The following is a 285923-nucleotide window of genomic DNA, read 5'->3' as shown; positions in this document are numbered from 1 at the left end:
GTGATGGAGGTCTGATCTGATGGAAAACAGGGCAATGCAGGATGGCATTTCCAGCCTCCTCCTGCCAGTATGGAGTGTGACGAGGAATTGCGGCAATCCTGCTTCTGATTGTTGCAGCCTTGTTCACTGTGGATAGGGCTGGAAACATCATTCCTGCTGAATTGCAATCACCAGCAGAACAGACCCCCATTGTTTGGAGCAGTTCCCTGGAGTTTAAAGTGGGATTCAGGGAAAGGAGGTAATATTGCCACAGTCGTGAAAACATGGTTTAACTGAGTACAGAGCATTTACAGTAATTATGAATCAGTAGCTGCATTACATGATGCCGGGCCCCCTCTTTGAGGTGTGGGATCTTCTTAAGAATAGAAATGTGTGCAACTATAATTTATGAATGTGGACAACATTAACTTTACAGAGAAATGTATGGCTAAGTTAAATGAAATCACGACTTTTATTTGGTATTTAAATAGAGTGCAAACTTGTTAATAGCTACTTTATAACCACATGACATGAATGTCAACTGTGCCTTTTTACTGGCAACAGTAGCTCCTACCTATTGGGGAGGTGAGCAACCATTTTGTGTTCATGGAGCATCTTTGTCTACAGGAAAATGTGGCAGGTGGCTCCCACAAACGTGAGTTGATGTGACCTACGTGTCTAGTCTAGAGTTGACATATCAACACAACCAAAGCCTAGCAGTAATGTGGCCAGATCTCAGGGCCTGGCCTTGAATTTCCAGTTTTCATGGTTTATCTCCAGCTGGGAGATGAGAAATAAATTGGAGAGCTCAGATCCAGCCAACAGGAAAGGGCTCTGCACAAATTTCCAACTCAGCTGGGAGAGCAACAGCTTGCTATAATTTGCAAGGCTTAATTGAGTTGTCACAGCAAACTGGAAAGACACTTGGGGGTGGGGTATCTGTGGATTTACTTAGCTCCCTCCTTCCTTCTCAGTAATTGTGGTGCCAGGGTTCACCTTCTGCTCTGCTTTCAATTCTCCTTCTGGCTAGATACAAAGAGACTAGATTAAATGGTCTTTGCCCTTCTTCCCAAGTAGTTCAGAAGGAATGATTCTCCAGCTTTTTACCTTGATCTGGGGACAATCCCTTTTACAAAGTCTTACTACTTAATTTCCAGACAGGAAAATATGTTCTCTCTCTCTCTCTCTCTCTCTCTCTCTCTCTCTGTGTGTGTGTGTGTGTGTGTGTGTTAAATGTCAAGCTGTGGGCACCTGTGGTAGACACTTAATACACCACATCACCAGCTCCATTCCTAGGTCTCAGATTTTGGCCTGGAAACCTCAGGGCTTGGGGAAATCTTGAATTGGCATCTCCAGTTACCAGTGTCTAGCTGATTCTCTAGTGACATTTTCTCATGTCTCCAGCTTTTACCAGATCCCTCCCTTTAGATCATTTCCCCAAAGTTACTAGTAAAATCCCCAGAGCCTAGAAAGTTTCTTTTAAGATGAATGTAGTAACATCCTGAAGCTACCCATCCCTGAGCAATTAGTCACTGCACAACTATGGATGACTTCAAGATGTCATTAAACTTGTGGTTTTTTTCTTAAAAGTTACTTTCCTCACTCTGAAAATTCCTGATTTGAAGCCATGGAAGAGTGCATTTAACTTCAGCTTCACTGCTCCTCATGTGGCCTTTTTTCCCTTCATGGTTTTGGACATTTTTCTTAAATCAGGGCTTCTGCAGTATCACACTACAATGCCCTCTGCCTTTCTTTTTATTTGAAGCATTCCTATACCAGGCTTTCAGCTAGTAAGCCTCCCAGAGCTGCTTATAAATCAATTAAAGAAACCAAACCAAATTGGTTTTGCCTTCAGGCTTGCAGTCTAACAAGGCTTGAAAGGAAGGTAAACATGGATGGGTGGGAAGGAAGGAAAGAAGAAAACTCAGACATCAGCTGGTGATTTTATATGGTTCTTATAATGACAAGCTCCGACAGAAACAAGCTGCACAGAGTTCAATGGTGAACATGCAAGATATCACTAGTGGCCTGACTTTTCAAAAAAGGCTGTAATGAATGCATTCTGAAAAGTTGTTGGTCTTAGTCCACTTGCTGCAGGCATGCTTCCCTTACCAGATCAAGGCTAGTTTATTCCTTAGCAGTTGAAACTAGTGGCACAGATGTCATTGCTATGATGAATCTGACCCAGACTTTTGTCTCCGTTTCAAAAGAGCTATCTTAGACCCTGAACCCTATCCCTCAAACAGGCATGATAACTAGCTACTTCAAAGTTCAAACTAGCATCCAGAGTGCATTCACCACCTCTATGACACAGGAGCCACCAGACTCTGCCCTTTCTTGGGCCAAGAATGATTCCCAACCCTGTTATGGTGGCTACCATTCCTCACAGTGATGACTAATGGATCATGACTTGTTGGGACAGATGAAGGACCACTTGTGACAATGATGGGCAGCATCTGGCACTCCAGAGCTCAGTGTCCTGCAGTTCCCATTAGCCTTGACAGCATATCCCCATTTGTCGGGGATGCTTTGATTGTGTATTCCTGTATGGCAGGGGGTTGGACTGGATGGTCCTTGAGGGCTCTTCCAGTTTTATGATTCTAGGGGAACTATCCAGTTTTCACTCTGGCAACCCAGGCCTAAAATGGCCCAGTCTCACCCCCCCCCCCAAAAAAAAAAAAAACCTTGGTGAAAATGCCACCCATTCTTCCTAGTGGGCATTTAGTGTCATTTGGGACCCAAAAGTGAATGTTAGTGTGGATAGTGTACTGCAAGGGGTATGGCCTTGCAGTAAACTATCTCTGGTGGTCCCCAGCCTCCCAAACTTTCCACTTATATTGTAGACAGCATGCTATACCTGCCATGTTGTACATGTCTTCTTGGATGAATAAACACTTCCTGTCATGATATAGACATCACAAATACATGCATCATTTTAGCTTGAATTATCTGCTTTTCGTGTTCTTATCTACAGGGACAATGAGGAAGAGGGCTCTGAGAATCTGACTGGGCCTGAATTGACTTAGCAGTCTGAAATACATTTCTCCCTTTCTTTAGGTTTTACAAGCTTGACTCGTTTTAGGCTGTTTTTGCCAAGTTACTAGCAACATGTCTAACTTAAAGCCATATGAAAACCTTTCATAGAGCAGTATCAGCTTCCCTTCCCCTCCACATGGTCTTTCACATGGACACTGCAGCCAACTTTGAGAGTCAGTTGGCAGCAGCAGCCCCATGTTTTGGGAGGGGATAAAACATTCACACAGCAGCCAGCTTCAGGAGGCAGTGGAAGCCACAATTGCTTCCCACACACATACACCTTCCTTCCTAAGGTGGCATTTGGCAGTGTGGAAAACAAATCAAGTGACCATGGATTGCCAAAGCACTATTGTGGGGAAAAGTGTGATAACAAATTATGTCAAATCAGTATGCTTCCATTCTTAAGCTAGCACTATTTTGGCGAGACAGCAAGTAGATAAAGTCCTTAGTTATGCATCCATAACTATGATAGTGAATTCCAACCATCACCAATGGGATGTGAGCCCACAGCTTGAGGTGGCTATGTAAATTTTCTGAAAGACTATCAAAAAGATGATCCTCCTTTTGAAAGCATGTTCTTGAAGAGCTGTTCAATCAAAATCAGGTTTATAGATAATGAATCTTCAAAGGGAAGCCGAGAGTCCTTGTCATTGCCTATGGACAGTTGTTGCCAGGATAACAGTCTAAGCATCAAATATACAGGTTGGCAGGTCATCGTCTTCCCTCTTCCAGTTATTGAGATTCACACTTATGTCTGTTAAATATTGATTATTCCCAAACTAGTACCCAATCGTGCAGATTACCATATACAAATCACTCCATACTTTGACCTCTTAAATGGCTTAGCTATAGGCGTATTCTTGGGTCTTTATAACCATTTACACCGCACCACACTGCAGAATTAAAATAGGAAACACTTTAAAAATTTGGAGGCTCCCCAGACAGAGACCAAAACAGAAACAGTGATTCAAGGATATTTTAGGAGCTCTCAGACAGAGCAGCAATAGCTTTCTGGAGAAGAGATTTAGATCTGTAGAGATTTTCCTTGGCATTTTTAATTTGAAGGAGGAGTCTGTCATTTCATATAGCAACCCTTTCCATTGCTTCGCACTGTGGCCTTTTCATCTGTAGGCTTTTGGACATTTTCTTAAATTGGGGGCACCGGGGTATCATATACTGCTGCTGGATTCATTTTTTAATTGCTTGATTTATTGCTTAAAGCATTTACATTTGCTCTTCAGCTAGGACAGTTTTTGAAGAAGCTTACAGATCAAATGAAAGCACAACAGTCTCTGCCTTCATGTTCACACACTATTAGGAAACAACACAGAATGAAAGGAACAAGGAAGGAAAAGGAAAACAAGACACCTAGTCTTAATGTCAGTCTTAATATTACATATTTCATATAACAATGAACCATGATAGAAATGAGCCACTGACAGGTTAGAAACAGATCTCATCAGGCCTCCAAGAAATAGTCTAGTAACCCTGTCTTCATCACAAGGGATGTTTTGAGTTAGAAGTTCTTGTCTTACAAGCTGCTTGCATATAATGGACAACAAGAGTTCAGACGTGGAGATTTATAAGGTGCATGTAATACACAACAGAGGAGATGCAGGGTGAATTTACACTGTAGAATTAAAGCATTTGACTCCACTTTAACTGCCATGACTCTGTCCTACAGAATCCTGGGATTTGAAGTTTGGTGAGGCATGCAACCTGGTCTGTCAGAGATCTCTGGTGCCTCACAGTTAAAACGGTGTCAGGATGGCATTTCCAGCAATGCAGCAATGTATTTCTGCAATGCAGATTCATCTAGGAACACACCAGGATTGGAGATTCTCCTGACAAAACTTTACAGCCTAGTTGGTCTTCTGGGATTCTCAGTCCAGAGTGGTGCCTGCTACTTAGGAAGACATGTGAACATTCATCTTTACAATAAAGAGAGATGTAGATCATCCTGTATTACCAAGCACTTCAGTAAGTTCACGGCCATCTAGGACTCTTGGATTTAGTCATCACACCTGAGCAAGAGGGATCGGCAATGGGGCTGGGGAGCTTGTCAGTGCCTTTATCCGATTTCTATTGCCAGCTATGCTTAGATTAACTGAATCCATGAAATTTATATAACTGTCAACCTACCAAGTTCTCATTGGGTCCATTCATACTATACAGTTATAGCGCTGTTATTCCACTTTACTTGCCATTGTTCCATCCCTTTGAATACTGGGAACTGTAGTTTGCTGAGGCACTAGAGCTCTCAAGATGGCAAGTCTAAGTGTCCCTCACTCAGTTCCCAGTCCCAGGACTCCATGGGACAGAACAATGGCAATTAAAGTCAATTAATAGCACCATAATTGTGAAATGTGAATGGTCTCATTGATTCAATGTGTCTACTCTAGCTGGAATGTTTTCCTTCTGTTTTGTTAGTAGAAGAAAAACTTACGGGAATATTCAGTTTGTAGCATGTCAGTGCTAACATTTGATCATATTATGTTTTTAACAATCCGTGTCGTAACCTGACCATTACTGTCTACTTTGTTTTTTAACAACTGGCAAATTGCATTCCACCTTTTTCCCTCATGTTAGATGACAATTCTCAAAATTGATTTTCTTTTTTAAAATCTCCCTTCAACCTAAAAAAGTCAGGCTAACTTTCTATAGGTTAGACATTCCCCAGAAAGATTTTGTTCTCTCTCTTGGGTATTTGAGAACTTCTATATACTCTCCTTGACTTGCTGTCTCTTTTCATCCTTTCTCTTATTCTCCAAAGGGGATGATGGTCCTCTCTAAAATAGAAATACAGTAATCTTAAACCTACATGTTTTTGGTGTTATTAGAAACCAGATTTGTCCACCTTTTGCTAACACTAGGCAGAGAATAGTTATATTGATACCAAAGTTCAAGCAGATCTATTAAATAGTGGCAGAGATATAGTGTTCAATGCTCTTTTCCTTTTCTTATTGCTCTGCTGTTTACCCAACTACGTATTGTTCTTTGCTCAAGCATTGTATACTTTTGGATTTTTCTTTCTTGTCCTTTTGTTAGTGTTGCAGGTTTTCAAAACAGCAATAAGGGACAGTTGAAATCCATGGCATGCAGAGTTGCCAGCCAGGAAATAGCTATTAACAAGTTTGTGTTCTACCAAAATACCAAATGAAAGTATTGATTTCAGTTGACCTAAGCCATGCCTTTCTCTCTAAAACCAGCATATTGCCCAGATTCAAAATGACATGATGCACAACATATTTCTGTCTTTATGCAGGTGTGAGAGACAAAACAACAGAGTCTTCTCTATTGTATATCCATAATGAACATAAGGACTAAACCCCAGTAAGAATTAAATCAATATATATGTATATAACACTGTATTGTGTCAATTATTTTCCTGTATCAACAAAGAATTACGTACTGTAATAAACAGAGAAACCTTGCATTTCTAGGTGCTAATATAAAAGAGAGTCATGTAATACAAAGATGCCTTTTTAGTAACAGAATGTAATAAATCACCAAGAAATTCACTGGATAAGATAATAGGGCTGAGCGACATTTAAATTAAAAGCAAATGTAATTTTTGCTGTTGTTGTTGTTGTTGTTGTTGTGTGCCTTCAAGTCGTTTCTGATTTATGGCGACCCTAAGACACTATCATGGGGCTTTCTTGGCAAGATATGTTCGAGGAGGTTTGCCATTGCCTTCTCCTGAGACTGAGAGTATGTGACTTGCCCATGGTCACTCAGTAGGTTACATAGCTGAGCTGGGAATTGAACCCTGGTCTCCAGAGTCATAGTCCAATACTCAAACTGCTATGCCATACGGGCTTTCACAGAAATTAGCAAGAAAATAAATTCAAGGCAAAAGCAAAATGCATGTAATTTCTATTAGTGATACAAAAACAGTTCCTGATGTGAACATTCACAATTTCAACAAGAAATTATAATAAATGGACATACAGTCGGCCTTCCATATCCACAGATTCTTTATTCATGGATTCAAGCATCCACAGCTTGAAAATATTTCAAAGAATATATAAATTCCAAAAAGCAAACCTTGATTTTGTCATTTTATATAAGGGTCACCATTTTACTATCCATTGTATTTAACGGGACTTGAACATCTTTGGATTTTGGTATCCATGGGAGTCCTGGAACCAAACTACCAAGGGCTCACTGTAAATTACAAGCAGATGTAATTGCCAAGTTGTAAATTCAAACAGAAGCAATGTAAATGCCAAACAGATAAACTGAAAGCAGAAGCAAAATGGCCAACCCCAGACTAACTTCTAAAGGATGTTTCAGCAAAGCCTTCTTCAGTCACGCTCAATTTCAACATCATCTCAACCATTCAGATAAGTGGCAATATTAGCAACCTCAGTGGCAATCAAAATGCATAGCATTCTTCCATGGTGCAGCTGAAGTAAAAGACATCTGACACCTTATTACAAATATTTTTTAAATTGATCATAACTGATGGGGAATCTTCTGGCTCATGTGGATGGCATAAGGGAGAAGAATAACTAGGAAAGGAAAGGTGAAAATGGTCAACACATGGAAAAGGGAGCTAGCAGAAGAATTCTTGGGTACAGATGCAGTAGTGAAGAACCATCAGACTCATAGACAAGAGTGAAGGGAAGCCTATAGAGATGAGTGAAAAGAAGCTAATCTGTCCTTAGCCTGAATTGCCCTTCATGCCATCAAACGGCTGGTCTCTCAGTCTTTTTACCCTTCAGGATGCCCATTTGGGGGGAAACCACTGTAGTAAGTGTCCCAATGGAAAGAGATGGCATCAAGTACTAAAAGAGCCCGGCCACTGATAAAGCGCAAGACGGTTCCTGAGTGGAGTGGGACAGCATTGAAGCTGGTGCCAATTCCGTGTCCAAAGGAAAACTCACGGTGCTGGTCAGTGATGAAAATGAGCTGCTTGATGTACAAGTGGTACTTCCCAGTGACCTGGATGATGGACTCACCTGGGTGCAGGAAGATTTCTTGCTCACTCCCAACGAAACCACCTTTATATTGGCTCCACTTAGTGCCATAACGGAACTGGATGCTGCAATAAAAGAAGGGAGGATGTGACTTAGGGCACTTTCACACTACACAATTTTATTGTTGTTGTTATTGTATTCCTTCAAGTCATTTCCAACATATGGCAAACCTATCATGGGGTTTTCTTGGCAAGTTTCTTCAGAGGGGTTTTTCCATTACCATCCTCTGAGGCTGAGAGAGTGTGACTTGCTCAAGGTCACCCAATGGGATTCCATGGCTAAGTGGGGATTTGAACCCTGGTCTCCAGAGTCATAGTCCAATGCTCAAACCACTACACTGCACTGTTAAGAGCACTATAATTGCAGTCCATTTTCCATAGCCATGTCTTATGGAAGTTTAGGTTTTGTAGTTTGGTGAGGCAGAAGAACTTCCTGGCCAAGAACTGTAAATACTCCCCTGCCCTGAAAACTGCAATTCTCAGGATTCCATAGGATGGAACCATAGCAGTTAAAGTGGATTCATAGCACTATAATTATGTAGTGTGAAAGATGCCCAGACAAGGGCACAGTGTTTATGCCAGAAATGTAGCACAAAGTGTTAAATCAATTACTCCACTGTGAGGAACAGAGACCTCTACAGTGTGTATATATGTGCTTTTAAGTTGCCTATCCATTCATTGTGTCCCCATGAATTTTCTAGTGGTTTCTTCCAGGTTGCTCCATGATTGGTGTGACCTGTCATACTTTACTGCATTTATTTTCCCTCCCAGTCAAGAAAGAGGACAGAGACCGCATTCCCACTATGATTTAAAGCGAATTGCTGATCGGGTTATATGACCGTTGTTCCCATTTGAAACCAGTTCCGATCCTACTGAGATCGGTTTCAATTGTGATGAAGTGAGGCAAATGCCACCCCCCCACACACTCTTTCCTGACTCGAGTTCTTTGGCGGTTGCACAGATGATTGACATGCATTTTGAAGCAGCGCAAACTAGTGGGGATGACAATCGTGCCAAAAAAGAAGCAATTATGGATGGATAATGAAAAGATCCGGACCTTTTGGAATCGATTTACTGACATGGAGTGAAGGCAAATCGCAAACTGGTTTAAATGTAAATGGGAATGGGGCCAGATAATGCCTAACTTCCACTCATATAAACTAGATCTACTGCCGCCTAAAGGCTCAAATATATAATGATGCTATCCAAGCATCTTCCAGAGAAAAAGTGGGGGGGCACTTTCTACAAATTTGTCTGGGCTTTTAAGCTCTGTGTATCTTTTGGATTTTGAGGCTTGCCATACTCCTGCCTAGGGGTAGCTACACTGGCTGGATTAGCTAGGATTAGCTATGTGGGCTGCTGAATTCAGACCGCTTTTCCCTCCTGCCTTTAAAATATCCATGTAAATAGAGGTTTTACGTAGTCACATGTTTATCATGATCTTTCCAGCAGAAGAAATTGATTTAGCAGATAAAGTTATAATAATCCTTGATTCTAGAACCAGGAGGAAGAGGTAAAACCACATTTTGCATCCTGTCTATCAACTACAAAAAGGTGTTTTTTAAAAAAGGCACTTGTTTAGATACCCAGCACAAAACCTGCAATTCCTCTCCCTTTCTAGACTTTCCTTAACTTACCCAACAATGTTTACAGGGTTAATTCGAACTCTAATGGCTGTTATTGGTCCATCCAGTTGGTTCGAAGAGTGTGAGAATCGTAGTCCTCCTGGCCCTCCATATTCCCCAGAATGGGAAGAAGACGAGAGTATGCCACCATATTCCACTAAGGAGGAGGAAGCACTTTGGCCACCATATTCCCCTATGGAGAAAGAAGCACCTTGGCTGCCATATCCTCCAGAAATGGAATAAGAGGAGTCAAATCCTGAGACTATTTTTGAGTCTTTTTCAAAGGTACCAGTAATAAGACCTAGAGAAGAAAGACTTGATGAGTTAAAACCAAGCAACTGTCCACAGCATTAACAACACATGCTCTAAAACCTACAGCTGGATTTACCTGCATGGATGGTGGTGAATAATATGAGGAAGGTGAGGAAAAACATCCTAGAAAGAGAAGTTTAATAAAACAAGTTAATTAAAGTATTATATTCTACTATAGCCCACCCTATTTGCCAAAATGCTCAGGACAACATAGTCCATATAGTCCCTTCTAAGGCATTGTGAGCCTTAGGTTCAAGAGTCCTATAAAGTGTGACATACCCTCTGACATAGATTATAGATAAAAACTGGGACTCACATGGCCAAGTAACATGGAAGTGTAATCAAGATGGCAAAGGTATTAATGGAGAAAAACACAAAAGCAAGGAGTAGCTGCAGCAGTTTGCTTTTGCTAGAGACAACTGGGAAAGAAAAGATTCTGCCCCTTCTTCTTCTTTCCTCTCTGCTCATTTACTTCGGTGCAAACTACATTTGCACTTTGAACTTAGTTTAGCAGTGATTGATATAAACTGAAGGAAAAGTGGAAGGAGAAGAGAGAAACTGAGTCATCTTAAAAACAGCTCAAAAAATGGGACAACAGAGGATTAATAGGGACAGTTCCTTCCTAATGAGGACAGTTGCAGGGCACAGTGTAAGAAGTACAGTGAAGACGGTCTAGATCTACTTGGCAAAGTTTTGCATCAACATGCTAAATTGCTTCCAGATTTGTTACCTTCTAAATATAAAGTGGGCAACTGCACAGGGAAAGGTGGTCAAAGGCCACTTTTACCTCCATGCCTCTGCATGATAGATCAAAGAACACCAGAAATGTCATTGTGTCACTTCTGGTCACACTTTTTGGCTGAAAACAATCCCAAAGAGGCTGTTAAAGTGGGTGAAGGGAGTAAGCAGCTACACTGCTGTGTTCATATGAGGTGGGAAATCACTTGAAAAACAGGCAATTTTTTTTTTAAAAAAATGAGTGGTTCAGATGACTTTGGGGAGCTATCGGGATCTTCAGGGCCTGAAACTGTGGAGTTGAGTGGCCCTACTTTGTCTACCGCTGTTCTAAAGGAAGTTTGTCCAATTGCACCATATCTCCAGGATCTATACTAAGTGTGCTCCATGTGCACTCCAGCTCCTCAAGGTTTCTTAAAAGACACTCCCATACCTGAATAAATGTTTCCACCCAAGCACCGCATGACAGAGTGAGCTCCCATCACTATTCCCAATTTCTGCCAATCTAGCAGTTTGAAAGTATGTAAAACTGCAAGTAGATAAATAGGTACCACTTCGGTGGGAAGGTAACAGCGTTCTGTGCGGTCATGCTGGCCACATGACTATGGAGTCATCTTTGACTATGCTGGCTCTTTGGCTTAATAACAGAGATGAGCGTCACCCTCTATAGTCAGACATGACTAGACATTCACGTCAAAGGAGAAACCTTTACCTTTTTTTATAATAGGTGCCCCACCAGCAATATACAGTTTGTAAGAGATGCGTAGAACTGTAAGGGAGCCATCACAAGTCATCTCCTGAATATGGCAGGTGGTCCCTAAAAACAAATACCAGCCATGGAGGTAAAGAGTTTTTCCTGTTCCTTATTAGGGAGGTAGATGTCACCCCAGTGCCACTCATGGTGTTAACCCCATGGTGTCACCTATCATCAGCCAGAACGGGGGACAACTGTCATGGGAATTGGGGAGCCCACACACACACATGAGACATCATACAATCCTCACCAATGCTCAGCTTCTCAATCTGCAAGAGAATGTGCTAGGCCTCAGAGACCCCACATGCAAGAAAATCCCCACTCCCACATTCTTGGCTTGCTAGGGTGCCACTATTCATTTGGTGCTCTACTTGGGGATGCATGGCTGGCCCAGCCAGGATGAGCTAGGTGGGCATGGTGGATCCTCCTGTTCTTACTCCTCATCCTGAGCAAGAACGGTGGCCCCATCTGCCCCCATCTCCAACAACCAGGATGAGATTTCTTCAGGGTGCCAGGCACATGGCCAACATTACCGCCCTGGCAATGTCACCTCCTCTCATGGGTGTCACCAGGTGTACCCCCTACACCTCCTAGTCAGGCCACTGTTCCTGCTTTTCATTTGGTCTTCATGAGAAGTCTCACCATTCTCCCAGCTGTGACTTACCTGACAGTGTAAACAGTCCTCCTTAGGTCTGTGCCTGTGTTGTGTAGTATCAGCTGAAGAGAAACCTTTGAATTTTATATCCATCACTAACTAAGATGTGGCATCACCTTTCTGACCTGTTGGCAAATAGCAAGGAGAACTATTACAAAAATTAAGGAAGTGAGAAGGAAAAGGTGAGGTGTGTGTGTATGTGCCTTCAAGTCGTCTGTCAATATATGGTGACCCCATAAATTTCATAGGATTTTCTTGGGCAAGAAATACTCAGAGGTGGTTTTGCCAGTTCCTTCCTCTGAAATATAGCTGACAGGACCTGGAATTCATTGGCAGTCCCACATCCAAGCACTAAACAGAGTTGACTCTGTTTAGCTTGCAAGATCAGCTGATTGCCTTTAGGGCAGTGGTACTCAACCCTTTTACCTTTGGGAAACCCCTTTATATTTGCATGTGGACATCACCCTTCCCCACTCGACATAGTAGATGAATAAAAATATTTTGCTTATTTAGTGTGCATATTTTCATCCGCACATTCATGTATACAGTATTTGTAATTATACGGTAATCACATTGTTCAAATTAGAACAATTTTATTTAAGTAAATTCAATATTTAACCCAATGTGTGTGTAAATTTTACACATTAAAAAGTTTGAGAAGAGGAAAACGGATCAGGGCCTCCAAGTCTCCTCCCCTTGAGCCACCCTTGCCCCCTCCAAGGGTCCTGCCCCACCTTTTGAGAACCTCTTCTTTAAGGTATTTAGGCCACAAAGGGTGAGAAAAAGGAGCAAGCAGTTACGATCAGGTACAAGAAGATATCTTGGACATTCCCTGGTGGGTAAAACCTCAAACAAGGATTGTGTTGAGTGAAAAGGTCCTTCTACACCAAACACTAAGGATGGCCAAACTCTGGACACAACACTGTTAAAGCAAAGTAATTCAGACATTCAGGCTTACTGGGTACTAAGTCAGTGAACTGTTTACAGCATGTCTGAATTGTTTCTCAGAGAAGATCATGGAGGTGAAAAACTTGAAATGTGAGGATTGAAATCTTGGCAATAGCCATGCTGTTTATATAATAGAATTCATTGAGCTGGGAAAGACTGTAAAGCCTCTTTTGACTGTAAGGCCTCTTATGGGTGATACATGGCTTCTTTTCCGGATAGGGAGATGGTGGTTACTCTGCCAAGAAACAATATGCATGATATAGAAGATGGTAATCTACATCTCGTCAAAGCTTTTTTAGGAGTAGCACCAACTTTCTGGAACTCCATCTCAAGGGCAATCTCTTCTTCCTTGCCAACCTTCAGTTACCAGCCAAAGACAATTCATTTTCCAGCAGGCCTTGGAGAAATTTCAAGTGTTTGATGAACCAAAAAGATTCATATTGATGGCCTTGGTCAATCTTTTGCTGATGATTAGTTGAACACAGTCAGGGGCTGCATCCACACTGCAGGAACAATTCAGTTTGACACCACTTTAACTGCCATGGCTTAATGTTATGGAATGCTGGGCATTGTAGTTTTGTGAGCTATTTAGCCTTCTCTGTCAGAGAGCTCTAGAGAGAACTACAACAAACTACAATTCCCAGCATCCCATAGCATTAAGCCATGACATTTAAAAGTGGTGTCAAACTGAATTTTTTCTGCAGTAAGGATGCAGCCAGTGAGGAACTGCAGTTGCCATTTGCTACTGCTTTTACCAACTTGGCTGGACCCTTCTCCACAGAATGCAAGGAGAATGGATATCATTTGTTTCTCCTGAATGCTACCTGGGAGTAAGAGTGCCCCTTATGCATCATCCACCATAGATAGATAGATAGATAGATAGATAGATAGATAGATAGATAGATAGATAGACAAAGATGATAGATACCACCATATATACATAGATTAGATAGATGATAGATAGATGATAGATAGATAGATAGATAGATAGATAGATAGATAGATAGATAGATACATGGGCATCCTAAATGACAAGGACAGGCTATTTCTGTCTATGCTCCACAAGCCTAATGCTCCATGCCATGTAAGAAAAACACAATTGCTGGTGTACTACAACCCTTTTGAGGAAAGACAGGGCAGCAGACAATTTGTTAGAGATGCAATGATGCCTGTTTCTCAAACTATATAGATTTTTTTCTCCATCCAACCTCATCACTGTGGGAACACTGCATGATGTTAAGAACTAGGGTTTGAATTTTCTTCTTTTCTCTTTTCCATTTCTTCTTTATTTTTCTTCCCTTTTTTCACCTTATTCCAATCTTGTCTTTTTGGATTGTAAACCTGCTTTCTGCATTTTGTGTTAAATCATTTGTGAACTATCTTATGAGGTTTTAGAGTTGATATCAATGTCACACCCTACAAGTGTCCTGAACTGAAAAAGACAGTCCCAATTAATCCTCTGCCAGCCCACTTTTTCAGCTGCTTTTAAAGAGTTCCAGTTTCTCTTATCTCCTCCTCAACCTTCCCCCATTATTTTCAGCACGGTTCCATTGTTCAAACAGAGTTCAAAGCGCATTCCATTAACTCAGCAGGGAGGAGAGGAGGGAGCAGAATCTTGCTCTTTCCAGTAGATGCAGGCAAAAGCAAATTGCTGCAGCCTCTCTTCACTTGTGTTTTTTCTTCGTTCACAATATTTGCCATCTTGATCACATTCCAATGTTGCTTGACCACATGTGTCCCATTTTACATCTTTGAAATGTTGTAGGGCATGCAGTGTGTTAAATAAATGATTAATAAGCAATAAAAGGATTATAAAAGCATTATAAAAGGATACCACAGAGGGGATTTAAGAAAATGGCTCAGAACCAAAAAATGTTGTACAGCGAAGATGAAATTAAGAGATTCTTTGACAGTTTCTTCAGTGGCTTCAAGGCAGGAATTTTGCTAATGACTTTGGGGGGGAAATGCCTACAGTGAAACAACCTTGTAAAACCCTGAGAGACAGGGAAATGCACTTAAGCCACTAAGGCATGAACCAGATTTTCAGAGCCATCTTCCTTTTCCTTCTGGTAGATAAGGATATTTTCATGGGGCACTGCAAAAATAGATTTTTCTAGCTAAGAAAATGTACTTAAGGAAGAACATGTCTATGTCAAGATGAGTTGTTATATTCCTGTCCCTCATATCTGGGCATCTAATTTGCATATTGTGCCAATTATTATAATTATGCATATTATTAATTTATATTCTGATTATGCAGATTCAACACATTAATCATTGCACTTTTTCTAAAGTTATGTTTCAACCTCAGTACCAGTACCAAGAGAGTAGGACCCCATTCACAGTATGAAAATAACCTGATGTGAAACTGGATTATTGCCGTGGCGTTCACACTTGTCCCAACTGCACTTAGTGCAGTTTCCTGAGGGGGGGAATATTGAAAAACCCACTTAACCTGCTGTATTCGACACTGGGTCTTTAAGTGTATCTTTTTTTAAGAGCCACAACGATCCACATCTTCAGTAGGGTGAGTAAGTTGTTGAATCGATTTGGATTGCGCCACATCGTTCCCAGAAATGGAGTCATCTTCATTTTAAACTGAAATGGTGGCAAGTGTGAATGGCAACAGGGTTAAATGTCATGGAGAAATTTGGAAATGGAAAACGTAGTGGGAACACTGATCCAGTATTGCATCACTGTGGAGATCCGGATCTCCTTGAAACAAAAATAAATAAATGTGAATGTCCCCTAGGACTCCCTTTACTCTCTCAAGGCTGCTTGGAAGTGAACTTCCACCATGCTGCCTAGCCCTAGGTTCAAGCCACCAACACAATCACCACACAACACAAGGCCATTGCTGCTGACCACCTTTCCTTTCCTGACCTCTGGGCCTGTCAGGGGGAAGGTGGGAGGGAGTGGAAGAATAAGATGGCAATGCTACACCTGTGCAGTAGCATCGAAACCTGCAGGGCAGGATGACGCTCCCACCAGTGCCAGTCTTCTTGCATGGTTTGCTACTTCATCACCATTGCCATGTTTTAACTTACCCATCGGCCTGCAACAAAGAAGAAATGCTTCAACTGGTCCAGCCAGCTGGGACATATTTAGCCCTTTCAACCCAGGATTTTCCAGGTTTTCCAGGACAAATGGCAATCCTGTTATTGAGTCACTTGTATAAGACATGGTAGGGAACAGTATAGGGATATCAGATTGGAAATTGGAGGTGGTTCCTGTACCTTTAATAACAATTCAGAGGTTATTAAAAAGGCAGAAGTTTCAGCTGGTTGTGTGAAAATCAACATTTTCCATCTCTAGTTTTCAGTCTGATAACCCATTTCAATTATACATCCTTTGATGTAGTTACAGTGAGTTGTGGAGTATTATCAGGAAACTGGGGAAAAACGAGCCCCTAAACATTGCCAGATTGTAACTCCTGTCAATCATAGCCAGCAGAGACATTAGCAAGGAATTATGGGAGTTGCAGTCCAGGAACATCTAAAAGGCGCCATTGTAAACTGGATTTCAATGAGTGTAGCCAGCACCAGCCTGAGAGATCAAAATAGGAAAGTGTATAGACCGTGACTGATATTTCAGAGGGAACAGGAAATGGGAGCCGGAATGAGAAAAGGGACAATGAAAATAAATATTGATGATAGAAGATATGTGGAATTCATCTTATTTGAAATTGGTACACTGAGCTATATCAGGATCAAACACCGAAGAGAAGCAACCTCTCTAGGAATTGCCAACTGTCTTTGGATTCCTTAAGGAAGAAGAGACCAAAGAGGTCATCTGGGCAAAGAGGTCATTTACACCCCACTCAAGCACCCTCTTCCACATGGGCACACAGGGTCCCTAACCAGCAGAACATAAGGGCATTTCTGCATCAGCTTGGCTGGCTTGTACAGTATTTCTCCCCAGAGGAACATAATAGTGTTAAAAGGACCAAAGGCAAAACAAAGCATCTGATGATGCATGTCACCAAATTATCCATGGAGGTGAGAACAAAAGGAGATGATGAACTCCCAAAAGACATCTTGCAAGTGGAGGAATGGACATTAAAATGGCAAATGTGGTTCAATATAAGCAAGCATAAAGGGATACGTTTTGGGGAACAAAGAACATTTCTCCTCACAAATCAGTCTCCCAGCAAAGACATTGCCACAGAACCTGTATAACTTCACAAGTACCGACATGGCTGCTTAATTCAATCCCCCTTCTCTCTCACCATGTGTGTGTGTGTCCCCAAATATACTGTTGTCAGTGACTATTCAGGAAAGGGGGCTTGTGATTGTCTTAGATATATCTGGACAGTTTACTGGCTTTTAGGATGGTTTCAGGAGCCAGATGAAGAGTTAAAGCATAGCTATGACTTTATGGCTATGTTTTTGATGCAAGATCTCAACCATAATGATATAACTGTGTAGTATGAAAAGGCCTCTGGTCATCATACTTCAAGACAAGTATCATAGAAATAGAAACAACGCAGAAAGGTCTCTCAAAATGGTCAAGGCTGTAAAGCCACTCATTTTGTGGAAGCTTTAGGAAAGATTGAAGGGAGGTGGGGATTATGCTACAAATTTTGGCACAGCTCTTCATTTCTGGCAGACTACATGGCGGACTGTGTGGTTTTCTCTTTCTACTACATTTAACTAATAGCTTCATCTTGTTACTTCATTTCTCTCATGTAAATTCCAGATTAACCCAGAATCTTCTTCTTGCATAGCCTGTTATTGCCACAGAACCTCTTACAAATTCTGTTTTACTGCAGATATACAAATATGGCTGCTGGACCACAAGATTTAAAAAAGAAAAAGTTTTAAGGGACTTGCTTCATTCCTTAGAAACATAACATTTAACAATAGAAGGCCAACACAAACCACAAAGGCTAATTTCTTCAGATATCAGGTTCCCAAAATCAGATACAGGTTTCCAAAAGCCTCCTAAAAGAGAATTGTTATCACCTAATGCACAAGGTCATTGTACTGGGAAGGGCATCTATGAAAGAACTAGACAAGAGCCTAAACTGTAAAGATATAAAACTGAACACTAAAGTGAGGATCATCCAAGCCATTGTGTTCTCCGTCATTATGTGTATGTGTGAGAGCTGTGTACATAAAGAGACTGGAAGAAGATTGACTCATTTGAGATGTGGTGCTGGAGAAGGGTGCTGAGGATATCATGGATGGCCAAAAAGATGAACAAATGGGTCCTAGAAGAGATCAACCCAGAATTCTCCCTGGAAGCCAATACAACTAAATTGAGACTCTCATACTTCAGCCACATCATGAGAGACATGACACAGTAGAAAAGACAATCAGCTAGGAAATGTAGTAAAGAGAGAAAAAGACCACATACTAGATGGATAGACTCAATGAAAAATCCTGCAGTTGAGGATAGGCGGTGTTGGAGGTATCTCATTCATAGGGTCACCATCAGTCGAGGTTGGCTTGAAGACAGTTACAAACAACAACAATAAAATGCACAAGGTCAGCTCTACCCATAAGACAGGATAAAGTGGTCACCACCTCAGGCCTCAGCAGATGCTGTAGGTGAAAAGAAGTAGTGCAGCACTGGAAAATACAGTTGTGTGTGTCCCACTGCAGGCCTTGTATCCCTTAAGTACATGTATGTCCTTGAGTATGGTAAAAAAAAAAAAAAAGGTTCCCTCCCCCTGCCCCCCCCCCAAAAAAAACCTTCCAAAAAGAGAATTATAATGTTCAGCAGGTACTTCAGGGGGTGAAGTCAGTAGATGAGGATGTGTCACTGGTGGAGGGGTCTGTTCTAGATACACTTCATCCAAAGCTTCATAAATCTACCACACACATTCATACACACTACAAATTGAAAGCTTTAAACCAGCCTTGTAGCTTGTTATATGTTACCCTTCAGAATTTGTGGAAGAAGGACAAGAAATCCTGTTCCACTCTTTCCTCCACTCTGCCGGCAGGAACCCAGCAGGGCTTTGGGAAGGTTGGCCAAGCTCTCCTGCTAAGGAAGAGAATTGTTCTCAAGGGAAGATGACATTTCTATCCCAGCAGCATTTTGGCGATCAAACACATTTTCTCCCTCACCCCCTAGGGATAAGCCATCATCCTCTAGAGATTATTCATCCCAAACCAGAGACTCCCCACACAGTTCCTACTAGCTTTCCCTCAGGAGCCAGTTGAAAAATTATTTTGCCACCTGCTTGATTGGAATCAACAGAAGCTTGGTACCATTCTGGCTCAAGTGGAGCCTGAGGTTTTTTTCCGTCCATGCCTGGCTCATCTCAAAATATTTCTTGGTGCCTAGACACTGACAAAGAAACAAAAACTACAGTACTTCTCCCTGAACCATTTTCTTGGTCCAGCATTGAAAGCCCCGTCAGATTTGCTTGTCTTGCTGACCTGAATGCAGCCATTAAGACTTCACTGCTAAAGCACAGTTAAGAAAAGTGTACATTTTTACAGCATTTGTTCCACCAAACACTGGGGAATATCCTTTTGGAGTTTCACTGCTGTTCAAAAGGAGTGCCCATATTTAAGCCCATATTTAAGCTTTTTTCCACTAAAAATATCCTCATTTGCCAATTGCTACGGTCACTCTCATACCGGAGGGAGAGATGACTTTGTGGTCATGTTTGAAGGCATCCCACATTTTTGCTAGGGGAAACAAACCCCCCACCTGCAATAAATGAATAAAATTGCCTTTCAGTGGGATCAATTCAGGAAGTACGCCAGCTATTCCAGTCATAAGTCCGTCATTTGATGAGGACACATTTTGGCTGGAATACAGCAGGGGACATAGTTTTTCATAAGTGGACTATGAAAAGTATGCAGGAAACATAATTGAATAGCTTTGGATTCACCTAGGGCAGTGTTTCCCAAACTTTGGTCCTCAAGATGTTTTGGACTTCAACTCCCAGAATTCCATACTGTTGGCCAAGCTAGTTGGGGTTTCTGATAGCTGAAGTCCAAAACACCTGGAGGACCAAAGTTTGGGAATCACTGACCTAGCGGCTGCTATGACACTATAACAGAGGGACATCTGTTCTGCAGTAGTAGCCAGTGGAGTGACTGATGCTCCAGGACAGTGATGTGCAATGGGCTATTGCTGCTGATGTGCCAGAATGCAACAGGAGTGTTGTAGACCTGTTTTAACACCTTGGTCAAGCTCTCCTTGTTTTTGCACAGTTCCTCATTTTTTTCAGAGCATCACACAGAGACAACTGCTTAGCAATAAGTAGTGTGACTACCCAGCTCTACTAATGTTGTCTAAGTTACGTTTGCCTCACACTTGTTTCATTATTCTCTGGTGGGTTCCAAAGAAAACCAAAATCTTGACCCCACAAATCGACCGTTATAGCTACAGAAGCTGTTAGAAATTGTGCACAACCTCAGGTGTCCTGACATGGCTGCTTCACCACATGTGAAGACAGGAACACAAGGGTGCAAGAGTCCTTGCCAGCAGCTCCCAGAAAGTTACTACATGGTTCCAGAGGTCATGAAAAAAAGTTATTTTACACTTTGTATAGCCAGGCTTCACATTTTATCCCCACTTGAGATGTCAAGAGATGAGGTACATGAAAAAGTGCAGAGATCTGGATGGTAGAAAAGTGGGTGGAGAAGAAAATGGGCCTGGCAGAAATGGACAAATTAATTACTTTGTTAAAAGATTAAATCAGAGGATAGATTCAGGGAAATCTCTTTTGCAACTGTTACAGGGGAGAGATGAAAATATAATATTGTAAGGTACTGAGAATTAATATTTTGCATTTGAATTTATAATTAAAAGTTCAGACTAAATCTCTCTTCCCCCCCCCCCCGTTTTGGGGGGGCTGGTTTCTTAGTTGGAAGAATGAGCTAATGTCACATATTAATGGGTGAGAAGAAAGCAGGAAATGATATTTTAAACTTTGTGTGTTGTGTGTATGTTTATGTAGAGAGTAGGTGTGTGTTTTTTAGATGTCACTGGAGAAATCTATTGGAGAAACATGTGTATATGTGGGATTTTTATATGCTAATAGAAAGGAAATGTTTAAAAAGCTCGGAGTGATAGTTTTCATCTGGCTCCAGTCCATAGCAAAGGGAAAATTGGACAGGGTTTGGGATGGAGGACACCCTCCCTTCATTATACTATGCTCGCAACTGAAGGTGAACAAAACTCACAAACACTGTCCTTTTCACATGTTAAGCCAAATCATAGGTCCCCAAAAGAGAATTGTTATTCCCCAGTGAACAAGACCAGCTGAACCATTAGGCATGGTGAAGTGGTGGCAACTCAAGCAGCTGCAGATGTTAGGGAGGAAGAGCAGTGGCACACTGTTGGAGAATGGAAACATTAGGAAGACCTTGTTGACTGCAAGAGCTATTTGACAGTGGAATAGACTGCCGGAGAGGGTGGTGAACTCTTCTTCAGAGGTCTTTCCACAGAAATCTTTCAGGACTACGTTAATTGTGTACTTCTGCATCACAAAGTGTTGCTCTAAATGGCCCTTGAGGTTCCCTTCAGTTCTTCTATATGGCATCTACCATACCCCTCAAGCAATTATATTCATCTGGAGTAAGGTGGAGGACATATTCCCCTCTCCATTGCTGAAGAAAGATTCAACTACTAGTTCAGTCAGCTTCAACATGTTGAAACTGAGGACAGGAGAGGAGGGCAGAAGGTCTTGACCCGGCCCTGCCAATGAATTAAAGTCAGCAAAAAAGGAGAAGAAATTAGAATGCAAGGAAGTGTATTCTAATGCCTAGATGCAGAGTGAACCTGTCAGAGCAAACTAATTTTCCTATTTTAATCCCTGGAACATCCAGGGAAGGGTCTCAGGAATAAACATAAGATCAAACTGCAATTTTTAAAAAAGTAAGGTCCAAAGCACACTGCAGAAATAATTCAGTTTGAGACCACTTTATCTAGGGAATCCTGGGAATTGTGGCATCTGAGCTCTCTGACTGAAAAGGCAAAATATCTCACAAAACTACAGTTCCCAGAATTCCCTAGCTTTGAGCCCAGACTGTTAAAGCAGTCTCAAACTGGATTATTTCTGCAGTGAGTTTTGGACCTAAGTGGTCATCAGGTTACCATGGTATTGGTGGTTCTCATGCTTCTTTAAATCTGAATTTTAAAGAAGCTATCCAAGGTGCTGTACCTATTTTGGGGGGAACTATTTTGGTTCACCACTTTGGAGAGATTACCCCATGGAATGGATTCACCGCCCAACTGTCATGGAAACCACCAGCTAGCCCTGTGTGGTCATCCCTCCACTATGTGAAACAATCTTGTGTCTGCTTCAAGGTTCTAGTTAACACTTTTAAAGTTCTACACCTTGTTGCATCTGGATAAGGATAATGTACGGATCACCATCACCATGTATGGATGTGAGAGCTGGACAGTGAAGAAGGCAGACAGAAAGAGAATTGACTCATTTGAGATGTAGTCCTGGAGAAGAGTGCTGAGCATCCTGTGGCCAGCCAAAAAGATGAACAAATGGGTCTTAGAAGAGATAAGGGCCAAACTCTCTCTGGAAGCCAGGATGGCTAAACTGAGATCATTGCATTTGGACACACCATGAGAAGGAAAGACTCGTTTAAAAAAGACAATGATGCTAGGAAAAGTGGAAGGCAGCAGAAAGACAGGAGGACTGCACACTTGATGGCTAGACTCAGTTAGGGAGGTCATGGGCCTGAATTTGTAGGACCTAAGCAGAACAGTGGAGGATAGGGAGTCTTGGAGATGTCTCATCCACAGGGTCACCATGAGTCAGAGATAAGTCGAGGGCACCTAATAACAACAAAGGATAATGTATTATTGAGGGACTGATCACTCAATGGTATGGCTGAATGACATACTTCCCTTTTAAAAGCTTTGATTGAGATCCTGCAAGGAAGACATAGCTACAATAGTGTGGCTATGATCATCTGACTCCCTAAAATCCACCTTAAAAGCCAGGCAGCTGCACCAATCAAAGGAGTTCTGCAGCACTGGCAAGTAGGCTGATGCATCCAGCCCCCTCCTGTCAGCGAGTTGTGGGGCAATGAGCAGAAGCAGGGCCCCTATGAAGTCCTGACACAACTTCTTGTTGCACCAAGGTTTTCTGGCAGTGGGGGCTGAATGTGCCATTCTTCAGTGTCCCACTCACCAGCGCTGAACTCCTTCACTTGGTACAGTTTTTAAGTGGGTTTTAGAGGGCGGTGTCAGCCATGGCAATCGTGCCACAATAATAAATGGGAATATAAAATAATTAAGAGCTTCTAAGTGTAACATACAACATCTTAACATTCTAAGTCTAATATACAACAAAATGTCAGCCTTTATGCTTCAGGAGATAGATGTGCTCAGCCATCATGGCTGTTTAGTTTGAGTTTCCTAAAAACAAGTTACTGCTTGAGGGTCAAGTCAATGAGGGATGACTTTGTATGTAACCTCTTCCTTTGCCTGATGCTCCAATTATCCTTCATTGTGTCTTCTTCCCCCATCTCATTTCCCCACATTTGGTCATGTTCCTCCTTGTGGTTCTTGGTGTTTGCGTTCCTACTAAAAACTTACACCACTTCTTAAACCGTGACAGCTATAAATCAGAGGTTCTCCTCCACCTGCATGATGCAGAATACAGACACAGGGGATCCTCAGCACTGCTCCAGCCACAAAGTAAGTCTGGGAGGGAATGGGTCTGGCTGTAAATCAACTCAAAGGAGGGACATTTCTCCTTTCATGATGGAACAAAGAGATCTGTTCCTCTTCCAAAAGTTGCTATCCAATTTCTATAGCTCTGGGGTGGGCCGTATGCTTTCTAGGTAGTTTGCTTTCTTTAGCATTGGGGAAGGGTCCCTGGAGCTAGGAGAGCATATATCTTCAGCCAGGACTGAGGAAATGGTAGCCCTTCAAATACTGAACTACAGCTCTCATGCCTCACCATTGGGCAGAGGTCGAGTGGGAGCTAGAGTCCAACATCATCTGAAAAACTGTTGTAGTAATTATATATTTCCATTAAGCTTTAAGAATAACTGAGGATACCTCTACACTGTATAATGTAGCTTGACACCATTTAAACTGCCATGGCTCAAATAGCTGTCTGAACTCAAGTATTCCAACAGTGCTTATGTAGTATTTTCAGAGACACATGAGTGTAATACAAAAATAATGTATTAAACAGAAGTTTAACATAAAGTTTAAGGCCTGTTACAGACTGCCGAAATAAAGCTGCTTCGGGTCTCTTTGGAGGTACAGTATGCTATTTAAATGATGCGAGTCTGGAGGTCGAGCCAAAGCCAGACTCCATTCCTAAGCACTGGAGTGCAGCTTTGGTGCAGCTTCCGGATTCTTAGGATGCATGCATCATTTAAATAGCATACCTCCAAAGAGACCTGAAGCAGCTTTATTTTGGCAGTCTGTAACAGGCCAAAGATTACTTATTTAACACATCTAACACCGAATGACCCTAACTAACTCTCATTGATATTCCTAACTTCAACACTCATATTTCTCACTCTTGGTATCCATAGAACAATTCTCCAAGTCAGACAATAATCTTTCTAACCTTTTGTTCTTGTAAAACTCTTTTCTAGGATGTCTGGCTTCACACTTCTCACTTTATTCTTTGTTGGAAGCACCATCAGTTCAGGTACATGGTGATAATTTGTTATTGCATTGATATCTCAGCTACCTGCTGAAAATTCAGGGTTGAATTGGCAAAACCCCAACAACGTGGATCATAGGCTGTCATTCTGGGGGGTACAAGAAAAGGTTGTTGTGTACCTCAGTTCAGCTCTTTTCTGTCTTGTTTCAGCATCCATTCTGCCACTCTCAGACTCTTCCTATTCTGGGGAGTTTGGTGGGAGTGGTGGAACCGCTTTTTGCAAGCTGGAAACCAACAAGAGGGACCTATCACTGCCATTAGGATTCAGACGAATCAATATTACATTGCGGGGTAAGTGTGTGAAAGTGGGAATCTGCAGGGGAGGCATTCCTGAACATATAGGAACATAAGTGTCATTATTTATTTATTTATTATATTTATTTGTATCCCGCTCTTCCCAGGACTGGGACTCAGACTGGCTCACAGCATTAAAAACAGTACAATTAAAAACATTCTTTTAAAAAGTACATTAAAAAGGAATTAAATAATTACAGTATTAAAACAGATAGCTATTAAAAGAATAAAACATTTTTTTTAAATGATCAAACATTAACATAAACATCTTGCCTAGCCCCAGAGAAAGGTATGATATCGTCCACACTCTGGATAGTTAGTGAGCAGAAGACAGAGGCAACTGGAAGATTATGCAACTTGACTTTTAATGGTGGTAAAAGCTGATTCTGTTACAGTTTTTTAAAATTAATTTTTATTTAATTAATTTATATCCTGCCCCTCTCCCAATAAAGGCTCCAAGGCAACACAATGGTAAAATTTAAACACAAAATATAATTAAAACAATATATAAAACAGAACAAGCATGGTGTGGTGGTTTGAGCATTGGATTATGACTTTGGGGACCAGGGTTCAAATTCTCATTGGCCTTGGAAATTACTGGGGAATCCAAATGACTTGAAGGGATGCAACAACAACATAATACAAAAGTTGTAAAAGCTATTAAAGTCTAAAGCTAATAATGTTGGACTGCAGTTCCTAGCACCCATCACCATTAGCTATGCCAGAATTCTATTAGTATTTGCAAGCAGAGTATGCTCATTCATTCAACTGTTTCGGGTTTGAGTCAACATGTAGGTAAATCCCATGGAATCAATAGGTCTAGTGTAGCAATGGGATCCAGGACACAGTAGTTATAACATGGGTTGGACACCTAACAGGTTTCAAAACAGCAGAACTGATGTGTCAGACAGGCAATGAGGATTGCCCTTTCCCCACACAATGATGGTGGGTGATAACACAGCATCTCATTCAGAGAGAAGTTTATTCTGTCTACATCAACTGACGGGCAAGCCAAGCACCAGCAATGCTAACCCAGGATCCAATCTGAGCAGTGCTGCTCCCATGACACAATCCAAGAAGATGGCAGACTTCAAAACAGGCTCAGATCTAGTTAGCCAATTATTTCATATTGCCTGCAGGTTAGAGCTGGGCATACTCCAGGGATCCAAGGGGCATGCTTTAGTATTTGAAAGACTCTAAACCACAAGTTGGAATCATGCCGCCTTGCTGTACTCGTGCAACTCATGGCATTCTACAGTTGCACCACGATGCCACACTTGATGGCAGCTAGGGATGACGTTTCAGGTGCCTAGAAGTACCCAGAGAGAGCCAGCATGGTGTAGTGGTCTGAGCATTGGACTACAACTCTGGAGGACAGAGTTTGATTTCCTGCTCAACCATCAAACCCACTGGGTCACCTTGAGCAAGTCATATGCTCTCCAGCTCAGAGGAAGGCAATGGCAAACCGCTTCTGAACAAATCTTGCCAAGAAAACCCCATGAAAATGGCTTACGGTTGTCATAAGTCAGAAATTACTTGAAAGCACACAGCAACAAACAAACATCTGGGTATGCTGGAGTCAATTGTCAACCTAAAGAAAAACCCATTTGGAGCCATATTTTTCTTCTGAAATGATTTCAGGGATTCAAGTGGGGTATTCTAGGATAGTCAAGGGCCACATATGACTCCCCCACACACACACACACACACTCAGCAGCTATAGCCTACAATGCATACATTTCCTCAATTCATTTTAGTGTCTGGTGTTGTGTGCCTTCAAGTCATTGTTAAGTATGCATTTAAAGGTGATCATTCACCATGCAGCCTCCATCCTAAGAGGGTAGAGGTTTTCCTTTTACTTCACTTTACTCTGCAGCTCCTCTTTGCTCAAAAGGGAGTATCTAGGTAGGGGATAATTCTGCAGTTGTGTCACCTACCATCCCTGCATTGTTTTGGGGTGTGTGGGTGGCATAGATTTTGTGCCTTGTTTTCCCAGAATGCTCTCTGATGTGTGTATGTGTGCTTTACAGCAGATATTCATTCCTTCCTTCCTTTTCAGTAGTTCACTTCTTCTGCCATCAATTTCCTCCTCTTCATGGATATCACATTTCCCCAGAACTCAAGTCACAATATGCTGTTCTTGGTTCGTCTCCCAATTTAAGAAGAACCTGAAGACCTTTTTATTTCGCCAGGCTTTTCCCCCTGTTGTCATCTTTTCTCCCCTGGCAATGTAATTGGCAGATTCCATCTATCCAGCCATTAGTATGGGGTTGTTTTGTAGGGTTTTAATTGTTTTTAATTGTTAATTGTTGTATTTTTGTAATATGATATATGTTTTACTTGCTGTTGTACACCGCTGTGATCCCTGGAATAGCGGTATAGAAATAAATTAAATTATTAATTAATTATTATTAATTAGTACAATCCATGCAGATATGATTGCTTACAGAGATGTGGATGTGCAGCCCACCAGCATTGTTCCCCTGTCGGAATGTGTCCATTCTTAGTGTTAGGACAATTCCTCTGCACTGCAGTTGCTCTGGTTTTCATGGGAGCAATCCTGGTGCTGAACACAATTCCCAACATAGGTTCAGCACCTGGATAGCTCCCCAAGCCTAGAGCAGCTGTATGGTAGCGGCAATAATATTGAGTGCAGATTCACATTACATTAATGAAGCCACCAGCTGTGTCATAGTCTCTTAAAGCAGGTACAAGAAGGCTAGAAAATATCATGATTTTTTTTTTTTTTTTGCCTACCTTTCCTGCTTTTCTATAGGTATTTTTTGCAGGTGGACTAATCTAACTCTGACCCCATTTCCTTCTTCCAGTCTCCAGTTTCGCTACTGTCGCCAGTGGAGCGACTATGTGGGTGGCAATGGTGGTGAGATGGAGGAAATCATCTTGTTTGAAGATGAGGCCATCACCCAAGTCACTGGAAGATATGACAGCTATATCCAAATCTTGTGTTCATAACAAATCAAGGGCGCAGCTTCACCTTTGGAGCGTACAACAACTATCATTATTATGGTTATCGTGGCTATACCTTTAATGCAGTTCCAATTTATAGAGGCATAGTCTTACGTTATATCAGTGGCCGGTCCAGTTCTTACATAAATGCCATGAGTTTCCACTGGAGTAAAAACCCCAGGAAATATAAAAGATGTATAAGGAATGGAGTGGAGCAGAAATCATGAAACACCAGCTGTTCATAGCATTGAAAGAGAGGCAATACAAGGAGAGTATGTGCTATTTTTGCATGCAATGCTTTGAGATTTTTGCTATCTACCACTCGTGAGCTAGATCAGGGGTAGGCAAATTGTGACACTCCAAAAAGTTGGCTGCAATTCCAATCAGTCCTCACATAAGCAATGGTGGAGGATTGTGGAAGTTTTGGAGCAAATGTATGGAGGGCACCAAGGTGTCTACCCTGATCAGCCACCTCAGTGACTAGGTTATCATTAAGATAACCTAGTTGCCTAGCCAGTCATTTCCAATGTGTCTTCTTTTATCAGGCAACCTTCTTACATCATTCCACCCATCAATACACCAAACAATACAGTCCTCCCACACCTACCTTTCCATTTATCCATCCATTCATCGATCCATCCAAATACCACCACTTTTCCCAACACCATTTCTATCCTTCTTTTCTCAGTCAACTAAACAGAACAAAATCTGTACCAAATCCTGTTCTGTTTCTTCAGAACTGCCTCTTCATGTACTGAGCAAGGGCACTGCTGGAAAGCAGTATCAACCCAATAAAAGCATATTTGAAACAAGCTGTTAGGCATTTCTTTACCAACTGTTCACTCTGCAGGAAACATCACTGAGTCTAAAGTGCAAAAGTAGTTTCCGTTCAGTTACCTCAACAGATCAGGGATTGGGGAGAGGAGAGGAGGGGAAGGTGTCTTGTCCTTCCCAGTAGGTCAGAAGGCTCAGCCAAAAGCAAACTACTGCAGCCTCTCATGGTCTTGTATGGAGGGTGTGTGTCTACTCAAAGTAGGTTTGGAGCATGTCTGGCAACATTTCACATATGAAAGCTGAGATACATGTGGCCGAGCAACATCAGAGTGTTGTCAAGACTCATTTATTTATTTATTTATTTATTTATTTATTTATTCATTCATACCCCACCCTATATCAGGAAATCTCAAAGCCACTTACAAAAAAGCACATTTTTACAAGTTAAAAATTGTAAGAAAGGATACATAAGCTAGAAACATATTAAACAATATAATGAATTTAAAACAAATTTTTAAAAATTAAAAGTTTTTAAAACTATATATAACTGTCTTTGAGTTGAATCACTAACACTCAGAGGCATTTGTGAACAGCCTGGTTTCAACTTGGCACCCAAATGGCATGGGTATTAGTGCCAATCAAACCTACAGAGGGACAGCATTCCACAGTTGGGGTGCCACAGCTGAGAAGGCCCTCCCTTATGTGTCAACACAGTGTATTAACCTCACTAGAGAAAGCCCCCTTGGAGTGGATCTAAATCCTTGAGCAGGATCTAGGGATAGGGAGAGGCGCTTCTTCATGTATTGTGGTCCCAAGCCATTTAGGGCTTTAAATATCATCCCAATCAATCCACTCCTGCTAGATTTTATCAGCCAAGAAGGATAAGGGTCAAGCTTACATGCATTAAGCCAAACTTCCTCAAGCATCTTGTCCATATGGTCTCAATAACTGAAACTGATCCCACAAAAACTAATCAGATGGTGTACTGGACAACTCCCTAAGCTCTGTAACAAGCGGGCTGTCAAGTTCCGAGTGAATGCAAGCAGCTTTTCCCTCAAACTGCCAAGCAAATCTTTCACAGCAGGTAGCCGTAGGTTGCATACCTGAGCAATCTGGGCCCATACACAAAAGACCCCTCACCACTTGGAAAAGTCCTACTGGGTGGGAGGCTTAGAATGCAATTCAAGGTGTGTAATAGGATTATTATTTTTTTGGCATACATCACTGCTGCATTGTAAGTACCATGGAGAGTTTTTGTTGATTCCTGATCTCATTTACTCCAGCACCTGTGCCACCTGCACTGTAGCCATAGTCCAGTCTGTCTCATTCCCCTCAGATCTAAACCAAGGTGATCATGGGCTCCAGAACACTCAATTTGGTGCTTAGGAGCAACTGTATCAGTAACTCTTTTCATTTATCCATTCCACAGTGAAAACAATAATCTCCAGCCCTACCAGTGGGAAAATCCTCCAGAGTATTCAGAAATCCTTTTACATTTTATTCCTAACTATGACACTCACATTGTTTGCGCATTCTCTTTCTAACTGGCATCCTGCTAGCCTGGTTAACATCTCTTGAAATACTCAGCCAACTAGTAGTCACTCCCAACATTCACTACAACACCCTTCAGGCAAATCACTTACCATATTACATTTACTGTTCACTGCAGGCCTAGCCATACTGTCTCTTAATTTATCTAATAAACACAACATTTTTACAAAAGTCCAAAATCTCATAATCCAGTAACAAAATGTGCCACTGCAGGACAACAGTGACAATAAAACAAGCCATCCATTAATTAATAATAACACAATCATATAAAATCCCGCCTCTTCCCAATATGTACACAAACAAATTAGTTTCCCCATTTCTAACTGTCAACATTAATGAATTCATTTCTAAACTCAGCATCCCAGGCTCTGGCTTTACTCTTTCCTGAGAGATTTCTAGGGGATGAAGACTTCAAGGGAAGCCACTGACAACTCTTTTTCAGGGTACAGATACATACAGTGAGCTCTTGGTATATACTGAGGTTTGGTTCCAGGATCCCAGTGGATACTAAAATCTGTGGATGCCCAAGTCCCATTATATACAATGGCATAGGAAAATGGTGGCCCTTATATAAAATGGCAAAATCAAGGTTTGCTTTGGGGTGCTGGTGGAGAAATTTGGAATATTTTCAAGCCATTGGTGGTTGAATCCATGGATGCAGAATCAGTAGATAAGGAGGGCTGACTGTATATCTTTTCTCTCTCCCATTGTTCTGTATATAGCATCATATGACCCAAGATTGCTTGAAGTTAAATACTTTGGCCAAAATACAGTTGTACATACGCCCCAGCATATCAGAGACTAAAAGCATGACTCATGGCCAAACAACATCAAAATGTGGTCAAGACTGCAAACGTTATGCATGAGAAAGAACACACAAGCTAAGAGAAGTTGCAAGCAGTTTACCTTTGCCTGAGTCTGGAAGGAAGGTCAAGACTCTTTCACCTCCTCTGCTCTCCTTTATAAGTTAGCTGAATGCAAACTGCTTTTATACTTTGAAATCAGTTTCCAGCAAATGAAGTAAACAGAAAATGGTGGGGGAAAGTGGGAGGAGAAGTCACAAACTGGAACATTTTAAAAGCAGCTAAATATGTGATATGGCAGAGGATTAATAGGAACTTTCCCTGCTATATTGAGACAATGGGGGGGGGGATATTTTCCAGCATGTGCTCTCTTTTGAGTGAGGGTGAACCAAAATACATAGGCAACTGCTGGAAAATGGGTTTTCAGGCTACTTAACTCTACTCCAATTGCCTACCTTACCTTTACCACAGACAAGTTGCTTTATTTCTCTTAGAAGGTCCCAAGTATTTGCCTCCTTTCACCGACCATTATTACCACAGAACTTGTTAGAAGTTCTGCATAACTTCAGATAACCAGTCTGACCACATTTTCAGGGAGGGTGTTTTGTTTTGTTTTGGAGATCTGGAAGGCTTAGTTAATGTGGAGTCTTCCAAAGAAGAACTTGATTTATCCAAGATGTGAACAACAGTAAGAAAGAAACAAAACAGAAGGAATGAAAACAACCTAGAGCGATGCAAAGAGGCCCTGGATATATTCAGCATGCAGTTGTAGTACTTCAGTACTGCTTTAACTGTCATGGCTACATCCTGTGGAATCTGTGAGATTTGTAGTTTGATGGGGCACTTGGAACTGTCAACTAGACAGCTCTAGTCTTGTAGTTCAGAGGAGTTCACTGCAGTTATCTAGTAAAGAATACTCAGTAGAGCTTTTGGGGAGTTTTGGGCTATGTGGCCATGTTCTAGAAGAGTTTATTCCTGATGTTTCACCTGCATCTGTGGCTTCATTCTTTGAAGATGCCAGCCACAAATGCAGGCAAAACATCAGGAATAAACTCTTCTAGAACATGACTACATCGCCCAAAAAACCCACAAAAAACTATGTATGCCAGCCATGAAAGCCTTCAACTTCAAAATACTCAATATCTCATGAATTTAAAAACCACAGGATCCCAAAGGACAGAGGTATAGCAGTTACAATTAATTGCCTTCTGTTGCTTGGGTCATTCAAACAAACAGAAAAGAGCCCATGAGGTAGAGTATCTTCTGAACATCTCTTCCAGTTCAATGCATTTTTTGAAACAAGTAGGGGGGTGATCTCAAGATTCTAGTCTTCACTTTTTGAGTTTGCGCTTCTGACCAAGGAATGATTTCTGCATACATTGTGTATAAGCTGGTGACCTCTCACCATCCATTGGTATAGAATACCCTCCAACATTTCACCAATGAAAACCAAGGACGCATACTAGGACCGGGTACAAGCAGTTTACTTTTGACTGAGCCTACTGGGAAGAGCAAGATTCTGCCTTCAACTTTCCTCTCCTTCCTGCTGAGTTAACAGGTTGCACTACTTTTGCATTTTGAACTCAGTTTGCATTAGCTGAAGCAAGGTGAGGACAAAGGGGGAAAGTGGGAGGAGGAGAGAGAAACAGAGACATTTTGAAAGCAGCTGAAAAACCAGAATGATAGAGGGTTAATAGGTAATGTCCCTGTCAAATCAAGACGTTTAGAGAGTATGAGACTGGTGAGTGTTTAAAGAATCTTTAAAAGCCAGAGTGAGACTAAAAGAAATGCAGGATAGTACTAATTGTGGGGGTTTAGCATTGCCAAATTTCAATATATATTATTATGCTTGTTGTTTTGATTGGATAGTAGATTGGTGTAGTTTAGAAAAAAAGAAGTCAGCTTCAACTAGAAGAATGCGATATTATTTTTGGTTGGCACGCTTACCTATTTTATGAAAAATTAAAAGCTAATAAAGCCTTTGAAAACCACTTTATTCATAAAGCGCTAAGTAGAATTTGGCAAAAATATCAACCAAGGATTTATAGTAAAATCCCTTTATGGGTCTCTGTTAATGAGGCTTTCCATAAAAACAAGAAATAATCACAGATAATTGGGTAACATACAAATATTTATTGAAAATAGATGAAGTCAACAAAAATATAAGTATGAAAACTCCAGAAGAATTATCAAAAGAGGGTTATTCTATAAGTTGGTTTACATACAGACAATTTAAAGAAAGATTTATAAAAGATAAAAATACCCGAGGATTTGAAATAAATAAATTAGAACTTGATGACATTATTTTTTTTCAAAGAAGCAACATAAAATTGCTAGAAATTATACATTTTTCTTAGCCCAGGAAATGAAAGAAGACTATATTAAAAAATCTATGGTTACCTGGGCTCAAGATTTGCAACATAATATCCCATTGGAACAATGGGGGAAAAATTGGAAAACAAGATTAAAATATACTGCTAGCTATGGATTAAAAGAAAATTATTATCATCACCAACCAAGGGCGCATCTTCATCTTTGGACGTGATACAGGCACTACCTTCAATGCAGCTCCGATTTTCAAAGCCACAGTCTTGCGTTATATCAGTGGCCGTGCCAGTTCTTACATCAACAGCATTGGTTTCCACTGGGCTTACTACCCCAAGAACATCCCTAACTGTGTAGAGAGAGGGAATTTATGAGAAATGTGCTACTCATGGCCTAGGCCAGGGATGGGGATCAAGTTGCCCTCCAGATGTTGTTGGACTGCAACTCACAGCATTTCTCATCATTGGCAACTCAGGGATGCTGGAAGTTGTTGACCAACAAAATCTAGAGAGCTACATAACTCTCACTCTTGACCTTGGGAGACAGCAGGTTGAGCTATCTTTTCATCTAATACTATGGGCTTTAGATACACATTATCCATGAGATGAAGAGTTCTTTGACTCACAGCAGCAGCCAATAAATCTTTTTTGCCTATTCAACTGTTTCCAAAGTTGTTGTGTGCCTTCAAGTCACTTCCAACTGATGGATACCCTAAGACAATCATGGCATTTTCTTGATAGAAGTTATTCAGAGGTGGTTTACCATTGCCTTACCCTGAGGCTGAGAGTATGTGACTTGCCCAAGGTCACACAATGGGTTTCATGGCCAAGTGAGGAATCAAACTCTGGTCTCCAGAGTCATAGTCCAGCACTCAAACCACTGCACCATGCTGGATCATTTTGCAAGATAGCCATGCTTTTTCCCATCCACTTCTTCCACCTGTGAGAGCTTGGAAAATTATTTTTGAAAAGTAATGTGTTCCAAGAACAGAACCAGCATAGTTTTGTGGCTTGAGTGTTGGACTCTGGCAACCAGGGGTCAGATCCTTATTCAACCATGGAAATCCACTGGGTGACCTTAGGCAAGCTGTGGAGGGCTGAATCCATGGATACAGAATCTGTGGGTACCAACTGTATTAGAATTCTTCAGTGCAGATTAAAAGCTGAACTGAAACAGTCCAAGGAACGAAAGAAACAGTTTTAGAATCTTGGTGGTTGGAGATTTCTACTTCAGAATTCAAAAAGTGTTTGTTCAGCAAAATTGGAGCTAATTTTGTTCGACAGAATTAGCATTGCAAGTATAATGGTCTGTGTCAGCACTCTGAAAAAAAAATCAGAAATCTCTCCAAAACATGAAGCAAAATGTTATAGACCATTCTGTTTTTCCCTTGTTGTCACTGTTGTTGTTGTTGTTATGAGCCTTCAAGTCTACCCCAACTTATGGGGTTTTCATGGAAAGATTTATTAAGAGGAGGTTTGCCATTGCCTTCTTCTAAATATAACCTACAGCACTGCTTTTTAATCTATCTGATGTGAGGAAAAGCAGTTTTGTTTCCAATGTGCCATGGATTAGCAACATATTTGTGCCCATTGAATACAACTTTTTCTTTTATTCCTAGAAACTTGTGGTATACTGACAGCCAAAAGTTCATGGATTGGCACCAGTGCACAGACTGCCACTTTGAATAGCACTAGCCTACAGCACTTGACATTCCCTGATGGTCTCCCCTGCAATATCTAACCAAGTTTGACCCTGGTTAGCTTCCTAGATCAGATGAGACTTTTTGCCTTTGTGGTATTTAGTGTCTTAACCACTTCTACATCCAGCCAAAGGACATGCATGCATTCATGGACTGATCCTGTCCCTCAGTGTGTGCATTCAAACCCAGCAGAATCATTATGGCCTGGGGAAGAAGTTGCTTCATGCAATTTTCTTTTTGTGTCCTGGGGTGTGCTGAAGCAGTTTTTATTTTAGGCTAGGGTTCTTGAATGGTACACTAAAACTGTTATGCTATATTTGAAATATTTCATTAGAAATGTGCCTTCATGTTCCCCTGCCCAACATCTCATCAAAAAGGCTTTTTCATGAGTATAAGCTAGTATGTGCCTTAAAGTCATTTGTTGGCTTATTGGCAACTCCATAAATTTCATAAGGTTTTCTTAGGCAAGGAATACTCTGAGGTGACTTTATGAATGCCCTACTCTGAAATATAGCCAATAGCACCTGGTATCTGTTGGCGGTCTCCCAACCAAGTAGTAAGCTGAGCTGACCCTGCTTAGCTTCCACAATCAGATGGGATCTGATACTTTTAGGGTTTTAAGGCCTTCTTCAAGAGACCTGCTCATAAATGGTGCTTCTTTTGTGCAGAAAATTGCAGGCTTTGCAGACAGCCTTGATGGTACCAGGCAGGTTACAATGTTCATCTGTCACCTCTTCCACTACCACCTCCCTCCCATTTTATTTATTTACTTATATTCCATCTTTTCCCCAGCCCTGAGATCCAAGGTATCTCAGAAGATTAAAACAGACCACTGATAAAAACTCATTTATGTTTGAAACACATTTACGCACATACTTGGCAGGGATGTTGGGCAAGCTGGCTAACCCTCTAACTTGTCTCAGACAGTCCTGCCACACCTTCTATATATGGAGTGAGTCTTTAAACTGAATAGTTCTACTCTCTTCTCATATTCCAGGCAGTCTTGATCCACAAAAGGACACCATCTTTCATGATTTGCCGGCCTGTGGTAGAGCTTCAGGTTTCAAAGCCACCAGTGGTGGTGGGGTTGGTTCTTGTAGGTGTTGTTATTATTCAAGTTTTGGACCCAAGGCAGCTTACAGAGACATAGCTAAAATATATATACCAGATAACAAAAGTTTAAAATATAATTTTAAAAATCCATAAAATTAAAACCAGTTCAAAAACCATAACTATTAAAAGAACAAATAAACAAAACACAGATAGATAGTACAGCACATTTCAAGGCCTGGTCCCCTTGAGCAGTCATTCTTCAAGGGTCTGCTATAGACAGGCAGGCAGGCAAGCAGACAGACCTGCCTGTTGAAAGATAGCAAGGAACATGCCAATCTAACCTTCTATGTAAAGGGGTTCCAGAGCATGGGAGCAGGCACCAAGAAGGCCTTTTCCCCTGTCCCCACCAAATATACCTATGAGGGCTTCCTCGGAAGATCTGAAAGCACAGACAAACTCATATGGGAGAATATGGTGCTTTGGATAACATGGACATGAGCCAAATATGGCTTTAAAAGCGTGGCTTATTCAGTTCCCCAGAGGATTTTGAAGCAGTTGCTCCGTGTGGACCAAAAAGATGTTGGGTGCCATGATTGCATCTCTCTGCAGGGAGAAAAGCACTTTCCTTTTTTTGACTCAAGCTCTTGAAAAAGTTGAGCTCGGGGTGAAGGGGGAGGGTTGCAAGCCCTCCCAACCTATGCCAGAAAGGTCCTTGGAGCACCCAGCAACAAAGAGAGTCAAGAGTCCGAACTGTGGTTTGAAATAAGCACACCTTTATTTTCCGTACGGGGTGACAGCCGCCTAAATGGCGATTCCAAGACTGTCACACCCAATTATCTTTCTTCAAACCTTTTATACATTCCAAAAATGCAAGCATAGCTTTAAGCAACATCTCCATCAAGTTACCTTTTAACATTTCTTAATAATTCCACAGAACCAGTTTATTGGCTCATTCCTGCCTTCCTGGCAAGTTTCCACAGTTCTGGTTAATCGTTCACAATCCCCATTGTTCCTCCTATCTCTAGTTTGGATTGCATGGCCATGCTATGCTGTAATCATTAAACTGCCCAATCGCTCTGTGGCCATTTCAAGTGGCTGTCCCTCTCAGGGGAAGAGTCACAGATGAATAAGAGTCACAGGTCTGAATCCCTCCTTTCCACCAGTTGTCAAGCTTCAGGAGGGGCTGCTTCTTCTCACTACCATTGAAGAGCAGGAGGTGATTCAGACCATGAAGTAGCAGCTGGACTCAGCCCAGGGAGGAGGGACTGGAGGTATGCTCATGTATGGAGTGCACTCTTCTTTTTCCTTCCCCCAGGAGTCCAGAGCATGGTCTGAATCATATTCCTCCTTTTCTTCACCATCACTAAGCATCAGCAACAGGCCTTCTCAGGTCTTGATAGCTGCCTGGGGAGGAGGGCTTTTAGGATGGGGCAGAAGGGCAAGATAACAGCCCCCTGCATCCCATTTAAAAAGGGACATATGTATGCATAGACACACTTATGCATACATATGTCTCTAACAGGAATCCAGTCATTCTGAGTAGAGCACTTTGACCACTCTGTTCTTTCTGTTCTATCAAAGAGAGGTGAAATAATGCTGGTCATAACTTGTACTGACAAAGTGAAACTAGTAATAAAGAAAGGAACTGTCCAAAGCTGTTAAAAGTTTGGAAGAAGCATGACCAAAAAGAAAGGGGGTGGGGAGGGGAGGAAGTGTGTTGAGGAAGGAATAAGGCATGCTTTCACTTTGGCTTCAAATTTTAGGGAAACTTCTGCTTTCACCATGTCAGTGACATTAACATTTGTGTTTGCATTGCTATGCTGGCTGTAGCAAACACAATTAGCTCAAATGTGCTGAATCAAGACCTTTGGATTCTAAAGAATGAGTCTTGGACCATCAAAAGTCCAAAATAGGCCTGTGCCATCAGGAAGGTTGTGTCCTGAGCTAACTGGAAAAGTTGCCTCCCTTTGAAGACTGGAAGATGCTTCTTGAATCTTGATGCTGTTTTCTATAGAGTGTATTACTCTATGGCACCTCACCACCGCCATGCTGTTTAACATAGACATGAAACCACTGGAGAAGTTATTTGGAATTCTGTAGTTTGGTGCCATCAATATGCTGATCACACCTAACCTTGTCTCTCCTTTCCATCAAAATTTACTGTTTAGAATCATTTTCATGGACCTGTTATGGTTACACAAAGAATGATATTCAAAACACCAAGTATAATAATGATGACAATATGCATACACACATTTTAAGGCAAGATTCCTCCCCTTCACCCTGAGGACTGGAGAAGATATTCCAGGCCCTGAAATTCGCTTTGTATAGTAAGATCTGGGAACCCCATCCCCACCCAGATTGTACTGGACTTTTAAACTATACAGCAGTAGAATAAACTCATGGAGAACTGTTTCCTGAACTCTGCAATCACATTGGAAAGGTATCTGAAAGATCATCCAGCATGAAGGATCTGCCAATCTGAACCATCAGTCAGCCAATGGTTAGTGAAAAGGTTGCAATGTCCCATGTTCTGTCACAGGAAATTCCATTTATTATGCCCACCATTTGCCATCCACCATGCACAAATGCTCCATGGTCAGAACTGGATTCTGCCTCATTCCTTTTTTAAAAAATCATGACCTTAAATTTAGTTACTCTCCTTATTAAATTATATCAAATAGTCATAAGGATTATGGCCTTGATTTTATTGGTTAGCCCTGATTAGAGTGGGCCAATAGAGTCAATTGTTAACTAATACATAAAACTACACATAAATAAATCCTTTTGATTCAGTAGGACTACTCTAGTCAGGACTAGTAATAGGAGTCAGGTTTGTATTATTTACTCAGGATTTGGTCTCAGTCACAATGAACACACCAAGGAATTCCTACAGAGCAGTTTCATGGGGGGGGGGGGGGGAGTGAGCAAGATTGAGAGAAAGATAATGAAAATAATGAGATTTGAAGAAGACTTTCTCCAAATGCAGACTCCATTTCCCAGAACTGATTCCAATTAGCCTGAAGGTATATCAAGAAGTGATTTTCAAATGTCAGCAAAAAGACTTCACCTCTCCTCCTGAAGTTGGGAGTTTTCAACTCCCATCAAACCTAGGCAACACAACAGTGAAGAATCATAGGAATTTGCAGTCAGCAACATCTGGCTAGCCACTGGTTGCCCAGCTCTGGTATATTAAAGCAGGCAGGTAGTTTGAGGGACCATGAAAAGAAAAGTTACATAGATTTCTGTGATTACTATCTGGGTGAGGGAGCAGCAATATCAGGGCAACAAGAGCCAAGAGTGAAAGTGTGGAAAATGGCAATGAAAATAAATGAGATTTGGAGAAAGAAGATGCGTGGGTACCATTTTGTTTCAAAAAGGCCCTCCTGGGTGATATCGGGGTTCAAGCTCTGAGGAAAAACACAGCTTCTCCAGGAACCTCTATCTGTTTCTGGACTCCTTATAGAGGGGGAGGCCAGAGAGAGCAGCCATTTGGGCAAAGCAACTGGTCACATCCAAGAAGCCTCCTTCCACTTTGGTACACAGGATATTCAAATCCGCCCTATAGCTGGATTATCAATGGTTCAGTTTGTGCAACTGCTCAAGACCCTTCATTGCCTAGAGAAAATATATAGCTCATTTCCATTCCTTCCATAGTCACCCCCTGAATCTCCTAATATTTCTGCTATCATCAGTATTTTATCTGTTACTTTATTGATGGAGTAAAAGAGTGTGGGGTCAAGCTGTTAGTTTCATTGACACAGCAGGGCTGACAATGGGCTCAGACATGAAGGTTTCTGCACTGCTCTCTGTTACATTTTATATATCAGCTGTTCATTCATCTATTCAGTCTGTTGATTTCTCTCTCTGAACACCCAGAATAAGCCATATATATGAAGGAAGGTGACTAGGTTTTGGAACAGCTCCAGGGCTCCAATCTAACCTTGGTCCTCCTGATGAATAAGGCTTAAGAACATGTCCAAATCTATTCAGGTGGCCAATGCTTTCTTCTCAGCAGCACATAAGCGATGTTTACAGATTGTGCAAGAGGGAGCAAAGGCAACACACAGCATCTAAAGATACACAGCACCAAATTACCCAGGATGGTAAAAGCAAAATAGATTGTAAGGAACTCTCAAAAAAAACCTCTCGCAACAGGGGGAACTGAACTGTAAAATGGCAAATGGGGTTCAATGTAAGCAAGTATAAAGTGAGAGGGGTTAGAACCCCCAAATGGGGGCTGAATCTGGCATTGACTGACCAGAAAAATCATTGGGGTGAGTTTATTTCTTCCTGGCAGCTTTCTTCACTGTCCAACCTTACATAGAAATCAGAAATAGGATGATATGGACAATCCTGACGTTGGTATTCAATTATCTATCTTTGCAATTCAGGATCTTGTCTAGTTCTTTCATTGCTGTCCTTCCAACTCCTAATCTTCTTCTGATTTCTTCAGTCTCCATTTTGATTCATGGCTGAGCCAAGGTATGTGGTCTCATTGGACCCTTTTTTCACCCTCAGATTTTCACATGGATTTCACATGTATGTATAATTCTAAAAGCCTGCCAATAAAGGACATTGCATATGTGATGGTGAACTGAGGTGAAACCTATTTGCAACTAGAATTACAATCCTAATTGCATTAGGACATCTCTGACAATCTCAATAAGAATGTTTTTGCCAAGTATGTGACCCCTGGCACTCAGTAGCGGAATTCACTGCATTAATTCCAATAACAGCCATAGGAGGACACAACTTATAAAGCAACCCATAAAGCAATAAAGAAAAAGAGTACTATTGGGGGGGGGGGGGGGTTGAAATGTGCATGTATGGAAGAAAATACAGACCATTGCAATATGTTGCAATAATAATAGTTTGTGGAGAGATGTACTCTTTCCTGTCACTGCTTGTATGGAGCTTATAAAGAGATGCTAGAAATTGGATTGGGTTCAGAAGAGGTCCAATCTGTAACAAAGTTGCACTAGAAATATGGCATAATTTGGCTAAGGATCAATTCCCAGTGCCCACATGCATGCCCATTGATGCAGCTGAATTCCAAATTGCCTCTTGCTAAATGCACTGAGTGAACAAGATGATGCCAGGAGGAGAAGCTCAACTTGTAAGGTCCAAACTGTTACAGTTGTTCCACACATGCCTGTCACACTGAAGACAAAAATCACTAATGGATAACCAGGCATGAATTAACTTCCTCCTAAATCTCCTCCTGAACCTGATGATACATCCTTCTTGATCCACTCATCCCCCTCCCTCTCGTTTCCCAGTTATTGGTCAGGTTCCACTTTGCAATTTTTGGAGTTCCTAAGAAAAGGTTAGGCCACTCCTTTTCTCACAGATGCTATAAAAGTTAAGTTTTCCCTTCATCTAGCATTGCAGAACTCAGGCACAGACCTCAGAACTGCTCAGAGTGCAAGGTAAGTCACAGGTAGGAGGCCAGGATCTCTGACAGGCATTTCATGCAGGGTTATCACTAGGGGGTTCAATGGGTTCAGACCTCACTGAGTGACATCTCAGAAGTGGTTGCTCCTATCCATCCAAGACCCCTCCGGCCACCCCCTTCTGCCAACCAACAGCCGCAGTTGTTGGTGGGCTGCCTTCAAGGTCTGGCAGAGCTGCTGGCAGAGTGGGAAAGAGGCTTGCCTCCCTTTCCCACCCAGCCAGCACCCTGCCAGACCCAGAAGGGACTGCCAAGCAAGAGCAGCACTCCACTCCACCAGCAGCTGCCTTCTGGGTCTTCCGGCCTTCCAGAAATGGCTGCCTTCCTGGTTTGGCAGCACTGTTGACCATGTGGGAAAGAGAGTCACCTTCTGTGTAAACATGGCCAGCAGCTCAGCCAGACCTGGAAAGAGATGCAAGGTGTAAGCAGCACCCCATCTCCACTATGGGGTAACTTGGCTGGTGGAGGGAGGTGGCTGGAGGGTGTGCCAGGCAGCCTAGGGGTGACAGAATGAGCTACTGCACTAGGATGTATGTTTTGTTTTATATGGTTTATGTTCTGGATATATGGAATATCACTGTTTTTGTGCAGTGCTTTAATACTAACTTATATTCAATAAATTTTATTGATAAATAAAATATTTATTTCAATTTTAATTTTAAAAAACATTTTTTAAAAATTGCTCCCAGGTACGTAAACACGATCTCTTGCTTGAGGGCATTTCCATCATATTTGGACACACACCCCCGGACCCCCATTGGTCAAAATGAAATTTTGGAAAAAATAGTCCTGAAACAAATTGCCTGAAAAGACCTGCTAGGGAGCTAGAAGGACCCCAAAACATGCCTCCATGTCCCCTAGATGGTGTCTGGGGACATATGAGAATAAAAAGTGGATTTTAATTTAATTTAATTTTTTCCAGGAATGGTGCAGTGCTGGACTACGACTCTGAAAACCAGAGTTCAAATCCACACTCACCCATGGAAACCCACTGGATGACCTTGGGCAAGTTACACTGTCTCAGCCTCAAAGGGATTTGTCACCTTGGACAAATCTTGCACACACAAAAATGCGACCCACTAGCGTTAGGGTCACCATAAATCGGAACCTACTTGAAGACACCCAACAACAAGATGCAGTGGGGAGTGTGGCCCTCCAAGATTCCTGGAAGGCTAATGCCGACTTTTAGTCTTCCACAGTTGCCCACCCAGTTTTATAGAGATCTCGGAAGAGCCAGAATGTGTCTGTGTCAATATTAACTGTGTGTTTTTTTTCCTTGCCAGACTCTCATTCCAGAATGTATTGGCTCACTTTCCTTTCTTTACTCTGTTGCAGCATCTCCATCCATGCAGGTAAATTTGAGAGGTGGGCTGGGCAAAAGAGTTATTCATACATAAGGAGTGTACAGCTGGGGTTGTAGACTGGACAGCTATGCATATCAGCCATTTTTCATTTATTTTAATCTCTTTATCCAGGGCCAACATACTCATATTCTGGCAATTTTGGTGGGTTAGGAGGAATACCCTTTTCTCACTCTGCAGACCAAAGAAACGGACATATAACTGCCATTAAGGTTTGGACAAATGCAATTTACATGGCAGGGTAAGTATATGAAGGACTGAGGGACTGTGATAGTGTCGCATTTTATAATCAGTTTAAAAAAGAAACCTAATACCAGACCTGTTCAGTTGATGGTCAAGATGAAAAATAACATTTGATCTTTTCCACTATGATAACACCATTTGTAAAGTCAGTTTAAAAGTCAGACGGCAGAATATAACTGGTTGCCATGTCCCTCAATCTAGTGCCCCATACATCTATGCTAAAATCAATTTATGTCCAAGGTACAAAATGGAGAAAAGAATGATAGAAAATCAGAGGCCAACCTGATTAATACAACACAGAATTTCAGCTGATTGTCATTTCCAAAAGACTCAGAATATGCCCAGCCAAATAGTTCAAAATCTGCCTCTACATGCATTTTAGGCCCCGTGGGATCATCTGGAAAAGTACAAAAGAAACGTTAATAAGTGATTATTGCTAATAATTCCTCATGATGCCCACACTTCTTGGTCATTGAGGATATCAGGATATTTGATATTTAAATTTGAATTTGAAATTTAGGAAATGTGCTATTTTCTTATAAGTTGAACAGCCCTAATTTTTGTAACCTTTCCTTACTGGGAAGTTGCTCTAGCTCTTGATAATGTTGGATGCTCTTTCATGCACCTTTCTTAATTCTACAGTCTCAATATGGAGAGAGATCTTGTAGCACCTTTGACACTAACTAAAAGAAAGAGGTTGGTAGCATGAGCTTTCATAGACTTAAGTCTACTTCAACGATGCATTTGGAAGTAGACTTACATCTAGAAAGCTCTTCTTGCCAACTTCTTTCTTTCCATTAGTCTCAAAAGTGCTACAAGGTCTCCATACATACTGATTCTACAGACTAACAGGGTTATATCTTTGAATTCTACAATCTCAAGTGACTGACCAATATACCACAGAGGTTGCAGTATAGATGCCTTTCAAGAGCTCTTTCTTTTTTGTTTCTTTTTTTAGCTACAGGTCTAGGTCATTTTCTTTGAAACTGATTTTCTGTTCAGGTTTATACCATGTTTCCTATATTCATCCCATCCATAGGGAGTATGCAGCCTGGGTTGTGGACTGGGCAGTTGTGCTCATTAGCCATTTTTCACTTATTTTAATCTTCTTTTATCCAGGGCCAGGTAATTTATCTGAGTATTGTTGCACAGTTGTGGAAATGCATAACCTCTAGGATCTCACCCAACTCATTAAATATATCTTTCTAAGAACCAGAGTTTTAACAGCCCTTCTCATTTTAATTATGGAAATTAGAGGTAATATGTTGCCATGGCAACTGAATAATTGGCAGATTACTCATAATACCTGGTCCTCCAAATGCTAAGCATGAGATACCAGAAAGTGAGAAATCTCATTTCATCACCACCTGAAACAAGAGGAAAATGTGAGTAAGGAGTTTGCCTGCGAAAAGGACAATAGCATGGCAGATTTCTGTTTAAGTTAGGGAAATACAGACAGAGCAAGAAGGCCACAGATATGGTTATCGTGGTACACACCTTGGTTATATCCAGTTTGGACAACTGTGATGTGCTCTACTTGGGACTGCCTTTGAAGAATGTTTGGAAACTGCAACTGGTCCAAAGAGCTGCAGCCAGACTGTTAACTAGGGCAGGTTATAGAGACCACACAGTGCCCCTGTTGAAACAGCTCCACTTGCTGCCAGTTTGTTTCAGGGCACAATTCATTATATGGCTCAGGTCCAAGCTATTTGGCAGACTGTATCTTTTTGTATGAGCCAGCCCAGACTCTGAGGTCATCAGGTGAGGCCCTTCTCTCAGTCTCAAGAGAGAGGGCCTTCTTGGTGGCTGCCCCCAGACTCTGAAACTCCCTTCCAGGGAATCCAGAATGGCCTTGTTCCTTGTTCTCCTTCCATCAGCAGGATAAAACCTTTTTATTCAGACAGGCGCTTAAAACAGAAAGTCTTTAAAGAATGGGCTGGGGTGTTGTATTGTTTTAAGGTGTACGGTTTTAAACACTTTTATTGTTTTAGGAGCTCTGGTGGCGCAGTGGTTAAATGCCTGTACTGCAGCCACTCACTCAAAACCATAAGATGGCGAGTTCAAGACCAGCAAAAGGGCTCAAGCTTGACTCAGGCTTGCATCCTTTTGAGGTCGCTAAAATGAGTACCCAGATTGTTGGGGGCAAATTAGCTTACAGTTGTAAACCACTTAGGCACAGCCTTAGGCAGTATGAAGTGGTATATAAATGAAGCTTGTTTGTTTTTGTTTGTTTGTTTTAACTGTTTTTTATTCTTTTAACAAGTGATCTGTTTTAATATTGTAATAATTTAATTCTATTTTAATGCATCACGGTTGTATGTTTTTTATTGTACTGTTCTTTTACATTGTAAGCCATCCCAGTTTTGGAAAAAAGTAGGAGATGATGATGATGATGATGATGATGATGATGATGATGATGATGATGATGATGATGAATCTGGGGACTCTAATGCAACAAATCCATTGATTAAGGGAGGAAGACTGTGTGGGGCCAGTCCTCCCAGAGGTGTCTGCTTGGCAGGTCCTCCTCCTCTTCAGTTTTCCCCTCTGCCAAAGAAGACAGGACTCATTGCCACACCACCCACTCTATTTGTTCTCAGGGGCATCATTAAATTATTATTCTTACATTTTCTTTAAAAACATCACGACTTACCAGATTTTCACTTTAACCACATTAAACTCTGTACATGTACTGTAAATATATTCCAGCTCCTCATAGGATATTGTAATTTAAAAGCATAATTTCAATTTTGCTAGTTGTTTATGTCACAACTATTGGCATCACATTCAGTGTCATATGGGAATTATGATTGATGAGTAAAATTAGGACAAAAACATTACTAAGGATTCTGTATGGTGTGGTATTGGAGGAGGGCAATGGGGAGGTGAAACTCTGAGTTACGCACTGGGTGACGATAACCCTAGTGGTGCGACTGTGCCTGCCGTCCCATCAGTGATCAGTGTTATAGCTGCAAAGTAGGGCAACTAGGATGGCAAGCAAGTAAACAACAAATCATAAGCAGGAGTAAGAGCTGCTGCCAACACAGTCCTCTGCTCTCTCCTTTTGTCCATTAGCTGCCCACAGCCACCTCTCTCAAGTCCTGATGAACTTGAATCCCACTGATTTCAACAAATACTCTCTGAATATGACTAAGTGTGGATCCAGCCTTCTGACCAGGGAGGGATAATGGGCAGGACACTGACTGAGAGCATAAAGGGTGTTCACTGGATGAAAAGTTTGTAAATGGCCCCCTCGTAAACAATAAATAGAGCTGGTCCCAATTAATGACCAGTTTACTAACAGATTCTAGACACATGGAGACTGTACGAGTTGACATCCAATTCAGATGCTAAACCTATCTCTGCTGAGGATTAAAGGAAAGTAAGAAAGGTCAAGGAGTACTATGGTTGTGTCTGCTTTCCTAGCTCTCTCACTTACTTTCACGTGTGATGGTACATGGCCTGTCCTAACTCAGACACCCCTCTCTTTCTCCAGTTTCCAGGTTCGTTATGGTACTCAGTGGAGCAAACCTGTGGGAGTCCAGCAAGGTCGGGTGGATCAGGCCTTCCTAAACCCGGGAGAGTCTATCATTTATGTCAGTGGGACATATGGCCTTTTGATCAACAGACTCACATTTGTCACAGACCAAAGCCGTGTCTTCAGCTTTGGACCAAATCATGGCCTGTCCTTTGAAGCATATCCTCGCTATGGAGGAGCTGCCCTGAGTTATTTCAGTGGCCGTGCTGCCCTTGCCCTTGACAGCATTGGCTTGCACTGGGATGACAAGCCCAGACCCCAATATCCACCTGTGCAGAGACAGGACCAGACTTGCCATGGGAGCTCATCTAGGCAAGGACAAACTAGCTCTTCATCCCAGAGCTCTTCATCTTCATCTAGGATTTCTTCATCTTCATCCAGAAGCTCTTCATCCAATAATAACTCTGGCTAGATAGTTATTTCAGCCACCTCAGTAACAACCATTCATCCAGTTCCTGATGCTTCTACCAAGTGATTTTTTAAACCTCTTAATGAATTGAATCAGCAGCTAACATATGTCACCATCTCTCCCATTTCTTTTCAGATGATGTACGTCATTGTCATCATCAGCATTTGCACCCTAGGCACTCTGTATCAAGCAATAAAAATATATTTGAAGCAAGATGTCAAGAATCTTTTTAATCATGGTTGACCTTGAAAGCTGAAGGTGGCGGACATGATATGTACAGAGATCTTACTACGTGGTCCCACTCTAGAATACATTGGCATGAGAGCATCTGTCATTTAACATTTATCATAGGACTGACTGCATTCTAGCAGCTGTACAGAACACAGAATTGGTCTGACCACCGGGAGGTTGGAGTGATTAAGAGTATGAGCAATAAACCTGAAATCCCCTAATTCAAATTCTTCCACAGATACGAACTTGAGGCAAGCTGCTCCTTTGTAATCTCAGTCACTTCATTTGCAATAACATACAGAAGTGATAATACTAGTATAATTTAGAGGGCAAGTGTACAGGCTACTGGAATAATGTGGGTGACACACTTTAGCTACTTTGAAGTACTATATATTTTTAGCTCCATGGCTGTTTAAGAGAGGTTTTTAAAAGTTTGTTGTTGCTGTGTGCCTTCAAGTGATTTCCGAGTTATGGAAATCCCATCACAGGGTTTTCTTGGTAAAATTTGTTCAAAGGGGGTTTTGCCATTATCTTCCTTTGAGGCTGAGAGAGTGTGACTTGCCCAAGATGGGTTTCCATGGCTTCTGATGGTTGTCTTCTTTTTTTATATACAGTGGACCCTTGTTATACACCGGGGTTTGGTTCCAAGATTCCCCCATGGATAACAAAATCTGTGGATGCTCAAGTCCCATTAAATATAATGACATAGCAAAATGGTGTCCCTTATAAAAAATGGAAAATCAAGGTTTGATATTTGACATTTATACTTTTTTTGAACATTTCCAAACTGTGGATGCTTGAATCCGTGTATAAAAAATCCGTGTATAAGGTCCGACTGTACAACACTAGCAGATGTACCTAGATTTGCACAGGTATGAAGTGCCTTAGTCAACACACACCATTATTCTTCCCCCCCCCCCCCCCACCCTCCATTTAGGTGTTCTTTCCCTTCCCTCACCCATCCATCCTAGTGTTGTTACCCATGAAATGTAGGACCTCTCCCTACTTCTCACTTTTTCTCACCTTTGGGACTATGGCAGAGACACATGGCTACAGAATGGTGCAGCAAAACTTGTTAGCTGGCTAGGAAAATATCCGTACTTCCTAAGTATCCCAAACATTTCTTCCACAATACCTCCATACCCACCAACATTTCAAAGATCAAAACCAGGACACATATGGCCAAGCAACGGCAGAGCGTAGTCAAGATATAAAAAGTATTAATGGGGAACAACACACAAGCTAGGAAGGGCTGCTGCAATTTGCTTTTGCTGGAACCTCTTGGGGAGGACAAGATTCTTTCTCTTTCCAATCCTTTCTCTGCCATCCCAGTGCGTTCATTGAATACTAATAACTTGGGGACTTTGAACTCAATTTGCAGCAAGGGGAGAAGGGGAGAGAGAAACTGGGACATTTTGGAATTTTATTAAAAAGTAAGATGACAGAAAATTAATTGGGACTGTCCCTGTCAAATTGGGACAGTTGGAGGATACTTAAGCTGCCATCACTATCAGATTGCAAAAGGATGTGGAGACAAAATGATTATTAAAGACTGAGTTGAAGGAAAAGAATAAGAATACTGGGTGGACAGAGGCTGCACCTGTACTGTAGAAATAATGCCTGGAACACTGCTTTAACTGCTATGACTCAATGCTATGGAATCCTGGGATTTTTTGTTGCAACACCAGAACTCTCTGACAGAGAAAGCAAAATATCTCACAAGACTACAAATTCCAGGATTCTATAGCCATGGCAGCTATTATTTCTGTAGTGCAAACTGGGTTAGAGAATAACTACAGTCCTCCCTCCATTCTTGGGACTCATGTCCCTCACTTATGCGTGAGAAATGAACAGAGAGGGAAAGAATGGGGCCCACACCCATGGCACACACACGCCCACATGCCCCAGCATGCCTGTGCCTATATTCAAACCAATAGGGCTTGGATATAAGCAAAACACCATTATTGCAAGGGGGTCCGGAACAGATCCCCGCAAAAAAGGAGGGGCGACTATATAGTATCATTTTTTTCTCCCATTAGGGCCCCTATGCTTTTACTCTAATACTGCAGGGACAGTTTTCAGTAAGAAGGCCCAGGATGTATTGGATGGTGTCAGCTTTTAGATGGAGACCTTTGGCCACAAGAAGGCAAGTACAGAACAGAGAAGGAATGATTAATGTGACAAGCACACACATTTTTTTCCTTTAGTGGGAGGTGAAATTGTGAGGAGTAGGTTATTTCTGGTTTATTTGGAAGTGGAGATGGGGTTGGTGGCAATAGGCAGGAAGAACAAAGAACCATAGTCCCTGATTCTCTAAGAGCAAGAGCAAAGAGTGCTTGTGGGATAAAATACCCAGCAGTTAAATTGATTGATATGATTTCTCCATGCTGTGTATTTGCTGTGTTTTGTTGTATTATGTATTCATGTTCTAATATTCTTTTTCTTTTGATAAACAAATATAGACATACAGGAGGCAAATGTCTCTGGCTCCTGTTTTCATTGGCATATCCCAGTAGGAAAGATTCCTCCATCTTGCAGGAGTGAGCAGGTGTTTCTTTGGTGCTTTTAAAGCACTGCAGACCTGCAGACCTCCAGATTTTTTGGATTTGAACAGCCATCAGCTCCAGACTGCATGGCCATTGGTCAGGGATAATGGGAACTGACAGCCATCCTGGGAAGGACACAGAAATTCCCTCCTGCTGAACTACTAGTTAGAACTGAGAGACTAGAAATCAATAGTTTTGTTTTGATGTTAAGATCACTGCTATATATAATTAATATTAAAACAAATAGGTGTTGTAGGGGAGCTTTTACAATCTAAATCATCTATTTTCAATTATAATTTGGACTCTGTCATGAAAACGCACAATTTTATTATTGTTTCTATTTGTCTTGATCTGCACTGCTTATTCCAAAGAAGGGGACTGTCAGGACTTCCATATAGAAGCAGATGAGGAAAATCGTGTGCTGTGACAAGCCGATGGCTTTAATCCTTTGAGAAAGCGTCTTCTCTAAAAATGCGACAAGTGGATCTACTTTGCCAGAACTAGACTGGCACCTGAACTAAACTTGCAAGCCCACTGCACCTGGCAGGTGAAAGGCTAGTTTTGGGGCACTCAGAGCAGGCCAGACAGTACACAGAGTTCTCTACTCCAACCTTGCTGGAAGTATATCTTCAACACCTGCCATCTTAGGCAGACACCATTTCACACTGCTTAACGGTAAGGCTTGCCCTGGGTTTATCTCGATAAGACACTGGGCATCTCAGGAGCTTCAGATCCAAGCCTGTTGTATAGGCAAATTCCCTTTTGGTATTTACTTCATAATAGGGTGAATATTGAAACAATAAACACATGATTGCTTTGGCTATGACTATTCATCAGGCTGCTGTACTGTGTCTTTGCTGAGTATCGGATATGAATAAAAGGCAATTATATGCCCCATAACTTCCTGAATAGAATAATGTAACTGGATTGTGTACAGAAGGAAAAAAAGCCAGTGTGGTGCAGTAGTATGAGCATTAGACTACAATTTTGGAGACCAGGGTTCGAATCTCTGCTCACCCATGCAAATCTACTGTGTCACCTTGGACATGTCATACACTCTCAGCCTAAGAGGAAGGCAAAGCAAACCTCCTCTGGGCAGATTTTACCAAGAAACCCCCTTGGTTTTATGGGCACCATGAAGCAGAAAATACTTGAAGGCACACAACAACAAGACACAGTGAAGAGTGTAGCCCTCCACGATCTCCTGGAGGGCTAATGCAACCGCTTAATCTTCCAGCCATGATAGGGTCACCGTAAATCAGAAACAACTTGAAGGCACACAACAACATCAGTAGGTAAAGGGCAACTGGTTAGTTCTATGGACGTTGTTACATCATAATATTCTTCTCAGCCACCTGACTAGATTGTGCATTGAACACATGTTAAAAGTAGTTTTTGAAAACACATATAAAACATAATAAAATAAATGGACACTGGGGCACTGTATTGATTTTTCCTGTAAGGCTGTACTGAGAAAGTGGTGCTGGGAGATTACTGTTTGATATCATAGCCTTTGGAGTACTGTGCTCACAGAGATCTATGTCTCCTGTGATGTTCAACATCTATATCAAGAACTTGGCAGAGATCATTTGAAGCTATGTAATGAGGTATCACACATTTGCACTCTCTTGCTCCTTGTCACCTAACACCAAAGAACCAGCTGATAACCCTGGACAAGATAAGGGGTTAGATGAGAGTGAATAAGTGGAAATTAAATGGTGACAAGTGTTTCTTTGGGGGATTGGGGTTCAACCTGTTTTGGAAAGAGTTTCACTCCCCTGAAAAGTTCAGATACTAGTTCAGGAATACCCTTTGGCTCTGGGCTCTCCATGGGCTCCCAGGTGACAGGAATGGCAAGCAGTATTTTTGAACAACTCCCTTTAGTGTGGCAGCTAGTCCTGAGTGGATCTGACTTGGCAATAATCAGTGCTGTAACTACTGCAATGTACTCTGCTTGGGGATGCCCTTGAAGAGTGTCTAGGAGCTTAAGCTAGATCTTATCTGCTGTCCCAATACTAAAGACCTGCACCAGTTGTCAATGGATTTCTGGGCCCAATTCAAGGTGCTGGTTTTCACAACTAAAGTCCCAAATGCCTTGGGCCCTGGCTATCTGAAGAATGCTGAGTATCTCACTATGAACCTTTCTAGGTGTTAAGATCTTCAGGACAAACCCTCTTGACAATATCATAGAATCATAGAATCATAGAGTTGGAAGAGACCGCTAGGGCCATCCAGTCCAACCCTCTGCCATTCAGGAAATCTCAATAAAAGCACCCCCGACAGATGGCCATCCAGCCTCCGTTTAAAGACCTCTAAGGAAGGAGACTCCACTACTCCATCACCTACTAGGCCTGCTTGAAGCATGCATAAGAGACATTTTTCTCCTGTGTCTTGTACCCAGAATATGAAATGTGCTCCTCACTAAATTGCACTAATTTCCCACTGTCTTTGCTCTCAGGGAGAATGTGAAGATTCATCTCTCCAAATTGTCCTTGTAAGCTTTTTTGATGTTTATTCATTATTTCACTACGTCCTAGCTAGGCTCACTACAGAGCTTCAAATGATCTCTTCCAAGTGCTTGATACAGATGGTGAACTACATGGGAGATAGCAGGGGCATTACTGGGGGGCTGAAGGAGTACGGACGGCACCAGGAGACACCCTAAATGGGGGTGACACCACTGCTCCCCAAACACCTGCCTTTGGGCAGAAACTTGTGGCATTCACTTGTGTCCCTTTAAAATGTTGGAGCTCAGTGGAAGAGATGGTGTGAGTGAGGTGAGGTTCAATGGGAAGAGGAAGGAGAAGTCCCAGGGTTTTTTAACATCTTTAAAATTTTAAATAAAAGAAAAATAAAATTAATAAAGGTTGTATGCCACCTTGGATCCCACAAAGGTGAAGTATAAATCAATAATTATTGCAATGGCTTTAATGGTTCTATTAAGGGAATTTATTTTTTATTCTCTACTTTGTGTTTAGTAATTATGTTTATTAGCTATCCAGAATACCAGTTTTCCTAAATGGAAAGGGGGTTTGGTGGTTAAAATGTGATTAAATAAATAAATCAAATCTATAAAATTGTAGGTCAATGAAAAGTGTAAAGAAGACATTTATCTGCATTCACAACAGCAGGAGGTTTCTCTTTCTTATTTTCTTATTTGGGCTGTCAAGATAGAATATTTCAAATTTTGGCTCTGCAGGAGATTTTTTTGCTTGGAAGTAACTAGTCAAGAAAAATAAGCTACATGTAAGCATTCCCTTTTTGGCAACGATTAAGGAATAAGTAATTTACATTATAGTTGCAACATAAGGATGACCTTCACTCCTTTTGCAGTATAATGGTAGCTATTCAGTTACTTTTATACTTAACAAGGAAATACTTTCACTACTTATGTGTATTTTATATACATTGCCAACTGCATGTGGCATTCAGATATATTTTTAAAAGTAAATATCTTAGGTAGTTTGGAATAATGAGAAAGTAAAGTTAATTTTGGAATTGCAGTGATGACTATGTTTGTGGGCTTTGGAACTATGATTATAATTTGCTACTTTAAAATAATAACTTCCCAAGCTCTTGCCATTTTCAAATGTCTGTTGGAACATAAAAATTGATCTTACGCTGATCTTTAGACTGATTTTTTTTAATTGTACAGAATCTCTTATTTCTGACAAACTTTGTTGCCACTAAAGAACAAGATTTTATCAGATTTTTAAGTGTTATTCTTTAGAATAGCCCTCCAATAGGCAACAAGTCTTTTTGCGGGTCAGGAGATTGGATATGCAGAGAACGGATTTTGGAGATACAGTGTGGGATTCTGTGAAGCTTTTTCTCTCCATCATTATTTCAAGCCAGACAATCCAACAAACATATGGGAGGAGGCAGGATAGTTCCATGAAATGTTGCTTCACCTTGGAGAAGAACCAGAGAAGGGAGATGGTTTATCATCAGGACTAGCGCAAGACCGTTTTGGTACCCGAGGCAAAGCTGTTAGTTGCTGGAACCATCACCTCACTTAAGTACATTCTACTTTGTTATTGTTAATTGCCATCAAGTCAACTTCGACTTATGGCGATCCCATGAATAAGAGATTTCCAGGTCATCCTGCTCAGGTATGGCCAACTCAGGGCTTTCTTGATGGAGTCCATTTGGATTGCAGTCCTTCTTTTCCTATGCCTTCTACCTCACCCAACATTATTGCCTTTTCTAGTGAATCATACCATCCCAATAATGGGATGTCATTTTATGGTTATAAGGGAATTTTAATTGTTGTGTTGGTGGGAGGGACAATGGGTTATTTTTATATTGCTGTATTTTATTTCCATTGTACAGAGAGGCAGGAGATAAATTATTATTATTATTATTATTATTATTATTGTTGTTGTTGTTATTATTAGACAACTAAACTGAGAATTATAATTATTTTTAAAAAATCATCTATGGTCTTCAGTAATCATTCCAGTTCTTTGGTATTTTCTGCTAGTAGTATGGTGTCATCTGCATATCTTATATTGTTGATGTTCCTTCCTCCAATTTTCAAGCCTCCTTCCTCCAAGTCTAATCTTGTTTTACGTATTATATGTTCAGCATACAAGTTAATAAGATAATAAAATGCAGCCTTGCCTGATCCTCTTGCTAATGGAAAACCATTCTTTTTCTCCATATTCTGTCCTAAATGTAACTTCTTTTCCTGAGTACAGGTTATGCATCAGGACAATCAAATGTTGTGGCACATCAGTTTCTTAAAGAGCAATCCATAGTTTTTCATGATCTATACAATCAAAGACTTTGCTATCATATAAAGCAAAGGCTGATTTCCTTTTGAAATCCTTTGATGCGTGCCATTATCCAACGTTCTTGGCAGAACTTTGAACATCACTTTGCTTTCATGGGAGATGAATGCAATTGTTCTGTAGTTACAGCAATCCCTGTTTCCCCCTTTCTTGGGGGCTGGGATGTGTATTGAGCATTCCCAATCTGTTGTTTTGTTTTCCACATTTGTTGACAGATTTTAGTTCGAGCTAGAGTAGATTCTGTCTCTGTAGATTGAAGCAGCTCTATTGGTATGCCTTCTGTTCCTGGGGATTTATTTCTCTCTGAGTGCAGCTCCCACTTCACTTTCTAATATTAGAGGTTTGTCTCCATGCGGTTCTTATAGCAAGTTATTTCGGCACATGTGATAGGAAATTCCACAAGCATCTCTCTTCCTTACCAGCAGTAAAAAAATACTGTAAGAATAAGTTAAAGGCTGAACCATTTATTGCCCTTTCATGACATCCAAACTTTGTTGCCTTAGGCAGCCACATCACTCTGCCTTTCAGTAGGATCAATACTGTTTATCATCATTCTCTAGGAACACAGGCAGATTGAGTTGCCAGAGTGAGAACTTTAAAGGGCTCCAATACTTGTAATGGTTGTTGTGTAAAAGAGGGAATTTCAGCAGGTGTTGTCATGCAACCAGGTAACAAGCAACATCTGCTGAAATTCCCTCATCTATGCAAACATTAATAGTACAAGAGATGACTCATGTTTTGAATGTGTCAGGGCTATGCAGATTACCTAGGGTTCCCATACTCCTCCCCCCCCCCCAATCCAGCCATCTAATATGGACACCATGCAAAATATTCTATTTATTCCAATTCACCAGATTTGCATTCTAATTATGTAAATAAGACTCATTAATGCTGTATTTTCCCCCTGTGTTCCAAGCTTTGTATCTAGTACAGAAGAATGTTTAAGGTGCTAGACTTGGAACAGGGAGACTCCAATTCAAATCTTTGACTAGTCATACAATACCTGCAACTGATGTCCTTTCTGTGGTCAGCTATGCAGGTTGAGATATATGAGGGATTGTGCAGTTGCAGTGAGGAAAGCCTGCATGGCATTATGGTTTCAGTGTTGGACAATGACTCTGGAAACCAGGCTTCAGTTTCCAGCTCAGCCATGAAACTGACCAAATAATAATAATAATAATAATAATAATAATAATAAAATTTTATTTCTGTTTCCCGCCTCTTCCTTCGGATCGACTTGGGCAAGTCACACTCTCTCAGCCTCAGGGGAAGGCAATGGCAAACCTCTTCTGAATAAATCTTGCCAAGAAGACCCCATGATAGGGTTGCCTTAGGATTGGCTTAAAAGACTTGAAGGCATACAACACACACACACACACACAGTGAGGAACATTCCAGAAACTTTGCCCCTGCCCTTGAGTGAACAAACCACATGCCTTCAGGGCATGGAGAAACAAATCCTTGTTTCCTCAGTTCCTGGGAGGCAGCCATTTCGCCAATGCATTGGGGAATTATTCTCCTTTGCATTTCTCCTCCAAATTTTACTTTTGACTCCCCATTTCTGATTCCTCTGGCATTAAAGTACTTTTTCCCCAGCACTGCTGCTAGCTTCTGTCTCCCATTTTATTTCTTGCAAAAACAATATTTTTTTTACTTCAACTTCCCTCAAAAAGGCAGAAAAAGTCACCAGCTCAGCTCCACATCATTTCACATCACTGCTTGGAGGGACAGATACCTAGGAGGCTCATGGATGAAGCAGAGGCACTTTTGTCCTCCATTTTGGGATGAGGCTTTGCCACCTGTCCGCCACCCATCCCTGACCCATTGTTGTTGTTGTTGTTGTTGTTGTTGTGTGCCTCCAAGTTGTTTGTGACTTATGGCAACCCTAAGGTGTCCGTATCATGGGGTTTTCTTGGCAAGTTTCTTCAGAGGTGGTCTGCCATTGCTGTGTAACTTGCCCAGGGTAATTTCATTCATCTCATTTATTTATTTATGGTCATAAACCAAAATATAAAGTACAATTATGAATATATATCTATATATAGATATAGTTATTCTAAAATTCATAAAATGCATAAAGAACATGCATAGAACTCATAAAATAAACATGCATGTGTGTGTGTGTGACTGGGGAAAAAATAAGGTTAATTCCAAGAAATTAGCACAAGAATAATTAAAATCACTTCAGTAAAAAAAAATTAAGTACTCCAGATCTAAAAATCCAAGTCTAAAAATCTTAAATTTTTATCACATAATACTTGTTTATGGGTAATAATAGCACAGGCACGAATCTAGAGTTGCCCAGGGTCATCCAGTGGGTTTCATGGGAGAGCAAGTTTCGAACCTTGTTCTGCAGATTCATAGTCCAATGGTCAAACCATATGCCACTGTAACATTCCTGAAAATGTGTGACAAAAAGAAATACAAGGGAGGGTCACAATTCCATGCTGTAGCTGATAAGCTTTCCATCCTATATATTAGATACCACTTAGGTGTTCATAAACTCAGATTCCTCAATATTGTGTTTTAATTACAGCCCACATAGTACCTACACATTGTACATATAAAATGGTTTTGAGGCTTAACAAACTAGGCACTGAAGGGAAGAAGAAAAGAGAGAAAGAGGAGAAGGGAGAGGTCTGTTTTGGAAATGTCAGTCTGAAAAGGTGGGTTTTTAGAGGAAGAAACCTGGCAGTATGGCTTTGAACAAAAGGGGAGGAAAGGCACAACTGGAGAAGGAAAGATGCACTTTGGTTGTTCTGATGAAGAAGGCAGAGCAGCACAAAGCCAAAAGTCACAGAAATAGATAATGAATAGATTGCAAGAAAGCGAGAAAGTCAATATACATTTAAATAAAAGACAAGTGGGGGGAAAAGGAAAACAATACAAGGGGGGGAGGGAGAGAAAGATAATTACAAAATGTTGTCAATTTAAAATACAGATTTGCAAAGCATTTCCACAGGGAAATCGTATTAATTCTTTCAAACAAAAACAACAAAGAGCTTTAAAGCTTAAACCTAGTGCTATAATAAATTTGTTAAATCTTTAATGTGCCACAGGACTCTGTCAATATTGATTTTATGATAATTTTTTTATATTGGGGGGGACTAGTAATTGTACTTGTTTTTAAACATATAACAGATGGATATATGCTGTGAAAAAGACTTGCAGAAATGTAAAACACACTGGGCTACATCCAAATACTACTTTCCACTAGTAAATGAAGATACCAGCCATAGATGCTGCCGAAACGTCAGGAAGAAACTCTTCTAGAACATGGCCACATAGCCTGAAAACCCCACAAAAAACCCCCAGATACTGCAACTCCCAGCAACCTCAGCCAGCAGACTCAATGAGGAAGATGCTGGGACTTCTGCAGATTCTCTAAATTTAGACTTCTGCAATCATGTAAAGATTTATATTACGCTTCAGCGTTGTTGTTATTCAGCCTGAACCAGGCCAAAATAAAGCTGCTTTGGGTCACATTGGAAGTATGCTGTTTAAATGATGCATGCATCCTAAGAGGCCGGAAGTTGCACCAAAGCCACGCTCCGATCCTAAGAGGCAGCTTCCAGCTCTTAAGATGCATATGTCATTTAAACAGCATACCTCCAAAGTAACCCGAAGCAGCTTTATTTTGGCCTGTCTGTTCAGGCCCATTATTACAGTATTTTTTACTCACTGCTCTCTATGAACTGAAGCAGTTAAAATCCAACACATGACATCAGCTGAAAGAACATATAAAACCAATACATACCCACAGGCTGCAAACACAGTCTTTCAGGGGGAGCATAACCCCATCCAGAACTGGTTGACACACCTCCAAACTCAGGTTAGGACCATTGATACTAAGCACTTGTCTAAATTCAGCTTCGGTTTATTTTTCTTCATCCAACACATTCACTCCAGGCAGGTATTCAGAGGAGAGACACTACCCTTAGCTGTGGCTGTTTTTGGAGGCATGGAGAAAATATATTTCTGCATATTGATAGCGTGCGCGCACATACACACACACCATGCCCACGTACAATCTCTCTGATTTAATGCCAATATTAAACAACACTGGGAATAGAACAGAATGTATAATTTTACAGAATGCATAATTTCATATGGTGAAAATATTAACAAACACATCTAAATCTGGGGACATCCAGTTCTCAGCTGTAAATGACAACACTTTCCCAGAATTTTATAGGGATGGACAAGACCGATCCTGCTGTTGAAACAACCTACGGTTTCTTGGGGGGGGGGGGGGAGATTAGGGCCTATCTTAGCTTTTTGAAGACTTACTGCCTGAGTGGAAGGAAGAATCAGCGAATCTCATTAATCTGATCCCAAAGCCTGCCAAGTCCCTGAGCCAAAACCAAAGATTGGATCAATCAGATTTGCTGATCACATACTGCATTTCCTTTAAGTCAGCTTTCCTTGTCACTTACCAGGAGAAATGATAGGTGTTAACAGACAATAAAAGGATTTCTATAAATAATGTAGCACAAGTATTAATATCAGCTATTATACTTTTATTGAGAACTACTGGACTTTGTGGAAGATTTGTGGAGGAGGGTTTCTGGGGAATAACTGTGTAAAAGATAGATTGATTCCCCTCACTCCATATGAATTCTTCATGTGCAAAACACTGGTCCTCTAAAGCTTATCATTCAGTGTCTTTCCTTAACCATATAGATAGGGCTGCATCTTATTACACAAACAGTATAGCTAGTGCTCTAAGCCTACGATACAAAGAGCAATGGGTTTCTTACTTATGGAGTACATTAGTGCAGGGTCTGTTCTTATAAATGCATATTCTCTGGATAGGAACTGATTCTCTGGAAAAGAGTAAATTCGGTTGGTGAGACACCAGGATTAACTCTTTCAAAAGAGCAAACTGTGACATCTAGTGCCAGATTGTGATGTTACATAAATTATATATTACAGGCTGACATGTTTATAGTTTCAGTAAAGGCAATGAGGGGGGGGAGCAACTGCATTCTGAAAAGACAGAGAGAGACAGAGAGAGAAAGAGAGTAGCGGGGTGACCTGCATTCTGAAGAGAAGGGCATAGAATGAGAGAGAGAAAGAGAGAAAATGTGAGGGAAGAATATTTTTAGAGATGAGATTCGGTTTATTAATACTGAATTAATATTTTTTTAAAAAAAAAACTTGAACTGTGTTTATATGCTGGAGAGTAAAGAGTGAAATAACATGCATGCAATAGCTTAAGTCGTATTTAATAAATTTACATTTATTGTTTCACATGCCCACAGCTAATGCCTGGCTACTAATACCAGTGTTATAGTCATGTTAGAGCCCAGGAGCTGAAAGAGCATCCATATACTTGTACAGTAGTGAATCCAGCAGGGATTTTGGTGACAGCTATATCCTAAAAAAGAAGTGGAAGTCATGTGGCTCCAGATGTAATTGGAGTGCAGCCTCCAGTATTTGTCTCCACTAGCTATGCTGGCTAGGTCTCCTGGGACTTGCCACTCAGTAACATCCGGAGGTTTTCATGATTCCCACCTATGACCAAGGAGGAGTCTGGAGATCTGAGGTGTGATCTTCAGAGATGGTAGTTAGCAGGGCAATGTTCACAGTGGGATTATCACTGGGAGCTGACAAAGTAGGGCCTCTCCAAAGGCACCATTATGTCACAGCTTTCTGTAAGTTGCTATCCTCTCTTCTAAGGCAAAGCTCCCCTGCAGTAAACCTTCTCATGAGGATCTAACATTCCAAATCCCTTAGATCCAGCTCCCTTAGGGATTGAACAAGCCTGCTACCTATGGATTCACCTGACACAAGGAAAATTCCCAGGGCTCCTGCATTTGCTCAACCATCCACCAGGCTGCCTGCAGCTGCTCCTGGCACCATGGTCCCAGGAAAGGTTGCTGGGCATGGGAAGGTTCACTCAGTTGACCAGTCTGCTTGTAAATAGGGTTGCCAGACTGAAAACTGGGAATGGCTCTTGTACCTTCAATGGTTGTGTAGAAGCAAGAATTCCAGAAGGTATTACTGGCTATACGGTTGCACGGCAAGCAACATCTGCTGAAATTCTTTCTGCTATATAAAGGTACAGGAGCCAGCTCCAGTTTTCAGTGTGAGAACTCTGCTTGAAAAACCAAGCTGCCTTCTTCTGCCTCCCCTACTTGTTTCTCTCACCCTTTTGACTCATTCTTCTGAGTAGTTCCTCTCAGGTAGCTACACCCACATCTCTTCCCAGCTGTTACAGTAGCCTTGCTGGGACCAACAAACAGGTGAGTAGCTTTTTCTCTTCTTCAGCCTTGCTGGCTCCACACTGGCCCTCCTTGACTGGCATAGAAGATCTTCCTGTTCCTCCAGGTTCCCTCAGGTCCCCTAGCAAGCTCTTCCAACTTCATAGATTCCCATACAACTCCCATAGCCTCTGTCATTTTACAGATGGGAGTAGGGATCCCTGTTGACAAGCAACATCAGAATATGGTTAAGATAACAAAAATTATTAATGAGGAGGAGTACACAACCTAAGTAAAACAGATTGCTTTTGCCTAAGCCTTTTGGGAAGGGTAAGATTCCACCTCCTTCTCTCTCCATTGCTGTGAATACAAACTCATTTTACACTTTGAAGTCCACTGGCAGTGACTGAAGTAAGCTGAGGACAAAGGGGGAAGTTGGAAGGAAGAGAAAGAAACTGGGACATTTTAAAAACTGCTGGAGGGGTTAGTAGATGATCAATGCGATTGTCCCTGCCACATTGGTATGAATCCTAGATTAGCTATAAAACTACAGCCAACTCCACAGCAATGTACCCACTGGCTACTCCTGTTTCACAAAGGAATGTATTTTAAGGGGGAAGCTGGACAATTCCCAGAGTGGGAAATTCAGAGTGATCCATTCATGTCTGAGAAGACCAGATCATGTTCATGGCATGAAAAATGGTCCTCCATTTATTGATTTAACATAAAAATTAGTCAGAAGGTTGGAGGCAGGGATCAGATGTGGAATAATGCAGATTTTTTTTAATGCCTAAGTGCCTGGATTTATATTTTGTTCAGAGATATGTCTAGAGACGAGGAGGAGGAGGAGGAAGATCATGTTTATCATAAGCCCTTTCAAGGCTAAAGAGTGCAGCATCCAAGCCAGCTGCTCTTGCAATCACTCACAATCCAAAGAAAGACAGAACAAATTTCCCAGTGGGCCAGTCTGAAGATATTATACGTAAGCAAGTCTCCATAAGGGAAGCCAGAAGAGATTAACCAACAGATAGGACCTTCAGAGGAAACAGAAGATTGTGCCAACTCTGGCAGGAAACATTTTCATCTGTGGCTTTATGTAAACCATAGATAAAAATTCATCTGCGGTATTATGCAAACCCTGTGGTTTTATGCAAACAATCTAAAAGATTCAGATGGAATACATAGGAGAGAAAGAACAGCCCACATGGGATTTGAATTGTATAAACCTTTCCTAAATTGCAAAGGGATAAAATAACAAGCCTCTTGGAGACTGTGTTGAAAAACACAATTATTTACAGATTTTTGAACGAACTGTTATGTGGTGAACAGCTAAGATTGCTAGCTGTACCAGCAGAAGGAAACTTTTACAAGCGCACCAGGATAAAGACATCATGCAGACACAATTACTTTTGCAATAGATCTTCTATTGTAGCAAGAAGGATCTGAATCTGTCTCTAGTCTGTGAAGGTTTGGGGTGTGGTTTTAAGCCATAGAATTAATGTGGGGATATATACACAAGAGCCGCTAGCTTGAAAGAGTTAAATGCGAGTAAAAATTGTGATAAGCAAAAGTCTTATCTACTGCAGGCTTACTCTGGTAAGAAATGTCATTCACATGCTCAGTTCTCCTCCATTATAAAAACGGATATGTCTTCCAAACCAGAGCTTGGAAAAGTAGGGATTACAGTGGATCCTTGTTATACGCTGGGGTTTGGTTCCAAGATCCCCCATGTATAACAAAATCCGTGTATGCTCAAGTCCCATTAAGTATAATGACATAGCAAAATGGTGTCCCTAATAAAAAATGGAACATCAAGGTAAATTTATACTGTTTTGGAACATTTTCAAACCGTGTATGCTTAAATCCATGTATAAAAAATCAGTGTATAAGAAGGGCTGACTGTACAACTCCCAGATGACCATGCCGTCTGGAGAATTCTGGTAGTTATAGGCCAGAAAAGTTATATTCCCATGCCTTGTCCAAAATCCATTTTTGAAAACCAGAAGGGGACATAGTGACTCTTTGGGATTTTTGTTTTATTTTTTGGTATCCCATGTGTCCAGCCAGAGGGTCCTCACCAGGTTGTAAAATTGGCCCCAATCTCTAATAAATACTCAACATTTTTAAAGATGACAATCATGTCCCCTCTCGGTCTTCTCTTCTCCAAGCTAAACCTGTCCAGCTGCCCAAGCCTGTCAGGGAAATAAGATTTTGGGACTTTGGGGATGTCACATAAAACTGGTGGTAGGGATGAAGCTGCAGAAAGACACTGAGGAGAGAGAAAGAGACCAGAAACAGCCTAGTGGCATGTTTTTGTGAGAAATCGTTACGTTGTTTGGATTACAGTGTTCTTCTGTGAATCATAACTATAGTGGATTATTGTATACTAAACCTTGTGGAATATAACCATCTCAGTGGTTGAGCTCTTGAAGTTTAGGCGTGGTACATACCTCCCCGAAAAGATGGGTTGGAGGTGCCCAGTTTTCCTGTGGAGGGACGCCATATCAGCCAAACTATGTGGCGTCCCTCCAGACAAAAAAGAACCCAGAAAAAATGGGTTCTTCTTGGCACATGCAGACGCCATCATCAGTGCGCCATTGGCACACTGTGGCGCATCTATGATGGAGGTGTGGCACCCAGAGGTAAGGACATGGCACCACACTTGCATCATGCATGTCTGCCCTGTATGGATGGCGCAGCATACAGATGGTGCCATCCATATGGGTTAGGGTTCTGGAGCGTGCAGATGCTGCACACTCTGAAACCCTACAACCTTGTGGATTTTCTTTATTTCACATTTTACAGGCGCAGGTTTTTCCGCTCTTCGCTTTTAAGTACTGTATTATGTAATTGGTGTACTTGAATATATCTGTTATGCTTTCTTTTGCTTCATCTGTGAATATTTCTGGTTTTTAAAATTATTAATTATACGATTCTCTTAGAGAGGTGGTTCATACTGATGAATTAATTTGAATGAAAACTGAATTAATTTGAATGAAAACTCATCCTAATTTGGATGGGAGCTAAGAACAGCCCTTCAATCAGGTTACATGAATAATTATTAATTTTCAATAACTATTAGGCTCATTAGGTACATCTCAGTCAGTTAACAGTGAAGGAACGTCAATGTGCTTATAGTATTATTATGATTAATGTTTTGTATTTTTACTAATATCTATCATAATACATCTCCCCATAGTCTTATGCACATCAGTGGAAGGAGTACATCAAATCTATTTCTTTTGGTGTAAGTCAGTGGTTCCCACACTCTGGTGCTCCAAGGGTTTTGGACATTAGCTCCCAGAAGCCCCAACCAGCTTGGTTATCAGTCAGGAATTCTGGGAGCTGAAATCTAAAACATCTGGACATTTGGGAACCAATGGTGTAACTAGTAAAATTGTTCCATATCTCAGGAGTTAGCTTTGACTTGTCACTGCTGAGTCTGTTGCCTGTTTAGTCAGTTTTCAGTTAAATTGATTCCCCACAACATTGCCATCCACTGTTTTGTCTAGAACCCTTTCTTCAACATCCAGTTAGCTGCTATCTTGAGTAAGGCCACTATGAAAATAAGTTTTAACATTTATTATGCAGACTGTCATAAATTGTTTATAATGAAAAATGCTTATGTCCTGTTTATTTGATGTCCATTGAACCAATCTGCCCTTCTACCACAGGTGTCTAAACATATCAGCACTCTCACAAATCTTCCAACAGTGTAAACAGGGACGTAGCCAGGATTTTAGGATGGGGGGGTCCAGACTAAGTGCCACCATTATAATGGGGCTTGGGTGCGGCGGTGCAGCAGCACACACCATTCATTTTTCTAATGGAAGGGGGAGTCCGGACCCCAAGAACCCCCTCCTTGGCTACGTCCCTGGTGTAAAGTTGTTGAATTTGGGATACATAACACTTCTGGGGGGATTAAATGCAAAAACATTTTTAATGCATTCTCATTTATTTTGGATGGTTTTAAGGGAGACATTTTCCAGATTCTTAGTCTTTTCCCCATACTTGTTCAGTTCATTCTGTACTATCTGTTGAGATCATTGTTAAAATTTTATAGATTCTATTTAAAAATAAGTTTTTGCTTTGTATCAGTTTGTAATACCAGTTGCTTACATTTTGTTAAAGGATGGACCATTTGTGCTTTAATAATTGAATCAGATAAAAAACAAATAATGTGGATATTCTGGCTTTACAGAGCTTTTATATATCTCTTTAAAGGTCCTGAAGGTGGTTGTCCTGCATCTACAGTGCAGAATTAATGCTGTTTGATATTACTTTAACTGCAATGGCTCAATGCTTTGGGGGTTTGAGATTTGTAATTTTGTGAGATATTTAGCCTTCTTTGTCAAGAGAGCTCTGATGCTACAACTAACTACAAATCCCAAGGTTCTGTAGGACATAGGATATAGCAATGGAAGTTAAAGTGGTGTCAAACTGCATTAATTCTGCAGTGTGGCAGCTACCCAAGAGAATTATCTTCCAGAAGGCTATCTTTCTAGACAGATCTTGGAAAAGTTAGTTTGGGGACTATAATTTTGAACTATATTTCCAGCTATCTGTGGGCTTCTGAAAATTGTGCTCCAAAAAGTAACTTCTCCAAGCTTTGGTTCTAGGCAGTGAAGAAGAATTTTGGAGCCCCATTATATAGAACTATAGCTGTCGTCTGTTTGTACTGCTTGATAATTCTAGATATAGGGAGAAGGCCTGAATTATCAAACTGGCGTAGTCTGAAAGATGGCATAGCAAGTGTATTATGATGGATGAAGGGTCATAACATCATAACAGTATGTCCCTGGAAGATTTGTTGAGAAATAAAATGGCATACAGGCATAGTCAAAAACACCCAGAAAACGAGAAAAAATATGAAAAGTGTTTGCAAACACTTCTCATTGTGTTAATAATAAAGCATCTCTAATCCTCTTCCAAAATAGTCAAGGTATATTGATAACACTCAGCTGAAATTCATTATACAGGGTAACCTAGCGGTTAGAAAAAACTGAACAGCAAAAACTCAGTATGGGGGGGAAGGGGAATTCACACAAAAGGCAAGTAAAGCCAAATATGAGATGGAATATTGGTCTTTAGAAGCTCGATTACCTCTTTGTGAGGTCTAAACCTTGTGGAGATTTGCAGTGACAGACAGTAACATATATCCACAGTTGCAAAATGCAAAGGGGATTTACAAGGAATTACCTAATAATGAATGTATGTGCCTCAACACATGTTTATTCCTCAACAAAGGCCTACAGTAGTCAAAACATATTTTGTGCAAGACACTAACATGGATAAGAAATGTCATTATACATCATCCACTTTTCCCTGTGGATGTCTTCACTTGTTTTGAAGCAGTTAAATATGGCAGTGGCATCTGTACTGTGCAGTTGATAAAATGTTTTTGTTCTTATTGGTAGTTTATTTGTAAACTGCTTGTTGGCCCCAATGGTCCCAAAAAGCTACGAACAGCTTATGAAAAATATAAGATATAATAAAAAATACAACAAAGCCCTGAGACTAGACACTTTAGAAGAAGAAAAAAAGACCTGGTATGATTCTTTCAAGTTTTCATTCCTTTGAGCACGTGCCTTGAAATTCTGTATCCTACTGTTGCACATATTAGAAATACAGCTCAGGGGATTTTGTTAAAGCCTTTCCAGTCCAAATCCCAGGACTCAGAATCAGCACTTAGCATTAGTTTTATTTTTAAAAGAACAAGAGATGTCAAAGGTCAAGTTACATTTTACAACCCAGAATACCTTCTACAGCCACAGAGAGAGAAATGTGGGCTTGTAATGAAGAGATCCTTGACTTAAATCCTGGAAGCCAGGTTGAGAGCATCTGGGGGGAACTTAAGGGGGAGAGAAACAACAGAGATGTCATTGTGGAGGTCTACTATAGACCCCCAAGCCAGACTGAGGATGTGGATAAGACTTTCCAGTAACACATTAGCCAGAAAAAAAAATGAAATGTACAGATATAGGATGGGGGACACCGGACTTGATGATATTACATGTGAAAGGGATCTAAGAGCACAAGTTAAACAAGGGTGTGATGTGGCAACTGAAAAGCCCTTCTTCCTAAACTGCAAATCCCAAGAGTCCAGGGTGGTTAAAGTGGAATCAGTGTGCTATAATTGCGTAGTGTGAAAGGGCCTCTACTCTCAACCTTGACAAGATATATGGCCTCCAATCTGAGGACCCTTACACATGTAAGAGCAAAACAGTCAAAAGTCAGAATAGAAACAGGAGCACCCCAACCGTTATAAATAAAAATAAAATAAAATTTTTATTTATATACCGCCCTTCCATCAGATCAGGGCGGTTTACAGCAGTTAAAATACAATAGAGAATAAACATTAAAATCATACACCATACAACAATTACAATATTACAGAAAACATAAAAACAAAAGGCCCCAGGTTAGCCAGTCCCGTTGCCAGTGCGGCGGGGGAGGCCTATAGGACCTTATTCAGGGAATGCAGTCCTGAACAGGAAGGTCTTAAGATCCCGTCTGAATTGGGCCAGGGAGGTAGCTGAGCGGAGCTCTGTGGGCAGCGTGTTCCAAAGGGCCGGGGCGGCGATGGAAAATGTCCTCCTGGTAGTGGAGACAAACCTCGCCCCAGGAACCCTAAGTAGTTGCTGCCCAGATGTTCTGAGGGTGCGGGGCGGAATGTACGGGGAGAGGCGGTCCTTCAGGTATCCTGGGCCCAAGCCATTTAGGGCTTTATAGGTCATCACCAACACCTTATATTGCGCCCGGAAGCGAATGGGCAGCCAATGGAGATCTTTTAATACCGGTATTATATGGCTGGCCCTGGACGTACCAGTGACCAACCTGGCTGCCATATTCTGCACCATTTGAAGCTTCTGGGTTTGGTATAAGGGTTGCCCCATGTACAGTACATTGCAGAAATCCAGTCTCGAGGTTACCAGGGCATGTGCTACAGTTTCAAGGTCCCTCTGGGCCAGGTATGGGCGCAGCTGGCGAATAAGCCGAAGCTGATGACAGGTGCTCTTGACCGTCGCATTCACCTGAGCAGTCAGGCGAAGGGACGAGTCAAGAAGCACCCCCAGACTGCGCACGGAGTCCTTCACAGGGAGTGTGACCCCGTTCAGGACAGGTGGAACCACCGCCATTCCTGGACCAGGGGAACCTATCACGAGTACCTCCGTTTTCTCTGGATTCAGCTTGAGTCGGTTTTCCCTCATCCAGCCCATTACTGACTCCAGACAGGCCACGAGAGGAGAGACGCCATCCTCAGTCACTGCATCAGTCGGAGACATAGAGAAGACTATTTGGGTGTCATCAGCGTACTGATAACCCCGCGCCCCATGTCTCCGGATGATCTCTCCCAGCAGTTTCATGTAAATGTTAAATAGCATGGGAGACAGAATGGCTCCTTGAGGGACCCCAGTTTTAAGGGCCCTCTCATCGGAGCACACGTCTCCCAGCTGCACCATCTGAGACCTCCCGGAGAGGTAGGACCGGAACCACTGGAGCGCAGTGCCCCCGATTCCCACCTCTGCCAGGCGCCCCAGAAGGATACCATGGTCTATGGTATCGAAAGCCGCTGAGATGTCCAAGAGCACCAACAGGGACACGCTTCCCCTGTCGATGCCCAGACGGAGATCATCGACCAAGGCGACCATGGCCGTCTCAACCCCGTAACCCGCCCGAAAGCCAGTTTGAAATGGGTCCAGATAATCCGTTTCATCCAAGACCCCCTGAAGCTGGATTGCAACCGCCCTCTCGATCACCTTCCCCAGAAATGGCAGCAGTGAAACTGGCCGATAATTGTTATACACCAGGGGGTCGAGGGAGGGCTTTTTTAATAAAGGTTTTACTATGGCCAATTTGAGAGCAGATGGAAATTGCCCATCCCTCAGAGATGTATTAATAATCCGGTGTAACAATAAAGTTACAACCGGTCCCCCCTGGGCTGCTAGCCACGAGGGACAGGGATCGAGAGAGCAGGTTGTCTTCCGAACACTTCCGAGGATCTTGCCCACATCATCGGTACTTACCAACTCAAACCGATCCAGTTTAATAAAGTCCACGGAGGCCCTGGATACCTCTACTCTAGGTTCTGCCTGAATGTCGGCGTTAAGACCTTCGCTTATCTGAGAAGTTTTATCCGCGAAGAAGTTGTTAAATTGGTCGCAGCAGGCCTTAGAAGGTTCAAGGATCTGGTTCAGGGCAGGAGGGAGCTGAGTTAGCTCCCTGACCACCCTGAACAACTCTGCTGGACGCGACTCCGCGGACGCGATACGAGCACCATAGAACGAATTCTTTGCTGCTCGTATCGCCTCTCCGGGAAATATTGGATATTTCCACCCACGGATTTTCCGCATCAGAACAGAAGACCAAATCGAGAGTATTACCCGCGCAATGCGTGGGACCCAGAATCAGCTGGGACAGGCCCATGGCCGCCATGGTATCCATGAATTCGCGAGCCGCACCGGGTGGAACATAGCTGGCCGTGAGGGAGATGTTGAAGTCGCCCAGGACAAGTAGCCTGGGCGTCTCCAACATCAGTTCAGCAACCAGCTGTGTCAGCTCGTTAAGGGAGTCCGTTAGCGCACGGGGTGGCCGATACACCAACAGAATCCCTAGACTGTCCCTAGCTTTTAGGGTCAGGTATATACACTCGATATAGGACGTCTGTCGGATGTGGTTCCTAGTGAGGGACACGGTGTTCCTATGTATCAAGGCCACACACACACACCCCGCCCACCTAACCTGGGCTGGTCCTTCACCGAGAACCCGGCAGGCAGGGCCTGAGCCCACACAGCATCCCCTTCAGGCCCAAGCCAGGTCTCGGTAATGCAAGCCAGATCACAACTTCGGTCCTCCAGTAGATCATGGAGGATGTGGGTCTTGTTGTTAATTGATCTGGCATTGCACAGGAGCAGCGACAGGGTTTGTGGCACGGTTGGAGTGACCCTCAGGTCCCTTGGGTTGGGAGAGGGACAGGAAGGGGAGATAGATATGATGCATCGATCTCACCTTCCCCTGGAATGCAAGTCCCTCCTCCCGCCGCCATACCTCCCCCTGCCCCACACAACCTCAATAGGAGCTCCGCTCAAAGTGATGTTATCCCCTTCCTCCCCAGCCCATGCATCCCCCGTGTCCATGACCTCCCCCCCACCCTACACCAGCAGTTTAAAGAGCAGAGGTTAGCCACCGTAGGCATCCTCTGCTCTAGGCTAACCCACAACCTCCCAAGCCCAGCAAAAACTGCGCAGCTGCGCAACTGCGGAGTCCCACAGCGGTGGCCCTTCAGTCCGTGGGCGGCACTCCCGGGGCGGTGCGCAGATGCGCACCTCCGACACCCCGGGAGGAGGCCGCCCGGCAGAGGCGCGGCTCTGGCTGCGGAGTCCGGCGAGGAGGCGAAGGGGGCATGGCAGGAAGGTCCGGGCGTCCGGCTTTTAAGCTCGCCGCTCTCACCTGGCGAGCACTCTCCCTGTCTTCCCCCCAGGAGTCTTTAAAGGGCCCGCTCCCGGTTACCGCCAAATGCCAAAAGCTGCCAAAAAGAGTCCCACAGCGGTGGCCCTTCAGTCCGTGGGCGGCACTCCCGGGGCGGTGCGCAGATGCAGAAATGAGTCGGCCTAATGCAGATTTGGAGTGTAATAAAGGGGCAAGAAATGGTTGGCCATTCAGTTATTTATTGTTGTACTTTTCCTGCCAGAGGAGAAGTGTTTGTAGAATTTTCTCTCGTATATCAAAATAATTGGCAGGCTTTGGAAATGATGTACCATGACTTGGGTGAAGGAATGGGTGCAGTTTGCTGCTCAGCCTCAGACGCCAAAACAGCTTCCGCTGACCATGGAATACAGTCAGTTTATAGAGCCCTGCTTTTTCCCTGTCCCCATGAATCCATCTGCATCTGTGATCTTGAAGAAAGAAATAGGAATCAAACGCTGTACAATAACATGCCAAGGACTAAGCGGCCAGGGACGAAGAGAGCTTTGAAAATGAAAATTTAATCATCTTTACAAAGAAAAGCAACTGGGGGAGGGAATTCCCCACCCCGCATCAAGGTTATGTGTGAGAATAAGCAAAATTATTTTTTAAAGCCAGCTGGAAAGCTCATCTGATGCTGTGTCTCAGAAACAAACATTTCATATGCTTTTTCCTTTTAGTGTCTTAACAAAATATTAATGAAAAGATGCATGCTTTGAAAAGGGGAGACTGGCCCTGCCTTGGAATCACTGCAATTTGGCCCCACAAGCCAAGGGAGTTGGGGAAAGGTGGCAGCCCAAGTCTACATACTGACATCCAATAAATCTAAGGTTGACTTGCCTTCAGGCAATCATTGTGGAGGCTCTGAATTCTGGGATATGGGCCATCTCCTAACCTTGAGCCAACTCCACTCTGAAAAGAACACCAGATTCATAGGAACCCCCTAGTGTGTACAATGTTCCTGGGGCAGATTCCAAAACAAATACAATTGTGCTGAAGCTTGGCTAGTTTCCTTGCTTCACGGTGACCAAGAAAGTGAGCCAATCCAAGAGTAGGTTAACAAGGAATGAGAAATCCAGCCCCCATTACAGAGCCGGAGGGAGAGTAAAGTGAATTTTCCACAATGAATTCCTTGTCCATTGTATGCCACAAAACCCAGCACGCACCTGTTTGTTGTACCTATTCCAAACAAAAAAGAACAATTCCTTTTTTGGATTCCAAGGAAGGAAAGAACAAGGCTGTATTTTTCTTTTTCTTTTTCTTGGTCAGGAACAGAACTTGTGACTTCTCTGGGGAAGATTATGAAACAGGTAAGCAACCGAGTCAACTACTATATAGCAATTGGAATCTCAGGAGACCACCCATGCCTAAAGTCACAGAGATTTGAGAAAATTTGTGAACTGAAGCAAAAGAAAAACAACGTTTCCCCAGGTAAGCTGATGTGGCCTTCGTTCAAGATTCTTGGGATGGAAAAGAACACAGACATTAAGAATGTTGCTGTAATCAATCAGAAGGAGTGTCATCTTGTTCTGGGTTTGGTTTGCATCAGCAGTCATCCAGATGCTTCTGGGCACAGACAACTAGGGTAAGACAGAAGTGAGCCTCCCCTGCTGTTTCTAGAACCTAGCATTTAGAAATGTATTTTTTCTTGTAATGTTAGCCATGGAGTTTCTGACTAGCTGCCACAGCCATAAAACTAGGGGGCTAAGAGAAGCTGAGAGTAGGGAGCCAAGAAATGATCTCCTCATACATCATAAATAAACAGAAGTTCTCAAGTGCTTTTGGGGCAGGGAACTCACGAAGGACCTCTAAAGTTCTGACAAGCATTGAAAAGCTACATTTTGAATAACTTACAGAGCTTAATTTTTCTCAAGCTCTGCATAGGATGTATTGCAGGAGTCTGAATTGAGGTGACCATTAAAAGACATAGCGAGTCTGTGGAATAAATATGTAGAGAGATCTTGTAGCACCTTTGACACTAACTGAAAGAAAGAAGTTGGCAATACAAGCTTTCGTAGACTTAAGGAGCTGTACAGATGGGCAGCATGGAGCTGCCCCTTTACTGGCCGGATCGTGACCATGGCAACCGCACGCCGCGGTCCCAATCTGGCCTCTGGAGAGCACAAAAAGGAGCCACAAACATGGCTCCTTTTTGCCCCTCTGAAGGGCACCATAGCCACCGCGGCGTGGCTTTGTGACGCCCCTTCAGTGCTCCATCATGTTGATGCAGCACCGGAGGAGCGTCATGATGGTGCACGCCCTCTGGAAGGGTGCGTGCCATCATGACGCCCTGGGAGCAGAGTCAACAGAATACTGGATTTTAGTCAAAGTACAATCTCATCTGGAGCAGGGTAAACCATGGGGTTGGAACTTTTGTTCCCATCAGTACTTGCCAGTATTGCCAATGGTAAGAGTTGTTGGGAATAGTAGTTAATCATCATATGAAAGGTCCCAGACCAGATAAACAAGAGTACTTCCTTAGGCAGACAACCCTTTATCAATAGCTCCTCCATTTTGTCAGCATTAAGGTTCAGTTTATTGGCCTGCTGCTGAATCCAGTCCATATATTATGTATAGATCCCCCTGGATGTTAAAGGATGGTCAAGTAGAAGGTGGTGCATCCACACATCCCACAGTATCATTGCATAGACAATACAGAGCTATATAGACCAAGGATCTGATCTAGTACAAGGTGGCACCATGTGTTCAAACAGATTTCTGTGTCCTTCAATTCACAAAGAGATAGCATTTACAGTACTGTCCACAAATCCATACCCTGTCTCGTAGTCTGCCCATCATTTCCCTTACATACAGCTATCTGAATTTAAGCTAACTTTTATGCTATAAAAGTCTTGAGTTCCTCAACTTTTGTAATGTATGTGTGGAATAAATAGATATAACTTTTGCAGCCTTAGAGGCTAGAAACTTGCTTTTAAATAAGTACAATTTCTCAAAATACTAAATTCTGAATTTTTCATTCACTTTATGCCAAATCATGGAATGTGGCATAGTCCATTGCATACAGTTGCACATGACAGTAAACATCGATAGCTCAGGAAAGGTCTCTTTCTCTCTTTACTCCTACTCTTTGCCACCAACCTGAGCCCTCCACCATCTGTCCCCAGAGCAAATACTGCATTTCGTGACATACCCAAATGGCTGAGTTGTATGAGCTTCCACCCACACTTTGTTGCCACAGAGCATTCAACTTGATGTGGGCCACGAGCTTCCCAATCTGTGTCAAGGTATACAAGAGCATCTTTGGTTACTCACAAGAGGAAAGGAAGCCAACCCAAAAGGAAAGGAAATAGCCCAGGTGGGCAAAAAATGTGGCAAAAATGCCTACATGCCCCTTGAGGGCATTAGGGAAAATTTTAAAAAATGACTACTAGGAGGTCCTCCCCCCCCCCCCCTTGGGACTGCATGTGGCCCATGGGACGTACTTTGTTCACCCTGACATAAAACTATAACACTTCAGCCAAAATTTAGTATAACATCAGCAATGGTAAGTCAAAACCAAGTTACAGTTACCAGGAACTAAAAACCTGGATAAATAGATCAGCTCCCCTTCATTTGGCACTGAAATAATACTGGTATCTGCACCATGCAGGCATGGAGGGTAGCATACCACAACCAGGATGCCACAATTGAGAAAGTCCTCCTGTCTCCCCATAATGTAGCCATCCTAACAGTAGAACATAGAGGGGAGACCCATCAATCTCAGCTTTTGATTGTTACTTTTTTCATCTTGACCACATTCTGAAGTTGCTTGGCCACCCTTGTGCCAGTTTTCATCTGTGAAATGTTGGAGGGTATGTGCTCTACTCAGGCTTTCCATTTGCACCTACCTAAAGATGTGTACCTTGTGTGGTACAGGAATGGAGAAATGCCCCCATGGGAAGCATGTAGCTTTGAGGATGTTTTTAAGGATCCCCTCAATCACATACACACCCAAAATGCCCCCCAAAATCTGTTTTCCTGTTGAATTCCTGAATGAATGAAGGCCTCTCCTACACTTAGGAGCACATGGGAAATTGTCCCCTAAGGGTGCCAGAGTAGAGAGGGTTAGTGAATATTTTTAAAGCATTAAAAATCCAGGGAAGCTAGAGGAGATTCAGCCCATGGGTCCAATACAGTCTCCCAGCCCTGAATAGTTATCATCCCTGAAGTGGCATCTCCTTTAGGAATATGAGGAAAAGGAATAGGCACAAGGATTGATTCCACAAGTATCCACTAGAGGTAGCACTCAGAACATCACTGCCTTTCTTTCATCAATTCCTACCTCTGTTTTCCCAAACTTTTTAAAACTTCTGTTTCCTCTCCTTAAGTTTTCACTTTGTGTGCCCCCCTGAATCCAATCCAGATGAGGTTTTCTCTAAAGGAACATGAAGATACTCTCAAGAGCATATACGCAAGAAGCTCTTTATCTGGGGCACCAACACTTGTTACTGTGTGCCTTCAAGTCATATCCGATTTACAGCCCCTCTAAGGTGAAGCTATCACTGGGTTTTCTTGGCATGACTTAGTCAGAAGGGGTTGCCTTTTCCTTCCTCTGAGGCTGAGAGAATGTGACTTACCCAAGGTCACCCGGTGGTTTCCATGGCCTTGGACTCAAACCCTAATTTCCAGAGTTGTAGTCTAATGCTCACCACCAGTGTAAGCAGTCAAAAATGACTGTTCTTTGTTGTTGTGAGCACCATAATGAGCTATTAAAAGAGCCTCTTACTCTGACCTTCCCAAATGTGGACTCAACTGTGATTCTCTGCCAGGAACAAAGCTTGCAAAAAATTACTTTATTGGATTAACTCTTCCCTGGAAAGCTTCAGTCCCTACAGTTGCCCTGTGATGTTGAACTCAGCTGTCCCAGTAGATTGCCAGAAGGAAAACTGGTGAAGGCACATGTACCTTTAATTGTTGTGCAGAAGAGGGAATTTCAGCAGATGTTGCTTGTTTTCTGATTGCTTGTTGCTTCTTCCCTTGGTTAACTGATTACAGGCAACTTCTGCTGAAATTCCCTCTTCTACACAACCATTAAAAGTATAAGAGCCCTTGCTAGTTTTCATTCTGGCAACCCTAATTGTGACAGCTAAGTTCAGCTTCAGAGATCTTCAGTATCTTCAAGTGTCTACCAAGAAATGAACCACCAGTTGTTGTCCTGGTCCTGCTGCAGTTAATCTACTGGGAGCTTTCAACCCCAGTTTGCTGTTGCTGGGGTGCTCTGGAGAAGGGCCCGCCAAATTATAAAACAGAAGTAAAGCACTGAAATGTTCCAGAGAGGTGACAGACTATTTACTGAAAATCTCCAATATTCTGCCTTCTGCAGATTGAAATATTTCAGCTAATAATGGAGCAATGTCTCCCAAAGTGACCTTCCCTGCCTGGCAACAGCTGGTGACACACACCTATGTTAAAGAAAAGAAAAACAAGGGACAACCAGGGATCTGTAGTCCATATAAATAATTTTTTCCATATTCTGGCCAAACGAGCAACTCAGCCTATTCTGGTGACTACAAGAAGGAAATTTTCTCCAGCCCCAAGCAAGGAACTTTATGGTTACTTCTTGGCTTCATTGGCTGTTGCAGGGGATACAACCATCCTAAAATATTTTGATATCCTGGCCTCCAACTGTCCCAGTTTGGCAGGGACAGTCCCAATTAATCCTCTGTCCTCCCACTTTTTGAGAAGTTTTTCAATGTCCCCGGTTCTCTCTTCTCTTCCTCCCACTTTCTTACTTGTCCACAGCATTTTTTCAATTGCTGCAAATTGAGTTCACAGTACAAAAGTAGTCTGCAATCAATTGAGCAGTGGAAGGAAGCACAATCTTGACCGTCCCAATAGGCCCATGCAAAAGCAAACTACTGCTGCTGCCTTTTCTAGTTTGTGTGCTACTCCTCATTAATAACTTTTGTCATCTTGACCACACTCTGATGCTGCTTGGCCATATGTGTCCTGGTTTCCACCTGTAAAATGTTGGAGGGTATGTGCTGCTTGAGAGCAAGAACAAGACGTTGATCATCTTGCCTTGCACACACAAATGTTGATGTCAATTAGATCTTTCTTGAACATGGGTGTACAAGACAATATAAGAACCAAGTTGACTTGGATGTAGATAGACCATGTGTAGCCCCCAGCTCTTGAATGTAGATAGACCATGTGGCACATAACTCTTTCCCATCCAAAACTGTGCTGCTGCTTCCCAACAAGAAAAGCGATTGTTTCACTTTGTGTAACAGTAGAGTCTCTTGTGGTAACCAGGGTCAGGACATCAACAGGGGGGTGCAGAGGATGTGAACCACCATGGGTAACACCTCAGAGGGGGGTGTACATCTGGTGGGGCGGTCTCCCCGTCCATCCCCAAGATACCTCTCAGTCTTCCCTCTCCACCAGCCAGGGTGTGTCCCCTCTGTCGTCCATCAGCAGCTAGGGATAGGGTCTTCTGGGTCTGACAGGGCTGCTGGTCAACTGGGGGAAAAGATTGCTGGGCAGCAGCAGCAGCCCACCCTGACTAGTACCTGCTGGTGGGAAGGGATAGCCTTCCAGGTCTGTTGGTGCAGCAGGAAATGATTTGCCTCCTTTTCCCACTCACGCAGCAAGCAATCCAGACTTGGAAAAGGGTGCTGGGTGGCAAGAGCAGCTCACTCCTACCAGCAGCACTTGTGGGCAGAAGCTGCCTTCCAGGTCAACTGGCCGAGTGCAAAAGCAAATCACCTCTCTTTCCCACTCAGCCAGCAGCTCTGCCAGACCTGGAAAAGGGTGCCAGACACCAGCAGCAACCCACCCCTCATCACTGCAGAAGTCACTTGGCTGGCGGAGGGGGGTGGCTGGGGTGTGTGTGCCAGGCAGCTTAGGAATGACAACATGAATTATCACACTGGGGTGACATCAGTCTTTGCAATGCCACTGACCAGGGCACTATGTAAAAATAACATGTGGGGACAGTGTGACTCTCTGGAGGGGGTTGAACTTCAGTTCACATCAGCCCTGGACATTATACCTAATGGCAAGGAATTCTGAGAACTGCTGTTCATCAACTTGAGGAGGGCCACACAATTTCCAGCCCAGCTATAATACTGTGGCCCTGTGTGTGTATGTGTTTGTGTATGCCTGTGTGTTTCTGGCTTCCCACGCCACAGGTCAGAGAAATGTTAAATGAATAAGGTCCCGCAGAACTTGTGTAGAGTGTATCCCATTATTGCTAACTAACATAGGGAGAATCAGTGTGGTGTAGTGGTTTGAGCGTTGGACTATGACTCTGGAGACCAGAGTTTGAATGAGTTCCTGCATGGCAGGGGGTTGGACTGGATGGCCCTTGGGGTCTCTTCCAACTCTATGATTCTATGAGAAGCCCCCTGGATAGGGCTGCTTTAGGGTTGCTGTAAGTCAGATATAAGCTGAAGGCACACAACAACGACTGCAACTCACACAGATGGCTGAGATTACTAAGCTTCAGCCATGTTCTGCTCCTTGTGTATTTCTGGAAGCATATCTGATCAGCCAGTTGAAACTATATCTGGTGTTGGTATTAGGAATCACAGTGGAGATTGCCTGTGGGAGGGTGAATCACCTGGGGACTGGAAAGTTCAGATATGGAGATGGATGGTGATTTGTGTTCACCTTCCCTTACCCACAGATCAGCAGACAGGGAGGAAAAGCTTAAAGGTCTGCATCTCTCCATCTTAAAATGGGATCAATCTGCCTGCCTGTGAGAGAGAGGGAGAGAGAGAGGGACGGAGGGAGAGATACTACATGTGTGCACATGGAGGTAGTCCCTTGCCCCTCACCCAGCCAACATATTCCGGTTGTTGGAGCCCTGGAATAATTCCAAAACAATCCTTTCTTTCACATATGTGAGCTACTCTGTGGCATAGAAATTAATTAATTAAGTAAGTAAGTAAGTAATTAAATGTTGTTGTGTGTCATGGTGTTTTCCTAGCAAGATTTGTTCAGAGGAGTTTGCTATTGCCTTCTGAGGCTGAGAGAATGTGTCTTGCCCAAGATAACTCAATGGGCTTCATGGTTGAGCAGGGAATTGAACCCTGGGAGTAGATTGAACTACACCTCCATGTCATGGTCATGGTGTAGTTCAATCCAGCTGGACTTTAAATTTCCCTGATTCAGGATTTTGACCTCTACCCTTTTTTGTCAGGACTGATCCCTGACCCAAGGAACGGCCCAAAGCAAACAACACCAATTCAACCACTGATAATCCAGCTCTATGTTCACTAGCTAGAGTTGCCAGAGTGAAAACCTATGTACCTTTATTTGTTGTGTATGCAGAATGGCTTCTGTACCTTTAAGTGTGTGTAGAACAGGGAATTGAAGCACATTAACTGTTACTTGACAAGGAACATCTGCTGAAATTCCATCTTCTTCTTGCTGTGTGCCTTCAAGTTGTTTCCAATTTATGGCAGCCCTGAGGCAAACTTATCACTGGGTTTTCTTGGCCAGATTTGTTCAGAGGCGACATACCTGTGCCTTCCTCTGAGGCTGAGAGAGTGTGACTTGCCCAAGGATGTCCAGAAGGTCAATCAATCATTTATTTACAGTCATAGACCAAATATATACCCAGGAGGTTTCTATAGCTGAGCAGGGGTTCAAACCCTGGTCTCTAGAATTGTAGTCCAATGCTCAAACCACACTACAACACAACCATTAAATGTTTTCAATCTGGCAACATGTATCAGCACTAAAAAGAATGTGCACTGTAATATTAGGAACATGGGTAGCTTTCCTGGCATCTTTCTTTTATGCATCAGGGGATTTACTTATTTTGATTGGTGCACTGTGTTCAGTTTCCCCACATTTCTTATTTGTGTGTGTAATCTGAGAATTGCCTCAGAGGCTCTTTTAGGAGAAAGGAGGAAAGCAAGATAGGAACATTCTAAATTGAATTAAATTAAAAATTAAAACAAGTCTTTTCTCCCAACTCCAACCCCTATAATTTCAATGTGTGCATCTCAAAAAATGCTAAGCCCTCTTCCAAAATCCTCAGGGGTCTTTCCTGGCTGCCAGTCTTAGAACAACATGTTATGCTTCAGCCTTTATTGCATGGAATTGTTTTCATCCGTTTAGGGGGAGCAAATAATGCTATGTGCAGAGCTCTTTGTTTTTTTTGTCAGCGTCTGCCAATATTCTTCTGCCCCTAACATAACCCAACTGTTTGGATAGGGACTCCTCATTGTAGATCAGTAGGCTGTTGCTAAAAAAAAAAATGGTGGTGGAGGGGAGAGAAGGAAGTAACAGATGGATGGGGTAGATGTTTTCTTTTTAATGACCAGGATCCTTAAGATATCTGCAAATTTATTTCGAGCGCAGTTTACCAGAGATTTATAGCTGGTAATAGCTCTAGGCATTGCTGCATACTTCATTCATTTAACCAACAGTACACTGGCATTAAATTACTGCTGGGAGATCTACCAGTAGATTTTTACTGCCATTCTCCCAGGGTAGCTGAAAGAAGCGATATATGTAATTGTGGAATAACATGTAACTCCTTCAGTGCTCCAAGGTAGAAATAGTTGGATAGAGTAATGTGTGTATGTGTGCCTTCAAGTCTTCTGTCTACCTACTGCAACCTCATGAATTTCACTAGATTTTCCTAGGCAAGGAATATTCAGAAGTGGTTTCTTCCTTTGAAATAAAGTAGAGTAATCCATGGCAAAGACAATGGGCCTTATCACACGTGGGGGGGGGGGTTGCAGCTCAGATACGCAGTCACTCCTGTTCTAGCAATGCAAAAAGTGATGTTTTTTCACACCAGATCCGCAGTCACTCCTGTCTAGCAATGCAAATTCATGTTAAAACATGATGTTTTACCACACCTGGTTGCCTTTCCATTGACCTTCTGAATTGAGAGGGAAACGGAGTCAGTTCGATTCCAGACAAGTCACATGATGCGGATTCAAGCAAAGCGTGGTGAATGCAGATTGTATTACCACACCGGAACATACTTTGAGGGTTCAACAATTTGAATCGGCACCCTTGCGCATGCTCAGTGGGGCTCTGGACACTGTCCTCCTTCCCAGCCCCCTCCTTAGCTGTCATCCTTCATCAGGGTGAAGGAGCAGTCAGGGGATGATGGGACAAGTCGCATGGGGTCACTGGGGGTTAGATCGGAGTGATGGAAGAGGCAGGGGATGATGGAAAGGCCGCATGGGGTCACTGGGAACTAGATCGGGGTGATAGAAGAGGCAGGGAATGATGGGACAGGTCACTTGGGGTCACTGGGGGCTAGATCGGGGTGATGGAAGAGGCAGGGGATGATGGTACAGGTTGCATGGGGTCACTGGGGACTAGATCGGAGTGATGGAAGAGGCAGGGGATCAGGGTGATCTTCCACACCAGACCTAATCAGAGTGAAATTGAAGTGAGCTTGGAACTGGTTTTTGGTGAATTTGCTTGTTACCGAATTCACCAAAACCAGCAGTCACTGCGGGTTGGATTAGATTGACTGCAGAAGCGCCTCAGAACGACCCTCCATAGAAAGCAACTAGGTGTGATAAAACATCACATTTTAACATGAATTTGCATCCTGGACCAGGAGTGACAGTGGATTCAAGCTGCAAAAATCCTCATGTGATAAACGCCAGCATTCTCCAAGATGGATGCAAGAGATTATAACAAAGTACAGTATCATCCAAAATGCATAAACCAGCAATACCTTTATTGGGCCAACCAAAATGCATATTGTACATGTTGCAAACTTTCAAAGCTACACTGGTTTCTTCATCAGGCAAAGGTGTTGACAATGACAAGCAAAAGAAAGAAAGAAAGAAAGAAAGAAAGAAAGAAAGAATTGACGAGGTTAGTCATAGCCCTGGATTTGGTCAAGATGTTGTGGTTGTTGCCCTCAGTTCTGATGGTATAGAAGGGTATACTTTGCTTTATGGCCAACAGGGCTACCCTTGGATATGTTTTCAAGAGAGCATAGGTTAGCTATTGACAAAGCCATGGGGTCTGGGGGTTCAATGAGTTGTAGTTCAAAGGAGTAACTTGTGTGAACTCTGTCGATCGGTCTTCCCCATCCGCCTTAGCAAATGTTCAAACAAAGAAAAGTCCTCATTAACTATACCAATGAATTTACTTTAGGTTCATTAAGGACCAAGAAATGTCAATGCATTCACTCTTTTTGCTGCAAATGGTCCAACACATATGCGGCTGGAGAAATGCCAATGAAAGAAATGAAAAGGGTATTGTGATGGTTTTAATTTTTCTGGTTCTCCACGGATGAGAAAAGGCATGTTCAGAGGTGCTCAATATATCCCTTTTTTGTTACTCAATACAGTATATCCCAGGGCAATGAAATCTAATTCAAGGGATATCCAGGATAGGAGGAGCTGGGAGGAACCTGGGTATAACCACATGTTCTGGCCCAGTTTAACTGGATTTTTCTAGGCTTGTAGACTTTTGATGTTTTCCATTCTGTAAAATGGGGAAAATGGAAGCTTTCCTCAGAGTTATGCTTTAGTTATTAATAAACAGAAGTAACCATCCAGCACATTTTTAAGTGTTATAAAATAATAAAACCACATAGTAAAACCCTGTGCTTGGTTAAATTTAAGCACATCAGCTTATTACTGCATGCACAAAGAATTCCTCAGTTCTCTGGGGAGGAAAGTCATACATACACATAGAAAAATAATTACCATCTTCACAGGCAGGCTATGAAACCATAATTACACAAAGAAGTACGCAAACATTTCAAATGCCATCTACACACTAACACACACACTAGATGCTGCTGCTGCTGCTGCTGCTAACATTCACATTCTTCAGAGTAGAAAAACTGTCAACACAGAAAAACTGTCTCACACACGCACTGCTCTGTCTCTCTCTCACACACACATACTGCAGACCACAAGAAATTATACCAAAACATGAAAAGTTAAATGGCTCACACAACTATATCTACCCACGGCCATCAAAGGTGTGAGCAACAATAGGTGACGCATGGATCAAAACCTTTACATCTAGACAAAAATGAAGAGAAAAGAAGGAAACAGAGGAGGAATTCATGCATAACTGATAAGCCATGAAAAAAGAGAAGAGAATTATATAACATATGCAGCAGCCACCACACTATATGAAGCTCAATGATCTCTCTCTCTCTCTCTCTCTCTCTCTCACACACACACACACACACACACACACACACACACACACACAGCATACATTTTCCCAAGATCAGAAGTCATCTGAAGGAATAATTATTCCTAATGGCTGAATAAACCGCCAGAAATATAATCACACACATAAAAAGACACCCTACACACACGCACACAATTGTCATCACAAAGACATAGGAACAAGAATATAGAGAAAGGGAGGGAAGGAGAGAGACAGACAAACTGGAAAAAATGATTTAATAGGTAATAAGGTAGTGAATAAGTTTTCTTTTAAAGGTTGCTTGGATGTGAGGGTGTGAAGGCCATGGAGGAGAGAGGGAGAAAGATGACTTATAATTAAAGGCAGAGAATAAAAGGCATCTCAGGTAGAGACTGCGGCAGCCAGACAAAGAGTCGGGAAAGGTTAGAGATGGAGGTGCCTGCAGCATGGTGCTAACTAAGAGCCATCTCCAAACACACACACACACACACACACACCATCCTTCTAGCTGCGGCTGTATTGCAGCACTGGGTGAAGGACTGCTATTCACTTATATGAACAACCATCCCGTTCCATGGCTGACTGCATCTCAGCTTTATGTGAGGGATCCCTGGCTATGCATCAAGACTTTCTTGTTTTCTAAAGCATTTGGAACTTTATTTATTTTCATACTGTTTTTATAATTTTTTTATCTGATTACATGTATTAGTTGCTTTTATAGTAATGTACTTTACCTGCATTATTTGTTATAATTGCCGTATGCTTTTATATTTTATTATTCCTTAGATTGTACGCCTCTGGCAGGATTTAATGTTTTGAGTTGATTGTATCTGTAAAGTGCCATATAAACTTATGATGTTATACAAATAAACGATAATATTGACGATGACGACAACGATGCATCAAAAGTCTACAGCCTAGAACAAACCTGTTAAACTGGGCCAGAACATGTGGTTATACCCATGTTCCTCCCAATGCTTCTATCCTGGACATCCCTTGAATTAGATTTCACTGCTAGGAATCCGCCTTGCGATATATCAAGCAACGAAAAGACGAGTACCTCTGAATGTATACAAAATGCCTTATCTAATCAATGAGGAGCCAGAATGCTGGATGCTGGAGTATAGTACAGTCAGCCCTCCATATCTACTGATTTTTTTATTCATGGATTCATTTTGCCATTGTATATAAGGGATGCCATTCTACTATGCCATTGCATTTAATGGGACTTGAGCATCAAGAGATTTTGGTATTTTGGGGGTCCTGGAACCAAACCCAAGTAGATACCAAGGGCCCACTGTAGATAAAGGACTCGCTTCAAAACCTGGGATTTCTCCCCCTTCATTTCTTTTCCTGTTTGGTGTGTACCTAGCCTCCTTTCTTATTCTGTTTCATGCAGACAATTCCATAGGCCAAAAGGGACACAGCCAAAGGGATCAACAGCCAAAGGGAGTCCCTGGGTAAAAGTGACCTAACAAGAAATGGTGAGAAGAGAAGAGGAAATTTAATTGGCCAGGGAAGGTGAAAGCTTTTGGGTTTCACAGCACTCCTCAAGTCGTGATCAGTATTTAGAGCACATAAGAATACATTCCTATATATCCATTTTGTGTTTTATCCAAAAATGGTTTTCAAAAAACCCAACAGACTGCTGTAATGACGCTGAAGGTTTTATCGGCAGGCTGGCAAGTGCTACAAGAAAGCATTTTAGGGACTGGGAGGGGGACACAGTTAAGGCCAAGTTGTCATTGATCGAAGAAGAGATCGAGACAGGGAAGGCAATGAAAGGAGAGGAGAGGCAAGCAAGGGAAAGAAAAACTAATTGGGCCAGCATGAAGCCAGCAAACAAGACTATGGATTTAAAGGTTAGAGAGAATCTCCTGAGCTCCCAATAAAATTCCCCCACTGCCTGTCAAACAGCCGCCCCCATTGGGATATAATTAAAAAGTGGGCCCAGCTGGCGAGGTGAGACAAAATAAAATGACAGGTGTCACTCCACAGAACAAGGCCTCAGCTGGAAAAGGATGAAGAGATGGAATTGGCTGAGCCAAAAAAGAAGCGGAAAGGAAGATGGCATTGGGGAACGTGGGCAGGAAAAGTGCTTTGCTTCTCTTTTCCTCTTCAGAGGACCCTGGCGCTGATCCAGAAGAGGTTGGCATTGGCCGGGGGGTGGCAGGTGGGGACAAAGAGAACTGCGTCAGCCTCAGAGGAGGAGAGGGGGTTAACAAGGGGATGTTTTAGGATCTCATTAGCACAGTGTGACTTGCTGTCTCACCACGGAATCTGCCACTTAATTAGGTCTCTGCTGGGACACAGACAACCAGATGCGTCACTCATTACTTCCATGTCTTTGCTTTCTGACAGGGCTCCTGGGTTTTGTGGGAGGAGAATAAGACCTAATGGCACACAGCCAGAGAAGGAGAAGAGCCCAGGTTCTCCTCTAGGAAAAGCAGAGGAGTTGATGGTTAGAAAGAGAGGGCTACCAGAAGCTAAGACTGAGGATGTTTGCAGAGGGGTCCGATGGGCCATGTAGTCACTTAAGAGAAAGCCACTGCAAACTCCTTGGATCCCCCTCGCTTAGATTCCTGTGTCTTGCCCTCAGTCATTTCTATCTGTAGAATGGATAGATATATTAATAAATACGCATAGATTCAACCTAGACGATGAGGAAATCAAAATAAAGATTTCGCATACCATGGATCAGAACAGAGACTCCAGTCAAGAAATAAGAAGATTAGGAATGGGAAAGGCAGCATGAAAGGACTAGACAAGATTCTAAAGAGTAAAGATATTCAACTGAGCATTAAAGTTGGAATCATCCAATCCATTCTGTTTCCCATCACTACATATGGATGTGAGAGCTGGACAGTAAAGAACGAGGATAAAAAGAAAATTAATTCATTTGAGATGTGGTCCTGGAAAAGAGTGCTGAGGATACCGTGGACAGCCAAAATGACAAACAAATGGGTCCTTGAACTCTCCCTGAAAGCCAAGATAATTAAACTGAGGCTGTCGTACTTTGGCCATCATGAGAAGGCATGAATTGTTGGAAAGACAGTAATGCTAGGAAAGGTAGAAGACAGCAGAGAGAGAGGAAGACCACACACCAGATAGATAGACACAATCAGAGAGGTCATGAGCCTGAATCTACAAGATCTAAGCAGAGTAGCAGAAGACAGGGAGGCTTTGAGATGTCTCATTCATAGGGTCACCATGAGTCGAAGTCGAGTCAAGGGCAGCTAACAACAATATTGTGGTAATAACTTGATTGGTCTCATTGAAAGGGCACAAGCATCTTATGGTCTACATGGCCAGTTTTATTTTCTGTCTCATAAAGTTGTTATGAGAACAAATCCTGTGGGCATTTCTATGAGCCTTCTGGGGAAAAAGAGAGAACACGAGAAACCACCAATCCACAGAAGGAAGGAAGGAAGAAAGGAAGGAAGGAAGGGAGCCTCAGGACACATGACAGAGGGGCTCCTGTGCCAAGTGCATTATGAGCTCAGATCTTCCTCACGGGCACTTTTTAACAACCAATATCAGTCCTAGTCTCTTCACATTGTTGCAAAATAATTGAAAGTGGACTGAAATTAGTTGTGGAAGAGTGCCCCTAGGAGAAAACCAATTCTGAAAAACACTGAATTCAATTTAAGGAGCAGGGAAAATTGCCAGATCTTATGCACCTGGATATGCATCCCTTCCATTTTCTTTATGGGATGCTAGACCAGCTGGTTTTAAAGGATTTTTCCAGTGATTTTTCCAAATGTATTTCTAGTCATCATCTGTACTTACCATGGAACTCTCCAAATGTATTCCTGGAGCAATTCTTAGATGCCAATCAAAAATGTCTTTGATGCCTTTGCTAGGCAACTAACTGAGCAGCTATGTTTTAGTGTTTCAAGTCGTTCCTTGGATCCATTTTCAGACAGTTGTTCCTATCTGCTTCAGAGCAATTTTCAGATCCCGTCTGAACACAATCCTTGATTCAGTTCCACCAGATTCTAGGCCAAACCCCCTCCGCACTCAGATATACATATCATATACCCCAACAGAGTCTAGATGTTTTTCAACTCACATTTCTGGTGTGTTCCCCTCTTCTCCATAATGAGACTCCAGACTCTTCTCCAACACTGGCTACACCCCTGTCTCCCTCACCTTCTTATGATTGCCCAGATGATAGACATATTGTAATGTCAACAATGTATTTTCTAAACTACATGAGGGAAAAGGGCTCACCCTTTTCCATTACAGTCTGACATCCGCTAATAACTTCAGGCTGGCCCAGCTCCATCAGGGGCTAGTCTGAAGATAGAGGCTCCTCCCTCCATAACTGTCATCCTTCGGCCTGGGAGGGAGTGAATAGGCTGGTCCAGCTCCACCAGGGCTAGCCTGAAGATAGAGGCTCCTCCCTCCATAACTGTCATCCTTCGGCCTGGGAGGGAGTGAATAGGCTGGCCCAGCTCCACCAGGGCTAGCCTGAAGAAAGAGGCTTGTGATGTCCTGCCAGGACTGATTGAATCTCCCCCTGCATTTTCTTTCACATTGGTTCAGGCCATAGTATGTTTAGTGTAGGAAAAGTTCTTTGTATTAGTTGTGGGAGGAGCTGTAGGATTCCCCTGCATTATTTCCAGGTTTGGTTTGCCCTTTCCCAGCATGCGCTGTTGTAGCTGGAAGCTTTTAGTTTGGAGCAGTCTTTGCTGTGAGCAGGCAGAGAGCTGTCTTTTGGTGGCAAACAGGCCCAGACAGCCGGAAAGGGCATTTCTTACACTTTAGCCATTTCAGTTACCAAGTTTTAGCAATTTTAGTTACCAACAGCAAGTGAATAAAGGAATTCAGGAGCTGAAAGACCCTGCACCAGCTCCATTGAGTGAGGAGAGCAAACCAACATCAGACCCAGAAAGATGACATCCAGAAGATTGCTGAAACTGTAAAGTATCTTTTATTTAGAGCTGGGGAGGAGAAAGCTCTTTATTTTTGTCCTTTAAATTACATTTCCCCCCCCCTTTTTGAACTTTACATTCAGCTTCAGAGCTTTTTTGGGTAAAGAGTTTGATCTCACCAGGGTACCGGCATTGCACACCCAAACCTGCCACCACCTTTAGTTGGGTGTGTCTTCACAAGGCTCCTCCCTCCATAACTGTCATCCTTTGGCCTGGGAGGGAGTGAATAGGCTGGCCCAGCTCCACCAGGGCTAGCCTGAAGAAAGAGGCTCCTTCCTCCATAACTGTCATCCTTCGGCCTGGGAGGGAGTGAATAGGCTGGCACAGCTCCACCAGGGCTAGCCTGAAGAAAGAGGCTCCTCCCTCCATAACTGTCATCCTTCGGCCTGGGAGGGAGTGAATAGGCTGGCCCAGCTCCACCAGGGCTAGCCTGAAGAAAGAGGCGCCTCCCTCCATAACTGTCATCCTTCGGCCTGGGAGGGAGTGAAAAGGCTGGCCCAGCTCCACCAGGGCTAGCCTGAAGAAAGAGGCGCCTCCCTCCATAACTGTCATCCTTCGGCCTGGGAGGGAGTGAATAGGCTGGCCCAGCTCCATCAGGGCTAGCCTGAAGATAGAGGTTCCTCCCTCCATAACTGTCATCCTTCGGCCTATGAGGGAGTGAATAAGCTGGCCCAGCTCCACCAGGGCTAGCCTGAACAAGAAGAGCCCTCCCTCTAGTCCATCTGCCTTGGTCCAGGCATCAGAGGGAGAGACGAACCACTGGACCTCATCGCCTTCCCAACCACCATTCCCTTCTCCTTTTGTGTCATGTCTTTTAGATTGCAGGCCTGTCTTATTAAAAATAATAATTGTAAGCCTCTCTGAGAGCCATTAGGGCTGAAGGGCGAGGTATAAATAATGTAAATAATAATAATAATAATAATAACTCCTCATGTCATAAATGCAGCCCTGTCTCCTTATAAATCAGCCATTGAAACTGAAACTGATTGTTTCAAAGAAAGTCCAGGAAGCGAGACTGAGCTTTGGGTTAGATTTAGGGTAGGGGAGGTTTGTATTAAACATGAGATGTGGGGAAACCAGTGGTGTCCCTAAAGTTGGTGTCACCTGGTGCGGTCAGTCATGATGTCACCACCCCCACCACCCTATTGACCAGCTCCTATTTCCACTATATAGAATCCTTAGTCATGTTTTTTGTACTAATGTTACTTGTAAATCATAATTCCCATATACCATTGAATGTAATGCTAATAACTGTGATATCAACAAGAAGCAAAATTAAAATTATACCTTCAAATTACAATATCATACACATAACCTAAATGTATTTACATATACATAGTGAAGATTTGGTTAAAATGTACCATTTTTAAAGAAAATTTTAAAAGAATATTTTTTTAAAAAAAAACTTTTTAAAAAATAAATTTTAACATTTTAACATTTGAAATTTAGATTTTAAAAAATTATGGGGGGTCCTCATTTATTCTCCCACTGAGCGTCACCTCACTCCTCACTCCTCATTAATAACTTTTACCATCTTGACCACTCTCTGAAATTACTTTGCCTCATGTATCCATTTTGGCTCTGTGAAATGTTGAAAGGTATTCTACTCTACATGTCTGATCTCATTTAAACTTGGAAGCTAAGCAGAGGTGAACCAGAACTGGTTAGGACTTGAAGGGGAGGCCAGCAGGTAATACAGTGGGCCCTTGGTATCTGCTGGGGTTTGGTCCCAAGACCTCCATGGATACCAAAATCCATGGATGCTCAAGTCCCATTAAATACAATGGCATAGTAAAATGGTGTCCCTTAAAGAAAACTACAAAAAGCTTTGCTTTTTGGAATTTATGTTTTTTTTGGGGGGAAATTAAGCCATGGATGGTTGAGTCTGTGGATAAAAAATCCATGGATATGGAGGGTCAACTGTACCAAGGATCTCCAGGTGGGCCTAGGATAAAATCCTTCCTGAAATCTCAGCAAGTTCTTGCCAGTCAAAGCTGACAATACTAGCTTAGGTGGAACAATAATGTGCTTCAATATGATATGAGACAACTTCCTATCCTTTTATTTTCTGCCAACGTTCATACACTTTAGTGAACCCAAACAAATGCAGACTGAGACATGTTTTATAGATCCCTCTCAAAGCCTCTCCTGCACTTCACACCCTCTGCTTCACTTAAGGGATTTCTGCTGTCAACACTTGCTGAGCAAGAAGAAGGTCACTATGTGTCTATTCTGCGAGTACAGGCCACCAGTTAAATAAAACAAAGGCAGTGGGACTCTAGACAGCCCCATGTAGGCCAAGCTGGCTGGTCCTCTGACTAGACAGACCACCGGTCTGACACCAAGTCAGACAGCTCCTTCTATGTTGCACTTTTCCTTCAGCTGGGAACACAGCCATCAAGGCAATCACCCAATAGAAAGCTGCAGTAAACTGCAGAGTAGTACATGGAGTTTGTTCTTAAGAAATCCAGTCTTGTTTACCGCACTTACCTTAGAACGGCCCCTGAGCGTTCTTAAAGGGGCTGTTCTGGGAACGGGAAGTGGTGGGGAATGCTGTATATTGCACAGCAAGAATGCCGCCACCGCCAAGCTTTCCCCTTCTGTTCTTGAAGCGTTCTAGAGGGCCAATTTTCAAGAATGCTTGAGAAAGCGTTCCTGAAAATCGGACCTGGGGAACACTCCCAGAACAGAAGGGGAATGCTCGGCAGCGGCAACAGCGTTCTCGCTGTGTGATACAGTGTTCCCCGCCGCCTCCTGTTTCCAGAATGGCCCCTTTAAGAACGCTCAGGGGCCATTCTAAGGTAAGTGCAGTAAACTCCTTGGATCCCTTGTGGAACCATAAAAACTGAAACCCTGACTGGGGAGGAAAGTTACTTTACTCAGTTGCCATTTCATGTCATCCCATACAAAACATTTATGCAGAAGGGATATATATATACAAAAAAGAATGAGAACCCATTATTTGGGAGAGGTGCTAATGCGATCTTATTCTGTAGAAGGAGTTCACTTGCAGAGAAACTGTAATTGACAAAGATGTCCTCATCTTTGGTTATTCTGGTCCCCAACTACCAGGGATCACAAACCAATGGTTATTCTGGTCCCAACTATCAGGATCATGGAAGAGACCATTATTAAGGCTTTACAGAGACATTGGACTTTATCACACGTGAGGAATTTCTCTTAATTTCGAATGAAAAGAAAGTGGGGAACGCATTCACGTGAATTCGCTAGTTCAGCAAATTTACGTAAATGTGAATTGCGTTCGAACTGGCTTCCCATTGCCTGAAAACAGCATGCCATTGCCCGAATTTGCATGTGGTAGTCTGTCACGCAATAACGTGAAACCCCATGATTGCGTTCGGATTGCCATTGGATTATACTTCCAATTTTCCTTGTCTGATAAACTCCATCCAGTCAATACTGTCTACATCACTTACCTATCAATTTGCACAATCTATACAATAAAGAAACATCATAAGCCAAATCCCCTCAAAATATTTATATGTTGCCCTTTATATAAGGGACTCGGGAAAGCATAAATCACCACCACAGCCACTTTTCTCTTCAAACCCATCTTGCGAGGTGGATTAGGTCAAGAAATTATGAGTGACCCAGTGGGTTTTGTGGTTGGTCAGGTATTTTGAGCCCAGATTTCCTTGATCAAAACCTGGCACTCTTCCTCTCATACCATCAGGCAGCATGATGGCACAATGATAGAAAGCAGAGTTGTGTGGGCCTGATATTTTCTGGGAAGCCCCTTCTGTGTCCCATCAGTGGGAACAACCAATTGCATGAAGATAAAAGGCAGGGCTTTCTCCACTGTGGCATCCTACTATTGGGATTCTCCTTCCCACATTGGGGGAGTTGGTGGTTGGTGGCATCTAGCTCAATGAGCCAGTCAATCCACTCTGGATTTTAGACCAAACAGCACAGGAACCATCCAAGGTGCTGAAATCAATTTGGGAGCTAGCAATCAGCACTTTAAGTAGATCCCTTAAAATTATAAACTAAAACCAAGTGTGAAATCACCACCTCCCAGGTATGGAATCCACCAGCTGACACCAGGGATGCCAGATGAAAAACTGGAAAGGGCTCATGCATCTTTAATGGCTGCGTAGTAGAGAAATTTGGCTTTTGTTTCAGACAGCAAAAAATGTCTTGGGCAAATCTTAGATGTTTTGGGGACTGCCACCTAGGCTGCTGCCACACCACAAAATTAATGCAGTTTGACACTGCTTTAATTGTCAAGCCTCCATCCTATGGAATCCTGGGATTTGCAGTTGTTGTAGAATCAGAGCTCTCTGAGAAAGAAGGCTAAATATCACACAAAACTAAAAATTCCAGAATTCCATTGCATTGAGCCATGTCAGTTAAAGCCATGTCAAACTGCATTGACTCTGCAATGTAGATGCAGCCTTAGTGCTTCCTCTCAGGTCTTAGGCCTGGCTTGTTGCCCCCGTGCCATGCAACACCACAATGGATCACAAATATGGGATTCATGGGTCAGGAATAGGATTCCTAAAGAGAGTTGAGGGAAATCCCAAGACATGTGGAGGTGGTGTAAATTCAAGCAGCTGAAATTTCTGGTGAAATCAGATCCCTTCTGTAGATCGCTCTTGGAGAGTTTTTGGACAAGGTGTTGGCAGAGATTTCAGCTCCAAACTCTTGCCTCTGCTCAGTTCCCTCGACGCATCCAGAGACAGGTGTCAACACCCAGATCCAAAAACCAAAATATCACGCTTGCTCTCTCTCTCTCTCTCTCTCTCTCTCTCTCACACACACACACACACACACACACACACACACAAACACACACACACAAGCTTCTGTGCAAGATGCTTTCCTCCACACCCACTACTCCTCCCCACACACACACATAAACAGCCCCGGAGGCGGGTGTGAAAATGCTTCCAGGAATAGCAGCTGAAGATAGAAACGTGCCAAGCAAAATCTGGACAGGCTGTGCTAGGATTATCAAGGGGCTTGGGAAAAAGGGGGAGGTGGGATTCTGGCAGTGGCTGGGAAGTGGAAGCCACACTTTTGAGGGGTACCCCCACCATTACCACCCAACCACTCCACATCCCACATCTCCAAATGTCAGGTATGTCATGTACAGCAACTGGGACAGGAACAAAATGTCACCCGCCACTTGGACTGCAACTGCATTCTAATCAGGCGGTCAATTAATATGAAAGAAAGAGATCAAACAAAACTATTATAATTTTCTCTCCCTTTCTCCTGGTTCCTGCTCCCACCCACATTCACAGTGGGAAATCTGGGGCTCTGTTTTGGGTGGCTAGGGGTCTAAGGCAATTGGGGAAACTGTTTCCGTCCCATCCCCTTGCTGCTTATCTGCTTAATTAAACTCACTGTTCTCCAGTCTTTCACCCCTCTCTCCCTTCAGAACTTGACAGATAGCGGAGAAAATTAATGGCTGGAAAGAGAATTGAATTGATCCTTCTTCTAGCTGTGGCTCAGAGGAAAATCAACCCAGGGAGGCCAGGCCCTTTGGTGCCTCTGATGTGAACACCACTGCAACCACCACCAGACAAAGAGTCCAGAAATATATAGGATCCAGTGCCCTCTAGAGGGAGAAGACCCCCAATCCTGGTTCCTAAGCATCTTTTTGTACCCAGTGGGTACATTGGCTGCAGGTGACTCTTAATGACACAAGGATGGTGCCTCCACTCTGGTTTTTAGTCCCAACTGTAAAGGAGATGTCTGATTTTGTGATAGTGGTCAACTCCTTCGACAGATCTATGAAAGTTCAGGCTAAACTCACAATGGATTCACCACCTTGTTGAGGTCAGAGTCCCTGTGCTCTCCTGGAGGTCTGCTTGTATAAATATGGTACATTCAGAATAGAAACAGAAGAAAAGAGGTAGTGCCAGCCAATGAATGACTTACATTCATATCAAAAATAGGATAGGAAATACCATTTTAAATGTGATGTAAAACTATTACTCTGGGGATCAGGGTTTGATTCCCAGCTTGGCCATGAAATCCACTAGGTGACCTTGGGCATGTCACATGCTCTCAGCTGAAGGGGAAGACAATGCAAGCCTCTTCTGAACAAATTTTGCCAACCCCATGATAGGTTCTCCTTAGGATCATCATAAGTCAGAAACAACTTGAAGGCATGCAACAACAAACAACAACAACAACACCAAAAAACCTACATAGGAACAGTGCTTGGCCCAACCAAAAGCCTCTCGAAGCTAGCATTCTGTATCCCACAGTGGCCAACTAGGCGGCTTCTGGCAAGCCCAAAACTAGGACATGTGCCCAAAGGCAACATCTTGACTGTGTTCCCCTACCACTGGCATCTAGAGGACTAAATTGGCATTTAGAGATATTCAAGCGGGAAATTGACAAGCTGGAGCAAGGCCAGAGGAAAGCGACCAAAATGGTGAAATGTCTAGATATCATGCCCTGTGAGGTGTGACTTAGAGAGTTGGATAAGTTTAGCCTGGGGAAGAGACAATTAAGAGGTGATGTGATAGTCATGCTTAAATATTTGAAAGGATGTCATGCTGAGGATGAGGCAAGATTTTTTTTCTGCTGCTCCAGAGACTAGAGAGTTTATTACACGGGAGGTATTTCTCTTAATTTCAGATGAAAAGAAAGTGGGGCCAGAATGCATTCACATGAATTCGCTAGTTCAGCGAATTTACATGAATTTGAATTGCGTTTGAACTGACTTCCCATTGCCTGAAAATAGCTTGCCATTGCTCGAAATTGCATGTGATCGCCTCTCCCGCAATAACATGAAACCCCATGATTATGTTCAGACTGACTTCCCATTGATGGAAATTGTGTGTGGTAGTCTATCACACAATAATGTTAAACCTCATGAATGTGTTCAGATTGCCATTGGATTATACTTCCAGTTTCCCTTGTCTGATAATGTCCTAGGACATGAGCAAAGGATGCATACTAGAGGAAAAGAGATTCCACCTCAACATTAGGAAGAACTTTCTGCCAGCAGGAGCAACACACTCCCTTGGAAAGTGGTGGAGTCTCCTTCTTTGGAGGTTTTTAAAAAGAGGCTGGATGGCCATCTGTCAGGATTGCTTTGATTGTTTCTTTTTGCATGATAGAGTGGAGTTGGACTGGATTGCCCTTGGGGTCTCTTCCAACTCTATGATGATGTTATTTGACCAAGTATGATTCTATGGAGCTTGTTGCATGGCTTAATAATCCATTTTACCCCATCCAGTCTTAATTCAGGCTGCATCCTGATCTTATTGGAAGGTTTTTGCCACCAAATCTGCTGCCTGAATACATCCCAGCTGCATCCCTGCTTCCAAGAGCAATTTTCTTAAGCCAGAAAACTCCCAGATCTGAAAAGAGCTATGAGGAGTGCTCCTGGAAGCAGGGCTGTACCCAGGATGTGTAGCAGATTCGGTGGCAAAAACCTTCCGATAAGATCAGGATGCAGCCCGAATTAAGACTTAAAATGGATAAAGATAAAACAGATTATTAAGCCATGCAATAAGCTCCTATGACTACTTCCTCTGATCCAAAAGGTAACATATAGGTATGAGCAGCCAATGTAAAAATTAACACCAGTCTTTTTTTAAAAAACTGCATTGGCTGCCAGTTCTTTTCCAGTCTTAATCAAGTTTCTTATGATAACATTTAAAGCCCTAAACAGTGTGTGGCCTTGATACTTGAGGGAACACCTCTCCTCATATGTTCCTGCCTGAGGATTGAGGTCTGCTGGTGGGGTAGGCTCCTCTGTGTCCCACCAGTGGGATCAATACGCTGTGTTGGGCTATGGGAGGCCCAATTGGCACCAACACTCATTTCATTCAGGTGCCAAGTGAAAAATTGGCTATTCATTAAGGCCTTTGGGTCACATTAATTCATCTGAAATACTGTTTTGTTGTTATTATGTGCCTTCAAGTCTTTTCCAACCTATGTTGACCCCAAGGCTCATGGGATTTTCTTGGCAAGATTTGTTCTGAGGTTTGCCATTGCCTTCCCTGAGGCTGAGAGTATGTGACTTGCCAAAAGTTCCTCAGTAGGTTTCATGGTCAAGCAGGAATTAAAGCCTGGTCACTAGGGTCGTAAAATACTGTTTTACATAGCTTTTTAAAAATTAAATCTTTTAAATCTGTTTTTAATTCATTATGATGTTTAATATGCTTGTAACTTATTTTTATTGCTTTAGGCTCTTTAGCTTGTTTTAATGTCATTTGTAAGCCCCCCTGAAATCTTTTGATATAAGGCAGAGTATAAATATTGTAATAAATAAAAATTAAATTAATTTAACTGTCACTGATAGCCTTACTCTCCATGACTTTCCCTTATCCTCTTAACCATCCAAGTTGGTAACCTTCACTACATTTTGTTGCATTGGGTTCGAAAGATTAAATAAGTGTTATAAGAAAAATAAGTGTTATGTGAGAAAGTACCTCCTTTTGTCACTGTTCTAGAGAATATATGTGTGGGGTGGGGGATAATGCGCTCCTTGCACTGGATCAAAGTCTTTTATGCAGTTAATTCTTTCACTTTTCCTCATTAAAGAAATTGAAGAATCAATGCATTTGTCTGCAGAAACAATAATATCTACATATACTTGCATACAGCAGCATCTCACTAAAGGAGCATCCTGACAGTTTAAGGAGATGGCTTTATATTTTAAAACAAAACAAAAACAAAATGCTGTCGCTCAGCTTTCAAAGGACAGAAAGGCATCTTTCTTATTCCCGGCAGATTTGTGAAGACAGGTAACACACACTCTAACTTTCTTTGAGTTATGGGTTTAACTGGCATGTTCAGAGACAACAAAAGCTGACACTGCTCCAATCTCTCAGCAGGCTAGAGGTTTTCCGCTTTTGCTTGGTAAACCCCTGCAGAATCAAGAGATACGTGCAGCTCATCCACAGTTTTTCAGCACTGCTGAACACTCACCGCAAGGCACTGGTGTGGCTGTTAAGACACCCAGAATTTTCTTCAACGGGAAAGGAGTTGGTGCCCCAATTATCAGGTTAATTGGTTTGTTTTTAAAAAAACACTGACAGGTTGATTGATTAATTACCTTGATAAATTGATTAAAGTTTGCAGCCCTAGCTCAAACAAACCTTGTAGTTTGTAATGAGGTCCAGACAGCTAAAACCTCAGATGATTTGTGGGGCACCTCTCTCCACCTCAAGGAGTTCTGATTCCATGTTCTTCTCTGATCTTCTATCCTAATTTGGCTTGCTGGCTAGGCAATATTGAGAAAAGGGGGGTTCTTCTCATTTTCCTCTATATTATTAATTCCACATATTCCAAAGAGATGAATCCCCATCATGAAAAAGAAGTCTTGGTCTGAAAAAGGAGCTGAGAAACATGCCACAAACTACCCTGGGCATAAAATACTGTTTGAAAACATTGAAATCCTGGACCATGCCAACCAGTACCATGTCAGGATGCACAGGGAAGCCATTGAAATCCACAAACATCTGGATAATTTCAACCGGAAAGAAGAAACCCTTAAAGTGAAGAAAATTTGGCTACCAGTCCTGAGGAATAGCAAAATAAGGACTCAGTAAATGCAAATGGGAAACCATTCGGAGTCAGGGGCTTTCCCAGCAGATAAGGATCAGTAATTAGCAGACACTAATCCTCTTTTGCATTAGCCTCCCAGCCTGAGGCCTGCCATCAGAAACAGAACAATACACATGCAAATCACTCCAGCATTCCCAGGCTCACACAGTATATATAGACCCACTTTTTCCAGGCAAAGCATTCTCTGAAGATGCCAGCCACAGATGCTGGTGAAATGTCAGGAAGAAAATCTTCTAGAACATGGCCATATAGCCTGAAAAACCCACAAAAAAACTATAGAGCTGAGAAAAGTTTCCCTTTGGTCCACTATGCCCAGAATCCCCCAGCTAGCTTTAAAAAGTAACTTTTCCGGCTTCATGCAACTTTTAAATTAATTTATGTATTGTTTTATATGTTGTTATTTATGTTTCTTCTACTATTCCAGAAAGAAAAAAAGAAAAGAAATAGCACCTCAGGGAGTTAACAGGAACTAAAACCAATTTGAGAAGGAAGTATCATTAGCGCAGTATTTTTTTAAAAAATGTAAAAAGGTGCTGTCACAGTTTTTCTAAAACTAAAGTGATCATGGTATTTCATTCTGCTGCGGGGGAAGAATCATGCAGTCCCCAAATGTTGTTGGAGCAGAATTCCCATCAGCCCTAGCCAACATAACCCAGTGGTGTGGAATGCTGGGAGACGCATGCAACAACATCTGGAAGGGCCCATAATTTCCTTCCACCAGTTCTAATTTCTGGGAGCAAGGAAGTCTTTTCCCATACACTCCAACATTTCACAGATGAAAACTGGGATGTGTGTAGCCAACATCAGAGTGTGGTCAAGATGGCAAATGTTATTAATGGGGAAGACCACACAAGCTAGGAGAGGCTGCAGCAGTTTGCTTTTTCCTAAGCCAGAGTAAAATGATGTCCCCTTCCTTTCATAGAATCATAGAGTTGGAAGAGACCACAAGGTTCTGCCATGCAGGAATACATAGTCAAAGCACCTCTGACAGAGGGCCATCCAGGCTCTGTTTAAAGACCTCCAAAGAAGGAGATTCCACCACACTCCAAGGGGGTGTGTTCCACTGTCAAACAGCTCTTGGTATCAGGCAGTTCTTCCTAATGTTGAAGTGGAATCTATTTTCCTGGAGCTTGCATCCATTGTTCTGGGCCCTATTCTCTGGAGCAGCAGAAAACAAGCTTGCTCCATCATCAATATGGCATCCCTTCAAATATTTAAACAGGGCTATCATATCACCTCTAAACCTTCTCTTCTTCAGGCTAAGCCTACCTAGCTCCCTGAGTCTCTCCTCATAAGGCATGGTTTCCAGACCCTTCACCATTTTGGTCACCCTTCTCTGGACACGCTCCAGCTTCTCAACATCCTTTTTGAATTGCGGGGCCCAGAACTGGACACAGTATTTCAGGTGAGGCCTGACTAAAGCAGAACAGAGTGTCACTATTACGTCTCTTGATCTAGACACTAGACTTCTATTGATGCAGCCTAGATGCAGCCTAGATTTGCAGTGACCTTTTTAGGTGCCTCACACTGTTGACTGATGTTGAACTTGTGGTCTACTAGGACTTCTAGATCCCTTTCACACGTAGTCTCATTCAGCCAGGTGTTCCCCATCCTATCTCTCTCCTCTGGTCCCTGCTGAGTTAACGGAATGCAAATTCTTTTGCACTTTGAACTCAGTTTGCAGAACTGAAGTAACCTGATGAAGAGGGAAAGTGAGAGAAGAAGAATGAAAATAGGACATTTTAAAAGTAACTGAAAATGTGGGACAGCATAGGTTTAATCAGGACTGTCCCTGCCAAATTGAGAGAGTTGATGGGTATGTTTAGGTGGAAAAGAGATTCCACCTAAACATTAGGAGGAACTTCCTGACAGTAAGAGCTGTTTGACAGTGGAACATGCTCCCTTTGAGAGTAATGGGCTCTCCTTCTTTGGAGGTTTTTAAACAGAGGCTGGATGGCCATCTGTTGGGGGTGCTTTAATTGTGTGTTCCTGCATGGCAGGGGGTTGGACTGGATGGTCCTTGCGGTCTCTTTCCAACTGTATGATACTTTGATTCTAGGAGTTTATCACACAGAGGCAAAGTGCTCAAATCCCATGCATAAATGGGATTTAAAACCCAGAAAGAAACCCCTCAAAACCAGGTTGTTTTTCAGACACATCAGGGTTAATGAGCATTAACACGACATTAACCCAGACAGAAGGTCAACAAAATGTGCCACTTTTTACTTTCGGGATTTTCCAAAAGTAAAAAAGCAGTGCATTTTGTTGACTTTCTGTCCCGATTAATGTTGCGTTAGTACTCATTAACCCTGATGTCACCTGAGAATCAATCCACTTTTGCAGGTTTTTTCCACTTTCTGTCCCGTTTAATGTTAAACGTCATCTGAAAATCAATCCACTTTTGCGGGGGGGGGTTCCAGTTTAAATCCCGTTTTTGCATGGGATCCCACCTGTGTGATAAACTCCATAGGAATTGCCCCCAAACAGGGCTCTGGAGGTGGTGGTATTCTCAAGAGCTGAACATCTTAGGTCCATAGCCAGGGAGGCTTTCAAAGTTAAAACCAACTCCATGAATTGAGCCCCTGAGAAATCAAGTGGCAACCAGTGAGTTATCAAAAAGCCCGACTTACCAAGCAACTTCAGATTTCTTGGCTCCAGATTGCCTTGCCTGATCCAAACCCAGGTTTATCTATTTGACTAACACTGAAAATGTCATTCAACAGCATATGCAGCATCACAAATATTTCCTGGACTGGAGTCGGTCCAGGACAAAGTTGCCATAGTAACAGAGGGGAGGGAGGTGGGGAAGTACAAGGGGGGAAAAACTTCAATCCCCCAAATTCAAGGGATGACATGTTGCCACGCAACTTCAAACATTTTAGCTGCCCTCAAAACTGTGCCTTCAACTTCAAGATGCACCTATGCAAGACAAGATGTCATGGGGAAGGGGCAACTAAGGTCTTCTTGCATTGGGAGACCTCAAAGCCTGAGGAAGCAGGGGAGAAGCAGTGGGTTGGGATTGCAGGACTTCAGTCAAAGCAGTATCTCTGTGCTCCTTTAAAAAAAAATCCTTATACTGGATTCTAAAACCTCCTTGTGGATTGGGGCTCATTTAATTCCCCCCTCCCATTTACCTCTTGGAAATGTTCCTACAACTAGTGTGCCTCCACCTGCAGCTTTACCTGGCATCCATTTCCCCATCACCACTATGGTCCAAACCCTGGAACATACAAAATCCCTCCTGTCTGAGTACAGATGGTTCACCTCCTTGAATGTTGGAAGAGTTTCCAAAAAAAAAGATGTTTCTGAGCAAAGTTGAGCCCCAGCGAATAAACACATAGCCTTTCTCTAGAAACAGAGCTAATGGTTTTTGATTCATTTCTGTCCCAAACCTCTTTTTTTCATCTTTTCCATGACAAGCCTTGCCTCCCTGACCACTTCTGAACATTTTCTTCATTATCACCGTGTCTACAAATACATCCAGCTCTCTTTAGTTTTCCCTATATATTCTCAGGGGTGCACTTCTGTCTTTTCATCCAGCTTTCAGGCGACTGCAGATTTCTTTTTCCTATTCATTCATTCATCCATCCATCCATTCACATACAGATACACTAGGAGCTCCAATCTAATCCCCATCTGATCTCCCTCCCCTGTGTAATTCATTCCATTTGTGACTATTTTGGACTGCATTTTAATGCAGTTTCTTTCTCTCCCCCTCCCACTTTTCCATTAAAAAACCCACCACCCACCATAAGCCCAAGGGATAGGGCAGGATCAGTCAAAATGCATAATTCTGTGCTCTCTCATCTTTTCCCCTAGGTGCATAAAAGAAGAGCTTGCGCTACATATATTTGATCCAAACCGTTACTGCCTTGCATTACAGATCAGACTCCTTTCCTGACTCTATAAATTTTCTTAAATCGGTCCTCGGTCTTTATAGCTGATTATCAATTGGGCACATCAGGTCACTTTCCCCCTCCTTCTCTACAGCTTAAATGTGTACACAGACATGCACATCACATAGGAACTGTGCCACAAATGTACAGTTCCAGGATCTATGTCACACTTATGCAGTTCCATCCTTTATCAGCTATCTTCTAATCTAATCTATGTATTGCAAATCAGATCTCAGCACCCTCCACCTCCCTTTCTCCTTTTCTCTATTGTCTCCACCTCCCTGCCTGCAACCCCCCTTCTCTTGCTTTCTCTCTCTTTTTTTTCCCTCTTCCTCCCTCCCTCCCTCCCTCCCTCCCTCTTGCTTGCTCTCTCTCGAAGTCTGTGGGATCCCCCCAATCGACAGTCTCTCATTCGTTGTTGCACCATACCCCTCCCCACTGTTACCTGTTGACAGGACCAGCACCCAGGTAGGATGGGGCTGTGGGGTGGGAGTTGGGGTCCCAGGAGGATGAGAATGAAAGGTGGAGTCAGCACTTTGTAGAAACAGGGAATATGTGGACAATTAGGGGAAACAAGTTGTCTGGAGGGAAGACAGGTGGAGGAAACAGGGGGCCACACTATGACAGAGTTTCTTTTAAAAAGAGGGGGACTTGGAGGAGTTGTTCAAGTGGTTTTATTGCATGTGTTGAGGGTGTTTCAGAAGGTTGGGGCAATATGGAAGAGATTGCTGGGGTAGGGTGGGAAAGGTAATTTTTAGATGCAGTTGCAGGGATGTATGGGCTAATGCGAGTAAAGATGGGGTGACAGTAAGAAGATGTGCTTTTTGGAATGTAGAGCTGAAGGTAGATTTGATTGATCCATCAAAGAACTAGAGGGAAGGTGTTGTGATCTGTTTTGCAGAGGTGGGATATCCTGGGGGAGAAGTTGGCATAGAGAACAAGCAGGTGTCAGGAGATTATAGGAGGTTTGCAACATGCATCCATATGTGTAAGTTAAATGCTAGCCAAGGAATACAAGAGAGCCATTGTGGAAAGGGATGAATTAATCGAAAATTGATTGACCAAAGCAATATTTTTTTTAAATTACTCTTTACACAAATCACCACTCTCTCTCTCTCTCTCTCTCTCAGTCTCAACTGAGTATGGGGGGACAACTCAATTAAGCAAACGCCTTCTATTAATACGGGTTCATATTTCAATACTAATTTATTAAAAATAGCCCTCTCGGGAATGCTGATCTCTAAATAAACTATTATATCAAAATGCCATTGAGCTTCCAGCAATGAAATTCCTTATTCAATTATTAGTGTCTCTCTGCACCCCCAGCAAAAGGGGGGGGGGGGGGGAAGAAAACAGGGAAAAAAGAATACATTCTGCATGTTCTGCCTATATATCTGAGTTGGGAATGTTAATTTTTTTTGGTTTTTGATTTTTTTGCCAGGTTACATTGATTTGTGAATGCTTTAGCAAATGCTACCTTTGCCTTTAATATCTAACAAGTTGTGTCGTGATTGTTTAATTTACCTCAATTTAATTGCAGTTCTCTACATATTTACTGAGAAGTAAGCTCCACTGAGTTCTGTGAAACTTGCTCCAGGGCAAATGTGCAATATCTCCAAATAGTTCAAATCTGAATTTTTCAAATTAAAAGGACCTGTCAAACATTTTTCTCATTGTGGCACAATTTTTGTTCTGTGACAAATGAATGGAAATATACCATTATAAAATAATGGGCAATAGGAAGCCAGATTCCATACATAGCTTATACAGATGTGACTGGAAGTGAGCTGATGGAGGAGAAAATGGAAACTGAGAGATCTGGAGAAACCCCACCATAAAATGGAACATTCAGTTTTAGCACCAAACGTATCTCCACTAGGGCAAATATTGAAGCAGTCAGAAAATGGTCACCTGTGGAACACCTGTAGTGTGGGAAAGAAGGGAACATGCATGTCTATGAACAGAAATAGGACTCAGAAATATCTCACAGTTGTGCCAAATAATCAAGGGGTATAGAATCCCTTCCCTATGAGAAAATCAAAAAATATTTAGGGTGTCTTTCTTTTGTGGGGGAGAGATGATCGAGTGGAGAATGTGACAGTGCTTTATAGGCTTATGCAAGATGTGGGAAAAGTGGGTAGGGAGATGTTTCCCTCCTGCCTCTCCTAGAATTAGGGGTGACCTATGAAACTGATGTACAGGACATTCAAGACAAGACAAAAGTACCTTACCATAACATGTCATTAATGCATGAAATTCAGTGACTCGGGATATAGAGGTGGCAGCCATGAGTTTAAATGTCTTTAAAAGGAGATTAGAGCATTTATGACACAAAAGTCTATAATCCCTCTAAGAACGAACTCCAGTGCCAATTGTCTATAGGAATGGAGACAAAACTGTGTTACTGAGAAAGAAGAGGGCTCTATTAGCACTGAGAAGGGAACCCCAACGTCCAGAAATAGTTTAAAACCACTCAGTTGAGACTCAGTAAATTCAGTGTAGGTGGACTGTTTAGTGTAAGTCTCAAAGTGTGTGTATTGAATGGCATATCCGGGAAGAGGGCATGAACAAATTGAACTTGGACCAGAAGCACTTCCACTAGGAGGTTAGGTTACTGCAATATTTTGTTGCAGGTCTCATTTTGTTGATGGCCATGACTTGTTGCAGCTTGACACATCCTTGACTCTATATTGACAAGAAACTTAACATCCAACACACCACTGCCTATTCTCTGCTTGGAGGTGTGGGTGACAGTCACTGTCTTCATGTCCCACTAGAATGCTTCCTGTAAACAACTGGCTGGATACTGAAATGGACAGATGCTGTACTACACAGACTGAAATGAGAACACGCAATGAATCAGACATCTGGTAAAGTTACTTATTGGAAGACAGTTCTGAGAATCCCCAGCCTCAACCCCAGTCCAAGAAGTGACTTTACCAAGCTCTGCAAAGAAAGTACTCCCCACTGATCTCCCTACTGCAAAGCATGAAAGAAAGGAGTAAACTTTCAAACACTCATCTTACCATATGGCCTCTAGGCTGGTATGTGTCAGAAACATTTTTCTGTCCACATCTTTCTGAACTCAAGCAGCTATAATCTAAAACATAATACAACAATAATTATAAGATTTGTGTTGCACACATCCCAACAATCGAGACAAAAATTGAATCAAAATCTTTTCTTATCCCCCACAGGTGCCACCATTGCCAATGACGGTCCGCCGTGGAGATCGTGCCCCAGTCCCAATCCGGGAACACATGGCGATCGATGTGTCCCCGGGGCCAATCCGACCCATTGCACAAATCTCAGCTTATTTCCCACACCCCGGGCTAGAAGGAGTCCTACCAACACGAGACCGAATAAGAGGCCAAGGGGCAACGACTGCATCCTCTGGAACTGGAGAAGGAGAATCAGTGGATGGATACGATTCAGATGAGAACAGTAAGTTTGATCTGTATCCTTCAGGCAGCAATGGAGGCTCAGGTGTTCTGGCTTAAAGCATCTTTTTATCACACAGGGGAGAGGTTCCATTGGCTGGCACCATACACTTCATGCTCTGTTCACATGTGTAGGTTCTCTTGCACTATCACCTTATACACTCATTTTCTTTCCTTTTCACCAAAGGTGTGTAATATGTGGTCTAGAGGCCACAAGTAGCCACCCAAAGCTGCTTACATTGCCATTGACCCTCTCCAGTCTTTCCAAACCACACTTTCTCTCCCCCTCTCTAAAAGTGAATTGCCTTTGCTAAAAGTTTCTGAAGAAGGCAAGTCATATTTTAAACTATATTGCGGAGCCTCCTGCACAGTCCAAACTAAAAATTTCAATTTTTAAAAACAGCCAGTGAACTCTCAGCTAGTTCCTTTTCTTTTTCCTTGGGAGGGGGACATTTTTGGCAGTCTGTTTGGCCCTCAAAAGCAGAAAATGAACCCCAGATGGGCTACAATTGCCTACACCTGCTTAATATGTTCTTACATTGAGACTTTATACAAGTGCACAGTCCATACATACAGGTGAACAAGACTCTATCACAGCATATTTTATACCTACATATCCCCAAAACTTCATGCACACACCAAGATATTTCCTTTCATTCAAACAAAGGGCGAGATTTCATATATTGCCACCTAGATCCTCTTATCAAAAGTTCAACCTGTCTTTCATTTAATCCTATCCTCCAGCCCACCCTCTTAGATATATACATACACTTCATTGCTTGCACACAGAACCCCTCAAGTACTTTCTCTTGCACATCTGGGTACATAATATTTTTATCAATCACAGAGGCGATTGATGGAGCAGCTCTCAGAAATATGATAATATTTTCAATAATCATCTATTCTTAAAAGCTGTGGTTACAAGAGCACCTTTTGTGTATTTAATCCATGCTTTGAGTGCAGGCTTTTGCAATCAGCCCTACTGTCATCACACTATCAGATGGCCTTCCCCCAAAACTCACTCACTCTTTTGCACACACACATTCTTCCTCCATCCCACTTTCTGTCAGGTTGCAATCTTGTGAACATGCATCTGGATGGAAGCTCTGTTGAACCAAATGGAATGCTGCTCAACAAAGGTAGATAAAGGTTGTGTAGGGCACATCTCAGAGAGATATCCATGGAAATAAACCAAGTCTACAATCCTGCATAGGAAACATATCTAGGTTTAGCCATATTGGTCTTATAGCAAAGTACAATGACATCAAAACCTCACTAAACAGAGATATCTCTTTTGGAACAACGAACGTGCACAAAACACATGATGCAAGCTTTTGAAACTCCAGTGGCTTCATTGTTAGGCAAAGGTACTAAAAATCATACAGGAAAGGGGGAAATGAAAAAAATAGCCTGCATAGGTTCACTTAGGTCCAAAACACACTGCAGAAATAATCCAGTTTGAGACTGCTTTAACTGCCCTGGGTCAATGCTAGAGAATTCTGGGAACTGTATTTTTGTGAGACATTTAGCCTTTTCTGTCAGAGAGTTCTGGTGCCACAATAAACTACAGATCCCAACATTCCCGAGCACTGAGCCAGGACAGTTAAAGCATTCTCAAACTGGATTGTTTCTGTAGTGTATTTTGGACCCTAGACACATGTCCCACCGAATGCCATGGGACTCACTTCTCTGAGTCAAACTGTTTAGGATCAGGCCAGGGTTGAAAGCAAGATGATATATTTACTCTCATGGGGTACATACAGCTACTTTCAGCCACCTGTGCTCTTTTTGTGAACACACATTTTATTTTTCTTGCATGTTTGCAAGCTGATATGCATCATTTTTTTCATATATGGTCCTTTCTGGTTTACAGAGGCAAAGATTTTGAAACATTTATCCCTGTGCATGTACACGTGCGCACACACACACAAGGTCTGCGATGTGATGCACAAGTCACTGTTCTGCCACAGTCTCCCACCATCACCACCACCCGGCAACACAGTGCCCCTTCTCTCCAGCACTATCAATCACCCACTGCCCTGTCAACACTCTGGGGATGCTGACATACACAGAGATATATAAACAAACACAGAGACACACAAGAATCTTTCCCACAAGCACAGACAAAACACGGCTGGGAATCATGATCCTTGCACCAGCTTTTACCCGTAGCAAACCACTGACATACACTTGACAAATAAACACGTTACAGACCAAAGCCTTGTCAATTCACTGTAGGCAGAGTGACAAACGCTTTATGCAGATCCCATCCATTCATGGTAGAGGGTGGGTCATATCTAAAGCTGCTCATCCAAGCGGCTATGGGGAACCTTTGGATTTCAGACAGGAGAGGCAACACACCACTTTGGCAGGGAGGAAGAATTGGGAAGGGTGGTTACCCTCCAGTCGTATCTGTGGGCTTCCCAGAGGCATCTGCTTGGCTACTGCAGGAAGCAGGAGGCTGGTTGGGTTAGACATTTGCATCATATCCCGTAGGACTTCTTTTACATCCTTACAGGAGCAGCCTAATAATGCAGCAGAAGGAAGCAACCTGTTTCTTGTGGCATCATGCTGATGGGCCAGGGAGGGGAATTGAGGAAGGCAAGAATGGTTTTCTGAATGGTGCAACAGGACTTTTCAAAACAATAAGACTGGGGCAGCATTTGAGTTTCACTTTGAACAGCAGAATATCTCAAGCCAGTGTTGAGTCCTTAGTTCTTGCATTTAACACCTGGATTTCAAGAGACATAAATGGTGACACCTGCATTTGTGTATTGTCTTAGTGACTACGCATACACAGTGGGTGGGAATACCCCATTACACAGACACACACACACACCCATGCCAATGCAACTTGGTCCATGGCGATGACAAATTGCAAAGTTCATATTATAGTTTTATTAAACTAACCAAAAAGTCTCCAAATGTTCTGTGCAAACTTCAAAAACACACTTGTTTCTTCATCAGGGAAAGATGGCTTTTCAAAAACCAAGCAGGGGGAAACTGGGAGGGGTGACATTGTTAAGAGTCATATAGTCTGCATAGTGTTCTGAGATGGTGTGGAAAAAGAGTCTGCAAAATATCAAAATAGGTGCATCAGAGCACATACCCCAAATGGTCCTGAGCTCACTGGGAACAACAAAGGAACAACAAGTTCCATATACCACAACAACAGAAGTCATATTGGGAAGAAAACACAATATTTCACTCAGAAAGACTAAAAGGAGCGCATATTTCTGGGGACAAACTCACACATACAAATGCTCACTCAGCCGTCGCCTTTTAACTAAAACAAACCCACACAAACTCACACCCTCACTGACACAACAGCCTGCCATAAGAAAATATAAAAATTCATATTCTCTCCTACAGGCAGGCAGGGAGGCACACTCACCCACACAAACTCATAGACAGACCCCTTGGAGGGAGGAAGAAAGGAAGGACAGAGAGATAGATTAATGGATGGGTTGGAGGGAGGGAGAGAAGCAGGGGGGGGGTAGAGATGCTCATAAAGAGAGACTGATAGACAGAGGCCAGAGGGGTGCATAGATGAATGGAAAGAGAGAAGAGGATAGATAGATAGATAGATAGATAGATAGATAGATAGATAGATAGATAGATGATAGATAGATAGATAGATAGATAGATAGATAGATAGATAGATAGATGCTCATGCAAGTGGGGTGATGTATTCAGATAGACAGAAATTGATTTGGAAACCAATACAAATAAACATGGACTCAGCTCCAGATGGAGGGAGACATAGACGCATACAGCAACCATAGGTAGAATGACAAGCAAGCCCTGATCACATAGTTTGCTAACAGTACAAGCAACCTCAGTGTATGGAGGACTATCACCACTTTCCTTGCTCCTGATTTCTGCACATTCATTAGCAATCTGTGCACCGACTGTTCATGTGTACATCTTGTGTCCGTGCACAGCTCTCTATATGCCTCCTGAGATCCTGGTTTTCTCAGTCATGTGGAGAGAACATATGTGTGCAAATCCATACACTCAGAAGTTCTGTGTACGTATATAATACTGAATAACATATGAGGCTTGGGATCAGGGACAGAATCTAACAAAGTGCTCCACCCAAAAAGTGTGGTTACCATGGCAGATGTCTATCCTAAAACACAGAGTTATCATATGAGTTATCTGGAGCATGTGGAAAGCATAGGACACTGTCCCATCAATGGTCAAAAAGGACAACTGGACACAAAACCTCTGAGATTACAGGACAGGGCTGCTAGATTTGAAGAATATGATTTCTAGGCCAGTAGTTCTCAACCTCTGATTCTCCAGGTATTTTGGACATTATCTCCCAATAGCCCCAGCCAGCATGGGAGTGTGAGAGCTGAAATCCTAAACATATGAAAGGCTAAAAGTTGAGAACCCCTTCTGTAGATAACATTCAACTCTCAATCTTTAATTTATTTCCTTTAAAAAGGATTATTATATATACAAAGAGGAAAAAGATGTGGCTGGTTCAGAGGGAGGGTTGGCAAAAATGAATTTAATTGCTAAAAGATCCACCTTTTGGGAATGAAAGATTCAAATTTCTTGTTTCTCTAACCAGAAGCCAAGAGATAATCTGTTCCACAATACATAGTTATAGCCATTTGATTACACTTTAACTGCCATGGCTAAATCTCATGCAGTCGAGGGAATTGTAGCTTTGTTGGGCATTTAGATTTCTGTGTCAGAGAGCTCTAGTGCTTCCCAAAATTACAAATGACAGGTTTCTGCAGGATGCAACCATGATCATTAAAATTGTATCAAAATGCTATAATTCTGTTGTATGAAACGACAAGAAAGGGCTCTGTGAGTCCAAAATTATGCAGGGCATACATCTTCCCACTAGACTGTACTCTGCCAGCATCCCGAGTACCTTCAGTTGCAATAAAAGCAAGCTAAACAATTAAACAATGCACCCAGCTTGTCGTCTTCAAAAAGAAATGGTAAGCTGATACATGATGGGTGATGCCTGATGAAAACCTCCATTCAGACGGACAGTTCAGTGATGAGGCAATAGGGCTGCACTTAGCTTGCCCTATGGTGAGCAGAAACAACATAAATTATGCATACTTAACTGTATCTGCCTCATGCGCATGACTTAATGTGAGTCACAGCATCAAGTGTTAATGGTGTCTTTATTGGGTTAACTGGTGAAGAGGAATATTGGGGTTCCTTAATACCAAAGCCATGCATAAATTCCCTGGGTAGAAAATATCAACATGGACCTGTACTGAGTTGTTTGTGGTGGACGGAGGGTGCAGACAGGTAATCTAGGAAGATGGATGGGACTAAACATGCAGGCAAATTGCAAATGTGACTCAAAGGGGAGAGGGGAAGAAAATGGATAACATGGATTGATTGGGTCCTTTTCTTCCTTCTGTGCAACACCTGGCCTTTCCTTTCCTCTTTCCTCTTTTCTTTTCTCAAAGCATCCCTTGGGACTCTTGAATTTGATATTCTTTACGACCCTGAAAGCTGCACCCTGGACTGCACCATTCTACGGGCCAAGGTAACTATGACTGTTTCCATCCCCTTCTAGCATCCCAAAACATAAGCAGCTTCAGGCTGCCCCAGCAGCAGCATCCGCACCTTGGGAGACAGACCCGCAGCCTTTCTGCATTGAATGTTTCATTTTCACAATAAAGGGACATGATTTAATAAACAAGGCCACACAGGGATGGGAAATCTCATTATGGAAACAGCACTGCTCAGTCTCAATCTGTTTCTCTCCCTGCCAACCCCACATTCAATCGGGGGGGGGGGGGGGGGTCCTCCAAAGAAGGCAATCAGGCTCATTTGAAGATGTCCCCCTGCCCAATTCATGCAACCTCCATGCCCTCCACCTTCATTTGGCTATGTTTCTGCAACCCGTACCCTCACCTACATGCCAACAAACACAAACCCCCTTCTTCCCTCCCAGCTGGTTGGCTTGCAGCATCTTCAAGCACCTCGGCGACGCGCCAGGCAACCGGGTATCCGCAGGCATCTGAGGTTGCCATGGCAACAGAGGAGGGTGGGGAGGGAGGGAAACAATGCGGCAGTTCAGGGGGAAATCATGCCAGGACCCTACCTGAACCACTGTGACCCAAAGCTCCTGCTAACCCGGGGCATCACTGGGGGGGGGGTGCGGTGGGTGCGGACTGCAGCAGATGACACACAATAAGGGAGAGGAGCTTATCACATGGGACAGATCCCGTGCAGAAACTGAATTTAAACTGGAAAAAACCTGCAAAAGCGGGTAGATTTTCACACAATGTCAGGGGTTAACCTGAACAGAAAACCCACAAAAGCAGGTTGATTTTCACACAATGTAAGGGTTAATAAGCAATAACACAACATTAACCTGAACGGAAAATAGACAAAACCCACTCCTTTTTACTTTCAGAAAATCCCGAAAGCAAAAAGGAACAGGCTTTGTCGAGTTTCTGTTTGGGTTAATGGCGTATTATTGCTTATTAACTCTGACGTGTCTGAAAATGAACCCATTTTTGCGGGTTTGTTCTGAATTTTTAAATCCTGTTTCTGCATGGGATGTGTCCCATGTGATAAACTCCAGAGTAACACCTCTGCTCCCCAAACATCTCCTTTGAGCAGAAACAGACAGTAGTGCTCACCTGCAGGCCTTTAAAAGTATTCTTTTACATTTTTCTTTAATAACATCACATCTCACCAAATTTCCACCTCAGTCACATGAAACTAGATACATGGAAATATATTTAGGCTGTGGATATGATATTGTGAGAGCCAGCATCGCATACTGATTTGAGCGCTGGACTAGAATTCTGCAGAACAAGGTTCTTAGCCTCAGAGGCTGGCAAAGGCAAACCCCCTCTGAAGAAATCTTACCAAGAAACCCCCAGGATAGAGTCGCCATAAGTCAGAAATGACTTGAAGGCACACAACGATATTGTAATTTAAAGGTGTAATTTTTAGGTTTGCTAGTTGTTTATGTCACAACTATTACCATTACATTCAGGGACATATGAGAATTACGATTGGTGATGCCAAACCTATTATTTTTATTTTTTTATTTATTTAGGTATTTATATCCCGCCCTTCAGCCCTAATGGCTCTCAGGGCGGCTTACAATATTATTTTTAATCAGACAGTTCCCTGCCCTCAGGCTTACAATCTAAAAGACATGAAACAAAAGGAGAAGGGAATGATGGAGGGAAAGGGGATGAGGTCCAGTGGTTCTTCTCCCTCTGAGGCCTGGACCAAGGCAGATGGATTGAAGGGAGGGCTCTTCCTTCTTCCAGGCTAGTCCTGATGGAACTGGACCTGCCTGGCCAACTCCCTCTCGGGCCGGCGGATGGCAGTTGTGGAGGGCGGAGTCTCCTTCCTTCAGGCTTAGTCCTGATGCAGCTGGACCTGCCTGGCCAACTCGCTCTCGGGCCGGTGGATGGCAGTTGTGGAGGGCGGAGTCTCCTTCCTTCAGGCTTAGTCCTGATGGAGCTGGACCTGCCTGGCCAACTCGCTCTCGGGCCGGCGGATGGCAGTTGTGGAGGGCGGAGTCTCCTTCCTTCAGGCTTAGTCCTGATGGAGCTGGACCTGCCTGGCCAACTCGCTCTCGGGCCGGCGGATGGCAGTTGTGGAGGGCGGAGTCTCCTTCCTTCAGGCTTAGTCCTGATGGAGCTGGACCTGCCTGGCCAACTCGCTCTCGGGCCGGCGGATGGCAGTTGTGGAGGGCGGAGTCTCCTTCCCTCAGGCTTAGTCCTGATGGAGCTGGACCTGCCTGGCCAACTCGCTCTCGGGCCGGCGGATGGCAGTTGTGGAGGGCGGAGTCTCCGTCCCTCAGGCTTAGTCCTGATGGAGCTGGACCTGCCTGGCCAACTCGCTCTCGGGCCGGCGGATGGCAGTTGTGGAGGGCGGAGTCTCCTTCCTTCAGGCTTAGTCCTGATGCAGCTGGACCTGCCTGGCCAACTCGCTCTCGGGCCGGCGGATGGCAGTTGTGGAGGGCGGAGTCTCCTTCCCTCAGGCTTAGTCCTGATGCAGCTGGACCTGCCTGGCCAACTCCCTCTCGGGCCGGCGGATGGCAGTTGTGGAGGGCGGAGTCTCCTTCCCTCAGGCTTAGTCCTGATGCAGCTGGACCTGCCTGGCCAACTCCCTCTCGGGCCGGCGGATGGCAGTTGTGGAGGGCGGAGTCTCCTTCCTTCAGGCTTAGTCCTGATGGAGCTGGACCTGCCTGGCCAACTCGCTCTCGGGCCGGCGGATGGCAGTTGTGGAGGGCGGAGTCTCCTTCCTTCAGGCTTAGTCCTGATGGAGCTGGACCTGCCTGGCCAACTCGCTCTCGGGCCGGCGGATGGCAGTTGTGGAGGGCGGAGTCTCCTTCCCTCAGGCTTAGTGCTGATGGAGCTGGACCTGCCTGGCGAACTCCCTCTCGGGCCGGCGGATGGCAGTTGTGGAGGGCGGAGTCTCCGTCCCTCAGGCTTAGTCCTGATGGAGCTGGACCTGCCTGGCCAACTCGCTCTCGGGCCGGCGGATGGCAGTTGTGGAGGGCGGAGTCTCCTTCCTTCAGGCTTAGTCCTGATGCAGCTGGACCTGCCTGGCCAACTCGCTCTCGGGCCGGCGGATGGCAGTTGTGGAGGGCGGAGTCTCCTTCCCTCAGGCTTAGTCCTGATGCAGCTGGACCTGCCTGGCCAACTCCCTCTCGGGCCGGCGGATGGCAGTTGTGGAGGGCGGAGTCTCCTTCCCTCAGGCTTAGTCCTGATGCAGCTGGACCTGCCTGGCCAACTCCCTCTCGGGCCGGCGGATGGCAGTTGTGGAGGGCGGAGTCTCCTTCCTTCAGGCTTAGTCCTGATGGAGCTGGACCTGCCTGGCCAACTCGCTCTCGGGCCGGCGGATGGCAGTTGTGGAGGGCGGAGTCTCCTTCCTTCAGGCTTAGTCCTGATGGAGCTGGACCTGCCTGGCCAACTCGCTCTCGGGCCGGCGGATGGCAGTTGTGGAGGGCGGAGTCTCCTTCCCTCAGGCTTAGTGCTGATGGAGCTGGACCTGCCTGGCGAACTCCCTCTCGGGCCGGCGGATGGCAGTTGTGTAGGGCGGAGTCTCCTTCCTTCAGGCTTAGTCCTGATGGAGCTGGACCTGCCTGGCGAACTCCCTCTTGGGCCGGCGGATGGCAGTTGTGGAGGGCGGAGTCTCCTTCCTTCAGGCTTAGTCCTGATGGAGCTGGACCTGCCTGGCGAACTCCCTCTCGGGCCGGCGGATGGCAGTTGTGGAGGGCGGAGACTCCTTCCTTCAGGCTTAGTGCTGATGGAGCTGGACCTGCCTGGCGAACTCCCTCTCGGGCCGGCGGATGGCAGTTGTGGAGGGCGGAGTCTCCTTCCTTCAGACTTAGTCCTGATGGAGCTGGACCTGCCTGGCGAACTCCCTCTCGGGCCGGCGGATGGCAGTTGTGGAGGGCGGAGTCTCCTTCCTTCAGGCTTAGTCCTGATGGAGCTGGACCTGCCTGGCGAACTCCCTCTCGGGCCGGCGGATGGCAGTTGTGGAGGGCGGAGACTCCTTCCTTCAGGCTTAGTCCTGATGGAGCTGGACCTGCCTGGCGAACTCCCTCTCGGGCCGGCGGATGGCAGTTGTGGAGGGCGGAGTCTCCTTCCTTCAGGCTTAGTCCTGATGGAGCTGGATTAATGCCACTGCTGCTAACAGACCTGGTCACTTCAAGCTCTCTTTCTCTCACACAAGGGACCTGGCCATGAGTCCTAAATATCTAATTATTCACCTCTTGTTCTCTGCTTTTCTAGCCATGGGGCTTGCTCAGCTGTGTTGGATTACAACTCCCAGAACCCCTAACCAGCTGAGAGTTTTAGTTCCAGCACTTCTGGAGGGCACCAGCATGTGGAAATGTGGTTTGTGGTGTGTTTACATAAGTGTTTTTCTTCTCTCTTTTCTTCTTCTTCTTCTTAAATAACTGGAAATGCCATTGGCTGCTCTTCAATTAAGCCAGTTTAGCTGGATGTTCCAGCAAGGTTTCTGAACAGCATTAAAAAGAATAGCACGGACAGTTCCAAGAATCAAAATAATTTGTTTTAGCCACAAGTGCCATAAGGCTGTATTCCCATCAACAAAGGTCAGTGGGCTCGCCTGAGACAATTATTCATCTGTCCAAATATTGTCCAATATATTCCTCACATAGGCAGGTTACAGATGGGCAAAAAGGATTGTACTCATGACGTCATGAAGGTATAGCCTTTAGACAGCCCTTACCTGAATGCCGTCATGAATGCGCCGCCTGCATGCCCCAAGCGGGAAGAAGCTGCATTAAAAAGGTGCCGCTTTTTTCCGCTTCTTTTTGATAAGCGGCGTACGTGCGCATCTCCGTATATAAGCTGCTGCATTGGTACGCCACATTTGTCACGCCGCAAATTTAAGTTGCCCATTTAAAAGCTCCATGTCTGCTGAGTCGCATAATGAGTCGGGGTCCCGGGACATGCGCGGTTTGCAGTCAGGCTTTAATTGCAGCGTCAGATGCCATGCAGCTGTGGAAGCTGCGGCGCAGCTGCACTCTATTTTAATGCTCGTAACCCTAACCTTAGAGCAACATGTACGCATGCGCTGCTAGAATCATGGAAAGTTGTAAGTTTTGCTGGCAGATGTTTTGGTTGGAGAAAGTGATAAGGGAAAGTTTGGAATTTAAAGTGAACTCCTACACACATTCCTGCGCCATTTTCACCTAACAATAAAAAAACACTAAAACTTTAAATATTTACATATGTACAAGGGAGGTGATGGGGGATGGCAGGGGGACAGCGGTGGCAGCGGCGACAGCTGTGGCTGTGCATTGCAGATTCAGCAAGAGCGCGGGGATCAAAGGAGAGGAGGCATCCATGATGCTGGTGACACTGGCAACGCGCAAGCGGACAAGGATGCCAACACCAGCTGATCACGAGCTGGCAGGAGGCCACCTTTGTTCTTGGGTAGGGCAGGGGGGAAAGTTTAATGGGGCCTGGGCGCTTTAAATGTGCACATACGCTTTCTGCCGCCGGTGCTGACTGGCGCAGCTGCGCATCCGCCAGCCGGCAAAAGAAAAAAAGCCGTGTTCACGGCCGCCCATGCAGAAGCTGCCTCTCTCTTTGCAGCGTCCTGCGAGGCGGCGGTATGGAAGCTGCGGGTAAGAAATGGCCCCAGGTGAGGCGTCTTCACTGCCCCTGGTGTGGAAGCCCCATACACCTGAGCCACGCCCCCAGGGTGGGCGGTCTGGAGGCTCTGTATTCAGGGGAAGACACCTTCAAGACGTCTTCCCCTGCCCATCTGTATCCCGCCAGCTTTAGCAAAATGTTTCAGACCACCCCCATTGCTTCCTCTAAACTGGATCATAATCTATCTCTCAGTTCTGGATTGTTCTTCCCAGATATCAGATCACTTTTGAAGAGTACCTGGAAATTTACACATGTGCAGAATATTGTGGGCAGGTTCGCTGGCTTCCCATTTATGACTAGGCTTGATTCAGAGTTTTGGTCAATGTAAAATCACACCTACCTCCTTTTAAAAGAATATGCTCTTGGGTTGTTGTTGAACAACTGTGTTATTTCCCTCCTCACCTCCCAACCAGGGTGACCAGATGTTATGACCACAAAGGAGGACAAGGCACCGCAAAATGTAGGACATGCAAGGAAAATGTAGGGTGTTACAGAATAAAAGCTTGAAACATTAATATAAATGTAAATTCATGCTTCCTAGTCATGCTCAAAATGGAGGACAATTTGAAAGTCCTCGTGGACAGAAGTTTGAACTGTAGGGCATGTCCTAGAAAAGGAGAGTGCCTGGTTACCTTGCTCCTGACACCTAGCAGCTCTCTGGGCTGTGACATATACATTGTGGAATTACTTCCCCAAAGAAGCTTGCAACCCCTCACATTTTAAGCAGATTTGGAGACAAGCAGACCAGGCAGTGGTAGACCTAGTATATTTGAAACCCAACGTGGATCATTTTTAGTTAAAAAAAAACAACACAGCCCTTTTGGGGGATCTGATAGAGCTGCTGGATGAGCAGCAAAGGCAGGCAACTCTCTTTACCACCCAGCCAACCAGTGGCATCTAGGGAGCTGGTGTGGAGGATGCGGACCACACCAGGTGACACCCTAAGAGGGGGTGACACCTCTGCTCCTCAGACATCTGCCTCTTGGCAGAAACAGGCTGTGGCATCTGCCTGTGTCTTGTTAAATTGCTGAAGAGATGGCATGGTTGGGGGGAGCCTCACTGGGAAGAGAAAGGAGAGGCCACGGGGTTTTTTTTTTGGGGGGGGGGTAAATTAATATTTCAGATTTCAAAAATTAATTTTTAATTTTAAAAAAGTATTTAAAAACATCACATTTTACCAAATGTTCACTTTATGAAACTATGTATATATAAATGCATTTAGGCTGTGTGTGTGCTATTGTAATTTAAAAGGGCAGTTTTAATTGTGCCAGTTGTTTATGTCACAACTATGACCGTTACATTCAGTGATATAGAGGAATGATGATTTATGAGTAACATTAGTACAAAAAACATTCCTAAGGATTCTGTATGGTTTGGTATGGGGAGAGGTCGGGGGAGGGGGTGACACCATGACACCTCCCCTCCATTGACCATTGATAGCATCAACCCTAGTGACACTACTGCAGCCAGCAGATCCAGAAAACAGGCCAGTTCCACCAGTGACCACTGGTGGGTTGCTCCTGCTGCCTTGCAGCCTTTCTGGGTCCAGTGGAGCTCCTGACTGGACAGAAAAAAGAGGAGACTTGCTTTCCTGCCCAACTAGCACAGCTGCCAGACCTAAAAGACATTCCCTTCTCACCAGCGCTTCAAGTGACACCCCCTCTGAGGTGTCACCCAGTGCAGTCCGTATCTCCCGCAACCCCCTAGTGATGCCCCTGAGAGCAGGGTGGAGAAATCCTGTCCCATGGATAGGAGAGTCCTTTTTAATCCTCATCACTGGCTAGGCTGGCTGGGGCTGATGGGAAGTGGAGTACAACAACATTTGGAAGGCAACATGCTCCCCATCCCCGCTCTTATTTATATGGCTTTTGTTCCTATACTTGGATTCCCCCCCAATGCTTTCCTCCCTGTTGTTGTTGGTTGTGTTTTAATTCTTTTGTTATGAGGTTTACTGCCTGATTTTTATCTGTGAAATATCGAAGGGCATGCGGCGTGCTCATAATCATCAAGTCATGAGGATTTACACACACGATACGATACGAACATTTATACTCAACTGCCACACTGATTCTTTGTTCAAAACACTTTTTTTTTTTTGTAATGTGTGCAACAGCTGTCAGATAGATCAGGAGTAGGCAAAGTACAGTCATCAAGTTGCTCCGGGAATGGGATTCCCATTAGCCCTCACTAGTAGAAGTTGAGTATCCCTTATCCAAAATGCTTTGGACCAGAAATGTTCCATATTTCAGTCTTTGGAATACTCATATGTGCATTTAAGTGCACAATGAGATATCTCGGCGATAGGAGCCAAGTTAAAACACAACATTCATTTGTTTTGTGTATACCTTATACACATAGCCTGAGGATAATACAATATTTTTAATAATTTTGTGTATGAAACAAAGTTTGTGTACACTGAACCTTCAGAAAGCAAAGGTGTCACTGTCTCAGCCACCGATGAAAAAACGTTTTGGTTTCGGGAGTATTATGGATTTCAGAATTCCAGATAACTTGTAGTGTTAATGGTGAGGAATGCTCAAAGTTAAAATACAACAGTGTCCAGAGAACTGCAATTTATCCACACTCAGGATATGTGTGGAATATTATTTTAAAGTGCTTAAAGATCGATAGTTAAATTAAAGGAGGACTGACTGACCTCTGTCTTTCTTTTCCTAGGGACTGAAGCCAATGGATTTTAATGGCCTGGCCGACCCTTATGTCAAACTGCATCTTCTGCCTGGGGCATGCAAGGTAACCACAGTTTTGGATTTGCTTTCTGCTTTTCACTTCTCAGTTCCTGGGCTTAGCACAACCCAATAAAGACATATAGGGAGGACCACTGGGGCATCCATATGAAATCTAGACATGCAACTAAATAGGATTAATCAGTTCTAGTCCACATCCGGCATAGTGGTTTGAGTTTTGGATTACGACTCTGGCAACTAGGGTTTGATTCCCTGCTCAGCCATGAAATCCCACCAGCTGACCTTGGGCAAGTCACAGTCCCTCAGCCTCAGGGGCAAACCTCCTCTGAACAAATCTTGCCAAGAAAACACCATGATAGGGTCGGGTCGTCTTAGACTTTCCATAAGTCGGAAACGACTTGAAGGCACACAGGGCAGCATTTCTCAGACCAAGGAGGAGTCAGGCAGAGTGTCAGAACCAGAATAAAGTTTCAAAGTGGGTCCAGAAAGGTCCAAACCTACTTCTGGTAGTAGCAGGTATTAAAGAGTGCTGAAAGAGAAATGATGACATATTTCCCATCAATGGTCCCGTCCTAAAAATATTTCCTCTAAAGCAATTAATATTGATTTGGATGGCATGCATTTCTTAGTAAGCGCACTTAGCAATGCTTAATATACGTTGATGGATCATATTAAAGAGAAGCACTCCAGAATATGTGAGCGGTGCTTTTTCTTCCAGTAATCACAGGGGCTGGCAACTGTGCGGGATGCGAGAGCTGCTTAGGCTGGCGTGTTTGTGTATGTGGGTGTTTGTTCCCACTCGCTTTGCACTGATACTGCCTACTGGAGCGGCATCCTGTGCAAGAATAGCAGTTCTGCCAGTCCCTTGCTGGTAATGAAAGACGACTTTAACAAGTAATGATTCAGCATTCCCTAAACTACTGGTTGTTGTAATTTCTTTACGATTGTTGTTAAAGTGAAATTATTGACCCATTTTTGAGGTCAATTTTTGACTAAAATTTCTAGATTTATACATAAGTACTTCAGGTGGCTCCTACAGCTTCCAGAATCTCCCAGTCACACCAGCTATGGGATTCTGGAAATTATGGTGCAAAACAGGAGCATCTGCAAGGTATGTATTATTTCCTGATACATATCTGATACTTCATTTCCTGATATATTCCTGATGCATCATTTCCTGATACATTTCCTGATACATGGGAAATGAATGTAGGCTGTAAGGCCATACTTTGCCTGTACCAAGACATTCTGTTCTTCCATCCCAGTTCCTCCTTCACCCTATTAAACTCTTTCCCTGTAGGCAAACAAACTGAAAACACGAACCCAGCACAACACTCTCAACCCTGTGTGGAACGAATCCTTAACCTACAATGGGATAACAGCTGAGGATATGGCCCGGAAGACTCTGCGGTGAGATGTGACCCCTCTCATCACCTAACTTAAAATCCCAGCCTGGGCAGCCCCTTTACTCACCCCCTTGATCCCTTTGCCAAGACACCCTTCCACCCTTTCTTTCTCTTTCTGCCTTCCAGAATATCTGTCTGTGATGAGGACAAATTGACCCATAATGAGTTCATTGGAGAGACCCGGGTGCCCCTGAGACGCCTTCGGCCCGGCCAGAAAAGACATTTCAACCTGTGCTTGGAAAGGCAACAACCGGTGAGAGTGGAGCATAAGGAGTTTGTGTACCCCAAAGTGAGTCTTTTTTATTAATTAGCAAGGATCAGACATTCAGCCTTTCTCAACCTTTTTACCCTGGAGAAACCCTTGAAATAACATTCAGGTCTCAAGGAATCGCTGCATAAAATTATTATCTTTACAGTTCAAATAAATGTTTTTCAATTACAATCTCTCATGAAACAGTAGGGTTCCAGGGGACCCTGGTTGAGAAACCCTGCTCTAGCCATTCATCTGCTCAATCACCTTGGACTTCTATCCCATTCCTTCTAATATGTCACAGACCCTCTTTTCCCCTCGGCCAAACTAGTCTTCTGCTTTCTTCATTGTGCTGATTGTCAGCATTCACACAACTAGTTCTACCTCTTCCAGTGTTAGAATAGTTGTGATCATTCCATGGCATAACAGCTCAGCTGAGGGCAAGGAGAACAGAGATTTAGCAGTCCACAATCTAGTTTTTGTTGACAGTTATTCTGTGCCACTCCATTTCAGTTTGATAGAATGTGTGAAGGATGCACAGCCAAATTTCCAAAAAACAGGGGAAGATAGAGGAGATAAGACAGGATCCCAATATTCAGGGGACAGAGTTCCAAAAACCCAGAGAAATAAAACATTGGTATATATCAATATGCACAGTTTATACCACTGTTTCTGAAGCTATCTGATCTACAGGACCAGCAATTTCCTTTTCCTGCAATGTACCAGGGACTGTTTCCAAATTTGTACCTGTAAATAACTAGCTGTTGATGGTTTGTGGGCTGGCACCAGTTCATGGACTTTTGAGTACCAATAGGCATAGTTTATACCAGTGCTTCTGAAGCTATCTTCATAAGCACTTCAAAGTGCTACTCAAAAGATGGACTTTTAAGTAGCAGTTTCTTACACAACTCATATCATCTACATTTTCTTGGTGGAAATTAATAAAAACTACCCTGATTTTTCTCCCCAAAATTGAGCTTTGGCTCTACTGTTACTGCCTGCCCTTCACCCCATTTGTATTCTACTGCTGCTTCCTTCTTGGTGGCTCACACATTCCCTGAATTCAACTGTGCTTGTGTTTGTGCTGGAAAATGCAAAGAAATAAGATGTTGCTTATTTCCACAGCTGGCCTCTCCTTCTTCCATGACGGCTGCTCTGCGTGGAATCTCCTGCTATCTGAGAGAGGTGAGAGGCGTCCCTCCCTCCTCTTTCCTTCTCACTAAATAGAGGTCAAGGAACAGTTAAACCACAGATGGGGAAAATCTTTTTTTAAATGGATGGTTGAATTCCCTTGACAGTAATTTGTTTTGGGCTGCAAGCCCGCAGTGGACAGGACCAAAAGCAAAAGTGGTGATGCCATCCTTTCTGTGTTGTTTCCACACTACAGTGATAGCACTATGATTCCATTAAGTTGTAATCGTTATGGTTGCATCCAATGGTATCTTGGGGTTTGTATTTTGTTGTGGCACTAGAGCTCTCTGGCTAAGAATTCTAAGTGTGTCTCACTAGACTGCAAATCCCAAAATTCAATAGGATGGAGCCATGACAGTTAAAGTGTACTATACTTGTCTGGGGTGGAAAGCACTCTTGTTTCCCCACCACCACAGACTGCCAGCACTCAACTCATTTCTTGTAAATGTCAGAGTGAAAACTGGAGAGGGATCCTATGCCTTTAATCGTTGCATAGAAGGGGGACTTCAGCAGGTGTCCTTGTAGTTTATCAAGCTTGTGAGGCCTCTTACACAACTGTCCCTTCCTGGCCCATCATCCCACCCAAAATTGGGCAATCTGATCTGCTTTTGTGTGGTCCTCAGCCTAATTTAATACTTAAGTAGAAAGACAGAAGGAAGGAGATGGCTAATCAGGTGAGGAAAATCAAAATAGGTGGAAAGTTGAATGGGATGGTTTGGTGAGTGAAAATCCTTTACAAGTAAGGTTGCCAGAGAGAAAACTGGAGAAGGCTCCTAGATCTTTAAGGGTTGTGCAGAACAAGATGGTTTCAGACATAGCTTACTACCCTAATTGCATGATATGCAGCACCTACTAAAACTTCCCATTCTACACAGGCATTCAAGGTACAGAAGAATTTGTACCTTATAAAGAATTTGCACTCTTTCTCACCATCCCATTCAATGCTTTCATCCATTTTGACATTCCCCACCTGATTAGCCATTTCCTTTCCTCTGTCTCTCCCCCTCGCTTTTAAATTAGGCTGAGAACCACACAAAAGTAGGCCAGATTGCCTAGTCCTGGCTGAGAAGATAGACCAGTGGGATGTCAGGAAGGGACAGCTGTGAAAGAGGCTTCACTGAAGCCTGACAGGCTACAAGGTCCCTGGCTGGGATAAAGAGGGCTAATTTGACTCATCAAGCCTGAAGGCTGAGTGAGAAGCCTTCAGATTGTTTCATCTGGGCTGTCAAAATGTCCAAAGCTTAGCTTCAGCAGTTACTTCACAAAGGTTTTGAAAGGTTGGAAGGTATTTCTGAACTCTGAAAGTTTTGGATCAAAGTGGTACATACAGTTGGCTCTCCATACCCAGGGATTTTTAATGCATGGATTCAAGCATCCACGATTTGAAAATATTCAAAAAATGCATAAATTCCAAAAAGCAAACCTTGATTTTGTCATATTATATAAGGCTCACCATTCTACTAACCATTGTATTTAATGGGACTTGATTTTGGATTCCATGAGGGTCCCGGAACCAAACCAAAGTGGATACTAAGGACCCACTATAAATGTTGTAAATAATAATTATTTCATGCAGAAATACTTAACATTCTTTTCTTTTGTCCACTAAACAGCTAGAGCCGCCAGCTGGCTGGGCCCTGGAGGAAAGGGGTCGCATCCTTCTGGCCCTTACATACATCTCTGAACGCCATGGGCTTCTGGTGTCAATTCTCCGCTGTGCCCACTTAGCTGCCATGGACGTGTGTGGCTACTCAGACCCTTACGTCAAAGCGTAAGGAAATTTTACATAATAGGGGAAGGAGGTGGTGTTAATCCTTGGGTAGCATTAATCATTCTTAAGTATAGCAAGACACAAGGAATTAATGGCAGATGAAATGCTTGTCTTATTTCCAATCTCTTCAGTCAAGGAGGGGAACATGTGTCCTTGCAGATGTTGCTGAGCTGTACTTCCCATGAGCTGTGGTTAGCTTTGTAAAGGATGATAGGAACTGCATTTCAACAACATCCGGTGGGCCATACATTCCACACTTTTATCTTGCAAAGGAACTGAGTTATTTTTATCTTGACCCCTTTTTATCTTACCTTCAAGCATTCAGAAAACAATATAAAACCTTTTAAAATTTATGAACACTGTTATGGTTTGTTCTTAATAACCCTGGAATTAAATTCTGTGAAGTTATCCCCTTTGGTGTAGTCACTTTGTATTATCTACAGGCCATGTCTAGATTTAATCATATTTGGAAATGACCCACTAAAATCAACTGCACTTTAGCCAGAACTTGTCACACTGATTTCAATGGGTTTCCTCTGTATCCAACAATATATACTTTCATTTTTTAGCATTTATTATAGAGTTAACATGATATAGTGGTTTGAGTTTTGGATTAAGGCTTTGGGAAACCAGACTTCAAATCCCCACTTAAAATATGGAAACCCACTGGATGACTTTGGGCAAGTCATACTCTCACAGGTTCAGAAGAAGGCTAAGATGAACAAATCCTGCCAAGAAAATGCTTTTGGGTCACCATAAGTAGGAAGTCGATTGAAGGCACACAACAACAAATATATTATTGAGCTTTCTGATGAAGTTTCAATAGTTTTTTGTGGATTTTTCAGGCTAGGTGGCCATGTTCTGGAAGAGTTTCTTCCTGACGTTTCGCCAGCATCTGTGGCTGGCATCTTCCACAGCCACAGATGCTGGCGAAACGTCACAGATGCTGGCGAAATGTCAGGAAGAAACTCTTCTAGAACATGGCCACATAGCCCGAAAAACCCACAAAAAACTATGGATGCTGGCCATGAAAGCCTTCAACTTCACGATGTCTCAATGTAGAATGTTAAGGACTGTTAGCTGCCTAGAATATCTTTTGTGGGAAGGAAACAGGAAGGAAGATGATTGATAGTCTAAATCAGGGCTGGGTAACTTATGGCCCACCAGATGTCACTGGACTGCAACTCCCATCATCCTTTATTTTTGGCTATGCTGATTTGGATTGATGAGAATTGTATAAAAACAAGAAGGCTAGAAGTAGGGAAATAAAGTCATTCTCCATATATTGTTTGCAGGTATCTGAAGCCAGATGAAGAGAAGAAGTCGAAGCATAAAACAACTGTGAAAAAGAAGACACTGAATCCAGAATATAATGAGGTGACTGAAGGAGAACAAGTGAAGTAACTACATGTTTTGGGAGGCAAATCAGCTTGGGAGGTGGGAGAGATGAATGGGCAAGGGAACCAACATTCCTGGGTTCTAATTTTTTTTTCCTGCCCCATTATAGGATTTTTTCTACGAGATTGAGCAGTCAGATCTTGGTCAGAAATCCCTGGAGATAACAGTTTGGGATTACGACATTGGGAAATCTAATGATTTCATTGGTGAGAAGGGACAGGGGAGGCAGTTGCCAGATTACAAGTGATGGGTGGGGAACTGAGAGAGAGGGACTGGGCATATCTACACTACCAATTTAAACAATTTAAAAGGCATTCCCTCTTGCTCAGGGGGTTCCATACGCAATTAAGCCTCTACCACAGAATTCAGAGCAATCTCACCAAATTACAGGTATTTAAAGGACAACCATAGCTCTTAAACTGACATAAAATGGATAAGAGTGTAGGTATGCCCAGTATTTCTCAGGAAGAATGTCTGTTGAGATGTCACTGCCCTGCAGGAAGATGAGGGCAGCTGAGCAGACATTTGGAAACTTAAGAATCTCTTTACCCTTCTGTTGTAGGTGGGGTGACCCTTGGTCTAGGGGCCCCAGGAGAATGCCGACAGCATTGGCTCTCATGCCTTCAGACCCCTGACTGCCGCCTTGAGCACTGGCACACACTCACCAATGAGCTCCCAGAATCCTCTGCTTTTGGCCCCTGAGACACTGTCTCTTCTGCCTAAAGAACTGCATCTTCCCATCCTGCCTGCCTGCCAAAAAGGGGGAGAGGCACAGCACCAGGAGCCCCTCCTTTGCACGAGGACGTTTGCACGTTTTCAAAATTACTTGTTGTTGGTGTCCATTTATATTTATGCTCTAAGAAAGAATTTAAACAAAGGCTGTCCCCTCTTCAGATTTGCTATGCTAAAGCAATGCTGGGGAATGGTGAGGTTGATGGGAGGGAGATCATACATGGGGGAGAGCAATGGAGGAAAAAGAGGTGGCTAATAAGAGAAATGGTGCCACTTCTGAAACAGTCTAAACTTAAATCAGTGAAAACTCACAGGAAATTATACCCAAGTATTTCTCCTCTTCCTGAACTCTCAGAAAATCTCTGGCCACAAATCTGAAATGCAACTTTTATATCCACTTTTGGTTTGAATTTTAAAAGACAAGACAGCTTCTGGTGGACAAATGTACAACATGGGTTTTTAAAACAGGCAAATGAAAGAAATAAAATGCACTTTAAAACCCACATTCCCCTATAGAATTTCTCCCCAAGATCCAAAAAATCTCTTTTCTCCTTGTTTCCATATCAACTCCTTCCCTGCTCATCTTAACCCAGAGTGACATATGCAATTTGCACATCTCAACCATTAAAAAAAGTCCAACGTCTCTTGGTTTCTTGGGTAGATTAAAAGGGCTTCCATCAGGCACACTTCTTCTTACTAACTCGGCTTGTTTAGCTGCTCAGAACCACTGACTTTTAAGGAGAAAGGCCCACCACAGTCTCCTTTCCTACAAACAGGGTGAGAAGAAAATATTGTGCCCTTAAGGAGCTGCCTCTAATTTTGTTTCCATCTTTTTCAGATATGCTGACAACTTCCAGAATTAAAAACCTGTATGGTCCAGTTCACTTTTCTTTTTGAGGCAAAGAAGTTCAAGAATTCATAGAATTGTAAAATTGGAAGGGGTCACGTAAGACCATGCTTTTCAAAATAGCTGATGTGGCAGCCCAGCAATTTTCAGTTCCACGTATCTGGGTCTGATATTTGATTTGTGCCATATTATTTTAATATTTGCAGTTTCCTGGAAATTCACTGTAGAATAGCCAGTTGTCTGTAGCACTGTCACACATCATTGAGTCTAAATTCCCTGCTTCAGGGACCTAGACCTAGGGCATCCTGAATGGGTGGCTGCTCAGCCTGTACTTGGAGATCTCCAGCAATGGATGAAAACTGCTACCAATCTAAAATAATTGGTTCCATTGCTAAACTGCTCTTTTCATCAAGATTTTTCACCTTACATTCAACTGAACTCTACCCTCCTGTAACTTAAGCTCATTAGATCTAGTCACATCCTCTGGAGCCACAGAAAACAAAGCCTTTGCCCTCTTCTTTCTGAAAGCCCTTCAGGTTTTTGAAGAATGCTATCATGCACTTCCCAGTCCCATCTTTTCTTTTCCAAGCCAAACAGTTCCTTCGCCCTTTCCTCATAGGAATTACTTTGCATATAGTGGACCATCTTTGTTGCCCTTAATTGTACCTATCCCAATTTGTCTATTTCTTCCTTAAACTGTGGCAGTCAGAACTGCACACAGGATTTCAAATGAGGTCGCACTAGTGCACAATAAAATGGAATGATTACATCTTACGACTTGGAAACTACGGTTCTATTAAAGCAGTCTAAAATCACATTAGGTTTTATTGCAGCTGTATTGCACTGCTGACTTGGCTTGTGACCGACTACAGTCCCAAGATGCTTTTCACATGTATTGCTGCCAAGACAGTTATTCCTCATCCTATGTGTGTCTGTGAATATGCCTTTTTTGTTGTTGCTTTATTGCAGAATTTTGTATTTCCCCTTTACCTAATTTCATTCTGTCCATTTCACTTATTTTGAATTTTACTCCTATTTTTGGAAGGTGTTAATCCTCTGAGGTTTTGTGTCATCCACAGGTTTCATAAGGATGCTTCTTACCCCTTTATTTCAGTCACTGATAAAAATGTTAAAGAATACTAGCATAGCACCTAGCCCTTGACACACTTTAATCAAAATCTCTCTCCAGTTTGATAAGGAACAGTGGGTGAGATTCTGCTAACATAGTATTTCAACCAGTGCTGAATACAACTGACAGTATTATCCCTCCAGGCCTCACTTAACTATGTTGGTGACCAAAATTTCATGGGGGACTTTGTCAGGTGCTTTGCTAAAATCAAGATAAATTGCATTCCCATCATTCTCACAATTCATAAAGCTAGTAACTCAATAGTGTTTTATTTTTTTAAAGAGGTAAGAATAATCTCAGTCTGTCAAAAATAAATCCTAGTTATTGTACTGATTCTACTTAACACTGTACTGTTGTCAAATTGTAAGCACCTTCCTTCATTTTTAATCTCTTTTCATATATTTCTTGTGACTGGTCAGTATGATCAGCCTGTTGTGTCCTAGATCTTCTCTTTCTGATATCTGCAAACAGGCACCTTTTTTATGCATCTTCAGTCCCATGGCACTCTAGTCATTTTCTGGGATTTATTACATTGGTTTAGGCAGACGTTTTGAGAGCCCAATAGAGTTCCTTTAGAAAGCAGTTCCTATGGCCCTGAAAGCCTAAACTTACACACCTGAAATATCTCTTCTTGTTGCTCTTAATAGAATTCTTGACAGCCTGAGGACATGCTGAATTTCAGCTTTCCTGAAACTCTTCCCACAAACCTGGGATATTCACTTGAGATTGTTCTAAACATAACTTTTTTAAAAATGGGCTCATTCTTTTTTTTGTTGTTGGTTTCGGGTTTTTTTCATGCAGCTCCACAATGGCTTTTTTATGTGTCTCCCATTTTTCTTCCTTATTGGAATGGTTTGCAATTGTGCCTTTTAGTAACGCCTTATTTAGGAAATTAACCTGATAAATATTACAATTTCTGGACATCAACCAGGAAAGCAAGATTGGCCTTGGTTGTCCATCATGTGTTTACAAGCCAGGCCCAGCCCTACAAGTAGCCAGTCTGAGGGATTCTGCATTCAAAGCAGTAGTTATCATGAATTTAGCTTATTATTATTTTACCACTATGTGAAGAACAGACACCATTGAAATCTTCTGCCTTGGGTACTGGAACATCTTGGTCCATCTCTCTAGAGATGCTCATTTGTCTTCATTATAGTCTTTCACCAAACAACATGCAGTACCAAAGTGACAAATCTGTTCATATATAATATGTGAATCAACTTTAAAAAGAGGCAGAGTCTTCCATCTATGTTTATAAGTCGTTGTTTGCAGCTAGATAAAAATGTAGGCTTTCATTTCTCTTAAAGCTACTGTCACCTGGACATAAACAACATTCTTTTCCCCGGTTTCTAAAGATATGTCCCTTGCCAACATTGGTGAGTACTCAATAGTTTCTTGTAGCTATCCCATCACCACTTACAAATATCTGTAGCAAAAATATTACTACTAACAATAAAAACACTGCAGCAAGTAGCAAGATTTGGGTGCCTACTAGAAACCATTTAGTAAAATACACACACGTAAAAGCCTGGGGATATTTCCATTTTATATAAAAAAAATCCCCATGTGGAGTTTGGTGGATAAACGTCTCCACAGAATTTTTTTTTGGAAGCACTTAAGACTTCAAATGTTTACATGAGCAGTGAAAAGCTCTTTCCTGCTTCTTAAAGAGGTTCACCCCTTTTCCCTGCTCAGGAGATTTCAAGCACTTTTTCAGACTTCCCTGCCTTTTAAGGGATTTTCCCCCTTCTTCTGTTAGAAAAGGTAGACAAAGAGAGTCATCCCATCTTGTGAAAGGATGTATTTTTTCCACATGAATTTCTCTTCATTAGTACATTTCGTAAAAGGCAGATGCCTGACAGGAAAGAGTGAAGAAACCTCTGGTCTCATTCTGAGGCAAATTCTTCCAAGGGCTCATGGGGTTTAAGCAAAGCAAGAAAACAAGGGGTTGGGGTTTGAAGAAGGGGGGAATACAGAAATTATGACCAGAATTTTTATATATATATATATACACACAAAAAATCCCATTTATTGACTGACTTGCATGTTTTTTGGAGTCTGTAAACAAAAAGTTAAAATAAAAATGTGGGGTGCAATCCCCTTCCCACACCACGGAGACGCCTGGGTCCTTTAAGCAAGGTGTGCTGTTTCCCATCATTACTCGGGAATGTCGATTACCAGTTCGTCATCACCATCGAGGGGATCTTCGCCACTTCCCTCCCCTGTGTCACTGAACATCTGATGGGGCACTGTGCTGAGGATGGTGGGTGGCGGGAGTTTGGGGGTCCCACGAGGTGAAGGAAAGGGCAAGCCCACTACTACAGGTGAACAGTCAGAGTGGGAGGCAGGAGGCATCGGGAGCTGCAGTTGAGAAGAGAGGAAGAAAAAATGTGGGTGGGATACTGAGCCCCACAACTGTTCACTTTCTCAGGATTACACTTTCCCTGATCACAGTCTCCCTTTCCACTTGTAAAGCAGTGAAGCATCTGCTTAATATCTCCCCAAAGTGAAAGAACACAGTTTCTTGAGAATATGGTCATCCCTCTTGATTTGCGGGGGATCCATTCCGGACACACACACACACACACATCTGGAAAATCGCACATATCCAAGTACCATTGATTTGAACGGCAGCATGAACCCCAGGCGCGCATGCTATTTTGTCTCTCCCCACTTGCCTTCTGTGAGCAGGAGAGACCATGGACTCCAAGACTGTGAATTGGGAGGGACAACTGTACAGTGCACCCTCCACATTCGCTGGGGTTAGGGGCAAAGGACCCGCATGAAAGTGGGAAAAGAACAACTCTCTAGGAATCTCTAGGTCCTCTGGGGCACCTCTGTGGTTAACATCTGCTGGAAGCTGACCGTAGAATTGTTCTGGAGGACCTACAAAGGCCTAAGAAAGTGTTATCTCTAAGGATCTCCAGGTCATCCAGCATGATTGTTGGTGGAAGTTGGCACAGAGTCATGCTGGAGGATTTAGAGATTCTTAGAACATATTAATCAAATCCATGAATAATGAAATTCGCAAAAGTCAAAGCCACAAATGTGGATGGCTGACTGAACAGTTCTTCCTCAGACAGTAGTAATTCAACAGAAGATCCAAAATTACCTTTGGTGCTAGAAGTCCAAGAATCTCCCAACCAATGTTCACTGCCAATGATCATGGTGGCTGGTGGATTCCAGGAATTATAGTGCAAGCAAGGAACTTTCTCTCTGCCTACAGAGTAACGCTGTAGATATTTTAACCCGTGAAACCCCACAGCAAGTCAACTGATTTGTCATCTAAAACTTTCTACAATTTCAGCAGTGAATAACCCAACCTTTAAGCTAACAGAGTCAGAACCAGAAGGGAAATCAGAATGAATAAGACATCCAAAATTGTACAGAGGCACTGCATCCCCACCCAAGAGCAAATAAGATCTTTCTTCTCAAACACCTATACAAACAATCTTCTTTTGCAGATTAAGAACGATAGCTTATTGTTTCAAGTCATCAAATCTCCCAGAACAATAAAAGAATCATCTCATCCAGTAATGAAAAGTAGGATTCCCTCATAGCACACTCATTTAAAGGAACCCAAACGTAAAAAACTCTCAAGAGTTCTCTAGGCACCAGTCATAACAACAGTGAGATTGTAGCAGAAATGGAAAAGGAATCTTAACAGCATAAGAACAGCCATGTTGGATCAGACCAAAGGCCTATACAGTCCAATATTCTACTCACACAGTGACTAATGAGTTGCCTGCAAAAATTCCACTAACAATTGTATAGAAGAAACTAGTGCAAGTGCGTGTGCATGCACACACGCCTTGAAGTTGCCTGCCGACTTATGTCGCTTACTATTTGATGTTCTTTTGGTGCCTGTTTATCAAACCATTTCCTGTATTGCTATGTACTGTATATGCATTATCCTACTTGAGAGTATGTATTTTCCCTGGAAGAAGATTAACCATCCATTATGAAGCCAAGCCCTCCCTCCAGTCCATTTGCCTTGGTCCAGGCCTTGGAGGTAGAGAGGAACTGCTGGACCTCTTACCCTTTCCCTCCACCACTCCCTTCTCCTTCTGTGTCATGTCTTTTTAGACTGTAAGCCCGAGGGCAGGGATCCGTCTAACTAAAAAGATTGCATGTACAGCGCTGTGTAAATTTACAGCGCTTCATAAATAAAGGTTAATAATAATAACAATAATATGAATTTCATAGGGTTTTCTTAGGGGAAAAAATACTCTGAAGTGGTTTTACCAGTTCCTTCCTATGAAATATAGCCTACTGCACCTGGTATTCATGAAGAGGTCTCCCATGCAAGTAATAAGACTGCCCTGCTCAGCATCCAACGTGAGGTGGAATCTGGTGCATTTAGGGTGTTTAGGTCAGATCTAGAATAGATGCATTCCTAAATTTGTACCTACACAAGTATCTATACAAATAGTATATTAGTATGCATACTATTTGCATATATACTTGTGTAGATGAATGTATGAGGATGCATCTATTCTATATCTGATTGCATTCTATGCCAGTTTTTGCCATCCAGATGCCATTCAGATGCACCGGACTATAACCACCATCACCTACAACAGTTGGAGATGAAGGAAGGCGCAGTCCAGCATGTCTGAATGACAGCAGTTTGGCACAGGCTGTTCTTTGTTATCCTGCTCTTCCATGTTCAATGAGATCAATGGACTTACAGATCAGTGGACACAGAAAGCCTTACCACAGATACCAACTGAATACATATTTATGGAATGAACTACATTCCATGTTATATGTTCTTTTCCCCCCAGCAAACTATAACAGCATGATATGGGACCATTGGACTGTCGTCCCAAATTTAATTCTGTACCATATAGGAATGATGTCAACATGCGTCACCTGCATTTTCTGAAATGCAAGCAGATATCTCTCCCTGCAAACACACACACAAACACACACAAATATCCTCCTGCTAGTACCTTGAGCTTGCGGGGCCTTGGGGGCCGCCGGGCAGAACGAGTAGCGTTGGTGTCAGCTTGGGGGGGACCAGGCTCAGGCCCCAGAGCCAAGTAGTCAGAGGGAAAGGGAGCATAAGGGGGCGAGGCCAGCTGGGGGGGGAAGGGTGGTGGGAAGGGAAAGATGGAAGAAGAAATCAAAGTATGAATGGTGAGCATGCAAGCCCCAGAAAGGGGTAACAGAATTGTAAAAATTGAAGCAGCCGCCACACATATAAAGATATTTGATACTTCTATCAATTTAAGTAGATTCCACCTCCAGTGTTATCTCCCACAGCATTCCCCAATTTGGCCCTACAGTCCCCATCATCCTCAACCCATATAGCCAACAGCCAAACTGGCTGAGGATGATGGGAGCTGTAAACTGAGACACCATGAGGGTGCTACATTTGAGAAGGTCATAAGAACAGTCCTGCTGGATCATGGTACATCTAGTCCAGTGACACATTCAGTGGATTGGCCATTTTGCTGTTCTCCCAAATCTTGCACTGCTGCCATTTTCACTGTGATGTTCCAGGAACTCTAAGTCACTTCTTGGCAGTTGTGAAGCCCTATTTTGTATTGTTACAGGGTGGAGTTGGGGGCAGAAAGAGCATTTTATCCTGGAAACATTTTTGGTCCATAAAATTGTTCATTTTGGTCCAAACAATTTTACAGGGCGGAATCAGGGTTTGGGGACAGTAGGTGGCTCATGGGGGAATGGGAACCACATGAGACCCCTCCAAACATGGTTCTCATCCCTGGTTTAATCCAAAACCCTGTGTTCCCACAATGAGCAGTCAGATGTGTCTGGGAGGTGCATAAAAAGGACAAGAAAGCAATAACCCTCCTGCTCAGCTGTTCTCTCCACAGCTGGTATTTACTGGTGTAGTGTTCCCAACCTGAAGATTACGTGAACAGATAATGATTAATAGTAGAGCTTGGAAATTTTACATAGTTTGAACCAGAAAATGCAGAATCCCTACATTAATAAGCTGTTTCTGGGGTTCTGAGAGTGATAGTCTAAAAAAAGTTTTATCAAGCTCTGGCTAATATGTTCTGAAAGACCTCTCCCCTGTCATCTGCCCAATCCTCTTCCAAAGCCATCTATATTCATGGTCATAACAACAAATCACATACTCAATGACAGATTTTGTGGAGCAGCACTTTCTTTCACCTTCCCTGGATCAATTTTATTGGATGACCTCCTTAAGTTCCTTATAAAAGAGGCAAAGGGGGAAACACATACACACGTTCCACCTATTTTCTCCATGCCATGCATAATTTTATAAACTGCCATCATATATCCTGTGGTCATTCCCCTTCTAAATTAAAATGCCTGAAATTGTAATGTTTCCTGACAGATGAGGTGCTCCATTTGCTTGATCGCTTTGGTTGACTGCTTTTCAACAGAAGATCAGGTTTGCAAGGAAATGGGCCTCATCTAGAATCTTCTTCCCTTTGAGCTGAACAACTGTGTGTATGTAACTATACACATGAAACCAAATTAACTACACAAACATTAGTCAGGCCTTAGAGTGTGTAGGCAAATGCAGCTAACTAACATCTTTCAGCAAACATTTAAATGGAAACTCTAATATGCAGGCATAAAGGAATCATACCCACTAATCTCTGAATGTATCCTACTGTCTCTGTCCAAGAAAGAAACTCAGTTTTATGTCTTAACAACGGCAACCAAATGCTGAGATGGAAAACAATGAGGCGAAATAGAGGTGGTATGGACAGGAGACTAAAGGGAAGAGGATGAGGAGTAGCCAGAGGGAATAAGGCACAAACGTCCAATGTCAACTCTGCCCTTGAACTTAGGAAAGCCATTTTGGATAAGGGAACAGACACCCATGTCTCCATACCAGCAGGGGAAGGGAAATGTTACTTTTTTGGATTGCAGCTCCCAGAATTCTCCAGCCAACATGGTCACTTGCCAAGTTGCCAGACAGAATCTGGAAGCTGTAGTTAAAAACAGGTTAACAGCCCCACAATAACAGATATATTAGCAAAGCAGAAATGGAGCTACTGCCCAAGCTATTTAGTTTATTATTTCATTATAAATTCTGTCAAAGACACTAGCAGACACCATTTTGAATGTCTGCAAAGAATTTTAGTTATGACTGGCAGTCTCACTCAAATACCAACACACTCATGTTGATTTGTACAGGTTGAACAACTTTGTTTCAAATATGGCATCTTGGCTGAGGAAAGCCAAGGAAACTGATTTTACCTTCAATGCAATTCTGATTCCTGACAGTTTTTGTCTCATCACTGTGGCAGCTATGTTTGGCTTTCTAGTTAGCACAACAAAAACCTAGCAAAGCCATCTCTTGATTCTGGAAAGGAGACAACCAAAGACTGTTCTTAGCATATAGCATGTGACAACACAGGCCACAACATTTGATCTGGACAGCCTATTTTACAATACCCAAAGCTTGAGAAAGTTACTTTTGTGCACTTTAACTCCCAGAGTCCCCCTAGCCAACATACCTTGTGACCATGCTGGCTGAAGGATTCTAGGTGTTGTCATTCAAAAGTAACTTTTTCAAACTCTACTTATTTGTCCTAAAGAGATGGGATTACTCACAGAGGTCAAGTAGGGAGACTGTGTCCCTGAGGCTGGGAGCCCAAAGCCTGAGGTTGGCTGGAGGGAAAGACCTGAAGAAGAAGGTGATGAGGCAGCGCCAAGCTGAGGGCTTCGTTTCCTGTGGACAGAAAGATGAATATTGTGGATGATATTTCCCCAACACCACAAGCCATGATATCAGTGCAACTGTTGGTGCGACTTGGTATACCTATGGTGCTAAAGAAATCAGATGGATCTGTTTCAATAAAGGTATGAGAAGCAACCTTCTTTACTTTTAAAACAAATCGCCCTGTGCTACATGTCTGAAATAGTTATGCTAAACCAGACAGCAGGGAGCTGGGGAGCATACAGCCCTTCATTAGTTACTGGACTGCTACTCCCATTGGCTCAAACCAGTAGAGTTGATGGTTCAGGAAACGTGGGAGCTGTACTCCAACACAGTCTGAAAAGTCAGACATTCACCATCCTTGCTGTATCTGAAAAACAGCAGAGTTCCTTTATGCTTCCAAATAGTCATGGTCAGGAAGGCAGGCCAAAAGTGTCCCACAGAAGGATTCTGCCCCATGGTGGAAGTCATCCAAAAGAAGCAGACAACTTAGCATCTATTCAATGGCACTTGTGATGTTGCGGGCTTTAGTTAAAAAATAATGTTGCATTCATTAGAGAAATTAAGAAAACATATGGTTCTGTAAGTGATGTACAGTGGACCCTTCCCTTACGCGGGCTATCAGTTCTGGACCCACCCCGGTGTAAGGGGAATTCCGCATATGCTCGAGCCCCATTTAAATTAATGGGGCCTGTGTATGATGTGGCGCATGCGCCGCCAACACAAACACTCTTACACCTTACGGGGCATGCTGCCCCTTTTCCCGGCATGGCTTTCAGCATATGCTGAAAGCCACATAAGGTGTGCCCACATATGATGTGAGTGCACTGTATAATAAATGTAGTAAGGCAGTGGTTCCCGAACTTTGGTCCTCCATTTGCTTTGGACCTCAGATCCCAGAAGCTCCAACAAACTTGACGAACAATCAGAAATTATGGAAGCTGAAGTGCAAAACCACTGGAGGACCAAAGGTTGGCCATCACTCCTTAACATGATGCCATAAGGTAAATGATCTGTCAAGAAGAAGGTGAGAGTATGGGATGTTGAGAGTGACTGGTGATTGGCTGAGTATTTGAATGGGATGTTTAAAAGGTAGGATAGTTAGTCAGAGGGAAGGTCTGTTAAGAGTTAGTCCCCAGAAGAGATAGGCATTTCATTAGACTCAGGATTATGAGGAAATGGGGAAAGAGTTAGTAGAATCAATTAGAATGTATATCTATTAAATAAGTAATCTTTAATTGTACAGTGTATTTCTATTTAAATATTATTTTTGTATTATATACACCTTTGTCTCTGGGAACACTACAACAGCACTGTTGAATGAATCCAGACACACAGTGTCTGTGATGACAGCAGTAGTCTAAGGGAGATGATGATGTGGGATTACAGGAAGAAAGAGTCTCTTGCACAGGAACCACAGATATCCAGAAGTTACCCACAAGTGGTGTTGGCAGCAGTGGGACAAGTGGAGGTGCCCATATTTGGTGCCATAGTAGTGGAATAAATAGAAGTTTCCACAGTACCCATTTTAGACACTGGAATTTACTCTCGTCTTAGCAGACAAGGACTGGAATCCTGTCCGTGACATGTACTGTACATATATGAGAATGGCTTACGTGTGTCTCTTTTTAGAAAGAGTGCATGGTGTTATTCTGAAACCCTTGCATACCCAAAACTCCCCCAACCTGCTCTCAAGCCACAGGAGGGCCTACTGCCGCTATGTACCAAAGGGAAAAGGAGGAAGGAGGGAGTCAGCAAGACAATGTGGCTCCAAGGGGAAAGGAGAGGAGAGGACACTCCATCTGTGAGCACACTCCCATTTCCTTCCCCTCTGACCTGATAAAAGCCAGTTATGGTGATCACAGAGTTTTCTTCACAAGATTTCTTGGAGGGAGTTTGCTGTGCCTTCCTCTGAGGCTGAGAAGAGTGTGACTTGCCCAATGTCATCCGGTGAGTTCATCCATGGCTGAACTCCCAGAATCCTAGTCCAGCACCCAAGCCACTACACCACGCTGGCTCACACACTCACCTTTTTAAGGACTGTGGCTCTGTCCCCTTGGGCATCTCCCCATCACTATTGTCAGAGGAGGCTGTTGCCTCTGAGTCTGAAACAGAGAAATGGATATTAATCATATGTGAATATAGGAAGTCAGGAACATAACAGGAGCATTATTTTCTCCAGGAAATATCCCAGAGGCAGGTTAGGCTGAGACACAGCATCTGGCAAAGGTTATCCAGTGAACCTCAAAACAGCGTAGAATCAAATCTCAGCTCTCCCTTGTCTAAATATGAGACATGAATCCTGTTACATACTACTGACTCCACTGTGAGAGCACTTCCATGCCTTCACAACTTTCAGCTTTGTATTTTTGACCCTTCAGAAACATATTATAATGTTTCTTCAAACTCTTTTTAACTATTAGCCTTTCTGGCACTACATTTATTAAGGTAATATATGTGATCTAAGCTTGGAATGTCACTCAACCTAGCACAGCCATGGCCAAGCTGTGGGATTCTGGAAGTTTTCATCTGAAAGAGGAGCTATCTCAAGAGAACTGTGATGCTGCATGGACTAAAGCAGCACTCCAACTTATAGACCTGTATATATGTAGATATATAACCTACAACTTTTTAAATGCCCAAGATTGGACAGATAAAGTCATGTCAACTCAAGCTCATTTATAAAACCCATTTCTGTGTGTGTTTTTAGTTATGTTTTTAACTTCTGTATGTTTTTGTATTAATTTTAAACCATTTAACTAGACAATTTTAATTGTTTTCACATTTTCATTGTGATGTTTTAATAAAGTTTTATCTTATGACTGCTTTGGGTCCCTTTTTGGGGAGAAAGGCGGCACAGTAGTGAAATAAGTATATAAAATAAATAGGAACAAATACCTGCTTTCTTCTCCAGTCCCTCTCAAAATGGTGACAAAAAGTGACATCACTCATCCCTTCCTGTTGCCATTTTCAAAAGGATACCAAGGAAACAAGGCATGTCTGATGTTTAGGGATGGGGGTGTTTTTGTGTGTTTTTACATGGTTGGGCATATTTCTGCATAGTTTGGGGACAAAACTTGTCCAAAAATCATGCTGATTTTTTTAAAGATTAGGGGAAGGGTGGGCTTCAGCATCCATAAAGGTGGGGTCCAAGGGCCACATGCAGCCCACAAATAACCCTCAAGCTGGTTCTACCCTCCAAGATGTGTTAGATACCACATCCATAATTCCTCAGGGATGGCAATTCAATGTATCTTGGAAGGCAACAGCTTGGTAAAAGCTTTGCTAGATGGTACCACATCTTTCTACAGGATGAAATCACTAGAAGGGAGGGAGAGACAGAGGGAAGGAAGTGAGAAGACCTTGAATTAATTAAGAAAATGGTAGCCGGTGTTTATATCAATATGTGTCAGAGTATTTATATTAATCTTTAATCTGAGCTGGAATTGAAAGACCACCTGAAAGCCTTGAAACACATCACTATGTATCCAAGTGATGTGTCGGTTTTCCATACTTGTGTAAAACAAAAGCTTATAAACACACACCACTGTTTAAACCCATTATATTAAAAGACTGTAATTCCACCAATGTTTTGTGCATTGCTAAATGCCAGCACCTTGGATGCAACATAAAATATGTCAGAAAAACCACCACCGATCTTTGCACAATGTTCATGAGCCATAAATAGCAATTATCACCAAAAAGGTGGAACAACTCATAACAAGGCATTTTAATCCTGAGAGAAACAGTTTTCTAAACATGGCAACATTTCCAATAGAGATGCTACCTCTGACTCAACAACTCTTCACATATGAAGGAACATTTGCATTTACAGATTTAAAACCTTGGCATCTTTTTTAGATGCCTTCAAGTCAACTCCATCTTACAGTGACTTCATCCTAAGGTTTTCTTGGCCACATATATTTAGCCATTCTACCAAGGCTAAGAGAATGTGACTTGCCCAAAGACACCTAGTGGATTCCCCTAGCCTAGAAGGGATTCAAATCCCACTCTTCCAGTGTCCTACTTCAAAACTCAAATTACTATTCAGTTCAGGATCATTATACATATACGTATTTATTTGAATAATTACATATAAATGTCTGTTATCATTTCATCAAATGTACAATCAATTCCATAGCTGATTATACTTCTGACATCTTAGTTCTATCTGCTTACAATGCTGCTGCGATGTTTTATTGACCTATTACTCACTTCCTCATTCTCTAAGCAAATAATAGATGTTAATGACTCAATACATATTAAAACTAGACATAAGTTTATGGATGAATGTGTCTTGGGTGAGGTCCAGAATTAATAAAATTTATTTTTTTAACTTAATTTATATAAAAATGTATATTTCACACTTCCAGTCCCTGTGCATGAAACAAAATGGCTCTCAACAACTTGAAGTCACAATATACAGTAATATGAAACTGCACATTCAAAAATTCTTGTAATATAAAACCATAAAGGCAATATAAATGCAGAAGTACAGTTGGCCCTCTGTTCCTCACCCCCCCGCCCCCCGTGAAAATGGAGGCTCGCATGTATTCAAGCCTCATAGATTTGAATAGGGCACACGCACCATTAGAAATAACAGAGGTTGCCCTTCCGCACATAATCGAGGTCGCAGATCTCAGATTCACGAGTTAGGAGGGGCGACTGTACTGTGTTCTGCACTGTGAATCAATCCTTCTGTTTTCATCTGTTTTTTCCTCTTTGACTATCCTTTATTGTTTCAGTTTTAGAAAAATTTCATTTCATTTGAGCAATACGGTTTCATTGTATTTTATTTCACATTTCCATATACAAGTCTATGGAGATCACCCTCACATCCCCAAAACACCCAGTCAGAAGGAAGTTGTCAGCCTTGAATTTACCTGAGGATTCTTCATCCACATTCTCATACTGGAGAAGGCGATCGAGTAGAAAACTGGAAAGAGGAAACAGGCAGAAGGAGAGGAAGTGAGATTAACTTAAACCCAGTATTTTTCTTGACAGGGAACAATCAGGGCTTCAGGCTTGCTCAGAACCTGCGCCATCTGCAGAATCTGGCCAGTGCAACTCAACAGTGGGAGAGAGATACTCTGGGCCACTTTTTAAATCACTTCTTATTGTAGCCTATTGCTCTGTCCTGCTCTAAATATATATATATTCTGCTGTAGAATGCTAGGCAGCCAAGAGAGAAATTAAACCCTTCTGCCATCTCCAATACTGCCCTCATTCCTACTCCCACATTACTGAGTCACTGTTTTGGGGGAGAAAACACTGCTATGATTCTATTAGCAGGTTTATAGGCAGAACTTAATAGGTGCCATTTTCCAATAGGATGGAGATGCAAAGACAAGGAAAACATCACCCACCAATTTCACCCCCATCATCCAAGAGGCCTGCCAGAAAAAGAGTGCTAACCCCACCTTGCTGTCTTCATTTTCCCACACTAGACCCACAGCTCTCCCTATTTTAAGATCCCTTCCACGTGTCCCCTGACTTGTTAGCTCACCTTTTATCCCGTGAAACCTTCAAGAGTTTTCGCTGTGCTTTTCTCAGCTCTTCTTGAAAACATTCTTGCTCCTGAGACAGGATAAAGCAGAGACACTGTTAGTCAGGCAGCTGCCTACACAAGGCTCCTGCCTCTCCAACTGCCTCTCTAGTGAACCTTTCTACTCCGGGTCTGGCTATACCAGTAATCAGAATGAGGAAACATTCTTTGTTGTTGTTGTGTGCCTTCAAGTCATTTCCAATTTATGGCAACCCTACAGTGAACCTGTCATGGAGTATTCTTGGCAAGATTTGTTCAGAGCAAGTTTGCCTTTGCCATCCTCTGAGGCTGAAAGAGTGTGACTTGCCCAGGGTTACCTAGTGGGTTTCATGGCCAAGCTGGGAATTGAACCCTGAGGTTCAGCTTTGGGTCACTTTAAGTCGGAAACATTTTGAAGGCACACGATAGCGCATAATGAGATTATCTTGGGGAGATGGGATCAATGTCTGAACGCAAAATTAATTTATGTTTCATATGCACATAGCCTGGAGGTCATTTTATATGGTATTTTAAACAAATTTATTTGTTGTTGTTGTTGTTGTTAACCTCCTTCAAATCGATCTCGACTCACCTTTTCAGTGCTCTGCTTAAGTCCTGTAAATTCAGGCTCATGGCCTCTCTAATCGAGTCTCTCCATCTGGCATGCTGTCTTTCTCTCTTTCTACATCCCTCCACCTGTCCTAGCATTATTGTCATTTCCAATGATTCATGCCACCTCTTGATGTGGCCAAAGTACGACAGCCCCCATTTAGTCATCTCTAGGACCCATTTGTTTGTCCTTTTGGCTGTTCCTGGTATCCTTAGCACTCTTATCCAGGACCACATCTCAAATGAATTGGCTTTCTTTTTATCTGCTTTCTTCACTATCCTGCTCTTACATCTGTACATGTGAATACAAAGGCTTGGACGGTTCTCACTTTCGTGCTCAGTTGTGTATCTGTATGTTTTAGGAATTTGTCCAGTTCTTTCATAGCTGCCCTTCCCATTCATTCCTAGTCTTTTGATTTCCAGACTGCGGTTGCATGAAACAAAATGTGTGTACAGTGGACCCTTGGTATTCGCTGGGGTTTGTTCCCAGGACACTGACCCTATGGATACCAAAACCCATGGATGCTCAAGTCCCATTAAATACAACCAATAGTAAAATGCAAAGATATAGCCGTGTTAGTCTGTAGAATCAGTACGTAGAGAGATCTTGTTGCACCTTTGAGGCTCACTGACAGAAAGAAATTGGCAGCAAGAGCTTTCGTAGAGTTCAATAATGCATCTGAGGAAGTAGACTGAAGCCTACGAAAGCTCACACTGCCAATTTCTTTCTGTCAGTGAGCCTCAAGGGTGCGACAAGATCTCTCCAACTACCGACAGCAAAATGGGTGACCCTTATATAAAACGGCAAAATCCAGACTTGCTTTTTGGAATGTGTATATATATACATACATATATATATATATATATGAATATATTTCAAGCTGTGGATGGTTGAATACATGCATAAAGGATCCGTGGATATAGAGAGCTGGCTGTATATTGAAACCATCACAAAGCAAAGGCGATATTGTAGGAATAATCCGGTTTGACACCGGTTTAAATGCCATGGCCCAAGGCTATGGAATTCTGGGAACTGCCTCTGGCGCCACAACCAACTGCAGTTCCCAGAATTCCATAGCCTTGGGCCATGGCATTTAAACCGGTGTCAAACCGGATTATTCCTGCAGTGTGGACACAGCCACTGAGGCCCAAACCTCCTCTTAAAGCCCCCTTTCCTCCTCCTCCGGCCCTTACATAGATAAGGAACTTGAGCCTCCGCTTCAGGGCCCGGTAGCGCCGCTTGTAGCCCCCGCCGCCCGGATCGGGCTCCCCGGCCCCGTTCATGCCCGCCTGAAGAAGGAGTCACGCTTGGGACAGGAACCGAGACTTCAACGAGAAAGAGAGGCAGGAAAACTACACTTCCCAGCATGCTCCAGACAGGAGAGACCGGAAGTAGGAGCGGAAATAGGAGCGGAACAACGACTCCCAGCAAGCAAGAGGAAGGGAAAGAGGCGGGGCCTTTGGTTTTTGGGTCTTCCTGTTTTCGGCTCTCCTGCCGCTCTCTCTTCCGAACTCGTTGGTTTCGCCCCTGAGGCGATTACAGTATTAGGTTTAATATGGAGCTGGTTTCCTCCACACCACTAAACGCATCTGAGGAAGTACACTTGTCCTTCCATATTCGCTGGGGATAGGGGCACAGGGCCCCCCTAACGAAAACACTTATGTTTTTACTTGAGAGCACCTCTCTAGGAATCTCTAGGTCCTCCAGTGCAACTCTGTGGTCAACATCTGCCCAGACATTGACCATAGAGTTGTGTTGGAGGAGCTACAAAGGCCTAGTGGAGTGTCCTTTCTAGGAATCTCTAGTTCCCTCAGTGCGGCTTTTGATTCAAGTTGACCATAGAGTTTTGTTGGAGGACCTAGATATTCCTAGAGAGAACATTAATAAAATCTGTGAATAGTCAAAACCGCAAATATCAAAACCGAAATATGGAGGGATGAGTGTACTGTACTGTGAAGCTGGTTTCCACACCACTAAATGTATCTGAGGAAGTGATAATAATAATAATAATAATAATAATAATAATAATAGGTTTTATTTATATACCGCCCAATCACTGGGAATCCGAGCGGTTTACAATAGAGGGGATAACAGACAGTTCTCTGCCCACAGGCTTACAATCTAAAAGACACGACACAAAAGGAGAAGGGAATGGTGAGGGGGGAGGGAATCAGGTCCAGCATTCTTCTCTCCCTCTGAGGCCTGGACCAAGGCAGATGGACCGGAGGGAGGGCTCTTCTTCTTCAGGCTAGCCCCTGATGGAACTGGGCCAGCCTTCTCTCTCCCTCAGAAGTAGTTTGAAGTCTGTCACACTTCATGCTGTCGACTTCTTTCTTTCAATCAGTCTCAAAGGTGCTACAAGATCTCTCTCAGTGATTCCCCAAACTGTGCCCTTTAAGAGATTTTGGACTTCAGCTCCCAGAAGCCTCAGCCATGTTGGCCAATAGTCTGGGATTCTGGGAGCTGAAGTCCAAATGCCATTAAAGAGCACAGTTTGGGGACCACTGCTCTAGATACATAGCTATATCTTAGAATTTTACTGTGGAGCAGTGATTCCCAAATTTTGGGCCTCCATTTGTTGTGGACTTCATCTCCCAGAATCCCTAGCCAGCTTGGCCAGCAATAAGGAATTCTGGGAGCTGAAGGAGTTGCCCGCCCTACACTCTTATAGTGCTGCTATTCCACCTTTAACTGCTCTGGCTGCCTCCTGTTGCATTCTGGGGTTTGCAGTTGAGGCAAAGACATTTTGAATTCTCAGTGAGAGCTGTTAGGCCTCCCTGAACTACAAACCCCAAAATGCAACAGGAGGCAGCCAGAGCAGTCAATGTGCAATAGTAGCACTACAAGAATGTGGTGGGATCATCCCCAAAGTCTAAAACCTATGAAGGACCAAAGTTTGAGAACCACTGACATCAGCTGCTGTGGGCCTTGTTTCAGAGCAGGGGTGCATCTCCACACTGTAGAAATAATACTGTTTGACCCAACTTTAAGTGCTGTAGCTCCATCCTGTGGAATCCTGGGTTTTGTAGCTTTGGAAAGGTCATTTGGACGTTCACCTTCTTTCTTTTTCACACAGTCTCAAATGTACGATACAATCCCTTTTCGTGCTGATATTCCAGACTAACAGAGCTGTGGTCCAAAAATACACTGAAGAAATAATCCAGTTTGAGACCACTTTAACTGCTCTGGCTCAGTGCTAGGGAACCCTAGGAATTGTAGTTTATTGAGGCACCAGAGCTCTCCGACAGAGAAGGCAAAATGTCTCACAAATTCCCAGAATTCCCTAGCATTGAGCCAAGGCAGTTAAAGCGGTCTCAGACTGGATTATTTCTGCAGTGTGTTTTGGACCTGTCTCTAGTTTTACTGGCACACCACCACCATCACGCTGTCTGACACCTTCCAGATGTGTTAACACTGCACTTCCCATAATCCCCAGCCTCCACAATCAATGGATGGGAGCTGTACTCCAAAATATCTAGAGGGCACTGGCCTTCTCCATGCGATCTGACATCTGAGGGCTATATGGGAGATATAGTTCAACATATCTGGAGGGAACTAAAGTGACCAGATATCCTCCTTTTCCAGGATGCATCCTACATTTCATCCTTGTGCCCAGCAGGAATTCCAAAATGTCCTCCGTTCTGAGCATGATTATGGAGCATGAATTTATATTTATATTAGTGTTTTTTAAAGCTTTTATTTGGTCACGTCCGACGTGTATCTTGAACATCCTCCATTTTGGAGTGCCTTGTCCTCCTTTGCGGTTAAGACATCTGGTCATCCTGATTGTAGGAGACAGATAGACATATAACATCAATTAAAGATTAATTAATAAATAAATTGGCATCAATTAAGGACTGATTAATTAATATTAATCACTATAAATTAATATTATCAACATTTTTATTAACGTTTATTGATAGAGTGCCGTAAAGTTTGCGCAGCACTTTACATGGTTAGAGGGTCAAATAAAATAAGTAGAAAAAAGAATAAAAACCTGCCAAACAATCTAAAACAACATGACATGATTAAAATGTCTCTAAAATAATACTAACTAGGATACAATAAAAGTAATAGTGATTTACTATTAGTAATTAATCACTATTAGTTAAGAATCAATCAATCAATTAATCAATCTGCATAAACTTTGTAAGTATTTTAAATGCTTTTAAACTTTGTAATCAAAACGTTCTAGCTCTTGTCTTTTTTTATTAAAAAAATACTGTAACCCGCCTTGAGTCCCATTGCAGGAGAAAGGCGGGATACAAATCCTGGAAATAAATAAATACATAAATAAATAAATAAGTACTGCCCTGGCCTATTGAATTAGCTGAGGAAAAAACCATAGAAAAGAGCCCTCTCATAGTGGGCCGGACTACATTTCCCATGGAAAACCGGGGCCCGCTCCCATTGGCTGAGACTCCCTCATCCCTTTACGAACTACACTTCCCATGAGACCGCGGGGCCTGCGCTACCCATGATGCACTGCGCCGCTCAACGGCTGCGTCTCCCAGCGTCCGCCCACCATCTTCTTCCCCCTGCTCACGTTAGCGGGACTACAATTCCCATGAAGCCTTGCGAGGAAGCGGTCTGCGTCGCCTCGGAGGCGTCAGGTGGCGGGAAAGGATGGCTGTTGCCCTCAGCGCTGGAGCGAAGCTGGGGATGGAGGGCTTCGTCCGGAGTCTCTTCCAAGGCAAGCCGGACCTCAGGTGGGAGGCCCTTGGCTTCTGTGCGGCGGAGAAGGACCGGCAGCCCCGGCTCAGGGAGGCTTTGCTGCGGGGTTCGATACGAGCCAGAGATGGAGGGGCTCCAAGGGGAAAGGGTTGGACGGGGACTAGTTGCCAAAGGGAAACATTGGGGAATCTACAGTATGCCCATAAGGAAACATAGGGCAAGTATTCTGTGTTTCCCTATAGGAAGGTATTCCCTATGTTTGCCAATGCACATGCATTCCCCTATGTCTCCCTATGGGAGCGTATTTTCCAATGGGCAAGCATTCCTCTATGTTTCCCTATGGGAAGGCATCCCCCTGTGTTTCCCCACGTGCAAGTAGTCCCCTACATTTCCTTATGGGAAAGGTTTTTCCAATGATTTCCTATGGGCAAGTATTCTCCTATTTTTCCTATGACAAGCAATTCCCCTATAATTCCCTATGTGCAAGTAGTCCCCTATGTTTCTCTATGGCTTTGCCCTATGGTCAGGTATTCTTCAGCGAACCTCTATGGGCAAGTATTCCCCAATGCTTTCCTCTGGGTAAGTATTCTGCTATGTCTCCCTGTGAGCAAGTATTCCCCAATGTTTCCCTATGGGCAAGTATGGTTTTTCTGTGGGCAAGTACAGTCATTTGTTTTAGGACATCCGTTGAAGGGTTGTGTTTGTTGTGTGTGCCTTCAAATTGTTTCTGACTTTTGGCGATCCTACCACAGGGTTTTCTAGGCAAGTTTCTTCGTTCTCTGAGGCTGAGAGAGTGTGACTTGTCCAGGGTCACCCAGTGGGTTTCCAAGGCCAAGCTGGGAATTGAACCCTGGTCTCCAGAGTCATAGTCCCAACGCCCAAACCTCCGCATCACACATATTGATCAGAACAGAGGCTGCAGCTAAGAAACCAGAAGGAGAGTAGGAATGCAAAGGGCAGCTGTGAAAAAATGGACAAGATCCTAAAGGGCAAAGATGTAGCACTGAATACTTAAGTGAAGATTGCCCAAGTCACCGTATTCCCCATCACCGTGTGTGACTGTGAGAGCTGGACAGTGAAGCAAGCGAACAGAAAGACATTCAACTCATTTGAGATGTGGGGCTGGAGAAGAGTGGTGAGGATACCATGGATGGCCAAAAAGACAAGCAAATGGGTCCTAGAACAGATCAAGCTGAGCAATCCCTGGAAGCCAAGATGACTAAATTGAGGCTGTCATACTTTGGTCACATCATGAGAAGACATGACTCAATAGAAAAGACAATAATGCTAGGAAAGATGGAGGTTAGTAGAAAGGAAGGATTAGCACATACCAGATGGATAGACCCAATCAGAGAGGTCATGGGCATGGATTTGCAGGACTTGAGCAGAGAGGCTGAGGACAGCGGGGCTTGGAGAAGTCTCATCCACAGGATCATCATGAGCCGAGGTCAACTCCAGGGCAGTTAACACCAAGAAAGTTTGTCACATAACCATGCAACAAGCAACATCTACTAAATTTCACTCTTCTACACAGCCATTGAAAGGACAGGAATCCTCTTTAGTTTTAACTCTGGCAGTCCTAATGGTCTGGCATGTTTGCAGTGCCTGAGTTTGGAGTTGTAATGGTGTATCCACACTTCAGCAATAAAGCAGTTTGGCACCACTTTAATTGCCATAACTCTATCCTACAGAATCCTGGGGATTTGTAGTATGGTGAGGCACTAGAGCTCTCTGACAGACCAGGCTGAATGCCTCACCAAACTACAAATCACAGGGTGTAGCCGTGACAGTTAAAGTGGTGTCAGACTGCTTTATTGCTGCAGTGTCGATATATTCTGAGTCACTGATGAGTAACAAAGATCTTAATAGCAATAGCCGGTACATTTCTATACCACTTATCAGTGCACTTCAGCACTCCCTAAGCCGTTTACAATGTGTAAGCCAATTTCCCCTAACAAGCTGGGTACTCATTTTAGCAACTTCAGAAGGATGCCAGGCTAAGTCAACCTTGAGCCTTGGGCAAATCACACTCTCTCAGCTTGGGATTGAACTCACAATCTTGTGGTTTGTGATTGAGTGGCTGTAGTACAGGCATTTAACCACTGCGCCACCAGGACTCTTTGGGCATACACAGAGTGTTTTTTATAATGACTGTATGTGTATGACTTTGGGCATACACAGAGTGTTTATTATTATTATTATTATTATTAACCTTTATGTATAAAGCGCTGTAAATTTACGCAGCGCTGTGCATACAAACTTTTTAATTGGACGGTTCCCTGCCCTCAGACTTAAAATCTAAAAAGGCACTACACAAAAGGAGAAGGTAGTGGTGGTGGGGAAGGGGATGAGGGCCAGCAGTTCTTCTCTACCTCCAAGGCCTGGACCAAGGGAGATGGACTGGAGGGAGGACTTGGATTCTTAATGGATGGGTAATCGTCTTCCAGGGAGGCCTGTTGGAGCTAGCCTGCCTCTCTAGTAGGATAATACATATAAAATACATAACAATACAGGAAATGATTCAATAAAACAGGCAACAAAAGAGCATCAAATAGCAAGTGACAATTATGCAATGCCTGGGAACGCTTCTCTGAACAGGATGGTCTTCAACTCCATTTTGAAGCTGGTTAAAGAAGTGATGGCCCTTGCTCGCGGGGGAAGAAGGTTCAAGTTGATGGTGTTGGTTGTTTGCCTTCAGGTTGTTCCTGATTTAGGATAACCCTAAGGCGAACCTGTCACGGGGTTTTCTTGGCAGTATTTGGAGAGGACTTGCAATTGCCTTTCTCTGAAGCTGAGAGAGTGTGATTTGCCCAAGGTCACCCAATGCATTCCTGTGGCTGAGCAGTGATTCAGACCCTGGTGTCCTGCAGTCCTAGTCCAGCACTCAAGTCTCTACACCATGCTGACTCTCAGTATTTGGAGTGGTGATGAATAAACCTATTTAGTAGTCCAGCCATGGACCACCTGTTTACAGCAGGTTTCAAAGAAAGAAGGAAATACAACTAATGGCATAAACACAGTACACATCACAGGGAAACTGAGGAGGAAAGTTGCTGTTTGACTGCACCAGACTGAGAAGTACAGACTTTTGTTGGGCTGTGTGACTTCCATGAGAAGCTTGACCGCACTGCATTCATTTCTGGTTGCCTCGTTTTGTGGAGAACAAAACACAGGAAAGTTTGAAGAAGCTGGGCTTGTTTGGCTTAGTGAAGGGAAGGCTGAGAGATGACATGATTGCTTTCTTTGAATACTTCAAGGGCTGTCACAGAGAGAAAGGTTCAGGTTTGTTCTCTGCTGCTCTAGGGGGTTAGGAACGGGTCTAATTGTTTGAGGTTACAAGAGAGTAGATTTCAGTTGAGCATTAGAAGGAACAATTTGACAGTAGGCAATTGCCTAGAGAGGTGCTGGGTTCCCTTTCTCGGGACGACTTCATAAAGAGGTTGGACACCTACCTGCTGGGGATGCTTTAACTGGAGATCCTGCATTGAGCAGAAGGCTGGACTCAAAAGGCCTATGAGTCCACTTCCAACTCTGTATTATTATCATGGTTTCAGAGTGTGTCCCCCTCATTAATGGTCTACCAATTACCAGCTGGAGAAGAGAAGGTTAAGAGGTGATATGATAGCCCTGTTTAAATATTTGAAGGGATGTCATATTGAGGAGGGAGCAAGCTTGTTTTCTGCTGTTCCACAGACTAGAACGCAAACTGCAGGAAAAGAGATTCCAGCTCAACATTAGGAGGAACTTGCTGACAGTAAGGGCTGTTCGACAGTGGAACACACCCCCTCAGAGAGTGGTGGAGTCTCCTTCTTTGGAGGTCTTTAAGCAGAGGCTGGATGGCTATCTGCCGGGGATGCTTTGATTGAGAGTTCCTGCATGGCAGAATGGGGTTGGACTGGATGGCCCCTGTGGTCTCTTCCAACTCTATGATTCTATGAAATTTTGGACCATAAATGATTTTGATTCTTTTCAAGAATCTAGGAATCTATGAGAGATCCTCCAAAAATGACACATTCCACGCAGTGTCGGTTTTGTAATTGTGCTGTTGTGATCCTATCTATGGTGATAGAATTAAACCTTTTTACCATTATTATATATATTGCTGTTATTTATACTACTATTAATATTGATTAGGTATACATGGGTTGGACTCAAAGGCCTATGAGTCCACTATTTGCACATATTCCCTAGGCTGCATACAAAACAGCAATGTGTTAGAAATTTAAAATTTCCTCTCTGGTAGAGGGGTTTCATTAAGCAAGGGAGGAGTATTGGTGTCTGGTTAAGGAATCCTGGGCATGCTTCCTGTCTGTGCTTTTTATGACAATACGGTAGCTATGTCTTGATGTTTTTGTCTCTGCTGGTTTAATACATTTTGTAAATGCTACCAGCCTCGCCATTGTGTCACATTTTCTTACAGTGTCCTCACTCACACCATTATCCGAGAGAAGTACCGTACCCATGCTGGGAAGGAGAGCCTAACAAAAGAGGAAAAGGAGCAACTTAAACAGCTGGTGGAAGTGGAACTTATCCAGATGAAGGTGCAAGCAAAGTTAAAGGGATGGGCAACCTTTCTCTCTAGGAGATTTTGGGGTAGAGGAGAAAGCAATGTTGCATTATGGGAAGCAGGTCAAGGGAGAGATAAGGCTGAAGCTGAAAACCTGTATTTAAAAATCTTCACAGGTTGATGATTCCCCAGATAGTGAAGAAGTTCATTCTTCAGTCAAATCAGGAGGCCACAAACGATCCCGTTGCTCCTCCGACTCCTCTGGAGATGAAGTCAAAAGCAAACAAGAGCAGAAGAAACAACGGACTAGAAAGGAAATGGGTAAGTCATGTGGCTTTACATTGGTGCACACTGGCCAGCATTCTGTTTGTGACTAACACATACATAAGTGCAACTTGCTGAATATGTGTATGTTCCTTCAAGTCACTTGTTGAATTTCATAAGGTTTTCTTAGGTAAGCAATACTTGGAGATGATTTTGCCAGTTCTGTCCTCTGAAATATAGGCTACAACACTTGATCTTTGTTGGTGGTCTCTAATCCAAGTACTAACTTGGGCTGGCCCTTCTTAGTGTCCAACATCAGATGGGATCTGCTGCCTTTAGGGTACAGTGCAGCTTATACACCTAGTTTATACATACAGAAGTCCTCTTTTGGATGGGGCACATATGGGGTTGCCATATTCCAGACATTAATTTGCATATTATTCAAATTAATATATTTGTGCATATTATTAATTTTCATTCTCATTATGCAAATTCAACACATTCATCATTGCCCTTTTTCTGACATTATGTTTCAGCCTCTGTACCAATATCAAGATAATAGCTCTTTTTTCTTCTTTTTCCCCCTAGCTGGTGTGAAGAGAGGGAGGCTTCCTATCAGCCCAGAGAGTAAAGGGACTCCATTTACTCTCTTGAAGCTGTTTGGAAGCGAAGTTCCATTATGCTGTCTACCCCTAGGCTCAAGAAGCCAAAATCACCACACAAGGCCATCTCTGCTCACCTAGTTTCTTTTCCTTCCTTCTGTGCCTGTTGAGGGAAGGTGAGAGGGAAAGGAAGAATATAGTGGCAATGCTACACTTGTACAGTAGCAGCTGGGCCTGCAGCATGGGATGAGACTCCTGGCAGTGCCAATCTGGTGTTCCCAGATAGCAATGCACCCTTCTATATAATACCATCTATTTGGTGGTTTCCCAGTTTTTGCATGGCTGTCCCATTCTAACAAGGTTGATGAAGAGATGCTGGTATTTTGGATCCCACCCTTTTGCCTTTGACCGTACCCACCAATGAAATCCAGCCCCTGAAAACTTCTCTGAAATCAGATTTGCCTAAAAGTACACTGTTGGTGTACTACAGAGGTGGGCCATTGCAGGGGAAGTTTTTTGCCCCTGTAGCATACGTCAGTGTTCCATTTTCCTGTATAATAATAAGATATTATTATTATTATTATTAAAGTATCAAGCTCCATTGCCCCCAAGTCACTTGTGTTTGTATTTCTGGGTTGAGGAGAAGCTTTCAAGAAGTTGAGGGAAGGTATTTTGAATAAATCCCCAACTCCTAGAGGTGTAAATGACTCGTGGAGATAGGGGGTTGGAGGAGTGAGATAGCAAAAAATGGTTGAATTATATACAATCCTCAACCACAGTTTCCCCACCCCTCACATCAGTGCTGCTAACATGAAATGATGGAATGTCTGTCTTAAAGATACTGGCACGTGGCATTACTACGCTTTAAGTTGTTTTAAAAGGGATAGCCCTGTTAGTCTGTTCCCACATAAAATGAGAAGTGGGTGAGATTAAGGAATCAGGGAGCAATTTTGAAAATAATAGATTTATTTTAGCATGAGTTTTCATGAGGATCAGTCCACTTTGTCAGAGGCGTTGATGCAGTTGGAAGTACAGACTACAAGTAGATAGGATTCTATGACTGAAGGGTGGGATCAGAGTATAATAGGATTGAAACAATGGAAATTGTGACGCAAATTAGGAAACTTTAAGGGAGTGTAAAACAGTAAGATCTGATGAGCAGCTGGTGTGTAGATCTTAAGTGTAAAAGCAGTATTTAAAGCCATGCATTAGAAATATTAATTCCCACTTAATTAGCTGTGTCTAAAACATGCTGCTTGATTCCTTTATTTTTCTCCCTTTTCCATTTTAAATTGTAAGTATCACATACAAACCATTTTATTTGCTGGAGCTTTTAATAACAACAACTTCCACTCTTTTGTATTTCTGCTGTACCTATGGAGAGACAAAATGAGGGCATTGCCCCACAAAGAAGAATTCTGCCCACTCAAATGGAATTTTCTATCACTCCCCAAATTTTAAGCATTGCAGAACATGAAACATTGGAAATTGTTCATGCCTAGAGAGTCTTCTAATTGCTTTCCCTGGATACCTTTGCTTGCTCCTTTTCTTTGTCTACTTAAACTGTATTTCTAAATGCCCAATGAAAGTTTTAAATTACTGCAAAGCTAGAAATTTGGGAATGAGAGTGGGGGAGAGGAAATCATTTGGAGACTGAATATTATTTGGGAGGGAGCAGTGCTTTCATTTTGACCCCCTACACTCTGCATTGCACTTTTATTGATGGTTTCTCAGATTGTTGTTTTCTTTTCCTGAGTGTTGTTTTTATTATTAGACATTGCCTAATTAAAACGCAGATACAATTTCAATCATGAAATACAAGATAAAAACAAGAGCATAATTGTTACAGTGGGATGTTCTGCATTGATGACAGCACTGTAGAAGCTAAATGGGAAAACATAATTGGTTTTTTTATGCCAGAGTTGGGGTTCCCTGGTTGTCTACAGACACTTATTGTTTGGTCTGGTGGCCAGAGAGTAATACTAACATGCTAAACAGAGCAGGTTAAGCAAGCGCTGTACTCTCCCAAGACATGTTGCATGTTTCACATCTTAATTTCTCCTCCAGAAACAAGTTCTGATGAAGAAGATTCTGGGATTGATTCTAAGAAGATACCACTCTGTGATGGCTCAAGACATGAGAAGTCCTCAGGCTCTTCTGAACAAGAAGACAGTGGGGCAGAAGGTCATACAGATGGATCAGAGAGTGATGGAATTGCTAAAAGCAAGGGAAAGCAACCACCCCAGAGGGCAAGAAATGAGAAGCAAAAAGGTAGCAAGAGATTCAGTGGGCCAGGTGGCAGAAGACGAAGAGACAGATCGGAGAGTGAGTTTGAGGAAACCACAGACGAGCAACAGAGTAATATGGATGAAGAAGAAGAAGTTGGAGAACAAACAAAGTCAGCAAAAAGCGAAAGCACTGAATCAGAGAATGACTCTGAACAGGAGTTCCAGGGGGAAAAAGAACAGAAACAGACTGCTGCCAAGAGAGAGAATCAAAAGGTGAATGAGCAAAGGAGAAAAAAGAAGAATGAGTCGGAAGAGGACAGTGAGCCATCTAAGGTGGGGAAAATTCACAGGAAGAAAAGAACTGACTGGAGTGAGAGTGAAGAGGGAAAGAAAAGTGTTAGCCACAATAAGGGTGAAGACAAGGCAAGACAGAGAGCTCAAAAGTCTCAAGTGGGGACCAAGAGTGAAGATGACTTGGAGAGTGAGTCAGAGGAGACAACCAGGAGTCAGAAAAAGATGGTAAATATTAAAGAAAGGACAAAAGGTATGTGTGTAGAAAAACTGGATAGTGATTCAGAAAAGAGTGAGGGTAAAAGTCAAATGAGGGTGGCAACACAGAAAGGCAAGGCAAATGAAGAAAAATGGAGCCCTGAATCAGAGAGTGATTCAGAAGACAAGAGGCACCCTGAAAAAGGAGGATTGAAAAGGACACAGAAGAGGAATGTAAGCAGAAAGAAACTGGTGGAAGAACAAGAGGGGAAGAAGCAAGGCATGCTTAAGCCCAGGAAGAGTGTAAGCAGTGAAGATAATGAAACTGAGTCAGACAAGCATAAGGACTTGAAACAAAGCAAGAAGGGAATGCAGAAACCCAGTAGTAGTGAAAATGAATCACAGAGTGAGGCAGAAGAGAGAGAAAAGAACAAAGGCAAGTGCCGGAAGATGACTCTGAGCAGCTACAAATGGGAGAGTGGACCAGAAGAATGTGAAAATAGGATTCAGAGGAAGAAAATGGCCCTTAAAAAGAGCAACAGCATGTCTGGGAGTGAATCTAGCCAAGAGGAAGAGAAGCAGGGAAAGAGAAGAGTGGAGAAATCCCAGAGGGCTAGAGACACTGAATCGGAGTCTGAGTCTGATGACTCTGAAAGTGATTTGGCAAGAAGGAAAAAAAGTCAAGGCCAGCAAAAGAAAGAAACACAGAAGCCCAAAAGAAGGCAGAACAGCAAGGAAGAATCAGAGATCGGATCTGTTGAGGAGGAAGAATCCTCCCACTCAGGAGATGAAGATAACCCCACTTCTTCTAAACAACGGCATCAAGGAAAGGTAAGATGATGGGCTTGGTGACTCCAGGCATGTACAGTTCACTACAATTCACAGAAGCCATTTGCTTTCCCCTAATCCTCCCCTTAGATGTTTTCTTAAGATTTTCTCATGATTTAGTCAAGAGTTTGCATTTGAGTTAATAATTTCTAAGACACAAGAAGCTAAGTCTTCTGAAAAATTCAGTATGACCATAAACCAGTTTACCTTTGTCCCCTTCCTCTCATCACGGGTGGGGAACATCCAGTTGTATTTTTGGTGATCCAGGGAGATAATGTATTTTCTGAGTTCCTGCTGTGGAGGCATAGCCAGATGATCTCTAGGTGAACCACTCTTCCCCTACCACTAAGTTGGCCATGGGGGGTGCACTCCAGCATTTGATAGGATGGTTGTGCATTGCACAAGGAAATACAGTTGGCCCTTCGTATATACAGAGGTTCCATTTTGGAAACACACACATTGTGCGGATGGCAAATACTGTGAGACCCCAAGTCCTGTTCTCAATGGTGGCGCAATGTGTACATGATTGCATTGGTTTGGCAGTGTGCGTGCGCCAGCAGTGTTTTCCCCACAAAGCAATTTAAAAAGGATTTTGGCACTGTAGCAATTATAAATACAGCTCACTCTATCCAAGCGGGGATTAAAAATGCAATAGATACTGTATAGTTAAGAAATGTTACATGTTTGTATTCCTAATTGTTAATTTCACCATTTAACATTTTACTACATGCAAATGAATACAGCGCACCCGCGTCATATGCGGGCGCGCCTTACGCGGCTTGAGCATACGCGCTCAAGCCGCGGGGCGCGCACGGGGCGGCGCGTCCCATTCAATTGAATGGGCCCGCGCGCACCGCCGTGCACGAGCCCCATTGTTTACAATGGGGCTTGAGCATAGGCGGAATTTGCCTTACGTGGCGGGATCCGGAACGGATCCCCGCGTAAGGTGAGGACCCACTGTATATGAGTCGTTCTTTATTTTGTAACTTCTTATTTATAGATAATTCCAATATTAAATGCTTTTGAACCAACAAGTAATAAGGATTTTAAAGCTCTTATATTTTGAGTCTTTTGGTGGCATGTGGGAAACATTAAGTTAAAGAAAAAGGGAGAACAAGGGAGGGGAAAATTGAAAGTAGGAGAAGGTGGAATGAGTGAGAAAATAGGTCTTTAAAAATTAATGCACCTGTTTCCTTCTCTCCATTGCTCAAAACAGGGATTAGACAAAATACTTTCGTTCTGGGAAGACTTTCAGCATAGTAATGTAACATAAATATAAATGCCAATTTAAAATTAAATTAATTTTAAACATAGTCATGTAAACATAAGTTAATTAGATTTTTTTAAATATGTTAACAATTAAAGGACTGTACAGACTGGTCATTAAGGCTGGCCTGGGGGCAGAGTCAGGGCATGGCATCCATACAACGCATGCTCTGACTCCGTCCCCATGGCAGTGTGATGCTGCGCTCCACATGGTGTGTGGCATCACTGCACTCCTCTGGCACTGCATCCACATAATGTGGTGCCAAAGAGATGCCGTAAAGCCATGGCTATCACTCTTTCCAGGGCGCAAAAAGGAGCTGCTTTTTGTGCGATTTTGCACCCTGGAAAGGCCAGATTGGGGCCATAGTGTGCAGTTGACGCAGCCCTAGTCCGGAGCAGCTGGAGGTGGCTGTAGGCCGCCCCTTAGGGGTGGTCAGCACAGTCTCTAACTCAATGTGTCAGGCTTCTTTTTTTTAACTAGTTTTCCCATCTCTGGTGCAGCCATCATGACTTGTTGCCCTTGACCACTCTGCATTACCTCAGACTTCCATCAGTGAATATATCAACCTATAAGGAATGTGTTTCACATTCCATGGGGGGAAATGCTCTAATCTTCCCCTCTTTCCTAAATTCTTGACCCCTGCAGGACAAAGACCATCATTCTGGGAAGAATGAGGAGCACCCCTCCATCAGACGCCTGAAGCGCTACATCCGGGAATGTGGGGTTCGTCGGAATTACAAGAAATTGTTTGAGGGTTGCCGATCCCGGAAAGCACAGGTGGAGATCCTCAAACGGGAGCTAGAAGACCTTGGCATAAAAGGTAAGTAAAGTTTGGTCACAGAAGCCAGGCAGAAACAAAACTGGACAGGTCTAGGAAACTGAGTAAGAGAGGGTTTGGAGTGTATAATAAGTATGTCTTGCTCCAAAACTGGCCATAGTTCTAGGTCTCTCCAAGGGTCTTTTTTTCTTTTGTGCCAAATACTGATACACATTACTGTTCTAGCATAAGGTTTTATGATAATAAATGATGCAACAGATGGGATACACCAGAGAAGCATTCCAGCCATTTTGCTGACAGGTTCCAGGATCCCTCACAACCAGTGGTAGAACTGGATACCTAAACAGATTCTACTCAGTTATCACTCAGCCGGCAATCAGATCATATCCCCATTGCTGGACACACTGGGAACCCTTAGGCTGGGGTTCCATTGGTAAGACCCAATGGGAGATGAATTTTGAAAGGTTATATAATTCAGAAGCAGACAAAGAAGATCAGAATGCACAATAGTTATGAGAACTGTATGAACAGCAACAGAGAAAAATTGACTCCCCCAATTGGTTCTCAGTCTTCATATCTTTTCCCAGTCTCAAACTGCAAAGCAAATAAAAAAGGGGCACTAAAATAACATAACCATTGTTATTATATTATTATTAACATTATTATTACTACTGCTACTTATATAATAATTATAATAACTAATATAATATAACCAACAAGGGCACTAATATAAGTTAACTCTTTCACTCCACTGATTTAATCCTCAGTTCTTCTCTTCTAAGAATACCTTGGTACCTTCTGAATGGTTGTTGTTCTATGCCTTCAAGTTGTTTCTAATTTATGGCAATCCTAAGGTTGACCATATTAAGAGGTTTTCTTGGCACGTTACCTCAGAGGGGATTTGCCATTGCCATCCTCTGAGGCTGAGGGAATGTGACTTTCCTGGGGTCACCCAGTGGGTTTCCATGGCTGAACTGGGATTCAAACCCTGGACTCCAGAGTTGAACATTCAGACTACTACACTACACTGGCCTTCTAAGTACAGTGGACCCTTGTTATACGCTGGGGTTTGGTTCCAAGATCCCCCGTGTATAACAAAATCCGTGTATGCTCAAGTCCCATTAAATATAATGACATAACAAAATGGGGTCCCTTATAAAAAATGGAAAATCAAGGTTTGATATTTGAAATTTATACTTTTTTGGAACATTTTCAAACCGTTTATGCTTGAATCCGTGTATAAGAAGAGCCGACTGTATCTCATCACATTACAATCCCAGGATTTATTAGGATGGCAGCATGGCTACTAAAGTAGTAGTTCAAAGATCCACAATTTTGTGATTCATGTCCAGTCCCAAAAAGGTGTGCGTTCTGCAGCCTATGAGAATTTTACATGTACAGGCCATTTCAGTAAATTATCTTGTTCTTTCCTTGCGGGGCCAGCTAGATGTTTGTTATTGAAACATTAGGAATAATCTAGAGATGTATTATAGGAACACAAGAAGCTGTTTTTGTACTGTTACCATTGGTTCCTCTTGTTCAGTGCTGTGTATTCTGTCAGTGGTTCTCAAAGGATTTCAGACAGGGGTCTTTGATCGGCCTACCTGAAGATAACAGGGATTGAGTAAAACCAATTAAACCCAATGCTACACCTTTTCCTATCAAATAGTTTGTTCGGCTATATTTTCAACCCTGTCAGGTTAGGTATCAGGCTTCTCTGGTTTGCAAGGTATGAACAGAGCACAGACCTTTGACTGTTTTGTGTATTCCTACACTAAATGGATTGGCTTTTCTGATCCCTTCATGACAGAGAGAAGCTGCCACTGCTGGACTTTTGCCTATTGTGCACTTTTGAGAGTCACTGGACCACCATCAAGGAAATAGGGATAACCCTATTTCAGACCATGGTCATTTCTGGGTCTCAGAATTTTGTGTGGTGGGGAACACTTGCCATGTACCACACTTCTCAGCCTGCACTTTCCCCTCCATTTCCACAGGAGCACCAACTCTGGCCAAGTGCAAGGCCTTGAAGCTGAAGCGTGAAGAAGCAGCTGAGGTGGCTTCACTTGATCTCAGCAACATTATCTCCACAGAAGGTAAAGGTGATGTGATGGGAGGAAATAGAGGATCTAGCTAGTAGTACAACAGTCTTGGTTAGTGGTTGAGAACATGGGAACATTCAGAAGCAAACTGATAGTTTTTCTGTTTTAATTTTGTTTGTGTGTGCTTAGCCTCTACTCTAGTCACACATTAATGTGGGGAAATGGAAATCAGAGGAATTATTTGTGATATACTTCTTCCCAATCAAGATTGAAATACATTAGCTTTCCACTTGCTTTCAAGTGCTTGTTCTTTATCCTGTACTGATATCAGGACAGTTTGAGTTTTTTTGTGTGTGTGTGTTTATTTTTGAGACCAAATAATAAAAACCATTATTATGGTTAACAAAGTAAATATTACAGATATTCCACTTTGTTCTTCATATTTCATTATTTTTACTTACACAAGCGAATAGCTGGAGAGCACAGATGAAGGCTGCATTTTAGGAGTGTGAGCAGAAGGTAGATTAGGATTTACTGGTAGATCTATGTGATTTACAGTAGGTCATCCTAAAAGAAAAATACTGTGGCCTGTATTCTCTGTCAGCTACTTAACTAAGTAACTTCTCTTGCTCCATCCCAAACTTGACAGAAACATCATTTGGCTATGCTCTAATTGGCAGCATAAAAGGACATTCTCCCCATGCACTTGATGCCCAATAAAGTAGGTTGATGATAACAAGTGTTAAAATCATGACTAAGTAGTGATTGAGAATAACAGTTTAATATTCATAAACACTACTTAGTCACAATTTTGACACTATTGTCACAGTCATAACCCTCACCAGCCTACTTTATTGGGCATCAGCTGCATGGAGAGAAAGATATCCACTCTACCAGTGATGACAGCATGGGTGAATGATGTTTCTGTCAAGTTTGAGAGAGGTCGAGCCTGGAGAGGTCACTTAGGCGTGTTACAGACCGCCGAAAAGCGGCAGCCTGCACCCGCCCCTTTCCCCACCGGATCGGGGCCTCAGTGGCCAGAGCGGCAGCCACTGAGGCCCTGATCCGCCGCTTTCCAGGCCGCGGGGAAGCGGCAAAAGGCCCCTTCCCCGAGACCTGGAAAGGGGTGTCCTTGGGGCTTCAAGCCCCAAGGACACCCCGCGGCAGTGGGGAGGAGGAGAAAGGGGCCACTTGGCTCCTTTCTCCCTTGCATCGCTGGGCACAGCTATCTAAAGGCTGCGCCCAGCGACATAAGGCCAGGAAGGAGCTCGTTTTGGAGCTCCTTCCTGCGCGGACGAAAGGGCGCATTAAGCGCCCTCGCACGGCACAATGGCGTCACATCTGCACCACCTCGTTTGGAGGCGGCGCGTTCGTGACGCCATTATGGCGGCCCCCATGTAGATGGGGCACCGCCATCTAGTATGTCCTCAGGACAAATTAGGCTTGGGGGCGTCAAGAAGTGACGCCCCTTTTTAAACCTAGGATGTCCTGAGGACGTCCCTTATGGCCGTTTGTAACGCGCCTTAGTTAGATATGCTTAAGTATGCTTGCTTAAGCATATCTAACTAAGTAGTTAACTAAGTAGGGAATACAGGGTCATGGTACCATACTAAATAATTTAGTGTATGTTTGCTCACACCTATAGTAGAATTTTGTATCTATATCTAATGGTATGTCTGAGCTTTCTAGTTTAAAAACTACTACCAAATTAGATTCTGAGTTCTACTTAGAATCATAGAATCATAGAATCGTAGAGTTGGAAGAGACCACTAGGGCCATCCAGTCCAACCCCCTGCCATGCAGGAAATCCAATTCAAAGCATCCCTGACAGATGGCCATCCAGCCTCTGTTTAAAGACCTCCAAGGAAGGAGACTCTATCACCCTCCGAGGGAGTGCATTCCACTGTCGAACAGCCCTTACTGTCAGGAAGTTCCTCCTAATGTTGAGGTGGAATCTCTTTTCCTGTAGCTTGCATCCATTGTTCCGGGTCCTGTTCTCTGGAGCAGCAGAAAACAAGCTTGCTCCCTCTTCAATATGACATCCTTTCAAATATTTAAACAGGGCTATCATATCACCTCTTAACCTTCTTTTCTCCAGGCTAAACATCCCCAGCTCCCTAAGTCGTTCCTCATAGGGCATGGTTTCCAGACCCTTCACCATTTTTGTCGCCCTCCTTTGGACACGCTCCAGTTTCTCAATGTCCTTTCTGAATTGTGGCACCCAGAACTGGACACAATATTCTAGGTGGGGCCTGACCAGAGCAGAATACAGTGGCACTATTACTTCTCTTGATCTAGACACTATACTTCTATTGATGCAGCCTAAAATAGCATTGGCCTTTTTAGCTGCCGCATCACACTGTTCACTCATGTTCAACTTGTGGTCTACTTGGACTCCTAGATCCCTTTCACATGTAGTTGATCTTGATGGGAGGAAACTGAAATCAGTGGTTCCCAAAATGTTGATCTCAAAAAGTTGTTAGGAAGTAGGCTCAAGTCTATGAAAGCTCATGCTACCAGCTTCTTTCTTTCATTTTGTTGCAAAGGTGCTACTAGACCCCTTTGCATCCAAATGTTGTTGAGCTCCATCTTGTAGAATCTCTGACTCACTAGCCCTGCTGGCTGGAAACTGACTTCTGGAGACCCAAATTTTGGAACTATTGAGATATAGATATATAGAAATATATGTATATAAAGGGAAGGGGTGGAACTTTTGTTGTTGTATGCCTTTAGGTATTTTGCAAATTATGATAGCCTAAGGTGAACCTATCACAGGGTTTTATTGGCAAGATTTATTCAGATGAGGTTTGCCTTTGTCTTTCTCTGTGGCTGAGAGAGTGTGACTTGCCCAAGGTCACTCAGTGGGGATTCAGACTCCAGTCTCCAGAGTTGTAGTCCATCCCCAAGTGACACCATACTGGCTCTCTAGGAATGGAATAGGCATTGCCTAGTAAGTTTTGGGAATGCCAAGAGTCCACTTGTTCTGAAAGTATGTGCTTATATTTTATGAGGTAGACAGAAAAGTAAGCTTGACTCATAGAGGCTTACAGGTGTGGATGAATGTGATCCACAGTTGTCACCTTTTAATGAAAAACTCTCCTCTTCTTTCCCACAGGCCGTCCCAGGCGTCGCAATGTCTGGAGTCTCTACAGCAAGCCTGAGGAGCCCCCCAGTTCACCAGAAGAACCACCTATCCGTCGTCATGTGACAGACTGGTCCCACCTTCGTGGAGTCATCAGTTCTGATGGGGAAAGCAGCTGACTTGGGGCAAGCAGGGGGCCTTGATGGGGCAACCATCCTGGTTGTGAAGAGAAGCGAGAGTCTGATGGATTGGACAACCAGGAAGGCTGAGATACATTCCAAATATAAGCTAGAAGAAGAAAGTTGTCAGCATTTTGTCACTCTTGCTATCTTCGGTTATCAGCAAAAGAAGAGGGGGCATGATTGTCTGTTAAAGGCAAATACTTATATTTATTTGAAAACGTACCTACTTTTGAGGGAAGAGATACAGAAGGATGGAGATACTCAGTTCCTTGAAAAATACCTGAGCTCTTCAGATACCATTATTGATGTTGGTTTTGTCATTTTTTCCCATCAGTTTTCTTCCCAAGACTGAACATTTCCTAAACAGGAGTGCAAGCGTGTATTGGAAGAGGTGAGGTTTCGGTTTGTTTGTTTTTTTATTCCATGTTAGCCCATGAGTCTATGTCTCAGAGGCATATTTTTGCCCTTTCTTTTGGCACAGTCTAAAGGAGAATGATTCATTGTGGACTAAATGTCACAGGTTTTGATGGGGACTAGTGTGCCTTTGGAACATGTAACATGTTTACCTATTGTTGTAAATGTTGTGAGTTGGAAATTTTATATGACTGAAAAAAATTTGAAATGTTTTTTATATATCCCTTAAATAAAATCTCTTTTGGACTTCTATTCCAGAGACATTTCCGGTAAAGGTCATCCCTTTTTTGTACCACTACATTCTTCCTAAACATGCTGGCCTCTCATAGCATTTAATTCAGTGTAATCAAGTATCCAGCACAGAATCTGGATCCCTGGAAAAGTCCTGTTTGTTGTTTTGTACCTTCAAGTCATTTCTGATTATAGTTATTCTAAGGTGAACCTATCATGGGGTTTTCTTTGTTCTGGGGGGGATACCTTTGCCTCCCTCTGAGGCTGAAAGGACTTTACTTGCCCAAGGTTACCCAGTGGATTTCAATGGCTGAACAGAGATTTGAATCCTAGTCTCCAAAGCATAGTCAAATGCTCAACCCACTAACCACAATGGTTCCTTATTTTAAAAGGGTTAGTTTCTAGATCTCATGAAACAAAATCACCATCATGTAGGGAGTGGAGTTTGTGCGACCCACAACTACAGCTGCTTCTCTTTGGCATGATCTCATGCTGCAAATGAGCACATTTATGGAGCCCTGGTGGCGCAGTGGTTAAATGCCTGTACTGCAGCCATTCACTCAAAACCACAAGGTTGCGAGTTCAAGACCAGCAAAAGGGCCCAAGCTCGACTCAGGCTTGCATCCTCCCGAGGTCGCTAAAATGAGTACCCAGACTGTTGGGGGCAAATTAGCTTACTTGCTAATTAGTTTACTAGCTGTTCACTGCTATGATCTTTGGAATAGCGGTATATAAATAAAACAAATTATTAAATTTAAGTGAGATGATGCTACACAACAAATTATACACATGGGACATGAGATTGTTTGTGCAGTTGAATACATTCACACACTTTTTTTCCCTCAGAATGGGTCACTCCACCAGGATGTAGTTTTGTGGTGCTGGAGGTACATATGAAAAGGTCTTTTGTGTCTTCCCTTCTAGCCTCTGCATATGTTATCCAAACCAGATTCCTTAACTACCAAGTTCTCCACACAGTTTGTTCTGTAACTTACATTGTTACATTACATACTATACTTAGGTATTTATGGGAGAGGATTCCATAATTTCTGACAAAGCTTAAGGTTGTTATATGCCTTTAAGTTAATTCTGACTCATGGCCACTCTATCCTAGGGTTTTCTTGGCAAACTTTATATTCCACTGAGATTTTTCATTGCCTTCCTCTGAGGCAGAGTTGTTACATTACTGGAAAATATTTGATTTTTATACATATCTCCCACATAAATGTTTGCACTTCAAAGTCAGAGACCAGGTGGGTTTCCATGGCTAAACGGGGATTCAAACCCTGGTCCAAATATAATCCTGAGGCAGGGGTAATACCTTTATTAAGACCAACCAAAATCAACAAAGGTGTGCAAGTTTTTGAGTTTCCCAAACATGTCCATCCAGTTAGTTGGCACATGGAGGGGAAGGGTTCATTGTTGTGACTATGAAGTCTGCAGTTAAACTCAACCATATAGATGGAGTTTGTTGACTGAAAGCTCAGCATAAATGAAATGCAAGATTGGGGCCTGATGGCAGAGCAGGTGGTACCCAGTGTGATGAGCTGATTTATGCAAAGTTGTCTCATTACATCCATTTAGTCCAGAATTAATTATTTTGAAAGGCAGCACTCTGCCCAAGTCCCCTCCTTGGGCCTCACAGAAAGCCATATTACATTAGGTACAGTTGATGGCTCTAGCTCTGTAATGTATTTACCATAATTGATAGCAGTTTGTTTGGATCTCAGGTAAATAACTTTTTTTATCTGTAGATGAAAAGGTAGAACCACTCTTTCCACTGAGACCTACCAGGGATGCAGCTAAAAGGAGACACAAAGGCGTTGCTCCGATTTCCAGCACTGAAGTAACTTAAAACTCCAGACAAGCATTTAGAAGCACAGTTTAGACATTTAAAGTAAAGGGGCAGGCAAGGTTACAAGGGACAGTCCAAGGGGATGACGCAGCAAATATAAGGCATGAATAAGTTTCAGTATCTCACTCTGCAATGCTAGAAATTTGGGGACTGGAAGAACATTTTAATTGGGAATCAGAATCCATACCATAGCAATACCTCTGACTCCTATATTTCATCTTTCCATGCTCTCAAATATGCCATTATTTCATAAAGCCAAGCAAGCCAAACCAAAAAACAGGAACCAGATTGTTTGTTTTTTTATTTTTATTAATATATTTTGTGATTGAACTGAAGCCATATGAAATCCTAACTTTTAATTAATTAATATAGAGACTTTCCCCCCTTTTAATCCTCTAGTATGTATAAAGTTTACAGAACTGGAGCAGCTTTAAATATTTATATATACACATATATACCATTTGAAAGGAAGACCAGCTTATGCTCCGAGCCCTATAATAAGTTCCTTAGTGATAGCTGCAGTTCTACGTGTGGGCCTAACCCATAGAAATTTTGCATGACCCTTGAGTTAACATGGGTTACATTCGGTCTGAAAAGGTCTCCCTCCCTCTCTTTCTCTTATTGGTTAGACACCCACTATAATGCTGGCAGTTTGAGGAGATTTAGAGGCCCTTTTCAACCTTGATAGTTTTGTGCCTAATTTTGAAAAATGAGACTTCTGGCATTATGATTCTTGACATCACTGCAGCTCTTTCCTCAGTGTAATCCTACTGCTTAAACAGCTGGAAAATAGGCAATGCGAAAATTAGTCCTGAGAATGCATAAAGTAAAGGTGTGACTGAAAGCTTTGTTTTGGATGGAAGAAGGCCCATATAATAACCTTTCACTCAAGAACATCCTAATCTTGCTTTTGAATTGAGTATTTTTTCAGTCTAAAGCAGGAGCTGGGAATTGTGTTCATCCTCTAGGATGTTGTTGGACTGAGTCCAAGCATTCACCACCATTGGTGGCTATTACTGGTGGGAATTGCAAACCAACAACATCTGGAGAGCTATGTGATTTCCACACTTGTCCTAAGGTGTAAGTGTAAAGTTTTGTTCAAAATTTCAATATATTTTTGCAGGTGCTATTGGTTTCTATCTTCATTAAGTGAACTTTTAGCAGCTAATAAATTTCACACAAGAAACTACTGAAATAATAATCTGCCTAATAAGTAAACCAAAAAGGTCCCTAAATGTTCCCCAAAAAGTGCCCCCTGCACCCCAACAAATAGTACTTCTATATTTTCAAAACACTTTTCATTGTCACCAAATTACAAGTCACAAGCTGAAAGTGTAGATGGAGGAGATGGGTTATTGCCTAATAACTGAATAAAAGCTCCAAATTGCTACGTAAGTGTCTGTACCAGATGACATCCCTCCCTCAACACACACATTGAATTTAATATCCCAGAGTGGAAATCATGTGGCCTTCCAGATGTTGTTGGACTGTGGTCCTCACATAACCACAGCACAACTAATGCTAAGGAATGCTGGGAGCTGCAATCCAACATCTTGAAGGCCACATGAGTGCCACCCCTGAAATGCTCCACTTGTTTATTCATGGTATGATGAAAAGAAACAGCTTTCTATCTTCAAATACCTCAATCATTCCTGAAAGTGCTTGGTCTGTAGAGACAATATTGTGCAGCAAGGGCCCTAGAGCCTCTCTTCAAGGTTTCTTCTTTTCTTCAAGAAACTAAAAGCGACTTTTTGAGTAGAGGTTTTCTGTGAGAATGAGGAGATCGACAATCCCATCTTCAAATGTGCACATAAGTCACAGTTCTCAGAAAAACCATAAAACATTCTTCTGCCAATAAACAATCCTTTCCCAAAACCCAGACTGGTTTACCAACCACTTTAAACTGTGATCTCTTAAGCTTCTAGAACTTTCTAGCTAGGCCTGGTTTATATGCAGAGAGGTCTAGTAGGAAATTGCTCTGAAAGGTACACATAGGCCGAAACCTCCAAAAGTGGCGATGAAACACATTCCTTGATCTGGAATGAAAATGCTATTGTGAAACTGCTACTAACCCACTCCTTGTATAGTCACCAAAAATGGTAATAATAATGAGAGTGCTAGAAATTACCATGTACAAGATGGCTCCTTTTTGGAAACAAAAGGTCTGGTGAGCACTGATGGTTAAGTCCTTTCAAGGTGGATTACTTCACAGCAGAAACTTATAACAAGGGGTCTCTTAATTTATTAAATTTCTTAGTAAGTGGAGACTTAAAATGCTGGAGCAGTTGTACCTCCAAAGCAAAGTTTCATCCTCAATTGAGCTCTTTCTCTCCCCACAATTTCCCCACACTTCATAAGGCAATGGGGAAAACTTCAGGGCTTTAAGGTCCCCAGCTACTCACTCCACTTTGAAATACTGAATAGATTTTCTTGCGACTGAACTGAAAATTTGTACCACCTCTGGATATACCTTACTCTTCCAACCATGGTAGTCTTAGAAACTATCAACTGGAAACTATCTTTCTCTTGTACTATAAAATTTTGCTTCTAACCATAGCACAATTACCTTTTAGTTGCTGTTGTTCCTTCTGTAACCCCAAAGCTTTAAATTCCTAACTACATTAATTCCTAACTACAGATGCTTTTTTTCCTTTCTCCTTGCAAAGAAAGCATCAATTTAGTAAGACCATGGAGCTCCTGTTTTCATTAGAAATACTACTTGTACTTTGTTTTGTACCATCTTCTCAGAATATAAGCGAGATATAAATTCTTAGCAACATCTGACATGGCAGAACCAAACATCAAAGACATTGAACAGCTCAAGTGACTCAAATCTTTTCCATAATCTACTTATATTGCAAGGTCTTACAAAAAGACTATCATAACAGAATTTCTTATCAAGGTCCACCCTGTCACAAGGTCTTATTAGTGGTCCTAACAGGGTGGAATATTCTGACCCTAAATCCAAGAAGCCCACCACCCAACCATCTTCCCAAAGTTGCCCAGTGTCTATCTTAAGTTCCACAAGGGGACCAGGCCACGGGTCTCCTTTTCATATACATCTGGGATCAACCCAATTGGTGAGGGCACCATCTTGACAGTGTTCTTGCCAAACAGCTTGCGTTCATATTCAATGAGCTGTCTCCAAAAGCCTACGTTGGGCCTTACAACGGGTCGTCTGCTCTTCACCCACTCATGGGCATCCAAGAGACTCAGCCGGTGATACTTCATTAAGTAGGCTATACAAAGAGAGGCAGACCTACTGACACCTGCTACACAATGGACAAGGGTTCTTCCATTCTTCTTCCCTGTCTGATGTATCCTGTCAGCCACAGAGTCAAAGTACAAGGAGAGTGGAGCATGAGGAAGGTCAGGGACAGGTACCTTGATGTAGTCAATATCTGGCCAGTTGGCATTGGGGATTTCCATGGTGGCATTCACTATGCACGTTACGGCCCTGGAGTAGACCAAATGCCTATTGGAAGCAGCATTGCCAGAGCAGAGATAGAGGCATGGGGAGATTTGAGCAATGCCTCCTAAAACGGACAAACTATTCCCAGCAGTAGGTGATGGTTTTGCCACAGAAGGGGGTGGAGAACGGCGGAAGAACCCATGGTTCCGGAAATTCATGGTGGATGGTTCAGCATACATAACAGCTATGGGGAGAAGAAAAAAGTCTTAAGAGGTGCACTTTAAGCAGAGTTAATGGGGCACAATACCATTTTCTAAGTCTCTGATTTAAGCAGTTAGTTCTTACAGTTTGCATGCTCCAGAGAGCAAAAGCCTCCATGCCCAAATTCTCTTCCCCCTTCAAGATATCCCTGTACTAAACAAATAGGAAACTAAGTTAACTGTGGATACTGGATTTAGGGAGACATGGGGTAAAGTAGGAGTCAGGCAATACTTTCAAGAGTAGAGAGAACATATAATCCAATTAATGGAAATAATTATGAAACAGGAGAACAAGACAGATGGATGCTCAGACAGAGCAAAGTAAAGTGATAAGTAAGAAAATTTAGGCATAAGACAGCAACACATAAATCAGCAAGTTCAACCTCTATGCAAAGTCAAATGTCTCCCAATACCCTACCTCAGTCATTTCCTTGTAAACCTAGCAGCTGCTCTCATCTGGCAAAGGAGACCTCTGCTTCTGAGAGTTAGATGCAGGGAGGGAAGGAACTAGAAAGTGTGATGCTGCAGGAATGCTGCGCAGGAGGGGGATGATGTAGAATAGACGATGGGAAAATGGAGGAATACAGGCGGGAGTGGACAGCCTCTTAAAGGGCCAGTGGCCTCTGTGTTTGCAACTGGACACTCCCTACCCTGCCTTACCACTGCATGCTTCCAACACTCTTTACCATCCCACCTTCTTCACCATCACAGCCATAAGCTCAAAATGGGTTGGGGAGGAGGAAGTTCTGATGCACATTTGTGTGACTCATACTTTGTGATGACAGATGCATAGGGAAAGAGACAGTTTTTATACTGGAGTTTCTCCGAATCCTCTGTATGGGGGAACGGGGAGGGAGCGACACACCTTGTCTTTGAATTCATAATTTCCTACAGTTTTACTGTCCCATCTGCAGCACTGATTCTCTCATTTAGCTATGCAATCCTACCATCATACCTTCACAAGAAGGTATGCACCATCATCATCATTATTGATCAGTATATTATGTTCCTGCCTCGAAGTGCCAGGCCAGTGTGATGTGCTGGTGCTCAGCTGGATATATTATATCTTGGAGAAACAATATTGGCCCTTCCTAGGGCATTTGAGAGCAGGCTGCTACTTAGTTTTATTACCTTAACAACAGGATAAAATGCAGGGAAGTCAGTTCAGATATGCCATACTGTGCAGTGATATCACCCCAATTTACCTTAAACATCCCCACACAACAATTGACAGGGGTTACAGTTCAATCTCATTTCCTTAGTCATGGGGCAATACAATCATTATTGCGGTGTGTTGTACAACTACAGGCAATCATCCTAGCTAAATGGAAGCTGGGACCATAGGTCCAAAGAAAGCACATACCATTTAATACAGATTGGTACCCCTTAAAATGCTTTTTTTTAAAAAAAAATTGCTCTTTTACATCATAGTCAGATAAATGGCTGGATTTTGGGGGGAAAGTTTCTCCCTTTATCACTCCATGCTTACATTTAGTAGATCTAGCATGTGTTAATCTTGAGAAGTAAAAAAGTGCTCTGAATTTATACTCTAAATAAGAAAAGGTGATCTGGTAAAAATGTCCTTTAACTGCTTCCAAGATGTTCTCACTTAATTCAGGTTGCATGTTCCCCCATATGTGGCTTTCCCCCTGTTTTAATGCAGCAAAAAGTCCAGTCTGGATGACTTTACTGTATAAGAATCGTAATTACACCTCCACCTGCCTTCTGTGAGGTCCATTCCTCTCAGTATCTTCTCACTTCCAAAATGTTTTCACCATACATAGGCAAAGTGCTGAATCATGCTCCCATTTTAAGCTTCAAAATACAAGTGCATTCTGATATCTCTTTCTGGGTTCTCAGAAATGAGCATATATAAATGACCTGTACTTCAAAATATGAATAATTTCTTGTGTTTACTATACATACTCATGTATTAAGTCTAAAAATTTTAGTCACAAATTGACCCAAAAAAACCTTATCCATGGGTCAATGTAAGTACTGTACTTTAACTCATTTTTTTTAAAAAAAGGAACCATCTCCAGGTAAAAGGCAGAAATATAATCTATTTAGGAAGTACTGGCCTTCCCTCAGCTCTCTCATCCCCTCAGCTTTTAGGGTGAGCACAAACTATTATCCCTGCTGGAATTTTGTAAGTTCTTTGGCACTGTTTTCCTTTCCTTCATCCTTTAGATCCTTTGCTACATGCCCTTAGGTTTTACCCTCAACTTATCCATGAGTCATATCAAAATCCATACTTTTGCCCCCAAAACCCGCCCTCGACTTTTACATGAGGTCTCGACTTACAGCCGAGTATAGACTAACTCTTTCAGTTAGCTTAGACATGCCAAAGGTCTAACCCCCAGTCATGTTCACACCATTCAGCCCCAGGCTCCAGAATGTAACTTGAGAATACAATGGTCCACATCCACTCCTTTTTAATCCCACTGCTCTCAAATGCAGCAATTGTCACCAACCATCCTGTCTCTATCCTGCCCTGGAAAAATGTCCAATTCCAAATTCTCTCTGCCTCAACCCTCTTCCGCTCAAGACCAAACCTCTCTGTGCTGCACCTCTAGTAGAAAACCTACATCAACATCATTCTTCTCTGCTCACATTTTGTTATGTGCCTGTAGTCATGACTCTGATCAGGGTGGGGCAGTTATTTCTGGCCGCACACTGACTCTGAACCAAAGCGGTGTTCCTGCACTTGTCTGCCTCTTTTCTCAGCATGCCAAAATATCTGTCAGCAGTAAGCAGCACTCCCCACAAAAACACACTTTCTGTTAACACATCAGATGTCCTGAGCCTTAAAACAAGCCTTTTACCAGCCCCTTCCAATCCTCACACTTCCAAGACTGGGACAAGGTATTGCTACATATGAAACAGGAGTGGGAAAATGTAATAGTAACAGACTTAATTAGGTAACTAAAAAAATTGCCTATCTGCTTACTAATGAAAGACTAGAAATTATATAGTATTTTGTTTACCTTAAGGCATAGTATATTAACAGACAAAGGCACAGAAGAACAGCATATAGCCAAGAAGCGACAGCATAAAAAAGTAAAAAAGGAACTGAGATAACACTCAAAAGACTGCAGATGAGAAAGTTAACGAAGAAGAATGCAGCGTTGGATGTCAGGACCCAAACTGATCTTAAGTGTGATTGTTTTTCTGGATTTAATGGATGTCTAAGGTTTTGAATGAAAGTAATGTAATGTTAATGTTGTGTATGATTGGGAATGGTTATTAGGATGTGTTATGTATATGATACTATCTTTTTTTTCTTTTACATTTAAAAACCTTAATAACTTTAAAAATAAATTTATTATTAAATTGAGCCTTAATAAATTTAAAAACCTTAATAAATACCATTTTTAAACAATCTTCATGTCTCCAAGAGTCCCTCCCTTTGGCCAAACCTACTTGTTTTATCAGCTTTAAAAATCCCCTAAACCATTGCCTCAAACGCCAACCCTAATTCTCCCCACAGCCGCCCCATTGAAACCTTTACCCCTCCACTGCCCTCACCAGACATTCACCCACAATGATCATGATAGTATGATTTTTAAAGAAATTACCAGTCGGGGCTGTCTTTCAGTGAAGGCTCTGAGGATGGGTCTCAAAAAGTCTTTCCTGCAAGGGAACCCCCTTGGGCCCACCTAAAAAGGCCTTTTTTGAGAAGCAGGCCAAGAGAGAGAGAGAGAGAGAGAGAGAGAGAAGGGGGTTTGAATGTCTCCCCTTTCCAATTCGAGATCTGTTTGTCTTCTTCCACTTTCTCTGCTTCCAAGCAGCTCTCTCCTTCTTATCTTGGTATATATAAAATATAATATCAAATGCAATAGGACTATATGTCTCCTTCTCTCCTGGTGGCCAGGCTTCTCTCAACCTCTCTCGGTCTCCTTCTGGCTGGGAATCGGGAGTTTCCTTCCCCAGCTCCCCCCAGCATCGCCTATATACCAGGCCTGGCAGCCCCCTCCCCGGCTGGACCACTCCAGCGTTGGAGGTAACAAAGGGTTGCCATGGCGACGGGATGCGGAGGAGGAGGAGAAGGAGGATGCTGTCGTCAGCGCTGCTGACACAAGGCAAGAGGAGGAAGAGAAGGCGGGGGCAGGAGCAAAGCAGGAGGAGGAGGAGGAGGAGGAGGAGGAGGGACTGGGGGGGAAAAGACCCATGGATTTCCCCCTCCCTCCCTCCTCCGCTTCCGGCACAGATTCTCCTCCTTCCCCTGGTTGCAAATGGGAACCTGATTCAACCCCGGCGCTGCCCTAGAGACATCAGGGCCATCAGATTCATTCACACACACATAATTCCATCAGCAATGATCCCCAAATTCATTTAAATATACTGTATGTATACTTGGGCATAGTCCAACACTCAAATCACTACATCAAATATATAAATCTCAAATATATATAGTATATGAGGGCCACTTGGTGTGTGTGTCTGTGTTTTATGAGTGTTGGGCTATGCCCAAGTATACATACAGTATATTTGAATGAATATATATATAATATACCATATATATATATATATATATATATATATATGGTATATTATATACAGTATAGTCCAAGACTCAAACCACTACACCAATATAGTATATGAGGGCCACCTTGGTGTGTGTTATATATATATATATATATACTCACACACCTGGTATATATAGTCCAAGACTCAAACCACTATACACACACACACACACATATATATATATATATATATATATATATATAAAACAAGTATATACAGTATAGTATATGAGGACCACCTTGGTGTGCATGTGTGTGTTTTATACACACACACACACACACACAGACATATAGTCCATCACTCAAACCACTACACAAATATATACATTGCAAGTATATATAGTATATTTGAATATATATGAGGGCCACCTTGGTGTGTGTGCGTGTGTGTGTTTTATATAGTCCAATACTCAATACACCAGTATATATATTGCAAGTATATATAGTATAGTTGAATATATATGAATTACCAGTTAATATATGAATTTGAATATTAATGAATTACCAGTGATTTATATGAACATATGAATATATATTTGAATAATGTATACTTCCAGGGTTGGGTCTGGACGTGCTTGTAGGATTACTATTATTACTATTATTATTATTATTATTATTATTATTATTATTTCCTAATTGACTTCTATGTAACAAATGATGTCCGGTCTTGGGAGGGATGCTTTGGCTGCTTAGCCTCGGGCAGCAAAATTGCTTGGGCCGCCCCTGTTGCTCTGGGGCAGGCACCAAAGATGGGGAAGGAAGGGGCTCCTCTTCTGGTGGCTATTTTAGGGACAGTCTCTCCCCTCTTCTCCTCCCCCCTCCAGTAGATCTGCGTCACAGTCTCAGGTCCTCCTCACTCACCCCACTCTCAGGCTCCTGGAGGGAGGGGACACGCGTGGCTCAGTCCACAAATGCACCAAGATCCCCCCACACTTTGCCCCTGGAACAGAGAAGATAGCAGTCAATGGAGCACAGAAAAGGAGGAAGAGGAGGATGAAGCAGAATGTAGAACTGTCACGATTTAGGATGCAGCCACAGAATTATTATTAAATGCAAAAAATGCATTGAATGCCTTTCTTTTGTTTAATGCATTTCCTTTCTGTAATGCCTTCAATGCACTTCCTATATTTAATGCTTTTCATGCACTTCCTTTATGTAATGCCTTCAATGCATTTCTTTTATTTAATGCTTTTCATGCACTTCCTTTATGAACCGCATTGAATACATTTCCTTTATTCAGTGCACTTAGTGCATTTCTTTTCTCTCATTTCTTTAATGTGTGTGATGCATTTCTTTTCTCTAATGGAACTTCCACTTTTAAGTGTATTTCCTTTACTAAATGCATTTAGTGCATTTCCTTTGCTGAATCCATTTAGTGTATTTCCTTTATTAAATGCATTCATTTCATTAATTGCATTTCCTTTATTAAATGCATTTATGCGCTTCCTTTATTAATAGCATTTCATGCATTTCTTCAATGCATTTGGTGCATTTCTTTTATCTAATGCATTTATTTTACTAAATGCATTTAGTGCATTACTTTTATTAAATGCATTTATTCCACTCCCATTATTAAATGCATTTCCTTTATTACATCCATTTAATACATTTCCTTTGTTAAATGCATTAATACACTTCATTTATAAAATGCATTTCCTTTATTAAATCCATTTAGTGCATTTCCTTATTCAATGCATTCCATACACTTCCTTTATTTAATGCATTTAACACACTTCTTTAATTTTGTGCGTTTGGTGCATTTCTTTTCTTTTAATGCATTTCTTTTATCTAATGCATTTCCTCTACTAAATGCATTTAGTGCATTTCCTTTATTTATTGAATGCATTTATTGCACTCCCTTTGTTTATTTTACTAAATTTATGTATTTATTTAAATGTATTTATTTTAGTAAATGCCTTTCCTTTATTAAATTTGTTTAATGCATTTCCTTTGTTAAATACATTTAATGTACTTCTTTCATTAAATGCATTTAGTGCATTTCCTTTATTAAATGCATTTATTTATTAAATGCAAATAAAGAGTTCCCACACTGTACATTGTCATCTCATGTCCCTAATGTTTCCTTTGCCCTGACCACATTAATTTCTTTTTCCTTCACAGAAAGCGGCTTTTTTAAAGTCAAGGCAGCTCAATGGAACCTCCCTGCACAGAGGCAGTCTACCTGATGCTAGGTTTGCTTGTGTACCTTGCTCCTGGGAGGCATCCGATCTGTCCATCCACTGCAGAAAATGGTCCAAAGGATTTTGCTCTGGTCCAGCTGGGCTCTTTTGTAGGTTCTTTTGGGTCTCGCCCCGCCTCTTCGCCTCTTCCAAGCACCTTTTGCAACTAAAGGAAACCACTTTCTCTCCAGATGGCAACTGACAGTATGCAAATTGCTGACCCCCACACACCCACCCAGGGAATTGCTGTATTTTTAGGCTTGTTCTTACTCTCATTTCCGTCATTAGGCAGAAATCCCTTGCAAAGAAAGGCTAATCATAGCTTATATGGCTTTGTGGTCAAGGCTGACTCAGTGTAGAGGCAATAGCCGTCATCAGATTTGCACATCCAGCTTTGGTGTGGACTCATGGGTGTGCAGTGCACATCTATCTGGGTTACTACGGTAAGCGTGACTCAGCTCGCCTCTTCCTAAGAAGGAGAGCTTTACCTTATTTTCCACAGTCTTGGATTTTTCTGGTTTCTACATCACTGCTACCGTAATGGCTCAAATGATGACCCATGCCTCTTAGCTAACCTATCATTTCAACATTTCTCTTTGTCTGTTACTCTCTAGAAATCGGCAGGGTTGACCACTAAACTTTGTTCTGCCCCAAGGCTTTCCACTCCACCACATGCATCTGAGGAACTAGGCTCAAGCCTGCCAAAGCCCAACAAAGTTCATGCTACCAACATCTGAGGCTGAGAGAGTGTGACTTGTACCTTCCAGGTTGTTTCCGACTTACAGCGTCCCTAAAGCATCCTATCATGGGGTTTTCTTGGCAAAATTTGTTCAGAGGAAGTTTGCCATTGCAATCCTCTGAGGCGGAGAGAGTATGACTTGCCCAATGTGAGTTTACATGGCAGAGCCGTGATTCGAATCCTAGTATCCAGAGTCACAGTCAAACCACTACACCACGCTGTCTACTCTGTGCGAATCCACACACTTGACCAAGAATCACTAAACCTGGGTCCATCAAGTAGTTTCTGACTTATAGTGACCCTAAGGCGAACATATCATGGCGTTTTCTTGGCAGAATTTCTTTGGAGGAGGTTTTGCCATTGCCATCCTCTGAAGCTGAGAGAGTGTGACTTGCTCAAAGTCACTCAGTAATTCTTGAGACTGCCCCTGACAAGCCGGGATAGTTGGAGGATATGAAAACAGCGTATGCCAATGTGGGGGAAATTAAATAGGTTCTCTAAATCAAAAAGACATGGAATATTGACATTTTAGTGTTTAAAAATTACATCTCCAGAAAAGGTGTCCACTGGGCTTTGGTTCCAAGACCCCTCATGGATACCAAAATCCATGGATGCTCAAGTCCCATTAATGGCATAATAAAACGATATCCCTTATATAAAATGATGAACAGCAAAGATTGCTTTTGGGGGGGTTTAAAAAAATACTTAACCATCCAACCGTTGGTTAGCAGGGATAGTCCTGGTTAATCCTCTGGTGTCCCACTTTTAAGCTGCTTTTAAAATGTCCCAGGTTTTTTTCCTGATCCCACTTTTCTCCTTTTCCCTCAACTTACTTCAATTGATGCAAACTGAGTTCAAAGTGCAAAAATAGTTTGCACTCAGTTAACTCAGGTGTGGGCAAGAGGAAAGGGCAGAGTCTTGCCCTTCCCAGTAGGTTCAGGCAAAAGCAAACTGCTGCAGACCATCCTAACTTGTATGCGCTTCTTCATTGATAACTTTTGCAATCTTGACCACACTCTGATGTTGCTTTGCTTCATGTGTCCTGATTTTCATCTGTGAAATGTTGGAGGGCATATATGCATACATCCAGAACAGCAACCAAAATGGCTGCAGCTCATTCACATGTTTGGGATTTGCAGCAACATATCCAGGTGGGCATTCCAGGCTGCCTGAGCCTGAACCGCTGCCATTCCCTTACTTGGATTTAGACAGTCAGCACAATTACACCTTTCTGATCTCCTGGAGTGAAAAGATTTTAGTTGTCATAGTAACACAAATTTTTCCTTTTCCAGATTAGTTAACCTGCTGCCTGCCCTTTTGAAACAGGCTTGTTAATCTTTTGACCAACAGGACAGAAGGGCTTTCAACAGCTGTCTTAGCATCACAGTAGCAAGTGAAACATCTTATGGCGGGTTACAGACCGCCGAAAAGCGATGGCCTGCACCCGCCCCTTTCCCTGGCGGATCGGGGCTTCAGCGGCCAGAGCGGCAGCCGCTGAGGCCCCAATCCGCCGCTTTCCAGGCTGCGGGGAAGCGACAAAAGGCCCCTTCCCCGCAGCCTGGAAAGGGGTGTCCTTGGGGCTTTAAGCCCCAAGGACACCCCGCGGCAGTGGGGAGGAGGAGAAAGGGGCCAAGCAGCCATCTGAAGGCTGCGCCCAGTGACGCAAACGGAAAAGGAGCTCCTTTTGCGGCCGGGGAAGCGGTGCACTATTCGCCCTGGCGCGGCGTGATGACGTCACGTACGTGCCGCCCCATATAGAGGCGGCGTGGTCGTGACATCGTAATGGCGGCGGCTGTGTGGAATGGCCGCTGCCATTTCGTGTGTGCTCTGCGCATGTTAGGGTTGGGGGCGTCCGGAAAGGACGTCCCTTTCTAACCCTAGCACGCGCGGAGCGCGCACTTTAAGGCCCATCTGTAACGGGCCTATATGAGGTAGGGGAGGAAACTTTAAATTTCTGCCTCGCTGATAGTTGACATCATAATACTGCAAGAAAATGGACAATAACACTGGATTTCTCTATCCTAAATTATAAATCCAGCCATTGCTGACATAGTCCTCCTGTTTCAAGCTCCTCCACATGTTCAATGCAGCTCATGCTTCGGAAATGATGGCGCCTACTTTACTGAACTGGATGCACAGCATAATGCAGCATTACTATGTGAATCTGACTAAAGGCCACATTTGATATGTAAATACAGGTATACCTCAGTTAGGGTTGCCATAATTTGCTACCACCAAACCGGGAGAAAATGTAGGACAAAAATTAGGCCAAAATATAGGACAAATGTAGGACATTCAGGAAAAATGGAGGACACAACCAACTAGAAGCCAAAAACATTAATATTTTGTTTAAAAAACCATTAATATAAATGCTCATATTACAGAGATCTTGTTGCACCTCTAAGACCAAATGCATTTGAGGAAGCAGACTTTATGCTGCCAACTTCTTTCTTTCAGTTAATAATAATAAGAATAGAATTCAAAGACACAGATTTTGCCTTACCTTTGAGACGAAATGCATCTGAGGAAGCGCAGCGCAGCAGAAGGCAGCAGTGGAGGAGGACCAGGGTTCGATCCCTTCCTTGGGCATTAAAAAACCCACTGGGCTAGTCACACTCTCTCAGCCTCAAGGGAAGGCAAAGGCAAACCCTCTCTCAACAAACCAAAAGAAAACCCTTGAGCAAATCGCACTCTCTCAGCCTCAGAGGAAGGCAAAGTCAACCCTCCACAAACACAAACCTAACACACACACACCAACCTTTTCCCGCTGCCACTCCAAAATTGCGGCAAACGGTGACGGAGGCCCCAAACCCCCCACCAACGGTGCTGAAACTGCGGCAAGCGATGGCAGAGGCCTAAGCCTTCCCCAACCTCCCTCCCCGCCAGTGGAGAGAGAGCCAAAGGCCTAGGCCTTCTGCCACTGCGCCAAAACCATGGAAGCGATGGTGGAGGCCTAGACCTTCCCCCAGCACAGCCCTCCCAACTGGCCTACCTGCTCCTGCTCCTCTGGGCCACTGCCCCTGGCCTTGTGGGCAGTTGAGAGGCTGCAGCGGGTGGGCTTTCAGCTCCTCCTGTGGCCCAGCCAAGAGCAGGAGGAGGAGCTGCAGGCCTGCGGCGGAGACGGGTGGGAGCTTGTGGAGCCGGGGCCCGGGACCGCTTGCCAAAAACGGACCAGGACAATCCCAAGGCCCCAAAACCGGGATTGTCCTGGCTGAAACCAGGCTATGGCAAGCCTAACCTCAGTTGACAAACTCTGCATCTATCGACACAGCATAAATAATGCAGTTTGACACTACTTTAACTGTCATGGCTCAATAATGTGAAATTATGCGATTTTTAGTTTTGTGAGATATTGAGCCTCCACTAATTTTTTTTCTTTTCTATCAGAGATCTTGAGGGCCACAACAAACCATAAAATCCCAGGGTTCCATAGGATGCAGCCATGATAGTTAAAAAGCAGTGTCAAACTGCATTAATTTTGCAAGGTTGCAGCAGCTGAAACCATTGACAGGGAAGCTCCTTTTTACAAAGTATTGTTGTAGCTACCCAGGCCCTACTTTGCTCCTCATCCTTTATTTAGCAGGATTTTTAAATCAGCATTGGCACTGGGAGAATGGTGAAGGAGGGATGGAAAAATGCTGACTTCTGGTGCTGTACTGCAGAAACATGTCTGCAGTAAACAGTGCAACAAAGCTTGAGCTGGGAAAGAATGGGATTCTACTCTAGCCAATATTAGTGTGACTGTGTATGCTTATCTACACTGGAATCTCCTATGAGTGTGCTAAGGTCACCCAATGGGTTTCCATGGCTGAGTCAGAATTTGAACCCTGGTCTTCAAAGCTATTCTAAATATTCATCCCTAAACTGCAAATCCCAGGATCCCATAGGAAGTTTCAATGGCAGTTAAAGTGGAATCTTAGCACTATAATTATGTGGTGAAAATGGGCACCAAGATGAATAAATGCAATGAAGGTGGCTGTTTGCAAATTGTTATTGTTGTGTGCCTCCAAGTCATTTTTTACTTATGCTTGACAAGCTTTCTTCAAAGGTGGTTTGCCACTGCCATCATCTGAGAGTATGACTTGCCCAGTGGGTTTTTATGCTCGAGCAGGAAATCGAACCCTGATCTCCAGAATACTAGTTCAATGCCCAAACCACACCACATTGGCTCTCTTACAAAACCCTGAGCAATACTTATTGACCTCAAATTAGTACCAAATTCGCACTCAACAGATTGTAGTAACTGAAGGGGTGCACCCAATCTGGATTGTCAATGTTTATAATGGAATGTGTAGTTGTGCCTTTAACACCATTTTTTTCTTGCACAATCATTCACAGGTGATTATGTTAATCTCCAGATCTTAAAACTAATGTCTGCATCTGAGACTTGTGTTAAATGTAGTAGAGGCGGCCTTTGTTTCTGGCTACTTGGAAACCCATTAGCTAATGTAATTTTTTGCTGCTGTGAAGAGAAGCCCAAGACTTACTTTGTTTATGAAAAGGGCCTAATTTGACAAAACCAAAGGGAAAAAACACTGTGCTGGGGGGTCTTTTGTTTGGTAAAAGTGGATGCTATCAATGAATCCCATTGTGGGAGAAAGGCAGGAAATAAATCCTTGAAATAACAAATAAAATATACCATTGTGGCATCTTTGGACTACCCATTCAAAGTAGAATTCTAACTATAGGGTATATCCACACAGCAGTTACATTAGTTTGATAACATTAATTGCCATGGTGTCATCCTTAGAAATCATATTTTTGTTTGAGGAGATATCCTTCCATGATGTATATTAACTAGCACTCTCTGGAAGAGCTTTCTAACTACCTCATAGCAATAGCAAGTACATTTCTGTACTGCTTATCAGTGCACTTAAGGCACTTCCTAAGCAGTTTACAATTTGTAAGCCAATTGCCCCCAACAAGCTGGGTACTTATTTCAGTGGCCTATGGAAGGATGCAAGGCTGAGTGGACCTTGGAGCCCCTGGGATCGAACTCACAACCGTATGGCTTCAGTACCAGCATTTAACCACTGCGCCACCATTCCAAGATCTTGCATTCCAAGATTTCATAGGATGAAACCATCACAGTTGAAGTGGTACTGAAGTGCTGTAATTGTGTAGTATGAACACACTTACCTCATTCCACACAGCAGTGAATACCACACTGTGCTGGTGAACACCTTATAATCACAGCCACAGCACTCTGGGTTTTGTCGTTCAAAAAAGCAACTATTCCAAATTCCAAGTATTCATGTCTGTGCAGATGACCACTCTCCCTTCTCCCAGTTCCTTAAACACAGAGACATACACACACGCGCGCACACACACACATACACACAAAATGCCATTGCTGGGTTAGATAGCCAAACTACATCCTACTCCCAACACACATGCCTGCATACAAACACACAAACTTCTCTTCCTTTTGCAGCATTATAGAGGTACAGATGCCACAGCTTTTACAAATGGTGCGTTTTATTTATTGCTCCAAAATAAAAGCAAATGGGGGGGGGGGGGGAGAAATACCCACGGGCTGAAAAATAGGGTTGTGATGGGATAATGATGCATTCCCTAGAAACTGCATTTCTTTGGGAGGTGCCACATAAATTTTCCCCCTCCCAACATGAATGGAACCAGCAGGGGTACCAGGTTGTTTACAGATGGGAAAAACAGGGGTGGGTGGGTGAGTAATTAATTCCCCCCCCCCCTTTTCCAGAATGGTGGAGAATGGCCTGCAACAACGGAAGGTTTGATCTGACAAATCGGTTTAAGAACAAGAAAGCTCAGGAATGGGCAGCTGGGGAGGCCTTTTTTTCTTATCCAACCCCATATTGGAGGTAGATGACTGGGTTTAGTTCTAAATGGGGACAACCCCATCCATCCTTGGGACATTATGAATTCTTTTCTTTTGGGGTGGGCGATAAGCCATTCCATCAGGCTTATTCCATGTAGCAGGGATGAGGTCTCTCCCCAACAATGGATTCCTTAAAAGGTATTTTAATACATTTTGGCACTACACATAGAACCTCCTTTTTTTTTACTTAAGACGCCACATAAAATGCCTCTCCAGCATTTTTAAAAAGGAAGCCACAAAACACTGAGCAGCTTTCTGTTCTGATGGCTGAAGCTGTCAATAAAAACACTTTTGTGTCTGCATCCTGAAAGAACAGATACCCTTCTGTACTTAACTCACAAAGCAGTATTCTTAATACTAAGTGCACATGGAATTTTCCTGAAACAAGGGATAGGGTAAAGATCGCCACATTAAAAGAAAATCAGCCTTCAAAAGTATTAATATAATTTTCCAAAAGTAAATAATTTTCTCTGCCTTATCATTCAAGGGACTCTATGAAGAAGCAGAAGCTACAAAGCCTCCAGTTATTTTATTATCATTTTTAAAACACACTAGACAAATAAAGAAACAATTGATTTTTTAAAGGCTGGAAACTAACATAAAAATAATATTGGCACAGTTGTTTTTAAAAACATGTGAAATTATTAATGTCTCTTAATGATGTATTATTTTTGACAACAAACATTATCATCTGCCTATATTTTATCCATAAAAACATACCGAAATTCCTTCATCATTACGCTCCAAAATTTTACTATTAAGAGAACTTGCTCAGAACCAAAAAGGTAGCCACCTCCTTTTTCATTCTTTAAATGAAATGTTCAAGATTAATGATCATCTTACATTTTCACTTTGAAAGGCAGGACTGGTGGGGGGGGGGATAATTCTTTAGGAGCAGACATTAAATATTTAGGAGCCAGAAAGGAAGGACATATTGTACAACCCACTGGGAAGTTCTCCTGCACTAGCAATCACTAAAACGAACAAAAGATGGACAAGACTGAGTCAATAGGACTTGTTCCAGAAGGCTTCCCCATTTATTGCACCCTATATTTATAGATTCCCAAAATCATTTTTAAGGAATCCCAGCCAGTTTCCTGAATTTGTTCAGAAAGGTACTTATTCTAAGATACTATTATTACATTTTATTTTTATATAGAAGTAGAGGCAAAACATTTTCACGCCTCAAACTGAAACTGATGATTCTTTCGTCCCTAAACTGATAAAACCGGTATAAACAAAACAATTGGCCACGTTAGCCTATGTGGCCTAACATTCGGACCAACTTAGAAATAAGTTCTAACAAGCATCTTTTTGAAGGCCATAGGAACTTTTGTTTTAACTTTCTCTTCCTTTGGAATGAGCTGGGAAGGGGATTAGAAGGTCAGAAGAACGGCAGAAGTGTAATCAGAAAGCCCTTGGCAGGCAGCTCTTAATCATTAAGCCTCCAATCCTGTGCCCACTTACCTGGGAATTAGCGCCACTGAATGCAGTGGGACTTCATTCCAAGTAACTATGTACAGGTATAAGCCTTCCCCATAAAGCTACTAGCAGAGTGCCTTGCTTATTTTCAGGACCTCTCAAGAGTTTCGTGGCATATTCTCCCAATGGACCATTACAGGGAGGATTGGTGCCTGTTCCAGATGGTAGAGTGCACTACTGTTTCTTCAAACCTACTCAAAATTACATATGCTGGCTTTTATTTCCTATAGGGCAACTTAAAATTCATTCTACCACACCTATCCAGCCCATGAATGGGTTGTTCAGGAGGAAGCCCAAGGCTCTACCACCCTACAATTTTTCCTCTCAAATATGAAGCACTCGTTTTCTTTTGGAGGATCTTATATATTTCCAGTTCCCCAAAAATTTAGTGGAAGTTCATGCTGCTCAAACCATTGGGTCTTTTCTTCTGTGTAACATGTTTTAACATTAGAGGACCCATATTTGGCTTCTTTGCCAGAGCATTTACTTGTTCTATTTCTCTTTTGTAGATATTTGTTTGCCATTTACCTTTAGGATGAAATACAGCTTGTTAGAGGAAGGTCTTGTACAAAGCACTTGTCCTGCTTTTTAGTGATAATACTATACAGAGAACTTTATTTAAATGGCAGCACCGATAATTGGTATCCACTTCCTTTAAAATAAAAAAAAGGACTCAGGGACATGGCAAGGAAGAAAGGAGTAAGGTGCAACCACTCCTTCTTTCTGCATCAGTCCCTAAGGATTTAATAAATCAACAGAGGGAAAGAAAAAAGTAAGTCAACAAACTGAGAAATAAATAAAAGTAAACCAACAGATAAAGCAGGAAAAGTGTGTGCGTGTGTGTTTGTGTGTGAGAGAAACGCGTTTGGCACATTGAAGAGAGTATTTACAAGGGCGAGGGGAGTAGATGGTGTCCAAAGCTGGGAGAGTGGACAGTGAGGCAGCAACATGGAGAAGAAGGGAGAAAGCTCAATCTGTGGGGCAGAGAGAAGAAACTCCCTCTTCTCCCTCCATTTCCCCCTAGCCCCTCCAAAAACCACCTTCTGCTATTCCCTCCTAAATAGGAATCGTTCTCAGTCGCTGATCCTCAAACCCACTTGGGTTGGGGGAAGAATGCAGATCACGTAACTTCTTCTAGATTGAAACTTCATATTCTCTGGTGTCCTAGACAGAAGTAGAAAAAGAAGAGACCATATTGTTATTACTGAGAGGGATAGACTTTTGCTAACCCTATTTCTTTACCATGGTGTTGTTTGATGTTGTGTGCCTTCAAGTCGTTTCCAACTTATGGAAACCCTAAGGCAAACCTATCATGGGGTTTTCTTGGAAAGATTTGTCCAGAGAAGGTTTGACATGGCCTTCCCCTGAGGCTGGGAGACTGTGACTTGCCCAAAGTCACTCAGCGGGTTTCATAGCTGAGCTGGAAATCCAACCTTGTTCTCTAGAATCACAGTCCAACACACAAACTACTATGCCAAGTTCTATTCTTAACTATTTCAGACATCAGGGGACTTCACCTGCTTGAGTACTGTTCCTCTTTTGTTGCATTGTATGTAAAGAGAACCATATTAGTCTGACACTCAAGAGTCAAACAGCACATGATGTTAATATGCATGTGCTTGTTTGAAAGGTAAGTAACACTATGGGGGGGCAGTTATCTAGCAGGTGGTGATTTAACCTTTTCCTCTCCTTTTTTGATTCTGAACTCCCCACACACACACACACACACACACACACAACCCTGGAACAAAAGCAATGACTTCTTTGGAACTGTTTTTACAATTATACAATAAAACCCTGCTTGAATAAAAACTTAATTGCCTTCTGGTGAAAAGGAAACAGAGATCTTTAAACCTTTCAACCACTGTTGTTTTGTGTGTATGTGTTGGTGGGAGTGTGCCCTTATGTGAAGGTTTAAACCTGCCCTAGCCATGCATGGATATCCCATTCTGGATCAGGTCACTGTGTTCTTTCTTGTAAGCAGTGAAGGCAGGAGGCCCCAGTGTTACCAGAGTGGTGAATGTACTCTATGGCCTGTTACAGACTGCCAAAATAAAACCGCTTCGGGTCTCTTTGGAGGTATGCTGTTTAAATGATGCATGCATCCTAAGAATCCGGAAGCTGCACCAAAGCTGCACTCCAGTGCTTAGGAATGGAGTGTGGCTTTGGCGCAACCTCCAGACTCTTAGGACCCATGCATCATTTAAATAGTATATCTCCAAAGAGACCCGAAGCAGCTTTATTTTGGCAGTCTGTAACAGGCCTAAGTTTTCTCTGGACTTAGAGTATAGAGAAGATAGGTCTTCTCTGAAGAGCTATCTAAGATGCTCAATATTTTTTCGGAGACGGAGTTCAGCACATTGGACAGCGAAAGGTAAACTTCAAGCCCAGAGTGGCTAATGTCTTAACCTCCCGCCTCCCTTGCTTGTCAGCAATAAAGGAGGATCAGCTGCATGCCACGAATTTAGCATAGTATATAGTTTTAAAAATTACTTATTCATTTAATTTATTGCACTTATATCCCGTTTTCTCCCAAAATGTGATCCAAGGCGGCTATTAATGAATTAATCAACTCAGTTGAAATGTGACTAAAGTATTCCTTACCTGAAAAAATCCTATGAAATGCATATTGGACAGGCAACTTGAAGCACATGCACACAAACAATGAAAAAGATTTCTACCACAGACTGGCAAAACAAACAAATAAATGAGTCCTACAGTAATTCAAGTCTGAACTCTCCCTAAGAGACAAAATAACCAAACTGACTCTATCATACTGTAGCTATACCATGAGGTGGCATGACTGACTAGAATAGAAAATAATGCTCAATAAAGTGGAAGGGAGGATGAAAAGAAGAAGAACTCTTTATAGGTGGACACAATCAAGGAAGCCAGCATTACAAGACCTGAGCAGGGCCTCTTAATACCAGGGTGACCTGGAGGTGTCTTGTCCATAGGGTCCCAATCAGCTGAAGCTAACTTGATGGTAATTAACCAATAGTTGAACTCCATCAAGATCTGAGAAATGGTAGCAGGTCTGCTGCCTTGAATGAATGCCTGTTTGCTTTGGTTTGTGTAAGATGAGTATAAAACCCTTCTTTTACAAAACCAGGATGAATTTTCAAGGGTCACCCTCATAGAAAAGTAATTAAATCCTATTGTACTACCCCCTGGAACTTCTCACTGCTTGGAAAGTGGGGAATGTTCATCAAGATGTACTCAGACTCAAATGTCGCTGCTGTTCTTTTTGAAAATGCCCAGCTGTAGAGCAATGGCTGAGGAATGACCAAGTAGTTAGCATGTGCAACTCACCCCAGCCTCATAGAGAGGGTTGTTAAAGTCAGACTCCACAGTGATCGGGCTGTAGCTATGGGAGCTGGAGAAAGAGAAACCAAAGAGGGTCTTTCCTTGGAACCTACAGGAGGTGAAAAAAGAGGACAGATAAAAGCAAGCAGGCAGCAGGGCTGTTGGGTAAAGCAACACTTTCTTTGTTGCTTCTTACCCAGTTGCATGGTTTAGCAATACCTGCTGAAACTCCCTATTCTACATTGCCATTAAAGGCACAGGAACCTTCTCCAGTTTTCTTTTTGACAACCCTAAGAACAATAAACATTATCATCTAAAATCCACAAAATAGTGGTTCCTTTATTGGGCCAACCAAAATGCACATTATACATGTTGCAAGCTTTCAAAGCTCCACTGGCTTCTTCATCAGGCAAAGGTATGAAAAATCATACAAGTGAAAGAAAAAAATTGATGCTGTTCATCATAGACCTGCATTTTGTCAAGATGTTGTGGCTGTTGTCATCAGTTCAGATGGTAAGTATTCATGCAGGCAGGCCCCTCTTCCTTCTGGCCATGTGGGTACTGGGAGATTCATGCAAAAGTATGAAGGCTTCCGGAGAAATTCAGTGTTCTCTTCCTAACAAAGAGGATTGTAACCTCACAAAGGAATTGAGACAAACTGGATTTCAAAGGCAATGGCTTTTTGTCTGGCTAATGGAAATTAAAGTTTATTTCCTGGACATTAAGAATCTCCCAGTACACACATGGCCAGAAAGAGGAGAAATCAGTACAACACATGAAAAATCAACAAATGAAGTTTTTCTTCATCAGCAGCTTTCCTGTCTCTTAGAACAGAAAGCACAAAGAAAATGCTTCTAATCATATACAGACTATATTTCTGTCATCACAGAATAGCTGCACTCTGTCTCTACATACTTGGTATTTGGGATTAGTGCAGGTTGATGTTGTGACTCCCAGGCAAATCCAAGTCTTGCCAACCTTCCATGTAAAAAAAGAACAAAGGACTTCTGCTTTCATACAGCAGCCTAACCTGGCACACGACACCCAACTATATCTATTCACACTGACACCGACTGACCAAAGATGCTGCCTTTCAAAGGTTCAACTCACCCCACCCACCAATGTATGAGATGCTTGCTCACTTGGTGTAGTAGACATAGATTCCACCAATTAGAAGAATGACAAGGATGATGGGAAGGAAAATCGCCAGGGCAATGTTGCCCCCTTCCATCTGGTGGGAAGGGTCTGTTGTCTGGGTGACTGAGAAAACAGAGAACAGTTAATTGTACAAATGTGTGAGAGTTATCACCACCATAACTTGTAAATGTTTTTTTTTTTACTATAACTTCCAGAATCCCCCAGACAGCATGATATGTGACTTGGAAGAGGAAGTTCTCAGAATTGTTAAAAAAAAAGTAGACTTCCCAAGCTCAATCATTCAAACAACCTGCAAAACATCTCCCCAACATCTCTTTCCAGTCACAATATCCCTCATCTGTCTACCATTCTCACCTTCTAGTTTCCGGCCGTCCAATAACTCCTCATAGGCCACTGGTGAGGGGAAAAGAAACCAATGGGAAGCATTTAAAGAATGACAACTAGGCAAGCACAACAAAGTAAGATGGGACAAGGGGAAGCAGGGATGGAGACACCATACCTTTACACAGTGGGGGTTGGCTGGTCCACTGGGATGGATGTCCCGGTATGCAAGTGATGGTCACTTCACCTATTAGTTCAAACCCCTCATAGCAGAAGAAGCGCAGGGATTCTCCCGCCTGGTAGTGATGCTTGTAAAGGGTTTGGTAGCCATTCTCTGGAACACCAGGGTTCAGGCAGGGCTCGTATTTCACTGTCAAAGACAAAAGAGGCCTTAAGTCTCCCAGCCCTGAATGTAAGTTCCTTGTTGTGAGACTGCCACCATGAGATGGTTACCACCATCACCACCAAAAGCAGGAAAGGGCAGGGAGGTTGGCAAATGAGAAGACAAATGCAAATGGATTCATGAAGCCACCTCATCTTTATCTGCTGCACGGCTTGGGAAAATCACGGGGGGGGGGGGGGGGGGGGCGAGATTAGAACTCCCAGAATACCTGAACTTGCATGGAATTCTGGGAGAATTCTGTAGTTTAAAAATAAACAGTTTTATATTTGGGATTTAAAGAAAGTTGTCCATGGTAAAATGTGTCAACCTTTACCTTGATATCCGAGTCCGAAATCTCTCCTGTTGTGGATGGTCCTGTTTCCTGAAGGACATGCTATTTATCACTGTTTTTTCCTAGCAGAATCTTTTTAAAATAGATTATCATTGATTGTTGTTTTGTAATAACACCTTCAAGATGAGAACAAAATGGCTAAAAGCTTTTACTGAAATGTGAAGATCCAGGAGAAAAATAAGAGTGACCAAGGGCTGACTGTATTTATATCCTAACTATATATTTTCAAATGAACTCCAGGAAACTTATATGGCTTCCTCCCTCATTCCTTCATCCCCACAACAACCCTGTAAGACAGGTCAGAGTGAGACACAGTGGGTCAGCGAGTGAGTTTCACAGATTAGTGGAGAATTGAACCTGGGTCCTTCAAGTCTCACTTCAGCACTTTTAACCCTGGGATGGGCAGCTTGTGGCCATCCAGTATCCTTAGAAGAAATTGGAGACATGTTTCAAGATGCTCAAAGGATGGCTGTTTTATTAGTTTTGGATTTTTTAAAAAAATGTTAACTGATAACATTTTAACTAGGAACCCTGGTAGCACAGTGGTTAAATGCCTGTATTTTAGCCACTCACTCACAAACCACAAGGTTTTTGTGTTGTGAGTTCAATACCAGCCAGGGGCTCTGAGTCGATTCAGCCTGGCATCCTTCTATAGGTCGCTAAAATGAGTACCCAGCTTATTGGGGCAATAAGTTTACACTTTGTAAACCACTTAGCACATCGGTAAGCAGTATTGCTATAATAAAACAAACATCTCCTGTTTCTCCCATGGACTCCATTAGATATTCCCAATCACTCCTTTTTTATTTTTTTAACATCCAGCATCTCTCACCATTTATTTGACTGTGTTGGCTGGCGCTGGCAGGAGCTGCTGTCTTACAAGAAGTGACCACAAGTTGGCCACCCTGATGCAAATACTATACAAGACTGGCATAGAATATACATGACTATTATTAATTCTCATTTTACCAATTCAAGGACCACTGTGACCCAAAATTAAGGCCAATATGTTAAAACAACTTTCTCCAGCATAGTGCCATTCACATGTTTTAGGAAACAATTCCCATTATCACTCAACCAGTATGACGATCCCCTACCATAATCTCTTACTGGCTGCAGAGGTGGCACCCTATGGACGCAGTTAAATCTGGGTAGATATGGTGACAATTTCCTAAGTATTCCGTTTCTATTTTCTGATTGGGATTAAACCACACAAATAAGATAATTATTATACAATTATGTGAGCTTTATGGATTGCAAAAGGACTGCTGGATGTCTTCATGGGCATAGACCAATGAGATTAATAAGGAAATATGGTGCTACATCATCATTTCCACAAAGCAGCTCTGGAAACATTACTAATTGTTTTTGTACTTGAATACCTCTCAACAAAGAAGTCACTCAGCTGCTCTGCAATCCCTTCATCCTCTCCAGAAATCCTTTCGAAATCTTTGGTTCAACTCAGGGCCCGACCAAATATTAGGCAGGGATAGGCAAGCCTCTGCAGACAGCAAATTTTGGTTACCATGACATCGCAGCAAATGTTAAGATATTTGTTTATTCTGCCTATATGGTCATGGTGGAGAGAGGAGCTCATGAGATTTTTCTGTCTCACATGCCAAAATAACTTGATTGTTCTTGGGAATATGTACCATGACTTTGGAGGAAAAACTGCTCCATATTACTCCTTCTTCAGTCAGTTCCCTCATGCACATGTCTCCTGCTTCTGATACTTATAAAAGGGTTTTTATTGTCCATATTAATCATTAATAAGCCATGGGCTCCAGTGAGCAACCATTCTATGTGCCAGTGGTCCCTAAACTGGAGCCTTCCAGATGCATTGGCCTGCATCTCCCATAATCAAGCAAACAAACAAAAAAACTCAAACAGCTTCATTTATATACCGCTTCATACTGAACTAACAGTGTCTAAGCAGTTTACAACTGTAAGCTAATTGCCCCCAACAATCTGGGTATTCATTTTAGCAACCTCAGAAGAATGCAAGCCTGAGTCGAGCTTGAGCCCTTTTTGTGGTATTGAACTCACAACCTTATGGTTTGTGAGTGAGTTGCTGCAGTACAGGCATTTAACCACTGCGCCACCAGGCCATAATCCTGCAAACCTCGTTAAGGAATTATGGAAGCTGCAGTCCAATTTATCTGGAGTGCACAAATTTGGAGAAGTCTGCCAAAAGGCCAGGCAAGCAAGCAAAAACATCAGGGCTGCTAAATAAGCTGACCTGCCCAAAGTGTCATTCTCAATTCCTACGGCTGCCAAACTTTATATTCATGCCCTGAGAGCTGGTGATTACTTTATGGCTTTGTCTTGTCTCACATAGCAAGGTTCCCTCCCTTCACTACAGCCCTCTCTTGCCCATTTTACTCACAGACACATTTGGGCACTCGGTCACTCCATTTAGGGGTGCCAGTGTCCCGGTTGTAACAAGTCAGTGTGCTGCTCCCTTCCACCACGTAGCCCTCATGACAAAAATACTGGACGTGGGAACCAATGGAGAAACGTCGATCCGAGACGCTGCGTTTGCCATTGCTGATTTCCCCAGGATCAGCACAGTTCACAACTGTTGTAGAAGGAAAGTCAGACAGAGAAAATAAAATGAGTTTTAAAAGAATGATCTGTGTATCTTTCTCATGTCCCCCTCCCTCTCTCCCTCCTTGAAAGTATCATGTCTGACAATGCAGGAACTAATATTCTTCCCACTGCTATGAAGAAAGACAGCTAAATAAATTACAGGCAGCAGATTCTTGGAAGGTAAGAAGATTCAGAGCTGGTTAGTAATTGGATGGGAGACACCCAAGGTTACTACAGGTTATATTTCTGAAGAAAAAAATGGGAAAACCACCTCTGAGTATTCCTTGCCTAAGAAGACCCTATGAAATTCATGAGGTAACCATAAGCCATAAGTACAAACTACAGCTGACAACCTGTTAGTGACACATGTAGACACTACATAATGTTTATATCCAGCCAACAGAGGCATAAGCCAGGTTGTACATGTGGGACCAATGTACATGCACCAATACATTAAAGTACATAAAGTAGCATGTGAATGTGCACTGCTTCTATGTATCACCTTTACTTATTTCAAACCTCAATTGCACCCCAGTTTGTCAGTCATGGATCCACATCCATTGTTCTACAGTTGTATCCAGTATAGAAGTTACATAATGTTACTCCACCAGTGCATATTTGTACTATACTATCTTGGCCTACATCTGTTTGAAAGGACCAAGACAAAATAGAATCTTGAGCAATTTTTGCCACAAAACAAGGCAAATAATTCCTGCTTTCTAGGCCATTAAGTGGTCTCCTTTCAACAGATTCTATTTACCCAATTTCTTCACCTTTTTATTTCCCCAGGCCCAGCTGATGCGCTGGGAATCCAGAAAGAAGAAAAAGACTACTATTTGCAAGGTATCAATCATGTTGGTGTTAGCAGCAGGAAGACTTACTCTTCTGGCATGTGGGAGGGCTGTTGCTCCAGGATAGATCCCATTGGCAAGTGAGTATATCAGATCCCACAATGTCATAACCTGGCTCACACTGGTAGGTCACAACTGTGCCACGGATGACAGCAGCATGAGAAGCTGTGCGCCAGCCAAACTCCACTTCTGGCAGCTCTGGGCAAGTGTCATTTCGTGGAACCTCTGTCCAAGAGAGAAAGGAAGGAAGGAATTAGGGGATGCCTTTTCTCACATCCTGGAGCAACAAGCCCTCCCACCTCCCAGCTAGGCTTTTCTTTTTCCACTTTCCCATTGTATGCTGACAGTTCTATAGGCTCATCTGCACAAGAGGCCATCTTAATTCCTGAACCCACTTTAGCATCCATTTTCTTTTCATTTACACTCAAGGGGTAAATAAAAGATACATAAAATGTTGAGAGAAATCTCATATCAAGGATAAGTAAACAACTCCAGGAGGTGTTTTTTTTCCAGGTGACTGTACTGTCCCAAAGAGAAACAGTGACATGTGAATTAATTTTAAAAAGACAGCATGAAGATAACAGCTGGAACATCACTGAACTCCTTGTTCCTGTAGACAAGGATTATATCTCAGTGTTAAGACCTCTGTAATAATACTGGGGAAAACAAATGCTGAATCTGCATTTTTTACTTTGCAGAACTCTAGGCTGAACTGGAAGCAGAACTGGTGTTAGAAGAAAGAGAATCTGACTGAAATTAAAACTGAGTAAAAACTACCCCTTGATTTTTCAGTATTGTCATTCTCCCTCCCCCTTATCAGCCTATTCATTTGGCTTTCCTTTCATATCAAATGGAAAATCTCAAATAACGTGGTCAAATTAGACCTCCATCCCAGAAGCCAATATTTATGTTGTAAATATTTCTTTCAAATTCAGTGTGTTCTAAAGAAATAAATTTCAACAAAATTTCACAAATGAAAACTGGGACACTTGTAGGCAACCAACATCAGAGTGTGGTCAAGATGGCAATATTTATTAATAAGGAAGAAAGCACAAGCTACGAGAAGCTGCAGCAGAAGCAATGTGCTTTTGCCTGAACCTACGAGAAAGAGCAAGAGTCCCTCCTTTATTTTGTCCTCCCCCTGCTGAGCTAGTTGAGTGTTTTGAAATTTGAACTGACTTTGCAGCAACTGAAGTAAACTGAGGACAATGTAGAGAAGTGGGAAGAAGAGGAAGAACATGGGACATATTTAAAGTAGTTGAAAAAGTAGGACAACAAGAGGATGAATCAGGACTGTTCCTGCCAAACTGGGAGGATATGTTATCACCTGCAACTTCCACATGTCTTCTCTCTGTGTGTTTTTTGCCTGGCATCATAAATTGCTTTCCACAAATGTGTCACAAAGATGCTGGTTTTCAACAAGTTGTTTCCCACTTCCCATGCACAGTTTCTTTTGCATACCCTTGTACCGCACCAGGAAACCCTGGCTGAGGCCAAAGAGAGGGTCCCCGGGGTCTGACTGGAACTGAAGAGTGACTGCTGGGCCAGAGGAATACAGGCTGAAGCGAGGGTGTGGGCCCAAATACTGGCCAAGGATCCGAGCAGTTAAGTCCCCTCCATCAAAGATTGTCAACACATCAGACTTGCGGATGTTGAGGCTGGGAAGAAAAGGGAAACATATAAGCAGGAACTATAAAGAACAATGGGACATGATTGGGACCATTTAAATGGCTCTAATACGTCTCTCTCGTCCATATTTATGAGTAAATGTGTGGATGGATAAACAAATGAATGGATGGATGAAAAGCAAATCAAAGCCCTTCTTGGAAAGGTACATTAAGCTGAGTCTTTTAAGGGAATTTGGCTTTTAACACAGAAAGAGGAATCTTTTTACATAATTCAGCTTGGTAAAAATGAAGTGAACACTGGGGAGTGCATTTCAAAAATAGGGATAGCCACTTTCAAGCCAGGAAATATCAGAACCTGCTCAAATAGATAGCTGTTCTGCTTATTAATGAAATCATCATTAGTTTTACTGACTGAGACGGCGTCTGCATTCCACTCAGAGTGGTTCACAGAATTATTTCATTATGTGGCTGCAGACATAATAAGTTGGGTGTTTTTTTTTTCTGTAAACTTCCTCAGGCCTCCAGATTTTATTTAGTTAGACTGAAGGAGAAAAAGCGAGTAGAATAATAAATAAATAATACCCAGTCTTTTCCACATTTAAATAAGACCCATATTCTTATTTTTTTTCGATCATGTTAGTCCTATCCATCTTTTTTCTATCTCTTGTAATCTTCATGGGGCAAACACTTTGTTGTTGCATGTATTCCAGTGATTTTTGACTTACGGCAACCCTCAGGCCAACCTATTAGAGCATTTTCTTACTAAGTTTATTCAGAGAAGGTTTGCCATTGCCTCCCTCTAAGACTGGGAGAGTGTGGCTTGCCCAAAGATATCCAGTTTGGTTTCCATGGCCAAGTGGAATTCCGAACCTTGGGCTCCTACAATTGTAGTCTAACATTCAAACCACTATAACACACCAGTTCTTTTGTCTGAAATATAGGCCCCATTCCCACTGGGCTATAAAGCAATTAATCTTGCTGTGAGTCAGACTCAGAGCGAATTCCCGAGTCATATTCAAATCACGTCCATCGTTCCCATTACAAAAGGGAGCAAACAGACTCGGTTTTTCTTGAGTCATGTTCTCGTTCCCATTGATATTTCTCCGTTGTATGTTGATGCGGACATTTTTGTTCCCCGATCCCATTGCCTGTCTGGAACCATTTTTTCCTTTTTTAAGCTGTCAATCAAGCGCTTAGGTGATTAGACGTCACAGTGATGTCAGTTACTTCAATGCATTTTGACACAGGCTATTTTTGTTCCCTGTTCCCATTTGCGTCTTTCAAACCTGTTTTTCTGGTGTGTGTGTGTGTGGTCAATGGATCACTGACGTGCCTGAGCACTTGGGCAGCTAGGTGTCATGTGATTGCCACCCAGACGCTGGAGCGCTGAGGTGCTTAGGTGCTCAGCAAAAACAGAAAAAGGAAAAAGAAGAAATAATAGTTATAAAAAGGGTGTGCATTGGGTCTCCTCACACATCAATCTATGTGGAGCAGGGGGTTTGGCAGGGGGGCGTCATGCGCTTACCACACCTAGGTGATCGAAACCTTAATTTAAAAAAAAAACTAATTTGTCTACACACGTGATCTCCTTGCCTTGCTTCCCGCTCCACCAGGGGAAAGGCTACGCGAACGGGGGGAAATGGCGCCGGGAATGCAGGAAAGAGAACAAAGTGGGTGACACCCCCGGGACAGCCCCTTGAACATTGCTCCTCCTCTCCTAAAATACTGATTAGGACACCCTGTCATTCCCATTAGTTTGTCCTGGATCCGACACAGCAGCTGCAAAAAGAACTGCTGGAAAAGTGCAGTCAGTATAACCCGGGTTATCTACCACTGATTCGGGTTTTCGCTGGAGAAATCGATTAAAGTAGGATAAAAAGCGAATTCAAATGGGAACGATAGTCTTTAAGCAAGGATCCATATAATCCGATTCTTGATTCGCTTTATAGCCCAATGGGAATGGGGCCATACCCTACACCTCCTGGTCATGGCAGTCTCCCAAACATGTATTAACTAGGGCTGGCCCTGCTTAGCTTCCAAGATCATATGGGGTCTGGTGCCTTCAGGCTATTTAGGCCTCTTAAAAGAGCAGAAAGCACCAAAAATGCTGTGAAATTGTTTTCATGTTGTCTAGGGACTTCGGGGCAGTGAGGGGTGTTGCAGCCCTCCAAGGTCTCCTGGGGGGGGGGGGAGTTCAGTAAAGATCCCAGCCCCCAATAGTTGTCCAGCACTGTTCTAGAGGGTGGGAGGTATTTTAAGTAAAAAAACTGGGAGGAATAATGAGGCCCTGTGGACCAAATGTGACTCATATTTTACTCTTTGCCCACCCTTGCTTTGCCAGCTGGGTGGCTTTGTCAGCCATCACCTGAGTTACAATAGGTTTCCTGTTTATCAGAGGAGATTTCCCCCAAATGTATACAAGGACCTTACCAGGTTTAATGGGTGAGATGAATGACTTCAACAATCAATTTAATGATGGATGGTTGATTCAGAAGACCATGAGGACAAGACGGGATGCTGATGTCTGAGTCATGGGGATCCTCCCCAACAAAGGAGCTGTGGTTGATGGTGGTGATAGCCTGGGTACCTACATCTCAATGTCCAGCAGCACTCTCTTCTCCTCCTGCACTCGGATACCCCAGACGCAGTCCTGGCCTTTTCCATAGGACTGAGGCCAATCAGGGGAAAGTATGACGCCTGTAGACTCAGAGAGTTCCCCTCCACACAACGCTGGAGGAAAAGAGACATACTGTCAGAAGGACTACATATGGAACCCAACAACGCCTCTCTGCTACCAGCCTAAGCCAGCATTCAACCAGATGCCTCTATGCAAAGACATTTTTTTGGGGAAAAAATAATGGAAGAAGCACATTTGGGCAATCCCCCTGAATGTGTAACTCTAGGTGTTGTTGAGATGCAGGTTCTCTGATGTTGTCAGACTGATAGGAGTTGCATCTGACAACATCTGGATGGCCATTTAGTTTCCAACTTTGTGCTAGACCTCAGTGTCCTTAAGATTCTTGGCAGGGGACACATATGCCTCTCAATGATATTCCTGTTGCTATGGAGCCATCTTTCATAAATCCTGAAATAATCTGCTTTCTGCTTCTCTTCTTCCCCACTATTCCCACCTCTGACTCCATGGTCAAATCAAAAAGACATGACAGAATACAAAAATTATGAAAAATCTCACTCTAGGCTATTAGACCAAATATCTCCCATGCTTGGCTTAATATCTCTCTCTCTCTCTCTCTCTCTCTCTCTCTCACACACACACACACACACACCCCATCCATCAATTCATCCATCCATCCAATAGATATTTACTTGGAAGAAGGTCTCATTCACTTTAATAGATCTTTATTAGAGATAGATCTACTTTGGATTAGAACTGAAAGCAACAGCCAGGTTCTTCTAGCTAGAAGATGCCTTCTGTTCCCCTAAACCAGGACAACAACTCTGTGCAGCTCCTTAAAGCATGAACAAGCACAAAGAAAAGAAAGTTGCCACAAACTGCACAAGCAGAAGCCTGTTAAGGGCTAGGTTGATTACCTTTGCAGGTTGGCTCGCTTTCATTCCAGCGAGGATCTCTTGCATCTATGCATTCAATGGCAGAAGGTCCCTGTTCAAGCATATATCCAGCACTGCAGGCAAACTCAACAACAGTCCCCATATGGTACAATGGATCTGTTGTGCTGAAATTACCATGTGCCAGGAATGGTTCATAACACCGGTCTTCATCAAAAGCTACCAGAAGGAGGAGCAAGAGAGTTAGAGAAGCTATTCCCCAATTGTGGCAACAACATTTGGTCCCTCTCGGTGCAGTATCACCACTGGCCAGAAGATGGGAGCAACAATACATCTATTGCTGACTAGATAGCTTCAGGCAAAGAACTTTCTGGCAGTTAGGTCAAATCAGTATGTGAGATTCAGCCACAGTATTGTCACTTCTTGTTTCTGTTGTCCATCCTAGTCTGATCACAATGTTGCAATGAGAGTAAAAATCAAAACTGGAGGAATTTCCTTGTTTAGAAATTTGTTGGTTGGTTGGTTGCTTGCTTTCAACCTGCCAATACTGCACATCTCTTTACACCTCGAACTTCAACCCTCCTTTTCTGTCTCCAAGCGTCCACCATCCATTCATCAGTCTCCCTGGAACTCCTCTCCATCTCTACCTACAGAGTACAATCCCTCCTCATTTTAGCAATTTCTTTGGGAAAAGGGAGAGAAGAAGGGGCAGACACAGATTCATGCATAGCCCCAGAGACAGATGAAAGAGCTCCCCTTCATCTTAACTGCTATCACTCTGGACTTAGAGGGAGAAAAGAGGTAGGTACAACTGTACCGTGCCTAGACCCAGAGGCAGATGAAACGGCATCTCTCCATATTAACTCCCACCACTCTGGACTCAGAGGAGGAGAAGGAGAAGCAGGCACAGTTCCACCATGCTTAGCCCCAGAGGCAGATGGAAGACCCTCCCTCCATCTTAACTGCTACCACCCTGGCCCCAGAGGAATAGAAGAAGAGGCAGGCACAGCTTCACAATGCCTAGACCCAGAAGCAGATGGAAGACCCCCCCCCCCTCCATTCTAATTGCCACCTTCCTGGTCTTAGAAAGAGAGAAATCTCTGCTATTCCAGAGACTAGAACACAGAACAATGGGTGCAAGCTACAGGAAAAGAGATTCCAGCCCAACTTTAGGAGGAATTTCATGACAGTAAGAGCTGGTCGATGGTGGAATGCACTCCCTTGGACCTCCTTCTTTGGAGGTCTTTAAGCACAGGCTGGATGGCTATCTGTAGGTGAGGCTTAGATTGTGAGTTCCTGCATGATAGGGGGTTGGACTAGATGGCCCTTGTGGTCTCTTCCAACTCTATGATTCTAGGATTCTAAAAACCAGCAGTATCTGTTTGACTTGATCCCCTTCCCCACTGCCATTCCATTTTCCTTTTGTGTCATGCTTTTTTAGATTGTAAAGCTAGAGACAGGGAACTGTCAAATTAGCAATCTGTAAGGCACAGAGCCTTTGTGGCTGAAGAGCAGGTATAAATACTCTAAATAAATAAATTAATCGGAATCCTCTCTCTGATTAGTCTCTCATTCCCTGACTTCCCTTCTTTTCTGCTCTGCACCCTTTCTCTTCTGGGCTTTGTTCATTAATTCCCCCACCTCTCAGGAACACATCAACCATGCTACAAGTGACATTTTCATCCCATCCAAACTGACAACTCCCTTCAATGTTCTATGCTGCCATACTAACAGTTCAACGTTCTATGCTGCCTTACTAGCCTAGCATAGTGTAAAAGGTTCCATTACTACAATATCAACAATAATCTATTCAACCCAAAGCAGTTAAAGAAAACTGTCTTCACCCAAGTAGCCTACGGAATCCTCGTATGATCAGCAGATTAAAACCTTCTCCACAATTTTAACCTATTTCTATGATTACCAGATTTAGAATAGTCCTTGTATTTTAGGATTAAATGAGTTCACTAAATACTATATTTAGTTCACCAACTATTTTAGATTTGACCAAACATTCACGACAGTGGTTTTTAAAGTGTTAAATAAGCACCCACAAACACTACTAGACATTATGAAACCTGCAGGATTCAATGGGTTTTCCTAGTTGCACAATACAGAAAGAGCAGTTCAAAGGGAAGGGGAGGGTTTGGAAAAGTTACTGACCTCTGGGAGCTGCAGTCCCCAAAATTAACTTTTCCAAGCTTTGGGTGGGGGTAGCACTATAATTGCCTGCCTGCCTGCCTATTTCTGTTGCTTTATGTTCTTACCTTCATAGCGCAGGCTAAGGATGAGAGGCGTGGCAGGGCCCTCGCTGGTCAGCTCCACAATGAGAGACTGGGCATCACTCAGCAACCCACGTTCTGGGACATCGTCCATGTCAGAGTCATAGATGATAGGGGAAAATGTGCTGCTCCCACTGCGGATCATTAGTCTGGGGGGCACAATAGACCGGGGTGACTTAGCTTGCTCACTCTCCTGACACCCACCATCCCTTGCCTCTTTACTTAACCAATTAGTAACTCCAGTTTCATTTTAGAGGGCTGCTCTACACCCCTGCCTCCTGCTTTTTTCTTTCAGTGCTCAGCAGACCAACTACTTCTATGAAGACTCTTTCCTTCCATACTTCCCACTGTCTCACTTGCGTGTGTGTATGTGCATGTGCACACCTTCAAGTTGCTTGTCGACTTGTGGCAGCCACATTAATTTCATGAGATTTTCTAAGGCAAGGAATAGTCAGAGGTGCTTTGCCATTGCCTTCTTCTAAAATATAGCCTACAACATTTGGTATTCCCCAGGAGTATTTCTAGGGGCTGCAGGGGGGAGCAGCTCACCTTACAGGGGGCTGCCTGCCTTCCTGTGTGGAGTGTACTGCTGCACCTCTCTGTGGGTAAACTGGGGCTCCCAGAAACTGAAGGTCCTAGGAAGGACCCAGTCATCCACCCAGAGCCAAAGATGATGCTGTTGGCACACCATGGCATTCTTTTGGAAGCTTCTTCCATTGCCAAATAGCAACTGAATCCCTTCAGGACCTATGAATAAGGCAGGTAGACTAGAACAATCCATGAAATGGACAGGCCCTTCAGGTATCTTGGTCCACCAGCCTTTGGCAGCAAGTAGACTGGAGCCTTCTTCTTCCATAGTGGCTCAATCTATTTCTGAGGTATTATTGGTTTGGCAGTTCTGACCCTGGGATGACAGCCTGAGTTACCACATTGGGGTGACACCAATCTTGGTGACACCACTGGTATTCTCTGATGGTCTCCCATCCAAGTACTAACCAGGATTGACCATGCTTAGCTTCCAAGATCAGACAATATCTAATGCCTTCAGTCTCACTTGCCTCCTCCTGAATTCTACGTCATCATTTTTCCTCACCATATTAATCTCATGCCTCCCCTCAATACCTTTCTCATCTTTTTCTCCCTCTGGTTCATTCCACACCTCCAACCATAATAATTATTTCTTCCTTATCCCCTGTCTTCTTCCACTTCACTGATGCCTCAGCACTTTTATCTCTTTCCCTCCCCTTTAGTATCCCTGTTCCATCCTCACTTATCATTATCTTCATCCAGAGCCACTCTCTCAAAATGCAGGTGCAAGCGCTGGCCTTCAGGTGCCTCCACCAACCATCGGCACGTCAGGTTCCGACCACCACGAGGCCCACCAGGTGCTTCAGGAGCCACAATGCGCCCACGAGTGGCATTATGAACTGTTCCCCCACAGGAAGCTAGTGAAGACAAAAGCCAATTGTTACCATTATTCAGTGTTTCAAAAACAGTATCTCCCCCATCACCCCAACCTGATCCTTCATCCTCACAACCTTGTGATAAACACTGCATATACTTTACAGAGAAGAGACCAAGGTTTGTCTGGCCAGGCAAACATTGGCGATTTCTCAGGCTCCCACTCAACAAAGAGGTTTTCACTTAAGGATGTGGGGGAATCTTAGGTAAGCTTACTTGTCCTGGGTAATCATCTGAAAATGGAGTGATCCTGAGTGTGATGAATAGTGGTTCTGATCCCTTATTAATCTACAATTCCACTTTACTAGCAAGTCCAACTTGTCTAGCTCTTCTTCAAGTAGGGACCAATCTGATGCCCTTGGGAAACTCACAAGTGGCACATCTTAAAGACAATAGCCCAGTGTTTGCCTGGTGCAACAGCTATAATCCTTCTGAACATGGAACAGCTATTCTTATGGCTCAATAGCCATTGAAAAACACATCCTCCATGTATGTATCTGTCTTTTCTATTCATGGTCATGAAGCCATTACAAGACCCAAAGACACATTCTCAGGAACAGAATTTCCATGGTGGATCAGACAAAAACAAAAAGGGTACTAGCACAATTTAGCTTAATACCAGCATGCTTTGTACCATCATATTTTAGTTTACTTTTTATTGCTGGCAATTAAACCTTGGAAGAGACACTTCAGTCTCTTAGAATGGCCTGAAACCATACAAAGTTTGGGAGACAACCCTAAAGGTGAGTTGTAGCCATCAGCAAAAGCCCAGTGGGCCAGACTGTGTGCCCACTCACCCTGGATAATTATTCCACTTTTGTTCCACTTTAACCTTCCCTCCTATCAAATCCTGGGGTACTAGCACAGTTTAGTGAATAGTGAAGCTTTAAAACTCTCTGGCTGATAATGTTAAATGCCCTTCCCTAACATGGCAATCCCAGGATTGCATAGGAAATAACCATGGCAGTTACACTGGAATAATAATGCTATGTTTGTGCAGTGAGAAAGGGCCCTGAGACTTCAAGAGGACCAGATTCAGCCCCAGTACTGAGGTTCTCCACTGCTGGTGAAAAGAAATACTTCCTTCAGGTTTCATCAGAACATACTGACACTGAATGATACCAAACTTGTCTCTTGAGAAAGGATAATTGTTTTTATTTAGCATTCCTCTGTATCAGTTCCTTGCCCTTGTGACTTTGCTGTATTAAAACTGTCATGAAACTTGTCCTCTAGAGTTCCCTCTTGGTCAAAGACCTCCATTCACAGATCTATACCTAGCACTGGCAATTGTGCTAGGGAAAGGGGCCAGTGTTTGCTCTCACATTCTTCTGACAAATCCCAGGGATGCTTGAACAAGATGTGATATCACACCACTATCAATTTTCCCCCACTGGGAGGATTTGGGGTGCAAGTAGTGCATCAGAGGGTGGATTTACTCAAACCACTACAATTTTTGTCCTGGTTTGGGTGGTTTGAGGTGAATTTTGGGGCTGACTTTTTTAAAATGGGGTGCATTGGAGAGATCTGTGGTTCACTTTAGGGACCAAAACCTAGGAACACAATGCAACCCATGTACCATATTTTCCCGACTCCTGGCCTATATTCTTGTGGCCTTTTGCCAAGACTAGATTGTCCTATCACTTTGCCCCTTCACTCACCCACACATGCAGGGCTGGTACCACTCCAGCGAGGGCGGCTGACATTGAGGCAGATGAGCGTCTCTTCACCTCGCAGGTGGAAGCCTGACTCACACTTAAAAGTGGCAGAACCACCAGGATGGAGGTCAGTAACCATAACATCCCCATTCTCAGGTCGGCTGGGGAAGCCACAACTGAGAAGAAAAGCTAGATTTGGGAGAAAAGATAAAGTTGGTTAAATAAAAGAGGGACAGCTCCTTCCACATCAATGAAAGAAGCCAAAAAATTATAAGAACTGAGGAGAGCAGGCAAAATTTCAATCACTGACTGGTTGGTTGGTTGAATGCCTTTAACAAATACATCAATAAAATTATGTAACATTTTTCTAAACTGACATACAGTTGACCTTCCATATCCATGGATTCTTTATCCACAGATTCAACCATCCACGACTTTAAAATATTCCAAAAAGATATAAATTCCAAAAAGCAAGCCTTGATTTTGCTGTTTTATATAAGGGACACCATTTCACTATGCCATTGTGTTTAATGGCACTTGAGCATCTATGGATTTTGGTATCCACAGGGGTCCTGGATCCAAACCCAGTGCATATCAAGGGCCTACTTTTTCTGTTTTTGTTACAGCTTTCTTATTCTGAAGTTGCTATCCTTGAATAAGTCAAATTTGAGATCAGTTGGGGAAGGGCACAATATTTGTATTAGAAAATGATAAATATTTTTAAAAAAATACCTTTATCTAATTATATTCCTTCCTTTTAGTCCTTTAATAGTTTTTTGCCAAGACATTTTTGGGCTTATTTCCAAAATCATGATGACTAGAAACAGCTTTACAAAAATAATGCTGTGATCCCCATGTTTTGCATAAGCATCCAGTAATTCTACAGCAGTATGTTGTATGTGTGGCTGGGGAGTAATTCTAATTTGCTAGCTACTATAGTACAGGTTAAATATCCCTTATCTGAAGTGCAAATCTTGGAGATGGGACCCAAGTCTATATATAAAATTCATTTATGTTTCATAGACACCTTATACACATTGCCTGATGGTAATTTTATACACAATATTTTTGATAATGTTGTGAATGAAACAAAGTTGGTGTACACTGAAACATCAGAAAACAAAGGTGTCACTGTCTCAGCCACCCAGGTGGGATTTTGGAGTATTTCAAATTTTGGAATTCCAGAGAAGGGATACTTAACATGTACTTACTTTCAGAAACAAATGTTATCTAGAAGCCACCCCAAATTCCTTAAATATGATAAAAATGCTCAGGTCAAAACAACTAACATAACATAACATAAAGCAACAAAACAGTGGGAAAAGCCTACAGCTCCATCTGTTGGAGAAGACCAAGCAATGACAGAGAACCGATAGCCTTATATATACATCTAAACCACTACATCAAATTTTATGGACCAGCAGGCCAGCCATTATGTGATGTAAATGAAAAAGATGTCCACCATGTTATGAACCCCTGTAGTGCAAAACTTGGAGAAGGATCTCTGGGACTTGGCCTGGGCCACAACACAGAGCTGGCCTGTTATTTGTAGTGTCTCTATAGCTGCTTGAAGTGATGTCCCTCATCCCTTAGGTGACCACTTTTTCTCCTTGCCAGACACTGTACTCCCTGCTAAAAGTCAGACATTGTGCACCACTGGCTGAGATTAAAGAAATGGGATATACCGTATCTATAACTGCAATAGAATAAATGTTTAGGCAAATACATCTATCCCAGTTGTTGTATGTCTTCAAGTTGTTTCCACCTTATGGAGACCCTAAGGGAAACCTATCACATGGTTTTCTTGGCAAGGTTTGCTCAGAGGAGGCTTGCTGTTGCCTTACTCGGTGGCTGAGAGTGTGTGAAGTCACCCAGGTAGTTTCCACAGCTGAGTGGGGATTTGAACCCTAAAGTCCAACACTTATATCCCACTGGCTCTCTAAGTCTATCTCAATTACACATAAATCCTCTTTGCTGACAATTATTGTAATATGTGACATGACATGTCATAATGTCGGGGCTGCCCCTACCATTAAGCAGAATGAAGTGGCCATTGAGAAGAGAAATGATGATAGGTAAGCCTGGTTAGAGAGCTAGCTAAGCACAGCTCTGAGAATGTTGTGAAAGGGGGCCTATGTGGAAGAAAGGATTCAAAACCAAGTCTTGTCTCTAACAGGGCAGATAGGGGAAAGACTGCAGAGAGAGATATGGGAAAGATGGCCTAGGGAAAGGATTACAGAGAGATAGAGATAAGACAGCATGGTGAAGAAAAGAATAGGGTTTCGGGGAGCTGTAAGTGATTAAATAGTTCAGGGTTAATATGTTATCTAAATGTTTCCTAATAAACTTCTACTTTCTTTTTTCCCCACAACTGGGGCTGGCTGTTCCTATTACTAAGTTTTGATAGTCTGGTCACACTTTACTACAGTGAACCTGCAGCCTCCCCTTTTAGTACCAGATCAGAGCTGTGACAACTGCATGCCACGGCCCCGATCTCACCTTTCCGCAGCACAAAAAGGAGCCACAAAAGTGGTTCCTTTCTGCACTGCAGAAAGGGCACCATAGTCACCAGACTGCAGAAATCATACAACACCCCTGTTGAATCAGCTTCATTGGCTGCCAGTTTGTTTCCAGGCACAATTCAAGGTGCTGGTTATTACCATACCTATAAAGCCCTACATGGCTCAGGTCCACACTATTTGGCAGACCGTTTCTCCTGGTATGAACCGGCGCTCTGAGATCCTCTGGAGAAGCCCTTCTCTCCATCCCAACATCATCACAAACATGGTTGCTAGGGACACGAGAGAGGGCCTTCTCGGTGGCTGCCCCTAGACTCTGGATCTCCCTACCCAGGGAATAGATCAGAACAGCTCCCTCCTTGATGGCCTTCCGCCGGCAGGTGAAAACCTACCTGTTCACACAGGCATTTAAGGAATTGCTATAAGGACAGGCTGGGATGCTGGACCATTTTAAAAATTTGTTACAGGTTTCCCCCCCTCTTATTTATAGTTTTATCTTATTAAAATATGTTTTATTCTTTTAATAACTATCTGTTTTAATACTGTAATAATTTAATTCCTTTTTAATATACTTATTATTATTATTATTATTATTATTTGTACTGTTTTTAATGCTGTGAAGCTGCTCTGAGTCCCAGTCCTGGGAAAAGAGCAGGATACAAATAAATATAATAAATAAATAAATAGATGCAGCACCAGAGGAGCGCCATGATGCTGCCTGCCGTGTGGTGCAGCGCACAGTGTCACGTCGGCCTAGGTGTGAAGTCAATGCATGTGTCTTATGGATGCCATGCCCCGACTCCGCCCCCAGGCTGGCCTTAATGGCCGGTCTGTACAGCCTCTCTGTCTTTTTTAAAAACTACCTTCAAACATTAAAGAACTAGCAACCACTGCTACAGAAACCTGATCCCTTATATTGGTGGATTATGGGATATGTCAATTCCTTACCTTGGTAGTGGAATTTGAAGATTCCAGGGGTGGTGGTGTGGTAGCTCTGAAAGTGAATCAACACCTGGTTGGTCGGACTGCGGATCACTTGCCCCTCAACCATCAATGACTCGTTGGCCAAGACAACAGGCTTCTCACCCCCTAGACCTTCCACTGTCAGTGAATCCTCTTTGGATAGATTCAAACTCTGCACCTAATAGTGAAAGATGAATAGAGTCAGTTGGGAGGGGAAAAAGAAAAGGATGAAAAAATGAAAAGAAATTGGATTTATCCCCTAAGGACCCCAAGTGTTCTTGCTATTGTTTGCCTTCAAGTTGTTTCTGACTTATGGTGACCCCAAGGTGAATCTTTCCAAGGTTTTTTTGCCAATATTTGTTTAGAGGGGGTTTGCCTTTGTCTTCCTCTGAGGCTGAGATCATGTAACTTGCCCAAGGTTACCCAGTGAGTTTTCATGGACAAGCAGGGATTCAGATTCTTGTCTCTCAGAGTCTTTGTCCAACACTCAAACCACAAAACCACTGTGGTTCCCCAAAATAAGAAAAAAAATATTCAATTTAGCTCAAGAACAATTATTCAAACCACCCAGAAACCATCGTGCTATCTCAACCATTAATAAGAATCTAAGAATCAGAAGTTAAGAGTAAATTTTTCACTTAGATCTGAAAGCAAAGATTTTCTGGGGAACAGACAGTCTTGGAAAAATCAGAATACAAACAAAATCAAAGGGCAGTAGTGAGAATATGACATGTCAGCATTTCTTTGAAAGGAGCAGCATATTTCACTCACAATTAGGCTCCTTATGTCAAGAGAATGTACTCAGTCCACAGTTTTAACAATTCCAGAATCAAGAAACAGTCAGAAGCAAACAACGTGGGTTATAATTTTGGGTTTATCTATACTACATCAGTTACATGCCATTCCAACTGCCTTAGCTTTACTTTACAAAATCCTGGGATATGTAGCTTAGTGACATACTAAGAATTCACTGCCAGAGACCTCTCTAAGTCCTGGGAATTACAGAACTTGACTACTCTATCCAAGACGTATCTTATCCAAATTGCAAAACCAGGATTCTGGAGGACAGAGCCACAGAAATTAAAGTGATATGAACTGATATAGTGCAGATAAAGCACAAATTGAAACTCGCCTTGTTTGCTGCTTACTGCTTCTTGGTATGCAGGGCCAAAAAAATCAAACAATAATTTATTGAGAAGACATAAACTAAGAGTAACAGGAAAGAGTTGGCCAATATGCTATCTGCTCTTCTTGTTTTATCTGAAATCTTTTCAGGTTTTTAAAAACCACATGAGAAATGGCCAGTTCCAGACAAGACAGTTCTATCTTCACCAGATCATGGAGCTCACCTGTACTTCTATCCCATAGCCCATGTAAACAGAGATAGTGTAGGTGCAGTCCAGGCCTCCATAAAAAGTGGCACCAGCATAATCTGGGGATTCAACGTAGCCTTCCACATCAGTGATGTTGTTGTTGCAAAACACTTGAGGAGGAGACACAAGACAGTGAACATTCAATTCACTTTTTCCTACATCACACAGCACTTTCTTAAGCAGATCACATGCAATTCTGGAAACTTCTCACATGCCACATACTTACCAGGTGTGTGCACTGTAGTGATGGTTGTTGTTGTGATCAGTGTGGTTGTGGTCTCCTCATCACCTTCAGGGATGAAAGCGGTGGTGGTGGCAGAGATGTGTTGGTTGGCTGATCCTACCTCATCCGGTGGAGGGGGAAGACGGGGAGGAGCGGCCGCTGTTGATGCAGGGGGGGTTGTGAGGAGGAAACCCGTGGGGGGAGCTGCAGTGGTCAAGGGAGAAGGACCGGTGGCCACAGCTTCAGAGGTCTCAGGGACCATCCCACCATCCAGGTGCTGGATGGGAGGATGGAAAGGGGGCAGAGTGGAAGGGCTACCTTCTAGGACAGTCAGGTGATGGGAGGGAGAAGAAATAAAAACAAAAGGGGGAAAAGAATCAGAAAATTAAGGAGGAAAGCTCTGGTACACTTGTTACAACCTGCCCCAACCCACTAAAATGGCTCTTTCCAAAATGTCTTCCCCATGGGCTTTCTTCTGGCAGAAAATCCATGCATAGCTATTGTAAATATTCATTACCAGTGTGTACAATATTGCAATTATGTTTGTAGATTCACAATCAAGGTACTGCCTTGTAGCAGTCCCCCACCAAGAGATCCCTGTCCACAAATGTTGCTCCACTGCATCAGCTTTTTCCATAGAATTGCCATCATGTCCTTGCTCCCCCACACACTCTCAAATTCCATCCCACTCATTTTCTCCCACCCCACAGATTTTCTCTTCTTTTTTCTCACCAGGGATGGGGTCTTCCAACAACTCGCTCCCCAGAAACTCCTTCCTCAGCAATGCTCCCTGCAGCAATTCAGGGAGGCCTTCAGGATTGGGGGGCAAGGATCCCCTCACTTCAGCTGAGGCCCCCACTTCCTCCTCCTTTGGGTCCCCCACAGCCTCTGGCGATAGGGCCTCCAGCGGCAGGGAAGGGGTGGCAGGGGCCACGTCATCATTTTCCCAAAGAGGCAGACCTGGAAGAAACAAAAGAGTCAAACAAGGCCTATAAACATCCTAAGGGCACCAGATCCTATTTGATCTTAGAAAACAGGGTTAGACCTGGTTAGTACTTGGATGAGAGACCACCAACAGATATTATCATGTGCTGTAGGTCATATTTCAGTGGAAGGAACAGGCAAAACCACCTCTGAGTATCCCTTGCCTATGAAAACCCTATGAAATTCATAGGAGTCGCCCGAAGTCAACAGGAATCTTGAAGGCATGTACGCACTTCCCGACTCCACCATGAAACCCACTGAGTGACCTTGGGCACGTCACATGCTCTCAGCCTCAAGGGAAGGCAATGGCAAACAAATCTTGCCAAGAAAACCCATGATAGTTCACCTTAGGGTTGCCATAAGTCAGAAGCAACAAGGCACACATTAACAACAAACACACACATCATTCGCTCAGACTGAATAATAATATAGTCCATAGGGTTGCTAGAGGGAAAACGTTAATAGGTATGTATCAGTGGGAATTTCAGCAGGTGATGATGGGTACACAGCCAGGTAACAAGCAACACCTGCTGAAATTCCCCTAATACACAACTATTAATGGTACAGCAAGCCTCTCCAATTTTCACTCTGGCAACTCTAGCCATGTCAAAATTCAAGAAGGAAAGTAATAATACAGTACACACCCAGAACCCAGACACTGCAATTCTTTGTTCATGTTCTCCCTCCTTAGGTCCCACTCCTGCAGCACAGATCCAAATAAACTTTATAGGGTCTGGACTGTGGGACTTGGTCTGGCCACCCCAGTGGGCCCCCTTTTACCTACTGACATGAAACATGGACAGCCTTTAGTTAAAGAAGAAGAACAGGGCCTGGACAAGTACATGACTGGGCAATGTTGTGGTAGTAGGCTTCATAATTTCACCAAGAGGAATAAGCAACAGAAAACCTTGTAGTCATGCCACAAGGCCTGGCAATTCACCTCGGTTTAAATGATATCTCAGACAGAGACAGAAGGCCTCAATGACAACTTTGAGTGCCTTTCTCCCTGTGGCAAAGTCCTTCCAGTTTAGGCAAACATTTGCTTCTTGAGTTTTATGTAATGTTCTATTTATATAATCTACCTGTATTTATTATATTTTGTTATCTTATTGCATTTTACTGCTTTCAACAGTTGTTAAATGCCCTGAGTAAGGAGTAAACACTAGAATGCAGGGTATACATTTATTTATGTGTGTCCTTGGCAAGTCACACACTCTCAGCTTCAAAGGATGGCAATGGAAGGCCCCCTCTGATGAAACTTGCCAAGAAAAGTCCATGATAGGTTCGTCTTAGGGTCGCCATAAGTCAGAAACAATTTGGAAGGCACACAACAACAACAAAATTGAAATAAATAGATAGGCACTAGATAGATAGGCATTATTAGTAGTCTACTTCAAGTCTATGGTGATACAAGCATGGCCACTTCCTACAACTGGTATCAAAGACTATCTTTGAGGACAGGCCCTGCTATTAGGCATGATGAAGTAATGGGTGCAAATGTGTGGGTAGGGCAAGGTGGCATCATCTTGTCCTTCACTTCAGGCAGTAAAATGTTTGGAGCCAGCTCTGATCAGTCAGAACATAAAACACACGTACTGTATATAACATTGGCCTCTTCATTAAGAATTTATGTTCTACCATTCCTGTTTATGTTTGGCTAACTTTTGGTTCTCTCAAATGTGGGTGGGATGAAAATGCTCGCTATATTACCTTCTATCTAAAATGACCCCCCCCCCCCCTCGCTGCAGTTTGTTTAGTCATTTGGCATATTTTCTCATAATCCTACATTGGAGAAGTAACCTAGGCATTCTCGGGAAAAGAGGTCCAGATCAACTCAATAAATGCCATTACAAGAAGGTGGAGATACCCCCTTTTTCCTTATCTACTCTGGCCTGAAGAATTAACTGGATGATTAAATCCTCAGAACAAGAGGCATCTCCTTAGAAGTGAGATGAACCTGGGAACCAAAGAGGTGATTAGAACATGCTAAGAGGATGAAGTAACTGGTCTAGATTAAGCTGCCTTGTTGGCAAATGGATCCCTCCAGCACAACAAGAGCCAGCTTGTTTGTAGTTACGTGATCTCAGGGATGGAAAGGGTGGCTAAAAGGTACGCCAAGGGAAGCAGCAAACATATGTTTTAAGTGATCTTGTGAATGCCTCCTTCCCTCCTCCCCCTGTTTTACTGCAGAAGGCTGCGTCATTTAGCTCCATATTTTACACATTAAACTTGGCCTTGGTGCTGGGAAAATGGAGGTGGGATGAGTTGGCTGGGAGGGAAAAATACTGTGGCTAGGATGCTGACTGATGGGTGCTGGCAGGCTCCAAGAGATTGCTGAGGATTGGGATTGTGAGGGCTGGGAGTAAGGGAAAGATGCCTGCTGCAGACAATGGACCGAAGAGCCTGGAAGGATGAGCCCCCGTACATCACTCTCGCTGCCTTTTTGTGACAAGTTCGGCAGTGACAGCCGTGGCCGCCGCAGGCAACTGCCAGCGTGTGAGATCCTGGCAGCTGCTGGCGAGCCATTAATTGCTCTGAACTCGCTCCATTAAGAAGGCCAGCTGCCTGGCAGGCCTTGTGGGCCCTGCCGTTGGTTGCCCCATTGTCAAGCGGCAGCCACCTTATGGAAAGGGGAAGGCTAGTCTTGCCCATCTTGTTTACCAAGGTCTTCCTCCCCTCCAAAACCACTCAACCAAGTACCTGTCAAAAATCAGAATCAGCTGCCTTTAAGGTGCAAGACAGCCATTGCTAAACAGCACAAGAGAATCCTTGCTGGAAGACATCACTATGGTATCTGAGTACAAACCTTCCCACTAAGTGTACCTGTGTATGTGTGCTTGTGACCCCCTCCCCAATCATTGGTGAGTTATGCTTATAACTTGACAGCAGCCCTCAGCCTCCATTAAATCCTAGGCCTAGTCCATCACCATTTGCTCTCCACAGAATCTCTGTCTTCCCATATCTACCTTCCTTGCAGCCATGATCCCTCTCATACCCTTGGACATGCAGCTCCCTGCTCCTCTGACCCAGTTGAGCAGCCCAAGTATGTCCAGCAACACTTAAGTTCTCCCTCTTTGCTGCATTTGCAATGCCGCATGAGTACTCAAGCCCTCTTTGCAAATGAATTACCCAAAGAAATCCCACTCCTTTTACATAGTTCCCCAAATCTCTTGCATCCTTTACAACATTGTATAGTATACCCTGCAAAAGTGTACAACAGCCACGATCACTCCTATATTTGGGGATGCCTTTTCTCACCTTCCAAAGATACCTTTAAAAAAATGAAAAGATACTTGTGTGCTTATTTTGTTACTGTATCTTGTTCAAAACTGTGACTCCTTTTGACCATGGGTGAATTCTCAATCTGTCTTCCTTTCCAGTGTTGAATAAAAGACCACCCAGTTTCCTATTCCCTTTTCCTATCTCTCATCAGTATAGCCATTCACTTCTCTTTGGTCCCTATTTCTTTGACCTCCACTTTGCAAAATTCAGCTCAACTCCCAAATGCCAAATCTTTAGTCATATTAATAGCCTTTTGTCCAGCGAGGGTCAAAGCCCAAATACCTGCTTCACTTGTAACATTCTGTGACCAGCTTGACATCCTCTCTCTTAATTAATAATTATTCCCCTGAAATCCATGCTCCTTGTTTCAATATTGCTTGGGGACATATTAAAAATAAAAATGGTAACCCCCAGACCTCTTTATAAACAATTTTTCCTCTCCATCTCCCCAAAGTTATTGTCTTGCTATTGAGGCAGCAAGAGATCTCCATTCTCTCCACTATAAACCCCAAAGAGCAGCACCCCAGTATTTTTCTCTCGCTGAGACACAGAAATCTTCCAGTCCTGTGCACCAATTTTCCATTCCTTCATCTCATCTGCAGCCAGTTCTAACCCTGATACCCTTCTTTTACCCTCCCTCCTATCACAATGTCATTTCCATAAATGTTTTAATACTGTATGTCCCCATACAGTAAAGAAAAACATTTTAGTCCCCCCCCCCAAAAAAAAGGTGCATTTGGAAATACTGTTCAAATGCCTGCAACTCTGGGCATTCACAAACATGCCCACCTGCCATCTGCACCCGGGTGGTGCTGCTGGTGGTTATATGTTCTAAATCCCATTTTCTTCAGTAACAAATACTGTCAAAATTGAAGCATACCCATTCCAGTTTTGACAACCCCCCCCCCCTCCTCTCCCTATCTCTTACCTTGTAGAAGAGGCAAGGAGCAAAGCAACTGAAGAAACAGCATTTTGGATGCTGCTTTTTCCGAATAGCCCATTTTGGATTTCTTCAGACCTGCAGAATACCTAGTCTAGCTATTTCCTTCTCCTACCAGGCAAGGGAGCCGTGGAGCCAGGAGCCTGCTTAGCAAATGAAAATGCAGTAGATTCCCTTGCAATGGCTATTCCTGTTATTATTTTATATATTTATATATATAAAAAGCAAGCTTTTATATATTGGTAATAAGCAGTTTTCTACCTATCCACTCTGTTTCTGTACACTAGATACTGTCTCTGTGTGTGTATGTTTGAAAACCTGCAGTGTGTGATTCTCTCCCTCTCTTTTTCTTCTTCTTTAAAGATAAATGCTAAAGGTATCCTCCTTAAATAAAATTATTTAAGATGGTCAGCAGGGCATCTTCAGTTCCAGGCCCCTTTTAACAAAAGACCTCTCTCTCTCTCTCTCTCTCTCTCCTGTCTTGTCTCTCTCTTATGGTTTTGGCAAGAGAATACAGCAGCAGCCACCTAAGCTCACTTTGACAGAGAAAAGGAGAGATGGATTTCTTTGCATATGAAAAGGCACTGGCTCCCCTGGTTTCTTGGCAAGATGAAGGGACTGGACAGTTCTGCCCTTCCACAACCCAAAGCGCTTCAGCTAAACCTATGAGCAAGCTACCTACATCATATGCCTCCTTGAAAGTAACACATACATTTCTTATGTTACAGGGACTTGACATTTCTTGCCAATGGCATCCACTTTTTTCCTGCCCAATCTGCCTAAAGCATTTCAGAGGGTTACAAAACACACACACACACAACAGATGGATGCAGTGAATGGATGCCGCTGTGAAAAATAAATAAAACCTTAGGACCTCTCTCTTTTTCCGCCACCCCCACCCTGCCCTTGACAATGAAATGCAATGGACGGCAGTCCGCACGTTCTCAGAAAAGGAAATGTTGCTTTTTAGCTACAGATTATGCTGAGTGCCACAGTAGCCTTTTGCAGAATGTAGAATATAGATTATCTTCCCCCACACTAGCAGATGCCTATAGGTATATGATTTGCAAATGCTCTCTCTATTTGTGTTTGTGTGTACACACACACACACATTTTTTAATCCTTTTTTATCCTGTTAAAGATTAAGGCACTGCCTGCTCTCATGCAGAACAGAGGCCTTATTTAATAACGCCACCTTTTCAATTTGCAAAAGAATAAATACAGACAAATTGACAACTCTTTTTAATTGATGCATAGAAAAGAAATTAACCAGGGAAAAGCAAAACTATGTTCCTATTTTGTTGTCAGAATGAAGCAGAATCTTGGAAGAAAATAAGAAAAAGTTAGCCATTATGTTTTCTATGTATACTGCTGATTGGTAAGATCTGGATTTTGACAAATACAGATTGTAAATGTTGAAGACACAACAGCTAGCCCTCCCCGATTTTCATCTTTAGTAGAGTTGTAAAGTTATGTATACTCATCCCTCCACATTTGTGGCTTTGACTTCTGAGGCTTTTGATTATTCACAGATTTTATTAATATGTTCTCTCTAGGAATATCTAGGTCCTCCAGCACAACTCTATGGTCAACTTTAACTAAAAGTCACACTGAAGGACCTAGAGATTCCTAGAGGGAACATTCCACTAGGCATTTGTAGTTCCTCCAACACAATTCTGTGGTCAATGTCTGGCAGATGTTGACCACAGAGTTGCGCTGGAGGACCTAGAGATTTCTAGAGAGGTGTTCTCTCAGGTAAAAATGAAGTGTTTTCATTATTTGCGGTTTTTCCACATTCACGGGAGACCTGCGCCCCTAACTCTAGCAAATGTGGAGGGATGAGTGTAGTTGTTCTTGCAAACTCAAGTCAGGCATCCAGGTAAAGATTCTATTTGATCCACACATTTCTCTGTACTTTATTGCAGTATCTTCCCACTTCACTATGGAGCTGTGCAAACTGCAGACCCTAAATTCCTGGGGAAAGTAGTTCAATATGCTCCTATATTTCTGAATTGTTTAATATTCTAGATGGGAAAATATCTCTGTTATTCAACACCTGACTTATTTGTCTCCCCTTTTGGGGTGTTTTCTATGGGGTGGGATGGATATAAAATTCTATTGTCTTTCAGCAACAGCTCCTTCTGCCTCCCTCTTAACAACCATTAATTGCTATTTCACTTTTTGCAAACTCCTGCATCCATATCTGTACGTCATCTCCTTTTCTCCCCCCAGCCACCCACTGCCATGGGCTCTCCCTGCAATTATAGGCTTCTCAAAAGACTCTTCCACCTCAAAGCTGAGTAGGGGGCAAATCTTGCCCCCTTTTATCAAAGTGGAGAGTGGGAGTTATTTATCTTCAAATGAAGGTGGTGGGTGTGTCAGACTGAGCACACAGGGAAAAGAGGGACTAATGGAAGAGCACCAGAAAGGAGGGGGATCTTTACTGCTTCATCTTCATCTTCCTTAGCAATGGTTGCTAGGGGAGTTGCTAGGGGAGGGAGGTTGCTAAGGGAGGCGCTGTGGTTGCCAGGCAGTTGCTAGCATAGGTATCAGAGGCTGGTAGGCAGTTCAGAGGGAGATTGCCATCACCAAGAAGGCCTGATATAACACAACACAGGCTTCTTTGGAAAACATCTCACTTGCCATGAGCATCTGCCTGCTTGCACAACACAGTTTCAGGGGACTGTTGGTTGGGCTTCACAAAACTAATGGCTAAATCCAATGGTTTGTCCCAATTAGAGTACACCCATCGAAACAAGAGAATTTACCCAGCTGCTACTGATTTACTGGCAGCTGGGTACTGTACTTAAGAGTTCAATTTCATCTTATATATGTATACATGAGAGAGCCAGCATGATGTAGTGGTTCGAACACTAGACTATTTTGCTTGAGGCCAGGGTTTCAATCCCCACTCAGAAACTCGCTGGATGGCCTTGGGCAAGTCACACTCTCTCAGACTCAGAAGAAGGCAAAAGGAAAACCCCTCTGAGCAAATCTTACCAAGAAAACGCCATGTTAAGTTGACCTTAGGATCACTACAAGTCAGAAACAACGTGGAAGGCATGCAGCAACAACAATGTATAAATTAGCACATAATTCTTGTTCCTTGCTTCTCTCTTCCATCTTCTCAGCGTCCAAATGACCATTTTAGACTGCGAAGTCCAAGGAGTAAGGAAATGCATTTGTATGCTATGAGAAATATACATGATAAGCACAAGAATATATTCTGCCATTAGATAGCAAGATACACAATATGTCTTCAGGGTGGGGTATTTCTGCTTTGTGTGATTTGTTTGGGAAATGGTTGCCTTGAGAATTGCTATGGAATTTTATGTATTCTAGCTGGCTATTAAAAATTTTGGTAACTATATGTACAGCATTATCGAGCACATTTAGCTGGCCTGGATTTGATGTATGGATTTGATGTATGGTTTTAATCTGTATTTTGAAATGTTTTTATTGAAGTTTTATTTATGTATTGCAATTTTTATCTTGTATTTTGTATTTGATATTGCAATTTTTACCTGTACACCGCTATGATCAACACGGAATAGCGATTTATAAATAAAACTTATTATTATTATTATTATTATTATTATTACTGTTTTCCCTATTATCATGTATGGATGTGAGAGCTGGACAGTGACAAAAGCGGATAGGAAGAAAATCAATTGATTTGAGATGTGGTGCTGGAGAAGAGTGCTAAGATATCACAGGCAGTCCTAAAGACAAACAAATGGGTCCTAGAGCAGACCAACCCTGAAATCTTTCTAGAAGCCAAGATGATCAAACTGAGGCTGTCATACTTTGGCCACATCATGAGAAGGCACGACTCACTGGAAAATACAATAATGCTCAGAAAGGTGGAGGGATGTAGATAGAGAGGAAGATCCCATGCTAGATGGATAAACTGTATTAGGGAAGTTATGGGTATGAACTTGCAGGACCTAAGCAGAGCAGTAGAGGATAGGGAGTATTAGAGATGTATTAGAGAGTATTAGAGATTTCTCTGAAGATGCCAGCCACAGATGCTGATGAAACATCAGGGAGAATCTCCTCTAGAACATGGCCACATAGCCCCCCAAAAAAACCACAAAAAACAATTAGATGTCTCATCCACAGGGTCACCATGATTAACTCTTAAGGCAGTTAACAACCCCTAGTTGGTGGAGAAGGGGCACAAGTAGATGTGAAATCACTGAGATGGAATTGTGAGGGATAATGGATGGAGATGAAGTTTCAAGGTGACTGGGGGAAGCTGATGTTAGATGCAGGGTTGCTAGGTGAGTTGCTAAGGAAGATGGTTGCTAAGGGACAGGGATTGCCTCCTAGGCTGATGGTGATGGTGATGGTGATGGTGATGGTGACTGAGCCCAAGCGGCAACTAGGGCACAATTGTGGCTGGGAGGGGGATTTCTTAAAACAGGCCCCCAGCTGGCAGTGCCCTCCCCTTACTGCTCTAACTGCAGCTAGCTGGATAAATCCCGCAACTCATGCACCCACCACTGAAACGAAAGACTAATGGAAGGGCGGCATCCTTAATGAGCCATGGCTCATTGTTTTATTTTCTTCACCCTCTGCTATAATGCACTCAGTTCTGGGATGGAGGGGTTTTGTTGCCCACTGTTGTGATGCAGCAACCATCTCAGGCACGCATGTGTGTGTTTGGTGGGGTTATTTACGCAGTGAAGCCACGCCTAGTGCTGATATGAGGAAGGAGGTAGACGTCAAAAAGGAGGGGTGAATCTAGTGGTGGATGGAAGTGTGTGCAGTGGGGGAGGAAAGGGCACCCTAATATTTTCTAGATGTCTCTGGCAATGTACGTGCATAAAAAAGAATTAGGCAAACAGCAATAGAGCAGTTTGACAGGGACCAGGATGAGGTAGAAGGACAATCAGCAGAGAAGAGGGATGCAGGATAGAAGACAAGAATACCTGAAGATGGAATGACTGGAAAAACCGACAGGTTAGGTGGATCATGATGGGCTGGAGGAAATGCAAGTCTGTTTGGGTAAAAATATAATTTATAATTAGAGCATATTCGGGTGGTGGTGGGATAAGAACAGAGCAGAGCCCTTGGCAGGAACAGAAGAGGGGGAGCAAAAATATATAAATACATGCTATGATGGTGAGAGATGAATGGAGATATCTGTAAGGGCAGATTAATAGGGATAAACGGGTGGTGAAGAAAGATTTAGAAAAAGAAAACACAGCAACTGAGTTGAGTTAAACCCTTGATGGGAGGGTGAAGGGGCAGAAAATGAGGGTTGCACTGGTAAAAATGACTGAGTCAATGAGGCTTGAAGGCAGCCACCCACAAAAACAAGGAAACCAAGCTATTTGAATTACAGACCTGTGCAATAGCTGATCAAAATACAGGAGCATTAAATACAGAGCAAGGAGTTAAAAGGGCACCAGAGGAGTAGGACGGGCAGAAGAGAATGGGAGAATTAGGACAACCAGCAAATACTTGTAGACAGCTCTAACTGTGCCTGAAGATGCCCTGTATCATGGCTGATTGGGGTCTCCATGGCCTTCTCTCGCCACTCCTCCCTGACACTTCATCATGGCGCCCCCGACCAGAGCCTGCCATCGCCGTACTGGGCTCCTTGGCCCTACTGTTTATCTGGTACTGCTACCGGGTGGGGAGTGGGCAGGCAGCACCAATATCTCATCAGCAAGGTGTGCCGACTGAAGAACGATGTCCACGCCGTGCCCTCCGGGGCGATGCTGCCAACCCGCGTCTATATCGTAGCCTGAGAGATTATGCCAAGCGGTATTCATGGTCAGGGATGAACCGGCTGCACAAAGGGATCCGAGACCAGGCCCATTACCAGTTGGGGGAACGCCTGGCGATTCAGAAGCCCAGCGCCTTCTACCTCCCTGACTTGCCCTCCGCTCCGTATTTTCCACGTGAGTCCCAGCGCCACGATGTGGAGATTCTCGAACTCAGCTTCCCAGCCATCTTGCGGGAATTTGAGGGCATCGCTTGGGATTTTGCATCTGGAGCAGCAATACCACGTGGATGGACAGCTAATGCCCACCCAGGCTGGCACAGCTATTACCTCTACCGGCAGGGGGAGTGTATAGCGCCGAACTGTCGCAGCTGCCCCTGGACGTACCGGGCCCTCAGTGCACTACGCACCTTTGTCAACGCCAACCGCTTTGGCAATGCTTGCTTCAGCGTCTTGCAGCCTGGAACGGTGCTACCTGGGACCTATGGGCCAACCAATACCAGGGTGCGATGCCACTTAGGTGAGCAAATGATGGAGGAGCAGGGTGGTGGGGAAAATGTTGTCCTTGGCTTGATGGGGGGCCTGCGCATGTAGAAGCTTGCACTGCCAGTCTCCCTTCAGCATTGTTGTCCAGCTGTTGAACTTCTCTGGTTCCTAATCAGGAAATTGGGTTTTGTTGCTCATAGAGAGTAGAAATAAGCATATGCCTGGAATAAACTGTAATGTTGCAATACATAGCTCAGGGGTGGGCAACTTTGGGAATCTGGGGGCCATTTTATCCCCCACTCCCAGAGATCTTGGGTGGGGAACTACACCCTCTCCATGCGCACTGGAAAAAATGTTTTAAAATTGCCCTCAAATGTCCACACATACACACACACGCGCACGCACACGCAAGGGGCTGTGGGATAAATTTTCCCCATGTTTTTAGGTCTCTGTTTTTTTTCAAAACAAGAAGTGACCAGAGGTCACCTCCATTTTGTTTCTGGTTTTAAAAAAGGTCTCCTCTAGGCCTAAAATGGATCAGCAGGACAAAACATGGTGAACTGCCCCGACATAGAGGACACTTGGGAACAAACATTATTATTTTTACAAAAGAAAATTTTAACATCCAGGTGTGTGTGTGTGGGGGGGTGAGCACCACAAAAACAGCCCTGGCCCAGCCTGCCAATTCCTGTTATACTTGATTAATAAGTCAGATTTAAAATATATATCTTTATGTTAAAAGAATACTACAGTATTATGAACCTGTCTCCATCCCACAACTCCAAAGGGGGCATTTAATGCATTGCACAAGTAACATACTGTATCTTGTATAGTTAATGCATAACTTATCAGCTATGTTGAGATAAAGGATAAGATCAACTTGAAAACATGCTGTTATGATTGTGTTCAAATGCCTGTGTTTTGTTTTGTTTTGTTTGCCAGAGATCAGTCAATAAAATTAACTTAATAGGTGATGATTTGACTTAAAGGGTGCTATAGATGAGCTAACGAACAAACTGTAAACATTTCATAAAAGAATTTACAAAAACTGTAGGTAGAAAGCGGGGTTTTAGAAGAGGCATTATCTTGGGCCTGTTACAGACAGGCCAAAATAAAGCTGCTTCGAGTCACTTTGGAGGTATGGTATTTCAATGATGCATGTGTCCTAAGAGTCCAAAAGCCGCACCAAAGCCACGCTCCAGTTCTAAGGACTGGAATGCAGCTTTGGTGTGGCTTTTGGAGTCTTAGGACTCATGCATCATTGAAATACCATACCTCCAAAGTGACTCGAAGCAGCTTTATTTTGGCCTGTCTGTAACAGGCCAAGGTTTTTAGAAGATGGGGAATGCCTCTTTTAACACAATGACATACTGCATGAAAATCAAAGAATGTTTTATTCACTTTATGACAATTGGTTTTGTTACCATTGGGCATCAGTCATACTAACTTTATAGCAAATGAGTTTTTCTGTCTACTGGACCACAATTAACCTCAAGTCAAGGAGTGGGAAACCTCTGTGAGTTTTGGGCATTGCTTTCTCCCTTTACTTCTCACATCTAAAAGAGAAACGGCCACCACACTGTTGTGGTTAATCTAAATCCTTAGTGTAAGGTACAGACACTATACTGTTGACTGGTAGTGGTAAATTGGCTGGATGTATAGGGAAGGGTTTATCAATAGAGCAGTTTGGGACCCTCTCCTATTAATTGCATGTTATCACAGCTTTTAAGATCTTGAGCATCCTTGTTTTAAAACATTTGAAAACAGAACAGGTACATTCAGAACAGGTGTGTCTGAAAACAGACAGTATCTGCAAAGAATTCAAGTTAGCAGAATGCAAGTTCCTATGCCCTGCTGGTTACCACTTGTTCTTTCCTCCATGGCTTCCACTTTTTTCCTTCCCCTCTCCCAAATCTTCGGTTATAGTTGTTTTAACCCTGCTTTATCATTCCCAAATAAAATTAAGCAGACCCAAAAAACAAAACAACTCCACCACCACCCATAAACAAACACACTATATTGCTTTCTGTAAGCGTTCAAATTTAAAAAGCTAACTTTTTGGACTTCTAGAATCATAGAATCGTAGAGTTGGAAGAGACCACAAGGGCCATCCAGTCCAGAGCATGGCTCTGCCAGCAGCATGGCTGGATGGTTGATTCTGGGAATTGTAGTCCACAAGATAAGTTTCCCCCTGCTCTAAAAACATTATAAGCAAATTTTAATCCATACACAAAGAGTTACTGTGCAACTTCAATTCATGTCTGACTTAGGGCAGTCCTAAAGTGAACCTATCACAGGTTTTCTTCACAAGATTTGTTCAAAAAGAGGTTTGCCTTTGCCCTTCTCTGAGTCTGAGTGTGGCTTGACCAAGGTCACCCAGTGGGTTTCCAAGGCCGAGCAGGGATTCTAAACCTGATTCCTCAGTGTCTTAATCCAATGCTCCAACCACTATACTATGTTAGCTCTCATATACACACACACACATATATACATCATGTATATATAAGTATACTCCACATCCATCTATCATCCAGCTAGCTATCATTTGTTGGTGTACATACATCTTTTGCTTTAAGCAGCAGCAATTTTCTTTCTTACAGAGTAGAGCTCTTTATTCCAGCATTTTATCTCAAGCTTGGGCTGGTAAGGTTATAATTCAAGAGCAGGAAACCTTTGGCTCTCCCAACTTTTTTGAGAAACTCCCATAGCTTGCTCCCCTACACAACTAATAGTAAGTGATGAGGAGAGCTGAAGTCCAAAATATCTGGAAGCCCAGAGTTTTCTGACCTCTGCTGTAAAGAACATGCTACATGCCTCCTTCTCACCTCCTCCTCTTGTTTCCACTTCTAGGGCTGAAGGTCCCTCCTGGTTGTGAGCTGGTGGTGGGTGGTGAGCCACAGTGCTGGTCAGAAGGATACTGTCTCTTAGTGGACGACTCCTTCTTGCACACAACAGCCCACAATGGTAAGAGATAACAGATGACAGCACTTTGTAAACTAGCTATAGGGCATTTTACTGGGACTTAAGGAAGCTGGGGGTTCAAAAATAGTTATAAAAACTCATTGCAGGAGATGGCATTGGACAAATTATGGTCTCTCAGCCTCAGTTTCCCAAGCTGTAAAATGGGAAGGAAGATGTATGCAGCCTTAAATCAGTGGGTGGTTGTATGTTTTCCTAGTCAGCTCACCCTTATGGTTCCTCCTTGTCTAAATCTAAGAGAGAATGGCTCATGTGTACTGCTGATGTAACTCTATCATCCATTGCAACACACATGGCTATCTGGGAGCCTATGGACTGTTGTTATTCAGCACAGACAACTAGGAAGTGGTGAATTTACATAATTGGCCCACCTACTCAGGATTCCCAAAGTAAAGCATCTTGTACAACCTGACAACTACAGTAAAGAAATGATAATTTTAACTATGTATGTTGCAGGTTCCTCCACTGATGGACCACGGGTGATTTTTATCGTTGACCTTTGGCACCCCAATGTGGCAGGGCCCGAGCGACAGGCACTAGACTATATCTTTGCTCCTGGTCGGTAGGTGACTGCCACGATCAGGTATTATAGTCAAGAAGAAACAAAATCAAACCACCATATGGCCACTAATGTTTGCTGTTCCTCACCATCATCCCAAGCCTCCCATGTTATTGCCTTGGTATGGATAGTCTTATTTCCACCGTTACGTAAACCGAGTTGGAGAGACTTGCCACGGCCCTGCTGTCTAAGAGTGCCACATCTCATTCAAGAACCTGTACAGAGATGTATCATGGAAGAAGCCACTGTGTGTATCTTTTCCCCTTTAAGGTGAATATGTAATCTAGTCTCAAACACATGCTCAACAAATGTTAGTGACACAGAATACTTTGGTTCCTCTTCCTGCATTGTTTAAGGGATACAGTCATTTGCAGTATCTTGTGACCAGTTTTGTTCTCTGATGGACTAATCTTTTGGGGATTGTTCAGGTGCATGTTCTCCTGACTGTATGCTGGTCTACATGCTTCAGAAGCGTCTTAAAGACCAACAAACCAGATTTTAAATATAGTGTTCCCTAAAACAACCTTCAGGAATGTTGGATTACAAGTGCCATCACCCACACAGGGCACAGGGAAGCTGGTTTGAGATTATAGGTTTGTAGCTTAAGAGAGCATGGTGTAGTGATTTGAATGTTGGACTAAGACTCTGGGAGAACAGGGTTCAAATTACCACTCAGCTGTGGAAACCCACTGAGTGTCCCTAGCCAAATCGCACTCTCTTAGCCTCAGAGGAAGGCAGTGACATAAAGAAATCTTACCAAAAAAGCCCATGATAGGTTTGCCTTAGATTTGCCATGTGTCAACAATGGCTTGAAGACAGATAATAATAACAGTTCTGAAGGCACTAGAATGGGAAGCATGGGGTTCCTTGGATTTGTTTTTTTGGAAAGGGATGAGGGTGTGAGGAAGAGAAACCAGCCAAGTACTCTTATTTCCACCTGTCTGTGATCATTTGTTAATTCCCACACCACGTCTATACTGCAACATTTGTGTGATGGGATTAATCCTAGAAGGATCCCTGCCAACTAAAGCTGTACTGCAATAAAAACTTTAGAATCCTCTGCCTTTTTCACTTGACTCTTCTGTTGGAACCAGCGTTTAGTATCCCTTTGGTCCTAGCTGTTGCAGCAGCAGAGGCACTCTTGAGGGGAGGGGGGAAGTTAATACCAAGGTCTCAATCTTTCCCATTTTTAAAAAATGCATCAAAATATGATGTCACAACTCAGAAAGTTTGACAAAAACCCAGACTGAGGGAAATCTACTAATTGCATAGAGGAGATCAATAGCTTCAGGGAATATGTCATTGTAGATTTCCATGTGAGTTATTAAAATAATTCGTATGATCTTGCTTATGCCACCACCAAAATATTGCTGTATAAAAGCAGACAAGTATAACTGTCTATACTTTGTTTCCATGTTTTGCCTGCACCCATTATTTTTTATCCATATGTTTGCTTGCATCCCTTATCTTACTGGCTAACTACAAATAAGAAATGACAGCCAAAAACACACACACTTACTAGGGTGCAACTTACACTTTATATATTTCTGCATCAGCCTCTAGTGCTGAATTTAATTTCCACCCTTCAGAGAATTATTTTAAAAATATATATTGCCAAAATGTGTTAAAGGATTACAAACAAAAAGGCATATGAAACCTCATATTTAAAGAAAATAAAAATCCTAAATCTTCTGACTCCCATCTGTCAAAAATCTGGCGTATTAAGCTTCTTCCTCATGCCTCCTGTGCATGAATAAGCTTTTTCTCTGCCCACCAGGCACAACAAATGGAGACTGGTTTACTTCCAAGTACACAGAGTTCCTAGGAGCTGAAGTATCATTGTGTGCTCTCCCTCACCTGCCACAGAAGGAACAGTTTGTATTTAAAACACACATGTACATGCATGTACACAAGTACAGCCTTGTTTCTCTTTCTTAATCCAGGGCCCACAAATTTTGGCTAGTCCTGGCAGCCCACCAAGATTTGCCAGCACAACGATGATGCCATTCTTCTTCAAAGGGATGAACTCACACTCCATCACCAAAGCTCTGAGCTTATTCCCTGTTCCTTTCTCTAACTCAGGTTGTGGAATGGGCAGGTGATCATCCTTAACATCTGCAAAAGTGCTCTTCAGCATTTCCAAAGCACAGAATTGCAAGGGTGACACCATGGCCCGTTCTGGATGGGCATAAAGTACGCGCTCTGCACATACTAGGGTTAGGAAGGGGCGTCACTTCCTGACGCCCCTAACCCTAGTACGGACTGGGTCCGTACAAAATGGCGGCGCCTGTTCCACACGGGGGCCATGTTGACGTCACGGACGCATAGCGTCCGGATGCGCGCACGTGTAGTGTCCGGATGTTGCGCAGCAGAAGTGACGCCACAAGTGTGCAATTAGCGCCTCACGGCGCCACTTCCAGGATGCAAAAAGAAGCGCCATTTTGGTGCTTCTTTTCGGCTGCACCCAGGAATTGCGAGGTTTGGCCGCTGCGGTTCCCGGACGCAGCAACCGGCACTGCCGGCAGACTGTCGCTTTTAGGCGGTCTGTAACGCTCCCATGTTTCCCTTCCTAATTCCAAAGAGGCAAAGATGGCTAGGAGTTCATTATTCATAACAGAAAGGGAAGGGAAAATTGTCATGATGAACATTCAAAGTGGAACAGTGACTCCTTATAGAGTCTGGAAATGGTATTTTTTTTTGTACTACAACCCCTAGAATTCTTCAGTGTACATGCTAGTATTACCCTTTTCCCTGTAACTTCTATGTTTCCTCCAAACACTACTAGAAAAATGAACTCACAGAGTTTTTATTACATCCAAGTAACTAAACATACACACCTCCTGCAGTTAGTACAGGATCTAAGATAAGTCCAAGGCCTTGCCTAGTCAAATGGGTCCATGCACTTATTCCCTTCCCCTTCTCTATTTGATGCAAAGCCTCCACCTCTGCCCCAAATCAACCAATTCATCTTCTTCACTGTGGTCAGTATTTGCGCTGGCGCAAGAAGAGACCTGGTGGCCGTTTTGGTGTGGGTACATCATCTGAGTCAAGATCAAAGAGGTCTCGTCCAGTCTTCATAATTTGTTCCTCTAAGACTTTGTGACGCTTCATGTCCGAAAGCACTTTGTCCATGCGGGCCTCCCTCTTCTGGCTCTTGGCCAAGGTCCCTAAACATTAAACACAAATTAGGGTTTGCAGAGTTGACAGAAACAGCTAACCCAAGGCCTTTTAAAATAATAATAATAAAAAAATGAGGCACAGGACTCAAGAACAAGATATTGCTAGAAGAAAAACATTCCTCCCTGACTGTATCACAACCTATATTTTATTCCTTTTTAACTGAAGTAAGATCAGCCTTTTATCCTAAGTGCTCCCTGTCCCTTTCTTTTTCATATGTTTGACATTGTCCAGTCTTCCTTTGTTGAAATTAAAGAATGTTACATAAACCTACATGGCCCTTACCTATGTTATTTGTCTGGAAAATTGCAATTCTGCCAGCCAATCTCTTTTGGCTTTCTGTGGAGGGGTTTCACACAGAGGAAATGGCCTTCAGTTAGGGTTCCTGTGCCCTGGGATTGCAATGGATAACACACAGGACCCTGTGATGTATAAACTAATGCAGAATGAATTAGATCTTGAGTCTTGGGACGGAATCGAGACATGCAGAACAGGGCAAGGGCAAGCACAATTGCATAAGGATCTTTCAGTTTAATTTAGGTGAAGTAAAAACAGGCCATGAGCATACATCGGAGCATTAGCTAACCAAAGTGGTAAATGCACATGGAGAAAAATGGTGTATGTGTTTTCTGTGGTAACACTGGAAGCCTCTGGCCCAAAATGGGGCAGTTTGAAAGCTTTGTTTTACAGAGGAGCATAGGCAGAACGAAAATGATGGAAATCTAGTACAATGGGAAGAACCATTAGGATATGGATATCTATGGATATTAGATAACCACAGAATCACAGTGAGTGACAATATAAGCCTCCAAAGTAATTTAGGACTAGGGCCAAAATGTCCTCTGGTCAAAATATTAATGATAATCTTTAGAGAGACATCAAAAGGTGGAGGTGTTGTGGAGATGGATACTCTCACACAGACTGGAAAAATGCATGTTCTAGTAATACTGTTTTCAGTTCTGGTCACCACCCCTCAAAAAGTAGTTAGACAGCTGCTTGGTGAGTAATATCCACCCCATACCAAGCATCCCATCCTCAAAAGTTAAAAACAATAATGTTTTTGTTCCTAAATGCTTGCAAGTGGCATGTGGGCAATGTTTGATGTGCCCAAACCATTTTAAGTTTAGAAGCAGCATTCTTCAAATAGAAGTGGAAACTGACACCTAGGGAGGATTGGGTGACATTTGTGGCCATGTTTTCCCTGTCAATTTATTTTCATAAATTGATGGGGGGTATCTGTATTTCCCACACCTTCCCTATGGAGGTAGAAAAGGGCTTATATTATCAAGGGGTTGGAACAATTCCTCTATGAGGAAAAAGTACAACATTTGGGGCTGCTTAGCTTTTAAAAACCTAAGTATAAATTAAGGGAGCACATAATAAAAACATACTAAAATTATGCAGTGTAGAGCAGGGATGGCAAACTGACAAAGTTTTGGGGGTGCATCCCCCCCCCACAGCCTTGGAGGGTCACATCCCCCTGTAAAAGGAAATTGCAATTCTCTGGCCTCCAAAAGCCCCCAATGGGGAGCTGGGTATGTTTAGCCTGGAAGCGAAGGTTAAGCCCTGTTTAAATATTTGAAGGGGTGTCATATTGAGGATGGAGCAAGCTTGTTTTCTGCTGCTCCAGAGACTAGATTGGAACAATGGATGCAAACTACAGAGATTCTACCTAAACATTAATAATAATAATAATAATAATAATAATAATAATAATAATAATTTTTATTTATATACCGCTTTTCCAAATTAGATCAAAGCGGTGTACAACAGGAAGTACAATACAAAGTCAAAATAAAACATAACAGGCCTCTCTCCCCCCAAGATGGTGGTCGGAAGGAGGGCCCTTAGTCTTTCAGGCCAGGCCTCTCTCCCCCTCAAGATGGTGGTCGGAAGGAGGGCTTTTTCTTCTTTCAGGCAGGCAGTTGGAGCTTGCCTGCCTCTCTCCCCCCAAGATGGTGGCTGAAGGGAGGGCTGTAGGTTGAAAGAGCTGTACAACAGTGGAACACACTCTCTCGGCGTATGGTGGAGTCTCCTTCTTTGGGGTTTTTAAACAGAGGCTTGATGCCCATCTGTCAGGATTGCTTTGATTGTGTATTCCTGCACGGCAGGAGGTTGGACTGGATGGCCCTTGAGCTCTCTTTCAATTCTATGATGCTCTTGGGGGGGGGGGCAGATGAAATTGCCTTCACCACCACCCCTTAGGTGTGTGTTGGGGGATTATTTTTTTTTAACTCTGGGATCACATGCAACCTGTGAGCCATTCTTTCTCCATCCCTGGTGTAAGGAAATGTTTTTTTAATACTAGAACATGGGGACATCTAGTGAAAGTGAACAATGGGAGAATTGAAACAGTGGGAGAAAGATATATCTTTGCTTTGCTAAAGTTTGTGGAATTTGTTAACACAAACTGTAGCAATGACTGTCAACCATAATGACTTCAAAAGAGGATTAAGTAAATTTGTGGAGGGTAAGTCTGTCAAATAGCTTGCAGCCATGTTAGCTTCTAGTATCAGAGGCAAAACACCTCTGAACACCAGTCACAAGGAAACAGAAGCAGGAGGGCACTGTTGCCTTCATGCCCTTCTTGTGGGCTTCGCACAAGGTGCTGACTAACTGTTGTGGGAATGGAATGCTGCACTACATAGGCTTTGGGATTGATCCAGCGTGGCTCCTTGAATTCTCTCATGGGATCTTAGCATGAGATCTTGAATCTTCTCTACATACCAGGGGTTCTTCGACGATCAATCAAGGAGCTCTTGGGTGAGGAAGGCTCATCATCAAAATCAAACTCTGTTGGCACATGAGGCCTGGGGGAAAAAAGAGAAAACATAAATCAATCTAGGATGAAGCTCTTGTTGTGTCAGGTCTTTCCTCTCTAACCCTTCTTTTAGTTGAAATCCATCTCCACCATATGATCTTACTTCTCCTCCTCCTCTTCTTCCTGGTTCTCAGGCTCCCCTTCCGATTTATCTTCATCTTCACTGTCAGGCTCTGGAGTGGGGTTACGCCTGGGCAGGATTTCTGCTTGGAGCTCTAGGGTCCCTTGGGCAGCAATGAGCTCATAGAGGCGCCGGATCTCAGTGGGGGGAGGCATCCAGCTGTCTGGGGAGTCCAGTTCCTCATCACTGCAGGGGACACACCAATCCTCTTCAGCAGAGTCATCTTCTCCCTTCTCTGACTGCTCCCCCTCTGCTTCCCTGGGTGCCTCATCTTGTTCCTCAGTGGGAGTTTCCAGCTCTGGGGCAGGCCCATCTTCCACTGCTAAGGACTGCATCCCTGAGGTCACTTCCCCTTCTTCAACAGCACTAGCTTCCTCCATGGCTGCAAAAGAGAGAGGCAGAAAGAGTGACTAAGGGCCCGAACATACAGGCCAAAATAAAGCTGCTTTGGGTCACTTTGGAGTACTGTATACTGTTTAAATGACACACACATCTTAAGAGGCCAGAAGCTTTGCCAAAGCTGCACTCCAGTCCTTAGGAGTGGAGCGTGGCTTTGGCGCAGCTTCTAGGCTCTTAGGATGCATGCATCATTTAACCAACATACCTCCAAAGTGACCCGAAGCAGCTTTATTTTGGCCTGTCTGTTCAGGCCCTATGGCTACAGGGCTGAAGAATCAACAGGGCAGAAGATGAAGTGTCTGTATCCTATTATCACTGGCTACTGACATGGTGCAATAGGAAAAAAAATGTTTTACTGCAATGTTACTCAAAGTGGTGTTGGTCCCAGAACTGGTGTTGGTCGCTGAGCCATTGGCTGCTAGTTCCTAGCAAATTTCCATACAAACAAAGAAAGGAAGAAAGAATTGTACCCAATGGGTTCACGTTTAAGGCTGGTCCTGAGCAGGAGGACGGAAACGCTGGTCTTTCACACCAGATAGCCTGAGAATCACTGTTTTATGAGAATCGCCAGAACAAAATGGTGAAGCAGCTGGGGTGCTGATCATGTCTTTATTAATTGCTTTGATTAATATGCAGCTTTTCTTTGAACATGGGCTCCAATGTGGCTTACAGTTAAAACAAATTAGCTAAAACACTATACGGTGCAAAAGTTTAAAAAGCATTAAATAATCAATCCAATTAAAATATTAATATAAAACGTTCAAAAGCACATTACATGCTGTATTGAAAAACAGCACAGCGGTTGCACATCATTCTACCTAATCAATTAAAAGATTATGGTAGTTTAAATACGGTCTCTGCTCCGCTCTGGGTCCACAACAAACTCCAACTCCCAGAATTCCAACTCCCAGAATTCCATAGCAAAGAGCCAGAAAAAGTTAAAGCGCTGCCAAACCGGCTTATTTCCCCAGTGTGGATGCAGCCCCAGCTTTAGAGGTGTCAAACTGGTTCATTATTCTTGCAGTGCCTCAGCCATACTTACCTGGAAGTAAGCCACCCCACTGTGCAGTGGAAGTTACTTTCTTGCCTCCTTACAAAACAGTAGATCAGATCTGGTTGTTTCCATGCTTAAGATCAACCCTTGGGGAACTATACATTAATTGTTTAATTTGGTTGCATCACAGTTGTGTTGCTGTCCATTGAAAGCACTCTGCACATGAGCAGAGGAGCTGGAGACTTGTTGCAGAGTTTGGGGCTGAGGACAAGGTTTGTGGAAAGAGAGTGGTCAGCCTATGAACTGGTTAGGAAGGGAGTTGAAGGGAGGGTCCCTAGTCGCCCACTCAGGGTCCATCCGGGCATCACAGCTCCCATAAGCCTCCTTCCCTCTTGCCTTCCTTTCCAGACAAGACAGGCAGCCCACAAAAGGAGAGCCCCGCACAATCGATCGCTCCTCCTTGACGCCGAACAGCCTCACTGAGCATACGACTTTCGTCTGCTACGGCGCATGCGCCGTATTTCGACGCATGCGCATACAACTCCGCTGGTTTTTAATTTTAACGCATGCGCTCTTAGCCATCATCATCATCATCATCATCATTATTATTATTATTATTATTATTATTATTATTATTATCATCATCATCATCCATTTTAAGACCGCTCTAACTGCCCTGGCTCAATTACTAGGGGATTCTGAGAACTGTAGTTTTTATGAGACATTAATTTTTTCCCGTCAGAGAGCTCTGGTGCCACAATAAGTCCCAGAATTCCCTAGCAGTCACAGCGGCCTCAAACTGATTATTTTGTGTTTTGGACCTATGTGAACATGTTCTCTCTCGAGTCCGAAACACACCGCAGAAATAATCAGGGCTCAGTGCTAGGGAATCTTGGGAATGGTAGTTTATTGTGGCAGCGGAGCTTTTTCTGACAGGGAAGGCTAAATGTCTTACAAAACTACAGTTCCCAGAATTCCACAGCATTGAGCCAGGGCAGTTAAAAGTGATTCTCCAAACAAAAAAGTGGATCACTTCTGCAGAGTGTTTTGGACCTATGTTCTCTTTTCCTCCATTTTTAACGCTCATCATCGTCGTCACGCCCTCCAGTTCTGGTGCGCATGCGCGAACCCTCCCATCCAACGCCCTGAGGTGCCAGTGCGCGTGCGCGGCGCTTCCTCTGTCTTTCGGCCTTCCCAATGCGCATGCGCAGTGGCTTAACGGCTGTTTTTTCTTCTGCTTCCTTCCCATTGGTCGGTTTTCCCTTTGGGGGTGGGCTTAGCGCCAAATACAAACGCGAAGGTTGGGAAATTGGGATTCCTCCTCCTCGGCTTCCATTTTGTGTGAGGAGCAAGGAGCCGGCGGAGAGGAGGGCGATTGCGATGGGACTGGAAGCCTCTCTGGCTTGGAAGTGAGGCTCAGCGCGGCCCTTCGGTGACAACGGATCCTTACTTGCAGGCAAAAGCCTTTGGAAGCACAGCGGTCTACTTCGGAGTAAGCGTCTTTACATACATTGATGTTTATCACACTATACTCTTATAGTGCTACTATTCCACTTTGACTGCTCTAGCTGCCTCCTGTTGCATTCTGGGATTGGCAGTTTTAAGGAGGGTATTTAGAATTCTCAGGCGTTTCCTAGAGAGAATGCTTCTCTAGGAATCTCTAGGTCCTCCAGCGCAACTCTATGGTCAGTGTCTGGCAGATGTTGACCATAGGGTTGCGCTGGAGGACCTAGAGATTCCTAGAGCAGACATATTAATAACATCTGAATAGTCAAAGCCACGAAGGTGGAGGGGCGAGTAAAGAGAAAGAACACCTGCCCACGGCATGGCATTCTGGGTAAAGCCATGAGAAGTAGAGACATATTAGTACATATTAAGTTTAAAAAAACAAAATGTAGCAAACAATCAGGTTAAAATACACACAGGACAACAACCGTGTGATGCCTGGGAACGCTGCCCTAAACAGAGGCTTTACATGAAGAGCCGGTGTGGCTTCAGGTTTGGATCCCTCTGTATCTGCAATACCCCTCCTTAAAACTGCCAATCCCAGAATGCAACAGGAGGCAGCTAGAGCAGTCAAAGTGGAATTGTAGCACTATAAGTGGATCTCTGAAGAAACAATGATTGGAAAGGCAGAGGGTAGGAGAAGGAAGGGAAGACTACTTGCAAGATAGATGGACTCAGTCAAGGGGGTCACAGGCATGGGTTTGCAGGGACTGAGCAGAGCAGTAGAGGATAGAGAGTACTGGATGTGTCTTGTTCACAGGACTTCTATGAGTCAGGGCCGACTCAAAGGTGGTTAACAACAACAAAGAAAGATAATGTGCGACTATGTGGACTGCATTGTGCCTGCTCTTATAATATGCGGGGAAAGGTAGGGTATAAATGTAAGGCAGAATGTAAGCCTTCAAGTGAGAAGCTTCTATAGTCAGGATGCCACAACTAAGAAGGCTTGGAGTCAGATGTGATAGCTGTTGGAATATGGACAGGGTGATACCAAGTTCCTTTCTCTTTCAGTTACTTATAGCTTACAACACACTTTCTTCTGCTGTCAGGCATTCATGTCTACGAAGCAGCACTCAAGACGGACCAAGGTCTGCCGAGTCCCTGCCAATGCACCAGCCAGAGTACGAGTATGTGTCCGATTGCGGCCTGGTGTGGGAACTGGACAGGGTCAGGATGTTCCATGTGTGCGTGGTGTGGATTCTCGTTCCTTGGAGATCCTTAACTGGAGGAACGAGATGGCGACAATGAAATACAAGTGAGTTGGGCCACGATTTCTTAAACTGAACTCACAGTGTTTTTGTTTGCTGATCTTAATGGATGGGAGGAGTTCACTTTGAACTGAGGTAGGGGCCATATCATTGGCACTGCCAAGATATTGCCAAAATGCTCTTGCCTTCTCCCTGCATGAGATCAGGTGATATTGCTAGGGAAAACCTCAAAGCTTGGTAAGCTATTACTTTACAGACCAGAGTTGGGGAAAGTGCAGCCTTGGGGACTCAAATTGCAACCTCCGAAGCCACCAGACCCCCTGGCCATTTTTAATGTTTTTGGGCAATTATCTCCCTGTGGCTCAAAACCAAGGCAAAAACAGTGGTTTTGCCCCAACAATCCCCACATATACTTTAAAACCCCTCAGAAAAGCTGAAAAGTTGGCTGAAATTGGCCAAGTATGAAAGAAGTGACATGATGTCACTTCCAAATGTCAGGTGTGTTGGACCATCCCATCATGGGGCTGTCCAGGGGCAAACATAACCCCCTCCTCAGTTGTCTACCCTTCCTGTTTGTGGATTACCACTCCCCCAATCCCTAACAATTGCCTTTGTCCGCTGGCATTGGCAAGAGTTGTAGTCCAAAACATCTGGAGCCCCATCCCCGCCATGTATCTTGCTCTGCTTTAAGGAATGGCTTTGTAGACCCACACATTGTCCTCCTGTTGGTAATCTCCTTACCTTAGAAACTGCTCCATTTTCTAGGCAATTAGTCAGTCCACATCCTGCTTCTCTCTCAACAGGTTTGATGCTTTTTATGGTGAAGCAGCCACTCAGCATGATATCTATATGGGGTCAGTTCAACCTATGTTGCACCATTTGCTGGAGGGGCAGAATGCCAGCATCCTGGCTTATGGGCCTACTGGAGCAGGTGAATATAAAGCATTATAGAGATGAAACCAGCTCAAATGGGCTGGCAACTAGGATTGAACTGAGGGGAGAACTGGTGTTTTATTCTTTCTTACCATTCTTCTCCCACTGGCAGGCAAGACACATACAATGTTGGGGACTCCAGATCAACCAGGGGTGATACCGCGAGCTGTTCGGGATATCTTGCAGATGACAAGAGATGCTTCAGGGGATGGGTGGAAGTATTCAGTCTCTATGTCCTATCTTGAGATATACCAAGAGAAGGTAAGTGAAGACTGACAAACTGCTCCAAAAAAAGTTAAACTCAACGTATTCACTGGTTAGGAACTGTGAAATCTCTGGGTGATGGTTCAGAATATGAGAGAATCCAACAGCAAGAAATATTGGGAGATAAATGTCTAGGAGAGTAATGGATATTGGTTATGGATTTGTAGTTTCCCTCATGTTTCCTCTTTTTTTTACTGTGTTGTATTTAGGATTGGTAGCTTTTAGTCTTGGCCAAGGTGTATTGCCTTCCCATGCTACCTTGAGAAAGGCCTTTGCTGGCATGTGCTACCTTTTCTAAGAGAAAAAATGGGCTTCCATTGTACTTCATGAAAATAAACAACTTGTTTAAGCCAGCCAGCTATGGTCTTTATGCATTGATACACACTGAGACTTTCAGGCATCACTTTTACCGAAGTCAATGAAGGTTTGCTATCTCACAGGTTTTGGACCTCCTTCAGCCCTCCCTTCATGACTTGCCCATCCGGGAGGATCGCAACCACCACATCCTGGTGCCAGGCTTGACCCAACGGGAGATCACAAACTTCCCTGACTTTGAAAGGCACTTCTTGCCTGCCAGCTGCAATCGGACAGTGGCGTCTACACAGCTGAATCAGCGCTCCAGCCGGAGTCATGCTGTCTTGCTGGTGCTAGTGAGCCGGTCCCGGGGCTGGCCACCATCTGCATGCCGGGCGGCAAAACTTTGTCTCATTGACTTGGCAGGCTCAGAAGACAACCGTCGGACTGGCAACAAAGGCTTGCGTCTGAAGGAGAGTGGCGCCATCAACACCTCACTTTTTGTCCTCAGTAAGGTGGTTGATGCCCTTAACCAGGGGCTGCCTCGAATACCCTACAGAGACAGCAAACTTACTCGTCTCCTCCAGGTAGTTGGGAGGATGTGATTTCCCTAGAGGAAGTATTGGTTTAGAGATGACTGAGGATGGTGGCTGTTTTCTCCTCTCTGAATATCTTTCATCTTCCCTCCAGGATTCTCTAGGTGGTACTGCTCACAGCTTGATCATTGCAAACATTGCCCCAGAGAAACGGTACTACTTTGACACCCTCACAAGCCTCAACTTTGCTGCCAAGTCCAAGGAAGTGGTGAACAAGCCTTTCACACAAGAAACCCTGCCTGAGATTGGTAAGGGAAGCACTGGGCTAAAGTTGGCTTGCAGTCTTGCAGAATTGATGTGGAACCTGAACATAACATGTTATGTGCGAAAAAAGTGACAGGGAATGCAGGATTCTTGGTTCCCCAGGAAAGGACCTAAAAATATGCCGAAACCTCCCATGATCATGTCTACTTCTCATGGACTACCTGTTCCTCTATATGGACCAGTCAATGCTCTGAGGTCATCTGTGGCACCTTATACTCAACCTGGTTGTTCTTATCTACTGCAGCTTTGAAAGAGTGGATGTTCTTAAGGAATAGTTATGTTCTGTGATCATTTCCCTCAGACACATGCACTTGTTTTAATATTTTAGCACCTGCTTAATTTTGATAATTTCAGTTGATTTTATTTGTAAAGCAACTTGAAATGACATTGATTAAGTGGAATTACGATTGTTTATCCTACATTTCATGGTGCAAATTGTTCCAAGGTGGTTTACAAAGTAGCTCAGACTGCATAATAAAAGCAGAATGCACAATATCAAAATACCACAAGTCTTTGGAGCTGTCAGTGGTGGAAGAGTGAGAATGGTAAGCCAAGCTGGAGAAGGTTTTCTGCCAAATTGGAAACTAGGTTGCCAAGAAAAATAACCAGTCTTGTCGATTGATGTAGATACCATTAATAGTTTATCTTAATGTCAGCTTTGTTGTCTTTAGGTCTTATCTGTGTATCAAATTGTAATGTGTGAAATAAAGTGTCCTCTCTTTTAGAAGCTTCCAAGAGACCTTGTGAAGATACCAGCAGTGTAGGTCCTGAGGCAAAGAAACCTTGCTTAGAGGAGGAACAATCAGGTGTGGTTGAGGAGGAGCCACTCAGGTGAGGCTTCAAGGTCTTTTTGGTTAAGGGTCTGACAGGGTTTGGAGGGGTTTAGCTTAAAAAAAAACCCCAAACTATCACAAATTTGTTCCTTTGTTTGAATTGTCAGAAAAGCTAAGTGGAACTTGGTAATAACTTCTGGTGTTTCTCATCACTAGTTCCCTACTGCCTCTGGAAAATCTTGAGCCAAATGTTGTTGAACGGGTGCTACGATTAGAGGCCTTGGAAAAAGAGAGTGCTGGAGCTGGGAGTGGTGGGGCACGCCTCCTCAACACACCGGGCAGAGAGCGGATGAATATTTTGAATTTGCTGAATGAGACTAGGCGTGAGCTGCAGGTGATAAGCTTTGGTTTCTGTGTTTGTGTTCCCTTTTTGTTCTGCAGGAGAAGTTGGCATCTTCTGGTCTTCCAAATTTTGGGTTGCAATTCCCATCAGTCCTAGCTAGCATTGAGAATGGTTGTGATATGATAGGAGTTGCCTGCAGTCTCACATCTGGAGTCTTGTTCTTCATTAGTAGAGCCCAACTAATTTTATCAGATTAAGTGGGATGCAAACATTTTTTAATGTTTTTGCCTATCTCTTAAAATACAAAAGGGGAGTAACAAGCACCTTAAGTTTTAACAAAGGCAACTCTTCAATTCCTGCCCACATGGGGATAGTTCTACAATGGCATCTGCTTGTCATGATAGAAAAAGTTATTATGGTGACAGGATTTCCTAGAAAGCCAGTGCTTGATTTCTACGTTGATTTACTTGACAAATCCATGATCAGCTAATGAATAAAAACCCTTGTTCTTTCTTTCTCTTCCCTTCTGTCTGGAATAGAGGGGATGCTTATCAAATTTGCAGATTATTAAATTATCAAATTAGGAAGAATAGCCTGGATCAGAATTCATAATAAGACTAACAGGTTAGAGAGCTGGGTCGAAACTAACAAAATGAACTTTAGGGGGAAATGTAAGATCTTGCTCCATCTCCAACATAACATCACTGCAAATATTTAATCATGGCTATCGTGTCACCTCTTAACATTCTTTTCCCCAGGCTAAACACACCAACCTTCCTAAGCTGCTCCTCATAGGACAAGGTTTCCAGACCTTTAATCATTTTGGCCACCCTCTTCTGGACACAGTGTTCCAGGTGAGGTCTGACCAAAGCAGAATAGAGTGGTACTATTAAATCCCTTGATCTAGACACTGATGCAGGCAAGAATCATGTTGGTTTTTTTAGCTGCTGCATCACACTGTTGACTCATATTTAGCTTGCGATCCATGAAGATTCCTATATCCCTTTCCCATTTACTGTTGTCACGCCAGGTGTCACTAGTCATGTACCTGTGCATTTCATTTTTCCTCCTTAACTGTAGTTTTTGTTTTCTTCTGCTCCAGAGACTAGGACACAGAGTATGCATTCAAATTACAGGAAAAGAGATTCCCCCTAAACATTCAGAAGAACTTCCTGACAATAGTGGAATACACTATATTAGAGTGTGGCTGAGTTCTCCTTTTTTGGAGGTTTTTAATCAGGCTGGATTGCCATCTGTCAAGAGTGCTTTGATCATGTTTTCCTGCATGGCAGAATGGGGTTGGACTGGATGGCGTTTTGTGGTCTCTTCCAACTTAGAGTCAATGAACTGCAAGATGGGCTAGTCTCCAATGGACTCTCCTGTAGGTGAATTGAGGATCGAAGCTTGAGAAACAGCCTATGGGGAGCAGAGGCAGGAACTAGACTGAGAGCTATGGGGGATGGGGTTGTTTCCACTTCTAGTAGCTCCATTCAAGTCTTCCTATCTACTGGAGCAACCCACATCGGGATGATTCCTCTCCATCGCTGGAAAAGCTACATTTTAGACTGATTCCCTGAACCCCTTTTGATATATAATTTTTCAAGATTGTAGCTACAAAAAAGTGGGAGCCAGAACAGCTGTTAATCTGATGGAATGCATGCTGCTGTCTTCAATGCAGTTTCTACTTGCTGCATCTTACTGGCCTTAGATCTTTTCTTGGGTGATGATACCCATGTTCTGACCCTAAAGGAAATGAAGAGCTTGATTGACCCATATTATGAAACCTGTTTCTGAACAGCTTACCAAAGATGTCCAAGAACAGAAAAGATAGAGGCCAAAGCAGAGCTTAAGAGAATACATGTTTTGGGACTACCACTCCAGAATCCCTAGCATGGTGGCTGGAGGACTCTGGGAACTGTAAACCTAAAAAGTAACTGTTCTCAGTGCTAGGCACCAATAACAGGAAAATGATTATCAAATGTAGTTAACTATAAATTGTTTCAACTTGGAGGGAGTGGCCAAAGTACAGACCTCTGAATATTGCTGGACTGCAACTCATAGACTTACTGGCTTGGGTTGGCTATGACTGATGGGATCAATCAGCACTTGGAGGGCTGCAGTTAGTCCACTGTGTGTTAATTATTGTTGTTGTTGTTAAGTCAAAGGTTGCACCAATGAGGCAGTAAAATACATCTCTTATGGGGCAACCCTTGTACCAAACCCAGAAGCTTCAATTGGTGCAGAACATGGCAGCCAGACTGGTCACTGGATGTTCCAGGTCCAGCCATATAACACCTGTTCTGCAAGATCTACATTGGCTGCCTATTCGCTTCCGGGTGCAATACAAGGTGTTGGTTATAAACTATAAAGTCCTAAATGGCTTGGGCCCAGGGTACTTGGGGGACTGCCTCTCCCCATATAATCCGCCCTGCATGCTCAGGTCAGCCGGGAAGCAACTTCTGAGGGTTCCTCCTTCGAAACACTCTACGACTGCACAGAGGGAGTTTTCAACCTCAGCCCCGCAATTATGGAACTCGCTTCCTGAAGAGTTCCGCTCGACCCCCTCCCTCGACCAATTTAGGAAGAGACTTAAAACCTTTCTCTTCGAACAAGCTTTCCCCCAGATGTTGTAACGCTTCTTCCCCCCCTCCTCTTGCAGTTGCACTTTGGCTAGTTTTTGTACGGTTTTTAATCTGTGTTGTTAATTCTTGGTTTTAATGTTGATATTGTATTGTTTTTATTTATTGTTTGTTGTTGCCATGATGCTGAAACCCGCCTTGATCTCAAGGAAAGGCGGGCTATAAATAAACGATTTATTGTTTATTTATTATGTTGTACACTGTAGGCTCATATAGCAGTGACAGTGGGTTAAAAGATTTATACCAAGAGACCACTGCATGTGATTGCTGAAGCCACCAGCCTCTTGGCTCCTGAATTTTAAAAAAGGTGTGATTTTCAGGAAACTTTTCTCTCCAATCATAGAAAGCCCCCACCCCAATGTGTGGAAACACACCCACAAGCACCCCAGAACCCTGTACTACTTTCACATACCTCAAATTTTCTTTGCAGTCCCTGTGAAAATAGTGACAGGTCTGTGAAAGAAAATAGAGATATTTTGATCTTTCTGTTGTGACAATGGGGAGCTGGTCAGCAGATTGGGGGCATATTTCAAGTTCCTGGTGGTAAAAAAGTAGAGCTTTCCCCCACATTTAAATTGCCCTGCATTTTTATCATCTGCAGAGTCTTAAAGCAAAACACCTGGAAATGGAAGCCAAGGCTCTGCAGAACAAAGCACTTGCTCCCCGAGTACTTGCCAAGCCAAGAAAACAAGTAGTAGTATTGCCTGTCCAGCAAGGTGAGAAGACATATTGTTGGGGGTGTGTGGTGAACTGGAAGCCAGGACTCCCTCCTCTTCTTTTTCTTTTTTCTTTTTTTTTTTTTTTTTAATCTTACAAAGTCCCAGCTCCCTCTTTTCTTTCCTTTCCAGTGGAGGCAGCTGAGAAAACTCAGGAAGCAGAAGCAAAAGAGAAAGAAGATATTATTATCATAAAGCAGAAGAAGCGAGGGCGAAAGAGGAAGGTACATAAGGGGATCAGGATTGTCCTTGGGGAAGAAGGGTTTGGAAGTGACAGCAGTAACTTTATGTCCTACCTTTTTTCCACTTAGAATGATCAGGGGTGGGGGTGCTTTACAACCACTTCTCAATAATAATTGAACTTGTGGTGCTCCCAGGTGTTGTTGGACTCTAGTTTTCTTGTACTGGAAGAAAGGAAAGGTATAAATAAAGTTACAAAGCTTCAGAAGCCTGTAGTCTTGCAGATGTTAGATTTTTTCCCCCTCCCATCAGCCCAAACTGATGGGAGAAGAAATCTAACATCTGCAAAAGTACAGGGTTTTCTAGCTTTGTGACATTATTTATATCCTACCTTTCTTTCAATACAGGACCAAAGACAGCTCACAATATGAACTGAAACAAAACAGAATTGAGAAGGTTGGTGATGCAAAGTTTAAAAACACTCTTCTAGAACATGGCTACATAGCCAAAAAAAGCCCACAAAAAATTATGGGTTGCCAGCCACGAAAGCCTTTGAACTTCATATTTAAAGAAACAATTAGATAATCATATTAAAAACAGTAATTTGAAATGGTTTGAGAAGGCCATTAAAACATAATGGCAAAAAAAATTCACCCCATTTAAAGATCGTCTATAACAGGCAGCTGCAAGCTGTAGACCTGTCCCTCTAAAGGGAATGAACATGCCTTCACATGTGCCTGATTTCACCTCATGTGGAAACATGGACACCGAGCATGGTCTTAATTGGTGACGGTCAGAATTTATGATTTCACTGAATATGTCTAACGCACACACATACAAAGCCTGTGATTGTAAGAGATGAGTTCAATAAAAGGATGTGGAAGAAAGGAGAGAGGGGGCTAATTAGAAAATGACCCAAAGGTGACAGCCAACAACTTGTGACCTTTTCATTTCAATGCATGTTCTTCAGACGTTGGCCCCTGGCTCTGAAAATGAGGCTCCTCCTGAGTGGGAGGTAGATGTACACCCTGACCTGCTGACCCGCAGCAAGGAGAACATTCTGACCCTCCTGAACACAGGCTCTGTGAAGGATCTCATGGCCCTGCACTGCATCGGCAAGAAGAAAGCTCAACTTATTATAGGCTGGAGAGATCTTTATGGATCATTTGAGAAGGTCAGTAGACTCTGAAGGCATAGCTGCTCATAGAAAGAATAATTCTGTAGGCTGACATACTTGAGCAGATTGCCTGTCCAGGCCAGGTCTGAAGCATCAGGATCTGGTGGACAGGGGACTGGTCTTGAATTAATCCCTCTTCAGCTTGTGAATTCACTGGGCTCACAGCTAAAGTACAGAGCACTAGATGATTGTTGCGTCTGTGAGTGGAAGAGCTATTTATTGTTTAAAGAACATAACAAACCAGTGCTTAGGAAAGTTACGGTACTGGACTACAACACCCAGAATCTCTCAGCCATCATGGACACTAGTTGGATTCTGGAAATTGTAATACAAAATACTAGCTGTTTAAAACTGAATCAAAACATAGGTTCGCTTAGTCCATCCTGTGTTTGCTGGCAAGTCAGATCTTTGATGTTTCATGAAAGCAAAAAACCTCCTCCATTGCTGTCTTCCAGCAACTAGATATTCGGAGTGTATACTTCACATGCTTCATAATCAAATTGAGGATTTCATTCCACAAAATGCAGCAATGTCCAGGAAACTGACTCATACCTACATAGTTCATCCACTATCAGAATAATATGTCTCTGAACACTAATTCCTATATAATACAAGCAGGGGAGAGTTTTCACATCTTATACTCACATATTCCCCATAGGCACCTGGTTAGCCAATGTAAGAACAATGCTGGGCCAGATAGGCCTGTGGTCTGAGCTAGCACAGCTCCTTATATAGGTGCAACTGCATTTGAAGGTACCAATATGCAATTGGTAGCCCTTAAGATATTAGAGTGCAGCTTCTGTCTGCAAGTATAGCAATGTTAAGGGATGCTGTGAGTCACTATCTGATGTTTGGAGGGGCAAATTGTCTGCCCTGGCATGGAGGCTGCATTTAGTTGTGACTAATGGTAGACCAATTAATATTTCTCCATGTTAGATAGTGACCGTTGCCCATTCTTGTAGTGTTGAATCTCATAATGTTTTGTATAATTTACCTGTATGCTGGCTGTCCTGAATCTATTGTGCACACCAATTTCATTGGGTCATCTATGTTATGCTATTTAACATTGGTGATGTACTATGAAGTCATTCTGCTTTCTCCATACCATGCATAGTATTCTCGACTGAGTGAAAAGGTGTTGATTGCATTTGAAACATTTCTATTTCTGTCATGCACTGAAATAGCCACTGCTGTGTACACTCTATTACCATTAGATTTTGCATGAGATCAAACCAGTGGATCACTTCTGTGCAAGTCTGCATCATTCTACAAAATTCTTGTCATTCAGCTGTTCACTAGAACATCCCCATTTCCCGTATAATTAATCTCTGTGTGGTATCAACACATATTTAATTTTCTTGTTCTTCTCCGTTTTTCCAGGTGGAAGACCTTGGAAAAGTCTATGGCATCTCACCTAAGCAAGTGGCATCTTTTTTAAAAGTGGGTATTTAGTTTACATTGGGGCAGGAATGAGCAACTTTCAGGGCCCCAGATTCTGGATTCTGAATCCTATCTTCCCCAATTGGCATACTTTAGTCAATAGTCTGGCATGTTGGGAATTGTATGACACCTAAAAGCCGACAAATACCTAATGTCTATCTTAAAGGATGAGAGGGTTTTTTTTAAAAAAAGAGATGTAGTATAGTGATCTACTTTCCATTGCACATAAAACTAGAAGCATAGCTATAGTTTTTTGTGGTTTTTTCAGGCGATGTGGCCATTTTTAGAAAATTTTATTCCTGACGTTTCGCCAGCATCTGTGGCGAAATGTCAGGAATAAACTCTTCTAGAACATGGCCACATACCCTGAAAAACGCACAAAAAACTGGTTGCTGGCCATGAAAGCCTTTGACTTCACAGAAGCATAGCTGTTTGTCTGCATAACAATTAACCCAAAGTCATGTAGTACCTTAAAAATACACAGCTTTATGACAACATAAGCTTTGGTGCAGCACAGGCTGCTGCTACTTTGAATACAGGAACCAATATGCTCAATTAGTACAGAGAAAAATGACCATACACAGTGCAACCAAATTACCATGAAACACAAGCAGAACAACAGTTTCATAAACAAGGCCAGAAAAGTTACTAGTTTTAGGAAAAGCACACTTAGAATTATAGTTTGTGACAATTATACACAAAGCTTAAAATAGGAAAATGGCCATGACACAATAACCGTGCTTCATTATAAGACCAGCATTGCTAGGTATATGTCATTGTAAGACCAGCATTGCTAAGTATATTTATTTAGCATTGCTAAATAAATAGTAATTAACATTGATTAGGAGAATCACTTACCATCATTAATGATCCTTCAGTTTCAGCCACTCTGGAGGATAATTCTGTTTTTGAATGCTCACATGTTTCTTACATTGCACACCAGTCTCAGTTGCACTTGAGACAACATGCTTCTCCTAATTAGCTGCCAAACATGGTAGGAATGGAAAAATCATTGGAGTGCTCCCTTTCCAAAAGTGCATTATATTAATCCATTTAGGGGCGAAATAGATGGGCATAATAAGCCTGCTTCCGAGCAGCTTGGGGGCATGACAATCATATGACGCATTTTCAGAAGCCAGAAAAGCCGGGACTGCAGCAGCAAAGCAGATTGGGGCCATGTGCATCTGTTTTACTGTGGCTCTGGGGAAAGCAGCTCTGGGGTTGCCCCAATCCGCCCTTTTTGGGTAGTTTGTTTCGCCCCATAGTCTATATATTGTAAGACTATCCCAAACATCCCCTCCAAGTTGATCGAAAATCTGTCCAGCTGTTATGCATAAAACCGACATAATTTTAATGTTATTGTATAGTTATAACAAAATGTCAAAAAAGCTAGTTTTCTAAACTCAGCTCATTGAACTCTTTCACATACAGGACCTAAGGTTGAATGTTTTTCAAATTCCCAAGGTTTTTCTACTTTTTCAATGAAAATGTTTATGTTCCAACTCTGGGCCACTGGTGTCACATGCATATTGAACAATATAGAAACTAAAGGAATAAACTCAAAAAGGTGAATAACAATTGAAAAGTGTGAGGCTGCATATTAGCTACTGGCAGCAGCAGCAGCAGCATTGGAAATACAGAGTCTCAATGGCCTCCAGTGCATTGTGGACCCAGAAACCCTGGAAGCTATAACCTCCTAGTTCCTGAAATGCTTCTGTGAGCATCCTCCATCCCATTTTAGAGTTGCTAATTTTGTATCTGCTGATCCTTTTCAGGTGTCACAATACCCATTGTAGATGTATAATTACTTTTTATGGTGGTATTCACAGACTGTGGTCCTAAGCCATTGATACTAGCATTCCAGTGGCTTTCAGCAAGATATGAGTCATGACCATTGTTTCTGAGCTTTTAGTCTTTATCACAGGGAAGTCTAGGTAGTGGTGATAGGTGTGATTTTCTCACTTGGGGTTCAAAAAGCAAAAAAAGGAGAAAGAATTAAAATGGCCCTGAGCAGGAGTGGCTAAAAAACATAGAACTCTTCTCTGAGTTTTGAAATGAATCTGAGCAAACCTAAATCGAATGTACACAAAAAACCCCACCAGATCAGCACAACATTGTATTATATAAAATATACCATGTTTGGTTGTTACTTTCATGTTTTCATCAGAATTCATGGTTGCCCTTCAAGATTCTATAAGACTTTTTAAATTCCATATAACCCTGATAAGTTCATTTTGAGAACACTTATTGGTAGATTACTTGGAATATGTGAATGTATTATGGTAGAGGAAAGGCTATTTCCTAAAGCTTGCTCCAAAGTGAGCTTTTTCCCTCTCTTGTCCCTGGTATTTCGTTTAAAAGAAGAAGAAAAACCTTCCTATTGTTACATTGTGGAAGGAAAGAGGGAGCTTTAGATCTACAGTCTGTGATCTGTCCAAACAGTCTCTTAAAATGCCTCCCTTTGGTCCCCCTGCCCAACAGTAATTTTATGCCACCCAAGCTTTTCACTGATAAGTGTCACTATGATCCAAAACACTGCAGAAATAATCCAGTTCAAGTCCACTTTAACTGCCCTGGCTGAGTGCTAGGGAATCCTGGGTACTGTAGTTTATTGTGGCACCAGAGTTCTCTGACAGAAAAGGCTAAATGTCTCAAAAAATGACAGTTCACAGAGTCCCATAGCATTGAGCCAGGGCAGTTAAAGCGGTCTCAAACTGAATTATTTCTGCATTATGTTTTGGATCTATGTTAATGAACTGGCACATTTGCAAAATACTGCAGTCCCATTGCAAAGACAGGATTTCAGCCTTGATCTTTTTAAATACATATGTAAAATCTTCCCACCCTACTTTTTGACACTACAGTCAAATTGTCTATTTAAACTATTAAAGCCTGAACACTCTCTAGAAGCCAACACGACTAAACTGAGATTGTCCTACTTTGGACACACCATGAGAAAGCATGAGTCACTAGAAAAGTCAATAAGGTAGAAAACAATAGGGGAAAAAAGACTACTGGATTCCAGATGGATAGATTCAATCAAAGAAGCCAGGGCCCTTACTCTGCAAGACCTGAGCAGTGCTGTTGATGCAAAGGTGACTCAGTGATCTCTCATTCATAAGGTTGCCATAAATTGACTTCTACTTGACAAAAGTTAATTAATAACAAAGAGATGGCTAATCAGGGTAATCTAAAACCAGATAGTTAAAGGCTTCCATAGGTCAACAGAAGTACTTGAACTGCTGCTAGAAACCAAGTAGAAGTTTACTGTTGTTTTTACAATTTATATACTTCTAAGTAATTTTCTTTTTGGGGACAACTCATGCTTTCCGCAATTCTTTAGCAGTTTAGTACCTCATAACTTTTGATAATATTTTCTGACAGCTGGATTCCTACAATATTCCCACATATTGGTGGGTCAAAAATGTTAGGTTAGGTTTGGGATTGCTGGAATGAAAGGATTTCTCCTGTTCCTTTAAAGGCTGTGTGGAAGAGAAAATGTTACTTCTTAGTTTGTGTAACGAGAGCCAGTGGCTTGAGCTTTGGAATATGACCCTGGAGACCAGGGTTCAAATGCCAGTTCAGCCATGGAAACCCACTGGGTGACCTTGGGCAAGTCACACTCTCTCATCCTCCGAGGATGGCAATAGCAAACCACCTCTGAAGAAACATGCCAAGAAAATCCTATTAGAGTTTCTCCTTAGGGTTGCCACAATCCAGAAATGACTTGAATGTACACAATAACAACAGAAACAGTTTGCATAACAACTAAATCCTGCTGAATTTCATTTTCTACACATCTATTAAACGGGCAGAAGGTATCTCCAGCCTTCATTGATAACTGTAGTTAGGCTCTAAGTTTATTAAATGCACCTTACAAATCTGTTCCTCTTAGTACCCTGATCCCACATATCTATGTTAGCAGTGCTCAACTAATGCTTAAGGGAAATAGTCAGCTCTTCCAGTTTAGTGGAGCGCAATCCAAGATGTGAGGAAAGGAAGAGAACTAATTCAAGTGCTGACTCTTTTGTGTTCACAGCAGGTTGTTGTAGAAAGATAGAGCCACATTATTATTTACTGTAGGCAGGTCAGTTTGAGGTAGAGTCTTGTCTCTATTGCATTCAGCTGGTTTGAAAAGCTGTTGATGGAAGCTGTTTTAGAAGGGGAAAAGCCAAAGTGCAGTCAGTATTAGTCACATTCCTAATTAAAGGACCTTGTGATCTCACATATCTGGTAGCTACTGATGATTTTGTTTTGATAGTAACCTGTATGTTTTTATACAACTCAGTGTGTGTGGTCTGGTATGAATAGTTACAGGATTTAACGTTTTGTCCCTTTTTCTGCCTTTCCCTCCAGGCAAATATCGTGGAACATTGGGGAATCATTTAGTAACCAGACGTGATCTGCACAACTATTTCGCCAAACCTGAATTTTTATAAGTTGTGAATGGATTTCTATTTTGCTAACTTCAGTCTAGTGTCTGTATTTATATATTAAATATACACAACATAACATCTCAAATGATTTTGTTCTTTTGCTAGTAATTTTATCAGGCACTTAAGACAAGACAGCATTTCATAATTAACAAAGAAAAACTAGGGTTTTTTTGTGTTTTTCGGGCTATGTGGCCATGTTCTAGAAGAGTTTCTTCCTGACATTTCGCCAGCACCTGTGGCTATGGGCATCTTCTCTGATTCAAGCTATTAAATACTGGCTGAAGCTTACTAAAGGGATAGGAACAGTCCTTGTATTGATTGTTTTTAAAGAAATGTAGAAATTTGAAAACTTTTCTCTTGGAATCAATAAATTTTACAACTTGATTCGTATGGGCTCTCAAAAGACTCACTGTGCTCTTTAAATTGTGATAGAACTGTAAAATACCGTCCGCCCTCTATATGCAGGGGATCCGCATATGGGAAAAATAGTGTATGCTCAAGCCCCGTAGGAAAAATTAGGCACATGCATGCAGTGATGCGTGGGGCACATGGCGCAGGTATGCACCTCATTACTTTAATGGGGCTTGCCTTCCACATAAGCTCAAAGCTGTGGAAGGCAAGTCCGCCTATGAGGAGGGCTGACTGTATATGAAGTTCCACATTTTGAAACATGACTTTCAGTTAGATTGTACCTCTGTTGGCCTATCAAAATGCCTAACTCCCTTTTCAAACAAGTTACCCACAATATCTAAATAATATAACTAATTTCAAACAGAGATATGCATTCACAGCCCTTTGCTGTCAATCAATGACCATGGATGGGTTGCAAGGGCATTATCAAAGGACCCTCTGGGAAGAACGAGTCTGCCCATGTGGCTCCAACTGAGATGAAGATCTAACTCATTACTTATTTGGGACACTGAAACAAAGCATTTCTGAAAAGGTAGCCTGTTTTGCTTTTAAAACATCAATTATAAGGAGGAAGCTCTGCAAAGACGATGGTTGGGTTACGATTTTAACTTTGTATTACAATGTATTATTTTTACAATGCATTTGATGTTTACATTTTATGTTTTATATGGGTTACTTTTTGTAATGGCATACGCTATACCAGTGATGGTGAACCTTTCAGAAGCAGAGTGCCCAAAGTGCAACCCAAAACCCACTTATTTATTGCAAAGTGCCATGTCCCTCTGGCTTTCTAGTAACAAACTCTGTCCTGGGGCGACAGCACATGTGCCCACAGAGAGGGCTCTGAGTGCCACCTCTGGCATGCGTGCCATAGGTTCGCCATCACTGCGCTATACAAATAAACCTATTCACTACAAAAACCAAGAGCTTCTGACAAAGCGGTCGAAAACACACTGCAGAAATAATCCAGTTTGAGACCACTTCAACTGCACAGGCTCAGTGTTGGGGAATCCTGGGAACTGTAGTTTATTGTGGTACCAGAGCGCTCTGACAGAGAAGGCTTAAATGTCTCTCAAAAACTACAGTTCCCAGAGTTCTGTAGCAATGAGCCAGGGCAGTTAAAGCGGTCTCAAACTGGATTAGTTATGCAGTGTGTTTTTTGGACCAAAGTCTCATCCTGACAGGCAACAAAGTGGCTCAGTTATACCCTAATAATAACAATAATAATGAATAAATTAAATAAATAAAAACAAATGTCCTGCGCATGCGCCGCCGGGGAACCTTGTTCCCTTTCGCGTCCCGTCGCCTTTCCCTCCAAAGTGGGGGGAAATGTCCCGCGCAGGCGCAGTTCTAACTTCTAATCCCTCTCTGTGAGGGAAGGAGGAAGGGACGGGTGTTGTTCGACTCTCTTGCTTCATACAGAAAATACCCGGATGTAGCTGCTCACTGGAGCGGTGGAGAAGAGGCGCGCATGCGCAGGAGGATCCTTGTCTTTCTTCTTGGGCTTCGACGACGTCCTGGCTGCTCTTTCGGGGCTGAAGGGAGGCAGGCAGGCAGGGAAGGAGGGGCCTGGCCGGAGCCCACCCTGCTTCGCCGGGGGAGGTGAGTGGACCTGGCCGGTCAGTGGGCTGATGGTCAAACGGGGTCAAAGGGCAGCTATAGAGGAGGAGGAAGCCATGAATGGAGAAAGAGAGAGCAGGGCTGCATCCACACTGGGGAAATAACCCGGTTTGGCACCGCTTTAACTCTTTCTGGCTTAAGGCTATGGAATTCTGGGAACTGGAGTTTGTTGTGGGGTCCAGAGCGGAGCAGAGCTCCGCTCTGGACCCCACAACAAACTCCAGCTCCCAGAATTCCATAGCAAAGAGCCAGACAAAGAGTTAAAGCGGTGCCAAACCGGGTTATATCCCCAGTGTGGATCCTTACTTTGGAATAATAATAGAAATAACCAGGTTTGGCACCGCTTTAACCTTATTTTCTGGCTGAAGGCTATGGAATTCTGGGAGTTGGAGTTTGTTGTGGGGCAAGATTTGTCCAGAGGAAGTTTGCCATCGCCTTCCTCTGAGGCTGAGAGAGTCTGACTTGCCCACTGGGGATGCTGAGTGGGGATTCGAACCCAAGTCTCCGGAGTCATGGTCCAACACTCAGACCACTGCGCCGCGCTGTCTGTGCAAATACTGTAGAGGTATTCCAAGATCCCAAACACTTCTGGTCCCAAGCATTTCAGACAAGGGAGGACCTGAGCCGGATAAATACTCTCTTCTTAATTCTTCAGGGTTACATGGCTAGAAATATTTGAATGAATAGCGAAGACAGCTTAAAGGTGGATGGGGATGGAAATATAGACATGTCATGGCTAGACCTCAGTGTGGGTGGCCAACGTGAGCCAAAGAGGGAGGCATCAAGAGGAAGGATAGCCTGAGCCACAGTCCATTAGGCACAAAGATGAGTGCAAACCTTTCATTTCCTACCTGGGCTTCGCAGAAGGCCAATTTAGATCATAGAATCGTAGAGTTGAGAGAGACCCCAAGGGCCATCCAGTCCAACCCCATTCTGCCATGCAGGAAATCTAAATCAAAGCATCCCTGACAGATGGCCATCTGGCCTCTGTTTAAAGACCTCCAAGGAGGGAGACTCCACCACTTTCCAAGGGAGTGCATTCCACTGTCGAACAGCCCTTACTGTCAGGACATTCCTCCTAATGTTGAGGTGGAATCTCTTTTCCTGGAGCTTGCATCCATTGTTCCAGGTCCTGTTCTCTGGAGCAGTAGAAAACAAGCTTGCTCCCTCATCAATATGACAACCCTTCAAATAATTTAAACAAGGCTATCATATCACCCCTTAACCTTTTCTTCTCCAGGCTAAACATCCCCAGCTCCCTAAGTCATTCCTCATAGGACATGGTTTCCAGACCCTTCACCGTTTTAGTCACCCTCCTTTGGATACACTCCTTTGGATACTATAGTAGATCTCTGGGTGCTTTGCATTAGCTTGAAATGGGTTTCTGATTCCCAGATGTCTAAGAAGAATGGAAATTAAAAAGTGTTTCCTTCTTAGACACACACATAAAGGTTGGTAGAATTTAAATACTCAAGGGATAGCCAAGAATGCATTTTTATGTGAAAGGTCATATAGCCTTGGTTCTTGGGGTGAGGGGTGTTTAGAAGGGTGTTTGACTCTTAGTATATGTCTGCCTGCCAGAGGTGCCATTTTTCACCTGCCTCTGGTGAGTGGACATTCAGGTTCTAATAAAGATCAAAGATGATTCACAACTCTGAAATTGCCTACCACACCTATAGAAAACAAAAAAACTAATCCCAGAGGGATGATGATAAATAGGCAGACTAAGATGAGATGACAGTGAATGGTGGAGATATCTGTGCGTCTGGTGGCAGTAGTGAGACAGGAAAAAATAAAACTGCCCTGAAGGTTTGCAGAATTGTATAGTGCTTTTTTTCCCCTGCAAAAAAGGAGAGAACTGTGTTTGTGTTGTTTTTTGAGACAAAATTTTTCAGATGCCCTAAATGAGTTGTGAAGCATGTGGTTCTAGAGCTTGAAAATGGCACGTTACTGGTAATATCATAAGCCTGTAACAAGTTGCTTTCAGAGCAGCAAGGGTTCAGAGAAGTTAATGATGTAATGCATTCCTGTTCCTAGTTACTCTGAAAAGTAACTGTTAGAGTTAGAGTTTGAATTTGATACTTCTTTTTTTTTTCCCAAATTCTGTGACATTTCCTTACCTGAAGAGCTTTCTCTCAAAATGGGTTGGGGAAGCAATAAAAACAGTACAAATACATCAGGTAGTGTAAAGAGTTACTTTTCAACACTGCAGCGAGTAACAGCAAAGGGTAACAAGGAATGACAACCAATTATTTTTAAAAGGTTAACTTTGAAAGTTCTGTACTGTGCCTTCTAAATGTTGTTGAATTCCAACTTCCATCAGTCATCGTCAGCATCACTAGTGATGAGGATTGATGGGAGTTGCGTTCTATTTATTTATTTATTTATTGGATTTATATCCCACCTTCCTCCCAGAATGGCAGGATGGCATATTCCTCAACCGTACACCAAATAGTCAAATCTGAGCTCCTATGCAAGAAACATGGAGTTGCATGTTCTCCCTGCTCAGTTTCAATTTCTCTCTTCATCAGGTGGCTATGTCAGCTGAGGCCACCACAGACCAGGTCTCACCCCTGGAGAATTGTGCACCGCTGGTCCCAACCCAGCAACGACGGGATGGCAGTGGAGGGGCAGCTGGCGTGACCTTTGACCTCAAACCCCTGAACCCCAGCAGCAAATATGTCAAGCTCAATGTGGGAGGGTCCCTGCATTACACCACCGTGCAGACCCTCACCAAACAAGACACCATGCTCAAAGCAATGTTCAGCGGCCGGATGGAGGTGCTCACAGATAGTGAAGGTATGTTTGTGAGCTTTCTCACAGTCTGCCCCCCTCCCCCCCTACACACACTTTATATTTATGAAGTCAGGTTGCTAGGCCATCTTTCAAGATTTTTAATAATGTTATAATTGTCTTTTTCTGTATTGCATTAAGATTACCGTTGCATGTCTGGAGAATTTCTTCTAATAGTAGTTTTACCACTTCTAACTGAGCATCTGTAGGCAAATTGTGTCCTCCTACTGGGTTTGAACAGAAACATTTCTCTACCACACATGAGTTTATCTGCTAATCTACCCTTGGGTTTACTCGGGTTTATCTGATAATCTATACTTGGATCTATTTATCACACATCTATTTGTTTTCTTAATGACTGCCATTAGCATCTGTACTTGCCATCCCATCAGTACACTAGCACCTTTTGCATTTCTGTTACCTTTCACATTCCCCTTTCATAGGTATAAATATTTGCCTACTGAGGCTGCACTCCATGCATTAATTTATTTATAGCGCTTATACCATACTTCCCAGAACAGCTTACAAATTATTAATTTGACAATTCAAGAAACACAAGGAAAAGTGGATGGCAGTGTGGGAGGGGATTAAGACCAGCAAAGGCTGGTTGATGTTTTCTTCCTCATAGGCCAGAGCATTGGCAATTGGGATTGAGAGAGGGTCTTCCTAAGCCTGGAATCAAGGTGCAATGATGCTGTGCCTGCCTGCTGTTCTCTCCTCGAGGCCATACCATCTGAAGAAGAGAGCTGCTGTCCACAAAACTTCAGGCTGAAATAAATTGCTTAGTTTTAATGGTGCCACAAGACTCCATTTTATTTCCTTCTTGAGATTGCTTTTGTGCATTGTGCCTGCTCTCCAATACAGTGAACACTGAACCCCTGAGAAGTCTTAACCTTATATTTAAAAAAGAGACTTAATCAGGTTTCTCGGCAGCTTAGAGGCAATCTATGGTGACTTGCTAGAGGCTAGGCAAGAGGACTTATGAAGCTGTAGAGTGGGCCCTTCTTAGTTTTAGTGGCATAGATCCCATATCATTCCCCAGGGGAAACCAACCTAAGCTAGACATTATTAGAACAAAAATAAAGGCTATCTTGTTACATCCACTGTTAAGTGTTTTAGTGGCAAGACTTGACTTCAGATCTATCAAATTTTTAATATATGATATTGCTTAATATTTTTTCTGTGGTTGTGTAAGTTGGGAAAACCAACTAGAAAAGAAAAGAGTGACTTTAATATGAATCTAGAAATAAATTGTACTTGAAATAGTTTGAAACTGGCCTCAAAAGAAATAGCATCATTTCAGCAGCAATCCAAACAGTAACTGGCCCTTCCTGGAAGATAAGGGGGTACTCTCTTCCTCTGTAGGGCTGATCTACTTATTAAATTATTTACCTAAAAGTTCTTGTAGGGAGGAATCTCCAGGATCCACTTCCTAGCTATCCAATTCTGAGAGTTTAAGGAGCCTTGTAGTACCCTAAATGCAAATATATTTTATTGGGCATAGGTTTTAATGGATTGCAGTCCACAGATACAGTCCACAAAAACGTATGCCAAGTAAAATGTATTAGTCTTTAAAGTGTCACAAGACTTGGTTGTTTTTGTTGCAACAGGAAAAAAACACATGGTTACCACTTTCCAAATTTCACTTTTTTATAGTGCTGTGCAGAGGAAAATATGAAAACTAATATATTTTAAAAATAATTTTGGTCCCTGCCCAAGGATTTTATAGTCTAAATCTGGTTTGCAGTGTTTGCCTTCCTGGAATTCCATCAGTGTGTGATTTAATGCAGAAGCAGACAGAATGTAGCTCTAGAGGTATTAGATGCAAGCAGCATTGAAAGTACTGCCCTCCCTCCTAAGCTAAGATGAAGAAGGCTTTATTTGAATTTATTTGCTGCAGCTTCATAAAGAAAATTATCTATACAGATAGTAATATTTGGATCCTTCTTAAGATGTATTAGTCTCCTTTAAAGAGGATGCTTGTGTTTAAGAAATGCTTCCCTCCTGGTTACTCCTTTTTTTTAGGGACTAAAAATCAGTTCTACTTTTGCAGGATGGATCTTGATTGACCGAAGTGGGCGCCATTTTGGAACCATCCTAAACTACTTGAGAGATGGCTCTGTATCCCTCCCAGAGTCCCAGAGGGAGCTGGAGGAAGTGCTGTGTGAAGCCCGGTACTACCTGATACAGGGTTTGGTTGAGGACTGCCAGCTTGCCCTACAGGTAAGTTCCTGATCAGAAAATAGAAGATAGACTGGCTCCTCTGAGTCTCTTGTATTTTGAAACAAGTGAAATATTTGGTGGGGAGAAACAAGGCCTTCACTCTCTTGGCCTGTCTGAGCAAAACTGCCTTCTACTTTCACTGCTCTCACTATTTGGCTCATTCTGTTTCCGTCCCATGTGATTGTTCTAAGAATTAAGGATTTGCTTGTATATCTCTTTCCACCCTTCCTCTGCCTCGTTTCTGTTCTGTATGCCATTCTTTATAATATTTCTACCAGCCTTGAATATACTGGTAGAAAGACAGAATATACAGTAAATGTCATGAGTCAGTAATGCAAGGTAGCTTCAGGAGCATTCTAACAGGACTGTAACATAATTCTCTCACTCATCATTTTTCTGCCTAGCAAAAGAGTGAAGCCTATGACCCCCTCTGCCACATCCCCATGGTGACATCTCCCAAAGAAGAGCAACAGATCATCTCGAGCTGTACCAAGGTAAGGAGGTGTTGAAATCACAAAAGACTTGTTATTGGTCAGGTCACTTTGGGCCATTTGGCTGATTGTCCTCTTTCTTGTGTAGGAGCAGGGACGAAATGCCCATCATTTGCAACATACTAGTTCACTAATCTGCAGTACAGCTTTCCTTACTTTCTGCCCTTCAGATTTGTTGGGCCAGAACTCTCATTGCTCTATGCCAGCATGACAATTACCAATGGCCAGGTGCTGATATACAGAGCCTTAGCTTTAACCCATGTGTAAGGGTTTTCTCCTTCCCACACAATTTGTCATTGTCTTAACACAGCTGTGTTGATTTTTTATATTTTGTAACCACGGACTATGTTAAAATGTTCTGCAGATATGGAGGCAAATGTGTATGGCGGCAGTTAATGCATATGCTAAGTTGCTGTACATGAATATCTTTCCACATAGTATGGCTGCTACATGGAGCTTACTTCAAGTGCCATCCATGTGGTAGCCTTAAAAAGTATAAAATAAGCCTGACATAGAGCCAAAGAATCCGAATATTAGTAAATGTTTTGTAGGTTATTTGCATCATCTGATGACAAAGTGAAGGAGTTACAAGTGGCAGCCAGTTTGCCTTAAAAAGCAGTTTAAAAAGCAATAATCACCTTAGTTTTTTCCTATTGTTTCTTTTGTATTTTTATGTAACTGTTTTTCCCTCTGTTTAGCCTGTGGTGAAGTTACTGCATAATAGAAGTAATAACAAGTATTCATATACAAGGTAAGGTCTGTCACTTTTTTGTCATTTAGATGGGGTGTAACATGGCCCAACAGCACAGATGCTTGCCCTGAGCAAATTCTCCCACTTCCTTGCTAGGATTGTGGAGATCCCACACCACCGTTTTCTCTCTTCCTCCCCTCCCCTTCCAGTAATTCTGATGACAACTTACTGAAGAATATTGAACTATTTGACAAATTAGCTCTGCGGTTCAATGGAAGGGTTCTCTTCATCAAAGATGTTCTTGGAGATGAGATCTGCTGCTGGTCCTTTTATGGACAGGGCCGTAAGATCGCTGAAGTCTGTTGTACCTCCATTGTCTATGCCACTGAGAAGAAGCAGACCAAGGTAAATCACAGACAGTCTTCTGCATTCCAAATACATGTTTTCCATTTCCTAATCTATTCAGAATGCCTTCACATGGAACTGTAAATGAGGATTCAAAGGAATCTTGGCTTGTACCTTCTGTGCATTTTCTCTCACTAGACTCCTCTTGCTGGTGCCATTGGATAGAACAGAAATTGTTTTAAGTGTATCATATGAATGCAGGATCATGATTTGTTGCTCCTTTACAAGTGAAGTTTGCAAACCAGAGTTTTCTCTTGGCCTTTGTATTCTAATCTGTTTGGAAGCAATGGTACAAGATCCCAAGTTTAGGTGGCCTACTAAACAATTTCTGTTTTTTTCAGCCACTATGCTAGCAGAGGGAATTACGCTGGAATTAATGGATTCTATACATGACCACACAAACTCTTGATTATGCTAAACTCAGATTTGCCAGTATGTTGGCTTTCTGTTCCATACAAACATGGCCAATGTGTTCTCTGGGGGATGTACAGTGGGCCCTTCTAGGAAACACACACCCGATACCAAAATCCATGGATGCTCAAGTTCCATTATATACAATGGCATAGTAAAATTGTCTCACATTCAGGTGGCCCTTGGTATACGCGGGGGATCCGTTCCGGACCCCCCCCCGCGTATAACAAAATCTGTGTATGCTCAAGTCCCATTGGTGACAACTTCCCTCCCCTCTCCTCCTCACCAACTCTTTTCTTCCCTCCCTCCCTCCTTACCTTTTTCTCGCTGGTGCCATGGAACTGCTTCGCTGCTGCTGCGCCTGAGGCTTCTTGGCCTATGAAACCTCCACCCAGCCTTTCTTCCGGCTGTGGCTGAGGTGGTGGCGGCGGCGGCGGCAGCAGCGAAGCAGTTCCGCGGTGCAGCAAGAAAAAGGTAAGGAGGGAGGGAGGGAGGGAGGGAGGGAAGAAAAGAGTTGGGGAGGAAGGGAGGGAAGTTGTCCCCAGTGGCGGCGCGCGTGCACACGTGCCGCCATTGGGAACAATTCCCGGATTTGCCATGTGCGCATGCTCAAATCCGTGCATGGCAAATCCGTGTATAAGGAGGGCCGACTGTATTTAAAATGGCAAAACCAAAGTGTGTTTTTTGGATTTTGTGAGTATGTAGAATATTTTCAAGCCGTGGGTGGTTGAATCCATGGATGCAGAATCCATTGATACGGAGAGCCAACTGTTTCTTTCAGGTCAATAACTACAACATTTTAAGTAATGCAGTCTCATCCTTACATTTTAAGTGTCAATGTACTAGTATCATATATTTCAAAAGCACATGTCTCACAAGAAAAAATATCCACCTCTACTACTACTTACTATTCTGCAATCCCTTTTAATGAATTTACATTCATGATGATGACCAAGAATAATAAAACAGGATGTTGTTATGTTTGTTGGAGCCATTTCAGCAAGACCATAAAACCTAGACATCTGAAACTTGGCATGGGTATTTAAACGACCATCAGGGTGTACATAGTCCAGTGCTCCCGCACCACATGCAGGTGCATTGTACACGTCTTTCAGCTTATGCTGAAGCTGCTGGCAAAAGGGAGGATGGCATGCACGGCCACTGCACCGCAAGCACAAGCCCCATTATATCCAATGAGGCTCGAGCATACGCACTTTTTGCCTTACACGGGGGGGGGGATCCGGAACAGATTCCCGCGTAAGGTAAGGGCCCATTGTATTTGAAGCTTGTACTACCACCTTCAGTCACTAGGTGACAGACTTCCCATACTTGCTCACTGACACAGTTTCAGGTCAAGAAATCAGAAGGAAAAACAGGCATTTCTATGTCGTAATGTGGAGAGCCAAATGGAGGTGGCATATCTTTCTATAAAGAGAGATCATCGCCATCATAATCATCATCACTACCATCTTGCTCTTTAGTTATATCCTACCTTTTCCCCAAAACTGGGACTTAATGCAGTTAATCACCATGGCACAAGGCATGCCTTGGTGTCCCAGCAGCCATGGCTTTACTTAGAAAGAGCTGCCAAAATGAGTTTAAACCTGGTATCTGCACCATTTTGCTTCTGACATTTTCAGTGTAATAAATTAAAAGTTTTCCTAACCAATGGAAAACCAAGTACTTCTGCTGGTTGTCAGTAATAATATGTTTAATTACATTTATATTCGTCATCTAACACAAGACTTCTTAAAATGCAAACAAAGGTCCAACTATAACTGAGGTTCATATGGAAGAACTTTGTGCTCCCTGGCAGTTGTTGACATTGTCCAGGTTCCAAGCTTCTTTCTCATAAGATGTGGAATTAAAAAGGAACTGGAAGTAAGCATCAGGGCTAGCTGGCTATAAAGATGGCCATCCCATGAACCAGAAACGGGAATCACATCTCCCTCCAGATGTTATTGGACTGAAACTTCCAGTGTTACTCACTATTGGCTGTGCTTGCTAGGGCTGCTGTGAAAAATTAAAACAACAACTACTACTATTTATAATATTATATTTATTTCTTACATCCACCACCCCCAACCACCCTAATATATTGAGACAGGGAACGATAATGGATTAGAACATATCAAAAGAACATATGAAACCAATACATAATAAAAATAATCAAGACATACTTTAAAATTGTCGATTTGAAAATTATCTGGGTGAGCCTACCATAGTGTGCCATTTTAAACTCTTAAAGTACGTACAACATACATCCAACTAACCAACCTCCTCTGGCAAGTTATTTCACAATCTAAGGATATCAGAAGAAAATGTCCTCTAGGTAACAGTTTTCAGCCTAGTTTTGGATGGCTAAAGTCAGAGGCCCCAAGTATACAGGACTGATTATATAGGAGGCTTGAAGGCTACATGATCCCACCTCCGGCCCTGTAGTCTCTGGTATAACTATTTGGTATTTTGTGAGGTCAGCAGAACTCCCCACTTCCCAAACCTATGATTTCATACAGAGCACATTTTAAATCTGGGTTCATTATGATATGAAGATCCAGTTTATATGTATTGTGTGCTTTCTAACAGAAGTATATTTAATACACGTACCATGGTCCAAAACACACTGCAGAAATAATCCAGTCTGAGACTGCTTTAACTGCCCTGGCTTAGTGATAGGGAATCCTGGGAATTGTAGTTTATTGTGCCACCAGAGCTCTCTGATAGAAAAGGCTAAATAGCTCACAAAACTACACTTCCCAGAATTCCTTAGCATTGAGCCAGGGCAGTTAAAGCGGTCTCAAACTGTTATTTCTGCAGTGTGTTTTGGACCCACCTTAATATGATTCAGGGGAGATAAGTTATTTTAATCTTGCAAGAAGGTTGCTGTTATTCTCATTTCATGTATGGTGAGCCTGACAGTAAGACATTTACCCGAAACTGCTTAAAAAGCCTCTTGAAGAAATGCTACTTGCATCCAACTTTCTTAAATCCAATTCTTACTATCTAGTATTCTGCTTGCATTTTTAACTTCCAAGATGTCCAAAGCATCAGTTTTCCCCATTCAACAACCATACAGTTGGTTAAGCTGAAAAATAATACTTAGGTAACTTCATGTCCATGTCTACATTTGAAGCTGGGATTTTGTGTTGAAGCTGAACTCTTGAGTCACACTGTCTCCTTTCTCATTGGGGGAGAGAACTGCCGCTGTTAGTGTAATCTTGTTTTCCCCATGTGCACAGGTAGAGTTCCCAGAAGCCCGGATCTTTGAGGAAACCCTGAACATCTTGATTTATGAGACACCGCGAGTGCCAGACAGGGCCCTCCTGGAGGCAACTGGTGGAGTAGCAGGTGGAGGTGGAGGTCCCCTCCGTGCAGGTGATGATGAAGATGGACGAGAGCACCGTGTCCGACGCATACACGTCCGGCGACACATCATGCATGATGAGCGCCCTCATGGCCACCAAGCAGTTTTCAAAGACTGATCCCTCCTCACTCCTAGTACCCAATTACTCCATCCATTCGGTGCCAAAGGAAGACATGTGTCCTCCTTTTGACCTTTCCTTCCCAAGTCTTCTCAGTGGTATTCACTTCCTTTCTAACCCCCTCTCCTTGGAGGTTTATTCTTCCATCCTCTACTATTTCTTGAATTCATAGCTAACCCAAATCCTCTTTCCTACCTTTATTGTAACAGTTAATACCTTGACCTGCCCTTCATTTTACTGGCATGTCCTCACTTGTTGATTTTTCCTTAACATTTGAGTCTTAATGCTTTTGACTTTCCATGCTATTTTCTTTTGAACCTTTACTGGCCTCATAATCTTCTACAGTCAACTCTAACCTGGACTATAGTCCTTTACTCCTAACCTCTTTGACCCAGAATGTCTTCCTTTTAGACTGGAGACCTCTTGGCTCTTAACTTAGGATCCATGAAATAACAGTAATAAAAATATCTTTGTGGGGGTAAAGATATTAATCAAAGGCACCTACATTGCACTTCAGCTAAATATTGTATGTGTAACTTGACCTCTTATTGTTTTTCAGACGTCAAGGGCAAGACGTTGCCTAGGTTGATGTGTGTGTTTATACATACATATCCCCCAACATATATAGAAACTAATTTCTCGATTCAAAGTGTCTAGGTTCTTTGATCTTCCGTCCTTCACCATAGAACAGGTTTTATGCTGAACCCACCATCCTTTTTTTCATTGTTTACCTGCTTTTATCTTATCACCAATATGAAGGGGGGGGGGCACCTATATTTAAGGTACTGAAACTGTTCTGGTTAAAGCTGTGACTACACTCCTTTTAAAGGTTGTTTTAGAATGGACAAAGTTGTAATGGAATAACTTTACAATGGAATAACTTGTATTATGAGTGCTTATTATTTTGAGTGCTTTGGGGCAGATTTTTTTAAACTGGGTTTAGTCACCTGTGAGCATGGATGACTAAATCCAGTTTAGAATAACTCAGACCAAAGTTGTCAACATTTTCACTAGAACAGATGGTAAGCAGAAGCATCCTTGAAGGCAATTAGTTCATTTACCTGCTCTTCTCCTGTGAAGAAAACTCTGGATTTGCTTAAAGATTTTTTTCCCTTTTGTGGATCAAAAACCAGTTTGATGTGTGTGTCATGCTATCTGGATCCATCCAAATTCTCCCCTCCCATCCACTTACAATATAATGGCATAACAGTCTGTGTTTCAGAATACATCAGCTTCAAAACTCCCATTAAAGCTGCCATCCTACCCCCCACAATCTAGTGCAAGATTCAGGTGTATGATACCCTTATTTATCCTCATCTTCCAACCAAGTATTCTCTCCTGTCCTTGCCCCTTTCAGTCCCTTTGTTCTATATCGGGAATGGTTGGCAGCTTCACACCACCTTCAGCAAAACGTAATATGGGGCATTCTAGCAACCCTTTCGTTGATGGTGTTGGGGCTAGGGGGAGAGGGCTGGAAGGTGAGTAATGAACCATTGCATTTATAAAAATGTAGTACTGGTAAAGGTACTTTTGCAGGGGAGAAGGTGTTCTTCCTCTCCCCTCTTTGTTGTTGTTTCTTTTGGTATATCCTCCCCTCCCTGGAGGAGGTAATCTTGCATTAATTATTGTAACTTTTTTTTTGTATTTGCATTATTTATTTTAAATTGGTTTTTTTCTATTAAATTATTGTAATAAAGGTTCCTGCTTTAAAAAAAATACAGGGTATTTTCTGTTGTGTTGCATGCGCGCACATACAAGAGAGATGGGGATGCCTTTCTCCAGGGATTTCCCATACCTTTACTGGCATCTGTACTGCCTTGCGGAAATCATCCTCTCCTCTACTTTTTCACATGTTGTTGTGTTTGAACCTGGAATTGAAATTGGATTTAATTAGCATCATTAACCACTGGATGTGCACAATATACAGAGCATGGCAAGGATGCAAAATATTTTTATTGGGTCACAATATATAAGTTAAGTTTGCTTTTGCCCCACAAATGCATTTTGCACCTTCACAGTGTTGAGTCTCTTGTGGTACATCACAATGCCAATTTAATCAATTTCAGTTTCGAGTTGTAACTCAACAAAATGTGGAAAAGTCAAAGGAGTGTGTGTGTTGGCTTGTGCAGGTAGTGTACCAAACCAAGGATACCAATAACAGTTTTCTTTGGCTACTCTGTGTGCTTAAGTACATCTGTGTGTTTGTTTTGTGCATATACACATACTTACAGGTGGCAGCACAGGGGTCAAATCCCATCGCACAAGAGTTCCAACAACTGCCCTATAGTTCTGCTTGTGATGAGCTCTCTTATGAGAAGAGGGAAACAGAGTAGATGTGTAGACATGTTTCCCTCTTAATTTTGGATTTTTCAAGAGTTTCATTTAAAGGCTCACCTTTGCATTGCTGCAAATACAAAGAGCAGTATGGATAAATTGGTGCTGAGGGATTCCTGGTCAACCCTTTGGCCATTGACTTGCGGGATTCTTCAGGGTTCTATCTTGCCCCTTGTCTTTGCTAACATTACATGAAACCATCCGGAGAGGTTGTCCAGGGGTTTGAAGTCTGGTGGAAATCAGTAGTATGTTGATGTTGCCCAGCTCTATCACTCCTTAGCAGCTAATTCCAAGGAAACTGTTCCTGTGCTAAACCAGCTCTTGACTGGATGAAGGGAAACCAATTGAAGCTTAATCCCGACAAAGAGGTGCTCCTGGTCAACCAAAAGACTGATATGGGAATGGGGATTCATCCCAGATGGGGTTGCACTCCCCCTGAAAACAAGTTCACCGTTTGGGTGTTCTGAATTCAGCTCTGAGCCTGGAGATGGGTTTCAGCAGTGACCAGGAGTGCTTTTGCACAGTTAAAGCTAGTGCACCAACTGAGAGGAGTTGGGTCTGGCCCTGATGGTACAAGCCTTAGTTACATCCCATTTGGATTACTGTTATGGGCTCTGCTTGGGCCTTCCTTTGAAAAGTGCTCAGAAACCTAACTGTAGTCAGGTTAACTATAACGGATTATAGGGAGCACACAACTCCCTTGTTGCAACAGTTCCATTGGCTGCTGGTCTGTTTCCAGGCTCAATTTGGTTTGACCTATAAGGTGGAGGGCCAACTTTAATTCATATAAATACATATATATAAATACAGTGGACCCTTGTTATACGCTGGGGTTTGGTTCCAAGATCCCCCATGGATAACTTATGCTTAAGTCCCATTAAATATAATATGACAGTCTGCATTTCTTTTATACATAGCAGAATGGTGTCCCTTATAAAAAATGGAGAATCAAGGTAAATTTACACTTTTCTGGAACATTTTCAAACCATGGATGCTTGAATCAGTGTATAAAAAACCCATGTGTAAGAAGGTGCGACTGTATGTATAAAAGAAATGCAGCCTGTCATATCTTTCCCCTGTATAGGGCTGAAATATACCTATGCGCATATATATATATATATATATATATATATTTCATGGACACACAGGAGAGAAATGCAGCCTTTCATGTGTTTGCCCTAAAGGGCTGAAATATGTATATGCATAGCTTCCTTCTTCATAGACACACACATGTATGAAAGCAATGCAGTATTTCATACATTTCTCCTATAGAGGGCTGAAACCTATCTATTCACATATGTGTATATATGTATATATGTGTGTGTTTGTATGCATGTGCGTGTGTGTATACACACACATATACATGAGAGAGAGAGAGAGAGAGAGAAATGCTCCTGTTTCCCATTCAAGGGCTGCTTGCAAAAAAAAGGGGGAGCAGCTCAAGAGGAAGACTGGGCGCGTCCCACATGACCCGGGAAGGTCCCACGTGACCCGGGCTGGGCTGGGATCACGTGGTGGCGCTCCCCCTCTCCTTTCTCCTTCTTCCCTCCCTCCCGGAAGCGGCGGCGCTTGGTGGGTCACATGACCCTGGGAGGCCAAAGGGGGAAACCGGTCACGTGGCGGGGGTTGTCTGGCTGGCTGCTGGGTGAATGTGCCGGGCGGCGGCGGCGGCGGCGGCGGGCCTGAGGAAGGGGAAGGCGGGCCGCGGGGAGCGAGGGAGATCCGAGCGCCTTGGAGGCCGGGGAGGGAGCGGCGGAGCGGGCGGAGGGTTTGGCTGGGCTGGGCCTGGGAGGAAAGGCGAGAGAGTGCCCCGTTCAGGGCCTTCCTTGGGAGGAAGGAGGGGAGTCTTTTAGCTGGAGGTTCCTGGCTGGGAAGCCTAGGCCTTGGGGTTTAGCGGTGGGATAAGGCCCGGGGGAAAGGGAAGGGAAGGGAAGGGCGAGCTTGGGAGGCCTGGTTTCCCGAGGAGGAGTCAGTAGCCATTGCCCAACTCCGAGGGGGCAGCAGGGAGGCTTCGCCGGCTCCGAGGGAAGCTTCTGGTGGGGAAAGGCGCCTTTTTAAACGGGGATTGATTTGTGTTTTTAAAAAAGGAACGTGTTTGTTGTAGAGGTTTCTCTCGTGAAAGAGTGGGATGGAAGGAAGGTGCTGAGTGACCGGGGAGAAGAGGAAAAGCAGGGGAGAGGCTGCTAGAGAGAGAGGGAGAGGTTAGAAAACAAATCATAGTCAAGCTCAGGGCCGCCTTTGCATCAAGGGCTTGATCCGAGGGCAGGTGAGGGCACCCAAGCTTAGAACAGCAAAACGGGGGAGCTTCAGGTATCAGAAACCCCAAAACCATTTGGCTTCAGGTACCAGAGATCCCAAAGTAGTCCTTTAGGATTTGGGAGCATAGAGCTTTTCTTGGGGGAATCCCTGCCACTCGGGAGCCTCCTTTTTTGTGTGTCAGGAGTCCTGGGTCTCAGTAACTGTTAGGAACAGCCGCTTGTTTGTAGTGCTGAAGAAAGTAGCCACTGGGAAGGAAGGCCGGCCTTGTCTTAAAAGAAGGGTTAGGAAACGGCTCCGGTGGGGCCCCTGGTGTTAAGGAGCGCCCTTCTGTGCTACTGAGGCTCTACTCCCCTCACCGACCGCTTCCCAGACCATCCAGAGGCCATGCAGAAAGAGGAACTGGGGATGGATGAGAATCGCAACCCAGAGGAGGAGCTGCATCTCCTTGGAGGGAAGAAGGAGAAATGCCACAACCTTAGCAACCGCATCCGCACAGGTAAGCTTAAATGCCCCCATGAGGCCTGGCACCCATTATCTTCTAAGTCACTAGGGCCAGCCTTGGGGATAGGAACATCTCACCTGTTTCACGTGGCGCTCATACATTTTTAAAAAGCTGCCACATTTGTTTCCAAAGCAGTGTTGCCCCTCACTCATTTCTATCCTTCCCTCCAAATTTCTTGTTATCCCTTTAGCCTCAAGAACCGCTGGATGTGTTCTTCCTGGCAATAGAGTGCGTTCTTACAGATTCTGCCAGGTTTGTTGGCTTGAAATCCCATCCTCCTCCAATAAAGTTCCCACCTGCCTCCTTCATACAAACCAGATTGGGGAAATAATCCAAACTACCAGCTATATTTCAGAGGAAGGAACTGGAAAAACTATCTCTGAGAATTTCTTGCCTTAAAAAACTATGAAATTCATGGGGTTACTGTAAGTTGGCGGTCGACTTACAGGCGCACGCGCACACACACCGGCTGCCACATCTCTCTACAGCATCAGTTCTCAACCTGTGGGACACGACCCTTTTGGGGGTCAGACGACCCTTTCACCAGGGCCGCCTAAAACCATAAGAAAATACGTATTTCCAATGGTTTTAGGAACCAAGACACTGCAGTGTTATGGTTGGGGATCACCACAACATGAGGAACTGTATTAAAGAGTCGTGGCATTAGAAAGGGCTCCACAGAATATAGGAGCCCTGTCCATCCCCTGATAATTCTCAATGTACTAGTCTGCACTCTCTTCTTATAGCACTGGTTTCCTGTTCCTCACCAGGATGGCGCTTATTCATTTATCTGTTCAGTGGCTCCTGTTTTGTAACATGCATATAAATGCAAGCTGTTCTTTTTTATCTGTAATTGCTGCAAATAAAACCTTCTTTCTGTCATGCAGGGGGTGGAGCAGAGCTGGGCTACAGGCCAAGCCAGGTCTCCAGAGAAGGTGTGTTACACTGAATTGGGGCTTTCCCTTTCTGTCATGGTGTCTCTGTGTGTTTCTGTCTCAGAATGGCTACATCCCAGTGCAGGGTGAAATGCCTCCACCCTCAAGATCTTGACTTCCACACAATGGGCACTAGAGTCTCTCAGTCTTGTCTGTTGAAGCAGTGTGGAAGAAAATTTGATCGTCTGCCACTCTTGTTTCTTTGCTAGATACCAATTTTTTTCCTTCTACCCTACTTGTGGAAAGATATAAAATTTATTTAACAGGGCAATGAAGCTTATGGATTATAAAAGAACTGGGAAAATTATAACTTCAGATTCTCAGAGCAGCAAGGTTCTGCTTGTGTTTTACAGGAAGGACCCTGGATCCAGAATTCCTGGGATTTTTAAAGAAGGATTTCACAATCCCAAATTAATGAGATTTAGGCCTTGGCTTGAGATCCCTTACATCGGAGAATTGATTTTCAGAATTTCTGTTTTTTCTTTCCCCATCTTTTCTCAGAGAAGCTTAAAAATATAGAGGCAGGATGTTTTAAAGCTAAAACAGCCTTGGATTTAACAACTCACTTGGTAGCCAAGGACAACCAGAAGTTTCATGTGAAAAAGTGAGTGGGCTGGCAAAGGAATGACATCTAGTCCTTCTCCACTTGGTTTCTGTTTTGGTGTGAAGGAGGGAGACTTACACTTCCTCCAGCAGCCTGTTGGAAGAAAGACTTTTTAAAAGAGTCGCATACCAATATATTGTGTGTGTAAAGCCTTCAAATAGCCTGTTGACTCTTGGTGACCCCATGTGTTAAGGGACACTCCAGAGGTGGTTTGCCATTTCCTTCCTCAGAAATATAGCCTGCAGCACCTGGTATTCATTGGAAGTCTCCCAACTAAGTACTGTGTTTGTGTGTGTGTACACTGACTCTGCATAGCTTCTAAAAAGCAGTCAGGATCTGATGATTTTAGAGTATTTAGGCCCTTCACCAAGATACTAATTGCTTGCATTTCTATGCTGGCCATAGAGCAACATGCATTTCCTATTCTGAAGCCATTGTGTAAACAAAGGCCCATTAACTTCAAGCAGTTTGTAAAGAAGGAGTAATACCAGGTGTTGTAGGCTATATTTCAGAGGAAGGAACTGGTAAAACCACCTCTAAGTATTCCTTGGCTAAGAAAACTCTGAAATTCATAGAGTCTCCAAAAGTCCATAGGCAATTTGAAGGCCCAGGTTCTTTTGACTGACTTCCTGAATAAATAACAAAAAGCAGTGAGATTAAAACAGCTTCAGAAGCGATAATTCAGATTTTGGTTGCAGTCATGTCAGTACACAGAAGGAGAACTCCTGCACTTGCCCCAAACCCCTTTTCTCTGCAAAGGGAATCCACACTTGGAACACTGTTTTGAAGTTGGCTGTTCTAAAGTGTATCTTTTAAAATTTCCTGTAGATTAGAAAGTTGTGAGACACTATGTTTTTCCTACTCTGATCACCTCTGCAACTTGCAGCTCTTGTATCATCATGATCCTCTCAGCCCCAAGTTGGAGGATAGGATTCTGCATTCCACAGAAAAGCAGTAGCCAAAGCATAAAATGCTTAGATGTCCAGCTGACTTGGCACCTGCAAATTTTTCAGTCTTCTTACGAAATCTCCACTTAATAACTTACTTTATTTTGGTTGTGCATGGGATGAGATAACTCATACATTGTACATATATGAAATGACAGAGTGGTGGTGATGCACTCCAGTGCTTCTGATGCTGGGAACCAATGTGCCAGGGACTCATACCATATTTGGGCCTATTGGCTACAGGTTTTTATCTTTCCTTGCTATTGACCAAGGACTGGTAGACCAGTGGCTTGGAGACTTTTAGTAACACCAATGCAGTCAATAAAAATGGTTTCTGGCACAGTTACAACAAGTTGGGGGAAAAAACTGGGCTCCTGCCTTTACACTGGTAATGGGAGGAGGAGAGAGGCATGATTTTCTCTCCCAAGAGACATGCCACAGGGTGGGGTGTAAATATGCTACAATATGTGGCTAATCCAAACCTTGCCTCATTGTTGCTTTCCTTCCTCTTCAGGTTCATGGGAGTCAAATGGTTACACCACCCCCGCTGAGATAGCAGAAGAGCCCAGTGTCCCCCTGAGCCCTTCCAACAGCCTTAACATCCGCAATCTCCAGTTGTCTGAACGGGACCCTCCAGTTCCTCATCACCCACGCCGCTACCCTCCTCACTTCTACCACGGCCGCCCCTTCCATGCTGCTTACCGCAAGACCTACCGAGGGAACCCCTCAGATCGCAAAGAATGGGGGCCCAGCACCAATGGCCACCACCACTGTGCTCCGGAGGGCGTTTCCAATGGGCGATGGCAGCATCGGCGTCGAGGGTACTCTGACCCACCCTCTCCATCCTCATCTCCTGAGTCAGAACGAGGCACCACTGTCAAAGCCAGTGAGAAGCCTGCTGTGGCATCTAATGCCAACAGCGCAGCCACTGAAGAGTCTGGGAAAGAAACATGGTCGCTCTTCAGGCCTCTTCCCGCTTTCCCGGTCGATAGCAGCAGCGCCCGGATCATCCCCAAGATCTCGTATGCCAGCAAGCTGAAAGAGAACTTAGATCAGCCAGGGAAAGCCTGCCATGTTCCTGCCTCAGCCGTCCGTACCACGAATAGCCTCCCCAATTGTGTCTTGGCACCACCCCCAAGCAGTTCCCCACCTATTGACAGCAGTCGACAACAGCATCTGGGAGCGATCTTTCAAAATGAATGGGGCCTCTCCTTTATCAATGAGCCAGGAGCTGGGCATGGTGGGGGTGGTGGGACAGCATCAGACAAGGAGGAAGAAGAAGCAGATGCTGGAGCTTGCTGGGAAAAAATGGAAGCCGGTGACTGGCAGGCTGCAAGAAATTATCACTTGGAAGGTAAGATGTTGGAAGTAGCCTGAGGCTGGAGGGAGGGATGAGGACTGAGCTAATATATTGAGGAGTTGGAGATGTTGTATATTTGATTGAATATATTGAGGTAATGTTGATGGGAAGGAGACCTTTCATTTGAAAGATAAAGGATGGGGTGGCAGTGGTGAGAGAATGTTTCAGGATATGGGGAAGGCCTTCTAAAGTGTATGGAAGGGGTCTGGGATAGAGCAAGCTGTCTGATGAAGAAGTAAAGGGCAGATACTGTTAATATGGTATTTATTTTCCTCAACTTTTCACTGCTTGCTAGATAAAATGCATTTGAACTTTGAACTTTACTCTTTGCCATTCCTTTTCCTAGACCCATATATGAATTACTAGGTAGGTGTCAAAGGGAGCCCACCCACTATATTTTGTAATGGGTTCAACTATTGCTATTGAAATGCTAAAGGGAAGGCTCGATTTAGTCGTAGTTGGTGGAAGATTTTCATAAAGCCTCCCCACTTGCCTTATTTTTTAAACATCTAAATAATTCAAGTATCGGCTGCAAATCAATTTCAGCACATTGAGGCAAAATCTGGAGATTTTATTCCCTGTTGTGCCTAGAGATGGGTGCCTGATCAATGTGCATTTGGTCACCAGTTTCTGAAAGTGGTTAAAAATGAGAAAATTCTTAGTAGTTAGCTGCTTGAACTATATCAGCGGGCTTAGGGATACTGAGTCTTATTTAGCAATATGCTGAGTCAATGCATTGCTTCTAATTTTCCTTTTTTCTTTCCTCTCCTAATACAGAGTGGAGTCATATATGGGAACTACACAATCAAGGTAAGTCATGGAAGGAACACCCTTTAGAATGATAGATCAGTTAAGCTTACACCTGTAAGACCAGTGATGCAAGTAGCCTACTACTTTCTGCCATAATTACTTTGATATTTTGTACCCAGTTATCTGTATGTCGACAGGAGATCCCAGAGTTTTAATCTATGACTTCCAAAATATGATTTAGGTGATTTCAGAAATGGGGCTGTATCTGAGCGATGGCCTTTGTAGCTCAGTTAAAAGCAGTCTTATGGTTTAAGGTGATGGATGGGGTGAGTTGTAGAGGTGTAGCTGAATTGGAAATCTTAGAAAGGAGGTGTCATTCCAAGAGTACAAGTGTATGTAATTTATCATTTTCAACGGAAACAATAGCTGAGACTTTGAGTAGCAGCTGGATTACGAAACAAAGCAAATGAAAACTGATTGTTTCAATCTTCACCTGGTTGCATTAGAAATTTAATATTTCTCAATGCATTGGTGAGTTTCCTGCCACATACCCATTGATGTACTGTATGCACACAATATGTCCTTAGCAAGTACAGGATTTTCAAGGAAAATTGCTTTCAAAAGTTAAGATGAGGTAAAGCCACATTTTAACAGGAAGTCTTCCTTTGGCTTTTTCAAAACAATGCCCTAGCTGTGATTGAGCACATAGTTCCTAATTTTGAAGCATTAAATGTTGCATGATGCTGACTGTTTTCTAGAGCCTTGACTGTCCACTGAAAGGATCACATTGTGTTTGTAATAGATTTTCAACTAGAGAACAAAAATGTGGCAGACTCCTATGACAAGAACACCCAACAGCCATTAGTCAGCACCATGCAGAGGCCAACAATTCAGGGCTTGCTTTCTGCAGAGGCAGTCAGAGAATCAAGCAAGTAAACAGACACTAAGTAACTGGGCTGATTGGTTTTCTGGAGGTGTAGAAGGTATACTGAATGAAACGGGAACATGGGGAAAGCTGCTGCAGTCAGCAACTGATTTAGACAGTTCAGACCAGTCATAGGATAACTTTTTGTTATCAGTGTAGATTGTTAGGAGACAGGTTTCACTGTCACCTTAATACAATAGGGGAATGAGACTTCAAGCCTGGGGTCTGGATTTCATGTACTACCTATGATACATCTCTCATTGAATCTGCATTCCATTTCTCCTATAGCTCCTAGCAGAGTGATTGTCTACACGGATACCTTGGATGGAAAGGGTTAACTCCAAGAATACCCAGGGGAAGCACCGCTAAGATATGAGGGGGGCACATGGGGAAAGGCAAGGCCCACCCCACCCCCCTTGAAGACTGGAGAAGCCCAGGCATCTTGAAAGGGGAAGCTATGCCACCTGCCTACCTCCCTCCCTCTGCTGTTATAGCCCAAATTGTTCTGGGTGGGGCTGATGCCTCATCCCCCTCTCTTCCCACTGATTTAATGCTCTGGTTTTAATTTCTTCACATGGTTTTTAATTTCTCTGGATTCCCCTGAAAATAAAGGCAAAAAAGAATTTATTTAAATTCACATCTCTTGCATTGTCGGTGTCTTGATTCTTACCCAGTGCAACACAGAGCCAAATGACAAACTTTGTCACCAGAAGAGCGACTGGCGATGGTGGTGCCGGTGGTGCTGAAGGCGGCACGATGGGTGGGACATATTTTGAAAGGACAGAAGTTAAACTCAGTTGGTGAAATCATAGGAAAAGCTTGGGGGAGTTTCCCAAAAGAAGTCAGAAGCCTTTGGCTGAGAACATTACACTTGAAAGACCTAAACATAAATAAGATTCACATCTGGACAGTGAGGGGGCATGCTGCTTGGCGCATTTCCTTCCATGCATCTTTTAGGGGTGCAGGGTTGATTTGGAGCAGTGCTCTATTTAAATGCTGATTAATGGGGACCATACTAGAGAAATAAACCGCTTTGGCTCTTTTTCTGGCTCAAGGCTATGGAATTCTGGGAATTCCGCTCTGGGCCCCACAACAAACAACTCCCAGAATTCCATAGCCTTGAGCCAGAAAATAATTAAAGTGGTGCCAAACCGGGTTATTTCTCCAGTGTGGATGCAGCCCAAAAGGCACCGTTTATTTCTAAACCTGTTTTCAACCCCAAACTTAAAGGAAATCGCTGAAAAGGAGTGCTTTTTTGTTGTTGCCCACAAACAAAATGGCTGCCTAAGCTTCAAAGGCGGGTAGTAGGCCTTTCTAGGGAAGTTTTCATCATCTCTATGGTTCTGACACTGAGGAGCCGTTATTAGGCGGGAAGGCGCGCGCGAGAGGGAAAGACGCATCATACAATTAACTCGCTAAGTGCCGGAAAGCGGAAAGGCAGGCTTTTTCCATATAAGGAAGAAAGCAAAAAAACCTGGCGACTCGGGTAGCGCGCGTGCGCAGTGTCTTTCTAAAACGTCATTCTCAAGCGCGAAGGCCGGCTGGGGAGAGAGAGAGAGAGAGAGAGAGAGAGTGTGTGTGTGTGTGTGTGTGTGTGTGTGAGTAGTACGCGCATGCGCAGTTATGACTCCAAGCTCCTCGCCTTAATAAAAGAAATGGAGGGTCGCCGCCACTGCTATTTAAAGGGACAGTAGCCCAAATGCCAGAAAACTGCGTTGAAGCTTCGGACTAGAGGCAACAGCAGGACTGAGGTAAGACGAAGTAAGAGGGCTGAGCCAGGATTCGAACCCAGGCCTCCAGAGTCATTGATTAATTAATTTAGACCATTTATTTATTTTTGTATTTAAAAACCTTTTTACACAACATTCCACATAGAAAGTGTAATAAACCACATTCATCTTCTCCGTTTCAGTATTAAGTATTAAGCAAACCAGTAATTTAAAAGGAAAACAACCACATAACATTATTACTATCTCCATTTCTTCCTACCGCCTTCTTTTCCTCATGGACTATTCATCATTCCACAAGGGAATAGTACTATTGATTTTGTTGTTATTATTATTATTATTATTATTATTACGCTTTATTTACACAGCGCTGTACAGATTAAAAACAACCAGAGCCTACTCTCCTCGTATTGCTCTGCCCCAAAACTGTCATTCTTCCTGCCTTATTTTGCTATGTTCCATATTGCTTCACTATTCCTTCTTTTTAGCCTTAATTCCAGATGTTGCCGTATCTCTTTATGCCAATCTTGTATTCGTAGATCTCCCTGATCTTTCCATCTTTTTGCTGTAATTAATCTTGCTGCTGTATTTGTTTATTCGTTTAGAGAATGCCATTGCCATCCTCTGAGGCTGAGAGAGTGTGACTTGCCCAAAGTCACCCAGTGTATTCCATGGCTGAGCCGGGATTCGAACCCCGGTCTCCAGAGTCATAGTCCAACACTCAAACCACAACATCATGCTGGCTTTCGTATAATATATTTAATGTTATACCACTTGAGTCTTCCTTATCCCAGACTCCAAAACCCCAAATATGCCAAAATTGTCTAGATGGGTGGTTGAGATAATGACACCCTTTTTTTAATGGTTATTAGTATTATTATTATCATTATTATCTTCTTATATTCCGCCTTTCTCCCAACATAAGGACGCAAGGCAGCAAACAGCACATTTAAAACAATATGGTTTTAAAAGATTGCAACATTAAAATGTATGAATATAAAATTTTAACAATTAAGCCATTTTAAACGTTTAAAAAGTTAGGAATTAAAATAGGACACATTAAAAAAACGAACCTTAACATTTAAATAGCACAGCATTCCCAGCCTTTATTTCTTTGTTCCCAACACAAACTGCGTTTCGTTCACCAAAAATTAATTTTAAAGAACGCTGCGTATGAAATTACTTCCAGGCTCCGTGTGAAAGTAAGGCATACACGAAACATAAATGAATTTCACGTTCAGACTTCGGGCGACCCCAAGGCCAGCTCAGACTGGGACTCAACATGACTTACCAATTAAAATAAACACAACGTTGTTAAAACAGACAAAAGGTCAAGGTTAAAATGGAATTGGTGCATTAACAACTTTAAAAAAAATTGAAACGTACAGTTAAAAATGGTAAAAAGCAGATTAAAAACAGTACATTTAAAATTATGATAACTATAATTTCTATTTTCTAACATTTCTGTTGTTTAATTTTCTTTTAATAACTTGATTTGTTGTTGTTTTTGTGTGCCTTCAAGTTGTCTCTGACTCATGGCAACCCAAAAGCAAACTTATCATGGGGTTTCCTTGGCAAGATTTGTTCAGAGGAGGTTTGAAACTGACATCCTCTGAGGCTGAGAGAGTGTGACTTCTCCAGGGTTACCCAGTGGGTTTCCATGGCCTTTAGCAGGGATTTGAACTCTGGTCTCTAGAGCCCTAGTCCCCTGCCACGCTGGCTCCCTTACGCCCCATATAATTAACTTTCCTGATAAACACCTCCTTCTTCAAATGCAGATCGGTTTTTAAGCATCGGAACAAGTTGCCAGACTGGAAACTGGTGAGGGCTCCTGAACCTTCAATGGTTGTGCAAAAGAGGGGATTTCAGCAGTTGTTGCTTCTTACTTGGTGGCTTGAGAAGCAAGATCTGTTGAAATTCCCTCTTCAACACAACAAGGAAAGGTGCAGAAGTCCTCTCCAGTTTTCAGTCTGGAAACCCTTGCTGGAACAAAACACTTAAGGCTTTAGGTTCAAAGTACTCCAAGGTAAAATCAGCGGGTTCATCTATACTGTATAAATAATGCAGTTTGACACCACTTGAACTGTCACGGCTCCTGGTATTTGTAGTTTTGTGAGGCACCAGCTGTGAGAACCAGCGTGACATAGTGGCTTGAGCCTTGGACTATGATTCTGGAGACCACCAAGGACTGAATCCTGGCTCAGCCATGTAAACCCACTGGGTGACCCTCAGGGTGAGCAGATGTCATAACTGCAGAGGAGGATAAGGGCACCACAACATGTAGGGCATTCAAGAAAAATGTAGGACACTCACAAATAAAAGCTAGAAACATAATACACAGTCATCCTTCCACATTTGCAGGTCTGACTTTTGCGGATTTGATTATTTGTGGATTTTATTAATATGTTCTCTGTAGGAATATCTAGGTCCTCCAGTGCAACTCTATGGTCAACTTTAACCAAAAGTCTCACTGAAAGACCTGGAGATTCCTAGAGAGAACACTCTACTAGGCATTTGTAGCTCCTCCAGTGCTATTCTGTGGTCAGTGTCTGGCAGATGTTGACCACCAGTTTGCAATGGAGGACCTAGAGATTCCTAGAGCGGTCTTCTCTCAGGTAAAAACATCGTGTTTTTGTTATTTGTATTTTTTCTACATTCACGGGGGTCCTGTGCCCCTAACCCCAGTGAATGTGGAGGGATGAGCGTAAATTAGGGCTGCCATAATTGTCCACTTTTACCAGGGACAAAATGTAGGACAAATTCAAGACCAAACTGTAGGGCAACTGCAGGACAAAACTCAGCTCAAAATGTAGGACATTTAAGGTCCACCATTTTTCTTCAATGTCCTACATTTTGGGCTGAGTTTTGTCCTGCAGTTGTCCTACAGTTTGGTCTTGAATTTGTTCCACATTTTGTCCCTGGTAAAAGTGGACAATTATGGCAACCCTAGCGTAAATGTAATATATATTCCTGCTTGGAATATATATTAATAATAAATAAATAATGATAAGTATATTTATTGTATGTAATGTAAATGTAATATAAATTCCTGCTTCTCAGTCATCCTCAAAATGGAGGACATTTTGGACTTCCTCCTGGACCTGTCCTGGAAAAGGAGGATGTCTGGTGACCTGGGGTAAGTCACAGTCTCTCAGCCTCAGAGGATGGCAATTGCAAAACCCCCTCTGAACAGAACATCCCAAGGAAAACCCATGAAACCTTGGGTGACTGTAATTCGGACATAGCTTGAAGACACACAACAACAATAATAAAGGCACCAGCACTGTTTGGCAGAGAAGGCCTTGCAAAACTACAGATTCCAGGATTTCATAACATGGGTCTACAGCAGTTAAAGTGGTGTCAACCTGCTTTATTTATCATTTCTCAGTCTTTTGAGAGTGTGTGATCCTGCTTTCCACTGAGTCTGCCTCTTGTTGGTTCTAAGCAAGAGCCAGCAAGTGGCCCTTCAGATCATGGTGGACTTCAGCTACCATTTTCCCTCACTTTTGTCTGTAGGGCCTAGGATTGATGGGCATGGCAGTCCAAGCAACACCTAGAGAGCCACAGGTTCTCCAGCATGCCGTAGTCCAGTCTTCCTTCTTGAGTGGATTTTAGTCATGCCATCAAGACTGGACTTTGAAGCATGCGTTTGGCAGCCTCACTCAGCAGCCAGAGGAGAAGGAGGGTCTCCTATACTTACCATGGTTCTGGTCATTTTGACTGGGGGATTCTGAAGTTGTAGAGCAAAAGGTCATAGCCCCAAGAGCTGCAGATTACTATTTGCTGCTTCCTTACTCTGTAAAATGATGAAACTGAGAGACTAAAATTAGCTAGATGCATAAAACTGCTTCCTCCAGGATTATGAGCACAAAGGGAGAGAAAGCGAGGTTTTCCTAACCTTGCCAGGCAGCTGAGATCTTTTAACCGGAGAGAGCCAAAGTCAGACTTTGAAAAACTTTTGACATGCAAAGCTTGTGGTCTAACACTAAGTAAGAATAGTGGTTTTCCCCCAGTCAATGCACTATTGATCAGAATATCTGATGTGCAATGAGGTCTTTTGCATATACAGTGGGCCTTTTGGTATCCACTGGGGTTTGGTTCCAGGACCTTTGTGGATACCAAAATCCGTGGATGCTCTAGTCCCATTAAATGCAATGGCATAGTAAAATGGTGTGTCTCATATTATATATATATATATATATATATATATATATATATATATATGGCACACCATTTTACTATGCCATTGTATTTAATGGGACTTGAGCATCCACGGATATATTATATATATATATATATAATTTAGAATAATTTCATGCTGTGGATGCAGAATCCCTGGATACAGAGGGTCAGTTGTATATTCAGGAGTAAGTCTCACTAACTCCTTAGTCATTTCCACAGTATTGCAGCTTTATAAGCATTTTTTTTTCTGGAGAGGTTAATACACTTTCATTTCTAGAGTTCAGTGGTGGACTCTGCTCATTCATTTTTTTAAGCAGCTGAAAGAGACGTAACTCTTCTTTGTCTGCCCAGTTTTTCCCTCTCTTTCACACTCCGAGGGCTCCCTTTCTCGCACATGCCTCTGCACCATGAGACAGCCTGACACAAACTTCCTCTTCCTCCCTCCCCTCTCCTGTTTTTATTCTTGTCAAGCTTTGAGATATTTGCAGCAAGCAAAACCCACCATGTAAACTCTGGCAAGGTCTGGGGAGGTGGTAAAGAGACAAGGGAATAATACAGCAAACAAAAACACTGTGCTATTCCCCTGTATTGTTTCCAGCAAAATGGCCTCAAAATTGAATGAAATTTTGCTGGGGAAATGGTATTTTATCTCATGCTTTATATTTATTTATTTATAAAAATAACATAATACAGTATCAACACATTGGTTTCCATTGGCTGCTGCTCTTTCCCCCCAATTTAATATGAAATTATCAGATTAATTGGAGAACAGTGTTTTCATATGTTTTTAATAAACATTCAGGATATACAGTGTAGTCAGACAGAACACTAGCATCCATTCAGACTGGTACCCCTTATTGTTAGTGAGGCCCCAAACCCATCACTCTGGCTTACACTAGTTCCTAATATAGTACTGTCAAATAGGCCCTACTGAGTTCAGTGGGATTTACTTTCAAGCAAGGTTGTGTAGGGTTGCAGCCATAATATCTATAAGAACATACTGACAATTGTGAAGTATGAGAAAATAAGTGTCATTAAAGACTGTATGTGTGCATGTGGATTGTGTGATGGATATTGGATCACTTCTAAATGTTTTTCATTGCTATTCCTTTTTTAAAATAAGGCAGTAGGGCAAAGAGGCATTAAATTACTTCTGCAAGTGTTGCTAAGGGTAGTGAAAAAGCAGTTGCACAGAATTATTTGGGTCAGTAGGCCCACAGAACTGCTCTTATTCCATGGGTTTCAGTGAGAATACATTAATGTCCTGCTTATTTCACAGAAAAGAGGATTTAAAACTGCAGTCATGGTTTGAATGAAATGCTTTTGGGAAAATGAAATGTAGCCTTTAGAAATCCTGCTGTCTTCCGAACAGGAGCAGAGGTTCTGAAAACTGGCAAGACTATAAATCGAGTGAGGATCTGGTAGCGTTTACCTCAGAGCTTGCTTAAAATGACCTGGTTTAGCTATAATTGTCTCTGAACATGTGTAGAGGGAATTTCCCTCACTATTGACAGGCTTTTCAAGGAGGCTACACTTTTCTGTTAGAAATCATGGATTAGTTGATTATCTTGTGCAGATATTAGGTCACTAAACAATGTTAGTCTGAAACGGGGAAACATCAAAGACATGTCACTGAGTGATGGTCAGCTGGAAGAATGTTTGTGGGAGTAGCAGGGTCTCTAGGTTGCATGACAAGACAAAGCCATAGATGGCTTTCTTAAAGCTTAAGATTTTTGGAGGATCAGGAATACTTATGGTCTTCCAATGTGAACTATGACACTCATAATTCCTGGCCTTTGCGCATACTGGTTGGGAGTTATGAGAGTTGTAGTCAAAAACATCTGGAAGACATGACCTTGCCTACTCCTGAATGATTGGATTTTTCCCTGAGTGTGAGCAGAAGAGAATTGCTTTACCTGTGCATTTAAAAAAAGACCTTTACGACTGAAATGTAAATGTGATTTAATTAGCAGGCAAAAAGACAATTACAATGAATTGCCCTTCAGTTCAACAGTGCCTTTCCAAGTGAAGTTCAAAGACTGGTTTGAGTCCTCCCTGCCTGCTGTTGTCATCCCTGCCATAGCCACTGGTGTACCTGGGAGATGGATTTTTATCTCCCAGCACTGTGACACCCCTTCCTTTTGAGCCTACTGTGAACTTCCAAGAGAGCCTGGATAAATGGAGCAGGAGTGCCTGGCTCTTGTTGCTGCCTGTGTTCAAACATCTCAGTTGCTTATACAGCAGTGGATGTTCAACAGACGTACCCTGATTTTTGCCATAACAAGAATTCTGCAGCGCAGGCGCTTCCGCCGATCTGCTGCAGTGCTCCGGCGTATCCTCTCAGCCAGTGTGCGCCGCAAGAGAGCCCTGCTGCGGCTTCACCGAAATGCTGTTGTCTCTGTGGTCACCATGGTATACTCTTCTTCTCCTGCCCTGCACTATGAGCATGAACTGATGGCCTTGTCAGAGAGGTCACACTGGATGCTTCCAAGATGTAGTGAATGGTGGGAGCGGATGATTTCTTCAGAGCAGGATGACCGGTGCTGGATTTCTCTGTTCCGAATGTCACGTTCTACACTGATGTATATCGCTGAAGAGTTGCGCCCTGCCTTGCAACGTCGAGACACTGGCATGCGGTCACACATACCTGTTGAAAAAAGGGTTGCCATGACCATCTGGAAGCTAGCTCACCATGACAGTTACAAGACTGTCTCAGAACTCTTTGGAGTAGGGATTTCATCTGCTTGCTCAATATTTGAAGAGGTCTGTGAGGAAATAAACAGCAGGCTGTTGGCTCAAACAATTCAGCTGGGAGAGCCACAGCAAATCATGGAAGGCTTCAAGGAGATGGGCTTTCCCAACTGTTTGGGCGCAATTGATGCTATACACATCTCTATTCTTTGCCCACCATTTTCAGCTGATTCTTATATCAATTGTAAAGGTTTTTATTCAATGGTGTTGCAGGCCCTGGTGGATAGCAAATCCCGTTTCACTGATATCTATGTTGGCTTTCCTGAGCGGTCCCATGACTCCCGCATCCTGCACAACTCTCCGTTCTTCAGCAGTATGGATGAGGGTGCCTTTGGGCCACAAACTTCAACAATATTGGAGGGCGTTTCAATGACTCCAGTCATAATTGGGGATCATGCATATCCACTTCGGCCCTGGTTAATGAAGCCATACCCAACGCCAAAAACTGAGGCTCAAGAGAAATTCAATGAGAGACTTGCTAAGTGCCGAGCATGTGTGGAGAGAGCTTTTGGGGTCCTGAGAGCTCGCTGGAGATGTTTGCAGATGAGGCTGGATGTCAGAGAGAAGCTCATCCCAGTGGTCATAGCTACATGCTGTATCCTCCACAATATCTGTGAGATCAAAGGTGATGAGTTGTTGGAGCCGCTGGAAAGCCCTGTTGCTGCTGCTGCTGCTGAAAACCAGAATGGTTCAGCAAGGCCAAGGGTACCATTGTCAGAAGCAGGACTGACCAAAAGAGCCTGCCAGATCAGGGCAGCTTATTGCTCCTATTTTGAAAGGAACCCATTGTAAAAGGGCAGGACTGTTGGATGGGCCTGTATACTGTGGAATACTGAGGTCCACTATATGGTACCAAGTTCTACAAATACCAAATAAAAAATAATGATTTTGAATAATCCATTGTTTTATCTTTTTTTAACAAATAATTTTCTATAGGCAATTACAAACAGCATGTCCTGTGTTGTTCTGAATACAGTATGAGACCAAAACCACTGATGTTATTAATGAGGGGCTGCCACCTTAAAAGCTGAGTATATATAAATCCCCTTAATTCTTCTCTGAAACATCTGCTGAAATACTTTGTTAGCTTGATCAATAGCCTCAGAAAATGAAAGTCAGTTTGTAATCTTTACCCCTGGGATGGGGCCGGGATCTTTTGAATTTTTAAATGTTGTGATCTTCATCTCCCAGAAGCTCCAGCCAGGATGGCCACTGGTAAAGGACTGTGGGAGTGATGGTCTGAAAAACCAAAGGTTCTCTATCACAGTATCACACCATGGTTTCAATCCTATGCACATTTATCTGAGAATAAGCGTTACTGAACTCAGCTGGATTTGCTTACAGCATAAAGCTATCTCAGGGTTTTTATGAATTTCTTTGGTTCAGACCTCTGTGTTTAGAAAACCAGTCTCTTATCCAGATGCTTCAGTTGAGAGAGGAGGAGAAGGACTCTATATCAATTATCCATTGGTCTAAGAAAGAAATATTTTCATACTTCTATAGGAATGCTTTTCTTCTAGTGAAACACTTTTTAAATAATTAATGATTCACAAGGAAGCTGAGCTAGAATGCAGTGTTGACAATCTGGTGACTTTCACACCAAAATGGGTAGTTTTCAGAGCCTTTGGTGTGATTTTGGTGATTGGTTTTAATGGTAATTTTGAGAGTTGAAATAAGTATTTGTTGAGATATGGGGGGGATTTGGTGAGTTTTGGCCAAACGTTTGGGGAATTATCTTCGAGGCTTGTTGGCAACACTGCTAGTCCCATTGTGCTAGTGACCTACATGCTTTCTGGTTTGTCAGAGAACTCCCAGCTTGTTGGTTCTAAACATGTCCCTTACAGAGTCTAATATTGTGCAAACCATATAATATGTTGAAAATTGTAGCTATTGCTTGTTTCTCTCAGTGATTGCTAATTAAGACACATGCTATCTTTAAGCTATCTTATATATTCCAGATGCTTTGGACAACAGTCTGTTACAGTTGCCCATACCAGCTGCAGCATCTGAAGACTGGCATCCATAACAAGTAGAGGCCAAAGCTCCCCCACTCTTGCCTTATAGTAATAGTATCTTGATTTTGTGTACCCCAAATGACATCATACATGTGGAAGAGAGTGGTGTCAGCAGTGTTGGGAGAACCCCAAGATTTACAAAAGTACTAAAAAAACTTTTTAGAAAATTAGGATGACGTGGGGAACTAAGAAGCCCAATGAGGACTGAACATGCTCATTTGACCAAGAGATGCTGGCTGATTGTTGGAGTGGGGGAAAATAAAACTGGAAGGGAGGAGAAAATGGGAATGCGGTTTTTTGAAAGGGCATGGCTGTCTGGTACTCTAATAGTATTCCATGCAAGTGCTATTTGTTATACAATACCAGTGATATGCTAGTAGCTGGGTCATGACATCTTTTGTCAGAAAGGAACTATTTGTGGATCTAAAAGAGAAACTCATAATGTTAGAGTGTATAAGAATTATTATCTGTAATTTGCATCATGATCTAGGTAGAAGTATGCTGAAGACATATACCAACAAGGGCTGCAATCCAACATCCCCTAAGTGTAGCATAAATTTGCATGTGAACCATATATCTTCCCCTCAACTTAGTGAAAAATCCCTGAAGCTGCCCCACATGGCCATTGTATGCTTTGTGGAGAGCAGGCAGGATTGGAGGCACATCTGGCTACAAAGACAAAAAAAGAATGGAGCAGCACTGAGGCCAATGGAGGACCCTAGCAGATCTAAGAGCTGCTGTAATCATTTCATATCTGTCTCTGAGGTCATAAGCTTGCTTCCCTGCCACAAATAATGGCTATGCTGGGTGGCTTCAGAGCTTTTCAGTAAGGTATGGGGCACTTTATGCACTGCACAGAGAGGAAGGAAATACCAACCCTGCAACATCCGAGAAAGGACATTTGCACTCGTAAAGGGAACTCACGCATGCACATGTCCCTAATAGAATTCTGCCCATTGTGGGATATATTTCTCAGAGCAGCTTGTTGCTGTGGAACTGCACACACACATAATCCTAGAGAAAGATGAGGCAAATTGTCTCTCAGGCCAGAAGAATTAATAGAAGGAAACCCAACAAAATGTGTGATTCGAATACTGAATAAGAAATTAAGCAAATGTAGTTTCATTCCTCATTCTGATGAAATTACTCATTTTGTAGCAATGTGCTACCTTGGAATGCACATTGTAGGTCACTAGGTCAAAGCACTACAATGCATGTGAGAATCAAGTATGTTAGCTTCACATTCAGGGACACACAACTTCCAGTGGTCCAGGGAATGCACAGATTTCAGAGGGCTATCTCCAACATACACAACATTTTAAAAAAAAAACTTGAAGCCTTCTTGCATCCTTGGGGTGGTAGCCTCATCCCATCCTTCCTAACCTCTTTTAGGTCCATTTTTCAAAACAGAATATGACCAGAAATTATATGTTTTGGGGTGGGGTGAGTTTACTCTGGGCCTAAAACAGTTAGGGGAAAGTAACAAAAGTGCCCCCACATCCATAGAGGATATAAATAGCCTTTAAAACGGTATTTAGAAAAACAAAGAGGCATTAGGAATCATGTTAGAGCCTATAGGCTGCATATAGCCTATGGGCCACACCTTGACTGCTTCCTGATTTGCACAGTATAGGAATGCTCTTGAATCGGGATTCTCTTTTGGAGTCAGGTTTTTTTCCAAGTACTAGGATGACACTTCACCCTTCTTACCCTCATCCTTAGGGCTGATCATGGTCATCTGCTCCCTGCTGGGCTCCCTACGTGTTTGCCTGGAGCGACACCCACCTCTGGTCACCTTCTTCTTCTGCCTTCTTTCATTCGCTGTTGCTTCTTTTGGCTTTTCTGCCTACATCAAGTCACACGAGGTTCAGAATCCTGATGTCAAAGAGGTGAGCTAGAAATGAGGGATTTAAATGGAAAATATGACAAAAGTACTTGTGATGGGATCAGGTTGGTCATAGGGGAAGTATAGGTTGTTGGGGGGAGGCAATAGCAGAAAATCAGGGACTCCATTGTTCTCTTGCTAAGTGATGAGGAATCTTTGGTTCTTCGTGTATTTTAAACAATTTGTATGGCCAACAGCAAGGGTGATGGTAGTGTCCAAAACATCTGGTGGGCCAAAGGCTCCCCAACTCTAGTTTGGTGGCAGAGTCCCACCAGCTGAAGGAAGGTCATAGTTCTGAAACTTTCTATCTGATTGGCAGTTCACTCAGATGAAATACATTGTATTTGCTCAACAATTATAGGCAGGAGCCAGAATGGTGGTGTGTTTTGAGTACTGGACTAGGGCTCCAAGAAACTAGGGATCAAATCCCCATGTAGTCATGGAATCCCACATAGTGGTCTTATGCAAATCACAGTCTCTCAGTCTTAGAGGAAGACCTCTGCTGAGTAAATATTGCCAAGAAAGCCATACAATAGGGTCAGTGTCAAAGTCAACTTAAAGGAACATAAGAACAGCAAAGGAAAAAGCTAGTGAAATCAGGCGTTCATTGCAGAACAAAGTCACAAGCTTGGAGTATTTGAATCTGCAGGAATGCGCTAATTGAGCCGAGGGCAGAATTACCTGTGTTAGTAGCAGTGGTTGTGCTGGTAGTTATTTCTCCATGTTATGTACTAACTTGTACATTTAGGATCTATGACGTTATTTAAAAAATAGTAACAGTAAAACAGGGTTAAGCAAATATGCCCCATTTCCCCAGACCACCCTTTTTCAGACAAAAGGAATGAATTGCCACAGCAAGAAGCCTCCAGGAATGCTGATTCATTTGTTAAATATATCACAGCTCTATCTCCCCTCTGTACTATTTAACATTTTTTAAAATCCCCCCCCTCCACTTCTAGCTTTCTTTTGTTTATTAGCACTTTGGGCAATTGATGTGATAATAGTTGGAATCTTCTGGTTTTCAAGCAGTTAAGAAAATAAAAATGATTTAAGAGGCAAGATCATGTGAAACTGGACCAAATTTTTAAAGACAAGTGGGAAGGAAAAATAAGGAAATGAGAAATTTAAGATGAAACTTTCCTCCCTGTCTTTAAGGACTGGAACTCTCTGCTACAGTCTCTGGCTCAGTTAATGTTCTGCATCCCAAATAAGACCCAGGAAAATGCAACACCACCTCCTTCCACAACCATTGCTGAGTCCCACACAACCGTCTCCATCATGGTTGGCCTCACCTTTGACCTCCACAATGGCACAGACCCTCCCAATGGTACCCACCTAAGTCTGACAGTTACTGGAACAAAATTAGGTCTGAGAGGTGAGTGATCTCTCTCTCTTGACTGGTTACAATGTCCTTTCTCAAAGATGTCAGGAATCCAAATTCTGTCCTTCCCCTCTTGGCCTTTCCATACATACAGGTCCAGATGCCCAGGAGCCAATTCACGTCTTGGCTGTCATCATGAACTCCAACACGCGGGAGAGCTGCCTTAGCATCATTGCACCTTCATCCCTTCTCCCCAAAACAAGGTGAGCCAAGAGCCATGAATTATGCTTTCCATGAATTCTTAACCCATTAATGCAGCACTCCCATCTTATCCTCAGACAGCCACTCACATGCGTGATAGAGGAGAGGGACATGCATCTGCAAGAGCCAGGGATTTGCTACCAGTCACATTACCAAACTAACCCTGCCCTATCCAGTATGTTGGACCAGGTAAGAAAGATTGGAGGGAGAGTATGTGTGTTGGCACTCAGGGTTTCTTTATGGTGGAAGCTGGTACTAGGACTATTCACTGTCACACCCCTTTCACTCTCAGGCTGACCGTGCCCTTTGCAGCCAACGTCTTCTGATGACCGGGGCTTTTCTTCTCTGCCTCTGTGCCATGCTGTGTTGTGCAGCTAGCCTGTGTTATCCACTACCAAGAGAGAAGGTGGGACAAATCTAAGTGAATCCAGACAATTTCACACTCTTGTTATCATGTTCTAGATAACCCACATGCACCAACTGTTTGACCTCATTTTCCTAACTACCTGAATCACAGAACACTCTGCATATTACAGATCTAAAGCTAGTCTGGATAGAGGTGGTACGGTCGAGCTGTGACTAGAATTCACCATAATCATGGTTCACTGTGAGAGGACTGGGTGAGAGGGATAATGCAATAAATTAGATACAAAAAAACCCCCTTTGTTCTTTGTATTATAAGTAGCTGTGTCACTGGCAAAAAGTGAGACATACAGTATTTCTCCGTTTCTAAGGGAGGAACTGCTGTTCGGTAGGGCAAAAAGTACCATAGCTCAAGTCAAGGGTGAACAGCATAAAACAGAAGCAAGTAATGTGACCGAAGAATCCCAGTGTCATTCTTGCTGACGTGATTCATCTGTTTATTCACTAAAATGTTTATATCTTATCTTACATCATGAGATATCAGGGCACAGTTTAGGCAACATCATGTTAAGGTTTATTGCACAATCTATGCATGTATAGTAAATGATTCAGAATCTATACATGTCTACTCAACACCATTGGGTCCAGTGGGATTGCAACATAAGTAAACCCTTGTTTGAGCTTTAATTTGGATTTATTGTATGAATGTATACCCCCTTTTAAATCAAAGGCATGCCTAGTACAGTGGACCCTTGTTATCTGCTGGGGTTTGGCTCCAAGGTCCCCTGTGAATAACAAAATCCATGGATGCTCAAGTCCCATTAAATATAATGGCATAGCAAAATGGTGTCCCTTATAAAAAATGGAAAATCAAGGCTTGGTATTTGAAATTTATACTTTTTTTGAACATTTTCAAACTGTTGATGCTTGAATCTGTATAAAAAGGGCCAACTGTACTTTACAACATTTTAAAGACAGAAGACATCAGCAAGACAACGCAATATAATGTTTATCAAAACCATGAAAAGGCATACAGTTTCAAACTGAAAAAGCAGAGAGCAGCAGCTGGAAGACGCAAATTACAAGAGCGCTGAGACTGAGAAGGAGTATCCCTTGGACAACTGCTTAAAGGTTAAAAGGGAAGAGGCAGAGCCGGTCTTCATGGCGAGGGCTTTCCACACTTTCAGGCTCTGCCTCCAGTAGAGACCCACTTGGCCTCATCCAAATGTGGGGCAACGGGAGTCTCTGAAGCCGTTTGCCACACTTTACTTCAAGGGCTGTGGCTAATAGTGTGAAATTTATTCTGTCTTTTCTGTCACTTTATTTATTTGGCACCATCACAACGCAGTGCAGTACGTGGCACTTCTCTGCAAAGGAACAACACAACAGGCTTATTTATGTATTCATTTCAAGGGTCACTCTCCCACTTTTGGCAAAGGGGCTCCAGACGCGGAGGGCATGACGCCCATTAGGCAGGGCTGCTCTTCCCAGAGGCCAGGGATGGAGGAAGGGCCTTTCCTTTACTTCTAGACCCAGCCGTGATGGAGCCCAAGATGACGGCCTCTGAATACGAAGGCCTCGCATGGCCTGCAGATGAAGATGCCAAACCATGCCAGGTATAAAGGCCTGAAACGCCTTGGCAGAACACAGGATGGTAAACAGAGAGGGAATCCTGGCTCATTATAGCCTTGTGGATCGTAAGGCGGATGAGCCTGGGCCCTGAAACACCTGGGGCTCCGCATGATGCTTCCTGCCTTGTTTTGTAAGCTTCCATGACAGGAAGCGCTTTCCCTCTCAACTGGAAGATGAGGCTCAATTGGGACAGTGCAGCATTGGGTTCCGCTTTCTATTAAAATAAGGA

The 285923-nt window shown here is 42.9% G+C and overlaps 12 protein-coding genes and 1 pseudogene across 31 annotated transcripts; 8 read left to right on the top strand and 5 right to left on the bottom strand.

Moving 5' to 3' along the window:
- Window positions 1–6988: 6988 nt before the first annotated feature.
- LOC149303795 (zymogen granule membrane protein 16-like) lies at window positions 6989–58620 on the bottom strand. The gene is made up of 5 exons (XM_089480365.1): window positions 58442–58620; window positions 12087–12202; window positions 10010–10056; window positions 9634–9922; window positions 6989–8062 (listed from the first exon to the last, which is right to left on the bottom strand). The coding sequence occupies exons 3-5, from the start codon at window positions 10053–10055 to the stop codon at window positions 7732–7734; spliced, it is 666 nt and encodes a 221-aa protein (XP_089336491.1). The 5' UTR covers window position 10056; window positions 12087–12202; window positions 58442–58620; the 3' UTR covers window positions 6989–7731.
- LOC149303796 (zymogen granule membrane protein 16-like) lies at window positions 24573–28130 on the top strand (annotated as a pseudogene).
- A 42601-nt stretch (window positions 58621–101221) lies between the features above and the next one.
- On the top strand, window positions 101222–128377 carry LOC149303794 (double C2-like domain-containing protein alpha). 4 transcript variants are annotated; one of them, XM_089479621.1, is made up of 12 exons: window positions 101222–101319; window positions 103629–103895; window positions 104049–104295; window positions 109742–109821; window positions 118121–118195; window positions 119450–119559; window positions 119682–119808; window positions 120931–120990; window positions 122610–122767; window positions 124063–124144; window positions 124275–124371; window positions 124728–128377. In XM_089479621.1, the coding sequence occupies exons 2-12, from the start codon at window positions 103881–103883 to the stop codon at window positions 124865–124867; spliced, it is 1191 nt and encodes a 396-aa protein (XP_089335747.1). In that variant the 5' UTR covers window positions 101222–101319; window positions 103629–103880; the 3' UTR covers window positions 124868–128377. The 4 variants fall into 4 exon arrangements, with proteins under 4 accessions (XP_089335747.1, XP_089335748.1, XP_089335745.1 ...); XM_089479622.1 differs by having other exon boundaries at window positions 119682–119844; window positions 125736–128377; XM_089479619.1 differs by having other exon boundaries at window positions 119682–119844.
- A 503-nt stretch (window positions 128378–128880) lies between these two features.
- On the bottom strand, window positions 128881–142065 carry INO80E (INO80 complex subunit E). 2 transcript variants are annotated; one of them, XM_089479623.1, is made up of 7 exons: window positions 141873–142063; window positions 140052–140122; window positions 139429–139481; window positions 136575–136650; window positions 134440–134557; window positions 131829–131957; window positions 128881–129234 (listed from the first exon to the last, which is right to left on the bottom strand). In XM_089479623.1, the coding sequence occupies exons 1-7, from the start codon at window positions 141960–141962 to the stop codon at window positions 129031–129033; spliced, it is 741 nt and encodes a 246-aa protein (XP_089335749.1). In that variant the 5' UTR covers window positions 141963–142063; the 3' UTR covers window positions 128881–129030. The 2 variants fall into 2 exon arrangements, with proteins under 2 accessions (XP_089335749.1, XP_089335750.1); XM_089479624.1 differs by lacking the exon at window positions 131829–131957 and having other exon boundaries at window positions 141873–142065.
- Window positions 142066–145225: 3160 nt separating this feature from the next.
- Window positions 145226–162286, top strand: HIRIP3 (HIRA interacting protein 3). Of its 2 annotated transcripts, none has more exons than XM_089479877.1 (7): window positions 145226–145388; window positions 149774–149894; window positions 150037–150181; window positions 152794–154274; window positions 156184–156358; window positions 158314–158412; window positions 161474–162286. In XM_089479877.1, the coding sequence occupies exons 1-7, from the start codon at window positions 145306–145308 to the stop codon at window positions 161617–161619; spliced, it is 2250 nt and encodes a 749-aa protein (XP_089336003.1). In that variant the 5' UTR covers window positions 145226–145305; the 3' UTR covers window positions 161620–162286. The 2 variants fall into 2 exon arrangements, with proteins under 2 accessions (XP_089336003.1, XP_089336004.1); XM_089479878.1 differs by lacking the exon at window positions 145226–145388 and adding an exon at window positions 145559–145932.
- A 2171-nt stretch (window positions 162287–164457) lies between these two features.
- LOC149303791 (dual specificity protein phosphatase 14-like) lies at window positions 164458–178319 on the bottom strand. 4 transcript variants are annotated; one of them, XM_089480428.1, is made up of 4 exons: window positions 178235–178319; window positions 174530–174669; window positions 173185–173263; window positions 164458–167778 (listed from the first exon to the last, which is right to left on the bottom strand). In XM_089480428.1, the coding sequence occupies exon 4, from the start codon at window positions 167771–167773 to the stop codon at window positions 167132–167134; it is 642 nt and encodes a 213-aa protein (XP_089336554.1). In that variant the 5' UTR covers window positions 167774–167778; window positions 173185–173263; window positions 174530–174669; window positions 178235–178319; the 3' UTR covers window positions 164458–167131. The 4 variants fall into 4 exon arrangements, with proteins under 4 accessions (XP_089336554.1, XP_089336550.1, XP_089336551.1 ...); XM_089480424.1 differs by lacking the exon at window positions 173185–173263 and having other exon boundaries at window positions 178235–178313; XM_089480425.1 differs by lacking the exons at window positions 174530–174669; window positions 178235–178319 and adding an exon at window positions 171373–171463 and having other exon boundaries at window positions 173185–173202.
- A 3290-nt stretch (window positions 178320–181609) lies between these two features.
- On the bottom strand, window positions 181610–212839 carry SEZ6L2 (seizure related 6 homolog like 2). 2 transcript variants are annotated; one of them, XM_089479631.1, is made up of 18 exons: window positions 212364–212839; window positions 207902–208129; window positions 207173–207490; window positions 206923–207056; window positions 205559–205751; window positions 202095–202280; window positions 200246–200420; window positions 198961–199124; window positions 196721–196915; window positions 195760–195898; window positions 193002–193198; window positions 191571–191765; window positions 190487–190678; window positions 187545–187736; window positions 187400–187438; window positions 187030–187147; window positions 185894–185996; window positions 181610–183745 (listed from the first exon to the last, which is right to left on the bottom strand). In XM_089479631.1, exons 1-18 carry the CDS (start codon window positions 212434–212436, stop codon window positions 183716–183718), a joined length of 2871 nt encoding a protein of 956 aa, XP_089335757.1. In that variant the 5' UTR covers window positions 212437–212839; the 3' UTR covers window positions 181610–183715. The 2 variants fall into 2 exon arrangements, with proteins under 2 accessions (XP_089335757.1, XP_089335758.1); XM_089479632.1 differs by having other exon boundaries at window positions 207173–207487.
- Window positions 212840–216965: 4126 nt separating this feature from the next.
- On the top strand, window positions 216966–223211 carry ASPHD1 (aspartate beta-hydroxylase domain containing 1). The gene is made up of 3 exons (XM_089479886.1): window positions 216966–218629; window positions 221446–221559; window positions 222031–223211. Exons 1-3 carry the CDS (start codon window positions 217873–217875, stop codon window positions 222138–222140), a joined length of 981 nt encoding a protein of 326 aa, XP_089336012.1. The 5' UTR covers window positions 216966–217872; the 3' UTR covers window positions 222141–223211.
- A 507-nt stretch (window positions 223212–223718) lies between these two features.
- PAGR1 (PAXIP1 associated glutamate rich protein 1) lies at window positions 223719–230773 on the bottom strand. Of its 3 annotated transcripts, none has more exons than XM_089479887.1 (4): window positions 230699–230773; window positions 228235–228634; window positions 228038–228120; window positions 223719–225300 (listed from the first exon to the last, which is right to left on the bottom strand). In XM_089479887.1, the coding sequence occupies exons 1-4, from the start codon at window positions 230733–230735 to the stop codon at window positions 225116–225118; spliced, it is 705 nt and encodes a 234-aa protein (XP_089336013.1). In that variant the 5' UTR covers window positions 230736–230773; the 3' UTR covers window positions 223719–225115. The 3 variants fall into 3 exon arrangements, with proteins under 3 accessions (XP_089336013.1, XP_089336014.1, XP_089336015.1); XM_089479888.1 differs by lacking the exon at window positions 230699–230773 and adding an exon at window positions 229694–230211; XM_089479889.1 differs by lacking the exon at window positions 230699–230773 and adding an exon at window positions 229122–229135.
- A 128-nt stretch (window positions 230774–230901) lies between these two features.
- Window positions 230902–246732, top strand: LOC149303787 (kinesin-like protein KIF22). 4 transcript variants are annotated; one of them, XM_089480573.1, is made up of 13 exons: window positions 230902–231101; window positions 232201–232406; window positions 233163–233290; window positions 233405–233553; window positions 233997–234437; window positions 234541–234694; window positions 235439–235541; window positions 235700–235877; window positions 239067–239181; window positions 239314–239405; window positions 240332–240535; window positions 241919–241978; window positions 246335–246732. In XM_089480573.1, exons 2-13 carry the CDS (start codon window positions 232207–232209, stop codon window positions 246365–246367), a joined length of 1857 nt encoding a protein of 618 aa, XP_089336699.1. In that variant the 5' UTR covers window positions 230902–231101; window positions 232201–232206; the 3' UTR covers window positions 246368–246732. The 4 variants fall into 4 exon arrangements, with proteins under 4 accessions (XP_089336699.1, XP_089336697.1, XP_089336698.1 ...); XM_089480571.1 differs by having other exon boundaries at window positions 235436–235541; XM_089480572.1 differs by having other exon boundaries at window positions 232163–232406; window positions 235436–235541.
- Window positions 246733–248206: 1474 nt separating this feature from the next.
- On the top strand, window positions 248207–260651 carry KCTD13 (potassium channel tetramerization domain containing 13). Its single transcript, XM_089480159.1, has 7 exons — window positions 248207–248427; window positions 250977–251244; window positions 253292–253461; window positions 253866–253955; window positions 254651–254703; window positions 254853–255048; window positions 258699–260651. Exons 2-7 carry the CDS (start codon window positions 250983–250985, stop codon window positions 258939–258941), a joined length of 1014 nt encoding a protein of 337 aa, XP_089336285.1. The 5' UTR covers window positions 248207–248427; window positions 250977–250982; the 3' UTR covers window positions 258942–260651.
- A 2371-nt stretch (window positions 260652–263022) lies between these two features.
- LOC149303785 (uncharacterized) lies at window positions 263023–270194 on the top strand. Of its 2 annotated transcripts, XM_089480055.1 has the most exons (5): window positions 263023–264030; window positions 264924–264971; window positions 267037–267876; window positions 268660–268692; window positions 269846–270194. In XM_089480055.1, the coding sequence occupies exons 1-5, from the start codon at window positions 263919–263921 to the stop codon at window positions 269893–269895; spliced, it is 1083 nt and encodes a 360-aa protein (XP_089336181.1). In that variant the 5' UTR covers window positions 263023–263918; the 3' UTR covers window positions 269896–270194. The 2 variants fall into 2 exon arrangements, with proteins under 2 accessions (XP_089336181.1, XP_089336182.1); XM_089480056.1 differs by lacking the exon at window positions 264924–264971 and having other exon boundaries at window positions 263025–264030.
- A 921-nt stretch (window positions 270195–271115) lies between these two features.
- Window positions 271116–284890, top strand: TMEM219 (transmembrane protein 219). 5 transcript variants are annotated; one of them, XR_016271954.1, is made up of 6 exons: window positions 271134–271308; window positions 281955–282121; window positions 283273–283492; window positions 283593–283701; window positions 283757–283888; window positions 283992–284890. XR_016271954.1 is itself a non-coding variant. In XM_089480097.1 (6 exons), the coding sequence occupies exons 2-6, from the start codon at window positions 281963–281965 to the stop codon at window positions 284118–284120; spliced, it is 729 nt and encodes a 242-aa protein (XP_089336223.1). In that variant the 5' UTR covers window positions 271138–271308; window positions 281955–281962; the 3' UTR covers window positions 284121–284888. The 5 variants fall into 5 exon arrangements, 3 of the variants coding, with proteins under 3 accessions (XP_089336221.1, XP_089336220.1, XP_089336223.1); XR_016271955.1 differs by having other exon boundaries at window positions 271135–271308; window positions 283781–283888; window positions 283992–284889; XM_089480097.1 differs by having other exon boundaries at window positions 271138–271308; window positions 283777–283888; window positions 283992–284888.
- The last annotated feature ends 1033 nt before the right edge of the window (window positions 284891–285923 follow it).

This window comes from Sceloporus occidentalis, unplaced genomic scaffold, assembly GCF_023333645.1.
Source record: "Sceloporus occidentalis isolate IW3139 unplaced genomic scaffold, rSceOcc1.0.p SCAF_14, whole genome shotgun sequence".
NCBI classification, from domain to species: domain Eukaryota; kingdom Metazoa; phylum Chordata; class Lepidosauria; order Squamata; family Phrynosomatidae; genus Sceloporus; species Sceloporus occidentalis.
Note: the sequence above shows the minus strand (reverse complement) of the source record. Positions and strands in the feature narration are given on the sequence as shown.

Excerpts from the sequence above, each read along its gene's own strand:
- LOC149303787 (XM_089480571.1), top strand. The coding sequence starts at position 232,207 with ATGTCTACGAAGCAGCACTCAAGACGGACCAAGGTCTGCCGAGTCCCT. Across the intron at positions 234,695-235,435 it reads AGAAACCCTGCCTGAGATTG|AAGCTTCCAAGAGACCTTGT; the intron begins GTAAGGGAAGCA and ends CCTCTCTTTTAG. Across the intron at positions 239,406-240,331 it reads AGCGAGGGCGAAAGAGGAAG|ACGTTGGCCCCTGGCTCTGA; the intron begins GTACATAAGGGG and ends CATGTTCTTCAG.
- LOC149303794 (XM_089479619.1), top strand. Across the intron at positions 104,296-109,741 it reads ATACGATTCAGATGAGAACA|CATCCCTTGGGACTCTTGAA; the intron begins GTAAGTTTGATC and ends CTTTTCTCAAAG. Across the intron at positions 124,145-124,274 it reads TGAATCCAGAATATAATGAG|GATTTTTTCTACGAGATTGA; the intron begins GTGACTGAAGGA and ends GCCCCATTATAG.
- KCTD13 (XM_089480159.1), top strand. The coding sequence starts at position 250,983 with ATGTCAGCTGAGGCCACCACAGACCAGGTCTCACCCCTGGAGAATTGT. Across the intron at positions 253,462-253,865 it reads ACTGCCAGCTTGCCCTACAG|CAAAAGAGTGAAGCCTATGA; the intron begins GTAAGTTCCTGA and ends TTTTCTGCCTAG. Across the intron at positions 254,704-254,852 it reads AACAAGTATTCATATACAAG|TAATTCTGATGACAACTTAC; the intron begins GTAAGGTCTGTC and ends CTCCCCTTCCAG.
- HIRIP3 (XM_089479877.1), top strand. The coding sequence starts at position 145,306 with ATGGCTGTTGCCCTCAGCGCTGGAGCGAAGCTGGGGATGGAGGGCTTC. Across the intron at positions 145,389-149,773 it reads CAAGGCAAGCCGGACCTCAG|TGTCCTCACTCACACCATTA; the intron begins GTGGGAGGCCCT and ends ATTTTCTTACAG. Across the intron at positions 150,182-152,793 it reads ACGGACTAGAAAGGAAATGG|AAACAAGTTCTGATGAAGAA; the intron begins GTAAGTCATGTG and ends TTTCTCCTCCAG.
- LOC149303795 (XM_089480365.1), bottom strand. The coding sequence starts at position 10,055 with ATGTTTTTCCTCACCTTCCTCATATTATTCACCACCATCCATGCAG. Across the intron at positions 9,923-10,009 it reads ATTCACCACCATCCATGCAG|GTCTTATTACTGGTACCTTT; the intron begins GTAAATCCAGCT and ends TTTCTTCTCTAG. Across the intron at positions 8,063-9,633 it reads AACCCTGTAAACATTGTTGG|CATCCAGTTCCGTTATGGCA; the intron begins GTAAGTTAAGGA and ends CTTTTATTGCAG.
- INO80E (XM_089479623.1), bottom strand. The coding sequence starts at position 141,962 with ATGAACGGGGCCGGGGAGCCCGATCCGGGCGGCGGGGGCTACAAGCGG. Across the intron at positions 139,482-140,051 it reads AAGGTTTCACGGGATAAAAG|TTTTCTACTCGATCGCCTTC; the intron begins GTGAGCTAACAA and ends TCCTCTTTCCAG. Across the intron at positions 136,651-139,428 it reads TGTGGATGAAGAATCCTCAG|ACTCAGAGGCAACAGCCTCC; the intron begins GTAAATTCAAGG and ends TCTCTGTTTCAG.
- ASPHD1 (XM_089479886.1), top strand. The coding sequence starts at position 217,873 with ATGCCCTGTATCATGGCTGATTGGGGTCTCCATGGCCTTCTCTCGCCA. Across the intron at positions 218,630-221,445 it reads CAGGGTGCGATGCCACTTAG|GGCTGAAGGTCCCTCCTGGT; the intron begins GTGAGCAAATGA and ends TTCCACTTCTAG. Across the intron at positions 221,560-222,030 it reads GCACACAACAGCCCACAATG|GTTCCTCCACTGATGGACCA; the intron begins GTAAGAGATAAC and ends TGTATGTTGCAG.
- LOC149303791 (XM_089480424.1), bottom strand. The coding sequence starts at position 174,560 with ATGGACAGATCGGATGCCTCCCAGGAGCAAG. Across the intron at positions 167,779-174,529 it reads GGATGCCTCCCAGGAGCAAG|CTGTTATGTATGCTGAACCA; the intron begins GTACACAAGCAA and ends TTCTCCCCATAG.
- TMEM219 (XM_089480095.1), top strand. The coding sequence starts at position 277,645 with ATGGAGCAGGAGTGCCTGGCTCTTGTTGCTGCCTGTGTTCAAACATCT.
- LOC149303785 (XM_089480055.1), top strand. The coding sequence starts at position 263,919 with ATGCAGAAAGAGGAACTGGGGATGGATGAGAATCGCAACCCAGAGGAG. Across the intron at positions 264,972-267,036 it reads AAGCCAGGTCTCCAGAGAAG|GTTCATGGGAGTCAAATGGT; the intron begins GTGTGTTACACT and ends CTTCCTCTTCAG. Across the intron at positions 267,877-268,659 it reads AAGAAATTATCACTTGGAAG|AGTGGAGTCATATATGGGAA; the intron begins GTAAGATGTTGG and ends CTCCTAATACAG.
- SEZ6L2 (XM_089479631.1), bottom strand. The coding sequence starts at position 212,436 with ATGGGCTATTCGGAAAAAGCAGCATCCAAAATGCTGTTTCTTCAGTTG. Across the intron at positions 208,130-212,363 it reads CTCCTTGCCTCTTCTACAAG|GTCTGCCTCTTTGGGAAAAT; the intron begins GTAAGAGATAGG and ends TGTTTCTTCCAG. Across the intron at positions 193,199-195,759 it reads GTGCTGCTGGACATTGAGAT|CCTCAACATCCGCAAGTCTG; the intron begins GTAGGTACCCAG and ends TTTTCTTCCCAG.
- PAGR1 (XM_089479887.1), bottom strand. The coding sequence starts at position 230,735 with ATGATGAGCGTTAAAAATGGAGGAAAAGAGAACATAG. Across the intron at positions 228,635-230,698 it reads TGGAGGAAAAGAGAACATAG|CCATGGAGGAAGCTAGTGCT; the intron begins GTCCAAAACACT and ends TCTCTTTTGCAG. Across the intron at positions 228,121-228,234 it reads GAAGAAGAGGAGGAGGAGAA|GCCTCATGTGCCAACAGAGT; the intron begins GTAAGATCATAT and ends TTTTTCCCCCAG.